At 38.2% G+C, this 288,358-nt stretch overlaps 5 protein-coding genes and 1 long non-coding RNA gene across 15 annotated transcripts; 2 read left to right on the forward strand and 4 right to left on the reverse strand.

The window, feature by feature from the left end:
* Positions 1-4,632: 4,632 nt before the first annotated feature.
* Positions 4,633-181,417, reverse strand: HECW2 (HECT, C2 and WW domain containing E3 ubiquitin protein ligase 2). Of its 3 annotated transcripts, none has more exons than XM_075756220.1 (29): positions 181,058-181,417; positions 119,231-119,571; positions 86,407-86,514; positions 73,289-73,383; positions 69,354-69,429; positions 67,155-67,324; positions 64,472-64,614; positions 60,977-61,077; positions 58,113-59,453; positions 56,649-56,744; positions 52,702-52,852; positions 52,225-52,328; positions 49,444-49,568; positions 47,810-47,995; positions 42,619-42,753; positions 39,703-39,805; positions 38,265-38,361; positions 34,026-34,109; positions 30,812-30,921; positions 26,836-26,956; positions 24,565-24,678; positions 20,749-20,901; positions 18,593-18,691; positions 16,665-16,794; positions 15,920-16,066; positions 15,146-15,260; positions 14,296-14,381; positions 12,764-12,876; positions 4,633-7,319 (listed from the first exon to the last, which is right to left on the reverse strand). In XM_075756220.1, the coding sequence occupies exons 2-29, from the start codon at positions 119,520-119,522 to the stop codon at positions 7,208-7,210; spliced, it is 4,707 nt and encodes a 1,568-aa protein (XP_075612335.1). In that variant the 5' UTR covers positions 119,523-119,571; positions 181,058-181,417; the 3' UTR covers positions 4,633-7,207. The 3 variants fall into 3 exon arrangements, with proteins under 3 accessions (XP_075612335.1, XP_075612334.1, XP_075612336.1); XM_075756219.1 differs by lacking the exon at positions 181,058-181,417 and adding an exon at positions 176,225-176,350; XM_075756221.1 differs by lacking the exons at positions 119,231-119,571; positions 181,058-181,417 and adding an exon at positions 93,009-93,382.
* On the forward strand, positions 39,691-43,231 carry LOC142602329 (uncharacterized). The gene is made up of 3 exons (XR_012836035.1): positions 39,691-39,861; positions 42,265-42,345; positions 42,917-43,231. It is a non-coding gene; the product is annotated as an uncharacterized LOC142602329 (long non-coding RNA).
* Positions 181,418-201,427: 20,010 nt separating the features above from the next.
* CCDC150 (coiled-coil domain containing 150) lies at positions 201,428-221,920 on the forward strand. 6 transcript variants are annotated; one of them, XM_075756226.1, is made up of 25 exons: positions 201,428-201,559; positions 202,164-202,338; positions 202,626-202,843; positions 202,940-203,118; positions 203,701-203,769; positions 204,238-204,354; positions 204,649-204,778; positions 206,363-206,406; positions 207,265-207,357; positions 208,321-208,428; positions 209,005-209,126; positions 209,316-209,493; positions 209,841-209,909; positions 210,430-210,522; positions 211,706-211,789; positions 213,578-213,747; positions 214,128-214,221; positions 214,867-215,033; positions 215,731-215,857; positions 216,459-216,533; positions 217,236-217,304; positions 217,384-217,545; positions 217,882-217,968; positions 218,890-219,054; positions 219,592-221,920. In XM_075756226.1, exons 2-24 carry the CDS (start codon positions 202,193-202,195, stop codon positions 219,052-219,054), a joined length of 2,766 nt encoding a protein of 921 aa, XP_075612341.1. In that variant the 5' UTR covers positions 201,428-201,559; positions 202,164-202,192; the 3' UTR covers positions 219,592-221,920. The 6 variants fall into 6 exon arrangements, with proteins under 6 accessions (XP_075612341.1, XP_075612340.1, XP_075612339.1 ...); XM_075756225.1 differs by lacking the exon at positions 201,428-201,559 and adding an exon at positions 201,872-201,971; XM_075756224.1 differs by lacking the exon at positions 201,428-201,559 and having other exon boundaries at positions 202,152-202,338.
* A 1,942-nt stretch (positions 221,921-223,862) lies between these two features.
* GTF3C3 (general transcription factor IIIC subunit 3) lies at positions 223,863-243,113 on the reverse strand. Its single transcript, XM_010307194.2, has 19 exons — positions 242,918-243,113; positions 241,690-241,792; positions 238,978-239,174; positions 238,432-238,555; positions 237,728-237,919; positions 237,279-237,444; positions 236,054-236,201; positions 234,239-234,311; positions 233,135-233,221; positions 231,967-232,070; positions 231,175-231,346; positions 230,514-230,716; positions 229,811-229,912; positions 228,768-228,903; positions 227,867-228,104; positions 227,316-227,506; positions 226,523-226,647; positions 225,196-225,348; positions 223,863-224,285 (listed from the first exon to the last, which is right to left on the reverse strand). The coding sequence occupies exons 1-19, from the start codon at positions 243,014-243,016 to the stop codon at positions 224,163-224,165; spliced, it is 2,736 nt and encodes a 911-aa protein (XP_010305496.2). The 5' UTR covers positions 243,017-243,113; the 3' UTR covers positions 223,863-224,162.
* Positions 243,114-243,640: 527 nt separating this feature from the next.
* C6H2orf66 (chromosome 6 C2orf66 homolog) lies at positions 243,641-246,967 on the reverse strand. The gene is given in 3 exon segments (XM_010302459.2): positions 243,641-245,418; positions 246,346-246,483; positions 246,485-246,967. Coding segments are annotated over 3 exon segments (435 nt in total). The 5' UTR covers positions 246,599-246,967; the 3' UTR covers positions 243,641-245,235.
* On the reverse strand, positions 246,959-288,157 carry PGAP1 (post-GPI attachment to proteins inositol deacylase 1). Of its 3 annotated transcripts, none has more exons than XM_075756232.1 (27): positions 287,748-288,157; positions 283,261-283,414; positions 280,614-280,789; positions 279,812-279,983; positions 278,592-278,752; positions 276,923-276,975; positions 276,686-276,752; positions 275,162-275,267; positions 273,354-273,409; positions 273,191-273,274; positions 271,417-271,466; positions 269,976-270,027; positions 269,650-269,727; positions 268,124-268,199; positions 267,777-267,850; positions 267,647-267,698; positions 266,866-266,932; positions 265,874-265,994; positions 265,471-265,509; positions 264,297-264,390; positions 263,560-263,650; positions 263,151-263,348; positions 261,544-261,676; positions 260,318-260,368; positions 258,889-259,109; positions 258,390-258,494; positions 246,959-247,971 (listed from the first exon to the last, which is right to left on the reverse strand). In XM_075756232.1, exons 1-27 carry the CDS (start codon positions 287,898-287,900, stop codon positions 247,941-247,943), a joined length of 2,715 nt encoding a protein of 904 aa, XP_075612347.1. In that variant the 5' UTR covers positions 287,901-288,157; the 3' UTR covers positions 246,959-247,940. The 3 variants fall into 3 exon arrangements, with proteins under 3 accessions (XP_075612347.1, XP_075612345.1, XP_075612346.1); XM_075756230.1 differs by lacking the exon at positions 246,959-247,971 and adding an exon at positions 256,105-257,579 and having other exon boundaries at positions 287,748-288,148; XM_075756231.1 differs by lacking the exon at positions 246,959-247,971 and adding an exon at positions 256,105-257,579 and having other exon boundaries at positions 265,874-265,982; positions 287,748-288,142.
* Between the last annotated feature and the right edge of the window lie 201 nt (positions 288,158-288,358).

The following is a 288,358-nucleotide window of genomic DNA, read 5'->3' on the forward strand; positions in this document are numbered from 1 at the left end:
AGAAGCCTTAATTTTCCTGAGAGTAGTCCAAATTAAAAAAAACTAACCCAAACCTAATAAAATACGAAAAAACAACTTAAAAGTAAGTTTTCTGATTGTGTACTTTAGATTTTTCAAAACCTAATAATTAGGTAAAATACATCTTGTAGTTGCAGTACCACCAATGTCATTTTCCCTGGGTACATTATCATCGCCCAATTTTTAAGCAAGAAGTATCCCCTTTTGTATACCTAGTGGTCAGCACAGCTCACTGTCCTGCTCCTTCCTCGCAAAGTGTGGTCCTTTTTCTCTCCCTACTCTTTCAGTCTTGTCTTCACTCTAGCACTATTCCATGGTTGCATTTTGTATGCTCTGTTTGCTGCTTGGAACTGCCATATCTTATCATTACAGCACCTACAATTACATTCCTTCTTTAGCATTATTTATGAGGATTCAGAGATTTATTTGCTTATTCATACAGTAATCTATTTTAAAATTACTCAGCTCCAATGTCTGACTGCTGTCAGCATGGCAATCAAATATGATGTCTCAGCAAAATCTTCATTTATTGACCTGACCTATACTGCTAGATGAGTATTTCTAACTATAAAAATTGCAATTCGCATTTAAAATGGAAGATGCCGCATAGTCAACGGAGTATGCCAGCAGCTGCTTGTATTGCAATTAGCAGGCGATGCAGATATGAATGCGCTTTTGGAAGAAACGGGTTCAAGGGCTGTGACACAAACCCTCCATCTGTGGAAGGCACAGTCCTCACTGAGGTAATAAATCACCTGCTGCTGTGATTTCTGGATCAGCACTCACCTCCCTCACTGCAAGAGCTACTCACCCCTCCAGCCTGCAGCCTGAAGCAGTCCACGGGGCTTGAGAAATTCTGGCGATAGAAAACATTGCAAGAAAAATTCCCTGCCTCGTTACTAATTTTGCAAAACCAAAATGAAAGGACATTTTACCCTTGGATGCCTAACCAACTGTTTTCCAAAAAGCATTATGACTATTTTTCTTAAACCGCTCACACTCTCGATGTCAGAGTAACTGTGATCCTGTTGACTCTCCGAACTGAAGGGAGCTGCTCTTGTTGCAAAGGAGATCAGTTTAATTCTTGATGAAACAATGAACAAACCCACTCTGATACTGTAGCTACAGTCAGCGAGGGTGGCCAGCAATTGTCTCTGGGTGATTGTAGGATTATGTGCAATTAAAAGGGAGAGGGCAGCCGGCTTTTGGAAGGCAGCCCAGAATAGGGGAGACCAGAGTCCTGTGCAGTTTTGTAGGTTCTGTACATTTAAAAGCTGGTTACATTGATGTCAGAACTATGTTAAATTAAGGGAACAATATACCTCCTGAGTGCTGAGCAAAAGCTCTTTAAGTAGACAAGGTTTCTTCTAGTAGGGGCTGAGTGAGAAGTTTCTGAAAGTTCTAAAAAAGAAACAACGGAAGAACAAAATACCATTTTCATTATTCAGAAGTTCTTAAAGGGAAGAAGGACTGAACGAAGCATCGCTCAGCTCCCTTTGGCGTTCCCCTGAACTTTTAAGAGATTTGTCAGCATACATCTGTAGTTAAATTTTTATTATTGTTCTGCAATATAATCTGACTTGCATTTGCTACGTAAACAAGTTCAAAATTCCAGCTATTGACTTAGAAGGGGGCTAATCAATGAGTGTATGCAATTATTTCACATAGTCCTCAAGAGAGATTTTAATTGCATTTTGAATACATGCAGATACTACAATGGATTGTAACCATTCCAGAGGAGTCCTTGACTGTCATCCTTTTACCTACAGTCAGGAGGAGCCTTTCTAAGCAGTGACCAGGAGGTCATTATTACATCACTGATACTAAATAGAACTCTCAAATTAATCATGAGTTTACCTTAAAATACCTATGGCATAACATGGCTCTGAGCAAAGCCTGTGAAGTGGAGCCCTAAATGAAGTTTCAACCTGAACAATAGCTTTCTTTACAGTAAAATTATTTTAGAAAATACTAGAAATGTTTGAATAAAAAACTTTTCATAGCAACAAACATTTTAAATTGTTGTAGTCTAGTGCTGAAACTAGACGGTCTGAAACCCAACAGAAGCACTGTGAAGCTCGTGGTCTATTTGAGAGAGATGCAAAAAATAAACCAACACATGTTGTGAAAACTCTGTGTTTGTGTGGTCAGCTTTAAAATTTTGCATACTGCTAACCAAAAAGGGTTGTAAGAAGGCTTTTAGCCTTACTGGCTTTACAATAAAGTTCTTCGTTTCCCCTACTATTTACCTAATGTATATTTATTTTTCCAGCAAACAAGCAATTTCAAATTCAACCCCCTAAACCCTTTTTTTTAATTGTAAAATACTTAGGCAAAAAGTTAGACTAGTCCAATAGCAGTCACTGTGGTTGCGCTAATAAAATTGTCAAGGATTTTTTTACTTGCAGTTGGAGAGCTAGTCAACCCATAACATTTCTGCAGTTCTGTTTCATACCGCATAATTGAGCCAAAGCGCAAACAGTTTAAGAAGCCAGGTTTGAGTAGCTACTCTGAAAACTTGCTTGGAGTTCAGTTTGCTTGCCTGGGGAGGAAAGGATGAGAAGGGGAAACAGCAGTGGTGGTTCAGTATTATTACTGTAAGTTTAACGTTGAAGCTAAGTCTGTAATCTTATGACTGGAGACCAAACTTACTGCCCAATTCCCATTAGTGCTAACAGGAATAAATCACCCCTCCACATAAAATCAATAGCAAGAAAAACATAACTACTAGTATAATTTAATACAAATAATTTTCATTTGCTGAAAGGAATTAACTTGCTGTGTGCTATGGGAAATGAACTTATACAGGCTATTCAAACACAGCTGCCACAGATTCCCCTTTTGTGAATTGGGGTTCCCTCAGTCCAGAGACAGTGTGCTTGCAAATATCTCCATAAACCTCTGCAGCTACCACTGCAGAAAGTCAGTAAACATCTGCAATTAATACTGCTGAGATTACATTAAGCAACCAGATGATACCATTACAAATGCTTCGGAAGGAAGGTTTTTTTTTTCTTTTAACTTTTAAAAGGATTAAAAATACATAAGAAACCACAAAACTCTCTACTTTCCTATAATTTTAAACTGAGCAAACTACCAGTCCGGTGCTCTGCCAGTTTAACTCATGCCAGAAACTTTGTCTGTTGTCCTGCCAGCATGCCGCTGCCTAGACTTTCAGTTTCCCTGAAGATTACATATATTCACTATACATGACCCGAAGTTAATTGCTTCAATGTGGAGTGTATGTGGTGCGCAGCAGGCCTGTGTACGCAGATGGATTTCACCCTAAATACTAAGTCATATTAACACATTTTTATGGTAGGTTCAAAATAAGGATAATGAAAATGATGTTTGAAAGCAAGAAAGGCAATGATTTGATGAAAACTAAGGGAAAACAGCAGGCAGGGGGTGGGGGAAAAGGTTTGCTTCTGGTCAGCAGGATTGCCTGTTAAATTGGATTTTATTTTGGATTGAAAGAAGACTTTCCCGTGTCACCCTGCAAGGTGCTGCTGCTGGTGTGACAGAGGTAGCAGATGGCCATCTTCTCTCGGCAAAACCACTGCTACCCTAACTGCTGCTGGCTTGCGGATGTTGAACAGGTAACTGCTTGCTACAGTACGTGCCGCATTGCATAATTTCATTGATTACAAGCCTTTCTGGTGTATTTAGAAGTGTTATGGTTAAATTGGCTGCTGGCAGCACCAGGTGAGCAAAGCATAGCTGAGGTTGGCCGGGATGCTGGGACCTGGGACGAGGTGGGCCTGGCCCTGGGGCGCCGGGGACGGAGGCCACTGGCACATGCCGTGCTGCCAGGGGACCTGCTAGCTGCTTTTCGGCCAGCACTGCGTGGCTCTGCAGGAAACACGAGCACCTCCCCAGCCAGGCTGTCTGATGGAGATGCTGCATGTTAAGTTAGTGCGAGCTGTCATCACGCTGTAGCTGAAGGGAGTCTCATGCTTACTTCAGGTTGACTGGCTTTTTTTCCTCCCTAAATGCAAAGCTCCTTAGCACCATCTGGAAGAGCTCTGAGGAGATACAGAGCTTTTAGAAAGGCTTCTCAGTCTTCCTCTGTCTGGACCCTCTTGCCCACCACAGCACATGTGGTCACCTGTTGCAGTCACCTGCAGGACACAAAAGTTGGCTTTCACTCGGGATATGTTTAATGGGAATGGCTTCCCACACTGAAGGGACAATGTTCAACACAGCAGCCAGGAGATGCGGGTCTTTGACAAAGCTCAGGCTTCCTTCCCTACGCTCCCTCCCTGCTAATCTCTTCAGTGCAGCAACATCACTTAAATCATCACAAAGAGCCAGCCAGGTGCTCGAGGCACCACAGGTAGCCATATCTCGGTCGCTAACTCCTCATCACTTTCAAATAGCATTTTTCTAGAGTCCCCCAGGTGATACTGGCAGCAAAGGAGGAAGAAGCAGCTTCTCCTCAGTCTCTCGTCTTAATGCTACAGGGATTCTGGATTTTTTAAATTTATCTTTCTTTTAACTGGCAGCTGCCCCACTGGTGACCCTGTCACATCTTTACAGAATACCGGATCATCAGGACTGATTTCAGTTATTTTTACATGCATAAATACAGAACAAATGTGTGCAGTAGATATATTTAAATAAAAATTGACAAGATGCATTTATTGGTTTTGTTTTGTACAAAAGCATAACTTAAAAGGCAGACTAGTATAAACTTACTTTGTGCCAAATATTTAAACTTTTCATTCCAAAGAGTTTCTGGTTCAAAATGTGTAGATACAGTTTCCACCTGGGAAATCTCCTTTTTAGACCACAGATAACACAGTATTGTAAAATCAAAATTCTGCAGTCCTTCAGCCAACCAAAAGTTGCATTCTGCTTTGAATGCCAGAGTTTTAGCTACTCAGTGAGCGGATCATATGAAACATGAGCCATGCTGGAGTGACCTGATGAAAAGTCAGTTTGCCTACTGCTCATCCGTGTTCTGAAAAGAGATGGGCATTAGGATCTGTGACATGCAATCTTAGCAAAGACTGATAAATATATGTGTAAAAATAGGGTGACGTGTTTGGATTTTTCTTTGCTACTTCATACCAGCCAGAAGTAGTGTAAGAAAATCTGTGTGACTTAAGCGAGTCCCAGATGTCATGCAGAAGCTCAATTATTCCTGAAATAAAAAGTATGTTTTCACTCTGATTTTGCAAGTGGGTTTTCCTTTGCACAGGTAACATTTTCTCGATAAGCCTGAAGGGTTTCCTCAGTCTTTGCTGCCACCACCACAGGCAGCTGCACCTGCCTTCCTCTGACTTGGAGGGTAGAGTGGCAGTCTTTGCTGACGACATCTCCGTAGACGTTCATTTCCATTGGAAAAAGCCTCCCACAAGACCAAGCAGGATACCTCCCTGAGATGCCCTTTCAAGAGTCTCCAAAGTGAGAATGTTACTTCAAAAGCTACTTTTCCCCCAGAACAGGGTTAGCTGTGCTTCAGTGCTATCAAGAGGGCTAGCGCAAAGCTAGATTCAAGTTCTTGTCATCCCGTATCCAAGTGCAACTTCCTGGAATTTTAAAACATGGTGGATGCACTGCGTGACAGCAGCTATACGACAAGTGGTGCGCAGCTGCGCAAGTGTTCCACAAGACCATCTGGAGGAAAGTACCAAAAATAGATGCGAGCGAGCCTTGTGTATTTCAGCAAAATTAAGCATAAAGAAATTGGTGTCCATGCAGTGCTTGATACGCCATAAAAACTTCTTTCAAATAACATTTGATAAGAAAACTATTTTTCGGTGAAAATGCAAGCTTAGACACTATGAACAGTTTACATCTTGTAGGTGTTCACTGATACGGGACAGTGGCATTATGACCAGTGGCTCACCTTAAAGTAGGTTACTCATAGATTTCCAAATGAGCTAGTGTTTTATGGTGCTGTACAAATAAAAAGTTGTGGGGGGTATATGAAATAATCTGTATTAAACTCCACTGCATTAAGTTATCCAATGCATGAAAAATGACTTGGATGCATTTAAAATAAATGCATATTACAATATAATATGTAGTATTATAAAATTATTACTTATGTGCACAGTCCTGATATCTATAGACATGGCACCGTGAAGAAAGCCTGGTTCCTAAGCATTTTTACAGATACTTGATAGTGATGCAGTTTGCTATCAGTCAGATCATAGTGTCCCTTCAACTTTGGTACATTCAGTGCAAAATATTTTTGGGAGGTTTTTTTACTCTTATAAAAATAAAAGGCATTTTTTTCCCCTTGAGAGTGCTTAAAGAATAAACACTAGCAGAATGTCTGTTCAAGCATGGAAAGTGACAAAAACAGAAATAGGATTTTAGTTTGCTTGTTTCCTGTTTATACTCTAAGAAACATAATATAATGAACCTATAAAAATAAACAGAAGTCACTGTGTTAGGGTTTTTTTTCCTGATATGTTGGGATAAATTGCTAGTTTCTTCTTAATATGGTTTCCATGCAGTATAAAGCATAAAATCAGTCATATTAAGTTCATTATAACAGCTCATCTTTTGTCATACACACCACTGGCAAACACATTTCCACAAACCTCCTTAATGCAAGCCGTTGTTGTTACATCCTTTGTTGCTGACCTTCCTTCCAACTCACTTCTGCCCCGGGAACTTGAGCTCTATGGTGCACACCATGCAGGCACTCTTATCTTAGGTAAAGCAAGTACTGGATATGCTATTGTAACATATGGCATAATGTACCTTCATGAATAAATTAAAAAAAAAAATCTATGATTTTTGTCATAATTTACTGGGTAGGTATGGGGCTAAATGATTTCACATTTTGACTCGAATTTTCTATTCAACAGCTCTGATGAAATCCAGTTTTTGGGTGCATGTCAGTTTTGCAGTAGCCAGGTTGATTACAACATGGGATCACATTTCTTGTTTGCTCACAACATAAACTTAAGAAGTTTAGCCGTCCTGAAAAACCATGGATTGCAAGACTTGGTTTTCCCTGCACATCAGGCACACTCTAGTTTCACTGTAGAGAATTCTGCCACTACCACAATGCTTTTTAAGTGCTTCATAAGCTTTTTCATGGAACCTCATTATTTGAATTGCACCGTGAAACAATTTTCTTCTAGGAAATCCAATACAAACGTTCATTCATTTCCTTGAGAAGACAGATCCACAAAAGTCCAATGAGCTGGGCACTGTGGTTTGTGTATCACTCAAGTCCAAAAGTACTTGTCTCTTCAACTGCTGTCAACAGTTTTTCATATAACATAGAGAATGATGGGTAAGGGGGAAGGTCCAGACGATTGAAACAAGTGTGAGCCCTGAGGGGGGGAAAAAAGAGGAGATGAAGAAGTACATTATTTTAAAAGTTCAAAAGAGAACACACAGACTGGTATGTGCTTGCATAGAGATGGGCAGATAGTATTCTTTCAGAAGACTTCGTTCTACCTAATGATGTTTTCCAATTGAACAGGTAGTGAGGTTTAATCTACTTTTTTCTAATTAAAATAAGCCGGTCAGAAGCATTTACAAAGGTCTTTAGAAACACACTGACAGCCCAAAAGGCATGGGATTAATTTTATCCATTAAACGTGCATAAGAATGAGATAACATCATACATTTCAAATAGTCTGTTCTGAAATCTTGGCTTTAAATGTATCTTCTGAGAAGTAGTATTTTTTTCCTGTACTGATGACATTTCAACCCTATATTTGTAATCATAAACAAGATATTTCAGTACATTGAATATGCATATGATATTAGATGTGATGATATATTAAAAAACACTCTAGGTATACAGGAAACAATCCTACAGTAGTAAAGGACAGACAAATCAGATGCTCTTCCTTCCACATTTCCTTGGCAAATGGATCGTGTTCTTGGGAAGTTACTGCTTGTGCTGATTTACACTACGTACATAGCTGGCCCTGCACGCCAACGACCTTTAGAATAATACTTTTTGTAATTACACAAAACTATGCACGTACCTCTAGCATACCATCCTGCTTTCTTAAGAGGACATGTGATTTATTTCTCAGTTTCCAAAGTCCATCTACCTCAGTTTTTTGACACACTTGGAACTGACTCTTGAAACCTCTTCCAGGGAATGAAAAGAGAGATAAATAAAGGTTTCTCCCTCTTAGAGTAATGGATATCATTGCCTGACTCAGAGCAGGCTAAGGATAATACTTTCTAACACACTATAGTGGACAAGCCTTCTCTAGTGAAATAGATAGCATAACTATTAATGCGATGGCTTGGTTCTTGAGGAAGAAATGGTGCAAAGAGAAGCTGGAGGAGGCATCTTTTCTGCTCTGAAGCTTTGTACCAAAGCCTCACTTTAGACTGACGTTAGAGGATAAAAATCTTTCTTGTGTTTTCATAGGTCTCTGTTTACAAATACTTTGTTCTTTTGTAATAAAGCATATCGCAGAGTTATTTAAATACAATCCAGTTGAAAAAAAAACTTTTTGGGCAGTGACCTGCCCTTCATCAGTATGACCCGTATTAAGTGTAAATGTATAATGTCAATGGAAGGACTGACCAAGCTCCCTCCTCGCAGTAAACGCGACTCTTCATTTAACCTAAACACTCCCAGAAATCTGAGTGTCTCCAACAGACCTGTGCTGAGCTTTCTTGGAGCCAGAAAGTGCTGCCTTCTGTAGGAGCAAATTTATTAATAGCCATTTTAAGTGGCTCTTAGCTCCCACCTACAGGGATAGAACATGAAGTAGGTTAATCTCATTTGTTAAAAACATAAGTCCATTACAAACCCTCATTAAAGGTGAAACACTCAGTTACGAGCCTTATAGTGTCGTAAAAATATCAGGCTGAAGAAATGCATACACAGTACAGAAGGTCACACTTATTATAAACACAGTCCAAACATCAAATACACTTTAAAAAGCATTGAATTTTATACCCTTCCCAAATACAGCACACGTAGAAGTACATTGCTAATACATGCTGTGTAGCACAGAGGGCATTTCCCCACCCTGTATTCCAGGGGCCTGGTAAAATTTCTCTACCCTTCCATCCCTCTAAGGGTCCTGGAGGAAAGCTTTCTTTGTACTCCTTGTTTGCCTTTCCAAAAACCTTACAAAGTAATATCTGTGATATAGATTAAATTATTACTGCCTTCCCTGCACTTTTTTTTTTTTTTTTTTTTTTTTTTTGAAAAAGAAAAAAAGAAATTTGAAGAAAGAGACTGATTTAGACCCAGCAGCAAATGGCCGCCAGGAACTCGGTGATCCCTTGAGTTCAGTGCAGAGCGTGGAAGAGTCTTAGGCAATTAACAGTCTAACCACATGTTTCTGCTGCATGGGGCTGACAGCCACTCATTAGAACTATGGATCATGCTGTGTGGGCCGTAAACCCACAAATTATAAAAGACATAGTATATAATTAGCAAGGAATTCATTACAAACTGGTTTAATAGTAAGCCAGTATGTTGTTTACATTTATTAAGAGAACTGAGTTTTATCTTAATTTTGAGGGCAATTTTGAAAATGCAATCACCTACTTTGGAAAACCAAGTCATTAAAAAAAGACAAAAACTTAAGATCTTTGTCTTCTGAGGGAATGCATGCCTTTCTCACCCTAGCAAGCAACTTTGTAAGTCTCCAACAAGGAAGGTTTTGGTTTTTTCCTCTGGACAGTATTTTCCCCATTCCAAGATTTCAAACCACATGGGCACTAACTTTTCATCTTCCTGGACTCATATTTTATGACAACGTGAAAAAACATCTTGGTTCCTGAAGTCTAGATTCCCAATTAATCTCCCCTTCATTTTGATTACAGGAGTAAAATAGCGTGACTTAGGGTTAAAATCTAGCAGTCAGACATGAATACTATTAGCACGTGAATCATCACATGCATGTGTATATAATGTACAGCAATAAGTCTAGAACCAATTTCTCAGCAGGTAAGTGAATTGAAAGAGTAACAGTCCCTCCACTGAGTTAGTGTAACCTACAATACAGTGTGACAGAAGGGAGTAGAAGTGGCATCAGGGATAGCAATAGTTAAGCTAAACCTGCAACCATGAATCTTTTCAAGGCGTTTACATGCTACTGACTTACTAGTGCAAAAGAGAGTGATACAAGCTAGGCAACCTGACATGCGCCTCACAGAAACGTCACTATTTTTATTCAGCAGAACTGATTACACAGCAATCAGAACAGCGGCAACTAGGTAAACATCTAGTGAATGCTTTTGTGTTCATATTCACAGTTGCTTAGACCACAGTCACATACATAAGTAACTATATTAGTTGCCTTCTGTGTCTCAAAATCAGGAAGAAGAGATGGGGTTGGGTATTTTTATGTGTTTTCAGCAGTGCAGTAGTGTTTTTAGAAACAGAGGAAGAAACATAAAATCCATACTCTCGTTGAGTCCTAGCTTTTGCCATCCTCACACCATATATTATCGAATTTCACAACCACTCCCACTGAAATCAAAAGGGCAATTTGCAAAGTGTAACACTGCTACGAGTGAGTGACGGTGCCTTAACACAAATGCTTTAGTTATCTAAGAATCAGTAAGAGTCACAGAGTCCTAGGGCAGCATTCTCAGCAGATCCAGCAATGTGTTTACACACGCAGGGCTTGTTTGGAAACCTCTTGAAAGTTTGCTACTCGGGGTCGTTGTTAACAATGTCTTACCTTCAAGCCAGTACTACCTGGTGTTTGCACAATAAGTCTTTGAAGCTGGTTAGACGCAGGCTGAAGCTACAGTGCACCCAGGAACCAGAGATGTAACAATGCAAATACTCCTTTCTGCTTAGGGCTTAGTTCATTTAAGCATAAATGTGGAAGATCATTTATTTTTTTAATGAGATCAAGGTTCCATGTATGAATGCCAGAAATTGTCTCATGACAACTGTAGATGTTTGTCATATGCAGTTGTTTATTTTAACCAAACAAGTGTGTTGTTAAAATATTTTAATCCTCACACTTGTATGTTAAAAACTAGCCACAGAGACAAAAATCAAATGTTTCCTAAGCAATGGAATCATAAATGAAATGTGAAGATCTGGCATTTCCCCTACACTTGCTGAACACCTTACGGTAGCAAAGATTCTTGACATGTTTCTCCATGTTGTTCTACAGGAAGTGGTTTTATTCTGCAGTTTATTACAACCAGGGTTCTACGTAACCTTTTCAGACGAAATTCTGAGCCGCCTGTTCAGGCACGTCCTGACCTTTTCCACACGGTAAGCTGTGCTTGTTAGCTCCAGGAATTCCAGCATTAAAGCATATATGGAAAAACTCCCACCATCTCTTTTCTTACTTAAACTCACACAGAAATCTTACATTTTGAAGTCAGAAATTATTTTTTTTAAAAAATAAAAATCAAAGCTTTTTCTTTTTAAACAGAAGCAAAGCTAGTCCATAGGTCAATCGTAATCAAACTATAAAGTAGACTTACCTGGCTACAAGGTATTACTAGGCCCCCAAGAGATTAGAGTATTTGATTTGAAATAGCAATTTCCAGAATTTGCATATCTTTAATCCTTAGTTGCCTGGCTCTCATTCGTACTATAAACTGGCAAGATGGCTTTGTTTAAAGGCCACCTGCTGTGTCTGTGGATTTCACAATGCCACTTCTGCATCTTTCAGGCTTTCTCAATGCGGTTCAAATGGCAGCCTGCAGGCAGGAGCCAACCCAAGAGACATCTCAACCTCTCACTTTATGCTGGAGGAAAAAGCTATGGGTTGTTGGTCAGAGAAACTCTCCATGTGTCTGACAGCTGCCTTGTGTCTAAAAAGAGACTGTGAATGCAAGTTAGTCCTGAGGAATCTTGTTTAAGAGGAATAGGCTAAGATTAGGGTTGAATTTCCTCCATGGCTGAGCCCAGTCCAAAACTACTACCACAGGCTATAAGCAGCATACTAAAACTGAGATCTGATTAAGTGGAGTTAGTTCACCCACACTCCACACACTAATCTGTATTTCTAACCACTGTTAACCCATTCTAGAGGCTCCAGAATTATAGAACTGGATGAAAGGAAATCTTCTAGAAACATATCAGCCTGATCGCAATATAGGAAAGGCGAGAACCTACCTGGTACAACTCAACTCCCACTTTCATATCTTGGACTCTCATGCTCTTCCTTTACCCTTTTCACATATTTCAATTGACCCTACTTGTGCTCTTTGAAATCTTCATCTTCTCTTGTCCCTGTGCTGCCTCTTAAGTCAAATGACCCCCTCCTCAAAATACACCTCTTCTGCAGTTCATAACTTGCCTCTTCCGTATTTGTAACACTCTTGACATCAGACAAAGCATAAACTTTACATCACTAAGCTATACTCTAAAGGCTACATGCGTCTAATCCAAAAAGTCTGATATTAGCTTTCACTCAGAGTCACAAGTGCTATTTAATTTTAATTCATATTAATCTTTGCTCCTAAGTGATGAACTGCATGTTCAGGAAGTAAATACTACACATCTAATCAAAATATAACAAAATCAAATTCAGAAGTAGTTATGATTCTAGTATCATTTTCCATGAAAAAAACATTACAATATGGATGTCAGACACAGTTACACTGCCTTGTCTATCGTATGAGAAAAAAAAATCAGTTCAAAGAAAAATGGACACATCAGACACTGGAACAATGTGGAAGTAAATTTTGATGTAAGGCATAGCGCATTTACATATTTGGTTAAAACTTGTTTACATTTCTCAAACAGCTCATCTATTATCCTGGTAACTGATATTCTAAAGTATCTCTAGTATGAATATACACACAGTTGTACCTTGGAAGAGCAGTGATCTTCCCCCACTTCTCTACGCAGAACCTTCTTGGACCATTGCTCCCCCGTAAAGAGGCAAATCCTTCATAAGGTATGCTGGATGTGCCTGTAACAAACTGCCAGTGCAAACAATGTCACAGACATTGGGTACACAGATGGTGCAGGTTAGAAATTTATTTATATCAGCATACCCATTGAAGTCCAAATGCTTCTGAAAAAGCATTTGCAAAATAAGGAAATTTGTGAGACATGAGTAATAAATGCTAGTTTAAACAGAGGATAAGGGAAAATAGACCATTTTCTGATAGGGCTCTAGCAGAAACAACTTATCAGATTAATTTCCTCCAAAGGTTTCTCTTTGAAAGAGTAATTAATGCTACATAAATACTGTAGAATAAAACACTATTAATATCAAGTTACTTAACCTTAGGCCTAAGTGAGTTTTTCCCTACTGTTTTTATTCTGTATTAAGAACAACTAACAGAATAGTAGTCATGTATGATAATGGCTTCGTGCTAAGGCTTTTTGGCTACGTGGATTTCAGTATCTTTATAAACTGTTATTAAAAGCTATAAGAAAAGGACTAAATTCTGGAAGTTAGGTAGAATGCCCACTGACATTTGCTGAAATGCTGTCTATTGAGCAGATTTAGTTAGAACCTGTCATGAACAGATCAAACATGGCTTTTGACAGATCAGAGGCTACTTAATTTTTAATGATCTGGATATGATAAAAACTTTTGACTAACAGATGCGATAGGAACATATAAGCAGACATTTCTGGCTCTACATCAAATGAGATGTACTGGACTGCTTTTTACAGATCTTTTAAAAGTTTTTAAACAGTTAAAAAAAGAAAATCCTTCATCATACTCATCGAGGTAACTCAGTGATCAGATGCAAATTCTGAATTGTTAAAAACAGTGGATTTCATAATAAATCAAGAACACGGTATGGTTTGGGGTGGAAGGTTGTCTGTTTCTTTACAGATATGATGGACATAACCTGAATTTTAAAAAAATCTAAATCAATAGTAAACCCACATTCCTCTGTTGAGAGGTTTTCGTCCTTCATCAGCAGGACAACTGGATTCTGCAGGCTGACTTAGTGAAAATGGAATTGTACTGATTTTCAGGTTTTCATCATTATTTTCTAATTTGAGGCACTTTAATTTCCATCTAAGCTTTCTCCTTCCTAAGCTGTAGAAATATTATTAAGATTTCTACCTAATGATATAATCAATTACACAGTTTTCTAGCTTTACTAGTCTTAATGTACTCTTAATTGAACAATAGTAAAGGATTATTGACATCAGATGCTTTGCCTTAAATGTATTTTTTAACTTAGAAATCTATTAAAATAGCCGTGAGCTTCACTCACTCAAAATTAGTACAGCTAGTCTCTGAGGATTGTCAGGTTATTCCCAGCTAGCCAGCATCACCATCATTTTTGGATGTCATAAACCTGGATGAGACTAGTTTAGCATCTAATTTTAATGATGCACACTATTTCTACACAGATCAGTTGATTGCTTACCTGTAGAAGTCTTAGTCGTTGTTCATTGTTGAATCTTTCTACAGCAGCCCAGAACCACCGAATTACAATGTGATTGTCATGATAACCTGTTAAAAGAAGAAGAGCCTTTATACCTTTGCATACTACAAAAGTGGTTGAGAGAATAGTTAATGAGTTTTTCCTAGTTTGGTCCTAGTCACAACAATGCCACATTTCTTATCCAATTGCAGCAAAAACCAGGAGGTAGCGAAGAATACTCCTGAAATGCTTAAAAATCTTAAAAGCAGAGAATTAATTTACTATGACAGGAAGGAGTGAAATCTCTTTTGCAAGCTTTTCTTCCATTAATCAATCACTAACAGGAATGCCAATTCATGGAAATATTTCAATGCTATACTTTTTATGTATCTCAAGCTACAAATGATGCTGCAAAACCATCTCTCTCAAAGTAGTTCCCAAATCTCCCATTGTTCTTGAATTATCTCAACTGCCAGCCTGCAGTCACTGGGATTACTTCTAAATTCCTGTCGTCTCAGAGTGGAAAAGAGGCAGATCCTACTGAGAATGGTTACCACTTCCTTTTGTCTCCAGTGTCTAGGTGGTACTCTAGTAGTGTACAGGTGAGCACAGTACTTTCTGTGGAGAAGACTGCTCTGTTATGCTGTCCAGACAAAAATAGTAAGGGAAGAGCTGCATGGGGAAGCAATGAAGCAAACTAAAATGGACAAATTAGCTTCTCCTAACCAAACTTAACCACAGAATTCAGAAGATACTAAAGATGCGTGTCATGGGATGGTTCTTTAGTGTCTTAAAAACTGGGTAATTCCAGGCCCCCCAGCACTGTCACTGAACAATTCAAAATTAAGGTTACCTCCTCTATACTCTGTATTATTTCTCCAGTCGCTCAAGTCAATTTCTGCTGTTCCAGCTATAACCAGTTCCAGTTCTCTGGCATCAAACACAGACACGAGCCTCGCATCAACCACCTGTGAAAGGAAGTAAAATACATACCAACATTTCTTCATTTATTGATTTTTGCCTCCCCGTAGCAGGCTTGTCTGCTACTAAGACATTTATCAGGTAACATTGCTCTCACAAATGGAAATAATTAAGGTGGTTTTTTTTTTCTTTTTAAAGGCAAATAAATGGACTTCTTTTTCTTACGCTGCAGCTCCAATCAGTTTCATTAGAGGATCACAGTGAGTGGGAGAGAATTTTATTGGCAAATAATATTGAATTATTTCAGGACAAATTAAGTTCAATACATTCAATTTAATTGTTCACGTTAAAACAGATAAGAGAGTAATACCTTGAAATACACTCAGTCTGCCGTGTTACAATGAGTACAGCATGCACACAAAAAACCCCCAAAGGCCCAATGAAGAGACAGATGGGTCACTTTAGCAAACATTCACTGCCAATCATACAAATAGTGATCAATAGTATTTTCCAGTTTAAAGAAGATATATAACCATAGTGTTTAAGTCAATGACTAACAATTCCAAACGCCCCCTCCCCCCCAACATCAGCAAGATCATGTATCTATCTGCTTTGTGGGACTCTGTATTTGGGAAATGCATGGGAAGAGAAAAATACTTTGGGAGGATAAAGGAAAAAAGTAAATTTCATTTTAGATTTTTTTTACCTCATAAAAACCACGGACTAGACTTTCTGTTTGTTGTACAACTCCTCTCTCAATTCTCCATTTCACCATTCTTTCTATATATTCTTTCTTGTTCTTTTCAGTGACTGGGATGTTGGCACCTCCTGGCTTTAATTCCCGTTCTGTGATCTTAGGAAAAAAAAGACCAGGTGACAACACAGTATTATAAAGATAAAAGAAAGAATTAAAATAATTTAAACTTTTAAGTTGAAGTAATTCCTCAAAAGCACTAGCCAAGACTGACTTTAGCAGACTGGAACACGTGAAGTAAGGGAACATACAACAAATCTTTTTTTTTATAAAATCATATTTAAAATCCCATTTAGTCTGAAGAATCTTCATATTTAGTATGAAGAATAAGCTGAGAAGAAACAATCCTTACAGTGATTAAAGTTGTGAAGTCTTCTAAATAATATCATAACAAAGGTGTTGTAACACCTTTGAATGCTAACTCTGCTGCAATTAAATTCAGGTAAACTACCTCCAGCAGAGCAATCCAAAATTTTGATAATTTCAGATAGTGTCCAGAAACTCTCCTTAACTAGAAAGACACATTTGACCAGTTACAAATAATAATTCCTTCTTGGATTCAACATTGTTTTCATCAACCAGAATTTTATAAAAACAAGTTCAAATCAGAATGAAATGATAATCATTCTTCTGCCCAAATAAATGTTTATCTAGCAGTAGAATACACAAAGGAAATTAAATTAAGAATCTTACACACCTGCCCAAAAACTTCCTCATTTACAGTAAACGTGAGATCTAGGATATCATGAATGTCATTGTCTTTCATCCACTGCAAACTCTGGTGAAACTCCTCGTCGAGATATTCCAGGTCACTCAGGTCACAGAGTCTAACAGAAACAAGAAGAAAACACACCAATAGACATGACAGTAGCAGTGTGTGCTCAGTAACTAAACTCAGATAGGACAGTCCTGAAAAACAGACTGAGAATGGGACCCAAAAGAAAAATCAACAGAATAAACAAGACACTACTTCAGATCTCTGTTTATTTGCCTAGTAATAGCAGTTACTGTATAACACAAAATGGTTTTGTTAATATACAAAACACCAGAATTTATTAATTTGAAGACGCATTTCTTTTTAAGCTTATGGCGAGTCTGTCCCGTGTTTCCTGTGAAGAATATTTTGGAATTAAGAAAATACATAGATTGAAGAGATAAAGAATTCAAATCATAAAAGAAATGGTAAGTTTTTATAACAAGCAACTACTATCCTTTTTGCTTATGTGACTACACTGCCACCTCTCTCGTCTCTTCATTGTGCAAAGACATCTGCTCAGATACCCTGCTTACCACAGAAATATCTTTTTACTTTTTGCCATATTTCCCCTTACCTGGTCCCTGTTTTAGAAATCCAACCTGTAAGCCAACTGCCCCTTGCTGTCTTTAACAGTTACTACTCCAGGTTTTGAACATGTCAGCTGTTAATAATATTTAATACCATGGTGGCAATTTCTGCCATTCTTCTTTACTCTTTAAATCCTCTTCTGTGAATTAGGACGCTGGGGCTATTAAGAAAGGTGCTCTTCAGCTGCAGGGTTCCCTGCCTGCTTCTATTCTTGGGTCTGTATAAAGTCAGAAGAAAGCCCTGTACTTTTAGTTGGACGCTCAAGTATAGTTTAAGTGACATCCTGCAGTAACAGCCCCTACATCAAAGTTGATGGATTGGGCACAATGTCCTGTCTGCAGAGGTAGTCTGGGTGGCTGACCAGTTCTGAGGAAAGCGAAGGTCCAAGGCTTAGATAGGGAAGTTGCATGAAATATAGGCTGTGTACAAAGGTGGCTGCCCCAGAATTTTTAATTTTACTGTTTAAAGAACAACCAAGTTAAACAATTAACTTAATTTGGCAGTCACAAAATATTAGTATTAAAGTCCTTCTGGGTAAGTCCTCTTTCTTATTATAATGATTCTGTTGGCATTTAGGTACTTGTAAAATATGCGTGCAATAGGAAAGGATGCATTACTCCACAGTACTAGAACATATGATGTTTTATACAAAAAGTATCATTCCAGACTTCTCAAAACCAGCTTTCAAATGGAGAACAAAAAGTGAAGCACCTTAACGTCATTGGGTCTTAAATTCCAGACGTGCTAGGCAAGTGCAACTCTCATTGTTCAGAACAGGAGCAGTAGTTCTGAAAACAAAGTCTAAAGTATATCAAAGTAAAGCTCCTCAAAACACAGATTGCCAACAATCAGTCTACCTCTGAGAATGGGTCCTGCAGTCTTAACTTACAAAGTGATTCATATCCTATTCTGTTAGTCATTACAAGGCAAATGAATAAGAACTCTATTAATACATGGAATAAAACCACAGCGTTTCATTGTACAACTTCAAATGTAAGATTTTGTAGAAAAAAGCTACAAAGATAACAAAGCTAAAACAAAACATGATGTTTTCATACTGATCAGAGACAACATTCTGAGTTACTAGGTAACTGGCTAATAACCATAATCAGAAACAAGTAAACTTTTAAAAAAGTCCTGGGTTGAAATGAAATTATTAAATTATAGATAATGGCCTGTCTTCTTTGCCAATACAACATCGTTATTTATCCATACACAAAATGGCATCATCCATGGGGAAGGAACCAAACAAAAAAAGGAGACAGAACAATTCTACTCACATTCGGAGGAGGGCTTTATAAAAGGGCCGTGTAAAAAAGGCATCTAGCAAATACTGATGTATCAAAGCAAGACCAAGAATTCGACCACTAAACCTGAACCTGGAAGAGAAAGAGTTACAATCGTTATGCTGAAACTTTGTGGTTTGTACACTGCTCTGTCATCAAAACTTACATATATTTCCAAACAGCATTTTTAAATCAGATAGCTATGTCTAAATTGTGGTTTGGTTGTTTTTGGGTTTTTTTTCCTTGTGTTTCTTTTACATTCTCAGTAAGGCACAGAAAAAATGCAAGTCTGCAGGGTGTGGAAAATCCCTCAGATACCTAAGGTGGAACTTCTCAAAAATGTCAAATCCATATTAACCCAATCAACCCCTGCCAGACCAGCCTCTTTACAAAAGCATATCTTCCAAAGTGATAGCTACTGTCTATTTTCTTTACACACCCCAACAAGGATTAACTTGTTTTCGCGTTACTGGGAGGCCAAAGGTTATTCTACCCTTTCCCAGCCTGACAGATCTTGCTGTCTGTCTTTTCTGCTTACAGTGGCTCCTTGCTCCCTCTTCTGACTGGTGATTATGGAGTTCTATATATATTGTCACAAAGAGCAACTGGAAGCTTTTTTTACGTATCGCAGTGTTCTCTAGGTCTATGTCAATGGGATCTAAATGATCTTGTCCTCTCCCCTCTCACTTTCTTCCCTTAATTATCTTCATTTTGTCAGGTGTGTAAGGAGGGCTGGGGGAAGAGGGTGGGAGTTTGATAGATTTGAGATCAGATGACAGCAACTTTGAAATAGTAGGGTCTTTGCAAATATTCCCATGAGAATAAAGATCCAATGTGAAAAATCCTCCACACCTCTGGAACTAGATTTAAGTCTAGTTCTTTTTCAAAGAAAGTAATATTTCTTAAACTTTCTGTTTATGCATCCTCAGCCACATTTTTTCTTGGAAAGGTTAGGGTTTTATCATACCTGCCTGTACACAGGGTTTGCAAGGTGAGGCTCTGACATGCAGAGCCTTCTCCTTCCATGCATAACTGCTTGTCACAGCTGCATTCTCTGAATTTCCCCTGAGGCTGTATAAGACCAGTGCTGTCACTGGCACCAGCATTCCCAGAGAGAGAGAGGATCACGCCTCCCTTGCCCCCAAGGTCTCTGGTCCGGCAGTGCAGAAGCCAGTGTTGAATACAAAATTTGGCAGAAACCTGAATAGCACATGAGGTTTTTTCTCCCCTTTTTGCCGGACTGTTCTGCTTTTCCAATACAGCATATGCCATTTATTGTTGCACTACTGGACTTCAACAGGTAGGTTGCTTCAGCTGAACTGGATGCAGCCAACCATTTAATTTTCTATTAATTTTTAAAACTCGTAAGGAGATTCTGGCTTCCAATAAATAAGAACTCAGTACATATCTGTCCCACACAGATGAGCAGTTGTCATTCCAGTATTACTGTAATCTAACTACCTAGACAACAAAATTCTCTGTTAATATTCACAGCATAGCTTTACAGACTTATGGTGATGCCATGGCTTAAATCAACTGAGAGTGATTTAAACTGGCTTATAGTTGTGAAAATGGGATTATGTAAAACTCCTCGATAACTATTTTAGAAGCATGTGTGTATGTACAGACTTTGCTTAGGAGCTATGTAATCAGTAGTCTTTCTCCTACCCCCAATTAAGATACCTCCATAGATTTCCTTCCAAGTGGTATGTTGGGATTTTTCCACTGAGGAAACCTCTGTACTCTTTAGGAAGACTCAGACAAATGACATACAGTAACAACTCTTTGAAATCTCCCTTAATCTCCTTAGCTGGCAAAAAGCCAATGCTTCATTCTTTCTTTTTTTAATGCATAAGAGGCTAATACTGCTTTCATGAAATGACTGCTAATGTACAAGAAACACAGACAGCCGAGTTGTGAGACAATCCCATGGTACACGTTCCAAATCACAGTTTTGCTGACCTTGTGAGAAATAAGATCATTTGAAACCACAAGAGAAAACAAAATCAGGAAAGTCTAAAGAAATGCAATTATCTTGCTGCTGGTTAAAAAGATCAGATTCTGTATTATATGTCTGAGCAGATATGAGCAGTTGTCTACAAATGGGAAAAACAGAAAACATATCTGAAAAACAAAAAAATAATTCTTACCACTCATGATGATTGTCTACAAAAGCAGACATGGGACTTATTTGTACTGTATAGGTATCGTTGGCTGAATACTCAAACAAACCATAATATGGATTGAAGAGCTCTCTAGACACCAGGAAAAAAAACTCTCTTGAAGGCCCACTGTAGTCCAACCTTTAAAGAGAAAATTGACATTACTATAAAGTGTTCGTTGCAAAGAAACGCTTTTTTTGAATCTACATTCCTTACGCTGTATTTTAATTAAAATTTCATAAGATTTTAACCAGAACCCTTATCCTGCAGATTGCTTAATGCCAAGGTATGCGAAGTCCTCGAGAGGCTGTTCTGAAATGGAATGGCTTGGAGAACTGAAGTGCTCTATGTGGGCTACTCTCATAAAAAGTTTTGGCTCCAGCTGTAATGGCCTCTTTGCCGCAGGAATATAACCAAGTAATTGAGGGTGGAGGGGAGGAAGAAACATGAAAAGAACCAACATTAGACCTATGTGCATCTGACAAATTAAGAATGAAAATGAACAATGGTCATATTTTGTCTTTGCAGACTTGCAACAATGGGACAATTTGAAGGATAATATTTCTGTTTTCCCTAGCAATATAATCTGAGATTTCTTCTGATTTATCTTTCTTGGTCTAAATTTTCTTGTCTGTCTTCCAAACTTGAGTGCATTTAAATGTCTTTTGGAGAGTGCATTTCCTTTGGTTGGTTTTTTGTTTTTTGCTATTTCAAGATTCCAGTACTAATGAACAAGAAATCTAAATAACCCCTTCTTCCTGAATCATAAACAAACTCATTGCTGACAAAGCACTGAAACTGAATTTTGACATTATGCTGCAGGTCACCAATGAAATGAGTGAAGTATGAAGTTAATGCTCTGGTAGAGTTGGAAAATGGAAAACTAGGGTTTTCCCTATGGGGAACAGAGATTATTATAATCCTAACAAATAGATATAAAGATATAACTTCTATAGATTGAAGATTTCATACTTGACTTTTAAGGTCTTGCATTAGTACTAAGAAAATGCAGAGACAGAGGTATCACAGAAAAGGTCAGCTTTCACATAGGACTTCTGCTACTAATGTTTTAGCTCATGAAATTTTACATAAGACAAACATAGATGAGAGCTGATTTTGAGGATGAAGTTGTCAGGAAAGTAAAGGCTAGGTACCATTATCAAGTTGAGGACAAAGCCTCTTTCCTCTGTGAATGAAAAACATTTTCCCTTCAGTCATTTGGAAGCACTTCGCTTCTGTTAAGCTTCAGAAGTGAAGTACTGAAACAGATCCTTACCCTGGCAAGAAGGGCAGATTCCATCCTCAAATTGCAGAAAAAACCCAAAATGGTTTGCTATCATGGACAACTGTTGGATCTTAATCTTGGCACAAATACCAGGATCAAGTAAAGGGTCATCTGGAAGACTCTTGCAAACTTCTGGAATAATCAGACTCACTGTGAAGTCTTAAGATAGAACAGAAACTGTGTGCTTAACTACCAGCCGTTCCATACAGCTCCTTTTGTACGCAGAGTTACTGTGAGTCATGTTAAATAAATCAATCATGAGAGTCCTGCACTGCCAGTCAGATTTATCCCACAATTAAAGGCTTGGCACAAGGGTGAGAAAACTTCATACAAGAGGTATGCAACCACACAACAGCTGCAAATGTAGGGCATTTGGGTATTCAGGAATAAAGTAATATGTTGTTGGCAACATGACTCATGTCTCCTAGGAAGCATCATTAATACTTCAGATTTACCACTCTTAAATGCAAAGGAGCTTCTGCTAATAGTTAATAGAACTTAGGGAAAATAAATTTAAGGAACCATATTCTTTGTATCAGAATTTTTTTCATTTATCACCACGTGAAGTATGAATCTAAAAATATTAAACTAGCATCATAATTGCATGACTGTAGAAATTGAAGGTTCAAGGAAGATACCAAACATCATGAGACTTATGTTAAAAATCATATGATCAGCAATAACTATGTCTGAGTTGCCCCACTAATTTATACACTAATAAATCAATAGTTACTAAAATCTTTTCATTCGTGAGGATTTCATTACCCATTCTGTTAGGACTTATACCTCTTTACCGAGAGGAAAAGACATGCAAGAGCAAACTCACACTTAAAAACTGAAAAAAGGAAAAGGAGGAGCAAATAGGAAACAATTAACTTTCAGTATTCCTCCTCCTCCTCGTCCTTTCCTCCACCCTGACCTGTCTTTCTACACCTAGCCAAGTGAGTAGTTTGATGTGATACATATCCTTGCACCATCTCTGATGAAACAATACTGTTTGCACACATCCTTTCTTCATTCAAAACACAGATTTGTAAACAGAGAATTGACGTCATTTTAATTTGATTTTGCTCTTAGTTAACTCATTCTCTTCCATTAAGAAGACAGTCTTGCGTAAAGGTAGATATAATAGGAACAGGATATGTCACCTCCATTTCCAGGTGACTCTTCATCTTGCTGTAGTGAGCGATGAAATGCAAAAGCCTGACATCTGATGAAAGGAGACAGGCTATCTGGATCAATCTCTATCTCATGTATGATTTTAAAATTTTCCCTTTCATTTCTAAATCTGAGTCAGGGTTATGGCTGTGAAAGTAAAGGCTGGTAGGGCTGTGTAAGACAGGCCTTGTTTCTGCATCCCCACCCTGTTCCGTCAATATAGCATAATCTCATCCTGCACCAGCCTTGTCATTCCAGTTCTTGAGTTTTTCCTCAGACAGCACGGTGATATTATTTATATGAACGAGTCCACACTTGGCTCTCAGCTGTCAACATTTTTTATTTTAAGACTTCAGTAAGTCCTTATTAACACTACACACTTCAGGGTGAACTTTAAACAACAGGATTTAGGGGTTTTCAAAGACAGATTAATTTTATCTAATCTTGTATGAGATGTTTCTATTACAACTTAGCTATTTTAAAGACATGCATCACGTGGCAATAATGCACGTGATTCCAAGAGCTGTGTGTTGCAGTTTCCTAAATATCAAAGAATAAAATTTTGAATGTATTTACAAATACATTCATGAAATGTATCAATAAAAATATTTGTGCCTAAGGCAGTAGACTCTGAAATCTGACAAAGGGAGCACAAATCAAGAGGCAAAAGAGGCAAATAGTACATTGTTCGATTTTACTTGCAAAGAAAATCTAACCAAATCTTACACTGCAACGCTCATCTCACAACCTGTAACACGTTAGACTTTTATTAGACACAGACTGAGCATTCTCTGAAGTGACTTTGAAATGGCAGGAATATTTGTGTTTATTTGACAACTAGCAACAGCCTGGTTGCTTTTATTTGTGACACAGGCCCTGGCCAGGAGAGGCAGAGAGCACCTCCTGTAGCACAGAGGGCTTTCAGCTCCCGTCGCCTCAGACAGGAGTTGAATTAAGGATTAAGCCTCTAGCCTGCTCCTGAAGCACCCTCTTTCCAACAAATGGCAGCTGTCTTTTAACAGGCACTGGAGATACAATGTCAGCACTGACAGAAAAGAAAAATTAATAACACAAGAAAGTTGTTTGTTTTCTCTTTGCTTTCCCAGCAACATTCTGAAACACACACCATCTATTGTGAAAATTCACATAAACACACACATTATTTCTGCAAAGGCAGGATACATTACATTTCCCAATGCCTAAAAAGTCATCTTGAACAGCTGTATGTTCTAAGCTTATTTATATGGCATTTCCTGACTGCAATCCTTCCTCTTTTCGCTCTAGACCACAAGAAATTTCATGAAACAGCAGCTGCAAGACACCGAGTTTTGAGATCACATTTACTTCCCTGTTCTACTCACCCTTCTTCCCCAACAAACGTGACATAGAGTTTATTTCTCTGCAGGTCTTTTCTCGAGTAGCCCATGATCTGGTTAAAGGCATCTTCTAGCAAGTGATCTCTCCTGATGATTAATCTGAAGAGCAAAATAATTTTGAAACAGCAGTTTGTGAACATGAACCACAGCTGGAAACTTCTATTTACACTGCAAAGTAACAGGGTGACTTCATAGAGATACATGTTTCTGCTGGATAATTTGATCCAGGCCAGGCAGCTTCTGTCTGTTAGTCTGTCTCCCTCAAAGATCTACTTCAGATTTCAATAAAATGTGTCTTGTACAAAAAAGTGTAGTTTTATTTTTTCTAACCTGGTTCTTCCTTTATTTAAAGGCTTCAATGGGAAAGGTGCTGAAGTGAGCATTTTCATTAAATTTAAAATCCTTTTGTAAGGCTGGACCTCTAAATCAGTCTTACTGTAAGCAAGAATCTAACCTTTTATGTAAAAAATCAATCTCTTAACATGGAAAAAAGATAAAACCATGGGAAAGTCACTGAATGGTAACTCCAGAATCACACATCCCTCCCTTATCCCCAGTGCAACAGAACAGAAGGTCTAGAAGGAATGGCAATTGTTTGTCCAAAACCAGACTGAAGCATCACATGTGAAAATATAATGTACCTTCTAAAAGAAAAATTGTGGAAGTGAGGAAGTGCCATAAAGATCTAAAATAAGAGATGAATGAACACTCCCTTACTTAAATGTTTTATCTTCTGCCAAAGAACAGCGTTTAATTAGTTTCCCAAAACTTAGCTTGCTTTATATTCAAATACTGCTTTATACTGCCTTATGGGTGCATTTGATCAGTCAGTCAGATGGGAGCTGGGAGCTGCTGCTGCTCGCAGAGAGGCAGCTTACCCCCCGCCACCCCCAGCCTCTTGCAAAGCCCTTGCTGGCCTTACTGCTCGTGCAGAGATCAGTCAGTGGCTGCACTGTGCTGTCCTCCAGAGGACACAGAAGTGGAGAGGCCAGGAACTAGCAAGGTACCTGGGCAACAAGATGACCCAGGCAGTATGCAAGTTGTGCTGGGCTCCTGGTTTGAAAAAAAGGAGCAGGTCAGTGTATGCCTGGGAAAGGAACCCAGAGAAAACTTCTGTTCAAAAATCAAGCTGTTGTTCCACTTAAAAATCCACAGTGTGATGGCAAATAGGTCAGGAAAAAAAGTGCTATCTTACAGATAGCAAGTTCCATCCTCTTCTACCAGCTATTTGCCCAAGCATTCATGAAAAACTTTCATAGATTAAGCTTGAAGCGCGTATGATTTCATTTCATTATAGGCAGACAATGTTCAACCCCTGCCTCTTAAGACATCTAAACAATAGCATTTTAAACCCATTTCAGTTGTGGAAAACTTTTAATAAGCTCACATAAACGAAGTCTGAGCTCTGCACTAATTCCTGCAAAATACGAGAAGTGACTGGGGCTGGGGGAAATTTAAAAAACAAAACAAAACAAAACAAATACCACAAACAAACAAATCTAAACAAAAAGCCTACCCCCCCCTATTCTGTTAGAAGAAATGGTTAAAAAAAAAAGGTTCTAGTACTCCATGGCTACTATGAGAGTATCAAACTATGAGAGTTTGATAGGTGGCACAATACTTGGTAATTTACAAAATTATGAAACTGTCTTATGATGATGATCCTTAACATAACAGTATGTAATCACACAATTACCAAATAAATGAGGGAAGGAAGACCTCACTCCAAGCACTTTAGCATTCAGAGTGCTGAAGTAAAAATATCAGCAGTTTTTTAAGGCGATCCTTAGAATTTAGTAACATTTAATTTTATGAGTCCTCTTTAGTAAAGAGGATTGTGATATCAATAGAGGCAATGATGTACAAAAGATAAACCTATCTAGTTTTTTCAATGGAAAAAGACATGAGAAAAATGTAATTGTTTATATCATAGCAATTGCTATAATGGAAGAATTCAGATGCCTCCTGTTTTGTATGTCTCTTCCCAAAGTGTTTTTTGGGGCTGTATTGGTAATATCGTTTGTATGAAAATATAGTTGGAGCAAACATAGAAAAGAAGTGCTCAGAACTTGCTGTATCCTCTGCTATGAATCACACGCTGGCACTAAGTCTTTTATGACAGGCTTTGTATTTCCAGAAGAGCAAGGGTAACCATAACATCTGCATTCCTTCTAATGGGAAGAAGCTTGCAGACGTGTAAGGCAAGGCAAGCTGCCTGAGAAACAAAATCCAGTTTCATGAGATCCTTCAACATACTTCAATTTCCCTGGGCCTTGTCCATATCCTTTAGTCTCCAACTTCCTGTAAAAGTTCCTCAGCTTGGCTTCAAAATCTCTTTTGTAAGGAGCTGGAGCTCGGGCATTGGCACGCTGAGTACCTGCAGGAAGCAATAAGCAAAGAATGAGCTGTAGCGACATGAACTGATTAATGTCCCATCCTCTACTGAAAAGAATCCTTAATAGCAAAAGGCATGGTATGTGTTTGGTTTAGTCACCTTTATAAAGTGTAAAAGCTGTGTATCTTCAAATCTGCTCTGCATCCAAGACTTTTTGGTTGCTCATTTCCAATAGTATCATCTTTCTAAAGTAAGACTTCAAAGAGCAAATCCAGGTCCATGCAAGAGATGGATTAAAAACCCAGCACAATCAACTGGAAAGACTTAACTTTTTTTGGTTTTTTTTTTGTCAAGTACACTTGATGTCTAACCTTTAAAATAGCTCATGCAATATATGTTCTGCTCTGTTCTAGTTTTAATATTATCAGGAAAAACAAGAACTCAGAAATGAAGCATAAACAGACTATACTCTGCTGTGCCCCTGTTGAATAGATCAAGCTGAAGAAAGACTTTTGGAAATTCCCTAGTAGAAGTTTTTCCTTGGGGAAGTACAAGGAAGAAAAATATTGTAAGAATGGAAAGACTACCAAATTTAACTTTGTGGAACTTTTCGCATGTGACTGCAGGAACATACATAATGGTCATCTAAGTGAATTTATTTTTGAACAAGTGCTTTTCAGGGTCAACTTCTGAAGAGCAGGGATGCCCCAAAAAAATGTCATACCCCCACATCTGCGTGTACAAGTCTAGTATATACAAATTACATGTTTAGTCTGATCTATTCATAATATTACTACCATTAGAACTTCCACTGCCTCCTTGGATAAATTACTTCAATTTCATTTGAAGCAGTTACTCCTAGCCCTTTTATGTTCATCTTCTCACCCCTAGTTTTTATAACATTAAACTCCTCCCCTGCGTGGCTGTGTAGACATCCCATCCACAAAAAACTTGGAGGACATTTAAAATTTCTTGTGCCCTACAGTATACATAGCTGCCAACTACTTATCTGCAACTGGTGGTCATCTAACAGGCCCATAATGCACTGGAAACACAAATGAACAGTTTAGAAGCACGTATATGTAGACCTCTGTCTCAAGTGACAATCAGTTCCTCCTGTGAGTTTTCTTTTGTCTCCCTGTTGTGAAACTAAGCCAATACAGACACATTGATTGCTACTGTGGGCAAAGGCATGAGAACGTAACATTTCAGGTTATGAAAAAGAACGTGTATCTGTTCAGCCTGTGGGTAGAGACCAGAGGAAAAGAGAGCAGCTCGCTTAGCCACAAAGCATACAGGACTGACGCAAAGGCGGTGAGCACATCCCGCGGAAGTGGCTGCTGTAAGAAGCTGCAGAGTTGATCTCTCTGCAGACATCAGAGAGAGAACAAGTGAGATCAGTATTAATACTGAATGCCATTTACAGGTCTTTAAAAGACCTGTCTGACCAGAAAGACACTTGCCACTTGTTCTAGGCTTAGAAGTGATGTGTGGGAGGAATAGAAAGTGTCAGGGAATCCTCAGAGCTCCAACGGGAACATGTAGGACCCTTTTGGAAAAACAAATCATGGTCATCGATTAATCTGTACTGGTTATCCTCTTTTACTGAAACCACCACGGGCTTCTAATGGTACACTCAGCTGAATTCTCTAGAAAACTTACAGAAACTTGAAACTATAAACAGCCTTTTAATTATTGGCCTTTCCCCCCTACTTTGTTTATTTCACTTTGGGTCAAAGTAGGTACAAAAATGTAGTCACTAAAAAAAACCACAACAAAAGCATGCTTTAATCTTAACCCCTGAAGGAAGTTTTTGCTGAGAGATACTGCAGAGCATAAATCTGGTAACATATTACTTCACGGTTCAGAAACCAGCAATATATTATTCTGTCAGCACATGACAAGTCCTCATTGCAAATCAGATGCATATGCCAAGAAATTCCTGGGCAATTATAGTGATTACTTCCGCCTTGGGAACAAAAGATGTTAATGGAAGAGCTAAAAAATGCTAGTGATGTGATAATCATATTTGATTTTCAAAGAGGTTATATTCTAAAGCAGATATAAAGAGTAGCTTCATGACTATTCTTCTTCCCAAAAGAGAAAGTAAAACCGATTGTGACTGATCTGAACAATGGATCCTTAACACGCAACCTCATGCAGTGCAGCACAGCCAGTTTAGCTGACAAAAAAACCACAGAGCCTCCATAGAAACGATGGGCTATTTACAATTTCTTATCAAAAAAGTCATTTGTACACCAACACAAACATGCATACTCGCAGACTGACAGGGAGATTCAATGGTCTCTCTATATTTTTCTATGAAATAGAATAGAGATTACAATGTTCAGAACAGGACTAAAACTGTCACTGTTCATCCTTTACTGTGTGCTGCTACTTTGAGGAATAGATGAGAATATGACATGTTAAAGATTGAATGCATTTTGAAATTACTTTGTTGGAGTGAAGCCCTGCCCAGCATGCTTTGGTGCATGTACTAGTAATGAAATTCTAACTCTGAAAGCCAAAACTGTTTTTACTTATAAGAAACTGCCAAGTTTGCAGTTGGAAATAAGATGCATACATGCAGATTTCATTCTTCCTTTCTTTTCAAAGGGAAACGGTTATATCTAAACCATATATGTACTGAAAATGTCAATACACATGGGTATTCTATTTTGCTGCTTTGCAGAATGCCCTAAGATCATTAAGGTCTTCAGACAGTTTCTTCAAATAGGTCCTCAGAGGCCCTATGTCCAGAAGCAGGAAAATCTATCACCCAGGACATGTTTATGAATGGTTTTAATCTGGTTTCTTGAAAAGGCAAAGCTTTTTATGATTGTGGACTGGGAAATACCCATAAAAAACTCACAGTACTTTTTCTGATAAAATTTTCTTACTATCTGGAACTACCTCTAGTTGCTTACATCCCAAATGTTCTCTATTTATCTCTACTTTTGTTCTCAAATTTGTAGAAATCCCCTTAAGCGCCTTCCAATTTACTGCAGTGATTTTATTTTACTTACCTATTATCTTCTTGAGAAAACTAAGAACAGAGGTCAAATGGAACTTGTAATATTTGAAATAATTTAGTTCTGATCTGCAACTTAGGTAATATGTGAAATATCAATTTCATTCCATTCTGACATGCCTATCTCCAGACAGCTGCAATATGCTATCTTTTCAACTCATGTTAAGGGACAACAATCTGGCTTTACATAAAATTGTCACTTATTGCTCCACAGACCCATTAACACTGGCATTTTAATGTACAGTTATTAGATCTCATATTTTTAGTTCTCTCGGCATCAGCATCCTGGCATGAGCAGTCACTTATTTCACATCACTGAAAAACAAGTTTGCATGTTTTACAAGTCAGAACAAAATCACAGCCTCTGAAGTTGTAATACACCAATCTTTTCTACTGGCAAAACATCTTGTGAGCCCAAGGCAAAGGTTCCAGTTTGACAGTCAAATGCAATCACACTTGTTGACTTTGCTCAAAAATAGGACTAAATCTGTTGTTGCTGGAGCAACAGAACTTGCATCTTCAGAAAGGTGGAAAGTCATTATATGCAGCATAATGCAAACTAAATTAGCTCTTACTGCAATATCTTACAGATACCATCATAATGGAAGTACTGCAGCGAGAAGCTCACTGACCACTCGGAAGGGGCTTCAGCTCATGTAACTTTACCCATCTAGAAGTTGGGAACCACAAATGGGAATAGGTTGTAGTTTCCAAATAGTAGGTTCTCAGCTTTAGGCTTTTGTTCTCTGACTTCCGGGAAGGCAGCCGGAGCGAGCTACTGACTTCACTGATCTGGAACTGGTCCTTACCAAGTATGAGAAATGGTTTCATACAGCCCCTGCAGAAGCTGTGCCTGAGCAACTTACCTGGAGAGTTCTGAGGCGAAGACACCGGCGAGCCTCTCGGGGACTGGCAATAACTAGGATGAAGTAAGGCATGTGGTGGCACATATGACATTATCTCCTCCTCAAACAAGCTGGTAAAAAGGAGCAAATAAAAACCAACATGTTTATTTGAATGAATAGCAATTTTCACTTTCTAAGAATAAATCTCTAGTTACCAACCTGCTTTCTTTGGTAGTTGCTTGCCTATTTCCACTATGCACACTTGAGAGTGCTACAGAATATTTTATTGCCATTCCCTCAATCAGATCTTAAAAGTACTGGAAAGCAGTATTTATTACTTTTGTGGGATATGATTATCCATAATCTGGTATTTGTTTTCAAAGTTAAAATATAGTTAATCAACCTTTAAAATTTGTCATCCCTCCGCCCCCCCCCCTTTTTTTTTAAACTTGTATTCTCATCACAAAGGGGTCAATAACCTTAGTCCGACTTTCCTGGAAAAAGATGTGCAATACTGCACAAAGACTAGGAACAGAGACAAACATTCTAAACCACCAGCATTAAGCTAGCATTGAGAACTGCATCTGAACTTGTTGAGTATATTGAACAGCAAGCTTGTTGGCATAACAAGTTATTTTGTTATTTTTTCTTTAATACTAACACTGTTCCTGAGACAGGTATCACATCTAGTCTGTTTAGGTTATTTCATGCCTCATCTACTATTGCTACATAACTTTTAAGACAAAAACAAATATTTTGCAGTCTAATCACTGTATCTGTGTACGGAGAGTCTGTATATATATTAAAAGTTCAGTCTGTTCCCAAAATTGACACAAGCAAATCCAAAGAGATGGAATATCTAATATCAGAATGGATCTGATATCAAAGTCTATGTTGGCTGTTAAACACAGTGCATAAGAATAAACTGTTGAGATCATACATAAAATTTATTTTCAAAAATTGAGCTACAGAAAGAATCACAAGCCAATCTTTTACTGTAGAGCTCAACCAATGAAAGCAATACTCAGATAAAAGATGTTTCTTACGAAGTTTTTTTCACCAAACAAGTATCCAGAAAAGTTTTTTGCATGAGGGTTTTTTTTTTGGAACCGGTATTTTCTGATACTTCTTTTTACATTCGTGATCATGCATTGTTTTCCTCCAAGGTATATTTTGATGCTGAAAATGTGATAAAATATAAACCACTACTTCAATCTTGGATTAAATTAAGAGTTAAGATGATGATTTATGTTGTATACCAAACAACATGTTTGGAGGAAGAAACTGAAAAATATTTTCTTAATACCTGAAGCATAATATAATGCCATCCTTAGAGTATTTTTAAAAAATGTGATGCACAGTACCTCCTTCAGTCCCTAAAGACATAGGGGTTTGTTTGTTGGTTTTTACTTAACTGCAACTTTATATTAACTGAAGCGTGTGAAAAAATTTACAGTGTTACCAAGCAATAAAAATATCAGAAATAGTGATTCCACCCAGTTATTGCTACATCTCAAGAGTGCTTTACAGGACAATTATATCATTCCCCCCCAGCTGAAGAAACAGAGGCATGGAAATGGGTATAGTCTTCCCCAAGGTCATCCAACCAGCCAAGCCACATACAGAACCCAGGTGTCCTGAGCCCCAGGAAGATTGAGTCATCATGATTACAGCGCAGTTCTTTCAGGGTTTCATAGACAAGGGTCATGATGACACCTTGCTAAAAGATACTATTAAAAGTAAAAATCCACCAAGATTAAATAATGGTAAGAAAATAAATATCATCATCTCAGTACAACACTACTTTAACTTAGCCCACCTTTGATTTTACACCAGTATTTACTCACAATAAGCTCACAATAACTCAGTCCAATTTTCAGGTATAACATCCAGCATTTTAAGAAACTAATGTATGCATAGATAACATTTTATCAATAATATGGCCTCAGGGCAATGTCACTACTAGGTTAATAAAATGGGGAGAAAATCCTCAAGCAACACTTTTCAGTTAGATGGGCGGGAGGGGGTGGCAAAAAAGTAGATTAAGAGAAATATCATCTGAATAATACGATAAACTTATTCTAGGGAGGCACTGAGTACTACTTTTCTCTTAATAGTTATACTCATTATTGCTTTTCTACAAAGGGAAGATTGCAAAAAAAATTTTGACTTTGCTTTATTTCCACTGTAAGAACTATTTGCAGTCTTTGTTGTTAACAGAACACTAGAGGGAATTAAGCCCAGTCAAAAAGCAATGATAAAATCATTCACGCAACCTTTATTTAAAAACAAATAGCTGAAGCCAGATTTTTCTGTGTAAAACCTGTGTCATCTTCATGTGTTATATATCAAGCAGAAAAAAGTTTTTCAAGAAACAAAATTCTCATTTTAAAAAGGCTTCAGTGTGGCTTTAAAATGAGGGGGTTTTTTATAGCTGTAATTAATTTAGAGATTTAGGGACCAGAAAGGATTATCCTTATGCAACCTGACCTCAAAATACTACTGCTACTACTAATGCCAATCCTATTTCACTAGATTCAATTTCAAATGTACTCGTGAACTTCTTGATGCACTTTTACAATGGATGAGAATACGACATGAAGTTACAAGGGTTTAATTCTAGCAAAAAAATTTGCCTGGTTTTTTAAATTAATTGCTTAAATGAACGATATTAAAGAAGCAGCTTCCCATTTCTTGAACTCTGTAACAGTACGTCCTTTATTAACGAGGACAATGCTTGACAGCATAGTGAAGCAGCAGTAAGACATTAAGTAATAAAAACACATCTCAAGTATGAATGTTCATAAATACAGACTTCCCAAACTACAGAACTAAACAGATGCATTCTTGAAGCAGTACAAGGCACATTCCTACAAAGAGGTCTAAACTGTACCACCTATCTAAATGTCAGGGCTGGATGCAATAGGAAAACAAAAGGTGGTCTAGGCAAGCCCATATAAATCACAAGCACAGTGCTCTTGCACTCGCCTTTCCTCAGGCAGAATATTGCATTCCATTACTCCTATGAACAAATGTGACCTCCAACTACCAGCTAGAAACCGAACATGATGAAAATAAAAAAGCTGGCCCTTGAGTTGTAGCTCTCCCAGCTGCAAGTCCAAGTACTGAAGGGGAAATGATTAGGTCACTAAACCAGCACACACTACTCACTGAAAGGCTCTGCAGTAGCTGCCACAGCATATTCTATACGTGCATCGAAAGCAGCAGTGCCTACCTGAGTAACATGACAAGGTCTGCATCACTGGATAAACGCACCAACCCAGGTGTTCCCTCTGTCCGGATGAACTGGATCTTCTCCCTGTGTAAGCAAAAAAAGACTTCCAAAATATCTTTTGCAAATAAGGCACCAATGTACACCACAGCAACAAGAAAAAGTACAGGGTATATCATAAAAACCTCCAGGTTATGCTTCTGTATTTCAGAAACCATTTTTTTCCCTGCCACACCATGCCCATGTAAGCAGCAAAATATTACAACCAAAAAGCTAATCTGTTCTAAGGAATGATTCTCCTGTTGCCCTCATCTCTTCAATGCTCAGGCTGCTTCAGGTAGTACAGCCATCCAATCAGTAAAAAAAGAAAAAAAAAAGTAATAAAAAAAAATCAATCCTTCAAGTTCATGCTAGCTGTGTCCCTGAATTCAAAGTAGGAGGCTGAGCCCTGCAGGAGGACATTACTATTCTGAAAATGAACTGTTTAAAGAGGTACTGTCTTTTTTTGAACCTTTGTACAAATGCGAGCCATACATTACAATGCATACTTGTGATTTTAAAAGTGAGGTTTTTGTAACACACTGCATTTAAGAGATCTTCCTGAAAAACCCTTGTACTATTTCTCCCTTCCTGTCTCAGTCAAGCACACACCCCTCCTCCCAGACCCAGTTTGGTCACTATCGTGGAATTTGTGCATCCAGAACTCTAAGCAGAGTAACGCACAGATTTTTAGGATCTATGTTGAATATAATTCTTTGGCTGATTCCTGTTCTTTTTCTCTGTAGAGTTTTTCCCTGCATTGTAAAACAAAAGTCCATCCCTTTTATTTTGTCTCTATCAGTACAAGGTATATGATGGTACAGCAAAGAGAAATTCTAATTTGGCTTTACTCTTCAGAAGAAAACAAAAACCAAACCTGTGTAGTAAAAACTGTCCCAATTCCAAAGGAGAACACCCCCGAAGAAATAGAAAGAACTCCACATAAGAGCAGCATTGGCTCAGCTCAGAGGTCCATCTACCCCACTGTCCTGTTACCAACAGTGACAAAAAGGTCAAAAATGATCCATGCAATTGGCACCGTAACAAGGCTGCTGGCAGCTGCACACAGTTTAAACTGCAAGATGAATTTCTGGAACATATAATTTCATGCGCAGCAGTTTCAGCAAAGGGATCAAACCAAATTTCTTGCCATCTGTCTCTAAAATCATGGTGCATAAAGACCTTCTCAAACAGTAGACCTAGCATACGTTCCCAAACATTTAGAGCATATTCAAGGGCAAAAAAGGGGCACAGCTCTGTGCCCAGAGCCCCCCAGTCCCTGCTGTCAGGGTGGCAGGAGTGCGTAATTCAGCGTTTCTCCGAAAGTCAAGCCCCCACTTTGTCAACACTGTGGCTGCAGCCAGTCACAACTAGAGTTCAGCCTGGAAGCCCCCAAGTTCCCCTAGCACAGCACTGAGCAAGCCAAGATGTGCTGCCCACCTGCAAGCATGGCCCTAGAGTGCCCAGGGCAGGGACGTCTGGACACTTCCAGACCCTACTCCAATTTACATCAGTGCCCAAATGTCAAGGTTTGAGCAAAGAGATGGTGGATTACAAAATATATCTTTGCATTTAGTTGGCATCAACACCAGAAAGTAGAAGGACATCTTCTGGGTTAACTGACACATGCAGCTCTCCAAACGAATGCAATCCATGACTTCTCGGGGTTACCAGTGAGAGTTGTGATTTCAATTTGTGTTTTAAATATATGCCTTTTACCTTCTGTTAAGATATAAATTATGTTTCAAGTGTAATAGACGCCTTTGCATGAAGCCTTTTACATTATTTAACAGCCTCTCAGTTTTACCTGTGGTGGTTTGCAATGAGATTTGATCCTGGCTACGTGCTTAATAATAGTATGATAAGTACAATGTTCTCACTGCACCATAAGACCTCTGAACAGCAGTTTCCTACCTGTAGTATACTTTGTGTATTTTAATAGACCCTCAACTTCTTATCACATCTCTTCATTCTTTTTAGGAATGAGAAATTTTTTTAGACAGAAAAATGCAAGAGATCTTTTCAAATTATCTCTGTCCTCTTCCACTGGCCAAATCGTGATTTTCCACCTCACCTATGTAATAATTATAATAGTAATAATAATATTTAATATCATCATCATTCTACCTCAGTTGCACCAGGTCCTTAAAGAAATAGATTACAGACAGTTGTACTGATCACTACACTAAAAAAAAAAAAAAAAAAAAAAAAAGAAGTAAGACACAAAGAATTCATAGTGTAGGATTTCACTTAGGTCTTAATTCATCAAGCGTTACAGCAACGTCACTGGCGTGGCTTAGTCTCACAATGTGTCAAATAGACATGGATTCCAATAACTTGCTAAATCAGGGCCTTAAAAGACTAACTAGGAAAAATGAAACTGGGATCTCTATTAAAATATAAGAAACATTACCAAAGCATCAGCTCTAGAAGAAAATAGGAGAGGTATAATGGAAGATACTTTACCTTAATCAAATGTACTAACTTCAAAGACTAAGACTAGACTGGAACCATTTGGTTTAACAGAATGGCTTCTCTGACCAATCCTACTTAATGTTAAATGAAACAATGTTCATTAAAATCCTCAATCATTCTGCTAAAGCGTGTAAGTTAGACATAGATCTTCAGTCTATTTACGAAGTAAGCATACAGAAGGATATACAGTCTCAAGTAAATGAGGAGTTACAGAAATCATATCTTTTATCCTTTGATCTTCCATTTTCAATCTGAAAACCATTTTTTCTTGAGAAGGGCTCAGTCTGTGGCAAATTATGATTTTGTAATCAGGAAGCAAGGTTCTACAAGCAGCAGAATCTGATAATACCAAGAAGTCTGAGCAGTCTGAACTCTAAATTATCAAAATACCACATAACACATGAAGAAAATGACACACTGATTGCTATCAGACTGAAGAAAGCCAAGCACCCAGGGGAAAGGAAAAAGGAATAATAGAACTACTAATAATCAGAAATTGCATGTATACTATTTCCCAATAGATTAGTTTGCTCACATTTCAAATGAAGGCTACAGGTAGGACAAACTTGTCTGTAGTGTTACGGGTGCAACATAGGAACTGTTTTGCTAGGCTGAGAACTGTAGATTTTTATTGTCCTCCTTTTCTTTGTATTTTCTAGAGAACATGTATTCTGCTAGTACATCGTTTGAGGTTTGTCAGCTAAGATTTACTTAGAGGGTAAATCAAGTCTTTAACATAGAAGCCTCATCACAAAACTTGTTAGAACATGATGCTTTGGGGAAAATGCAAAACAGGGCAGCTTGTTGAGTTCTGGGAACTTTCAGGACATAGAGGAAAAGGGATCAATAAGTAACACTATGAGAATGGAAAAAAAATGAAAATCAGTGCTGGCTGCTGTGCCAGCCAAAGTGAATAGCCATCTGGAACACAGAGCGCTGCATTGGCAGCTCTCTGCATAGGATAGACCACAACCACAAAACCAGCATTTAAATTTAGTGTCCAAGGAGGAATAGTCGTTTGAGCCCTAGTCACTAATATCCAAGTTATTGGTTATTGCATCTTTTACACCCGAGTACGTGAACTAAAGTGTCTTTGTACAGCATATGCTTTAAGAGGGATCTTGCCACCTTCTGAATTTCACTTTTTATCATTCCTAGTCTAACCACACAAGGCAGTTATAACAACCATATAACAATCAAAGATCATCCTTCATCATATCTCTTTGTACTATGCAAAAAACCTATAGATACCCGTTTTTTATATTTTGGAGAAACACTAATTGATACAAGATTACCTTCTAGGCCATTAGGTCAGGACAGCCTTTTTGTAAGTGCGCATGGAGAAGGTAAGGACAAAGCGAAATGCCATTCTGCCTCACAGTCCCAGCTGTACACATACTCAAATGAATGCGCACATTTGCCGTGCCATCCAGCTGTCCTGGCACATTTTGAAGACATCAGCAAATCTCTTATGGCAGTTGTTCCAAACATTTTATTGTAGGTACCTTTATTTCATAACAACACATTACCTCTGTTTTCATAAATCTTATTTCAGGGAGTTACATAGAAATACAATAAAGAACTATTTCCCACCACTTTATGAATATATTTGAATAGGCCAAAAATCTACCATCTGCTATGTTCCACTGCTAATTTTAATGAAAGAAACTAATTCTAATTAGCATTTTGTATTGAAACGAGAATAGCAGACTTCACTAATTTTATTACCTGAGTGAATGATTTCTGGTAAGATCTGGTTGACGCTCTTGTAGAATTTCAAAGATATTGGGTTGGCGCAAAAATGCAACAATCTTGTCATTGTAAGCTGAAAACATCAACAAAAATACCATTCTGAAACAAGGAGATACTAAAAGACAGGACTGCATTCCTTCTGAGTTTTGAACAATAGTGACAGCAGACTTCATCTTCACAGTTTTAAGTTTGGCAGTATAGTGTTAATGCTTTTTCACGTAAGGCTACAGATTCCACTATCATTTAGGGAACACACTTTTTGATTATGAACCAAATCCGATTGTGACACATCCTTTCCACTGTTAACAGTTCTGATTTTGTTAGCAATTTCTATTACATTTTATCACTCACACTCTTAGCTAAGGTTGAACTAGAATAGCCATTGCTAGAACAAAATTGCAGGGACCTGGTTTTCACTGCACTGAAATCAATTCTCAAATATTAAACAGTCATTGGGAACACTCATATCAAATCCTTACTAACTGACTAACTGCTGAGCCTGCAGTGTATGCACACCATGTCCATGGCAAGGGGAAGGATTTAAACGAGCAGAGACTTTCAAGTAAACATGCCACAATACAAAGAGCCAGTTATAGTCAATCGGATTAATTTATCTTGATTTAGCACAATGTGACAGCTGTTAGATTCAATAAGCTAAATTCTGTTCTTGGTGGCACAGAAGTCAGTAACTTTGTGTGTATGTAACTGAGAACAGAAGTTAAGCTAATGACTAATTCCAAGCTGATTAACACTTTCTGGAATCCTGCCAAAATAGATGCTCAGAAATTGTACAAAAATCACTGGGAATACATGGAGTCCAATTAGGGGACAACTTGGCTCACTAGCTTCAGCTCTTCCTGTCACCACGTAGAGTAAGTGAGCAAGGAAGGTAGGAGTTTTACATCGGTTATTTGGTTCTGCATATACACTTTTCAATATTATTCCTGCAGGTTGCAACTGAACAATTGGGAAATGCTGATGGACAGAAGTAATCATAGACTCACAGCATGGTTTGGGTTGGAAGGGACCTCAAAGATCATCTAGTTCCAACCCCCTTGTCATGGGCAGGGACACTCTCCACCAGACCAGGTTGCCCAAAACCCCATCCAACCTGGCCTTGAACACTTCCAGGGAGGGGGCCTCCACAACCTCTCTGGGCAACCTGTTCCAGTGCCTCACCACCCTCACAGGGAAGAATTTCTTCCTAATTATCTAATCTAAATCTACCCTCCTTCAGTTTAAAGCCATGACCCCTTGTCCTATCACTCCATGCCCTTGTAAAGAGTCTCTCTCCAGCTTTCATAACTAATCATAACCAATGGTAACTTCCACCCACCCCAGCCAAATGAAGAACCCAGCAGTGCACACTGACATGACACACTTGACTCTGAAAAGAGGCCGTATGCTCACATACCCACTGGAACCACATCCTGGTACTGAGCTCTGCTGACTGTATTAAATGTGCTAGATGGTCTTGGCAAAACTGGTGGTCCTGAATGACGGGAGTCCTCTCCGACCTGAAAAATGTGCAAGTAGCCGCAATGAGCATCTCTACACCAGCATATCTACTCAGGTACATAAAAGTGAGAACTCATACGGCTTAAAACTAAGTATGTACATAAATGTTTGCTTATCACTATCCCCAGTAACCACTGCAGCAGGAAACAGCTGTGTTGTATGATTGTTATTAGTAAAACAATATTTAGTATACTGTACCTATTAATATGAAGAATCAGAACTGATTTAAAGTTTATTGCTATTTTTAAATAATAGTCCCATTCTGAAAAGGGACTAAAAATTTCAAACTGGGATTCATTCAGAGGGTCTTTTGTACTTCATGGACACATTTACCCATATCAAAGGTTCTGAAAATCAAATTCTACTCCTTCATTAGCCCCTCTATTACCTCTATGCATGAGTGGAGTTTCCCTAAATCTGAACTGGAAAGTTTGTGGCTGAAGCAGGAGGATAAAGAAGCGAGTTCACATTCAGGCAAGGCAAATGAGTCCAAACTGGTAAAAATATGTTTCCTACAATCATTCAGTAAAACTGTTCTGATTTTCTTTTCTTTGTATTCACCTTCTGGGATTAAAAGGTGTGGCATATGAACATTTATTAGTGTAAAAGCACAATATAAAATTGTTCCTGGTAGTATTTGTGATGTCAGGGCAACTTCTGCAGTCTTCCATGTCCTGATGCTTCAGTCATTTCTACAGTGTCAGTATTTTGTACTTTATCTATGTAGAACATTTTGTTCAACCTCTTTTTCATCCTGCTGGACCTCTATGTTTACTTCACGGTTCCTCAGTAATGGTTAGCATTTGAACTAGACTTCCAAGCTTCAAAGATCTCTAAAACATCTAATTGCAAAAGATCAAATAAAGGTGTTTTTTAAATCCAGTCTCTGAAATCACAAAGAAGCAAAAGTCCTGAGATCTCTCCCAAGATCTTTTTGCTCTCTGATAATACTTTCTCAGAAAAGTGAAAAATTATTTCCTGTAGGCACTGTGCTGGAAAAGGAATGCCATTATTATTGCCTCCAGCTTCACGCTGCAGTTCAGCTTTAGCTAAAAAGGCATTCCTTACACTGGTTAATGTTTGCTTTAGAGCATCTCCCTGTAAAAACTGGGTCAGTGTCTTCAAAACATCAAAGTTCATGGCAAGGCAAATCCAAAGAAAGTATTTTGAGAATTTTTTTTCATTAAGTATTCGTCTTTTGCAATAATGAACAGTTCCTTGATGCAATGGTTTAAAAATAGGAAGAACAACTGCAAATATGCAATACTTAAGTCACAAGTGCAGAAGAAGGAGTGGTGTTTAGATCCATACATATGCATATAAATGAACATCATTAATCCCAGAATGGTAATGCTGTATTGAATTGCTGTGTTTAAGATTCCTATCTGGAATTACAGTTCTATTCAATTCAAGTTATAATTGTAGCAATATCAAGGAAATGTTTCTAAAATGACAGTTTAAAGAATTTCATGTATCTAGATGGAGTGGGAAATTTTGTCAGGTAATCAGCGCTGTGTATATGCAACATATATGATGACTTCCTGTAGAAGTCACTTATTTTGCAGTATTGACAGCTTCAGCAGCACGGTTGACATGAATTTCTCTGTTTTAAGTGCAGAGCTTTTGCATGCTGCTTAAAGAAAGATAATTTCAGTGCATATTTGGTAAAGTTAAGAAAAAAAAAAAATATGTTTCTGCTCTGTTATAAATCAATCACAACAGAAATACTTGCTTTACCCTATCAAAGACCTAAATAGCTATATGAAGACACTTCTAGCTTCCTTGTCAGCTGTAAGACATCATTGCCTACATCACATCACCAAATTGCTGAAAAATACTATTTAAAGCCATTAGTAAAATATACCTTACAGTGGGGGGTGGGGAGTGGAAAGTATTGTGGGTGACTAAACCATGTTCACACAGGATATGATAAGAAATGCAACCAGTGGTACGGCACTCATACCACAGCGGAAGCCCTGTTAGAGAAGTGGCAGGGAAGATTCATGACTGCTCTGAAGCAGACCTCTAGCAGAACTTCATCTGCCACAAAACTGAGCTATAAAAAGGATAAATCAGAGCATTTCTCTTGCCATTCTAAATTGTATTATCTTTAATTCCTGGCATGGAATAGCCCTCTGAAAAGACAACTCACAGCCAACAGGTATGGCGGTTAAATAAAGAGCAACTGAAGTCTAAGTTATTATACACACACTTGCTCAGAAATAAAAAGAAGTTACAACAACAATATGGAGACTGCTGGTGAAGATATACAGTGACGTATCAACAAAATAGTGTTTTCCATGTATTTCTGTTTAGAAAGTAAAGATGAAATACATTCGCAAATGCATATGACAGTCTGAAAGCCCATATGTTGTAAGATTTTTTTTATACTTATTTGGAAAGTTGCACATCTAGATGTATATACACACATGCATTTTCCCCCCCTTCTTATTTGCAGAGTTATATCAACATACTTGGAAGACACCATTGCTAGACAATAATACATATTTTGAGAGTGAAAGACTGGATACAGATGCTAGTAAGCTGTAATCAGATGCTCTCCTGTGGTTAAATGTGGTTACTGCGAATTAAAAGTAAAGAGAAACTCATGTCTGATATTTTTCCTCTGAAATCATACATTTCAAAAGCAACAATGGCTAGCAAATAAAATAATAAATATTTACAGATGAGTACTGTATGCTTACAGAAGAATCATGCTCCTCACAACATAGAATTATGAGCAGAACGATATGAAAGAGGATGATCCTAAAAACCTGATGGTTCTCGAAGAGAAGGGGCAGGTCCAACTTACCTCACCAGCGCTGTGGCTGCGTTGTCTAGTTAAGTGCTGCCGATGGACTAACGCACTAGTGGGCCTGCTACTCTGCAAGGGAAGCCGGGGGTCAATGAACGTGGTAGTGCGGGAATTGTGGTCAACAAAGAAAGCCTAGAGAAGAAGAAAGAAGAAAGAATTTATAGCCAGTACTTTTTTTTATTATTATTAATAATATGTCCGAGGTTAATGTCTATTCAGGATCTAAGTTTCATTCGCTGATGTGAGGCTGTGAACAAATCTTCCTCACATTATTGTGGCTTGCATTTCCTTTCAGCAGAAGAGGGATAACAGTTTTCCATCTCACTGGAGGGATGAATTCTTTAATGCCTTACTTCATTCATGTCTATAAAGCCCTTTGAAATTCTCATCTGACAAGCATCAGAAGTAGGAAGCCTTGTTATGATTGTCAAGAGGAGAAGACTTAAATGTTTAATAAAAGCAATCCTGGTGTATTCTTCCTTTCATTTCCTTATAATCATCTAAAAAGACGTCATTAAGTGGCAAAACCATTCCCTTTTGTGAACCATTTACCATATACCATATAATTATTAACACAATTGGGTGCATATGTCAAGTGCATGATTGCATCCTGTGATGAACTATGATTACAGGCCAGCAGGCATTTTTGTGATCCCCTGATACAACTATTCTAAGTTCGCTTACCTTTAAAAAAAAGAAAAAAAAAAAAAAGAGAGAGAGAAAAAGGAAAGGTCAGTCAGGGACACAAAGATGATGGCAGCAACAACATTTAAACCAGGCAACTGGTGAGAACTACCACGTATTGGCCAGTCAGCCATTTGCTGAAAACAAGGTCACAGGAGCATGTATCTTGCAAAATGAAAACCTCCTACAATTCTACCCAATTTGAACCCAAAAGGTTTCTAAGCACTGAAATTTAAACTTTTTCTAAGCCCAGAAATTGAAACTTTTTCCAGTGTTAGTGTTGCACTTGGAAACCAGCAGTGTTCTATTTCAACACACTTTGTTTTTTTCAGTCACAGTGCTGGAAACATGTGGAAGTGGCAAAAAAAGATGCCAGTTTTGAGCAGGAGAGTTACAGCAAAGTGACATCTGTTTTGAGGAATTGAAGAATCTGGACCAGCAGAGAGGTGGTCAGGGACTGTGGGAGCCATTTATGTATTTGGATACCAGTGAGGTACTTTGATTCTTTTGCTGACACCGCAGGACTGAATTGTTTATGAAACTGTGGTCATTCTCATCTTCCCCCATCCTGACCACTTGTTTCATCCCTTGCGCACCCTTCCTGCCTTGTGCAGGCACAAGTGTTTGCGTAGCCACGCAGTGAACCCAGCTGGGGAGCTGGTCCAGGCTAAAATTGCTCTCTTTTTGTCCCTCTCCCTGCTGGTTCCTCTAACCTTAGTCAGCCCACCAGCGATGAGAGGAGGGCACAACTGGCTCTTTTGGCAGCGATGCCAGCTTATAGTTATTCATGAAAACCTTGTTTCAGACTGCTTGGTATAGCCAGACCAGAGAAAATGCAATTCTTCTGACTGCTACAAAGGTAGGTAGACAAACCAGTGTGCTGTGCTATACAGTATCTAAATACCGTTATGGATTGTGGTGGGAGAAAATATTCATACTTCCATTTCCCAAGGAAGGAGAAGTCTATGGAGGGTCACCAAAGTTGCAAAATCTTAGAAACACTCCAGAAGAGGGCAGCAAGCCTCCTGCAGCCCTAATAGCGATCGCTTGCACCTGTAACCTGCGCCTAACAAGCAAGGACTCACATTACCTGAACAATAAGGAAGAACTCTGTTTTGATCATCTGACATAGTTACAGATATGCAGGTGAAGCTGACTGTTCCACAGTTCAAAAACTATAAAGCATACTCAATAAATGCAATTTTAATTGCAACATTTGAGCCTGATGCAGGACTTGTTCACCTCGACAAATTGTGATGTCACCTGCAGTGCAAGTATACAGATTAGAGAATATGAGACCAGTGGGAAAGTCGAATGAAAGCCATTCTGAAATTTCAGGTTTGGACTTGGAAAATGACTGGAAGAGGCTGCTGGAACATATCCAGGCTTTCTGAAAATTTTGCTCCTGATTCATAGGTTTATTTCACTTATTAGCAAGTGGTTGGTATAGGATTTTTTTAAATGTCCCTGTGTCTACTATTTTATCTAGTCTGGTCTATGTGTACTTATAAGATGTGAAGCACTTTCATCAAAACAAAGGTTGAGTTAATTAAGTCAAAATTATAATGTAAAATCACTTAGAAAAAAAAGGTACCGATTCAATATAGGAGAAAGTACTACCTAGAGTTGCACTACACAGTTCTTTGAGTTAATGCAGCAATCTAATATTGCATGTAGTGTTCTTTAGCATTACATTTAAATAAATAACTCAGTTTAAACATGAAGTTAAAGACAATCACATCTTATTAAATATGAATACTTGAAGGCTAGCTAGTAGCAGCCTGCTTTAAAATAAAGCAAAAAGTACTACTTTGAAGCTTCAGTGAAGATAATCACTGGAGCTTCAAGGCTATGGGCTAATGTGGACATTGGCACGCACGTCAAAATACAGTGTGGCTTTCAGTCTCCTTTCAAAAAAATTCCTCTCATAACTCCTGTCTAGCTATAATCCATAAATCTATGATGCTTGAAGAGACTTACGTAGGATGGGTAGTGCCAAAACTACATTTAGCCCATTAAACATGGATAGTTGCCCAAGTTATCTTTCCAATTAAAGTCAATGAAGCTTGCTAAAATACCTTTTCTTCCTATTGAAGACATTAGTAACCAATTGCAATGGATTCTTTCATTGTAGAAAGGAAAAACAAAAAATATATGTCCTACAATGACTTACTATGTACGTGCACATCTTGCAGAGATCTAATTAAAAAGTATATACATTTGCATTTGGCTTTAAAATATGAACGTGTGCTTACACATATTGCACAAATGCACTGGGGTGCTTATCCGTATATACATGCGTGTATGCACATGTTTGCAGCAACACAGAATTTCAAAGTTACCAGACTGAGTTCAGCTCAGGGACCTATCTATCTCACCTATATGATGCTTCCTGCTACCCCCTTTTCCAACGGTCTTCTGCCTCCCTGTGGTCAGAGACTGACCAAGGTTCATCTGTAATGCCAATCGGAAACTGCATACCAGTTATGCCAGACCTCTTAGGGAGAACTGCAGGCCAAACAGATTTTATCTTCTGTAAGGGATACATGGAGGAGTCAAAGAGGAGTGGGCAACTGGGCTTTACTGTGCAGCTTGGAAGAGAGTTCAGAGGTAGGCAGTTCCCAGCTGACCTTGGAAGACAGCCTGCAAAGAGGACAAGCAACCAGGACCACACTGGCACTGGGGGAGTAAAAAGTCTACTACTCAGCACTGTATAAGGGTCAGAAGGATCACTGTGCCTTGTGAGCAAGAGCACCAAGCCTCTTACTTGGAAAAAGAAAGGAAAACCTCATCTTAGCAGGAAAGACTAGCCAAGGAGAGGAAATATAATTATATATTGTGGCATGGCTAATTTCTACTTGCTTCTCTTTGACTTTATGCTTTAATAAAGGCAGGTCCAGTTTCAGTTTGGTGTCATCAAGCACTGGTATCACCACGTACTGGACATCATCTCGCTTGAGTGCTGAATAGGCTTTTCTACTGGCCACAAGTGCTACTTGTGACAAAGGCAATTCAACGTAATGAAAATGAACAATACTGAGCCTAATTCAAAGTGAAGAAATCCCAGTGGGAATTTATTCAGTGCTTCCTCTTGTTGATTAATGTTGTGGTAGCATCACTGTTACCAAATACCACACCAGAAATCCAAAGGTCTAATTCTCTCTATGGAGTGCCTATTAAAGTCAATTGAAAATTGCTCTATTCTTCAGAAGACTGGCCTCTGAAGAACTGAACAGAAAAATAATGACTTAAAACTGAAAAGAGGGAGACAAAGAACAAGGTTAGCATAACTGCACATTCCTAATTGTGTTTCTAATGAAAAACACAGTGCTTTCCAGAGCTAATAAATCCAAGAAATAAACAACCCTCAAGCACTTTTTCTACCCTTCAGTTTAGAATCTGCGTGTAATCTTTTCAAGGATCAAGATCATTATTTATATGGACACTCACAGCTAACTGTACCAAGACTGATAAACGTAAAAAGTGAGAAGCTTAGTATGCCTACAGTCCTAATTAGGACTTCTCACATGAACTGATAGCCTTATCACTTCCTCATGTGCTAATCACAGTCTATTTTTAACCCTCCTATCTTCTGCAAAGAAAATAATATTCTAGGCAGTGAGGATGCATTAAAATTACATTACTACTATAAAAATATCTGTTCTTTGATTTTAAAGTATTTTGTTAGAAATCGAAACGTGATACCTGTTTTGAAAAGCAGGAAGACTTGCAACTATTCAAGACCCCTATTAATGAAACTTACTGTACACAATTTCTTTCCTGTGAACCAACACATAACCACTAGAGTGATCATCCCCAGAGCTATCCCAGTCTTAAGTGCATCCATTTTATCTCAGAAATGGATGAACACTGGACCTACTTAGCATTTAGGTAGAGGTCTCGCCTAGAAAAATGGTTAGCTATTAGAGGGAAAAAAAGTGCAAATAATGAACACTAATGAACTAATGAATTCCACTCAAGACTTTGAGGTTGAAGAAGGGGGGGCGGGGGAAGTCCTAAGGAAAAACTTGACAGTTAAACAAGAAAAAGGCTAATAGAAATGATTCAACAATAACTAAATAAAATTCAGTAGATAGCAAAGTAACTTTATATCTAAATTATTTTATGAGCATACAGGCAAAACTCCGAAGATCTTCATTGAACTGCCTATATTTACACAGTAGATAATTCTTTTCAAAAGAAGTTTTAAACATCCAAGGGAATCTAATCAACTTATTTCACTGTAAAAAAGGCTACAGATTTCCTAGCAATTTTCCTTGTAATGATTAATACCCGCTTATCAGTCTCCTCCTTTCGTATAATGCTTTGATAGCACAGATGAGAAATTCCAATCTTCTTTTGGCAAAAGCAGGATAAAAGGACGTGCGCTTTTTACATCTGGAGAACTACTTGCACTTACGCTCTTGTTAAGAGCAATCAACTGAGTCCTGACATCGCAACATCCAAGATCAAGCACTCAGAGACACATGTGCATCACAGTTACCTTGCCCTGATGGTCATGCTTCATTTCCCAACCTCTTGGCAGCTCCAGCTGTTTGTTAGCAAACATGTTGAGGAAGCCCACCAAATCCCGATTATGCTGGTAGCGCTCAAAATGGTGGGTGTCCCGCCGGACTTTGGTGATCATGTGCTTCAAACACGTGTTATTTGTAAACATGCGGTAGGCACTCTGAAAAATAAACAACAAAAGGAAATATTTTCAAAAGATAAAATTCATTCTTACTACAAAAGACATTTCCACTGTAAATAAATCATCTAATCATCTATAAAACCTTTAAAATAATCTCAATTAAGCTACAACAGTATGAAAAAAAATGGTCCTCTTTCTGCATTTTGGGAGAAGTGTGTGATGTTTCTTATTTTGCTTAAGATATACAAAATTTTGTAATTGACTGGCTTCAGCAAAGCGTGAAATATATTACAGGTTCCATTTACTATACTTGTCCCTGGAACTGTGAAGAATCCTATAACATTAAAATTGATTTAAAAGTAGAGATTTTGATAGATAGTCTCTAATTTCTGGAATAGTGAGGCAAATGCAGCCATAGAATACAGCAATAAAGCTCATAAGGTTTCCTGCAGGACAGAGATACATAAGCTTGTAGAACTTATCACAAATCTACATAAATATTGTTTCCAACTATTGATTTTTCAAAAATATCCTATCATTGCATGTCAATGTGTAATTTATGTAAAAAAAATAAAATAAGAGAGTAAAAAGGAAAGCACTGAGGAATAGGAAAACTTTAAATAAAAGGGGAAAATAAACAGTTAACATTCTTCCCTCCAAATAAACCCAGCCAACCAGAAATCAGGTCTTTCTCTTGGGGTTAGCAATAGACAGAAGTCAAGGCATAGGCCCTCCTATTGCACTGTGCTACTACCTAAATCACTCTGGACCCCTTTACCTTACCTCTGGCCTGTTTCATATATTCAAGATAAAACTACACAAGCTAAGCAGAATTATTCAGACAAGCATACATGTATATTAAAACCAAACTAACATTGACTAGTAATTTTAAAAACACTGGATTATTAACAAGTGTGCTTGCAGACAACAAATTATTCATTCCATTACTTCTGTTTACACTATACATCCTGTTACACAAAGGAAAATAAGCATTGAACAAAAAACTGCATAAGCAGCACTGAAGAAGAGGCAAAAGAGAAAAGGAAAATATATATTAAGATGCTTTTTTGTTCAGTGTGACTTCTAATATATTTTGATATAAACCAGTCAATCTGGGGGAAACAAATCATCCCATAAGCAGCAAAGTTATCTTCCAAAATAAGCATCGTGTTCATTCTCAGAATTGTCTCTCACCCTCTGCAAAGCACAGTAAGAAAGCTATTGCTTCAATAACCAAATGAGTTTAACATAAGAAAGATGAAGAACTGAGTGAAAAATAAAAACTGTAGAAGCTATAATACCAACTAGGATGACTCTGAAAGCCCACCAGTTGCAAGGAATCATGATGAATGTTTGAATTTATCCAGCCTCCCTACGTATAACTAATATCTTAGCATCTAACACTGAGCAATACCTTTGTACACAACACAACTATATTTATAAGCAGATATTTATGAAAGTCTTTCAGCTGTAGATGTTATACTCACAGGGTTAGAATGCAGCACTGTAAAGAACTCTGGGCTGATAAGGAATTTCACAGGGGGAGACTGGAGCAATAAAGTAAGTCTGGATCTGGAGGTAGAGTGAGGCAGCACATTCTCTCTTCGAAAATCTAACAGCAAAGTTAATGACAAAGACTTACAATAATAATCATTACCAAAACATCACTGCAAACAAGTATATCGATTTGAATCACACAAGCAAGAAAAGCACTAGGTATACAATTATTTCAGTTTTATAAAATATTCTTCACGTAAGTGTACCTAAATTTCTTCTAACATAGCACTAAAGTTCCTGAAAACATCACAATTTCAGGTTAGTAACTTTTACTTGTTGCTTTTGGTAAACAATCAGTAAAAAAGTCCAATTATTTGGGTTACCAAGCATGTGCCTGTATATAAGAAGCAAGAAGGTTGCCTACATTGCTATACTGTAGCTGTATGCAGATAAATTATTTTTTAAATGCTAACTGATGGATATAAAAGTCATTGTACACTTAAAAAAACCCACAATAAATCACTGCCGTTAACACAGCCCTGATCCTGATACAGTATTTAAGCAGCTTACATAAGTAAGAAACAGGTTGCAAAGGAAGTACCTTCCAAGTTTCAACTTCCAATAAACATTTGGGTCTTCTCCTAGCAACTGTAGGAGTGCACTGATTTTTCAACAGTACCAGGAACTGAAAATATACTATGAGTGGTATTTGCTACATGTGAAAACTGTTCCCCCCAATTATCTTTGAAAACCAACAGGACATTTGGATGCATATTTTAATGTAAATGAAAAACTGCAAATTCAGATTGGGTCTGCAGTGATTTCACTCTAAAATGTATGCCATCTTCTACATTTCAGTTTCTTTCTTTCTTTCATATATTGCAGTCTTTGTACGCTTCCCCATCAAGTGAACATTAATTATGTAGAACACAGCTACCACGGATATCAAAGAACAATAACCCACAGGCAGAAAAAGGAGAAGGAGAGGCAGTGAATGAGACTCTAAACTGAGGGAAAAGTAAGAAGAAATTAAAAAAGAGGAGGAAAAGAACAAAAAGTAAGATTCTAAATATGGGTGGGTGAACATTAGAGAAAGAAGGGGATGGGGTAAAGAAAGATGTTCATTCTAAGCGTTAGAGGAAACCAGAAAATGGAAGGTTAATAAGTAAAGGAAAAGTAAATGAAAAAGAGGATTTTTAGTGACACTTTTTGAACAATAGACCCCAAGCCCTCCCACATGGGGCATGTCTACGGCGTGACAGCAGTGTAGCATTAAGGCCCCTGAACCTATGCCAGAATACTTGCGCTGGGAGCGTCTTCCAGGTATGCACTGCAGTTGCATGTCAACTCTATAATGGTACAAAACTTGGGGGTACAGCAATCACTTCTCGCACCCTGGAAGATGCTGTGGCATACTGCAGATAGGGCTGCTGTCATAATCTGGGTAATCTGGAAACCAGAATGTGTCACCAGGTGGGTTCTTCATGCAGTTTAGAGGATTATGAATTTGATTATGAAACATTTATTCAGCTGAACTTGCCGATTAGGGTTTAGCCTGAATTTGCTTTAAACTGGTTTGTTTACAGCACAACAAACTATCTAGCTGCACATGATAAAGATAGAAAAGGAAAAGGCTAAGACAGAACTAAAGAAAATAAATGTAATGGGAGCACTTGGCTAAATCACAAGTTCTACGATGGCTTGAAACTCAAGAAAGGGCGGCATTGCTTGTGCATTAGATTAATTTAGGAAGGAGTATTATAAAAGAATATCAAGAGTGTCCAGAGACAAAGAGGACAGAACTTGTTCCAACTAGGAGATACTGCAGTACTTGGACAGCAGGATGGACAAGACTCAAAACTATAGTGACACATCAGAAAAGTGCAAAGATCTGTGTGCAGGCAAGGATAATCAATGGCACAAACACAAGATGAAAAACAGACATCTGTGCCAAAGATCTGCACATAAGGCTCTGGACCTGATTTTAGCAGATCAAAGACTTGAACAGCAGTAATTAGTGTGAAACTATCAGAAAAAAAGTAAAATTATGCAGGGATGTACAAAGAGTGTTGTACGCAAGACACGTGACATTTCCGCGTCTCTTCAGTACAACAGAGTCATAGCTTTATTTAATTTTCTGAAGTATTCCTCAGGAGCTGCAGACCAACTGACGACAACCTGAGTAGGCCAACAAGATACTTGCAGACCTAAAAACACAAGCCATGAAGAAACACTAGGAACTAACGGGTTTAAGAACATGTTATAAGAGAAACAACATGAGTAGACGGTCTAAAAAAGTTACAGAATGTCCATCAAGTGGAGAAGATATAAGAACACATGATCGCATTTGCCAAGTATGGTTTAGGTACAGCTCATCCTATCTATCTTCAGCAGGGAGATGAACCTGATGACTGCCCAAAGTCTTTTCTAGTCCTATATCCTGTCATTTCAAAATGCAGTAGCGGATTCAAAATATTTGTAACCCAGACCACACAATTTTATACTTTTTCTCTGCAAATGTCCTGCCTATATTTTTACCAAGTCAGGCACTGACAGAAAAATGCTCTGAATCTCACATTCACCTCCTCAGCGTATTGAACAGGCTGAGCCATAATCTTCAAAAGCTACACAGCAATGAAAACAAATGGTTTCATTTTCACCCAGACTTTCAGGGGCAGAAGTTAGGTTCTGCCTTATGTTATTCTCACTAAATCATTTATGAGATGAGTGCTCCCTTTTGAGAGAGAAAAAAAATACATTTTTTTTTTAACCTGTATTAGAATGGTGAAAGTCAGTTTCCTCTCCAGCTCCATCCATGGCATTTGTGTGCTCTTCAGGCCTATCATTAGTCATTGTTCTTCGGATGCTCTGGTACCTAGGGTTAGAAAACTGGACTTTATATATAGTATATGGTAACTATGTTCCAATTCTGGCTCCAAGGGAGCTTGCCCATCTTTTCTGCCACGTAGGTTAATATACATTAACCTCTAATTTCTGTATTAATAGCCTTTTGAATTTCTGAAAACCATTATCAGTTTGGGGGTTTTTTTTGCCACATAGCTTATGAACACAGGCAGAATACAAAAGCCCTAGAAGCCCCTATGCAAATTAAAAGGGACAGCCATACAAAAATAAACACATATGGCCAGCTGCAGGAGCAACTGTGACCCTGTCTTCATACTCAGTCTTACAATGGTGAATGCAGTTTTGCAAGCACACAATTCACAAACAACAAGGGTAATTCTTACCGGCGATTCAGCTGTTCCATTTGCTGTATGGAATTTGACCTCTGGAGAATCTGTGGGGCTGGGGGTGCTGTGGGTCGCTGCCATGTTGTTGTCCTGTTCACGTGGTCCACATAAAAAATCCGTCCATGGCTGTCAATTCGAGCCTCCCAGTCTAAGTAGCAATAAAAAAAATGTAAACTATGGAGGGCCTGGGGTTTACTTATTTCTTTATTTTAGCTCTGTCACTTTTGTAACTGAATCTATTGTTCCAAGTTTCTATTTCTCTTTTACAGTTCCGCACAGAACTTTCTTACTGAAGGGTTAAAAGACGTGGGTTTTCCCTATTTTATCCCATAAATCAAATTTCGCACTGTAGTTAAGGTTCTGTGGAATCCATATCTAATATTTCTATCCCTTTCTTTATTCTATTTCCCACTAACCAGTAATTGTCCCAGAGGAAAAAAAAAAATTTAAAAATCACAACCCAAAACAGATTACTTAGTCTAATTCTCTTGGACTGAAGTAATTCAAGACCCAGTCTCTGAGGCTTATTCCAGTGCAAAAGGCCAATGGATAAGTACCAAAAACCTTGCAAAGCTTGACACTTGTCATTGCTTTTCCCCAGCTAATAGTAGCAGTAATAAAACAGATGCCAGCACTTTTCCTGGGTTTACATGTGCCTATGATAAAGACTTGCCAGAAAAGATGGACAATTATAACAATCAAACACCTTCATATACTAAATGCATGTTCCAGAATTGCTGATTCTGCAAATATCATAGCAAATTCAACTTCTTGTGCAAGTGGTAACTATAAAGCTGTCCACTGGTTTTGCAACACAAGCTACAGACAATGTTGGAAGTCTACACCATGGAAAACACACCAGGAGAGCAGAGATGAAGGCACTGGGACCTTTCCCCAACCACATGTGACTTCTCAGTACTCAGCAGAAACCAGGTGCATCACAACATAGGCCTTAGTTCTTAAGGTTTCTGGGTCACAAACACTGTCTGTCTAATAACTGATTATAAAATGGGCTAGATACCAAGACACTGATCATGGCTGGGAGCCATGTAATAATAAAATAAAATATTGAGATATTTCACATACAGAAACAGACGTGCCTGATTCTTGGGCACTAGCAACCGCAGAAAACGTGCAAACCATTTAGCACGTCAGTTGAAAAACAGTCTTTAAGAGCTCAGAAGGTTTCTAGAAGAGACTTTCTACACTGCAAGTCTAGGTGGAAACACCAGTGGCAGTAACATTTTAAAAACCACTGGCAAGCAACCAATCCTAAATGATGGCCGCTCCGCAAGGAAAGGGCATAAAAGCGTCTCGACAGCACAGAAGGAGAACTAAAATCTACTGTAAAGTATTTAATACTGACAGTCTTAAAACCTCAGGCTTTGTTACTGTATGCATACTACAACTCCTGTCAACTCTTGGAGGCAGCCAAGTGGCTCGCTGCATTACACTGTAGGGCCTGAGTTGACTCACAAAGAGGGAGGAAAGGCAGGTTTTGAGATAAACTCATTGTGTCATCTCCGCACGACAGCTGTGTGTTTTAGCTGGCCACAATGCAAATTAGTCTTCTATCTTTATGATGCACAATCAAAACAGCCTATTATTCTTTAAAGCATTCCTAGTGTGAACAAGAGCTATGTAGGAAAGTAAGCTCAGAGGAAGAAAAAAAAAAGCAGCACAATAGGATAGGAATAATGAGAACTGTTTAAGGAACAAATTTCAACTCCAGGAGAAAAAATGCAAAATTTTGTATTATACTGTAAATTTAAAATACAAGTTTAAAAATAAACAAAATTACATGAATGCAAAGCATATGGTGTAATCACTATATTTGCTATTCAAAATATAACACATTTGAAAGTTATTTAAAAAAATTCATTTATATCTCAAAAAAGCAAAATGAAACTTTTCAACATTGTCTGAAAAACATTTTGATTTTTAAGAAGAAAAAAATTATTGAAACAGATGTTCCTGTGCAAAGGTCCCATTTCAAAAAATTACTATCTTCTGATGAAATAAAAATACTCAAAATTTTTAACCAGAGTTTGTAAACAAAACAAAACAAAACATGGAAGAGAATTACTCATTGGGGAAAAAAGTAAAAACAACAACAACAAAAAAACAAAACCAGTTTAAATTCGTGAATTCATTATTCTGCTTAAATGTCAAACCCTAAACCACTGTATAATACTTGAGATTTTTCTTGTGGTGATTGTATGTCCAGTTTTGACACATAGTCACCATTTCTGTAATGTGGGCTTGCAGAAGAAAAGCAATTTTGCCTGCATTCAAGTTTAAATACACAAGTTTAAACACTTGGGCAATGGCTTCTAAAGTAAAGCACCCGCATCAGTGTTGTGATGGACAAGGATATCTTCCGTTAGTCAAACGTCTTACAAATAACTTAGCTTACTAAATTGCAAAACTGTAATTCATCAAGGTTGTGTGGTCAGGCTTATTTGTTGATTTTTCCCTAGGAATGTAGGAAGTGGAGCATAATGTTGCATGTTATAGGCAGAAATGTTAGAGAAATATTTCAATTCCTTTGTTCCTTAACACAATTGAAAGAAATACACCTATTTTTCTTAGTTTCAGATTCTGGTGAAACAACAAATAGAATACAACCTAAATTACAAAGAAATTAGTTTATCACTCAAAATCGTATTCTAAATGTTTGCTCTAATTTTTCACTATTAAAATATTAAAACTGTTACATATCCGAAAGAAGAGCTTTGGAGAGAAAAATTGAATCTAGGCAACAATTAGTATTTAAGATTTTATTCACATTAGTAAATGAATGATCTACATAAAGATTGCATTGGGCTTTAATTGTAAAGGTGCAATCTGTATATGCATGCCCATACGTCACTCTGTAAAATACCAGCAAATGTCATAAATGTTGGACTACCACACAGCCAAACCTTTTCCATTAACATTCCAATAGTTTTTCCAAGTAGTGTATAGTTTGCTTCTGAAACACAGAAAGCCATCTACGTATAAACTATGGTACTATAGAAGCTAGCTCTATGTGTTTCTCTTTTACTACACTGATCTCTGAGTATTTCCTGTAATGTTCTCTGTCTTTTTCAGTATGAAAAGTGGTAAAAATGCAACTGAAATATATGTCTCCCAGGCACAGTTTTGTAAAAAATAATACTGGTTTCTTGAGGTGGCAGTTAATTAACTTTAGTATCTGCACGCAGGACTAATTTGTTATATGTGCTGATTATAACAGAAGCAGCAGGGAGCAAAATCTTCTCATCACATTGGCTTTCCAATACACAGTTATATCTGTGTTCTGCTATCAGGGTCCTTCCAGTTACACTCTCTGATTACAAACACAGTCTCATTCCGTAGTGTGGAATAAGGATCTATTCTTTTTATCTAAATGTCTGAATTCCTGACTCCTTTAAAGTAGTAGAGCTGTTGCTTAATACCCATGTTTATTTTAATTCAAAAAGTCTTCACACTGCCTCAAAAATACAAAGAAAACACAGACACCTTTCACATAATCTGCAGAGATTAGAGATGTTATATATTTCTTTGTAAATCATCACCATACAGGAAGTATTCAGAGATTTCAGAATGCTTGACACCTTTCACTCCAAGCGTTTCATATAGCGTATCACCTCACCTCCCTACTCATGTGTTGCGTACTGAAAAGGCAGCACCATGCCTTCCTACTTCTCCGCAAATGTCACTTAGCAAGTCTGTATACACCAGGTATAATTATCATAACACATCCTGATAGTTTGCAGACTAAGCACAATGCCTTTTACAAAACAGCACTAGACTTCATCATCATTACACCTCACTTAGAACTTCTCAGCTGTTCCTTCTCAGTTCTCACATTTAAAAAAAGAAATGTAATGAGATCTAATGAGATCTCAGTAATGAGAAGCAGACAGCCTATCCCCCAATTAAAATATGAAGAACCTTACTTGGTGGTAGAGCCTCATCCACTCTCTGGTACCGGCTAACATCCTGACGTACCGAAGGCAGCGACCTCAAGGGCTGATGGCCGTTGGCTTGAGAACCTGGAATTAAAATGCCCACAAATTATTTTTTCAGTCAATGTGGGGAAGCCCTAGAGTTGCCTCTAATGTGAAAAAGATGTACTAAAACTTCTGCAGAACCTCGATATTTTAGGACATATCTAATAGTCATGTATTTTTGGGGACAAAAGAAGTTATGTCTACAGTTCCGGGTAAGTGATTTCTCTGGGATGTGTTGCTTTCCTGGTCCTGAAAATGTCACTTCTTGGGATGTGCTGCATCCACCTGTGACCAGTGGAAAACAGGGCACAGAAACAACAGCATGTGCCAGAGCCATATCCCAGCAAGGGACAAGGACAAAGCTCCACCTGGCCACCACAGAAACCTGCTGTAAGAGTAGGAGGTGAAACTGTCCATTGACCTTCCTTGCTGCAGCCACGCTGGTGTGCAAAACACAGTGCAACCTGACACCTAATAAAAAGAGAGTCCCAAATGTCTAGAAAATTATATAAAAGAACATATTGACAGTATTTGAAATACATACCAAAATTATTCTTTCCAAATCAAAGAGCTGATTATGAAGAAGAGAAATTAATAGATTCCAAAACTTTTGAAATGTTATGAAAGAGACACATTCGGAAAACCAGTTTGATTGCACCCACTTGATTAGATCCATGTCAATCTCTGAAGAAACTGAATGGATAATCCATTGTGAAATGTGCTTGGAAACAATCTGTTAGGGACACATTTCTACGTTCATTTTAGTAAGACATAAAATTCTCAACTGCTAAAATAATTTTACAATTGGCAAAAGTTTCTCAGTGTCAACTTGAGTAACACATTCCTCTCCTTCCATGGTTCCAGCTATGATAGGATGTATCTACACAGATAGGGGACTGGGAAAGGGAAGATAAACAGCCTGATATGTGACTAAATAACGATTCTTTTTTTCCCCCCTTTCTTTTGATTACCTGTATGTTTTAATGCTAATATATTAATATATTTTCTCCCCCCCCCCCCCCCATAAATACACCAAAGAAAAGACCCAAATATAAATTTTAGTTTGCATTCCATAGTTTTGGGACTATTTCCCCCCATTACCATTTTGATTAGCATGCAGGGTAATACTGTAGAATTGTTCTTCATCCTCCTTCTCATTACTCTCTCAAGAATTAAAATATATCCAGTTTAAAAATAAACACATCTTGGGTATTTCAGTTTTGATTTTTTGTTAAATCAAAAACCCCAGAGTATCTTGAAGAAGGAAATAAATCTCAAAGGAACAAAAAAAAAACTTGAAATATAATGAAATTGAGAAATGAAGATCTTTATTTTCAGATGTTAATTTTTTTAATAATTTTTACTGGCTGCAGAAAGGTCACTTGAGAAAGTGCCTCCTGCAGTTATTACCTCCAGTAGCTCCTTCAACCTGTGCTGTGGCACCCTCACAAGCTGCTTGGGCTCCTTCAATTTCTTCCTCCTGAGACTGGCTATTGGCAGCTGCCGCCTGCAGGCTTATTCTTCTTTGCCAGATTTCTTCTGCTTCTTCTTGGTCTTGTAATTCTCCTGCCTCAGCCTCCTGTACTTCCTCCTGAGGTAACTGTACTGCAGGTAGAGAGCCAGAAGTACTTGCAGACTCCTGTGTTTCAGCACCTGGCTCAATTCTAGCTGCACTGGTGGCACAAGCTCCCTCTTCCTCCTCCTGAGAAGAAAAGGCTGGAGTCTCAGGAAACCTGGTACTTTCAAAAGAAGAACACCGCATTTCAACTGAGGAACGTCGCACAGTCGCACTTTCGTTGCAAGAGCTGTCTGCCCCTTCCACGTCACTCTCCCCTTCTGGCCGGGTACTAGCCTCACTGACGCTTTCTGTGCGAGCAGGGTCACTCTGCTCAGTTTCTGATGACATCTGGGAAGGTTCAGACCCTTGATCAATGGATTCTGTTTCACTAACGCCCCTTCTGTTCCCAGCAGGAGCATCGGCAGCTCTTGCATCTGCACTGCTAGGAGGCTGCTCTGCCTCCTGAGCGGCACATGACTCGTTGCCAGCCTGGTCTGCTGGTGCTTCACTTTGAGAACCCTGCAGGCTTTCACCTCCTGCTAACTGTGACGCTGGCAGCTCTGGGAGGGTCTCTTGCTGGTCATCAGTTGATGGCAAAGGAGCTTCAGAGACTGAAACATTTTCATTCTCTGCAGGCCCTTGCATTACCTGATCTGATGAGTAACTTAAACCATTTCTTTCAACATTTCTTGTAGCACCATTAAGCATTACTAAACCACCACCGTCTTCCAGGGAAGATGGAAACCCCAGGTCTTGATGTAGCTCATGCTCCTCTTCATCTGAGTCAATGTGAAGCATAGCATTAAGTCTTGTGTCAGTAGGGAAGCTACTCCTCAGTTTTGGGGAGGCTCCACGTGGACGTTCACCGCAGGCAGACATCCCAGGTCTGGCATGATTATTGTGTTCTATTGCATCCAGATAGTCATTTAGTGAGTCCTGGCGACCTCTGGTAGGTGATGATCTTGAAGCACCGGAGGTCAACTCATCCTGGTCCGTTTCCAGAGTTGTACTAGTCCTTAAAGGGTGTCTCAGGATTACTTCTCCAGAAGATTCCTCGAGGATTGGACCATTGGAACACACTGTGGATGTATCATGATGTCCTGTTGGCATGTCTTCATCATCGGAGGGGCTTCCCAAGTCTCCATTTACAGAGTTCACTCCTAATAAAGTGCCAACTGTTTCTGGTGAAGCATCTGCAGACACACAAAGACTGAATGTGAAACAGAATGCAGCAATAGACAGCTCATTCTACTTTGTCTGCATCACAGAAGTGACATAAAAATACACTACTTTCAAGATGTTTATTTCAATCAGACAACCAAGGGAAGAAAATACACTTAAAACAATAGAGGTATCTACAGCATTATAACAATAAACACAGAATTTTCTCTGTATAAGTCTAAACTATTTTGTAGGATATAAAAAATTTAAGGGATGTGAAGTATGACTTTAAATGACTCCCATTTTGCCTTCAAAAGACAGAGCACTGCCAAGCATCTTGCCAAGCTGTTAGTAAAACCAGCCCCACAACCAAGGAACCAGTTTTCTACAGCGTGCATCTCATATTTAAAAGTGGGATTTACACAAAGCCAGTCACTGACACCAGTTGTCATTACACCCTTAGCAGCATGCAAACCAGCACCTGAGATCACATGAGGAATCACAAATTGTGTACAGATATCAACTTATACACACAACATTTATTTTTAGTTAATTTATATTACTTTTCCACTGTAAAGAATGGCAATCAACCCAAGTAGAGTTCATGAGATATTGGGTATGCTGTGGTAATACATATAAAAAGGAAATGAAAATAAGCCATCTCATTTGAAAGATAAGATGGTAACTCCCCACATGGGAATTAAACAGAGTTGAATAATCCAGATGTAAGTGTCTGTAAACATCTGCAAAAACTTAACAGTGAAGTCTGTGAACTAGAATGCCTGGCAACAAACAGGACTGAAGACAAGCATGTTTTTTTAACGGTGACAGAGCAAAACTAATAGTGAGATACAGGACTACATGACTACAAAAAAGGCAAGAGGGTTGTATCAAGTTAAAAGATAGAACAATATCTAAGTCTAAGAGATTATACCAAGTCTAATGAAGGAGACTCTAAGATCAAAAACATGTAAAAAGACACACATGATGTGATAAACATGTAACTGTACCAGCCATGTTCTGCTAGTTGCCTACAGAACAGGAAAAAAGGGAAACAAAAGTGCCTAATGGAAGCATGTATTTTCATAACTGTAACAGATAGTCTATATTCTTGGTTCTAAGCAGGACAGAGTCCTGTAGAAGGGCAGGACAGAGTGATCTGCACGTACGCTAGCAGAGGAGGAGAGCACAGGTGGAATCTTACTTGCAACTGCTTATCTCAGCCAAAGTTGTTACAGAGTGAAGATGTTAGAGCAAAGCAAAACAATGAATTTGATTATCCAATCTATCCCATAAAATGAGACTCATAAGCAGATTCATTTAAAATCTATCTAACAAAATAGGAAAACAATATGATAAGTGTCGTTGTTTTGGAACTACAGACTCTGAATCCTGACATATCTAAACTTTGAATCCCAATAGAAAAAAAATCTATAATAGAGGCACTGTACACAAATGAGAAAGTATATTATCACAGAAAATCCTAGAAATTAAAGTACAGAGAAACTCTTGCCATATATCTATCTGGAGATCCAGATCATTGAAAAATTCTCACCTTCATGAACAGAAGATGTGATTTCCACTTTGAATTGGAGATATCCACTTACATGATCAGCTGGGAGCCTTCTGCCAAGATTATAACTGAGAACCTGGTCTCTGCAAAAACAAAGATATTGGAGGTTTTTTTAAATTTTAGCTGGTTTTATTTTACCAGTATTCTGTATCAGAGACTCTTGCCAGGTAAGAGTCAGCGTGATAGAAGATAATTTCTATTAGAATCTTAAAATCAGCCACATACTCTATCTTGTATGGAAAAGCACAAATACCAACAATGGTGTGAAATACCTTTAGTTAACAGATAAGACAGCCTAACAAACTACTTTTGATCATTTCCAAATAAAGTCTGTGCCCCAACAATTTTTATACATCCCTAAATCTCTTCAGTCCTAAAGAAATCAAACTGCAAAGAATCACCCTTCCCCTAACCGTCTCCTTCCCCCAACTGAAGATATGTTTTGTAATTAACAAAACCTTTCATTTTTTAAAACCTTCTGCCCCCTTGTGGTTTTTACTATACACAAAATTCCCAGACAGTTTCTTCACATTTTAGTTCTCATTTAATAAAGCACTTCTGCATTCCTATTTAGAAAAGCTATTAATGCTCGGATTTAACTTCAAATACATTCTTAAGGGTTACTGAATTTAGTGGGACTTAGATTTGATTAAGCACTTGTATCAGCTTGAGACTTAGGATCAGATCCTAGGCTATACATTCTTATTAGGCACAGCCAGATTGCACAGCCCCAGCCTCCCCCAGCACAGCTGGGACAGCTGAAGGGAAAGGAGGCGGCTGCTGAAGATCTCCCATAGGAAACTATTGCTATTTATGCAAATAAATTTACACTGGTATAAACACCTCTTCCTTACTGGAAGCACTCCTAGGGCAATATGACAGACTGAAATGAATGCAAGGTCATTACTGAAATAAGCTGCAGCAGTTTGCATCCAACATTAACGTTTAGCAAAAAAAGTCCAGAGAGGACAATGTAAGGTAAAGCAGAGTCCCACGTTGCTCTATTGGCTGCAGTACATCATTGAATTATTATAGTTGTGTCTCCAGGACCTGTAACAGATTAATCACTCTGTACTCCAATTACAATTCTCAGCTAGACTCGGGGTGTCCTCATGCTCATTTATCATATTTTCCATGAAATTTAAAGCCACTTGGCCATTTTGTTACACAAACCTGTAAGCTATGCCAACAGCTAAAAGCCGGGCAGAATTTCAGTGCAGTCTGTCTAAAAATGGCTGGTTCTGGACTTCACCTCTTCATTCATTAATACTGATCATTAATACAGGGAAGGACAAATTAAGCGTACAGTGTACTGTAAGTCCTTGGACTTTGTCATGTAATTTTTTAAGTTTAACATGTTAATCCAGTAGAGGTTTTCAATTATCCTTGACTCCACCAAAACGAAAAAGAAGAAAGTGAAAATGCTTTACTTGCTTGACCAAAAACAAAATAAAAGAGAATTAGCTGTTGATTGTACGATTGGTACATTTCTACTTCATGTCTATATTAACCACTCCTTTCCTTGGCAAATCTTCTGGTGAAAAGTTGTCTGTCTTTACAATGTCTAGGAAAAAGGAACTCTGACAACTGATTGGCACACAAAAGCTGTAAATGGACAAATAAATTACGGATGAAGAGGCAGAAATATCTGTAAGACTGCTTTAATGTCAATTCTAACAGCAATATGGCTGAATGCTTACCTGTATTCTTGCTACATATTTATTATACAGCCCTTCCATTCCTAAAAAGATTTGGTATATCAACTATATATAGAACTGAAGTATGGAGAGGGAAAAAAACCCAAAACCAACAACAGGAAATGTCTTCCAGAATATTAGTTTGAAAAAACATAAACAAGAACTGATGAACACAGCAAATGGGTAATTTACAGACCTCACAGTACTAGCAGAAAAACATTTTGGGGTTTAGTATGGAAATGAACACCCTGACTAGGTTTTGAAACCGGTCTGTATCATGGTGCTATTTTTGAGTGTCTAGCAGTGTGCAAATTTATTAGAAAAAGCTGCTTGCTCAACTTATCACAAATTCATCAATTTGTTGAAACTCAAAGATGAAGCATTTCTTAGAAAAGTTAGATTGTATATACACCTGAACTGCTCTTGGACACCACTTAAAAACAAATGGGCAGGCTTTTTTTCTCTTTTTGTTAAATAAATTCTGTATAAGAAGACATCATCAAAATTTTAAGCTACTCTTACAATTTTATTCTTACTTTACTTACCAGTGTAACCACCACTTTGGAAACTTAAAGCTGAAAACTGTATTCAATTTGAATTTGACTTTCTCCATTTATGGAACTTGTTACTTTGATGGGAATATCTGTGAAAAAGGAGGCCAGTTGTTTATATCCTGCTTTTTGTGCAAAAGCGTGATGATACTACCATGCCCTTTAACTTTCAGGGAAGAATATACGCGTTTATTTTGCCATCATTCCTCATGGGCCTCATCCAGTGGCCTTTTAACCCTAACAGAGACACATTAACTTTAGCAGATTTTGAGTTAGGTCCTATACAAAACACGCTTGAATAATTCAGTTCCTCCTACTGTCTGTCAAGGAATTATTTTTTCTAATTTGCCAAATACAGAATATAAGCTTATAAAGATGTTAACAAAAGAATATACTCTACAATTACTGCTTTGTCTTAAATGTAAAATTGTACTTTGGCACACACTGCTTCATGTCTTGCAGACCTCCAGCCATTGGCTTCACATCTGCAATGCATCACAGAGCCTAATTACCAAGTCTCAGGCTCTTCTCAGCACACATGGCTGTACGAAGGCCTTACTGGATCATCCACTTGACTATACCATAGTCCCCTCCAGCAACCATCATGAAGTCTAAAAGATCTTGAAAGTTTCTAAGAGACTTGCATCTTTATACCGTAGCAGTTAGCTATCAAAAAGTGAACGGATTTTTTTTTAAAATAGCACAACGGGTGAATTTTGAGTCGCATTGGTGCGCTATTCATAGCAAAAGGCAATTTTAACTGCTTAGTATCACCAGCACTCTGAAAAATAAGGAGTCGCAGCCTTGCAGTTCTGGCCAATTAGCTGAACAGATATTAAATTTCGGATTGTTAAACTGATAATTAAAAATACTTGACGTCTAAAAAGAAGTGAGACAAAATCTGCTGCTTCTAAAAAATTTGCACACAGTCATGAGCAGAGGGTAACATTTGTTGCAAGGGTAATATTTTTTGTGTAAAGAAATTACACTGAAAACCATACACACATATACACAAACATGGGCACATGCATTCAGAACAGGGTTAGAAACACTGACATCTTCCAGTCAGACAAAAACACTATTAAAATTCCTACTAAGTTTCTTATTACAGATGCAGTAGAAATTCGCTGGTCTGTGCCAGTAAGCCAGAAAGGCTGCTCTGCACCAGCATTCTAGATGCTGAGTCTCCCTGATCAACAGAAGTCAGCATTAAGAATGTATTAATTTACCCAATTGCATGTCTCTCCAATAGTCGCTGAACTGGTATGGTTAACTTCCCAAGAAAGCGCTTGATGATTGGACGACTCTTGGCAAATTTGTCTTTAACCTCAATTTCCAGGACATCTGTTAGAAGTGCAACAAAAGAATATTTCTGGAAGAAAGAACATATTTGACACCACATCAATACACCTTCATTCAGATAGTATGTACATAATTACTTCTAACATGCAGTGAACTCCAAAAGCAATGACTGAAGACAGCAATTTCCATATTGCAAAATAACGTCAACATCTTTTATTAAGCATGGAATTTTTGCATATGTAACTAGCCTCTCAGGAAACCCATACCCTTTTACTGTTCCTTGAAAATAATTGCTCAGTAAGAAACTGCACTGGATAAAAGCACTTTCATGGTATACATCAGAAAGGAGAAAGCAATGTATCCTAGTGCTTGCTTCAATATGCATAGTAGAAAGCAAAAAGAGAAGGAATCCTTGCTGTACTCTATCAGGTTACCGAGGAGTAGCCAGGTGAATGCAAGAGGAAGGAGGAAAGTGTCTCACTCTAGGCTGTGCTTAGTGAACTCCCCTTCCAACACCACACTCGGCACTAATTTTTTGTGTGCATGACAGGAAGTCGAAAGAGCAACGTATATACAGTATTTTCAGGAGCACTGTAACTAAAGGAGGAGAATTTTCTATAGATTTTTGCCCCAAAGTTCTCAGAAAGCTCCAACAGAACCTTTTTCTGCACTTGGGCCCTTTACACAACATGATGCTCATTTATAAAAGATTTATGTCTAGTAAGATCATTCTTCCACCTTTCCCTACAAGGGAACACTATTGCAGTTAGTCTCTTCAGCCCAGCATCAATTTTCATGCAGCTCATGAACACTTAATCTTTGAGATCTGTGCTGCTCTGTCTGTCAAGTCCACCTGAAGATGGCCAAAAGATTCAGAAGTGGTACAGAGCAAATAACATGGGCAGGCATGTTGGCAGACACACATACACACAGTGCGATAACAAATTCTCTTAGGAACCAAAGATTTTTATTTTTCCTCTAGATTTTAAGAGATTTCAAATAAACAAAAAGTACGACATAACCTACTCAGAAAAGCCGAGGTCATCTGGTTATACTTTTACTATCTGCCACCTTTAGGACCTCTGAGCAAATTGCAACCTGAGTACAATGCCCAATACACATCTGGCTAGAGAACTAAAGATGTATTGAACAAGGAACAAAAAAAGAACAACTCTCCAGTTCAGCTGTAGACATCAGCTAAATATATTCCAAAACAGCACTTAAATTGGGTCAGGAATAAAACCACGCTCTCATGCAGGGCAACTGTCAGAGCTGAGTTCCTGTGATAAATAGAATTTAAAAATTTGTCACTCTCAGTTTGCTATAAAATTGCAAATTATTTCAAAGAAAAGAGTAGATGTAAAACAGGATCAATTCTGCACCACTAGGACAGCATATGTAATGGGATCATAAGCTGCTGTCATCAGAGCATTGCTACAGGGAAGATACAGCAGTTAAAGCAAGCTGATATAATGCGTGCACCAGTGAACATTAGCACTTTTCTAATAAGCTTCAAAACCAAGGAGAACTGGAGGAGAAAAAAGAGGAAAAACAAGAGTAGATTTTCTTTGTATCTACTGGATAGATGGAGGGACAGACAGAAAGATAAATAACCAATTTAGACATTAGAACTCTGATTTTTTTTTTTAAATATTTTAAGACTTCTACACATCTACAGTCTTTCCCACAACCACGCACCCCAGAGCAGTGCTAATGCTGGCCCTGCTCTGTTCTGATTTATTGCTTGTTTGGTTTGATTATGATTTGTGGGAACATTTTCCAAATCCCACTCAACTTTCCAATCTTCCTAAAGAACACATTAACATTCATCAAACATAGTACAGGCATCTGCTCATTAGAAAACAGGCACAGATCAAGAACGTTGCTCACCGATCCTGAAAGGGTTGTGGACTTGTGTCAGTATTCATACCTTGTTCCCCACATAAATATTTATCTTCAAAGGCACACTCTGGCTCTTCTGTGCTCAAAAGACAGCAGTGGGACTGAGTTCCTTCTCTGAGACCTGCACAGCCTACCCAGTATAAACATATCTGGAAAACTGGTGTCTGTCAAACCACTTTTTCCCCTCTGCCCCCCTTGCTGAGTGGTGCTGTAACGTCTCCCTGGGCTTTCCTTCCTACAGCAGTGTGTACAGAGGCTACACCAAGGAGCATCCCCTCTGCCTGACAAAACTGAAAGCTTGCCACCTGCTATGCACAATGAGAATATCACTTCCAAATGAACAGTTGCTGCAATCACTGAGCATAAATGCTCACTTATTGCACCTTTTCTTAAAGAGTCTTCTCACAACATATAATCCATTTTCATTAATTTATTTTTGCAATTTCAAGAAATCTGCAGGGCTGTTGCCTCTCGTTAGCAGAGAAGGGAATGAAAACCTCACAGCAGTGCAGCTTAAATATGCAGATGATAGCTGTTTCTATCCAACAACAGGGTTCCTAAAATTACTACAATTTCTGTGTCAGTTTAAATAACTAGCTACAAAATAAGCTCTCAGCCTTCAGAGACTAAGTACTAAGGCAATAAGAGAAAATACAAGCCTGGTACACTGCATCAGCTGGCAGACAGCTCTCAAAAGGGACACATTACCTCTCTGTGCCAAACAGGATTAGTTGTGTTACTGATGATAGTCGACCTTCTTTCCTGGCCATGATGAGCAAATGTAGGAAATGTACTTTTCTTGCCTGGCTGAATGGACATCTTTAAATAAGGATCAGGGTTGAAGAACATGCCTTTTTTAAGTCCAACTGCTCTAATATCTATATAGCAAAACAAGAAGGAAGGAAAAAGGAATTGAGTAAATTAAAGCTAGTTCACAAAGTAACGCATTCCTAAAATATTACCCAGGAAATCAATTCACCATAAACTACTAAATAAAGCAACTTAAAATTACTCATACGTTAACTGGATCGAGTGTACAGAAGACAGTTAAAGCAGGAAGTCAAGTATTTTCCCAAGAGAATACAGGGAGGAAAGGTAGCAACATCCTCATTTACATTTCAGCCTCCAGTCATTTGTAGAACAAAAAGTATGAACTTGTAACTCACCCACAAATGTTTTTCTCAATATGTAAGGTATTTCCACTTTTAAAAAGAAAAACCAAAAAACCACAAAAAACCATCACACAGTACTTGCTCTGTTTCTGGGGAAGGGGAAGTGGCTAAGATAAAAAAAACTGTACAGAAGGTAATGTAGTAAACTCACACTTTCCCAAAGTTGAGACTTTGATAAACGTAACTTCAAATACTCATTATCAAGGTTGCTCTGGACTATGAGGCACACTTTCCCCCAACTTAGAAGATAACCTATCTCACCTAAAAGGAGGCAAAGTTTTCTGAATAAGCTTCCTTCTTCCTAGGGAAACCTCAGTACTGCAGCCCTTGCGACTTGCAACAATAAATAATAATTTCCTCAGGTGCATATTCTCATGCCTAGAGACTTTAACAATAGTGCAAGCTTCAACAAGAACAAAAAAAAAAGAGGTATTTTTTTATAAAGCAACAACTTTGCATGTGCAAATGAGCAACCAAAAAACATTATGGGAAATACCTTACAGACCTGTCAGTCAATACACCTTTCAAAATTAATTCAGAGTCACAACCTTCCATTAAACACAATAGGTTTTTCAGAATTCACAAAACAATTATTTTTATAGTACTCCATGTGCTCGCTTCGGCAGTACGTATACTCCAGAGAAGGGCAATGAAGCTGGTAAAGGGACTGGAGCACAAGTCTTATGAGGAGCGGCTGAGGGAACTGGGGTTGTTTAGCCTGGAGAAGAGGTGGCTAAGGGGACACCTTACTGCTCTCAACGACTACCTCAAAGGAGGTTGTAGTGAGGTGGGTGTTGGTCTTGTCCCAGGTAACTAGCGAAAGGACAAGAGGAAATGGTCTAAAGTTGCGTCAGGGGATGTTTAGATTTGATATTAGGAAAAATTTCTTCACTGAAAGAGTGGTCAGGCATTGGAACAGGCGGCCCAGAGAGGTAATGGAGTCACCATCCCTGGAGGTGTTCAAAAAACATGTAGATGTGGCACTTCGGGACATGGTTTAGTAGACATGGTGGTGCTGGGTTGACGGTTGGACTTGATGATCTTGGAGGTCTTTTCCAACCTTACAGATTCTGTGATTCTATACAACCTATCAGCTCTATCCCAGATAACTGCTGCAAGGCAATTTCAAAAAGCAGGGTTTTTCCCTGCTCTACCCCTACAATCTCGAAATGTTTTTCATTGTCAGCTCAGAAGGTTCAGAAGCAAATTGTTTCTGTCTTTGCTCAAGCTTAATATGCTTTAGTCTCACACAAGAGTTCCTATGGAATAAAGTGCTAATCAAAACAAGTGAAGCTGGTAGACTGTACCCCTACAGCTATTTTGCTGTAGTGACAGCTTAGCTCTGTTACAAGTAAATATTTTTTCCTTTCTAAACCACCATTTGCAACCATTGCTTTTTTACTAATTCAAAGTGATGGAATGAGTTTGCATTTTATTTAGAGGCTATGTTTTCCACTCTTCAATCTGAGGAAATGTCCCTTGTGCAAAGTGGAAATTTTTCCAAATTTTTCATGCTGGGATCCATCAAATCCACTTCTTTCACTCCTGGAGATTCATGATTCTGGCTTGTTTTCAACAAACAGAAGTTCTAAAGAAATGACATCTTTCAAGCCACTAGAGTGTGCTCCTACAGAGGCTAAATGAAGAAAAGTGTTCTATCTTTGAAGTTATTTAAAATAGCAAATTTTTTTTGGTAACAATAATTTGTAAAATACAGAGTAGTGTTGGTTTTTACCTGATAGGGTAAAGCTGACTAACTTCCTAGAGTGCTGGGCTCCAGAAGCACCTTCATCCGTGCCTTCTACTCCCATCTGAAGAGGAGGGAAAAAAAATGAAATATACCACAGAAGTTTTCATCTGCTTTGTACATTCTTGAGGATGATAATGCAATTGTAAGGTGGCATGCAGGGGAAGAATCTGACCAACTACTGCCTATTACCATGGACAAGCAAAGCTACAGCATTTGTTTCTATGAAAATATCTATTATTTATGCCACGCAGTGCTAATTCAGAAGTCCTTGGAATCTTCCGAACAGAATGTGTATAGGCTAGTACAGGTGCAGACACTATTAACGGGAGAAAAGGAGACTGTATTTTCTTATGTGCTTCCCTTTTGTAAAATAAAATCAACAGTATGGACTGGTAATACATACCAAAGCACCCATGTGGCCAGTGACAGCATGTGTAACTTTTGTCACTTTCCACAAATAGATAATTTACTGTGCAACAAAAAAAGCAAAGAGATCAAAGAGAGACTAACAAAAGCCTTCAGATCTATGAACAAAAGCTCGTTTTAAACAGAAAAGTGCATCAGATATCTAAATATCAACGTGGTCTAAAAGCTTATGCTTCGCAGATTTTCAGGTTTGGTTTCTACTGAAACCCCTCATTAAGTAAAGCACTACTACAAAATAAAAAGTTTCTCATGTATTAATGTCTTATTAATGTCTAGCTCTTTCCGCTAGCAGAAGAATTTGTCTTTCAAGACAGAGATGTGCATCCAGCTGAATAATCTATCATGAAGACATCAATGGAGCTATCTTTCAAGTCAAATGTTTCTCCAGGTAGGCACTGCACGCACTCCCAGGCAAAAGAGGTGACATAGCCTGATGAAAAAGCTTCAGCCAAACACGGCACTGGGGATTAAGACTAGTGATAGAACAGAAAGTCATCTGATGTATTGAACAATTAAAAAAAATAAGCTGAATAAAAACACACACCTATGTGTGAAGTATGTAATCATTCCTTTTTATGTTGCTATAAGCTATTTAATATCATTAGCTTTCAAATACTTCCCACAACAATCAGTAAGCACACTGGAATTTCACAGGAACTAGCAAACACACAGAATTTATCCCATTACAAAACTCTAATACTTTATACATAACAAGCACTCAAAGTGATAAACAGCAATGATGCTGCTGCCTGACATGGGCCTCAGCGATCTGGTGAGGGAACACACCATTCCAGCCAGTGCCACCATTCACCAACAAGCCCATTCCCTTCCCTCAGTGCTGGCTTCACGATGCACCTCTGTTCCCAGGGCAAGACATTTCTCACCAGAGTGCTCAAAACTCTATCACTTTCCCACCAGGCATGACATCATTATGCCAGTGACTTTATATAGATGGATAAGCGGTGACAGCTGGTAGTAAAATTACGAGGGCATTAAAAGCATTGGAATAATTCCAGCCAGATCAGAGTTCCCTCATCTACAGACACATTCCCTGGAAGCAGCAAGAGGTGCATCTCCATGGGATGGTGACGCTGCCCAGGCGGGGCCAGAGGAACGCTATGTGTTTCAGTGCACTCTTTGGGGCTTATTTTAACATACGTTGTTTTCTTGTTAAAAAAATTATTCATCAACAAAAAGCCCTTCCTCATTCTATACCTATTTTTCTGCTACATCACTGACTCTGAATATTGTTTACATTGCTAATCATTACTTCATTTTATAGAAAAAGGGATTTGCCCGCAATTCAGCTATAATAAAGTGAATTGTAACAGTGTTCCCTAGCACCTCCATGGTTTATATATACACCCTTTCCCTGTTCCTTTATGACCTGAACGGCAATTTCAACTTTGTTGTGCCAAGTACAAAATTTCATCCTAGCATCCGTGCTTAGATTTTTGTACTACGAAGGTGCTCTTATCTGGTGTACTGCAATATTTCTCGATGCTAGATCAGCCCTTGCATTTCCACTGGTTCAAATGAACACAACAGAACGTTAGTTGCTTATCCAAAAATAAGATGGACTGAAATGCCTGGTGTGATCTGCCATCAATATGAGGAAAACCAGAAACACATCTCCCATCAAACCATGTAATGCAAAAACTGTCAGTAAGCAGGTAACTTATTGCAGCTTAAAAAAAAGAGTGCGCATGTCATGACTCTCTTACCCCTTCCATGAACAGCATTTCTGTAGCAACAGACACAACCAGTGCCAAGTGAACAAAGTATTCTCTACTACACAGTGCTTCACCTCAACACCGAAACCATGAAAACAGTGTGAGGTATTAACAACATATAACAATAGATACACTTACATATAACTAACCCAATATGATATTTTTAGGAAGTCTCATCTGAGCTGTCATATGACATTCTCATCAGAGAAACTAACAGCTCACTATTACTGGAAGTCTGTACTGCTAGCACAAACAAAAATGTTTATATACAATTACACCTTCTAGTAGGAATGTAAATTCTGTAGAATACCCAGGACCCTGCGCTGCCTTTCAAAGCAAAAAATTTAAATAGCAACAACTGGTTAACCCCTCAAGATTGACCAATGACTCTGAAAAGACAGGTCTTCAGATAGCTCCCAAGTAAATAAATGCATACTCAAAGACAGAAGTTCAGATGTCCTTTTGCGCAATGAATCTCAAAAATATTGGTGGCTAGTATGACAAGGTCAAGAAAACACACAAGTTCAAATGGTTTCTCCATCCAATATAACCAGCCTGCTTCTCAGTAACAATACACTACAGCACACAGCCCATTTTAAGGGTTACTTTGAGATGCATTTTTTTTTTCTTTGTTCAAAGTCAGGCTATCTTACAGTCTGTAGTTTATAAATTGATATGAAAGACAGAGGCTGTCAAGCTCATTAACTGTGATACATTTTCTTCTGTAAAACATCAAGAGTTCATATGCCTGCTGCGAAACGATATTATTCATAGTCAGATCTGACAAAGATCTGACAATTAAATGATGCTATCACCTAGGTCTGTAATTCTAAGAAAAAAACATTTGGTATAATGAGATATGAAGTCTAATATAGCACATACAATATCATATACCCATAACATGCACTTGTATATAACATACAACGCTGAAAAAGGGCAGGATCAGAATAAAAGCCATTCAGTCTGAATAACTTGTGCTCTACAGTATCTTCAACATTGCAGTTGTCAAGACAACATCCTGACAGATGTGATCTTAAATATTTGTCAGCTAATATCAATGAATGAAGTGCACTGTGAAACTTCATGTCAACTGAATAGCTACTAGCCTATTAGATAAATTACTTCCATCAAAAGCACCTGGATACAAATTTGGAAGGCTCTTCTTCCAATATGTATTTAAACAACCAAAAAAACTCCTCTAAAACTTTAAGAACAAGTCTCATAATGAAAGCATAGTATGGCAGCAATAATTCTCAATAGTCAGAGAATTATCTAAATTTCAATGGTATACAAACACTTGAAAAAAATAGGTAATTTTTGCAAGAGCAGAGTTTTATCCAGTCTCATTTTTATACTAATAATTTCTACCTAAGCAATAATTTCATTTTTAATACTAACAAATAATAAAAGAAATTGAGACTTTTAATAAGGATTCAGTTTGAGTTAGATAACCAGTGTGAAAAATTTCTTCTGTGGTGTTAAATTACAGCAAACTGTAAGCCGCAAAATTGAAAGCAAGCAAAATCAAGTTCTTAGTGTAAAAGATTTCAGCTAAGCTCAGTGATTTTAATGTCATTTTACCATGAAAAATACAAAACCAAGACAAGCATTTCCGGATTTTAATAGTTTTTGGCAGGCAATATAGTTTTTTTGCAAAAGTTGAAGTTAATGGTAAAAATAGAAGACTTCTATCAATAGGTTTGTCTGACAGTTAATACTATCCTCTCATAAAAATACAATGATCAAATAGGCTAAACTTACCATCACAGCAGGGTTTTTCACAGTGATACATGGAGTAGTAGCTCGGAGGGCTCCACTAACACCATGGTAGTATTTAAAGCAGATCTTTATTTCAGCTAGAAAACAAAACAAAAATAAAATTGCATTAAACCCGTCATGACTGACCCTCGGCAAAAGAGAGACAAGAAGAGAACATGTGCATACAGGGAGTCATAGTTCACTTCTGTTCACAGACTCTGAGTTTGGGCAGTTCCCAGATATATCTTCATTGTAAAAATACACAATAACTTTAACTGAAATACATTTTCTCTCAACCTGTAGAAAATTGGAAACCTGTCTCAAAGACTGAATAGAGTTTTTAGCTAAAAAGCTGGTAAATGCTGCCTATTATTACTATTATTATTATTATTGTTAATTTTAACTGTATTTCTACTCAGTCAGTAGAAACCCAACAGCTCATTTTTTCCAGCTCTTACAGCAAGATGTCCATGGTCACTATTGGGTAAGAAATGTCTAAGTATTTACAAGCCACAATTCACACGAAGCCATTTCTGTATGTTTTGTATGGGTAGGAAGGAAATGAGATCAGTATTGATCTCTGAAGACAAGTTCATTTTAATATAATAGGTTTACTGTGAATTATTTATTTTTCAGCAGATTTCTAAGTTGCAAATCAAAAAGTAATTACACATATGTTTTATATTTAAATTATCATAAGAAAATGGGACCTCTCTCTACAGCTTTACACACAGAGGTGGTACCAAAGGTATTATATTGTGTTAATCTATGAAATAGTTAAAGCTACTGCTTTTTTTGCTTCTCAAATGGAAAGTAACATATTTTGACAAATACATTAACAGGTATTATGCTGACATGATGATTTAAACAGTGGCATCCTTTTTAGGCAGTTTGAACAGTTTGGGTTTTTTTCATATGGAAGCAATAATTCTCAAATGAACTACTTATCCCTATAGGAATTGTGAGCGAAGAGAGAACAGCACAGGTGAACATGTGCAAAGCGCCCCAAGCCCTTGAGTAGCAGCGGGGCTAGGTGACACACCTTGCACTCCTTGCATTCCACTTATATATCCAAGAAATGCATTACAGCGCCTCGTCACAGGTTACAGAGCAAGCTGATGTTGAGGTGCAGGACACATGGCCTACATGCCTTTCATTCTGAAGTCAGCAATATCAAAATTAATTTTATTTGGCTGTGCCTAGCTCGTTAAATCATCCTATATGGATCTTCAACTGCATTTATCCATTCCACTAATGCTCATATCATCCACAGATGAAATCAGCAGGGACCCTGAATTTCAAACCACTGAAGAAAATGTTTAAAAGCACTGCATCTTTTATCTCCTGCAAAGCCTCACTAATAACATATCACTTCTTGCACTAAGAAGATATCACTTTTTGTGTAACCTGTCAAACCTTTTACTATTGTTTAGTATGCCAATCCAAAAATACCCTTGATCCTGGTAAAATAAGAGAATAAATAGCCACAACTTGAGGATGAGACAAAATACTGTAAAATGCAAGCTCTTAAAGCTGGGATTCTGCATTAGCCCTACAGGTGTTCTGGCATTCTGGTAGGAGTGGAGATGCAAGTATGGCTCACCATGGTGGAAAGCTATTAATACGCTGTTCAGTGTACTCTTGAAACCTCATTCTATATAAGCAGGATTCATCATTCAATGATCTGTCTTCAGAAGTACTTCAACAGAAAATTAAGAATAGAGCACCTGGTTATCTCCCCTTTGTGTGTTGGGATCTTCTGTTACTTAACGGGGTGGGGGGGTGGGGTGGGGGGAGTAGTTTACCCAATTCTGCAGCTTATATTTCTGCTACTATTTCAATATAATCAGCTATGAAAAAGGGTTACCGAGGCATTTACTACTAAGATGATTCTTGTCAGACTCTGGAAGAAGTTGCATGACACGTACCTGAAGGAAGCTTGAAGCACTTTATACACAGGAAAGGTGAATGTTGGACCATGTTTCTAGTCCCACTGAATAAAGTTTTGTTTGCTAAACTGCATTTACTGCAAACAAAAAGAGTATTAAGTTTAACCAAAGCCTGACCTCCGCTGTTGTTCCCCCACATTCTTCCAGCCCAGCAGAACAGCTATAATTATGGCTGCCCTTGATCCTGTGGGATTTTTCCTATCTGGAACAGCCTCTCTGTTTTCCTTCTCCACTGGGATAACTCTTCTGTGTGAGGTTGATGAGGGTTTACTTCTGGGTACAGAAATGGCCACAGGCAGGCTGAAATTATAGCAGCCAGTTCAGACAGACCAGAGGATGTGCATGAAAGTCTTGGCAGTTCAATTCCTCTAACTTGGTTTAACAATATGTCAGTAGTTCTAAAACACAAAACTGCAATGTTTTATATAAGGTTTTGAGACATACAGCATGGTTCCTTGAGGGCTGAGGTATTTCATTACTGTGAGATAAAATACCCACTTATCCCTGCTCAGAAGGATCAGAAATCCATCCTGCAAGCCTGCTCGGCCAAAAAGGATTATTAATTTATTTTTAAGTTTGCTGCAGCTACAGGTCAACATTTATTTACTATCTTCCTCCCAGAACAAAGAGGAGGCACCTCAGAACTACCCTTCAAAGGAAAAGTGTCTGGCTGACAGTGCCTCCAGGGACTTAAGAGGTAGAGAAGCTGCTGGTCCCACTTCCTCCTCCTTACAGCTGAGTTCACACACACAGTCAAAACATGCTCTATTTACCACAAAGTTTACAGCAAAACTCAAAATACAAAAAGGATTTCTAATCACCTACAAAGGTTTATCAGTCTTAAGAATTGTGGGGCAGGACATGCAGTTCTTCCTAAACTGAGAAATTCTGTTGACCTACCAACAATGCTCATATCCAAATGGACATACAAGAATTTCTAGCTCACATAAAATTGGACTTTCAGTACGTGCAAAAGTTGGCAGGATTTATACCAAGTGCTGCATTCTCCACATTGTAAAATGCACATAAGGAACCAGGACTCAAGTCTTGAGTATCTCTTAATCACATTGTGAACATATTATGACTACATGAGGGCATGGCAAGACAACGAGCTATTTCACCACGACTTCTACTTTCCAGCTACATTGCTCAGCTTTATTGCAACCCAAACTTTATTTTTCAGAGAGTTTCTGGAGCTGCTGTTTATTCAGTCTGTTGTCACTGACTACCTTGTCTCAATGCATCACTTCTGAAAAGAACCTAGAAATGGAAAGGCTATCAGCTGTTGCTTCTATCCACAGACAGTTCAGAACGTGACAGTAGACAGAAGTTTGTTATGTATTCTCACTACACTGACATGTACATTCCTCTAAAGGCTGAAATGCAATGTTACGACCTGTGGATCCTCAGAATTCTTTCTCTCAATGACTCCTGCTAGCATACAGTACTTTTCAATACCTGTATGTGGCTGGTAATAGAAGAAAACAATGTTTGATTCAAGAAATAGATATGACGATCACATAAACTAAATAAAAATCTTCAGGACTAATTCTAGAAAGAATTAGAAAAAGCAGAGCACTTAAAAACAGAACATGGAGACTTTTCCTCCCACTTCCCAACAGAAGCAGCATTGATTTTGTTTGGGCTGTATACAGCACTACACACAGGAACGGCAGATCTGCTGTTAGCATGCGTCAATGGGATTAACACAAGAGAAGCTGTGCTTGAAATTCCGCACAAAATTGTAAAATGGGCTCATCACATCCATGTAGACGTTGCCAAAGTGAATACAGGTTTGCAAGACTGGATCTTGTATATAGCAAGAACACAATCCCTTCATAGGGCCAGAGACAGCTAAGTAAAAAAAATTATTTTTTTTTTTTTGGTGTGGCTAATAATGCTAGAAACTACAGTTAATACTTAACAGTAAAAGAAATCTCAAGAGGAACCCTGTCAGTTGCAAACAGTGGAGGATCCAGCTTTTTGACATTTCTTGTACTGTGTTATCAGCAAAAGTGTTGATTAGAATGTATTTTTCTTGATGACTGATAGATTGCTGAGCTCCAGATATACTCAAAATAGGTATCGGTGGCTGTTCATGATAGAACACGTCTCAGCCTACTACCTATAAAGAAGACTCCATAGATACACAGACCTCTTCAGAAACAGTAAGTTCAATTATCTGCAAACAGGACTTTAGCGAGTTGAGTTCTATACCATATTAATACTCAGGCTTCCTCTGAGCTGTTCCATACTACAAACTGCACAACAGCATGTGTCACCGACAGAGTTTTCCCAGTTTCTTTCATTCCTCCTGCCACCTTGCTTTCATGTGTTTCCTTTAGGGGAAACTTGCACTTCTCTTTTTTTTCTTGCCTACTACTTCTTCCCTCAACAAGCTTGCTTCCCTCAGTTAGCTTGCTTTGTATGCTATCTGTAATGAAAAAGTTAATAGCAGTTAATCCAGCAAGGGAAAGACACCTGTACCCGACCACAGGACTATTTGCTGTCTCATTAGAGAAAAATATGACATTTCAGAACAAAAAGTATTTTCATTCATGGAGGAAAAAATTATTGTACCTAGCTCTTGATAGCATGTTCTTGACACCACACACACCCCATTATCACTGACATTCCTCCAGACATCATACAGATCGCAATAAATTCCTTCTTCATTTAAAAATAAGACAAAAATGAAATTGGAGTATCTGTGATTCTTTAAAAGTTATCACACAGCCATATAAAAAGTGATATATATGTTAATTAATCTGAACACTCTGTAAAACCATAATCCCCTTCTTTAAATGACAATAGCTGTTATTTTATAACCATAGTTTTATAGCTCAGGTCCATTACATAAAAATGTCGGAATTAACAAAGGCTTCTGAGACTCAAACATTGACATTTGAATTTCAAAAGAACTCCTGCATGAAATTATAGAGTTGTACTTCCCTCTATGGACCATACACTCTTGCCTGTTCAATAATAAAGAGATCAGCTTACAGCAAATAATAGCTTGCTTTTAAAACAACACTAATTCCCTGAAGTTCCCCACTTTATCTAGCTTTTTACTGCCTTTAATACTTTAACTTTGCCCATCAAAAAATTGCTATAGGCTAGAAAGATACTTGTAGTTCATAAACTTGGAATACATAAACACATGAACATAATTCTAGAAGAATGCATTCTTTCCAGGAGACTGATAATTCAGGAAAACAAGTGTGTTCACTGGAAGAAGAATTTGCTCCAGATATACTCCCGTCAAATGAAATGCCTGTATTAGAGGTGGAATCACCCCACACTCCATTGAGAAGGGATGTGCAGGGACACCTCCGAAGGACAAGTCAAATCCTAGCTGGGTTGTAAGAGTCTGTGGAGGTAGACAATGGTCCCGGTTAACTGTATGGAAACTGCACAGCAGCCAATACTTCCTGGACACCACAGCTAGGTGCCAGAAGTTACCTGGGCTGAATCCACGGCTTTCTGCAGATATAAACATATGGCTTCCTGCATTTAATGAGGAAAAAGCTGACATCACAAACTCATCTGAAAAAGATGAGAGCATGTTCCACAAAATTTATTTAGGATTTGTCACTGGAACAAATTAAGTCATGAACATTCAGGCTTTACAAAGCTATGAAGGGAGATGCAATCCAGTGAAAAGGCACTGGGTTAAGCCCTAATTTTTCCCAGCTGAACCCAAACACCTCCTAGACAACTGCAGGAATTTAGAAGTGTTCTGCATGCCCTGCCAGTTGAATTTCTTTTCCTCAGCATGACAGTTCAGTAAACACAACATTTTTGCTTGGACATGTAGCATTCTATTCTCTGCATCACTTTAAGCATGTACCTTTTCCATTACTTCCTACTGGGAACAGTACAGCGTAGCAAACAGCAGCAGAACAAGAGTGCCAAAGCTGGCTGCTTCTGGGTACTTGCTGTCTCTCTCAGCAGCTATATCACAGAATTTATTTTACAGAAGGAATGATTAAAAAAAAAAACCTAGCAAGTGACTTAAGCAGACTTACAGAAAGCTTTTTAGATAAACTAGGATCAATAACAGAAAACGTTTATGTCCCAGTGGTCTCTCTTCATCTAACCTCCTTCAAAGGAAACTACTTGGACAAACAGTTGTTTAGGTAAGAGAGCCTACCCATCCCTGCCAGCCCTGCTCACTTTGCTGTCACTCCGAGACGTGCTTATTTACAGTCACGAGAATTGCCTATTATATTCCAGTTTGGTAAAGCCTTTAATTATAATCTAACCTTTAAAACAAAACACTGGGGGTATTATGTGCTTACGGAAGCCAACAAGGCTTGCCACAAATGTAAAAAATACAAGACCTGATCCTGTTTCAGTTGTTTGTGATACTCAAAAATAGCTGTTAAGAGACAACAGATATAAATAGCAGAAGAATAATAGAAGTATTTCTAACTCAGTGAATGTGTTTATAAATAGGGTAGGGACAATATCCATGAGTTCCCAGGCAGACCTCTGAAAGGGTGCTGGTTACAGGGTGCTACAAAGACGAGTGTTCCAGACACAGAACAATTCCATGTGAGTAAACCATGACCTTTGTAGAATTTAATTTAAATGGTCAAAAAATATAAAGACTGGGTACAAGCAATGAATTATGTTGCTAGAACATTCATTAAGATTGACCATTTTGGTCAAAACCACTAAAAGTACTAAACTGAGTTCATATTTCCAGTAATAACTCTTTGCTAGAGCAACCCTTAAAAGCTAAAAGCACATCAAGTTAATTCTTAAACTGATTTTTTTTTTCCTTCAATATATATTAGCATTTTTAACAAAAAAGGGAGCTGGGAGTCTGCTCTGCTAGCTACAAAGTATGGCAGTTTCAGTCCCAATACACTATTTTTTGCAAAAGTTATAATTTCATGGAAATAGGGACTGAACAGAGACAACTCCACACAAAACCTCATTTGTAACATGATACTAGTGTAATGCAAACACATATATTACCACGTTTTCTGAATATATCTCATAGTCTACTCATGCCACAAACCTGCGATTTTAAGTACAAAACAGACAGCATCTGTGCAGTCACTGCATCCGAGTATCGCAGTGTGGCACCAGAAGTAATTTAACCACAAACATCCCAAGGGTGATTTGGAAATGATTGATGTGACAAGACTGGCAGTCTCTGGATGAATCCCAACAGCTGCCACTATGGATTATGGTTCAAGACATAAACTCACAGCATCACTAAAGAAAATATATGCAAATCAATGTATTTCTATTCTATTCACAATAATGACTATGACATCGAATGTTATAAATAACAACAAAGACATTACACTACAGGTAAAGTAGGCGATGGTGTTTCTTGTGGATACTGTAATTAATGCTCATGGGACCAAGGCTATAACTTATAAATACAAGTCCAATCCACTCTCAAAGGAGGCTCTTGGTCTATGCCCGTACTAATAAACCAGGCAAGACCACGGCAGGGACTCACGTATGAGCACACACCCACCCATACTGCTGAACGGTGACTGTGCATCCCTGACATGGGGGGGACGGTTAGCTGCAAATAGCCCCTGGCCTGTTTTACCTACTAGAACATATATAGCTTTTAAGTTCTGGGGACTTTGCATAAGGAAGTGCATAAGCACCAGTTACCTGTTGCACAACAGTGACCATACTATACTGAATCTCCCTCCTGTGGCACCTCAGATATGACCTGTCCTTTCCCATATTGCAAAAAACTGACTTAGAAGCCACACTTTATAAATAAGCAGCAGCTTTTATCAACTAGTCTTCATAAAACTCAGGTTTCCTTTCACATGCTTTTTTTATCACCAGCCTTTCCATGGATCACTTCACTCCATCTTTCTGCTAGCTCTGTTCTCTATAAGGAATGCCACCATCTCTGTTCCACCACGATGCCCCAGAGGGAGGCCCTGCCATCCCAAGCTCACAGACTGCTACAAACCAGAGAAACACTCCACCAGCTAAAAGTCACTCCTGGGGCAACTGCACCAGAGAGTAAAGATCCTGATGTACTTAAGGACCTGAACAGTCTGATGTCATGCTAAATACCAGATGACCATAACAAACATGAAAGCATTAAGCTGTGTTGCACCTTCACACTATTGCCACCTGTTCAAAATAATAGCCCTTGAACTTGTTCTTTACTTTTACAGGAGAAGGATGAAAACCGTTTGTAGCGCTGTGGCCATGTTTAGCAATGCTTCTGCAGTTTACACAGCAAACAAGTTGATGGAGCCGTCTAGTGAGTCACTGTTTTCCTTCCCCCACATTTTAGCAAGCCTCAGAGCAGGATGTTTTAAAGCCACTTCTACTACGTGAGTAAGGAAACACCATCTCAGGCTGATGCTCAAATTCACCTTATGGACTCTCTAAAATGACAGAGTTGCTTTCATGCTTATATGGCACTTTTGCTCTTTCCCCTGGGAAAAGAAAGAGGAGCATCTGTCTCTGTACTGGTTGGCTCTGCAGTTCAGAGCCACTTACTTTGTCTCGAGGTGACAGCTTAAGGACAGCAGCTGTTTGTGATGGTGAGCTGGACTTTGTAATTTGCAAGTATTTTCTTTCTGCTTTGCATACTCTTCCCCCCCCTCCCCTTCCTCAGCATTCCCCTCAGAGGCTGCTTGTATTTCTGGAATACATTAACTTAAATTTCTCATTATTTCACTGTTGAGTCCTTTGATTCTCCCTTCTCAGGGTAAAGTCTACAGAATTTTTTGTGTTGGTTTTTGTCTAGAGCAAGGGAGAGTTTTACTTTGATCATCCTTGTTTTGCTAATTTTGGATGCTTTGGGGGGAATTAATGTCTGTTTTTAGTATGAAGATGATGAGACTCTCCCTGCCCTTCATTCTACAGGTCTCTTGATCTGAATAGAGCAAATGGCAAACTATGGCTTTACATGTTACTTGCTTGGGAAATAGGAGATGCTGAATCCATAGGGAGGGATTTTAAGAGGAATAAACAGAATGACTGGAAAAATGAGTTACAGGACTGTGGATATACAGTAATGTGAAATTCAGAAATATGCTTATCCAAGGCCTACCTTTAAATATAAGCATAAATTCCACAGACCTCAGTGAAACTATTAATAAGTTTACAAGTATGCTCATGGAAAAACAGCTTCCCAAATGAAGGTATAAGATGCTTTTTTTAAAAGATACAAATCTGAGGATCGCAGAAGGAATCTGAGGCTCAGTCCAGCTGACTCCCACTGATTAACATTAATGCAACTAAAATGGAAATACTCCTTCTGCATGAGATTCATTTGCATATAGCTTGTTGGTGATGCTATCATCCTCTGCACTTCACCCTACAGAGATGTTACATTACTGGTGAAAAGATATGTAACGTCCCTAAGCTCTGACACTGCTAGGGAAAAAACACAACCAAAATCTTTGGGATAATGTGCATGCTGACTGATCTCATCGTTCAACATTAGTAACTTCTGTTCCTTTTCTTGCCAAAAAGACAGACAGCTTCAGGCCAGTTTTGACCGTAAATCCTAAAAGATTGTTCTTGTTATTTAGCGTTAACTCTGCTAACAAGCATCATCAGTCCTCATTGCCAGAGCTGGTTCAAGGCTTCTCAGGCTTGCAGCAAACATGGCCCTCCTTTCGTTGTGTATAGGTAGCCTGCAGGGAGCCTGCCAATCACATAGGTATAGCAGGACATAGGTGGTGGCAATCAAGCACTGCCTGTGCTCCAAAGGTGAAACAGCTCTGTGCCAGAAAACCCTGCAGTGACGTAAGCCCAGCTATAACTCAGTTACATACCTAGCTTACCGTCAGCCTGCTGGAGCTTCTACATGTCAGAGCATGAGCAATAGCTGGAGCACTCGGTCAACAGCAATGTCATGAAGTTCAAGAGACTTGCAAGTGTCTGCACCAGGGGTGGAACAACCCCGTGCATCACTACAGCCTCTGAACAGACTGGCAAAGCTGCAGCCCTGCTGAAAAGGATCTGGGCTCAGGATGGACAACAGGTTGAATACGAGCCAGCACATGCTCTCATTGCAAATACAACCACCTCACAGGCTACATTAGAAGGTGTGTGGCCAGTAAATAGACGGAAGTTACTGTCTCCCTCTACTTGGTACTGGTGGGGACACACCTGGAATACTGTGCCTAGTTTTGGGTCCCTAGGTTAAAGAGCATGGAGAAAATGGAGAGGGGACAGCAGAAGGCTACAAAGATTGTTAGGATGGAGAAAATGTGACCTGTGAGAAGAGGCTGAAGGAGCTGGCCTTGTTTAGTCTGGCAAAGAGGAGGTTAAGGCAAGACAAATATTATAAACACAACTCTTTCCAGTTCTATCAGAAGATTTTAAAAGGGGCAGTGGCCCCAAATTTAAACTTTGGCCATTCAGATTGGATGCCAGAGAAATCTCTAGCTGGAGCAATATTGCAGCACTGGAAAAGATTACCTACAGCATCTGTGAAATCCCTGTCCTTGAAGGTTTTTAAGACTGTGCTTTACAAACCACAGCTGATCAGGTCGAGTGTTGGTCCCACAGAGCAGGAGGTTGGATGCAACCAGCATTTCTATGCTGTGATTAATCTCCAGCTGAGTTTAGATTAATCCATTTACACATTTTGCCCATGCTGGTCCCTCAGACATTGCTGCCTCTTATTAGAGCTACCGCTTCAAAAATACAGGGACACTGCTGCTGAATCTGGGATTGTTCTCCACTTGCTCCTTTCATTCCTAGAGAAGTACTGTTGAGTTATTAACAGTCTGCTGCAGGCCCTTACCGTGAGAAGTAAGTATGACACCTCCTAATACCATGACCTACATCTCGTGTTTTCTGCCCCTTCGCAAAGGCATTTCTAAACATGAGGAATCTACAACTGTCGAGTTCTTTCAAAAACTTGGAAAATAATGGCAGATTAAAGCATCAGAAACATCTATCTTCAATAATCAGGCACATATTTATGGGGGACGTTAGCCTCTCCATTTGCCTCTCTCTCTTGCTATGGCAAGCATTGCACGCAGTGCTACACTGGGAGTACAAATTATATCAGCACCACGGCAGGAGAAAAAGGCTAACAGGGGAGCTAAGTTCGACTCTGTGGCTGGCACATCTGGGTAGTGTCACTGTCCGCAGAGTATGGTAAGAGCCCTGATAGCACAGCTCTTCCCATACCCGGCCTGGTGCTGCACGGCACAGGCAACTCCACTGTGGTTGTACCTGAACTGCACGGTCACTCGCTGCGTTTGCCTAAGCTGTGATTTAGTGGTCTGAGGAAGAAAGGAAAAAAAGAAAAAGAAAAAAGAAAAGAGCAGCTGCCTGTAGTTGCATCAAAGTTGCTTTGCCCTCTATAAGCAAAAAGAAAAAGCCTTGCTGAGGAAGCATGGTCACATATCTGCAGAGCCTTCCAGTCTAAAAAGCAGAATCAGACATTCATATAAGTCTTTCAGCGCAATTTTTGGCCTCTCACTAGAAGCATGTCACTGGTGACATATTTATCTGCCATACTATGTGCTATAGCAACATATGCTCATAAACATTCCTTTTTACAGTTCTCAGCTGCTACATAATTGCTTGTATCATGTTCATTGTATGGCAGCAGAACTGTTCATTAGTTAACCACGACCAAAGAAGGCATATCCTGCACTCTTTATATCAGTTAGTTGCAAAGTCAGTTGCAGCTGATTTTAAGTCAAAACTGTTAGTTCTTGAAGCATTAGCCTAGGTTAGTCATATGAACCTAAAATGTTGTTCAGGAGCCTCATCTCCATGCCTTACTGCACTCGACACGTAACAAGCTAAAGATACAAATATCCTTGAAATAAAACTGCCCATATTGGCAACAATCTTGATATAATATACATTCAAGAAATATGAGGCAACAAATTCTTCTAACATACATTTTAATCTGCCTTAATATACCGCTTTCTTTGGCACCAGGAAAGTTTATTATCATGATCTTTATTATTTTCTTGATCTTCATCTTCAGTTCAACCATTTCTTCCTGTAATGAACTCCTGAAATTAAATTTAATTTTATCCTAGTAAAGCCTTTTAAAAAAAAATAATTTAAAAAGTACTGCATAATGCATGGGGTAATTTGGCAAGATTCAATGATGAGTTCTAGAAATAAGAAGTTCTAATAGTTATTTATAGAACAGAGGAGACAACACCTCTTGAAACACATGTATTGCTGTAATATCAGTTAATTAGAAGAAAAATTTCTGCCAAGACCTATAGTTAACAGCTCTGCAGTGTACAGGGAAGTAATGGAGTGGGAGTATTTTTTTATTTTTTATTTTTAAAACTTATGAAGGAAGATTCATTGCTGTGAGGCTAAACAGGTGGTAGAGCAGCTTACATCTCTTTTGGGACCGATTGCCACTTTGATGCTTGGCATATCAGAGTTTCCAGCAAGATCAGATACAGCATCCTAGGATTTGAACATCAATTTCTTTAGGCGATCATATAACTTCAGATGGTAAGATAGCTCCTTTTCATTGAAAAGCAAAAAGACAAATAAAAAATGAAAAAAAAAAATTGCACAGCAGAGTGGCTTAGCTCCCTATAAATCGTGGTCACCTGAGGGAGTGGCATACCTCTCTGCTTTGAAGCTTGGCTACCAATACTTCTATGGAGTTCAACGGAAGACTTCTTCTTCCAGTAACACAGAGAGTCTCAGTATTTCAAAACTGCCTAGTGGATTTCCCAGCACAACAAAACTTCAGCTGAGAAATCCTGATACAACTGGACAGGAGGCTGGCACTTCCTAGAGACAAATCTAACCTTCATACTAACAAACATTAGCAAGCACTACTAGCTTATTACCTTTTCCTTTGTATGCATTTACTATTAAGTGTTTATCCAGCTGAAATTTTAAACTTCTTGGGAAGTGACTTCATCTTTCAATGCGTATAGACTACAACATCGCACAAAGAAATTTCCTCCTCCTTTAAGCTGAAGCATGCTGTCTAAGAATATTCCTAGAATATAAGTGTACATCTAAGCTCAACTCCATTTTTATAATCTACAGCAAACGTACTGAAAAATGCCACCTCTTAAAGCAATACGATTGATTCCTTCAGTTTATCAGAGGGATTGATGAAAAGGATATCAAATGCCATCCTGTTGACTTGCCTTGACATAAAGGCATGCTTGCTTTTGGATAAGCATTGGATGAATAGGTACTCACATTCCATAAAATAGGGGCCAGGTTCAATTCGCCATACAATTTGCCCTTTTTGCGTGCCAGTCACTCCCCGATTCTTGGAATCCCAGAAATTGGCTGGAGAGTTCTCATCTGAAAGAGGAAAGGAAAACAAAAATTGTCAAGTAGTATTTATAATAGTAGTTTGCTTGGTTTTTTGTTTCAAGAGTCCTAGATTTGTGTTTAAAAAAACCATAAAAATCAAACTAACTGGCAAAAGATAAATGGCTTCTCTTTTACAGTTGATAGATCAATTTATGCAGAGTGAGTAGACATACATATAGCCAAAGTAAATATATGGTTTCCTGCAAAAGGTGATCTGCCAAGTTAAAGTATTAAATTCCCAAACTTCCCTAACTCAACAGAGAAGCTATTGGCAGTGTATAGCTGATTGCGGCTTCATCATAGAGTTACCATACCATTTTATACAGCAGTCCTGCTCCATGATGTGAAAGTCTTCATTTGTTCCCTAGGTAGGAAGTATGGAATTGCAACTAGAGGTATCAAGGCTTACTTCAGTTTTTAATATTTTCCTATATTTTAGAAACTAGAGAGAGTTATTTTTATACATACACCAAAAAAATCTGACACTTTCAGTTTCCTGAAACATACAGTATTATTCCCTATCAGTGAAGTTAAGTTAGAGGCTCAAAGGACAGACCTGTCACTTAGTAAGCCAGGGATACAAATGAAATGTTCAGCAAAATCCATTCAAAAGAGGAGAACGGAGAAGCAAACAGTATCTGCAGATCGGCTTTGCAATATGACTATTTTTCCCTCTTGAACTAAGCTTTTTGTCCTAACAATAACACACACAGGTCTTGGGATTTGTTTCTGATTTACCAGCCTGTATTCAGGTACCCAGAACACTGTATGAATGAAAGAAAACCAGAGTGAGAAGCTGTTTGAAAGGGCACAAAGGTTAGTTATGACGAGCCAGAGGAAGCTTAACTTCTTTTGTACAGGAAGTTCTCTGGAAGCATGCATCATAACATTTTACAAGTGCATTTAGACAGCTGTTTCTTAATTAGACAGTTATACCTGAGACCTCAAATACAACAGCCTAATTCTTCCCAGGGGTACTTGATATCCCTTAGTCTTAAAATTTAAAAAAAAATTAAAAAAAAAAAAATTCCTGTTTTATTACATACATTTGAGTACATTTTGCAATCTGAAAAAGACTTCACTAAGAGCTTAGTCTACTGTGGCTTTGTTCATGAAGCTCCTATCCATTCAAGCATGTTTTCTTTGTACTTTGGTAGGAACTCTTGCATAAATAAGATTACAGAATTGTCACCTACATTTTAGAAATCCATATGCTATTTAGGAAAGAATAATAAGCAATGCAGCTTTATTACTTTTATCTTAACAATATGAACTTACACTAAATATTCTCTTTCTCCTTTTCATTCTGACTGCTTATCTCAGCGTATGCACAATAACTCTTACTGAATCATTGCTCCAGTCTATACATTCACATCCTTCCAGACTGACATGCAAAACATTACCAGACATATGCTGGACTTCTGTGATTGCTCAAGAATATGTTACACACCCTGTCCACAACCTGTAAGAGCTCTGGAGAGTGAAGAGGTAGCCATGGCAAATTACTGACATTTTTATGCCTCCAGACATGGGCGAATTTGAGAATGTTTAGAAAGCTGTGGTCTGAACACCTCAACATCACGATGAGTTTCATAACAGTTTCATAATTATATCAATGACAATGAGAAGGAACAGGAAGGTTGTCCTAACGCCTGTGATCCTGGAGCATATAATACTCTCAGCCTTAACTTTTTGCATGGAATCAACACAATAGTACATAAACTGCATACACCATAAAGTCAGGCACACGGGCAGTAAAAACTTAAAACATGCATAATTATTATTCCTTACAGTAAAAAACTTTCAGAATAAACAAAGCTGTATCTCACCCACGTATTTCTTTTTTTTTCCCCCCAAGCTACGTAAAGAGGAACTCTGAAAGTGCAGCCTGTAAATCATCCCATCAGCTTCAGAAAAAGTCCCTGTATGTGGCCTGCAGTGACACTCTAACTGAAACAATACACTGTTGACTTATTTACTTTTTTATTTTTCAACATGCCTTCCTAACCCGAGACCCCACTATTATCTTCCAGAGACAGAACTGTGGGAAGCCATGAGATAGAGCTTAACTTCCAGCAAATCTACACTAGTGCCTACTTTGGTCCACCATACAAACTTGATCATCCAAATCATCACTACCAAAAGCAAGCAGTTTCTTTAAAAATTCCATGGTTATCTGAAACACAGATAGTTTTAAATTATTCAGTGTTCTCATTACGTCTAGGTAAATAAAGATGTATTGTACGACAAAAAAACACCTCCGCTAACATGCTCTAGTTCTTCTGAATTTAACCAATTGGAGAAGAGTCTGTTTGTAATTCTAAGCAGAAAGAGAGATATTTGGTATATTATAACCATCAACATGAAATTTTTTATTATTACCTTGTTCAACAAGTCAAGAAAGTCTCAAGCAATCAAACATGTCTTTAACAGTGCAATTTCCAACATTAAGGCACAAGTGACTGTTCTTTGTTTTTTGCAATCAGTAACTAAGTAAAGCCAACAGTAATTTTTACCAGGACATTAGTGAGCGTCAGAAAGAGTCCTACGTGATCCGAGTCTCAAATTCTAAGCTGATAGTTACAAGAAAGCAGAACATTTTCTAATACTTTAATTAATAAAATCCAACATTTAATAAAGCGCCTGGTTTTTCAGCCCTTTTGTGAAGGAATAGTCTCCTTTACAGCAATGAAGACTAAATCACTGATACTCTGCTCAAAGGCTCGCTGCCATTGCAACAGAAGGTGGTGGAGACAGAGGGAAGAAAAATGCTGACAGGCCACTGCCTGTCAGCAATCAACTCAAATTATAGAATTTTTTTTGGACAGCTTTGATTTTCTTTTGAAACAGCTGATTTTGTTTCTACTTTTATGATGTTATTCACATAGGGGGAAGAAAATAACATTACTAATGTATGTGGAAAAATAACTTCAAACCTCAGCTCACGGTTTTTAAACAAAGACACTGAACAGACAAAAAAATAAATCAAATAGCACATAAACATTAAAGTACACAATATTGCCAAAATGTACTTATCCACACTGCAATAAAACAGTTAAACTGTGATAGTATCAATAATATTCAGCTGTGCAAAAAAAAAAAGTGTTTGAAAGCACAAAAAGCAGTGTCAGAAGTACTACTACCTCATCTTTCCTCTTCCTCAAAACATATATATATGTTTGTACGTGTGTATATATGCATGCTCGCTCTCTATATATATATATATTCCATAGGGAACTTCAATTCTAAGAAGTCCTAGTCCCCTTTTAGCAGAAAATTGTTGCTGTTTCTGAAACTGGCGGCTGTTCCAGAATCTGGGCCAAAGAGTAGATATAAATATCCCTTCCCAGAACATAAAATATGCAACAAAATACTGTCTTACTGCATTGGTATCTTGTCCAGTGAGTCTATACTTCTGAAAGAAATAAAACAATACAAAATGCACAGCATCCTTGTATCTTCAAAAATTCTTAGACACAAAATATTCAGAAAATAACTTATTTCTCAGAGCTGTAACTGCTGCATAAGTCAGCATATGTGAGATATTATGTTCTACAATGCAAAGTGGGTAGTAATAAATATATCACTGCGTGGAACTTCACACTGACTAGTGCTCCTTGAAATCACTGTAAAGCAAACATGTTCTGAGTAATAATGTTTTCTTTACTGAACTGCTAAGCAGTCAAACCTGCTGTTAAGAACTGAACTCATTTTTGCCACTTTGATGCTTCACCATCATTACACTACACTTTAAGGTAAGTTAGATATCAACAGCATCTGTAATACTCATAACTTGTGCTTTCCATGTCAGCATTGTAATTCTCTATCTGTGCCCACAGCTCTGCCCTGATGTGACAGTGAATGGGATATAGCTCCCTCTTGGATGTCTCAATTCGGTACGGCTATCTTACATGAAAAGCAATATAGAAGTACTGGATAAATGGATGAACAGTACAATGAAAGAAGAAGGTATTGTTTTTACAGAATTAGTTTTCACAATAAAATTATGTCCATAAAAGAGTAAGAGCCATAAGAAGCTCCAGTATGCCATGCCTTTTCTGTACTGGGAGCCCAGAACTGGACACAGCACTCAGATGTGTTTCACCAGTACTGAGTAGAGGGAAAGGACCACCTCCCTCAATCTGCTGGCTAAGGCTCTTCCTAATGCAGCCCAGGATGACAGTGGGTGGCCAGGGACACTGCTGGCTCTTGTTCGACTTGTCCACCAGAACCTCCAGGTCTTTCTGCAAAGCTGCTTTCCAGACAGTCAGCCTCCAGCCTGTCCTGGTGTCAGGGGTTATCCCTCCCCAGGGACAGGACTTTGAACTTTGTGACATTCCTGCCTGCCCATTTCTTCAGCCTGTTGAGGTTCCTCTGAATGGCTGCACAACCACCTGGTTTATCAACTGCTACTCCTATTTTTGCATGAGGATGTTACGGGAGACAGCGTTGAAAGTCCTGCTAAGCAAGTATCTGACATCAGGGGTCAGGAAGCTTCTTTGGAATTCACGTTTCGTTCTTGATGTCTTATCACTTTCTCTACTTCTGTCTTCGGAAAAATGATAAACTACCTGAAATCCATCACCTTACAGAGTCATCTTGCACAGCTTAAATCAACAAACAAACAAGATACAGTCTTTTATAAGACAGTAAAAAACAAGAACCATTACCAATTAATATCTGAAACAAGCCTTAATAGTCCCAGTGCAGACTGGTCATATGCAAACCAATGTTCATCTTCTGGTCCCAGTTTCTGTGGGTCAGTAGTGTTAGATTATGTCATAAAAGACTTGTTTCCATGAATACAAAGGATTTTTATTCTTCAAATACCAAAAAATTATGGAAGTCACAAACTCCTAGCGTGGAACCATCACAGATTGCCTACTGCATAGGAGAAAAATTTAAAAGTTCCTTATAGCAACCTAAGAGCTTCAAACTTTTGCATACAAATCTCTCTTCTGTAACACATTTATAAAGATGCTTATATGCAGAGCTCAGAGAGAAGGTGATGCTTAAAAGATTCAAAATGTCACTGAATGGTTTTAATTATACACTTTATTTCCATCTTTCACCACCATATATGGATATTCTAATTCACAGCTCTTGAAAAATCTGTGCAGCTTAGCTCAGAAAAGATCAATCATATTGGTAACACCATTGTATCCCTGCATAATTCTGTTGTCCTCATTTGGGATTTACATACCAGTCTCCGTTTTTTCATCTCTTTCTGGAAGATGTTTTATGCAATAATCTTTTAGAGTGCTTGTATTGTTTCTGCTTAATTTAAAATTTTAAATTAAGTTCAGATTGTCAAAATGCTGACTTCCTTAGCATTTGAGGTTAATTTTAATAAATTCTTGGATGATGCGTGTGATACACCCAATTATTAAGAGGCGTGTTTGTACTCAGCCCAGAGAAGCTTATAAAGCATCAATCTAAATGTTATTTCTCGTCAGGGGCTCTCTCTTACAGTATGTATCAGAGAAGCTGGAAGGCTGCTAGACAGCAAGGCTAGCGATTGTTTTATCTCAAGCTGAGATTCATGGATCTGCCATCAGTTTCTCTCATAAGCATACTATTGAGAATGGTTATCCTCTATCTATCTACTTCACACCGTCACTTGACTCAGTCTTTAAAAGTAACAGGTTTGTAGTTAATGTGCATAGGAGGATATCTCTGAACTTTATTTTGAGCCAACCATCAGATCTCTAGGATAGCATTTCCAATGTAAAACAGAAATCTGATTTACATGCATTTTACTGCATGACTTCCAAAACCTCAGTCCCAGCACCACTAAGTGCACTCTGCTTTTTGGTGTGAGCACAGACTTCCAAACAGTGAAACAGACTGTCACCAAAATGTAAGATTAGTAAGAACATTCCAAACAGTACATACTGTGCGTTTTGATCAACTGACTGGGAAAGTTTGTAACACTCAATTTTGTGCAATATCTTCACTTTGGTAACCTCTAATAATTTTAGTTCTAGAAATACTAAAAAGGTAAAATAAAATAATCCGTGGGTAATCATTAAAGAAGTAGCACAATGTTTACTGAGCTACCAAACTAAATCAATTTCTCCCTTACATCCAAAATATGCTTGAAAGCAATTGAAAACTGCATCAGGACACATTTAATGGAGAAAACAAATGTTATCACCTGAGGCCTCACTCCTTTTCTGGAAAGCCAGTAAGTAAATTAACAATTTCAAGGCAGAGCTTCCATTGCAAGCAATTATTATAATAAATCACATTATGTCAACCCATTTAAAATATACTACATATCAGTTACTAGTGTACAAACAAATATTAACCCACTATGTAGAACTTATGTTCTGTGATTTTCAGAATTCCCCATCTCAGTCTGCGAACAGTTCATAGGCTTTCTGGTGGAATCAAAACATTGCTCACAGAAGACAGCACTAGCGTATGCAGTACACTGCTGAAATTAAAGATCAACACTTAGTCACACCTTCTAGCCTTACCTGGCCATTCCAAATGATGCCTGTGGATCCTAAACTGCATTTCTCCATCTGAGCACAATTAACAAACTGAAGAATTAAAAAAAAAAATAAAATAAAAAAATAAAATTAAAAAAAGAACATTTTACAGGACGGATCCTGAATATAGCATGCCTGTTCCCAATCACAATTAGTATTTTCTACAAAAGTTGCCTTCTGGACCCAGCCTGTGCAGCTCAAGTTTGGAGGCTTTGGGTCTGTATTAGCACTGTTGTATAATCTCAGCTCCACGAGGTGCGTCTGTCCTCTCCCTTCCTCTTGTCATTTGAAGGAAAGGGTTTTGAAGGATGTTCTCAAACTCCCTGGCAGTTTCTAGCAGTTACACACAATCGTCTGCCTCTTCTCCTTTAATCAAGGGTTTATCTAGGTTCAAACAGCCCGTGTTAAAACATATAAAGTATTACGTCCTTCAATCTCGGCTATTTGCGGCCACTCCCCTCCGAAGGGTACAGGATGCCAAAGCCTCATCCTCCCTCCACTTCCTTCCTCGCCTTGTCCAAGGAGGATTCCGAGGCACGGCCACGGCCCGCGGCGTGGGGCGGGCTGATGTAAACAGGAGGATCGTTAAATCCTAGAAATGACGACAAGGCAGCCACAGCAACAAGCACAGCGGGATCTCACTGGAAGTGCTGGCTTTTGTTTACTCAGTATTTCACTCTCCCGCATGACTTCCCCACAAATCCAGTTATTTTAGAGAAGACGAGACTGTTCCGTGAAATTTGGCTGGGATGAAGCTGCCTTTAGCCCAGGATAACTCTGCACTGGGCACTCCTGAGCAGGAGGATAAGCAGGTGGCAGAGCTGCTGTTACTACCTCTCCTCTTTCAGGTTGGTAAATGCCACCTCAGCGCAGGGGCTCGGACAAGGCTTTGTTTTGCCAGATGCTCTGACTGCTCACAAGCCTCCTGGTGGATGCCAGCAGCTGACCTATACAACTCCTTCAGCTTACGGCAAAGGACCCAAACCCCATGCCAAAGCAGCATCAGTACTGCAAGAACAAAAAGGGTACTTAAAGGTATCTGTGCAATCTGGTCCATGGTCTGCAGATCAAGTCCTTCACAGCACACATTTCATGAAATTGTACGCTTGTGGAGCACTAGGCTCAAGCTCTCAAAGCAAATCTTGGTTTTCCTAGTAATAATCAGATAACAAAAAACAGGAAAAAAACCCCAACCTTTTACGGGAATGTTCATACTCCGCTCTAAGACTTTCCAAAAAAGGCTTCCAATCAAAGAAATTAAGATGGACTTTTTGCTAGTGAAGAACTGAAAGCCACTATATTACTTTATGTTTGCACGAGCACCTCTAGGAATTGTATTTTCAAAGGACAGGAGGGGAAAAAACACCAGAACTAGACTACTGTAAGAGAAATTTAAAGCACTGCTGTGTACTAAATGGCTGGGAACTATTCTCCTTTGAATGCCAACAGAGCAAACCCCAAAAAAAGTTGAGAACAACAAAATTCTTGGACAATCTTAAAAGCTGCCTAAGCAGCTACTAGATCCTACTACACGCTATCACAGATCTCTTTACTCTTCATAACACTTTGGAAAACTTGGACAGCAATGAAAATGTAAGACACAAACCTTTAGCTGAGAAAAGCAGGGGCAGAAAAGTAAGAGGCAGAGAAAGGTACAACAGATGCCCTTACAGCCTCACATGGGAGAGAAGCGGCTGTTTGGGCTCTACATGAAGGTGATGGTGCACTGCCAGAGGCTGCAGGGTGACACTCTGAACTCCAACCTAGACACAAATATCTGCCTTCTGGTGACACAGTCCTGCTATATTAGCAGTGAAGAATCATCATCATCTATATTCAGATATTTAATATCATGACCCAGGGTCAAAAAAGCAGGGAGGTGTTTGTTCTTCACTGCACAGCAGCAGTTTGTTCCCTTGCACAACCAAAATTAAGGTTCACATACCTCTACTTACTGCCCCTGCACTGTGGGCAAGAAGAGGAAAGCCTCCACTCACATTCCCTGAGAAGGAGAAGGACTTGGGGGTATTGATTGATGAGAAGCTCAACATGAGCCGGCAGTGTGCGCTTGCAGCCCAGAAAGCCAACCGTGTCCTGGGCTGCATCAAAAGAGGCGTGACCAGCAGGTCGAGGGAGGTGATCCTGCCCCTCTACTCTGCTCTAGTGAGACCCCACCTGCAGTACTGCATCCAGCTCTGGGGGCCCCAGTACAGGAGAGACATGGAGCTTTTGGAGCGAGTCCAGAGGAGGGCCACGAAGCTGATGGGAGGGCTGGAGCACCTCTCCTATGAGAACAGGCTGAGAGAGTTGGGATTGTTCAGCCTGGAGAAAAGGCGGCTCCGGGGAGATCTAACTGCGGCTTACCAGTACCTGAAGGGAGCCTACAGGAAAGATGGTGAGGGACTGTTTATGAGGGAGTGTAGTGACAGGACAAGGGGTAATGGGTTTAAGCTGAAGGAGGGTTGCTTTAGATGAGATGTTAGAAAGAAATTCTTTACTGTTGAGTGGTGAGAGGCCCTGGAACAGGTTGCCCAGAGAGGTGTGGAGGCCCCATCCTGGAAGTGTTCAAGGCCAGGTTGGATGGGGCTTTGGGCAACGTGGTCTAATGGAGGGTGTCCCTGCCCGCAGCAGGGGGGTTGGAACTAGATGATCTTTAAGGTCCCTTCCAACCCAAACCATTCTATGATTCCATGATTCCCTCGGGTGCCCTCTGCAACCCCCTACATACCACATATATTATGTTGCTGAGGTTTATTGCACTTTATGACTTTACACAGCAAGAGCAATTATTCATTTTTCTACCCATGACTGACAGAATGGTCAGGAAAAAGTTATATTTCTCTAACACTTCACCTGTACTTTAGCAGAGCAAAGGTAGAACCCATGCGATATGCCCCATCCAAACACTAAACAAGGAAGCCTTTTTAGTATTGAAGCTAAAATTAATAGAGTGGCAAGATCCTTGCTGTCGTTTATTCTGACACTGGCCATAAGATGGACTATTTCCTCCTTTTTCAAGAATTATACTACTACACTTTGTTTCCTTCTATATGTACACTAACACTTCAACGTGGGGATCCAAGCATCTCCATGTGCACTCACACAATACAATATTTCGAGGCACAGCAGCAGCTGAAAGGATTAGTTAACTAGACTGCAGGACAAAGATACTGAAAAAAATACAAGTACTTTTTCCAGACATATGACGCAGTACAATGGCAGGAATAAAGGGGAATTCTACTTCTCCATATTTGAGGCAAAGACATCATTTAAATTCAAAGCATTCAAAGACAAAAATAAATCCTTTCACCCATATCACTGGCAAAAATTCAAAAGTATAACAGTAGGAAGGAAATGACCTCAGGCTTAACCTCTTTCCTGAAAAATCTTATTAATCCTCCTCCATAAAATGATGTGCATCTCATTCCCATCTACACTTCATGTGTAGATGGGAATCACACAGGTTTCACACATGTGCCAGCCCCACGGCACCAGTGCTCTGAGCAGCATGGGTCACCAACCAGCTGACCAGGCTCACCTGGAAGCCAGACCCTACATAACACACATACACAACGCTGGGGTATTTCTGTAATGCACCACAAAACACCGGGTACTGAGGAAGGCATAACACTAGACAAAAAATAAAAGTATTTTCATTTAAAAATTTTAAGCTAGAGAACAACACTGAATAAACTCTGACAGATGGTAAAGCATGCCCTTAGCCATAAAGACCATTAAATACTTGATCATAATGCGGAAAAGTCCCTACATCTTTACAAAATGCTAATACATCACCTACCATTTAGTTCACTGAGGTCCAGCTGGCTGTATGTGGGGGTCAATGTAGAATGGGGGATGCTTCTACCTCCTCCTGAAGGCAGCATCATGCAGCTGAGGCAAGAGCTGCACCAACTCTCACATCAACTCTGAATCGTCTCAGCTGCTGATGGTTTGAGGAAAGTGACATCTGCAGGAGATGGAGACAGCCTGTTCCTCAGGGGAAAGCCAAAAGGAGGGGCCACCAGGCAGGGAACAGTTTGGAAATTCAGATTTAGGCCACCAACGGCTACAGAAGTTGGACTACAATTACAATCTAATGTATTAGACTACCTCAGTGGGGTATCATATTATAAAGATTAGAGAACAGAAGAATAGCAAAGATGCAAGCAACAGACTGAGGAAAATGGGAGACTGTGTCTCTCCTGTAGCATCATCCTTGACACTTTCAAAAATCTTTTTTGTATGTTTGTTTGGGGTTTGTTTGTTTGTAGCACTTTGCTGTGTCTCACACCTTGTTAAAACTCTGATACAAACAAACCTATCTTCACAATCATAATTCCTTCTCAATACAGTCCTCCCTGTGATATGCAGTTCCCCACCGTATCCCCAAACACATCCCAACATTCCCACAACCTTGTAGCCCAAAGGCAATTATCTCCTGCTTTTAATAGTTGCACAACCAAGAAAAACAAAAAACCTCTGGGTCTACAAGTATCCTAAAGGCCTGTTATTCTGGGACAGGACTGTCTGGCAAACCTAGAAACACAAGCCAGTTTTCATAATTAACTGTAAAAGGTCATTATAGGGGTAAATACTGTCAGGGGTAAATTAAAAAAAAAATCTAAGCTTTTCTGTGTCATATTTCATCTACCAGTCTAAGTTTATTGTGGAATGTTTTTCATCATATTCCTTCTCAACTGCAACCTTATATGGTGTCAGATAAGCACTTGTCTCCTGGCAGTGCATGAGCTGCTGAGCTTGCTTGAGCCGCATGCAGAAGAGGATTGCAGCCTCCGAAGAATAAAGGGCATGCACTTTTATCCACGACCATGTTCCCATCACAAGTCTTTGCCAGAAAAACTAGAAAATATAACAAAGTATTCCTGCTGTGGGAGACATGATATCAGCAAAGCTGTGCTTTTGTCAACATAGCCTATCCTGCCCCCGGATAAATTCTGTTGGTAAATAAACATTACCAACAAAAGCACAATTCTGCGAGCACAGCTGCACTTACAGAGAGGGCTTTCTCTGGTGCGGCTGTCTTGGTACAGATCACATGTAATCTCACAGCCAGCGGAAAAAGTGAGGGGTCATTTATTTCATGGCCTTCATGCTGGTTTTTTGTTATGGACCAGCAGCATCTGGTCATGTATGCCGATACTCTATGCAGAAAGGTACCAGAGAAACTGGGGGGTTTCCTTTGTGGGTTGGTTTTGGTTGTTGGGGGGTTTTTTGTGGTTGGGGGGGGGGGCAGGCATTTCTGGTTAAATATTTCTGAAGTAGAAACAGTGAGAAATCACTGCAGGAAGGGTGAGATGGTCATGGTGGCCCTGTAGAGTCTACCATTGGGGTCAGCATCTCCATCCCTCTCCCTACTTCACAGCCCCAAAATGCACATGGAACAATTCCTCCTCTGCAATAAGATCATTATTATAATTCAGTCTGCTGCTGCTCTCTGACAATGGTACATATTTTAATTTTCTGCAAACCGGAATATTCAGGCTAGTTAAAGTCTGGACAGCACTGAGTGGCCCATAGTATACGGGAAATTAGACTGAAGGATGTAATGATCTGTTCTGCGTTTAATTTCAGTAAAATTTATGCTCATTTGAGAATGATTACTAGTGCATAAACTAACCTTAAGTATACTTTATTCCACATGTAATTATCCCATAACTGATTTACCCTTCAAAAAGAGGTTTTTCTTGTGGAACTGTCAGCAAACACAATTGCCGTAGCCAAGAGGCCTTAAAATAGAGTCAAGATGACTGTGTGCTATTTTTACATTTTTTTTGTTCGCAAATCTAAAAATAAATCACCATTTTGAATCATTATGAAACATACATCTGCCCTTTAAACATCATACGCATCACTGAAATGCACACGTGTAAAAAGCACAACAGATTAGAAGAAATCTTTAAAACTTATGCATGTTATTTTAGACCTGTATTTTGAAACAAGTCGCAAGTGTCTTTGGTTCTATCTATATTTATGAAATTTTAAAATCAGATACCAGCAAACAAGTACTTGGCAATTGTCCACCAAAAATTACTGAAACACTAGGCTTGAGTACTCACCATTTTTTCAGATTACATTTTCCAATATGCCTCATGCTGGCTGCCCATGAAGCAGAGTAAATTTATTACCAGCATATACGCTATGACTGATCTGTAGGCTTGCACAGAACTTCTTCTAGTTTCCTTCTTTCCTTTTTGTCCATCCTTCTGCTCCCTTTTCCTTTTTCTTCCACCCACTCATACAGTAGAAGAAACTAACCCACTTCATGAGCTATTTACAGTAGTACTGGTGCATTATTATCAGAAACCCTGCCAGTGGTAAGATAGGTACCCTAAGAAGTATCTAAGGCAAGTATCAAGCCTGTTACTACCTGTGTAATAAACTACAAAACTTCCTGCCCTAATTAACAGGAGCCATCCCAGCCCTAATTATCAGCAGCCATCCTAATTTCCATACCCTACAATTTAATAATGGTATACAAGTACTTTAAAAATTCACAGAAATTTTGCAGACACTTTTTGACAAGTATTGTGCTTATTTCCTTTTTTCATCCTCTGGTCCTAAAACTGAGATAATATATTGCAAGAAACTATAATTTATTAACAGAGTTTTCAGGTTAATAAATTTATCAAGTCAAAAACCTCACCTAACAAATGATCCTCAAAATTGCTAGAAAGCAAGAACTAGTTATTGATCAGAGTAATCAGCAATAATTTTAAAAGCCCCATTCTAACTTACTCAAGTGTTATAAATACCTCAATTTCTGCAATTATGTTCTACAAAACCTGACCTGAATTCACTGCTGCATTATCCAATTACGTGTTTTTCCATTCATATTCTAACAGACATATTACTGGCAGAAATATTTACATTTTAACAAGTGTTAGAGAATATTCATACAGCACAAAGGATGAGTGCAATCACTGCAGGTCAGGAACTGTCACCTACTGTGTGTGCAACATCTTGACCAACAGTGCTTCCAGGCACTGCAGGCATACAGACAAACACCAACCAACCATAAGCAGCTACAGCTGAATAGTAACTCCACAGTCTTCATTCATCAAAATAAAGGAACCCATCAGCACAAGAACTGTGTCATTCAGCAAGAGCTTGCACTTCTAATCCTCAATTCATGTCACAACTTTCAATGAAAGAGCCACAGGCCCAAATAGATTCATTAGGTATATATAATAATTCTGAATAAATTCTAGAAAAATCTTTAATTGTATATATGCAAGTTGCAAGCAAACAAAAAGGCTAAGTTCAATAAATAAATCTCTTTTCTAGCACTGAACAAATAATATGCAACTCAGAAGAAAGTACAAGAGATAAAAGGTATGTATTTCTTCTTAAATGTCCATAAGGGCATAAAGTATCCTAATGAGCTGAAATCTCATTTGTGGGGAGCTCTCAGGCATGTAATGGGAAGGAGGCGCTCCCTTGCCAGATGGCATGTTCTGCTGATGGCCACAGAGGAGAATGAGTGTAACCACAAAAACGACTCAACAGTTTTAACTGCCCACATATGCACACCCTTTGCCAGTTAGGACAAGTGGCTTTTTGTGCAGATGAAAGTTTCAACCAGAATCACTGAAGGTTTTCAGTAAGATTTTTATTACAAAAATTAATTCATTGTTAACAAGGGTGTAAAACTCAGAGCACAAAAAAATTCTGAGCCACAGAGCCAGCATCACCCAAAGAGCTGACTCAGCCCTTGCACATGATGATCCATCAGCTGCCTTTATGGCCAACTAGCTGGGTGATTTTATTTTGCTTTTGATAGCAAGTACCACCTTCAGGTTTCCCAAAGCCCTATTTTCTTTCCTGGAATGAACCAGTAAAGAGCAAAGTCAGTGCCAGGCATGCTCCCCAAGGGTCCTGTGGAGGTTCACTTAACCGCTCAATCAGTCCTGCAATTTCAGCCCCTGTTTTACTTACTGTTTATTTAGCTTTTTTTTTGTGTGTGTGTGTGCGCTAGGGATGAAGGGCTAAAACAAGAAGCCCTAGATGCAGTATACCCACAGAACAGATAAAATGCCCAGAAAAAGGAATTTCCTACATACAGTAGCTGATGTCTAGGGATCCAGGAGGTTAGTTTGGGTTTTGCTTTCTCAAATCATTGATGGTCTGCACCCTGGGACTATTGCGATGGCATTAGTATCTCTGGATTTCCAGCAACGTGGCATCCTTCACCACTGGGTGGAGAGAACTGATTCATCACTGAAAGAAAACACTGCCTCTGGATTCCTCAGCTTCGCTTTTGATTGCACTTGATTATTGCTTGCAGTTTCTGACATTGTCTGATCAATATTCTTCTTAATTTGTTCCAGCCTTTTGACAGTCACAATATCAGCTGGCATTTTATTCTCAGTGTTCAAGTCCATTCCCACATCTAATGCAGAAACATTTCTAAAAAATGTTTTTTTCCTTGCTAGTTCCAAGTGATTTCTCACTGCCTTTTAGAAATCCTTCTAGTTTCTAAAAGTTGTCAATAAAATATGTCTCTGCAGCACACATCTTTTAAGGATCTTGTGGGATTTAATATTCCCTAGAGCAGCTGTTATTTTTTTAAGTTTATCTTCAATATTATGATCTGTTTAAGCAGGAATGCAAACTAGTCTATTGTTGTCATCTGACAGTAATAGGTTTCTTAGGGAATTTATTAGAAAGTCAGAGAGCTTGCTGGTTTGGAATACAGAAAAATATTTATATTTAAATAATACACTTCTGTCATACTTCAACTTTTCAGTAATCTAACTCAAATGTAAAACCCACTAACAAAAAGAGGAAACAGCCCAAGAATACAGGTTCTAACCCAAAGCAGAAACAGGCATCAATGCTTCCCTCTTGTGCCTCTATTAAAGAGTGACCCCATTAACTATGATATCGTGGATACCTCTGCATAAGCAATTTCTTCCTTCCTACAAACCACATAACCTCTAGCTTAACCAAACAGTAACATCCTTGTATTTTATTTTTATATGTCTATGTTTGCTAAGGAATCCAAATGGCTGATCAGTAATGCTGTGGAAAACCTACAGATAGAGAGGAATAATAGGTCAGCATAAAGAGAGCACACATCCATGCAAGCAGGGCACTAAGGAAGGCTATTAAAGGAATATGCTGAATCACTCTATCCTTCACTACCTTTGTCATCATTACCACTTATTTTCCTAGCCAACTACACTTTCCACCTCCCCCTCAGTGCCTCACGGTGGCAAGATCTAATGGCAGATTCCTCATCTTGTAGGTTTTCCATTGCTGGAAAGCTCTTCCAGACTCTTTACAGTCTCTTCACCTGAAATGAGTTTATTCCAAAAAACTTTGTTCTGAACTGGCATAAAGTAGACCTGAACATTATAATATTTTAAAAATTATTAATGATGCCATTGCTATTATTTGACTTCAAATGTGCTGAGATGCTTTACCATTGCAAGAAATATTTCCTTTTACCTACCTCCTGATTTTGATGTAAAGATTCAGGATTCACTTTAGATTTGATATGGCTATTAATAATTAGCAGAATTAATACAATACAGAGGATAATCAGAGTTCATTATGAAGCCCAGCAAAGCTATAAGTGAATCATCTCTAAGCATTTACTACCTATATTGCACCTGAAATAAAATATTTTAAATGTTCCCAAAGACATGTATTATTCCCTTATTGGTAGATGACAACAGCCACCACTACTTAATATGGTAGTGTATATCCAAGAAGCAGGCAAGCAATATATATATTTAAAAAAAAAAAAAAAAAAAAAAGAGAGAGAAAAAAGAAACAGAATCCTATGGCTTTAAAAGTATATAAAAATGTTTTCTTAACAAAAAAAATCCTGTTCGGATTGCTTATCTTACACCTAACTATGCACAATTTCATACAGTGAGCTCTGATCCTGAGAACTTTGTTAATACAATTTGTGAACTGGGGTCCCTGGGGCATAATTTTCAGCCAAGCTGTGGTTTCTGCATTTTTTGTATAATTTTATATTGTATGTCATTGATAACTTGCAAATACAGACTATCCCAGTTTGGGATCTGGCACTAGCACACTGACAGTGCAGAATTTAATAGCACAATTAAGGAAACACTGTAGACATCAGGAGAAGGGTTTTTTGGATGAGCATATGACTGAAGTCTGACCCAGTTTGCTTTTCAGAAGCCCATCATGGTTTTTTTCAGTCATTTCCACCAGACAATACAGCATGGTTTTACGTTGTGTTAATATTCAAACAGACACAGGATAACCCAGAAATAATTCAGGACCGCAGCACATTCTAAATTTGCACATACACTTTCAAAGACGCTATTTTTGCAAGGTACACAGGCACAGGAAATCTAATTTGTTCACTTCTGTCTCGATACCCACATACTTGTACCGTCCCTGACCTGACTGGCATTCCTTTGGACTGCAGCCTGGGGCTTGTTTACTTGACAGAAATTCACGAGTTTTTGTCAGTTCTTTGCTGAGGAGACCAAACCCATTTTGTAGTAAGGTGCTGACGGTTTGTCATGGTGGCTGTAGCCACCTACTTTTGCTGATTTTCTCTATCACACTCTGGATACCATCCCCTGTGCCTCAACCTGGAGCTGCAAGCAGGTACGTATACTGACCTGCAAGTCAATCTTGTGTCAAGCACTGCTTTTCTTTCCCACATTCCTGCCAAATACATTACAATCCCTAATTTCTTCAGACTCTTCAAGAGGGACACTTTTACTAATGCAATACTTTTTTTTTTTACTTTTTTTTTTACTTTTTTTTTTTTTTTTTTTAAATAAACCATGACTATTCTGCCGTTTTGCTTGCCCTTGCTAGGAGGAATGCAGCAACTGTTCCATCACCACGCAGTCACAGATCCCCAACCTTGCCACCTCTACGAGAACTGCAAATGATTAAATAAAAAACTACAAAATGAAGTAGCTGGATTTTATACCAGGAAAGCATAGAGGATTGAAAATATTTATAATGACTTGGAGGAAACTATAACAGATATACCTCATGATACTCTTTTGTAAATATCCCAAAAATGGAGAGAAAAAAGCCATGGCTATCCTAAATCCTCACCACTGTGAGCTAGGACTGCTCAAGATCATAGTTTTTTGGGGTTTTGGTTGCTTGGTTCCACCGCCCCCTTTGCATTTCACCCTCTTGATAATAAGTAAGAAGTACCTGTGCTCCTCCTTCACAAAAGATTTCATCTGCATTGAATGCCAGGACAAAACTGCTGTGGAACTTGCAGCTGCGACTCCTAATACATACTGCTACTTCACTCCTAAAGGTCACATTAAAAAGCTTATAAATCACAGTATCACATTACCACGGCCAACACTTATGCTCCAACAACAGAAATGTAGCAGTCATGAACAACTGATTTGCAAGTCACAGACAAACACTGACGACAACTACAAAACCAGAGGCAGAGACCTGCACCATCTTCTGACTCCCTCTCTTTGCAGGGTGGGAGGAGAGGGGGGAAACATTTAGAGAGAGCATTGCGGTTGGATTTTTATTTCGTACCTGCATTTATCCAAATCTCATTGTTTTGAGATACTTTACATACCAATGCGATCAACTCCTATGCAGTTACTCTGCACTTTCTTCTCTCCATTGTGATCTGCACGTATTCAGATTTTTTCCTGGAGTGCCTAAAAAGCCAGCAGTATATGTCATCTGTTTGGAGATGTGGTGTATACTGCTCGCATCAGACTTTCTGTGTAATACGCTAGAGCAGGGCAAGCTGGCTAATTACTGCTGCATCCAAGTTCAAAGTTCAGATTCAGATGTCAAACTTCTTAACCATTCAGGATCATATGGTTGCAGTTTGGCTCATCAGAGAGAAAATCCCAAATCATGGCATTTGATGCTGGCTTTTTTCTGTCCCTGAGCTGCTGCATAATTCTTGGGAAGCAAACAAAACCCTAAAGCCTTGTCTACCTACTGTATAAGACATATGTTACTAAAATGGTATCTTCTTACTTATTTTTAAACTAACTATGTAGGATTCCAGCCAGTTGCCAGTGCCGTGACTCAGCAAACCCCCGTGCAGAGAAACTCGCTGCTGGGACTCTTGCAGCTCTAAAGGGAGGGAGGGAGGGAGGCCGGGTCATGGGCCTTTCCTCACAGAACAAACGCACCTGCTTTAAGCGACAGCAGGACTGCATCAGAAAGTGCTCCCAACAGTCAGAATGTACAGCTTGCGAGTGATGAAATAAGGAGAGAAGCACATTGCCTATGCAGCCTTCAGATTTCAAGATGCTATTTTAAGAAAGCTTGGCAGTCCTCAACTCAGCATCTCCACATTACTCCTTAATTTACACTCAAGTTCAGTGACATCCTTAATTTTGCATTAAGAGATTCTGCCTGTCATTTCCCAATCCGCATCTCTCTCATGCGGATACCTGGGAGGCTGAAAACATGTCCTAAATTTCTAACAGCAAAGCTCAGGTGCTCTTTTGGGATATTTTCTCCCAACTCCTTTTGGAACATGGAGTGTATATAATAGATTTTAGAGAATATGTGTAAATTAGTATCCACAGAACTAGCAAGGGCGTTATGATTTCGAACACAGTATCCTCTATTCACTAAGCAATTTATTTCAGGAGGTTGACTCACTTCCTTAAAGCTTTTTCAGCTATCTGTTGTGACTGAAAAAAATTCAGAAAATTTACAAGTACTCAAGGAAATGAGCCAACACATCCTGGAAGAAATTCATCCAATACACATACAATAAGATAAGTCAGTCTTAGATTTCTAAAAAAAAAATGAGCAGGAGGAAGTTCTAAAAGAACCTGAAATATTTTCTGTGAAACATGATGTTTATTTCCCATCATCATAACTCTCCTTATGCCCACTTTAAAAGCAACGTACTACGGCTAATCAGGAAGGTAAAGTGGTTTTTGTGTTTTTGTTTTTCCCTGCAGTGACAAAAAAACCTTCCCTGAAATAGTTTAGTGAATCTCCCCAATATTTGAATCAAAAATATTGCTGCCATTATGCCTCATGAGAACTTTATTTCAGATCCCTGGTGCTTACCCACAGGGGCACAGGGTCAATGATCAACCTATACAGCCCAAGACGACTTTTCAGTGAGATGCATAATGCACCACAGAACGACCTCATCGCAGAGCTCTGGGGATGCTGGCTACCAGGAGGTCATCACCCAGGGACAAAGAAACAAGAAGTCCCTACCTTCAAGGGTCTCCAGCAATGTAATCAAGTGCACTGTCTTGGAAAGGCTCAACTCTTTGAAAACAAAAGCAAAGAACCAGAAACCTTTCTAAAGCCTTTCCAAGAGCCACTCATCCCCAGGGTTTCGTGTTTCTGAGTATCTGAAATCATGACAGGAACAAATGAAAATCCATTTGCCAAACAATAAAGATTTCATGAAATAGTAGTTATTACAAATTGCTTTTGCCATTCCCTGGATTCTCACATACTTGTGAAGCACAAAGAGTGCAACTTAAGTATTGAGTATTGTTGGTTGTTAAGTGAAAAAAGGCAATTTTTCATTAAAACATTTCTATGCCACTGTCTAATAGACTTTAGCAGCATGACAATGCGTTGGCTAGATGTTTACCAAGTGACGACATATGCACATGTGCTGGGCTGGCAAAGGTGCTAAGCCTCTTCTTTTACTTGGGCGGTTCATGGCATACGCACATACAGCTTGGGGAAATGTAGCATGGTCCAGATGTGGTACTGAATCTCCCAGAACACGTTAGCATCAGCAGCCAGTTCTAAGAGACAATCTTATCACCACCACCCTGCTCTTGGAGAAGTGATCAGCTGGGGCTCTGACAACGGAGGTAAACTGCACCCTGAGTTTGCAGCAAAGTCACTCTTCAGACAGATTCAATAAAGGCAGTAAAATCCCTGTGCCGCCTCCTCATTTTCTCCATCACTCTTGACAGTCTATAGTTTGGATCAGTGTCTGTTCAGTCTTTTCAGTTGATTGTCTTGGACTTCATTTTTCTATTTGATGACTTCTCTGTATTGGAATATCCCTTGATCCCTGTATACAACTTGTTATCTTTACCTGGTCTGGCAGACAAAGAGGGTTCCAAACCTTAGCATGCCCCTTTGCAATCCACTAACTCCTTCATCATACACAAGTTCTTAACATGCCAATCTCAACATTCAGAGATATTTCATTGATTTAAAGCTTTTAACTCATACAGGAAAGCAGAGATCCAACTGTTCCTATAATGACACAGTTTCACATTGCAGCTAATAGTGACAACCACCAGATCAGCAGACAGCCCATGGAGGAGCAGCCTCGTGCTGCTTCCTGCCATGACCCACTAAACCAAGCAGTCAGTCAGCTTCACAGTACATCAGATCAGCAAGCATCCAAAGGAAAACTGTAACAAAATTAGATGCAACCCAAACCTACACCGGTGGTCAGTGGGTTTTTTTGAGGAAGGTGGTGTTAGTTTTCTCTAGGGCAAGGCAGATTCAATTTCTTGATCATTTTAATGGTTTTCTCCATTCAAACTCCCACTCACCTTAACACAAGAAATACAGTATACTTCTCATATTTTTATAAAGGCAGAAAGAGAGATGGAATGAGAAGCTGTATTCAGACCCCCTAAACCAACAGAAGCAAAAATAAAAAGTGTGGGGAGCTGAGGAAGAAAGAAAAAAAAGTTCATAATTTCCTACTTCAAATTAGCTTTTTTGTTTGCTTGCTCACAGTACTCAGAATGTCATAAACCTGAATTTTGACATATTTCCACAGAACCTTCCATGTAAGAAACTGGGTGGAAGGAGCAGAAGTGGGATTTGGAGAGGAAAAAGGGGGAAAAAAGAAAACAAAAAACCCCAAACCTTTTTTCAGATTATGTAGCTTATTAGCAGAAAGCTAATTTTCAGAGTGAAATTGCTCAGTTTTTATCTAAGCAAAAAGAGAATTGGAGTAATGCTAAGTGGTAATTCACACCCTTGAACAGTGAACAAGTGGGACCTCTAAAGACTGAGTTCGTCCTGCCCCACTATTTTGAAATCAAATACTATTAACAGGCTCTTCTCATCTTTAAAGAATCACAACACTGGTTTTAGCCAAATGCAGTTTTTAGGTTAATGTACTTCATATCCAACTATCCAAACATAGCTTCAATTTGTTCACAGTTAACTGGTGTTTCTTTTGAGTACATATCGGCAAGATTACCGAGATGTTAGTAAATATTCTTGAGTACCAAATAACTTACCTCAAAGTAATTGGTGGGTTCACACCCTAGCTAAACAGAAGACTGTTTTCCATTGAAAATTAAAATGATATTTTATGACAAAGTCTTGATTAACTATGTCTAACTGCATAGCAGTCCTAAGTAAAAAGACATTATCCAAGCAATAGCATTTTACTCATCTATTCTTCATTACCTCTCATGCAATAGATGCAGAAAAGTGAAAAAAGGAGCTTGGAAGATTACCCAGGATCTTTGCAATCTTCTTCAGCAAAAGAGAATTTAGAATTTCCATGATAAGTTAACTCCAGAGTAATTCACTGAGAGTATAAAGTTTTCCCATAATAACTAGAAAAACTGCTAACCTGTCTTCAGCATCATCATATCACATTCAGAATAATGGAATGACTTTTTTCCCTCCATATATTGCCTAGGTCTTTCTCTTCACAGATATGCTTTATTAGTTTTGTAATGAGATGGATTATTTCCTCAGGGTTAATGTAGATGTAGTTATTTCTAGTCTCAAAACTTGAAATTCATGTCATGAAGATGAGAACAGACCAAGCCAAACACTGTGTATGACAAGTACTAAATGGCTCTGCAGATTAAGCTGGATGAGACCAAAGCGAAGAGAAACACAAAGGTCATGTTGCAATTCTTTTTGTTGCAGTATCATTTTACTAGGGCCAAAAATCAAAGCCAATTATATCAAAATCGTCACTAGAAGTCAAAAAAAAAGGAGATAAATGTCTTGCTTAATTAACTTTTTAGCATGAAATGTCAGAAGTAAAAAGCTTCCTCTCTCACAGTGTTAACATGCAACAGCAAAAAAGGACCACAAAACTGTGTGGACTAATGAAGGCAAGGAAGTCTTATGAATTTGTGTAAATATCTTGAAAGCACCTACAGATAACAACATTTCCATGACTTCTTTTAAATTCCTAGCAGAATATTTTTACAAAGCAGTAATTCCCTGGAACTCTGCAAGTAAAGAACAGGACCTAGAATTAAACGCAACTAGAAACAAAGGCTCGCAGACTCAGCTACTCCCAGCAATACAAGTAAACCCATGGCATAAATAAGTAATTACAAAAAGTGCAATCAGACTTGCATTCCTATTACAGCAGCCTACAAATCACATCCCATCAACACTCTCTGCTGGGGTCACTGCTGCACTTTGCAGTTGAGCAGGTCCAGGGGCGAATTACTGCCTCACACTGTCCCTCACACTCTTCTGGTTACACATTCCTGCAGGTTCCCTGCAGCTACCCCTGCTGCTCTCCCTCATCCCATTCAAGATGCTAAATTGGCATAGAGCTGTTTGTATTCTTGGGAAAGTAAATGCTCTGCCAGCTTAGCTCTGCTCAGCCAATGGGCAGTAAATAGTAGCACCGAAGACAGTAATCTACACTAATCTGAAAGGCAGTCATTTTTATTTAACTGCTGGAGCAGGAGAGGAGGAGTGTACTCAATCAAGTGTGCTGTGATTAGGACTGCTTTTCAAAACTGAAATCTTACATGCTGACTGATGACTTAGAACATCTAGCCAAATGGACAACAAAAATCATAAAGCTACTTGCATCACCTGGTGAAATTGCATTGATGTCAGGTGGGTTGTCTTTGATTTTACTTGCCAAAACCACATCATAGTTGTGGGCTTTTTTTAAAGAAAACTGGACAATGCACTTTTCATCCTACTGCTCAAATAATTTACAAGTTAAAGAATACATCCAAGAAAGTGTTGTTACCTGTACATGAAGTACTACCTCATCAATAACTCCTAAAATCTTAATCATTGCTGACTTCGGTAGATTGTTGCATCCTTATTCAGTACTTTGAAAACAACTGCCTGTCTGTAAGTCTACTAAAATTCAGACATGCATCTACGTTGAGAAATTTGTCTAACTGAATTTTCCCTCTCCCTGCAGGCCACCGTCTGCTGAACTATGTCATGCATGAAACTCTATTTAGAAATTAAACTACAATAAAAAAGAATAATGTTTCTATGTTCAGATGAGGTCATTACTGGGTATTTATCTCAGTGACAACAGTATGTGCCTGCTATTGCACTATAATGTTTTTCTATGCATATTTCATCTTATAAAGCCAAACCCATTTATGCTCAACTGGCTTCATATGTGAGAAAACACTTCCACAGTTGATGGCAAAGATCAAACATTGATTAAGGTCCTGATCTTGCAAGGCACCGAATGCCTTCAAATCCTAGTCCTCTTCACAGATGACACCTACTAGGTGTCATCTAAGTTTTCAGTGTTGATCTGTTGAAAATTATCCGCAAGTGTGACTCCACTCATGTGAGCCTCATTTATGACTATCAGGTAAAGTTTAAATTCTCAAGGCAGGAAGCGTTTCGTAGAGCATGAGAGTTCATAGGATATCTGATAATGAAAACTTCTAATTGCAACTGAATAGCACTGATCAGAGAATTATTGTCAGGGAAAATCAGACACTGAATTTCTAATCACATTTTCTGTAAGAAAACTAGAAACTGGTGACCTGTATCCATCACACCTTCTGTGTATAAAGAGGGCTTGATGTTAACAGTCACATGCAAGAAGAGATCAAGCTGAAACTGAATTCTTAAATATGTCCTTTAATAATAAATATCCTTTGTCCATTTCCCTTACAATGTGAGTACATATCAGCATAACTAATATTTTTAATATATTCTATAAATTTTCAAAATAAGCTCCTTAACTTTCACTTAACACTTTACAGCACTCATATTGCTTCTTCCAGGCAAAGTAACAAATCTTTTTGTATCTTTTCCTCTTCTCCTTACTACAGTACCTGGGAAATAACTATGTTATTTTTATGGAAATTGTAGGTTCATTTTTTGCATTATCACACATTGGGATATAAATGATTAATTTATTCCCAAGGTCAGGACAGGAAAGACAAGAGCCATGAATCTACTAATTTTTATAAACTTTCAAGGACTACTAACACATTAGTGATGGAATGAGTGATTAGTGACTCAAAATACAACTCTAGACTTTGACATTAACTCTCAATGACTGCTAGACAAAGGAAGCAGATCTTGTGAAGACAGCTTAACCAGACGTTGAAACAAAGCTCTGAAGCACGGAATTTGCTTGCCTGGGAACTGGCTGCCCACCAGAGCGAGAGCAATGGAGTCCTGGATGCTGCTGGGCAAAGAGACAAGAAGTGCTGCCAACGCAGACATTTGTAAACTTCGTTCTTCCCAAGGAGTTTACTCAGATAAGTAAACATCAGATAAGCATAGTCAGTTTATCGGCACTCTTGTAGCATCTTCACCCCACACCAGTAGCTCTCTTATGCCAAACTTGCAAACTGTACAAGGGCATGGTACCACTCAGGCTCAGCTGAAAGTTTTTCCGTACCAGAGTAGCTCTAGGATGGTCAGGTCTGGCCATTCTCTGGATCTTTTTTGTTCCTCAAATAGCGTAATTTGCAAGACAATGCCTTGATGAGCTTTGCTAGGAAAGGAGGGCTATTGAGATCAATATCAGCACCTTCAGTAACCTCCCCTGGTTATATTTTAAGAATCTGTGTATCCAAAATAAGCAGATATTAAAAGGTTACATTAAACATATCCACCAATACAGTGTTATTTTTAGAGTCCTAGTATGCATGTTTCTCATCTTTTTAAGGGCCACTGCTTTTAACTACATCAGTCACGTCGTTAACATACTGTATTTAACACTCAGCTTATAACACTTCTACATTAATTCAGATTCTTATAGTCATTGATAAATCGGTGAAAATAAAGAAGCCAAGAACTTCATAAAAAATTTATAGGAGGAATTCTAACACTGTGCATAATGCAAAACTAATCCATAATCTATTACTTACATGAAACAAATCAATAGATGCATTAATGCAGCTACTTGTTCAATCTAGTTGCCAGTGATTTGGAATAACTGTTTTTCCCAAATTATTTTGAAAATACTGTATGACATGTTGATTTGATGATAGAAAACAGCTCAGCAAACATCTTTAAAAAAAAAAAAAAATCAAAATTAAAGCCAACTTCCTTCAAACAAACAAAAAAAAAGCTAACACAAGGCAGTTTTATGGTAAAAGGGAATATTATGAATTCAGAAGTGTATATTGTTTTCCATTATCCAGTGTTTGTATTTGCCATCTTCCCATCTGCTGGAACAGCCACTTATATCAAAAATGCAGGGTGGGGAGAACACTGCTTTCTATCCAAAGGATTATAAATGTTGTCATGCCAAAACCTCTTGCAGTGGAAAGATACTGACAACACAGCTGAAAGTGTCCTCCCTGCAGCTACATTTGTCTAGTTTTCAGGTCAGGGGTATGTCAAAAACTTAAAAAACACAATTAACTGAAAAGTTTGGATGTTCTGGCAACACTTTGTTACAGTTTGAACTTCTTCCAGACACAAATATCATCCTGCAAGATTCTAGGGTTTGTTTTTATTTTTTAGCGGGGAATTAATTATTTTCTTCTTAAAACAAATATAGTGAGTGTATTTTAATGTAGTGAGTGTATCTTTTAAGGCATTTGCTGCATGCAATGAAAATACATAAAGACAGCATTCATGTCTTCTAATTTTTGCAGTAAAGAGAAGGTATTATGCTGTCCATACACTGATTTTTGAGCAAAATTTTTTAGCTCACAACTGAAGAGAAAGTACCACATTCTGTGTTGAGGAAAAAGGGAAAAAGTAACTTTGCATGTGGGTCAGGATCTAGGAAAAAAGGAAAGAATAAGATTGAAGTGCTGTACCTGGAGGGAAAGCTTCTGAAGACCCTTGCTTGTTAGAGACCTTTTCTAAAATCACTGCAAGGCCTCACCACATAAGATTTAGGATACAATTCCTATATTAGACCGCCTTCAATTTTAATTAGCCAACGCAAGAGGTGGCCTTTCCCTAAATATTACTAAGTCACCAGCAAATGAGGTATTTCAAGGCAGATTTTTCCACATACTTTTGCTTATCACAAATATCAACATCAGGTAGACATGGACTAGTGCCAATCCCAGACACTGGCCAACATGAATTCAAGTTCTCTCCTGTAATCCTATTTATTGTTGACTACGAATTTTGCTTTCTTATGTGCATTATTTAAGCTTACATCGCCAGTGAGTTTCACCGACATCTCAACATGCACAGGTATGGCTCTTCCAGAACTTCAGAGTCATAGCTAGTCCTTTTGTTTATTTTTTGAAGAGAACAAAACCACCACAGTGCTTAGATATTCAGATGATGTCATAAAAAACACCAAAATCCCCAATGGTTGATGACAAACGGCGCAATGCCAGCTTCCTGGAAGCCTAAACCAAAGCCTCTACCATGGAGCCAGTTGGGTAAAGACCAACTCTTCTATAGAGAAAGAGTCAAGCCCACAGTTTGCAGGCTTTAGCTGCAGCCAGAATGAAGAGTAACCACAAAATAATACTGTTATGCATATTGACTAGTCAATAGACATTAACAGTAGTGCTCAGATTTTAAAGCACAGAAAAGTACTCATGTTGCTAAAGCAGGAAGAAAAAAAAAATCAAGTGAATAATCAGGCATTTCTGGAAGATAATAAAGTTATTACTTTCTGTTTTCTATAACTGAGACCAGAGAAATCTTTTGGGAATAAAGTATCTTAACATTTTATAATCTGTCTCATGTAAGCCACTATTTTAAGTGTATTAAAGGCAGTTTATGTGAAAGCTTTTTTCTTTTTAATCTTGTCTGACCTGAAATGGAAAGGCTCCAAAGTCCATTACCCTGGGAGGCTTAGTATAAACCTAGATTCTATCTAAATTGCCCTATATAACTCTGCATCAGTTTTTTCTGTTTTGATTTTTGTTTTTATAATGCTATTGTGGATCCATGCAATAGTTATGACAAAAAGCCAAGCAGCCTGTGAAAAGCAGTTGATGGAAATAAATAGAATGACCTTTGATAGACAGCATTCTAAATGTGCTAAGGATCTCTACAATAAGGGCATGCATCTCCTAACTAGGACTCCACAAATTAGGACAAAAATAGGCCGACCTGGGCAATTTGGCCATGGGAGCTAATCTATTTAAATCAAAAGTAGGGTTTGCTTCTCTCCTGACTTTTTATTCTTTATTTTTACTTTCCGATTTCTTTAAATATGAGACTTCATGGCAACCGATAAAACTCATCAAGATTCAACTTCCCTCAGCATCCCACGAGCAGTGGAGAGTCCACCTGCTCATCATCTTGATCAGTTCTCACCTCCCAAGGAAGTCCTGGTACCCTGTCGCTACAATAACACATTGGCAAGAAAACTGGAATGTCTTATAGTCCCTACGAACTGAATAGCCATTTCTCTTGCAACTGGGTCCAATACTTTGCACAGCCTTACCGACTACAGGACTCCAGAGCCTGACCACTCTTGCCATAGCAAGATTCAGATTCCTCTGAATTAGAGGAAATAATGTCTGTAAAACTCCAATAGCTTAAATATTGCTTGGAAGAAACATTTTTAAAGCACGCATGTACAGAGCAAAAGCTGGGTCAGTACCACAGAGGAAACGAAAACTTCATGGGTCTAACAGGATGCAAAATGTGTTTGTTACATTGTGTATCCTTGTACCACTTGAGAAGATGAAAAAGGTTTTCAGTCTAAATCCTACTTTAGCTCTTTAAAAAATAAATAAATTTAAAAGAGAGAGAATGGGCCTCTTCCTTCTCATTAGGATAGAAAGACTGAAATTTTACCTTTACTCTTCAGAGTAAGCACAGGTAGAATACCTGTTCTAAAAAGCCCCCTCTGAATTTCATCACACCTTGTCACCTTCAAGTGACAATCCTCATAACCAGTCCTGAAGAAGAAAGAAGCAGCCCATTCTAGGCAAAGTTTAAAGCTGAATTCAAAATTATAAACCTGTATTTCAGGTTTGACAATTTCACATTTCATGCAACACTGCCCGATTTACCTAAAGAAGAGCTAAAGCTCAGAAATAACATTTCTCTCTTGCATGTAGTCTCACTGGGACACCTTTCTGTGCTTTTATAGATGTGTTATCTACATTCTCCACGCATCTTGCCTCTGGAGCTAGAAAGCTGCTTCAACAAAACTTGATGGACAAGGCTGTTCAAGAAGTGCTACTGACACTTTAAAGAGTTCAGACAGTACAAAACTAGAAACAGTCAGGAAAAAGGATGCTTCCCTTCACAAAATACGCTGTGTCCCTCACATACACTTTTCTACTGGTAATCCTTAGGCATATACTGCCAAAGAAAAGACCCTCTGTGAAAAACAGTCCCTCACCAAGAAAATAAATCACATTTGGCTGCAGACAGTGATGAAACAGAGGAAGATACAAGTATGGTACTAAAACCAGAAAATTTGACATGTAAAAACATTCCTTAAAATAAAAAATTCTAGAAAAACTGAGCATGAATTGAGCTATGCACAGCTATGTAGCATTTTACACAATTAATTTCAACTTCTTGCATTTAAAAATAAAAGATCAAAAGTTACTGCAGAGGAGTATCACAAGGACATTATAGTGAACAAATGTTTAAAAAAAATACACAGTCTTTTCTACAAAGTATTTGTTAATTTATGATTTCCCCTCTTCCTTTTTTTTTTTTAAGTCTGGAAAAAATCCACATGCACTTTAAAAAAAAAAAAATCAGTCCTTCAGAATAAGATGATTCTGTGTTTCTCCCCTTAGGCTTTTCTCTTTTTAAAAAGATAACATCTATTTTCATAGCCATTTAGCAAGCCAAACATTTCACTGAAGGTGTACTGCACTTAGAAAAAGCTCCATCTACTATTCCCCAGTGTAGGCAGTCATCTGCAAACCACCAAGTAGTAACTGCAGTGACTCTGATTACTGACAGTCTTGTGACCAACTGCATAACCAATATCAGGGTGACTGTGGACCATGATTTGTAGTCAGCCTCTTAAGAAAAGAAAGGAATCTAATAATTTTGGTGGGATTCGTAGCGAGCCACTGCAATTTTAACCATGCAGTAAAACTGTACTAAGAAGCACAGAAATAACCGCCTTCTCATGATAGAAAACTAATGAGAGTGCACTAATTTAATAAATTAATGAATGAAGAGGGAAGGCAGTTTCCCAGTTTGTCATTTTCAATTCCTTTTTTAATTGACGTATTCTATGAAATGAATTTGAAGTGAAAATTTACCTGGATTGCTTCAGACTTTTGCCAAATCTCTGTGTACTAATGCCTGAGCTCAGAATAATGCTCATCTTTAGAATGCCACCTTCTCTTCTTTTACAGAATTAACAACTGCTTTTTTTCCCCAACAACTTTAATATAGCTTTCATGACACTTAATTGTAGAACCGACATAAAAAAGCACCACAGGACTGTGCTTTTGGTTGTGCAATGTGATTTTTAAAATAAAAGCAAAATATTTGCCTTTTTCCGTTCCTAGCTTGTCGAAAAATGGTGCTTTACTAGAAGACAGGGGGGTACATTGGCAGTACAGCACTACACTGACATAACCCTCACGCTGTCTTGTATTAGTGACCACACACAATTTCCACTGCCTTCAGGAGGCTGTGTCAGGAGAGCAACTTTGTAAGTTAAATGGTTTTCATTTTAAAGAAAGAACAGGATGGATAACCTCAAGCAACTATGTTGAATATTAATAACGCGCTCAAGAACAGAGCTTTTATCTTTTAATAATATTCACACACAAACATCCTTCTCCTGAGAAAATAAGAAGTGAGTGTCCTCAACTTCCAAAGGAGTAAGTGCAAACTGGAGGTGCTTCATGGCAGTTATTACGAGGACTAAAAATCCTGGATTATACCCTGTGGGACTTAACTTACCTTAGCTATGTCTATAAAAGTTTATTGTTTATTACTTTTAAAAGATGCTAGATACGTGAAAGAGTTTATCAAAAAACCTAAATCAAAGGCAGACAGGCATGCCTATCAGGCTGAATATATCCTTACCTCTCTGTTGTAAACAATGTGCAATTCCATCATTCAGAATGGTGAAACCACAAGTCTTAAAGGAAAGACTCTGCTCAGATCTATTTTAAATCAGTAACAAAACTCTCACCAGCGCTCATGGATTTCAAGTGGCAGCAGAGACAAAAACTCAATGTGAATGAGTTCCTGGACTTTTCATCACTTAAAAAGAAAACAGGAGATCCAATATATATCTCAAACACTCAGGCGTGTTTGAGATTACACAGTAGCATGATGGGGGTTTTAGGCCCAAGAAGGTGTAATTTTGGCTGTTCCTTATAGGATTCTTACCCTGTGGTACATTAACATTGTTTGTGTTTTAAGGGCTCAACAGACTGAAAGTAGAAATATTTTTAATCATGACAGTAAAGTAAAAATCACTTCTAGCCTAGAATAAGAACCAATGAGAATTTTATAGAAAGATGCTGTACTTCAGCATCTTGAATACCAATCCCAAAGTACTGTGAACCATGAAAAAAAACAACAATGGGAAGGGGTGTCAAACCTTTATTCAGAGGAAGCTCAAAATGTATTTAAATTAGCATGTTTAAGCTCCATTTAGCAGTCTGTGCATTTACAGGACTGACCACACTTCAGGCTACTAGTGTTGTTGGGAAGATTCATTTCTGTGTTATGGAGACACTTCATTAAACATTAAACTTAAACGTTAGCACATATCCACAGTTGAACCCAGGAGATACTGCAGCTCATGCAGCAACTCCAATACAGCTTTCATACCCAGGTAAGCACTGGAACAGCACAAGTCAATACTGTCCATTCTGTGGAGCTGCAGTAATGCTGGAAAAAAATACCAGACAAAAAAAAAAACCTGGAAACAGCATCTCCACAACATGTAACACTAAGTGATACAGAGATGGAACATCTTGGAAAAAGCTAGCACAGCAAGTATCTCTCCAAAATCCTACCAAGACCAATTTCATTATGCTAAGCTTAGTCCCAGCACAGACAAAATTCCAGTGGTCACACCTGTTTCCACCAGTTTCTGCTATACTTGCTTTTGGCAGGTTGAATTGACAGTTCCTTTCTACCTTAGTAATTAGGCACAGAGCAGCAGTGCAATTTTGAAACAAATCAACCCCTCAGTCCCACTTACTAAGCACTGGTTAAATTAAGAGAGTAATTTCAGTGCACATGAACTGGATTCCTTGAAAAGATGACTAAACACCACGTGCCACTACAGCTACCCAGTAGCTACGCTTCAGTTCCTACTGGGGACATAACAGATTGTCCTTTGGAGAGCTCTAAACCACACAGGCAGCAGAGATGTTTGGATCTAGGGACCTGGTAAAACATAATACAATGGAAAACCCCAACCCAAATCCGCTGCTGATGCTACGGTCTCAGCACCAACTGCTTTGACCTACTGATCCGCTCCTTTTGAGCCATATTATTTGCTAACGCACACACTGCTCACACATGTGAGCACCTTGCATGCCAGCCTAGAGCTCTTTCCATCTCCCTTCTATGAAATATCCTGAACAGTACAAAAAAAAAAAAAAAAAAAAAAGCACATGAAAGCATCTCTTTAGAGGATTTCCTTCTACAAGAATTCTTCATAAATAGAAATTCTAACTCCTTCAGAATTGATACAATTTCAGGTCTACAAAATTAGAGACTTAAAATACTTTTTTCACACATGTTAAGAATTTACTTGTCCAAAACACTGTAAAAACATTGGACAGTAAGCATGTCAGATTACACGATGAATACGGTACTCTGAATTTTGCAGTCTGTAAGCCAGTCACCAGCAGTGGTGAAACAGGAAACCACATGGACATTTGTTGTTTAAGAAGAATGCATTTCACCTTCTAGCAGGTCACTGTACAACCAGATCTACATTAATTAAAATTGTGGTTTTACATAGTTCACTGCACTAAGAAAAGCAATGAAAAATCCAAGGTAATTCTCTGCAGTCTTCAATTTTATCTTTAGATTAATTATGAAGTGTGCCAGAACACATATCAGAAAAGGAAAGATGAAGTGGCAAAAGAGCAAGAAACACACAGAAATATTACAATGTGGTTCTGACTTACCTATGTGATAAAGTCCTATCCAGTCAGTTGGGTCCACTTCTTCCTTAATATCCCAGAAAATTATAAGGTTCTGAGATTGCCCCAAGGTGTATTCATACATACTTGCTGTCAAACTAGACCTGCTATCCGAGGTCACTAAATCAGTGTCACTGTTGGCACGCTGCAAGTTCATGTTCTCAGCCATGGTGCCCTGAGATGCCAAACTCTGCAGATTCTCTGGGCTCAGAGTATACCGTAGCTGTGGGTTGCGACGTCGCACAAAAAGCAGATGTTCTCGGGCTGAACTAGCCATCTCTTCTCCGCTTTTGTCAATTTATGTGAAAAAGTTGTTGTTCAGAGATCTATCGTAAAGAAGAAAACAAAGAAACTGTTAAAATAAGACAGCAGGCAGGTTACTCAGTCAAACATTAAATGGAAAAACCTTAGTGCAAAAATGTTCCTACAGAAGCCTAAAATGGACTCAATAAATCTTTTACTACATTGCTCTACCACTGCAGCCACCTTAGTGTTCCGTACATTTAAAAAAAAAAAAGCATGAATGACTTGCAACAAAATTCAGAGTTAACTACACACCATCAAATAACATTTATAAGCCACAAAGCAACAGAAAGCAAAACATCCAAGACCATCTATCAGACAAGAATAGCCACAGTAACAAAGCTCATATGACAGCAGCCTAAGGAGTGAAGAAATAATGAGCTCATCTTCAACCAAAGAAATCACAGCAACATGACATACTTTCACTTAGATATGTTAGTTTCCAAGAATACTCTCTATGCATTATATGCTCACAATCAGAAAAGTGTTGAAGATATTAACGAGGTTAGTCGGATCATTTCAGTAGAAATATGGTATCACAGATTTGTGCTACTATAAAATAATTTGGTAAGGATTTTTTTTTTTAAAGATACAAAGCATAGCTTCTGAGATTCTCTATACCATACAAAAACCTGTTAGACCATTGAATGAAGTACTTTAGTCTATGGATATATATTCAATTAGTGCACGTCAGTTTATCTGTGCAATCAGACTTTGTTGTTCTTTTCCACAGATCAGAAAACACAGCCCTTATAAATTCAACAGCTTTCCTCTAGCCCTGAGGAGACACTAGAAGGTCTTCACTGGAATGGTCATGCCAATATCATATCATACTTTCAAAAGCGGAACTTGCATCTCATTATCCATAGCTTCTAAAAGTACCACCATTTGAAAATAAGCCCCTCTCATTACTCAAAACTGAGTAATCATTAGCGATAAATCATCAGAAAAGAAAGACAAGAATAGCAAAATATTAAAACAAAGTGAACTTGCTTGTAGCAGGATAGAATCGATGATGGTGAACCTCTTGCCATAGAAGGAATATGACAATTTCCTTAACTAAGTTTCATGACTGACTAAAGCTGTTTGCCTTTTTCAAAAGGTATAGTTTATATCAACTCATTATTTCTTTATTTTACAGAAGAAATAAAATGGTCTTCATTTGGCAGAACCATTTGCTTTCAGAAGAAACTGAGTTTTCTGGTAATGTATTTTTCAGTCAAAACTGTAAAAATTATCTTCCATACTATATTCACCTGGAATACAAATCATGTATTTCCTCCCAGCCAAACCAAAGTAGTCCTCCTGCCCAGGAACTACAGAGCTCACTGGGAAGACATTGTGTCCTGGGCACCTCCTTACACTCTTCACACAATTTGAAAATAGTGTTTCAATATTTCTGACCAGATTGCAACTTAACCAGTGACAAGATAATTACTCCACTACAGTATCTTCCATGAGGGATGTATACTGAAGGAAAGATCTCCTTATTTTTATACATACAAATAACCACATATATTAAAAATATGTGCATGTACATGTATTAAAAAAGCAAATAAGAGGTACCTGTGCATAATTCTTGGGCTTTCTTTTTGGTGTCATAGCCTTCAGCTATCATACACAGATATATTTGTTCTCTTAAAATAACCCAAGCGCTGTCAGCCAGTGCTGAGGGTCACCTGCTATAATGTTCCTTGTTCCAAGCAAGGAAACCTGTAAGGCACAATTAGGTAGAGCCCACGAGAAGCGAATGGATTGGCTGGCCACTTCCACAGTATTATAATTGTAATTAGACCTACAGTACACTACCACTATCCATCAAATGTCTGACAACTGGTTTATTAAACAGAAATCTTTGCCTCTAGAAGTCAAAAGACATTTAGTTATTAAAAAGAAAAAACGAGTAGAACACTCGAAGATGCCAAGATTATTAATTTTTTTTAAAGAAAAAACAAAAATCCCCCCAAAAAAGGCATTTCCATATTTTGAGACTTTTCCTATTCATTCCTCTTTACCCACATGACAAATCTTCAAAACCTCTCTCTCCTGTTCACTTCTGTTTCCTGTCACTCATCTTCAATTTTCTTTTTAATAACATTTGAATATACGCACTTTTCCAGTGTATCACAAATTCATTTGCTATTTTTCCACTTTTCTGGAAGTGGAGATGTTTTGAAATATTAAAACTAGCAAAGGGGAAAAATAAAGTTCAACTCATCCAGTTGTATGCAATTCATCACACACTGTACATTGTTCAGCATCAAATATTGCAGAAAAGAAACAAAAATTCAGTTCAATAATTCTACATATACGTAAGTGACACAGAGATTACCATATTTACTTCACAAAGTACGCGGCACAGTCTTTCCTGACATGAGCAATGTTTTGGCTGCATACACAAAACATTTTATTTTTGGTGCTGGACGTCAGCAGGGTTCACTAACTCCTCCTCTGTCATGTTCCCGCACACTCTTAACACCAGCGTCAGTGACGAAAAGGAAATTTTAGTACAAAGGGCCTTCTTAAATAAGAGTCAGGGAAGTTAGTATCTTGTTTTTCTATGCAGAGTATTATTCGATAGATCTGAAAATCCTGGGTGACTTTGAGATCAGAAAGGTAAATGAGAAATAGCCATCAACTTCCCTACAAACCAACAAAGAACACAGGGATCACCCAGTTGCTGCAATCCTCTTTTTTTTTTTTTTTTTTTTTACCTCCTCCTTTTTTACTTTGTGATCTGGGCAACATACACCCTAACAGTTAAGTCTTAAATGTCACAGTGAAAGGGTTGTACTCCCTAGTCAGGAAGAGCTCTGACTTGCAACTGAGCAAGCACGTACATCTGCCTGGGTACCACCGCCCTCCACACTAGGAGATAGGCGAGATTAATTAACAGATTGAGAGTGCCCTATCAAGTTTTCCTCTGTCCCACAACTAGAGATTTATGTAATTTTGAACTATTGTATACAGTGGTTTTAAGGAAGAAAAATCACTGCAAAATAAGCATCATGCAGGAGAATTACAAGTTAAAGGCAAAGTTTTAATAAGAGGGATGAAACAATTTCCTTCAGCTGCAGAGCAGTACGCTGTACCCGGGGCAGCAGTGGCATTTGTTGGAACATATTGAAAATTTATATGTGGCAGATGGACAAAGTCATCCATGTTTAAGGACACACGAGAACTCACTTGTACTAGCTAAGACTATCCCACAGTTTGAGAGATGAGAGCAGCCTGAGAAAAACATTAACTCCTTTGCAACCGTCCATTTTCTTAAGTTCTAATTGTTACCACTCTGGTGAATCAAGGACATGGTCACAGTTTCTGAAAGTAACGTAAACCACAAATCTAAATGCCAGATAACTTCTCTGATCCTACTCATAAATCCATGTCTAAAAGTCATGATTTAAACAATGAGCCTAACATATGACATAACTTGAAGCAATTGAAATCAATTTGCAATGAACAAGGTAAACTCACATGTGAATGAGCTCCTATTATGGAAAAAAATACCTCCAAGAATTCAAGGGGTAGTTTGTAAGCTTTTTGAATATTTCTAAATTTAGCAAAACAGTACTCTGCTACTCAGCATCTCGAAGAAAGCTGGCAGGTTAATTAAGAAGATTTGTAAAGAGAGAAATAGGAGACTCAGATAGTAAAAGGGGAAAAGGTGATTGCTATAAAACCTGAACTATAAGGAACGATGGATTGGAAAAAAGAGCCACTACTTTAATTATTTACAGTCTGAAAATGGGATAAAAACCTTACACAATGCTTTTCTGCATACAGAAGGAATTGCTTATCTGACATTTGGTTAATGATTCCCAATGTCTGTCATTAATAACATATAACTAACAGTACACTAGCACATACATCCTGCCAGAGACTGACAATAAGAATTATTCTCCCACCTTCAATTCCTGCTAAGTGTCACTGAAGCGGCATTTGCATCCAGACTATACTGTAAAGACAATACCCATGATTAGCTGCGTGTACCTGCCCTGACATGAAGCTTTGGCTTGCCAGGCTGAATGTGACCAGAGGAGCGATTTCACTAAGTATCAGACTAAGCTGCCAAGGAATAGTGTTCATGAAGGCAAGGTGAAATGTGGAAACTGAATCAAAAGCATAGGGAAAATGTAGGCAAAACATAGGAAAATATAATATCAGCAGATACTAACTTTAGAAAGGTATTTTAGTTGAAAAGTGAAACCTGTAGCAAAGCTGCTTATCTGTATCACAGTGTTTTCTTCAATACTTGACAAGAAGCTTAGAGAGAAATAGGACTGATTTCTCTTAATCTCTAAGTGGCACAAGTTCAGGATTATTTCTATCTAAATATATTCCTCAATTACTAATCATAGAGGGACCAGAACTGGAAAAAATTTCCACAAAATACAGATCAGGAAAATCCTCTTGCCCACTGTTCTTCACTAAAGCAGACTGAAAAGCAATGTCAAAGCATTTCCGACATGCAGTTAAATATTCAATAGTTTAAAAAAAATACATGAATGAAAGTCTGGGAATTCCAGCACAGGAATAACCAAAAAATTCCCACCCCAGTATGCAAAAGAAACCAGAGTTCACATGCTGCCCTGTATATCTTACTCATAACGGTGATTCATTTCTTGTTTACGTAGTGATCTTCTTTTATGTGGCTTATGGCTCTTACTAGCAGCCTCTTCCCACAGCATTTACTGTAAACAGACTGTACAGGGCTGGCCCCAAGAGCACGACCGGTCACCTGCTGGACAAGACTTATGCTCTAAGCGGGTGGCTGAGGGTGCTACTGGGGAAGCGACAATTAACACGTTTCTCAGGGGCGATCAGCTTCATGTCACCACACTGGAACGTCACGTCACCTGCGAGACGAGCGAGGCGAGGATGTGGGCAGCGTGGCAACCCACTGGCCAGGGCTCGGCAGGGAGAGCCCTCAGGAACTGCCCTGCACCTGAGTGTGTCCGTTGCTGCACGTCAGATGGGCAGGAAGAACAGTACAGCCCAAATGGCCTCCAAATTTTCCCCCCCATTCATAGAATCATTTAGGTTGGACAAGACCCTTAAGATCATCGAGTCCAACCATTAACCTAGCACTGCCAAGCCCATCACTAAACCATGTCCCTGAGCACCACATCTACGTGTGTTTTAAATACTTCCAGGGACAGCAACTCAACCACTTCTTCAGGCAGCCTGTTCCAGTGCTTGACAACCCTTTTGGTAAATAAATTTTTCCTAATATCCAATCTAAACCTTCCTTGGCACAACTGGAGGCCATTTCCTCTTGCCCTATTGCTTGTTATTTGGGAGAAGAGACTGACACTGACCTGGCTGCAACCTCCTTTCAGATAGTTATAGAGAGCAATAAAATCTCCACTGAGCCTCCTGTTCTCCAGACTAAACAACCCCAGTTCTCTCAGCCACTTTTCCTAAGACTTGTGCTCTAGACCCTTCACCAGCTTCGCTGGTCTTCTTTGGACGCATTCAGATGATGCTTGGTATCTCTCTCAAATGCCACTCCCATGCTGAGATAGGCCATCCACTTAATTATACAGGCAGAACAACACATTAAGAATATGAGGAACAGAAAATATGCTGGTTTCCCAATGATACACTGTGTGACATTGCTTTGTTCAGTACAAAGATCTATAAATGCTACAATAAAGGGCTCAAACTGACCAGGTCTGAGCTTTAAGTGGCTGAGAAAAGAAAACGCTTTTTGAATAAGTTCAGAATCTGGGGATTTTTCTCCCCACAGAACTCAAAACTAGCCTATTCTCTAGGATAAGGTGTAACTACAGTCCATTTGCAGCTATCCATACGCTGGCTTCAAAATTCACTGTCAGCTGCAAAACCTGCCTAAGAAGCTGGTTGATGGTTAACCGTATGGTTAACTCATATGCTTAACCAGTCTGCACTTATCCTGCTCTCAGTACTAAAGAGCTTTCAAGCTCTTTTAGAGCTGCTGTGTACCCCTGCCAGCAGGGCAGAGGGGCCCTCCCAGTGAAATTCACCAGCTACTTACTCAGCACGATTGCCAGTACCTGATTTTGCCTGAGACAAAGAAATTAACTCCGTAGCTCTTTAAATTTCCTTCCAGGCCGGTAATCTAGTATTTCTACAACTATTTGGAGACACAGAATTGGTCTATTAAAAAAAAATATTAAAATCAGACAAAACTGGCATGAAGCATCCTTTTCTATACAGAGAGAAATAAGAGAAAAGATTAATCTTTCTGCCCAGACACTCTTGTCATTCCTCCCAGAATATTTCCAAGAATTTCTACTCATCAAGTTTCCTGCAATCCATATAATGGAATTTCTCTCAGAAGGTATTTCACTGTCTGATTATTAGGATTTTCCCCGTTAGCCAACATTTTATCAGATTTGAGTTAAGCTGACACGTTTGGATGCTTCCTATTCAGCCACCCAGATAAAGATGAATATGAAAGCTGTCACAGTATTCAAGAGCCAAGAAAAATCAGTTATTTCGGATCTCTATTTTTTTCCACTCTTTACCAAGTCAAGGGTAATATGGCATCTTTACTTACATGACCATGGCTATATCTTAAGTCTTTAGGATGGTTTAGTACATGAATTAAGTTGTATCATGTAGTGGAAATTTAATATTTTTTTCAGTAGATCATGAAGTTCAGTATTTCAAAAAAATATAACAACTTTTATACTACATAACTTGCACAGTTCTGAGCATCAACATCAGGCAGAAAACTGATGAGATCCTTCAGCTAAAATATAATCATAACTTTTCAATATTGCTACCTAGAATGCTTGAGTGCTCATTAGCTCTGCATGTTTTAAATAATAAATTATGCAGGTAAATGATATGAATAAGTCTAGTGATGGATAATCTTGGAGGGAAAAAAACCATTCTAAACCTAGAGAATTTGAGATTGAAATAAAAGCAAAAGAGAGATGTTATAAACATGAAAAATCACATCATTAACACCTCTGACACCATTTTTCTTTTTAATTACAAGGATACTGAGGATATTTCAGAGAGATTAAAAAGGAAAGATCTCTCTCTTTTCCCCAGTTCTTCTAATTTGCATACTTGACAGTAAATTTGTATTCACTGCTTTTCCTTGAATAACCAGTTCTGGATATTTCTTTCATTTGGAGTACTCTTGAAAATATATTAAAAATGATAGGAAACTACCATCATAACTGACACAGGACTTAAATATAGTTTAAGTACGTAAATGTTCTTTAATTTATTTCTTTCTTTTTAAATGGAGTAAAATTCAAATTTATTTTAATTCAACTTTAAATTAATTAGATAGTAACTGTCTTGAAATATAAAGCACTCTATCCAGAAGTGCAAAGCAACAAGTTACATTCAGAAACACTTTATTTTTCTGCTGACTGCTTACTTTCTCCTCTAACAAATCCCCCCAGACTTTCATAATAGGACAATTACTGGATACTCTTAGAAGCAGCTTAGCCCAAAGTAATGATGATGAAAGAATTTTATAACCTTGCTAGTTTCCAGAAATGGACCTATATGCGCAGGATCATTTAACCAGATGTCCTCTTTAATCAAGAAAATTGCAAGAAAGTCAACTGAAGCATCTTGAAAGCCACAGTATTTTGTAAATCTTCTCCTAAGAGAAATGTTTTGACTTCTCCATTCTCCATGGGAGTGCCAGATGAAATTACGTGCCCTATGCCAAGCAGGTGGCTGTGCCAGGTAGCTGGCCTCCTCACTGAAGAGTAGAGGTTCCTCCAAAAAGCAATTCATAGTACCAAAATCACTCCCATGCTTGATCTGTGAAGGAAGTTGGAGTAACCACAGACTGAGCAAAAGAGGACAGAATCTTGTCTGGATGCCCTTTTCCTTTGTGCCCCGCTCTGAGCCATGCCCAAACAACTGGCAAAATAACAAAATAAGCAAACTGTGCTGAGAATACCCTGCCTTCGGTCTGCTAACTCATCCTCTGAACTTGCTGCTGGGAAACCACAACTAGCACTGGAATTTACTTCTGGAAAATATATTCAGATGTTTTAAGGTAAAGCTAAAAATTACTGTGCTGAAATTTCACAGGGATGTTGCCATACAGGAGAGGGAAGGGAAAAAAAAAAAAAGGAAAGCAAGAAAGTGCACATACTGTAGTCTCCTTTGGACTCAAATTTGGTGACTCAGCTCAGATGTTAAACATCAGCTCCGATTACAAAACCACCATATAATTTAGACTGGCTGAAAATCTTCCCTAAGGGAAAAAGCATATAGTTCAGCATAAATAGACTATTTTTAAAAAATAGTCTATGCAGCACATTATTTGGCCAGAGAATAGCTCAGTTAATTCAGAGTGTAACAGAATATCTATTTCAGACCTTTTCAATGCATTTTTGTACAGCTCATTTGCAAACTCAGTCCTATAAACTTTTGTATCTAGCTGGAAACAAATGTCACACTCATCATATTACCTTAGCTGCTTGAGTAAGGGTCTTCCATCCCACCAACAGTAATTCCCTTGCATCAGGCAGAAGTTACTGCTCAAGCCCATTATGAAAGCCAGTGTGAAGGGTTCTGCATATTTTTCACAGGTCTACACACCCTGCCCAGCAGCCCATCAGGCACTGCGTGCTTTCAGTACAACTTATCGTATTAATTCTCACACAAAAGCTTCAGCATGGAGCTAGCTGGTATGCAGAAGATCTGGCCACTGGACAAAAGAGTAAAAGGTCATAAATATGTATCCAGAGACTAGTGTACACATACATAAACATACATATAGCTTGGCATGCCTGCAGTTACACCAGTTTTAGAGTGTACTTACTGACATACTGTGTGGTCAGTGTAGACAAACACCCCATGTCCCTGCACTGCTATCCCCACAGCTAAGATGGAGTAAGCCAGCCCTAAAACATTTCAAGCTAACTCAGCGAGGTGAACTGCAGTGTTCAACACTGAGAGCTTGGATAACCTGTCTGAATTTGCACTGAAGAGATTATGGAGGGTTCATAAAATCCTTTCTGTTGCGGCTGCCAGGCTGCAAGATCTGGCTGGCCTGCAGATGTATCTTGTCTGTGGTCATGTCTTTCATCCACGTCTTTCACCAGAAGTAGCAATATAAGAACTGCACATAAATGTAAGTGAAACATACCAGATAAACTCTTATTCTCTAGACTATTCACATGAAGCAGCAAAACTTGACATGAAATTTTAGCACAAATTCATAGCCAAGAAGCTATGCTCCGTATGTATTTTAAGGCCCCTCAAACTCCCCCTGGAGTGGCATTTACATTAACCAAGATCACTTATTTCAGTAATCTTACCTGTAGCACCACTCCTCAAAGAGTTGAGTTCACAAATGAGGCAGATACTGGAGGTAGACATGTAGCCATTAAACCCAGTGTATCATGAAACTATGGCCTTGGATAATTCACAAAACAATATTACTCTATATAAACTTTAAAAATTAGAATCCCCGCTGCCAGAGGTTTGATATTCAGTGTTCATGACACTGATATATCTGCTGCTAGTTGCTGTCGATTGGTTGTCCTGAAGAATTTCCCTTGAAGTACTGATGCAGTTGCTCTCAGTTTAACCTTTTGATGTCAGGTCACACAATCCATCTAAAATATAGTCCCCTTCAAATGTCTATACCAGAAAGACAGAATAGAATCTCTGTGAGAAGCTACTTTGTCGCAGGGTGGGAAAATGTGAATTTACTGTAATATACGCTCATACTTATCTATGTGAAAGCCTGCAAGAACATAGTAATGACAAGAAAAATGGGTAGCCCATTAACTCTCTTGAAACTCCCTCCTGTCTTTAGAATTTCCAGACCATCAGCAGAACCAGCCCAGAATTCCCCAATTATACATCCTCTCCCAGGGCTTTTTCACAACAAGGGACGGTAAAGACCAAAATACAGCTCTTTTACAGAAAAGAACAATTTAGCATTTGTCTGTCCAAGAAAGTAAGGAAAGTAAATAAACATGTAACCGAAGAAAGAGTACAATGCCAAAAAGCCTGACAAACAGCAAAGAAAAGATGTGTTCCTTTGAAAAAAGAAAGAAAAACTCCCAGGCCAAAAAAGCCACAATTCAAAAAGCCATTTATAAAATAATGCACTTGACAGAAGAAGTAGTACAATTATTTACTACTTACTACCAGAGTAGTTCTGCAGTTTCATTCCAAGTCTCTGCAATGCAGATACTGTTCAATGAGTGTCACATCCATAAATGACAGCTGTATTTTAGTGATACTCAACAGAGCCCGATATAAGTATTTATTTGGCAGTTATTAAAAGCTAGTATATATACTATGCAATAAGCAATTATATAAATTTATTTTTATTCCATTTTAAACTGGAAATCCATTCTATACTGATAGAAACACCTGGAATATACAATGAATATGAATGAACATTCATTGTTCCACCCATCCAGGTCCAAATCCAATACAATCAAGCCTATTATCAAGCCTGCACAAGCTCAGTTTTCTACCATATAAAATTGATTTCACTCCCTGTAATGGTATCAAACCACCACAGAACAGATATGTCTCTCACACAGAGAGATTCCCACATTATCAGGAAACACAGGGATGCTCTTTTCCTCTCAAAGCAGCATACCAATTCATCATCTTATTTATTCATTTTTGTCACAAAGGGGATGTTATCAACTTGAGAAACAGAATTTCTTTGTGTAAAACATGTATTCACTGACTTCAAATTCAAGAATTCCATAACTGAAAGATGCTAGCAGACTCAAATAGAATAAAAAAGAGTGCCCACTGGTCCATAGATAAGTAATTTCCCCAATTCCCCATTTTTGGAAAGTTCTAGCCTGGAAAAACTGACTGGGCAGCGGGGGTGGAAGATATCTAAAAAAGACTCAGTTGGTCTCCTTAAAGAACAAAGTAAAATTTAAAACCAAAACCAACTCAAAGCTTTGTGTACCTAAGTCTTATAAATAAACTATAGATACAATCAGTAGATTAGGAAAACAGGAAACCATTATTTTTAGAAACTGACAAATTTTGCTGGAATGAATCTAACTGTCCATCAGTATACATTCAAATTTCCATCCTCCTGTCCCTTTTACTTTTCTGGTATTTCAGTTAGGAACATTTTACCAGTTATAATCTCCCCCCAAAAAAGACTGCATTTCCATAAGGATTTGAGGAGACTCTTTGGCTGAAATAAAACGTCAGAACATTTCTGCTTGCCTACAGTTCAATGGAGCTTTTTGCCTGATAATATACTAAGCAATCAGCTACCAAAGATGTCCCTGAAACCAGCAGGAGTAGCAGAAGAACTGTTAGGCCAGCTCTAAGGCAATGACTTTTGCTTGCTGACGGTGCAAGGTTTGTCCTTAAAGAGGAGGTGCCGTTAGCAAAAACATTTCAATACATTCAATGCGTAACACTATTCCTAGATTCACTAGGAATTTCTTTTAATCAGCTTTTCTTCAATTCCCTGTATTCATAACACTTCAAAACACATAAGGACTTGTAGCTAAAAGGTAAAAATTAGCCCCATATTCATATATACTTTTTTGAGCTGAACTTACAGCATTACCACAGTAACTAACACACTGCTAAAATGCAGTGCTGATTATGTTCAGTGTTATTGTTACAAATATTGCAGAGAATCAAATAACTATGAATGTAATCTTTGCAGAAACTAATGATGTTAAGCCCTTAAGATTTCCTCCCCTAGAAAACTTACCTGCTCTACACTCTTTTAAACTGTTTCCTTATAACATGCAAAAAAAGAGCCCAGAATAAGAAAAAAATCCAGCTATTTGTCTGCATTCTGTTGGTACTGTTTGCCTGTATTATACAGAGATGCTGATCTTCAACTTCAATAAATCCAAGTAGAAAGTCACTAGGGCTGTACACCAAGGTGTTGATGATACTGCCCTCTGTACTTACAGGATATTTCACTTCTAATACTCCACATGCTTTGGCTCTAAAACAAACCAGTTCTTTTGGTTGTCTTTTACAAACCAGAAAATAATGACATACAAACATTTCCAAGTCTAACAACTTGTTTTAAAGAAATGCAAATTGCAATTTTATATCCTACTTCAGGTTTTCCCCAGAAATATAATTTAGCTCAGAATTTCATGCTTGAATACTACAGCAGAATTCTTATGCACCAACTATTAACTGCTTAGCTATTTCTTTTTAAAACACTACTTAAATAATTCTAAGCTGGATAATTCAAGAAACGGAGTACTTAATTTTAGTAAAAAGCAGTCAGATTGGTATCTAGTTACTCTCTTCTGGACAAATGCTCTTCCATAACCGTGAGAGTCAGATTAATTATTTTATATCAAAAGGTTATTAACAGAAGATACCTGCATTTGTTGTGGTATAGCAAGAACATCAGTAGGACACTTAGACATAGTCTACGCCATACAAAGTCCCTGTCTGCTTAATGCTAAACATCTGCAGTGCAATCCCTGAAGCTGTCAGAGGTGAGGACCACAGCTCTGCGGAAACACAGTCTACTTCAGCTGACAGGCTAAAAGCACAAAGAAACACCCTAAATTTCAAAGAAAGAACTAGAAGACAAAAGGGAAATGGACAGAAAAAACCCCTTTCCCTATTTAACAGTTTACTGATTTACAGTTTACAATCTGTAATCACACTCAAGAGAAAAGAAAAATAGTTAAAAGCCCTCAGGAACTCCCCTATGACAAAAAGATACTCTTGCGATGACTCACATGCACCACCATCACCTGCAAGCATACCCAATACACATTTGTCTGTGCCTGGTCTGTGCTCTCTTTATGAGAAAATTATTTGAGCTAGAATGCAGACCATTAGGGAGTTAGAGATATCAAAGCTATCATTGCCCATGCTTCCTTGCCTTGTGAGTACACATTACAATTCATTATTTAGTTCAGTGATCACATACTGTAATTTTTTTTCTTGCAGGACTACTGCTGCATTTGCTGCTTTTCTTGGTTCCTGCACTAAATGAAGCAGAAATCCTTCAGAATCTAAATGAACAATTAATGAAAAGACAACAATACGAAGTGGGCTATATAAAGATGAGGCCTATTATGAATTAATACTTTTACTATTAAATATGCATGAGTTTTTAATAAGTAGAGCTAAAAATAGAGACATGTATCACAGGATTTCTCCAGGCTGTACAATTTTCATTCATCTGCATCCTGCGAAGAAATGGGCCATTGCTAAAAGGACTCTCACTGTGCATTTTTACATTGTTGTCATTGCCCCTAATTCACCATTGCGCACAAACACACACACAAAAAAGCCTCTGGGATCCAGGCGTAAAGGATTCTGAAGATCTACACCCTCTGCCATAAGGTTTGAGGGAATCTGCAGCCAACTGTGTGGGTTTTCATAGCCCATTCACCCATCTACCAACAGGCACATGTCTCAGCAGCCTAGTCCCTATCCCCAATTTCTGTGTTGAGAAAGAATCCATTTGAAAGATGACTCCTGCATCACAACAAATGGCAGCAGATGTAACCACTAGACTTAAATAAAACTGAAATAACTATTTACATCTTTTTAATCTTAGTATTTAATTTTTTAAATACACATTCTCCTCATTCCTTCATCATCTCACCAAGGAAAGAAGTCTAAAATTAAGCCAAATGCAACAAATGCAAATATTCTGTTTGCATTTTAACATTCATTTCTAACATCATGTCACCTTACAGATATAAATGAACAAAAGATTTTGATAAAGACTGCGCTAATTCTGGCTGAGAGCAAGCACATTCTGGAACACAGCACAATTCTATATAAATCCACCCCAGGGCGTAGGTGCTACAGCACCAGGAAACGGAAGAAGATTGAAATCAGTGTTTATAAATACAGCCAAGAAATCCTAGCACACATACCACCAAATATATAAACAGAAGTTAAGACAATCTCATCTGGAGCCCTAAATTCCCTACACTTATTTATGTTGGGGATTTTTTAGTATTATTTTTTTAAGGCATTTTGGTCTGTGTTCTCATGTATTTAAAATGACCTTGGAGTATTTAAATCAAAGCACGCATATTGAGTTAGCAGTTGCTAATGCTGTGTAGTAAAAGGAAACAAAAACAAAGAAATCATAGCACACTACATTCTAGTATCATCTTAAATTACTCTGAAATCTGTATTATAAAAATCATTATGGTATGATTTTTGATTTTCTCTATTTCTCAATGTATAACAACAAAAAGTAATTTAAACCACATCAGATATATTCCTAATTAAAAAAAAACACCATCACCTTACAGTAGAGCTATTGTTGAGCTTTTTATGGATAAATATGCATTTTTAAAGATGAGTTTATAAAAACAAAGATATTTGTATCACCTATTACCATTTTAATCTTTTTTTCTGAGATTCAGTACAAAAGGTGTGACAACATGACAGGGATTTTCACTTCAACGTCCTTGCCTTAGTCTTTGCGAGGACAATTTAGATTTTGAGATTTTCATAGACATACAACTACTAATTCAGAGTAAAACTGACATGACTTTCTGGAAGCTCAAAATATTATGGGCAGAGCACACTTTTCTTCCTCCCTTAGAGCTTCATCCTAGTAAGCACTCAAGATTTATGTTTGGTTTTCCTAATACATATTATAGTCGCAGTGATCAGAAACAAGAGATTTTTTTCAGATGTTTCAGAAACAATCGGTCTTTTACCACAGCTGTAGAAATACACAGAACCAGGAAAAAAGAGACACATCGTTGACATCTTTCATTATTTTGGCGCCTTTACTATTCACAGGTGCACTCTGGACTTCAATCAATCATCCCTCCCCAACCATCCCGGATCCAGGGTTTGCAGGGTGTCAAGGGTTTGGGTTTTGGGGGGGTTTTTTTGGTGGGTTTGGTTTTTCTTTTTTTAAGAAAAAGTTTAGAACTTTTCATCTGGCACAATATTAGGCCCATCTGTTGTTCCTTCTTCTGTCCTCATCCAGAATATGTTGTCTCTTAATATCTGATTTCTCTACAATGGCAGGACGAGATTCCTTCTTAATCGTCTCACCACCCTTAAGCTCTCCGAGTACCTCAAAAGGAGTCTGCTGCAGCATGATCCACCAACAACCTATTTCCTCCAACACAGCTCAGCCTTCAAAATCCCATTCGTCCTAGAGCAGCCATCTCTCTGTCTCTGTGCACACTCCAAATACCAAGTTTTAACAATATGGTTATTAATCTCACACCAAGCACAAGAATTCCTCCCATCTCTACACTCTGGGCACTAGCTTGCAGGGATGGCCACGATAGCAGGAGAGGCAACCAACCATACATTCAAGGTAAAGTTTGTAGTCTGGCATCCATTTCCAAAAGGTGAAAGATGTCAAAAGCTCTATGTCTATCACATAAGAGAAGCATTCACCACTTTGGTATATACAGGGAAAGTTTTCTTAATGCTCAGTAGGGTACTCCCAGTTTTCCTGTCTGTCTCCCACTGGTAACAGCATAAGAAAATAATAGTTACTCTGAAAAGTATTCCTGTATTTCCTATTGAATCAAAGAAATTCACTCAATAGCCAATGTGACTATTAAGCAGGTATCCTTTATTGCAGCGCTGGGAGTCGCACCGGGATATTTCCACGAACGTGCGTCTCGACGAGAAACAAATTGTTCGTGATTTATATTACAAAAGAGTTTACATATTCATTAGGTTTCTGATACATTTAATACATATTCATTATTATTCCGGGAACTCCTGAATATATGCTAATGTCCTGATACGCCTGCGCAGTTTCTTTCTCAGGTGGTCGTCAGGGGTCGTCCTCCTCAAATCTTCCTCTTTCTCCTCTTCTTCAGTGTACAGAGTTGGGTGACCTCTTCTTCATTATCCCCGTTTTGCAAGCTCAGCAACCTTGTTATCCATCCTGCCCAGATGGTCCCAGGCTTGTTGGCATGTTGGGCCTCCCTTTATCAGGTTGCCTCAAACTTTGTGTCTTTTCTAGTTCATACCCAAGGACTATTCCCTAATTTACGGCTTCTCTTATCCTGCTTCTGCATTCCAACTATTTTATTAATTGTTTTCTTTTGTACTGGAGCATGAGACAGGCGAAGCCTGAGTTTGTGGGGCCTGACTCAAGTATTGCCAAGTTATTTTTTTTTTAAATTGTTATACGCTAATTAGATTCCCCTATTCATTCCCCCCTTTTCATTAAAGTTGCGAATTCTTTCGCAAGAAGGCCTACAATACATTCTCTTTTTGCGATGTTCTCTTAAAGTATTTCCCTGACTCTACTGCGTGTCTTATCTTATTTTGTTTCCAGTTCTCATATTCTCCTGAAGTTCGCCTACTACACCAAAATGCACATTGTATTAATATACAAGTCAGGATTATCATCAGTCCTATAAGCAGGACAAAACCAAATAGCTGCCGGAGCCAGGTCGAATTAGGTAGCCAGGAAGTTAACTTGTGCCAAATTTCTTCAAAACCCCATGAGGTATCTTCTTTAGTTATTTTATGCAATATTTCGCTTTGTCTACGGATTTCGTCTAAATCTGTGGAGATTCTACCGCTTTGGTCTATGTACATACAACAGCTTATATTTATGGTTGCACAAACACCACCTTGTGAAGCTAATAATAAATCAAGGGCCATTCGGTTTTGAATCACTTCTTTTGACAGACTAGTTATTTCAATTTGCAAGGCCTGTATTGCATCAATGGTTTTGTTCTCAATGTTTTCTATTACTGCTGAAATGTTCACTATAGTTTTTTCTAGTTCACTTACCCCTAGCCATGGGAGAAACCACCTTGCAAAACTATGGAACTTAGTAAACCTATAATGTTAGGAACTAAAGCTCCAAGAGTACAAGCTCCTTTCCATCCTAGGGGCAATATCTTCATAGCCAATGTACCACATAGCCAATACCACCCCGTTCCTAATGGGACCGGGAGTCCAGTATAGTTCAACCTTTGAAAAACAGGATCAATCAATGTCATATTTAAAAATGGACTTGTTATATTTGAATATTCTCCTACAAAGGTGCCCTTTCCTGAACTTACTAAACAACTATTACTTGAGGTATAATTCGCTATCATCACATCTACCTTCCATTCCTGGTTCCATTTGGACTGGGAATCTTTTCTAAGGGTGGTGTTTGCCCAATAAACCGGATTTGTCCAGGAGACATTAGATGGAAGCGGAACTCCTATTAAGGATATTCCATGGCTGGAATATTTAGGCATCTGAGTGATGTTTTGGACTAGAGAGAAGTGTAGATTTTGATTCCATCCTTCTACCTGACTGACATGGCTCAGGCACTTGAAATGGTCCATTCCACTTCTCTTCCAATGGTTTACCTGTGAAATTCTTAACATAAACCCAGTCTCCGGGTTTAAAAGGATGTATGGGTTGATCTAATCCTCTAACTCGTGTTGCTAGAACAGTCTGTTCGATTATATTTAACTGTCTGTGACTATTACTTTTTCCTATTACACCCATCTGAATCTTGTTTGAGGTATTCGGGTTATTCTTTAAACAAATTTCGCACCTTTGGGTTACTTGTTTCACACTAGTGTACAAATTTCAACTTACTAGCTTCTGGTTTAATTGTTTATATAAAGCATCTGTACCCCAATGTGTTTTCTTATGTTCATCTAAAACTAATTTCCATAACAAATTAGAGGGTACTATTATTCGTCCATCTGGAACATAAAACCATCCATCTTTTCCTTTGTTACCTTCTAAATCATTGATTAATTTTTTTATCTTCTTTGGAATACTTATCTGGCTCCAAATCAAAATTTGGAATTTGAAGTTTACCATCTGGAATTAAGGCTGCCATCACTTTACCCTTTTCTGCTGCCTTTCTAGCCCCTGAGTCTGCCAATTTATTGCCAATCTCTTGGTCGGTGTTACCTTTTTGGTGCCCTTTACAATGCATAATAGCTACTTTTTCTGGAAGATTTACGGCTTCTAGTAACTTTAGAATTTCTTTTGCATGTTTAATATATTTTCCTTGAGCAGTGAGAAGTCCTCTTTCCTTCCAGATAGCACCATGGGCATGTACAACTCCAAAGGCATACTTTGAGTCTGTCCAGATATTAATCTTCTTCCCTCTTGCCAGCTCTAACGCTCGGGTTAGGGCAATGATCTCAGCCTTTTGTGCTGATGTCCCTGCAGGTAATGGTTTTGCTTCTATTACCTTTTGGGTAGTGGTCACAGCATATCCCGCTTGGCGTTCTCCGTGTTTCACAAAGCTGCTTCTGTCTGTATACCAGGAGTCCTCGGCATCGTGGAGCGGCTCCTCTTTTAGATCGGGGCGACTGGAATATACCGCTTCCATCGTTTTTAAACAGTCATGGACCACCGGCTCCGAGATTTCCCCACTAAGAAAAGAAGCTGGGTTCACAATGTTAGTGGTGACTATAGTTATATCATCTTGTTCCACTAGTATTGCTTGGTATTTCAGAAATCTAGAGGGGGAAAGCCAGGTCCTCCTTTTTGTTCTAACATGGCTGAAACCGTATGAGACACCATTACTGTAATTTTCTGGCCCATTGTAAATTTGCATGCTTCCTGTACATTCAGGATAACTGCAGCTACTGCTCGTAGACATCCAGGCCATCCTCTGCTTACTTCATCCAATTGCTTAGAAAAGTAAGCTACTGCTCTTTTATAAGGGCCTAGTTGCTGAGCCAGCACCCCTAAGGCTATTCCTTGCCTCTCATGAGAAAATAACCAGAAGGGTTTAGACACGTCAGGAAGACCTAAAGCCGGTGCTCTCATCAGTTCTGTTTTCAGTTGTTCAAAGGCTCTTTTTGCTTCTCCTGTCCAGGTCAACTTTAACTGATTATCTTTTAGTAATTGATTCAATGGTTTTATTAAGAGTCCATAATTATATATATGCATAATTTGCACCATCCTGTCATACCTAAAAAGGTCCTAAATTCTTTTGCTGTTCCCGGCAATGGCGTGCAGCAAATAGCTTCTTTTTGACCTTCTCTTTGTCCTCCTGAGATCTCAAATCCGAGGTGACTTGTTGCTGAATCACTTGGGCCTTTTGCTGGGAAACTTTGTATCCACTCAATCCTAGAAAATTTAACAAGCTCACTGTCCATTGGGCGCAGTCCTCCTTAGTAGTTGTAGCCACTAGTAAATCATCCACATATTATAATAAAGTCCCTGTCTGAGATGGAGGAGTCCATGTTTCGAGTTCTCGGACCAACTGGTTCCCAAAAATAGTAGGGCTATTCTTAAGTCCTAGAGGTAACACCGTCCAAGTTAATTGTGTTTTCCTGCCTGTTTCAGGATTTTCCCATTCAAAAGCAAACAGCTTCTGACTCTCTGCTGCCAAGGGCAGACAGAAAAATGCATCCTTCAGGTCCAGTACGGTAAACCAAATTTGGTCCTGTACTAGCTGATAATTCTTCCCATCCGGTTTCTTCACCGGTAAAATTGGGGTATTATACTCTGATTTACATTATATGAGCAACCCGTATTCTATAAAGTTGAATATTAACCTTTTAAATTCCTTTTTGGCCTCTATTTTTAATGGGTATTATTTTGTCTTACCAGATTTGTTCCAGGTTTAAGGATAATTCTTATGGGTTTCGGTCTTCTGGATCTACCCGGGACCTCATTAGCCCATGTCAAAAATGTCACTGTATTCTTCACCTCCTCGGGAATTCCTTTGTTAGTCTTAGGTTGCTCCTGCAACATAAAAACTCTTGCCTCAATGGCTTTAGATTCAGGGATTAATAATTGAACTTTCCCGTCTTTAAAGGTGATCTGCATTTCCAATTTACTCAATAGGTGCCGTCCCAAGAGTGGTATAGGACATTCAGGCATATATAAAAATTGGTGAGTTATCCATTGTTTTCCGAGCTTAAAATTTAAAGGATGGAAAAGGCACACTGTTTCGCTTTCCCTGTGGCACTCACAATGTTTACTGTATCATCGCTCAATTTTCTTTGATAAGTATTTAACAGAATAAGTTGCCCCGGTATTTGCAAGAAAATCTATTTTCCTTTTTCCCAGCTCTACTGTAGCCAGGGGTTCTGCTGGGGAGGTTTCCCCCGGTCCCCTTCAGGACCTAGTTCAGGGGAACTGAGGTTGAAAGGGAGCTGCTTATCGTGCCTCCTCCAGAACCTCTGGACTGATAGGAACAGGACCCCTAAAACGGTCCTTAAATTTCTGATAATCCCATTTTCAATGTCCCAGTTCTTTACAATATGCACACTGATGATCTCCTAAGGTATTACTGGTATTTTGTGCTGGAGGGGTCTCGCCTCTCCCCCTTGGTATTGCCGTCCTCCCTTGAAGTTAGTTTGCTGACGCTTCCTGCAGTGCAGCTCTCACATTACCCTCTCTTTCCCTGTCTCTCCCTGCCTGTCTCCGCTCTTTCATCTTCTTGTTGTTCTTTTCTAACTTCCTTCTACAAAACAACATCAATTGTAACACTGTATTATATTCCAAATTCTTATTCTTGGGCTGTTTTTTTTTAAAACTTTCTCCACTCTGATTACTTCCCATTTTACTATCTCGCCAACCACAAACAATCTTTACTATTTCGGTAGCACACTCCTTTTTCTCAAGGGGTTCACACTTTACACTTAGCACACTCTATGTCTGTCCCAGATTGAATTCACAATTTCTGTTTATACCATAAACATTCAAAAATGATTATTGATTCACAATATTTTTGGGGTGTCAAAAGCAATATTCTGATTCCCACATTTATCAACAATTCTAGTTCAGGGGCTGCATCATTCGGATTTTTAGTTAATCTTTTAACACAGCAATAAAGGACATCCAAACTTACATGTCAATGCTACTATTAATCTAAATAATTACCCACAAGGGTATCATTAATCATTCGCTTCGTCCTTCTCCGGCTGTTTCCCTCGCGGGATAACAGAACCGCGGATCCGGACTCCACACTCGCTTCGTACGTGATTGTACGTCTCACACACTCACACAAATTCAAACACCTCAAGTTATACTTGAGAAAGAAAAGAAAGAAAAAAAAAAAAAATTCTTGAAACTGTAACTGTTAAGCTCCTAAACAACCAATACCTCCAGACAGTTAGTTTTCAAGTGCGTGTGTGTGTGTAACAGTAACTGTTAAACTCCTAGACAACCAATACCTCCAGACAGTTACAAGTGCGTGTGTGTGTGACAGTAACTGTTAAACTCCTAAACAACCAATACCTCCAGACAGTTACAAGTGCGTGTGTGTGTGACAGTAACTGTTAAACTCCTAAACAACCAATACCTCCAGACAGTTACAAGTGCGTGTGTGTGTGTAACAGTAACTGTTAAACTCCTAAACAACCAATACCTCCAGTCAGTTACTGTCCCAATGTATGCGAATAAGACGCTAGCAGTCCCGCATACGCTCAACCCTGCGTTATAACGTAACGACCTACGGGGAGCCACCAAACAACCGGTTCCAAAAACAGAGTAGTAACTGTTAAACTCCTAAACAACCAATACCTCCAGACAGTTACTTAAACAAATAAAATAAAAACAAAATATTTTAAAGAATACCTTTCAATAGATGGTCCTTGTCTGCCCCCGCAGTGATCCGATTGAGGAGAGGAGTCTCTCCGGAGAAATCCCCGGGGGTACCCAAGAGAGTCCTAATCTCAATGGGTCCTGCAGCCGGGCAGAGAGGGTCCCATCTGGGGTGCCAATCTGAATCAAAGAAATTCACTCAATAGCCAATGTGACTATTAAGCAGGTATCCTTTATTGCAGCGCTGGGAGTCGCACCGGGATATTTCCACGAACGTGCGTCTCGACGAGAAACAAATTGTTCGTGATTTATATTACAAAAGAGTTTACATATTCATTAGGTTTCTGATACATTTAATACATATTCATTATTATTCCGGGAACTCCTGAATATATGCTAATGTCCTGATACGCCTGCGCAGTTTCTTTCTCAGGTGGTCGTCAGGGGTCGTCCTCCTCAAATCTTCCTCTTTCTCCTCTTCTTCAGTGTACAGAGTTGGGTGACCTCTTCTTCATTATCCCCGTTTTGCAAGCTCAGCAACCTTGTTATCCATCCTGCCCAGATGGTCCCAGGCTTGTTGGCATGTTGGGCCTCCCTTTATCAGGTTGCCTCAAACTTTGTGTCTTTTCTAGTTCATACCCAAGGACTATTCCCTAATTTACGGCTTCTCTTATCCTGCTTCTGCATTCCAACTATTTTATTAATTGTTTTCTTTTGTACTGGAGCATGAGACAGGCGAAGCCTGAGTTTGTGGGGCCTGACTCAAGTATTGCCAAGTTATTTTTTTTTTAAATTGTTATACGCTAATTAGATTCCCCTATTCACTATCTTCTCACATCATAAAAATGAACAGGAAAAGATAGAGCTAGATATACTTGTGAAAATCAGGGACTCTAACAGGGACATCAACTTTGACTTTGGCTGATAATTTGAATAGTGAGGATGACAGCTACAGCACAGTGACAGAGGGAGAAGGAACCTCCTTTCTGGGTACCATTTTGCAAATCTCAGGCAAAACCTGACCCCAGAGAATGGTAAAGTCAGATTCATCTAAGAGGTTTCCATTATGCATGAATGGATTTTATTTATTCATTTATTTTAAAGCATGAACAGGAATTTTGAGAAATAGTAGCCTCTTTCCCTCAAGAAAACAAGAAAAAAAAAAAGCTGGCAGCCAGATGCCCAACTCACACTGGGACTGTATGGTGGGGGGGAGGGAGCAGCTTATTGTCCTTCAGTATTGCCTGTGCAAATCTCCTGCCTCTTAATATCCAAAGAATAGTATGAAAAGCTTTGGTTTAATCTAGGAAAAAAAACCTAACTGAAAATAGCTAACTTGATCAAAACCCAATGACATAAAAGAAGAAAAGGAAGAAAAGTGGGGGACACCCTATCCTGGTTGGTTGGGGTTTTTTTCTTGTTAATGGAAATGTCCCTGCATTTTCCCACATTTGGAAGTTAACTTCACAGGGTGACATTCCCAAAAAGTAAGATGCAATGCAGCTTTCAGGTTAGATAATGCCACTGCTTCTGTGTCAGGCCTTCACTCGTGCCAAACTGTCACAGCCAACCTCTGTTGTAGGTTATTACTAAGCAGAATCAAAGTGAAATCTCTAGAAATAAATGCCTGCATACTGACTGGACTCCATAGTTTGGCAAAACTACAATGTCATTATTTTAAGACATATGAATGAAGTCTCCTATCAACACTGCTGGGTAGCTGGTGGCTTTCTATGTAGTTTGAGACTGCTTTGATTTTGTTTGTCTAATAAATAATATGACTCTATGATCCCAGTCAAATTACTAATTATTAGTACTAAATTGTTTTCTCCCTATGACGTAGTTACAGTAGGTCAGTAATAAAAAATGTTAGGTTTAGACAATCACCCTTCCATCAGGTTCCAGAGCAGCAAGTTTAAGCTGTGTTTCCTAAACAGCAGTAGCAGTCCAATCAAGCGAAGGAAGTTGTCATACTTCACTAACAATCCTACCCCACCCTGTAACGTATACACAAACCTCAGATGAAAATACAAACAAATCTTACAGCTGCCAACATCAAAAACTCAGGAAGGATGCTGGAACTGCAAAAGAATACCAGTTATTAGACAAAGAAGTGATACAATAGAAAAAACACTTTAAAATAACACTGCTAGAACCTAGAAGCTGAATGCCTCAGAAAGTCACAAACATCATGAGAAGCAGCTGCCATCACAACCACACGAGTTGACAACACAGGTCTGCTGCTGAGGTGCTGTAGCTTTATAGACGCTGAGGAATCAGATCACTTGTTCATTCAAAAAGCTTCACTGGAAGCCTTTCGTAACACCCTGCAAGACTCCAACACACAACCAGGGATGCCAGATGCAGTTGGGAAAGCAGAGACTGCTGAAGATGGCACAGCAAACCTCCAGGACTAACGTAACGTCAACTGTATTAGTTAACTTCAAATTAATATCCCCGCTGGGCATCGCAAAAGTTTTGAATCCAAGTGTCATGACACTGGGTCATCAGTTTGTGATCAGTAGAAGAAATTCACTGGAAATTCAGACGTTTTCGCTTGTATTGACTGTAGGAAACAAAGCAGACTATAAAGTCATCAACACAAATATAATTGTTTTAAATCCACTTCTCCTTGGTCACAGAGGAACACATATGCCAGTGTTACTGGGATCCCTGCAGATGCTACATCTTGTCTAGAACAAAAATAGAGCTTCAATTATAAAACATGCTATTCTGAAGCATGCTTATTTTCTAATAGATTTTATTAGTAAAGAAAAAATTGCTTTATAATTGCATCCAACCTAACACAGAGGTAAAAGTAGTTACCCACTGCAGTTGACCAGATGTTATTGATCAACTCTGAGCAGATATACACATGGCATACACTCATACCAACCGCTTTCCATGAAAATAACTTTCTGAAACCTACTACTTTGCTTCCTGGCACTTTCTAGAAAATTAGCACCAGAAGTGCTGGGTTAGCAAAACGCATCTGTACGGCAGGGGATTAGCAGCATAAGTTTGGATCATCACTGTAATTGTGCATCTTCCTTAATGCCTTACCTTAGAGCTACAGTTCCTGAAGCAAATGGTAATAAAAGGCCTAGCAAAGGTACAGTTCGAGTGCCAGAGCACATTTGTGGCATTTAAGTGTTAAGACATGCAAACTGACCCTTCTGATGCAAGGGAAAAACCCTAGGATAATATGCCAACCTTCAAAGCAAACTGTCAAATACTTATTTTATAATAAATAAGGACTAAGGTTTGGCATAAGTAACAACGAGCCATTTCAAAACTAAAGTACAGCATGACCGCAAATGATGAAGTGTTAAAATTTGCTTTCTTTGCTAGGGATGTCAGTGCTGTAGCTAACCTCTCGAGTCCTGAACTACATCCAGTGGCTGCCAGAGCCTGCACATGCCTGTGTGGGTCAAGGCGAGATGTGCTCATTCTGGAATCGTCCTCATCACTCGCAGAGCGGCAGACATCAATGCCAGGGAAGCTGGTGGTGAGATCTACCAGAGTTCAACTCTGGCCAGCAGACACACAGGGAGCATAGGTTACACAAAAGCAAATTGATAGGCTGTTAAAACGTGTTAATAGCACACTTAGCAGTTGGACAGACCATTTTGCAGAGGGAGAGGCCTGGTAATTAAAAGATCAGAAAATACTACCACAGATCCATCAGGGAACTTTCCAGCAGGTCAGAAAATTAAATTGTTCCCATTACATGTCATGTCACTGGCCTTTCAGAGCTAACTAAAATCTGCAATTCTCTCATTTCACTCTTCAAATAGTTGCACTTGTGTGCACAGCAACGGCAGGCAGTCTCCTAGCTGAAAGGCACCTGGGTTTCATGCTCTAACACCACACTCAGAATAGCTTACAAAGGCTCACAGAGTAGGATATGTGCACCAGATTTTAACAAGTACCCAGCTAGGAACACACTAAGAAATGTATGGTGTGGGGTTTTGTTGGTTTGATTGGTTGTGGGTTTTGGGGGGGTTTGGTTTGTTTTTTAAATCAAGCAAGACTACTGGAAATTCTTTTAAGCCACCAGGACAGTACCTTCTGCTACTTATAGGCTACTAGCATGATTTAATTAAGAATGTATGATATAATAGGCACTGAAATTCCTGGAGATTATAGAACGCCACAGAGGGTGTCAAAAGGTGTCATAAGGCCAAGCAACAGAAATAAAGTGATTTAAGCATATGAGACCAGAAAAACAATTCCTGAAAAATGCATGACTCCTTAATGCTAAAAAGTATAATTTTGGATACTGTCTACATTTGACGAGCAATAACCAAACAGATCCAAATATAACATGTGCTTTTATAGCTGTCTTACAATCGACATAACACAGAAATGTTCCTCAGTCTGTAAGGTACAAATATGTTTTCCAGTTGTAATTGGTAGGGCACGCAGTAAAATGTAATTTAACATTATCCAGCACAGTGCAGCCAGTGAAACATCATCCCTGCAGTATCAATTGCAGAACCAGATTGAAAGGCTGATTCAGCACTAGGGTAAAGCCTAAAATACAATGTCCCTCAGGTCTTTCAAATAAAAATAACATTCTCAGGAGAAAAAGCTCTAACAAAATTGAGATCTCATTTTCTTAATCATAGAACGAAACAAGCTCAGAAATACCTTTAATGTAGCAAATATTTTACTCACTTCAAACTTCCAATTTGAAGATGTCATTTCCTATAAGCACCACTAAGCCTAACCTCATAACAGGCATAAAAGCTAGAGCTAAGGTGGCCATTTCTCCTTACCTGGAATTCATAATGATCCCATTATTAATCCATAGTCATGGTTCAGATATGACTAAACTCTTCTATTATTAATAGATCGACAGTGGAATATTCAGCTTCACACAATCAGCTGTCTCATGGGCATTAACAGTTGCTCTGGTGGGGGTTGTTTGTGGTTTGGTTTGGGGGGGGATTTTCTTGGGTTTTGTTTGTTTGTTTTAAAGCATTACCATTTCCAATTATTCAACACAATGGTGTAGGCACCCTGCATTTCATAACATGCCATTATTTTTGTTAAAGATGAAAATAGAAGTAGGTGAGATACTGGAAATAAAAAAATCTATTTTACATCTAACATCAACCTCACATTAGAATAAGAGATACATGTTTCTAAAAGAACTTACATTCTTATGAGGCGGGTTTTAAGATCTATACAAAGGAGCAGGACAGGGAGCAAAATGGAGTGGTGAAGAGGCAGGAACTGGTCAGAGGCAATGTGAATGTGCATAATGAAATTTCTTAAGTAATCAGAGTTCCAGGATTAAATCTCTGGTCTTAATGTTATTCTCTTAAATAAATATAAAAAACACAGAAACCACTGTTACTTTTAAAGCCGATTTTTCATGACTATCTGGGTTTGAGGTTCTTCCTACTCCATTTGCTTCAAGATTCCTTATCAGAATGTGTCAACATCATCTTAACCGACCCTGAAAGCCCTTTCAAAGTATGATACACTAAGAAAAGGGTTTAAGCCCTCCCAACACATTCAACTGAGAACTGCTATATAAAGCTCTCCTCACTTCTCCTTCACAGCATCCCTGACAGCTTCTCTAATTGGTACCTGATAGGTGTTAGTACTCTATTGCCATTAACTATGTGAATATTTAAAATTACTTTCAAAATATTTATGTAAAAAGACTGAAAAGTATTGTCAGAGTTCATATTGTTGATCTTGTTACCAATTATTTTTAATACATATGACTAGGATCTAAGATTTGAAAAACTGAATGACAAAACACAATGCACAAGCCATGCTGCCAGGAACAGTTATCCAAAGCCATATTTTATTTAAGAGGAAAAACTGTCACCCTCCAATAAACAGAGGATTTTATTAGCAAGCAGTTTGTTAATCCGTACAATTTGTATGTAGTCAATGAATTCAACTGATAAAACTACCTTGAAATGCATAATTAGATATTTAGAGAAGCAGAGTACTCCTAATGATTTACTAAATACAGTACATTTACAAAAGTAGACTTTGAAATTAAAAATTAACAAGCTATTAATAGGATGAGACAGCTTGTGACTCATTGTCTAACAAAGGAAACATGCCAGGGAATAAAAAAAAAAAAAAAAAATCTGTAGACTCCAAGTATGACATTTTAAAGCTATAGACACAAGCAATTTATTTTAGTTATTAAACACAACAGGGTGATGTGTTCTCCAAGGGGACAAACTCAACTAAAGAAGTGAATATGCCAACCAGGAAAACATGGCCAACGTTCAAGAAAAAAACAATCGTGTCAGAAGATGTCATGTCCTAAAAAACAAAGGAAAGGGGGGGAGCTCTCTTGCACATCATAAAGAAAATGAAAAAAATTTAACAGAGATATCTAAGCTTTTTGCCACCATTTTTTGTGTTTTCCTAAAATTTTTATCCTCAGAAATCTTTGCAGGTTTCATTCAATCTAGTCCCATGTCTGCAAACCAGAAACAGTAATAGAAGAAAATGTGCGTGTTTCGATTGTCAAATGTACTTTGAAAAAAGCACAAATCTTGCTGCCTGCTCTCACTTTCACCATTCTCTTTTGCCTCATGGAAAATTTTAATCTGTGCCTTGCAGGATGTAGAAGTACAACAGTTTGAAACTAAGCATTTGAATAGAGAGACTGAAGTTTATTTCAGCAATGACTCTCTAAGATTACAACAAAGGCAAAGTTCTCCTTAAATACTTAAACTGCACTGCTCTCAAATATTATGGTGCTTTTGATAAAGTCCAATTTATTTATCAGGAGACACGTACTCTTTTTAGAACAGTTCCTTATCAACCAATAACTTTTCTTCTCCAATCCTTCTTGTGAGAAAAGCTTAAACTAAAGTAAGGGGTTGATGTTCCAGCCTCTGTTGGACAAGACGCTGGTTCTAGCTCAACTGCATCAGTATTTTGCCCAAACTCTTATTCTCACATTGCATTTATGAGTTTAGATTATACAACTACAGTCACTAAAAGCACTCATAATTTGGTAAGCTTTTGGCATTCCCTTTATTTCCTTTCTTTTCCTAAAGATAACAGTCTCAACTCTTTTTATACACTTTTTAGGAACGATACTTTTCCATGCCTCTAATTACCAAAAGTTATTGCAGTGATCATGTGCGTGTTCCTAAAGTCCTTTAATGCCCTATAAAGGGAAAGTGTAAGTCTGAGGGTAATCACACAACCCATCCAGCACTCAAAGATATTCTATCTCACTGCAGTGAAATAAGGAAAAGGAAGATTTATCATAGGTCAGTCTTTTACATACATGAGATTTTCCTATACAAAGAAAAGCATACCATCTTATTTCTCCCAGAGAATTCACTTTGATAAAATTATTTGTGATGTTTCTGATAGACCAGTTCAGTGCCAGCAAAGTTGGCCAAAAATAATGGAAAACTAGTCCAAATTTCCTAATGTGGAAAGATTGCCAAACTCTCCACAGTAAGTGGCTGACATTCTCTATTTTCATGTAAAAATATTTATCAGTTTTTACCCAACAGTAGCTACATTGATTTTTTTAAAGCTGTAGAGAACATTTATAAAGCACTGTATTGATTCATATGCAATGCACCTTTCATTCTGAGCAGACTCTTATTTTTTGAAGAACAGAAATGAAAAAGGTTAGTAAAACATGTCAAAAAACCTAGCCCTATGTGGAGTATGGGCACTCTCTGCCTCCCACACAGACTGCGTCCACTTTCCTTTCTTCTGCTTCACTTTTTGGCAGATTGTTTTCTGTCAAGACGGATATGGGATGCAGAACCCTTCTCAGCACTGCTTTCTTGGTGGAGTGGCACCAGCTTTCAGCCAGCTCCCCAGAGGGGGACTAGAGCATCCTTCTCCTCGTTTTCTGACCCCCTCCATCAAACCCAACAAGATGCACTGCCACCTTTCTAAAGGAAGGGACCCAAAGTCCCACCAGGGACCTCAGTGCTGCTGCCTCACAAAACTGATCACTGCTTTCAGAGAACTACTCTTCTGTTCCACACCTAAACTATAACAGAGTCTTACAGTCAAACCAACAGGGTTGCAACTAAGCGTGCCAAATGGCAGATTAAAATAACATTTTGCTGCCAAGGTGAAACAGTTTTAAACAGCAGAATTGTTTTTAATGAAGCTTCAACATCCTTATGCTATAATTTTTTTATGTTTGCAACTTTTCTTCGCGTTACAGCCTGTCTCTGCCACCTTCCTCTACTACCATCACTCAGTTACTTAAGCATATTTCTGTGGTTCTCCCGATACAGCCTGCTAACACAACCTAACTGGGCCAACTAATACTATAAATAAGCAAAGCAAAATTGTTATTTCTAAATGTAATTGTTAAAAAAACCTGTCCAACACAAGCCAGGGCTCAATACAAATACAATACCTTGAGATATTACTAATGTGTAGAGCTCTGAATTCCTGAGATTTTATGAAAAAGTTTTACAAAGCCAATTTATATTCTTTCTACATAATTTTGGAGTAATGTGAAGAAATACAATCTAAAGTATGAATTTTAACTGCACATAATGCACCTCACCAGATCTCATCACCATCACCGGGAAAACAAAAAAAACTTTTCTGCTTTCTTCCATGCTGACACTGCAATTGCAAAGAAAGATTGTGGTTAAATGTATACAGCCAGCTCCAATGACTTTTACTGCTGTTTTTTTATTAGTGGCAAAACAATTTCTCAGCAATCATCTTCCCTTCAGAATTAAAACCACAACACTCAGACATGAGGTTTTTCTCCTCCCAAAAGCTCCAATAATAATTCATACTTAGTGTTCCCTCAGTGACATGGGAAAGTGGCAAAAGATATATCCACAAAGAGAGAGAGCAAGAGCTTCCTGTCTAGAGGAACATAAGTACATTTTCTCCTTTTAAAAGCATTTATCAAACTGGTGATTCCAAGTTAGCACTCCTGTGTGAAGCTGAACATATATCAGCCTTTTAATCTGAAAGACTGTGTCTAAACACCACCAATTAATTCCACTTCTCTGTTTTCTCACTTGAGCATAAACTATTCTGTTCTGGCTTTCTATGAATGAGAAAAATAAACCAACTTTCACACAGCTTCAGACTCATAAGCACCAAATTTGTAACTACAGAAAAAATATCTGAGAAATCTGCTTTCCAATTAATGCAAGGAAAAAAAAACTTGGATTATAGTGTTGAATGGATTTTTACCTCAGATAAGCTACTTAGACATAATATTTTATAACATGCTCAAAATATTTATTGTGAATTCACACAGATCTTTTCAATGTAGTTAAAACCCTGCTACATTGTAGCTGGGATTTAAGAGGACTCCTTTCTACTTTTAGTAAACGCATGATCTGATTAACTCGATTTCTCTAATCTAAGAGAAGAACTAAACCTAATCAGCAAGAAGAAATCAACAATAATTTAATTTGATCCTGCATCAAGGCATCTATGGGTGGTAGGCGAGAGAAGCATTCTGTATAGCACAGCAGTCATTTGCCTCTTATCTCAAGTGTCTTTTTCTGCCTTAGTCCTTTCTCAGTAATGAATCTGACTTTATAGAAACATAGTTTCCTAAAAGTATGTAAGGAGGGCAGGAGAAAGATGAAGGCATTAAACCACTTACTAATTCATTAATTCCTCACTGACTGGAAATGCACTCAGTATTTCCACCAAGTTCATCAACAGAGTTGATCTTTTTCTTTAGGTCACTTACAGCATCATCCATTATCACGGTAGAACGTACGTTCATTAGTTACAAACAGAACGCAAACATAGGTATATCACATAAATGGTCATAATATACGATTACATAAGTGCTAGAATAAAAGCAGTTTTGCTATTGCCTATGCTGTCCTTCTGGACATTCGCAAGGTGTAGCAGGTGTTTTGCAAAAATCAAATACAGTCAGAGCACTTGTTCATAAAGATGTTTACTCTGAAGGGACTATGATCCACTGGTGGAGTGTGAAAAACCCCATAGGAATTTCTGGTAGCTGCAGATACTTTCCAGAGCCTCCTGACAGTGGCAAGAGTCACCAGAATTCTGTCAAAATAATGCTGGTGCTACTGTAGGAAACTACCTGCAACAGGAGCTGAAGGTCCTAGACCAGAAAATGGTGTAAAAAAATCTTAACAGAAACCTCCTACTCTTCAGCAGCATCGAAAACTGCAAGTTAGTAATACCTGGGAATCAAGCATGCGGCACAGATCATAAGACAGCTCCTAAATCACAGTGTAATACAATGACGGACGCCACAAGCTAGGCTGTTCACGGCATATTGGTTAGAATCCCATCAGGCATCTCTTTCCCAGCATTTGTGCCTAACAAGTTGCTTAAATTAAGGAAACTGTTGCAGTAATAAAGTAATACTAAGAACTTAAGCAAGACATAAAACGCTTTAGGTTTTCACTGTTGTTCCAAGATACTGCAGGAATGACTGTTTCTTCATTTCATATTGGGCCTAACTAATAGAGTTACACCTTCATTAGTTATTTTCTGATAAACGTTTTAGAATGAGGATTACAGTACCTTATTGACTGCATACCATTATTGTTTGCATCTATATATACTACTACAAAGGCAAGTTGCCTGAAAACTTACCTTCAAAGAGCTAAACTCAATTACTTTTTTTTTTAAACATCATTTTACAGTTATGACCCAAATGTTGAGTAGGCTGTCAAATCTAGACTAAAACACTATTTCTGCAGTTCAGTAAATTGCTGTTTATGCTCACACTAGCCGGTGGAATCATGCTAGATTGCAGGGGATGAATGGTCTCTAATCAGAATGAATTTCACATAGGAATGTATCTCAGGTCATACTAAGATACTAACAAGTATACTATGAAATTTGTTTTCGCACTAGGTTAGCAGAGTAAATGGTAAAATGAAGTTATACAATGCATTTTTGAAAAATTAATACAAACTTCCAGCACAAGGACATCAATAAGTCACAAGTACAGTAGCAAACCAACCAAAGAATAAAAGATTGAGGCTGCTTTCACAAAGCTGCAGATTTCAAGAGGTTTCAGATAGGATGTGGCATGGATAGTAAAACCCAGGTGTGTTTAAAGTCCATAATATTGCATGTTCCAATTTCCTTCCAAGAAGCTTTCCTGATAAGAGGTTTTGCTAATTCCTTTCAGGGCTCGCTACTTCTCTGTATTAACCCCACTTCTCTTCTCCCCAGCAGCAGCCCGTGCCCTGGGGCTGCCGGAGGCCTTCCCTTCCCCTGACCTTGGGGGCTGAACTACACAGCATCAGGCACATTCAGGAGGGAATGCTCAGCTCTGGCATCCTTTATTCTCTCCTATTTATATTCACGCTTCTAAAAGATATTTCCTGAATATAGGAAAAACAATCAGCATGACCTTAAAGTTGTTTTATGCATGGGGTTGCTTCTACAGCAATGAGCAGAAAGCCATCCTTACTCAACATTGCTCTTAAATTATGCAGCTTTTGCTGCTGTGGATAGTAAATCATTCATAAGTTTAGCATTAGGGAATTGGAAATGAATTATCTACAGTGTGCTCTGATACATGGTAACAACATGTGAGCAAAACTGTTATATAAATATTCATACGTTTTCCTATTTAAATACTATACACTGAGTGAATAGTCCAGAAAAGACTTGGCCCCCCTGTAACCAAGGCAACAGGAACTGCCACGCAGCTCAATTCTACTATGTCTCAGTTCTGGATTTTCAGTGTTTCTGTTGTAAAATGGAAAGGATGTCTGTGTTGTGTAGGCACACACACACACACGTTTACATATTATATATAATTATAAAAAATGTGTGCGTATACACATCCATATATTTATACACACACATAGAAGTATGTGAATGGAAATTACTGGAGTTGAAGTTAAAATTTTTTAACATCTCAAATTCAAAAGCTTAACTAGATAAAAAATTAAGATGTTTTGTATTTGCAAGTAGAGGCCCTTGCTCCGGTGAAGCTCATATACCAGACACACATGAATCCATGTTTATGAATGTATTTATGATGTTAAATTATAAAATCCTTTATGCAGCACTTCCACAAAACTCATGCCAAGTATTCATATTCAGTTGGACACGGGTACAGACCCCTAGATATTTTATATAAATAAAACTCACCAGTGCACGGATGAAGGAAGGAGCTCATAACAACAATTTGTTACAGTTGAGCCTCCAAAAATATTTAATAGTGTTTAGGAGAATCTTTCATATAACTTTATATCATTTCTCCCACACAAAGATTATATTTTAGGTCCATAAATACATTTGTGGAGAACTAAGCCTTTGTTCTTTTTGAAGAGGGATATGCCTTCACCCTAAATTACCCATACATTTATCAAATTTGATATATTATATCTATTTTTTTCAAAGATTAAATGTAAAACCATTTTCAGTGAGTGACTAATACATAAATGCTTTTGATAGCTGCTACTTCACTCTTCTGATGTTATTTTTTAGGAAATTTTACTGGTGCCATTGGAATTATATTGAAACATTCCATATTACTCTTCATTTCTGTAGAACACGTGCACTTCAACTTTTACCACATGCTAATAATTATTTTGTGGAAGACCTCCGCAAGAAGATGTTGCAACATCTATCTGATCTATTTATTTATGAAGCCTGCAACACTATAATATTCCAGAGACACTTATAAATTACACATTTACCACCAGTGAGTCATCACAGTATCTGCATTCATTGGTATTTATAACAAACAATAGCAATGCACAAAACCCCCACATGAAAACAGACGGATATCATGGACGGATCATCATTATGGAAGAAAAATAAGATCCTCAAAATTACAGACATCCCTTGAAAACGTATTACTGGAGCAAAATACGATACAATACAAAAATAATCCGTTTCCATGCAAGTCATAGAAATATGTTGGAATGAGAGATGTCTGAATAAAATGCATTTCATTTGGAATGTTCAAAATCAAAAGATGAAACTGAGGAACTCTGCTAACAAGCAAGAAAAACTGCTAACAATAGTTACAGGCTAATACCACTGCAATACAGTAACAATTCTTTACCTTGCATAGTATTATTTTATTTATTATATTCTATAGCTCATCTCCCCCTTCATTATCTGTAGATTTTTCTCTTTGTGCTCCTTTTGCTGGTACTTTTCTAAGTCCTCTAACAACATGAAACACTACAGAATTATGAAATTATTACTATGCTTCTGTGATTGTCAGGTTTTTGTTTTCCTTCATATACTAAAAATCAAAATCTATAAAGACAAAATATTACACTCACTAACATCATGTTTATCAACCCAATAAAATTCATAATTTAAAATTAGATTTATAATATTGTAAACCTGGATTTAGAGGATCCCTGTATATCCAAAAATTGCAGCATGCAATACTATCATACCCTAAAAGCAAATTAAAAGGTGGTACTTGTGTGACATTCACAATTACTGATAAACACAGAATGGAGAAAAATAGATTGTTTAAAGACTGATCTAAGTACATTAAATACATATAATATACAGTAACTTCTCATTCACCTTGAAAATTATTTTTATATATAATTTGTAAGAACACTTCTTAGCCATATTCTAAGAATATGTAGGCTGGCATAAACCAAGCTTAGCTTAACTGATTTTCCAAGGATCTATGCCAATTTATACACGATAAGGGCTTGGTGCTTTACCTTTTACCTCTGTGAGAATGACCTGTTTTCTAGTGCTTGAATATGCCATAGTTTACTGTGGGTCAGATTCATAACTGGAGCCGCTCAGCATGAAGTCCACAAAACAACGGGAGTCACGAAGCAGCTGTCAGGTTTTGTCTGAGAAACAACTCCTGCTCTCCATTGACATTCTTTCCACTGTATACCTGCACTCTCAAACCACTGACGTGGAAATCTCACTTGTGAAATTCTAAACTGTTTAGATTTAAAAAAAAAAAAAAAAAGCAAGCGCACATATACTGCACAAGCGGATTAGACTTTTTCAGCACTGGTTAAATTCATCAAGCTTTCAGAAGTGCAGTTTTTTAATAGCATAACTCTTCTATTTGTCCACATTTGCAAAGGTAAACTTACTTGTTTATACAGAACTCTCATGACAGACTTTGCTCTTTTGTGTGTCTCAAGCTTCATTTGCTGTAGCAAAATGTAGGGAAGAATCCCACCCTCAATTTTTAATTTCTATTCTGATTGCAAAGCTATCCCAAAATTTGCTAACCACATAAATTCTGAAAGTGGCACACTCATCACAGAACTGTGGATTTCACACAAGCCTTCACTTAGCCTGGAGCCAGAAAAATCAGGAAAAACATCCCTTACGGTGACAGAAGTATGATGGTAGCAGCCTGGGCAGTGGGAGCAAAATAAAAAATAAATAAGTAAATAAATAAAAACCAACAATGTTCTCTAACAGGTAGAAGTCAAAACCTAGATGCCCAGGATGTTTTGGATGCTTGGGAAGAGACAGTCTGCACCACAAAAAAAAAAAAAAAAATCTCTATCAAACAAAACCATCATTGACTGGAAACATCCATAAGCATCAACTTTGAAAAGATTCCTATTTGGATTTTCTCATGGAAGGCTATACTCAATTTAGATTAGTCTATCCAACTTTAATGGAGTTGAGGAAAAAAAAAAGATCATTCTGACACTTCAGGAATAAAGAGTGAAGCTCCAGGTACCCTCCAAGCAACTGCCCAGGGGGTATTCATGTGTTAAGATACTAAGCAAGGTCCCCAAGCAGGATCAAGCAAGGTGCTCTGCCTAGACAGAGTGAGAAACAATTCCTGCCCTGAAGAATGTAAACAAAAGAGAATTAAAGAGAGAGAAAATAAATATCAAAATGAGTGGCAGTTAGCAGGTCAACAGCAGAGCAAAACCTCAAAACAATGTCCACTTTGATAGGAGCCTGTGTTTTAGAAAGCAGTGGGCTCTCAAGAAGCCAGTGGGAACTTATTGATCCAAGATAGGACTTGACATCTTTTCTCCGCAGGTCTGCCAGAGCAGAGCACTATATATGCCTGAAGAACGTCTCTAACTATCCCGCTCTCAAGTGACAGGGTTCAGTTAAAAATGCAGATGAAAGGCCAACGTTGCCCTCTTAGCACTGCAGAAACTTTACCACTGTACGAGCATTTTTTTAGTCCTCAACTGCTTAGCCACTCCCTAGTGTTCAGTAAGCTTACAAAAGGTCAAGAGCATCTCAGAATCTGAGAAAATGTTTATTTTTGTAAAAATCTTAAAAGTAATGACTCGTAGAACCCATTCATATCCTCTTCCTCCCTCCTGCCTTCTACCCTTCTATTTCTCTAGATTGAGGACCTATCCTCTTATTTTCTTGTATCTTCTCCCTATAACAAAAAAATATTACACATGATATCCTGAAGTACTGTCTCCTTATTTAATACATCAGCCATGCAATACTAAATGCCAGTTGTGCAGCCCGTTTACATAACAGAGGATGTGTGAAGATTCACAAATAAGGCCACCGTGGAGACAGAAGTGCTACGTTAGTCATACATATTGTATAAAACAGCCTCTGTGGCCTTTTCTAAATTTTATTTGTGGAAGTCTTATTTTTCCACATCCTTAATAGAAGCAGGTTGGGAGGCAGTTGAGGAGGTAATTCTTGCCTAGTTAGGCAGGATGAAACTCATTCCCATGAAGAAGAAAGGCATATATTTTCAACATTTTTAAATTCTTCTTTAAAGCTGCTCCTTTGTTCAAGAATTAATAACAACTCTTAAAAGTTTACCCAGTTTTGCAGGGGAATACACTCTTTCACCAAGAAGCACCCATTCTACTATAAGCATTATACAACCAGTACTCCACAGAAGAAACGCCTCTTATCCTAGCAAACAATGAAACTGGGATTATTTATACTGATGGCAAGGGTGCCCCACAAACTGCAGTGGTGCGGGACCTGTGCAGCACAGTGAAGAGTTTATGCCAGCAGTAAGAGAATGCAGAGACTTCCAGAACAGAAAGTTTGGGACTTAAAATTTCACTGCTTGGAACAGGGAACAAAATTTTAATGGGAAATAATCCAGGAAGTATCCACGTATAGAAAGAAAAGGAGGTTGGTCAGCGAGCAGTGGGTACCCAAATTAAGATGTATATCTTTAAAGCTGAAATTTGGATTGGAAGGAAAGTAGAAAGTGATAAACAAGAGTCAGTCAGCAGATTCAGAATCCAGTATTCTCAGCTCTGCAAACCAGTAATTAAGTCCTCTCCTCAGGATGAAGGATACTGTTCCAGGTCAAGCTTTGATTCACTCTATGTCATATAGACTCTGAAGCTGTACTTGCAAGACTACCATATCCATTAGCCTCAACAAACGCTGAAGTAAAAAGCTGAGAAATCAGAGCAATGCCACAGAATTGCAAATATCTATAAAATCAAAACTCAGTATCAAATAAAAATTAACATAGCATGTAGTGAGGCTTAATATAGATTTTCATTCAATGAAAGGAAGCAGATACAAAATTAAGAGACATACTGACAGAGACAATTATCCGGTATCTCGGTGATAAAAGAAGCAGAACTCATCATTGCTGAAGGATTAGAAGCCACATCACTGGCAGCAGCAAAAGCCAAACCCAACACAAGAACATCTTTGACTGATTCACTGTCTGGTCTTGTTACTCTGAAACTCTCATGAATTTACCGTGGACTACAATCAGGAACATATAGTCAAATGTGATTCCTCACCCAGAAAGGAAAAAAAAAAATGAAAGAAAACACACAGGTCTTTTCGGCAGTTTTCAGGCCTGAGAAGACCCCAATATTTAGTTAAGCCATGTCAATGATCATCAATCCCAGATTCGAAATCCTCCAGTAGGACCAACTATGCAGCAAAACCAGTTTTAGTGCAAGTTTTAAAAGCCACGGGTCACCTTCCCTCCCTTCATGCAAGTATATCTTCTCACACAAAAGTTCAAAGCTAATCACAGTTTTAATTTATCTTTACAGTTATACTGAATATACTCATGTCTGATATCTCCCCACATAGTAATTTCAAGAAGAAATTAAATCAATTGTCAATTCCTGCCACATGCCCTTTTTATAAGACTAATGAATTATCCAAAACTTCTGTTAATCCTTAGACACTGATCCCGAATTTGTCCACACAAGAAAAGAAACCTGACAAACCAGAGAAGCGATGCCAGAAGAAGAAAGTAAAGGAAATTCCGATATATTCATTATAGAGCTCATTAGTCTAAAGCCACACATATTTCACTTAACCTTTAAAATCACTGAATTTTTAAGCCTCGTTAAGTGTTTCTAAAGCTTAATCCTGAGTTAAATCTCACATTCATCTGCATTTCATTGTAAGACTTATACACCATTTGATTCAAAATTCCTCCTAGATCAAAGTTTTAAGTTTATTTAGTAATACACATCCATATACTTTATTACATATATCCTATTTGCAACATATCTATGGTGTTATCTTCAGCCTGAAAGCCAATTTGCATTTCACTGAAAACAAAGCAGTAAGAGACAAAGATGACTTTCTCTGCACAGAATTAGCTGGTACAGTACTATGAAGGATGTCCATTTCCCCTATTGATATCCAACTAGTGAAAAACAGAAAATTCACAAGACTTACAAACACTGAGGACTCCTCCCATTCAACAAAACACATCGCTTACAGCTGACAAAGCTTTCTTGAGCTACACGCGCATCAAATTTCCTCATACCGTTGGAGTTTCCTAAAAACATGGAGCCTCTTATTTTGTATAGTGTATACAAATACAACACCAGTATAAAGTACAAATAGTATTAACAGTGTTTGCTTCTAGTGCTCCACTACTGTCTCTGAGGCAAATATATCCAACAGACAGCCTGCCTTCACCCTGTGATGCGGCATGTCTTGGAGCAAGGTAAAGCTTGCCAGTTCCGTGGCCTGTCTTCCCAACACTCTCACTTTCCGCTCATTAACCAGCTCTACAAACATATGCATACTTGTTGACTTGAACTAAAATGAGCTTAGGGTATGTTTAATTAATCAGCAAAGAACTCTTAATTTCAGCAGTGCTGCGCTCTCATACTATTTACACAACAAAACCACACAGAAAAACAGAAAGGCTTTTTCTTCCCTACAGCACTGTGTAATTTTTGTTTCCTTAGGGTGATGCAGCATGAACACAAGACACGTAACCGTAACATGACTGAAGACATGTGAATTCATTTAAACACCAGGGCTCTAGTACTGGGCACTGGTGAGGCTGCACCTTGAATACTGTGTTCAGTTTGGGACCACTCACTACAGGACAGACATTGAGGTGCTGGTGTGCACTGGTAAAGGCTTGAGAGCACAAGTCTTATGAGGAACGGCTGAGGGAACTGCAGTTGTTTAGTTTGGAGAACAGGAGGCTGAGGGCAGACTTACAGCTCTCTATAGCTGTAGCCAGGTGTGTGTAGGTCTCTTCTCCCAAGTGACAAGCAATAGGACAAGAGGAAATGGACTCAAGTTGTGCCAGCGGAGGTTTAGATTGGATATTAGGAAAAATTTATTTACCGAAAGGGTTGTCAAGCACTGGAACAGGCTGCCCAGGGAAGTGGTTGAGTCGCCATCCCTGGAGGTATTTAAAAGATGCATAGATGTGGTGCTTAGGGACATGGTTTAGTGGTGAGCTGGCAAGTGCTAGGTTAACGTTGGACTTGATGATCTTAAAGGCCTTTTCCAACCTAAATGATTCTACAGGGTAACAGCATCAACTGGTGAGCCAATAATCACAGAGGCCAAGGAAAAACAGGTATCTGAGAGGCCTGTGGCTATGTTGACATCATCACCAGCATCACCTCACAGTCAAAATCCAGCTTCCATTCAAAAAAAGAAAAATTCAAACTGATGAGATCCAAGTCAGGCAGTTTCATTTAAAATGAGGAAACTTTGGCAGACTTTGTTTCCACTCGTTCTTTAGCTGTTACTGGCTTGCTTCCATATACCATCAGCCAAGCTGCATTTTTTTTCCAAATGAAAAAAAATTTACACCTATGGGATCAGAGCTAATAATAACTGGCAGAAGCTAAAAGGACACAAAAAGAATGCTAGTAGAAGGAATGACAAGGAATATAGAGGAATGCGGTAAATACATTTTAAAACATGGGAAGGACAAATGACAACACTTGAAAACTGTACGAAGGCCATATACAGGTCCTGATCCCGGAAGATGTAGCAACTGCCACAGAATTAGCTTCTGAGGACAGAATTCAGTCCTAATCTGCCTCCCTGCATGTCACAGGCTGGAGAATTGACCCATCAAATCCTGCATCTCACCTCCCCAGAAGCTGCGTATTAACTCACCCAACAAGACTAGAGACAGTTTTGACACATAGTAGGAGAATACAGTACATCTAGTCTTCCTGGCCAAAGCACCTGAGATTCTTCCACTGTCAATGGAAGACCAGATCCTGCATCTCCCCTCTGTCCCTTGAACTTCTATGTATGAAGTCTATACGTACACATTACTGGATTACATGTCCTCATCCAGCACTTCTGAACAGGGGATTTTGCCAGGGAACGTGTGCACATGCACACCTCCTGATTAATTCTGAAGTTGAGCCAAGAAATGGGGAATAGGCCACAACTGGCCAAATTATTCATGCAGCATATTTTCTGGCACAGCTGCAGAGGACAGAGAGAGTGGGCTGCTGGATGAATGCTTCTGGTAGTAGCAACCTTCAATCACCATTTTCTTAGAGCTATTCTTAGCCCTTCCTCTGCTACCTTACAAGTCCTTACATTTAGAGGACTACAACATTGCAGCTCTTTTTGTGCCAGCAGAATGTAATGGAAATTTGCACAGAAGTGGTCCTGAAATTAGAGCTTAAATCAACACTGGATACAGATGTAAATGGAAAGTCAATAATGTTGGAGGAGAAAAAGCGTTTAAACATTTTCACGTACTGGATATGATATTTCTCAGTTTTCTTAATGAAACATGTGGATTAATATCCTAAACACTAATTCAAAGAAACATCATTCCCCGTTTCTCAGCAAAGCTGTAAGTTGGTATTAACACCTTCCTGTTTTCATGGCAATTGCTTTAAAAGCAGTCATTGATGCAGTGCTTAGCCAAGATCCGTGCTGGCACCACTGGCCACGCCAGGCACTATTTCACGTATTGTGAAGGACTTCAAGGACCTGGGGAAGGACCTAAAAGTCTATTTAAATTTTCTCAGACAACTTTTCTGTCCCTGAAGTGGGAGATGTTTCATAAATGTCATCTTATTTGCTTTACCTCCTACGCTCTTGTCATTTGCCATTTATTTTGCTCTGCCATCTACTTTTTCCATTTTTGAAGTCTTAGGGAGCCCTGTCTATGTCAGCTAAATGAAGAGAAGACTGAGAAGTCATTTGATTACCAAACATAAGCATTTACTCACTGAGAAGGAGATCTGGTAGCAAGACCTTTTCAACCTTGCTGATAATAATGAAATAGGATCCAGCAGCTAACAATTAAAACTAGATCAATTCAACCTTGAAACTGTCTGCAATTTCCTAGCAATGACTCCAGCTGAACCTTGGAACAGTTTACTGGGAAAGACGGAGAGCAAAACCACAAGGCTTACCATCAAGCAGAGTCTTTGTTACATGATATGTTTGTGAAGTGAAGGCTTTAATTTACCTTTGGAAGAATTTATATAAAGGTTGTGAAATGAACAGCATTTCTTTCTGAGGTCTGCATGTCTTGACCTACAAATATTGTCCTTTACTCATTCTTTGTGAGCTACAGGGAGAAGGTGGTACCTTTTAATACCCAAGCCATGTTCCTTAAACAAACATTCCCAGATGACCTGCAGAATGCTTTAAACATAAATAAGCATGGATCACCTGACTGAAGCAAAGCAGATTGCCAGATCTGGTGTAGGAACAGATTATTTCATCCAGTTAGATTGTTAGATCTTTGTTTTGCATTTTTGCATGTGTTTTGGCTAGGGAGCAGGGAGTTTACTGAACAAAGGATTATTTTGCTTTTCGCTGTTACATGGATTGTCTGAGAATATCACACTGAACACATAGGCCCTGAGCATTACTCGCCACCCCACTTCTCCTGTTTTCTAACCACACGCTGTTCAGTCTAATACCCGTGTGGTCAGTATAGCACCTGCCTGAAACCAAATTGACATCAATTTACTGATTTGCAGGACATCAGGCTAAAGCCCCAGTAATCTTATTAGATCCCAAATGCTACAAAATCACCGAAAAAAAAAGAACACTGACCTGCATTTTACGTATCTTCAGAGTGTTACACAGAAGGCATAAGTCAATCAAAAATTGCACATCTAATATGAATAAAGCTTAACCTGGACAAAATATTAACTTTAAATACACCGTGATCTACAGCAAACAAGGAGAAAATAATAGCTAGAAGAATATTCTGAGTAATAACACTCTAAATTTATCTGTGTTTGTCTTCAAAAGCAATTTCAAAGATGGGAAGCTCCAGTATTCATTTTGTCCATAAACTCTTCTTTCTCCATTCCAACAGGAAATTCTCCATCTTTTTTGATCTAAAACCGTTTCCTCTAGAGGAAAAAAATCCTTATAGGAACCTGCTTTTAAAAGATAATCTAGGGATTCTATTTTGCAAAAATAGAGCTGATTTTCAAAAGAGGAAGGAGTCTGACTTAAATTTCTCAGCATCTGCAACTGCAGCTCTCCCCCAGGCATCTATTTAAGCAGCTATGGAAATTAAATAGGCACTTCAGCATTTTGCCAAACCGGACTGAAAAACATGCTTCAATATTTGGATGATTTGGGATTTCATCTTCAAAACAGTTCAGGTCTTAAATACACTCCACTATAAAACACAGTCAGATTTCTTCCTTAGTGTTCAAATTTGGTCCACAATTCTTTGGCAACTTTTTTCAGGACAAGGATAATACCTTCTTTCCTTCTGGACAGAGTTTGCCATAATGCCACCACGTTTCTACCACAGAAGCAACTACCTTTTGAAGGCTGATAAACGTACATGACACATTTTTTAACAAAAAATAATATGCAGAACCTCAGTCCTGCACTAAGCCTCTGGTTGCAAGGTCCATAAGAAAATGAGGGAAGAAGTCTGACAGATATGGTTCAAAATTAAGTGTGCAATACCCTCTCAGTGTCTGATACCTTTCTGTGAGAATCATGAAATTAAACTTCTGCTTTGCAATTCTTCTCTCATGCCTAAAGATCAATTATATCAGAAATATATTTTAAAGCTGTTTAAGACTGCTTTCATTTTATGCAAAGTTCAACTACGTAACCCTACAAATCTGGGTACTTGAATTAAAGCCAATTTTTTACCCAAAAAGTGCATCAAAGCCAGAGTCTGAATGCCCATGGTGTTTATTAAACCACTTCTTTTTCCTTTCTTAAAGGAAACTTATTTTACATAAATTCTCTCTTACAATTTCTTGTTCTGAAAACTATTATTAACATAAATGCTTTATAAAGACATTAAATACAAACATGTCTCTGATAGTGAGCTACCTACACACTTAATTTCACATACACATTTTCCTAAATAGCTACTTACATGGGAAAATTTAAACACAAGTCGAGTACAGTCATGATGTCACCACGAGAAGTTCTTATGATTACAAAGTATTCCTACATACTTAATGTGTTCCCTGGAAAAAAAAGAAGACTAGAGTCCTCCTATCTTTGAGCCAACAATATTATTTTAGTTTAGGCCCTGTAACAGATGATCCTGAGAAGTTAAACACAACATTGGTTTATACTATGTGCACACTATGCAAGCAAAACAAAAACATGCCAGTTACAATCACATTCCAGATGAACTCTAACATTTCTTTTCCATACCCCTAGTAAGACTAAATGCCTTGGAGACCAACCAAGTATTAAGGTCCAAACTTGCCTCTTTCAATCATAGCCAGTAATGTGAACTTCACTACAGACTGAACATTTCTAAGCTAGACAAGGAAGTGTGACCATGTATTTACAGAACCACAAAAATGTATTGCAATAGACTTTTGCCTATAGGGACCCATCAAAGCTGGAAAACATGGTTTTAAATATTGTATACTGGACTCAATATTGGGAAAAGCAAAATGTATGTATCTATTTAAAATGTAAACACTGAGGAATATTGTCAGAATAACACAGAAATGATACTGAACTGCAGAAAGGCTTAAGAAATCAAGTGGTACACAATGGCTTTGATATAACTGATTCTTGACAATATGAAATACTGTGTTCTCCAACAGTGACAGTATGAGAATCACAGTATGGGAAATCAGTCTCTTCTACTCAGTCTGCTTCTGCATTAACATTTAAACATGCTACCTTATATGACCAATATGTTGTGTCTATTTAAATGGGATTCATTTTCTTTGGGTTTGATAGAGAAAACAATTGTGCAATGCTGCTCATCCCAAGTTGAAATTAAGAAACATAAAACTAGAAGAAAAATAGCAATAATTGCATTGTTTAATTATTTTTAGCCTGTTAAATACATGCCAATAACAGATGATAAACATAGGAACTCTTCAACAGACTAAATGTTGATTTGACATGGCCATTAAATTTTAATTTAATTAAAAGAAAAGAAGTCATTTAATTCTATGTCTCCTTCCCACTTCCTCACAGTCCCCAACTGACAAGACCCATTTTCCCACTGTCCTTCCACTTATCAGGCTGCTGGTCCATATTGACTAACCTGTATGTATCACATCTCCACAACTGACTGGGCTAAGCTTCAAGGTGTGCACTACTAGGGACATTCGCAGAAATTAAAATCTTTTACAAGAAAATCCCACCAAATCACCAGAAGCATCCTATGACTGCTTTGTTTGCTTATAAAAAAAACAAAGCAAGATTTTTCAGTGAAGACGATTTGCAATACAATAAAAATTCTCACCCACATCTAAATACTTGCTTAAAGTCATAATAGCACTGTGAGTGAACAATCTTCATGAATTCAAGTGCAAAACTGCTACATTATCCCTACTTACCTTTCCTTCCAAACATAGTAGCTACTCATTTTTTGTTCTCAGCCAGTTAACCACACAGTTTTTCTCACAACATACTTTTTCCTTATTCTGAAACACCTCATAAAACAATTAATCATAGTAAGTTATATAAAGCGTTTTAAAGACTTCTCTGAAAGAATCCAGAGGCATTTTAACAAGCTTAGCATTTCTGTCAAAAAAGAACAGCATTTATTGAATCACAGCTGAGTGTATCTAATTGCCTAGAAAACATTGTGGAAAAAACCCAAATGTATGTCTTAGTTCAACTAAAACTCAGCACAATGTGGGTCTACCTATGTCTTCACTCTGCTGTAGGTCATGATGAGTCACTGTTTTCTGGAAGAGCAGCCAGAGCACCACCTGCAACTTGTCAGTGGACTGAAATGTGATTAAGTTATCCAAAGCTTTTTTCTAGTAGGAAAGTCTTCCCTTATGCAGAATTACTGCATGAATGCATTGACATAAAGCAGTATTTCCAAAGCAAGTATCATTTAGCCTCCATACTGAAAGCAAAGCATAAAAAGAATAAAAGGTTCTCACTGCAACAGCAGTCAATTTGGTTTTCTGTTTTTAAGGGTAGCTTTGGGGAACCAATAGTTACACTGATTTCCAGTCAAATTCTGCCTCTTCCTTTCCCCCAGTCCTTTCCTTCACTTTTGCATTAAGGACTGGCCTTGAGCACAGCCATTAGTTAAAGTTTAATACATCCCCCTAGCCCTAATCACATGGGCCACTGTGTGCTACCTAATGGCAGGAAATAACATGGGTGTCTAGTATGTGTGAACTGTTACTCATCTTCCTTGGTATTTTTCAAAACATCAGGCTATTGAATTATCCTCTTGAAATTGCACAGAGGAAAACACAGCAGCAGTCATGCAACTGGAGATACAATAATTATAAAATATTACCTATATTTCCTGTACGCTTCAATGTTCTCACTTTGACAACAGTATCAATTCCAGAACTGTACAGCTACCCATATATTCTATAATCAGCAAAAACCAAGAATTGTCTGCCTTGTTATCTGCCCTGTGAAGAGCCAACAACAACAAAAAAATAATATGCATGCTCAATGATCTAACATCAGTCTTATGAAATATTAATAAGAAAAAAGCAACCAGCCAAAGACAGAAAAGGAGGGAACTAAAATATACTAGCAGCAAGATTATGTAAATCCTTCTTCCTTTAACAACAAATACAACAGAAGGGTCAGTCTGCAAACAAGGAAAGGAAATTGCAGGTATGTCTTACAGATATATTGTCTCTGAGAACATTCCCTCTCAGGTACTTGCTCAACTTTATTAGTAAGTTTATCTTACTAGTTAAACTCAGAGCTGTTATTTTCAATGTGCATTTAGTTTCAAAGATAGGTGCTACTATCTGAAGCCTGAAAAAAGGACTTATACGTTCAAAAGCCTGTTTATTCCCCCCATCTCCCCCAGTCTTACCAGTGCAATCAGTGTAAGCTACATCTTCCACCTTTGATTCCCCCAAATCTTGCCACATTTGTGCACTGCTCTGAGCCATTTCTGAGTGCTGCTGTCATGGAACCTATCTGGATTTGACTGCCACAACATTTTATGACAAGCATGAATTAATTATGCTTTCTTAAAACTTGTTCCATGATGGCTTTGCTAGATGCCTCTTTACATTATCTGAAACAACGGGGGGGAAAAAGCCCAAATCTATTCAGTTTCTCTGTATTTTTCACGATTCTGTACGTATTTGTCATATCCTTCTCACCAGCCTTTTCTTACAAGATAAAAAAGATCTACTCAGCTTAGTTTCATTAAAGCTATTTCATAATTTTTAACATCTTTTGTCTAGGTCTACTATATTCTTCTTTAGTAATTTTGAAATTCCTACAGATTTAGGCAGTACATTTAAAAATCACAAAAGTATTTTTTAACTTTCTATATAAAGTATAAAATCTCCTGGACTCTGTACTAGAAATACAAGCTGAGTATTTTTCTGATGCTGATGTTCTTCAGCTGCTAAAAGAAGAACAAAACTTGTTACCCCTCCTGTTTAATGAATGTAGGAAGAACAGGGTAAGACACTGTAAACTAGGGGGCTGGTACTATTAAGAGTTTCAAGACAATGTTATCTCAGAGGCTCTTTCTGAACCACAAAAGCTGACAAACTTTCCATCCACTGACCAAAATAATGGCAGTTTCCACTTCCTAAGAAGTTCAGCAATAAAACATTTTTTTTTTATTTTTTTTTTTAAAGCTAGCTTGCACTTTGGGATTTTAATGAAAACAAATGAAGATGTACGGATTCATTAAGGCTTGCAACAAATTTAACTTTGCTTAAATTGCTACCCTTTTCAGTAAGCCTGATGCTTTTACATGCTATTCTTTAATCTTCATGACCCAATCCATTTTGTTGAACTGCATTTTCAAAATTCTCTTCCTCCCATCATCTTATTTATTTTTATATTTCCCAGATCCCAAATATACTGCAAACACACCCCCACCCCATCAGCTAGCTCTTCCACCATCAGCAACAGAAGCAAAGTTGAGTCATACAGCAGGATCCCTGTACTGCACAAGTTTCATGTCAAGGCCCTGTTCCTCTTCATCATGACCACTAATGTGCTAGGAGAAAGCTCCTTTGGAGATCTCCTTTCTATCTGTAATCTGCCAAGATCTCCACTCTCAGCTGGACACTTACAGCTCTCAAAGGGAAGGATGAAAAGCAGAAAAGCCATTTAAGAAGGTGGAATTTTACTGTATCAAATCACAGCAAATCCATCTTGGACCACCTTCAGAATACAATGCAACTTACCTCTTCGCGGGTTTTGTGTTTCGTTTAGCGTTTTTGGTGCATTGTTGGGGGTTTTTTGTTTGGGGTTTGGGGGTTTTTTGTTTGTTTGTTTGCTTGTTTTTAAAAAGATGCTTACGTTGGTTTAAAAGAGTCCTTTCACTTAGCATTTGGAAAGCACAAGGAGCATGCACTTGGGCAACTGTGGTATTTCAGGTGATGGGTAGACACTTCCAATGTGGATCAGTGATTTCCCGAAAAACACTACTGACTGCCTGTACTTGTATGAACATATTTTAACTGTAAAGACAATCCACAGTCATTTCTTCCTCAGAGATCAATAGTGGAGAACAAAATGGGAAGAAAACATTAGCAGTAACTATATCAGAAACAACAGTCAGGCAGATTTAATAAAATCATTAATTTTATATTTTGCAGCCACTTTGATGACAGCGTGGGGGAAAAACAAAACAGAAATGAAACACAATCCATTATAACGGTACCAGGAAATTCACTCAGTAACTGCATCAGTGCTAGCGTTCTGGCATTTCCTTCGTTTATTTAATTTTTTTTTCACTTTGTGTATCTAACATTGCATGCTGAAATGCATTGCATTCATACAGGTTAACTTACCTTCCACCTTAGTACACTTTTACAGTCATATACTGCTGGTTTATACAACTAGTGATGGATACACATCCAACATGCAGCTAATGCAATTCCCAGAGTCTTTTCCAGACAAAATAATTATGGCTAAATATTTAATTGCATTTTGACATGAATATTTTTTCTCTTCCTCTTTAGGTAGAGCCAAGCCTTCTTCCAAATGTGTTAGTAACAGTGAAAATAAACAGTTAATTGGCAACCGAGTACAACTGTAGAGCAACACAGTGGTAAGTATTTATGATGAAACTGTGACTTGTGCCTTTGATTCTGCAAAAGCAGTTCATCTCCCATGAAACTACTTGTTTGCCTCTATAGATTTCCAAAAGAAAGGGTATTCTAATTTTACTAACTGGTCTTCCTGTTATGAATTATATACCAGGTATGTTACTTTGCAGGGCAAAACATAGCTGCAGCAGGCATTACCCAATGTTAGAGTCTTATCAAGTACAAGAGACATTCAACAGCATGGCCTACAATTTTGTGCCTCAAATGAGACAGCCACAGTCAAAGTACAACATATAAATTCAGGCAGATCAAAAGAACAGAGGACACCGATAGAAGTTAATGACTGGAAATCCTTATACAGCTGCTTTTTAAATTCTTTGCTGTGAGCAACCGACTCCAACAAGACCATTAGATAGGAAAGCCAAAAGGATCAAAATTCAGAATTTTAGACACAAACACATTTCAGTAGCATCAGTTATGACAGTGAAGCTAGCCTATATAGAGTTTCTAAGTGTTGATGCTAATCATAATATTCAAAGTTAACAGAGCAAATGAGAGTACAAAAGGTTTTTGGACATCATAACTGCCAGAGGAATTATTTTTTCCAGTAATTCTAACAAATATAATTGCCTGTGTCAAGGAGTTCCAAAAGCAGATGCAATTAAAACACTGCTGTCCTAAAAGAAACAGAAAAGGTTTTTCAATATTCAGGAACCTTAGAAGCACTACTAACATGCAGTAACTATTTCTGCAACACTTATGTCTGCATAAGTACATATAAATCACTTACATTTACTTATTTCTCGTACTCCTGGTTTCTGATAAAATTACTTTTCAAAATCTAATAAAGCATCATGGATCACTTCTAGACTGACGCTTCAAAATTACTGTATGCAGAGAACATGGTAAAAATGTTACAAATTTGTTCTCAGCTCAGAAATGACTCTAACAATTTTATGATTTTGCTTAAAAAAAAAAAAAAAAACAAACCAAACAAACAAACAAACAAACACCACCAAACTTAGCCTAAAATTAGTATTCTCTGTGTGGGCATACCACTGTATTTTCAATTTTTTGAAGAGACTAAAAAGAAATTCTGTGTACTAATCTTAATCTTTTATGGCTAAGTTCTATGAAAAAAAACAGTAAAACTCACTCCAACTGATAAAAAGCATATGCATACCTGCAGCAAAGGAGTTTTCTGATTGATCCAAATCACTCCTTGCTCCATTGGCCTTGTTGCACATTTTGGAAGACAGCATCCCTCTCTTCCATTAAGGAAAAGAGGAAAAAAAAATCTCAAGTGAACGTACCTCCTTATTGCCAATGCACCAGAGCTGTTGGAGGTGAAAGCAAAAGCTAGTATGTGCTGGCCTTTCCTGACACACAGGAGAAAATTTGACATCAAGGACTTCTAGTCTCTCAGATGTGGTATCTTCAAAAGTTAGAGCACTGGCAGAGTTCAGCAACTGATAAAAAAAGGTGACTCAAGGCACCTGCTACAGACCAGGCAAAAGGGAGAGGGAGCTGAATCCCAATCGTATCCTCTATTTTCTGGGCACAACCCTCCTTTCAGTTCACGTCTTCTAAGTCCCATGGTTGGCCAGCACAGCTGTCTTCAAGAGCTGTCCCCAAGAGCTAGAATATGTCCTTTTAAAACACATTTTTTTTCTATTACCCTACACAAGGGTAATCAAACTTCACCTCACTCTCCAGGCTCCCATCCTTACTAAACCAGAAAGGACAAGAAAGAAAGGGACGACCAAGACTGTGAGAATGAGTGTGTATGCAGAGAACTGCAGAAATCCAAAATTACTGGAGGACTGGGGAGGGATGAGAATGATGAGAGAACTGCAGAGATGCCTGAAGACAAAACTAAGAGACAGAAAAATCAGTGAAGGGAGGAAATCAGAAGAGAAAGTGCTTTGGGACATATAGGATGATCAGATAGGAAAACTTCAAAGAAAGGAATCAAAAGAATAATTTAAAGATAATGGATACATGACATTTCAGAATACATATTCTTAAAACTCAAATTGTTCTTGTTCTGTGGTTAAATTGATTAAAGTTCTGTGGTTTTGTAATTAAAAAGCCACATTAAACACACACTAACAATAATTAGGGGGAAAAGAACCTCATGATCTATTACATAAAATCACTTGGACTCTTACAATAAGCAAGCTGAATTTAACATAAATCCCATAATGGTTGAACTACCACTCAAGAACCGGAGGGTAAGTCAGGCATAACTCTTTATAGAATATTATTTCTATGAAGGTATGATATTTATGAAGCTCGATAGTGTTTTGGGGATGCATTACTTTGCTATCCTAAGTTTCTACTGCAAACAGGAGGATGTATGCTTTAGTCTTTGGGTTTTATACCACCATCAAGACCAATATTACAGTGTTTGTAAATGAAACACAATAGTGAAGGCCTTAACGGATTTAACAAGAGACTCACATTTAAGAAGCAAAAGCATTGTTTAGGGTAGCATTCTTTTTTACATGCTTTTCGAAAGCAAGATAAGGATGGCAAGACGAAGCTTTTCACATTGAGACATCACTTGTCATGAAAAGGCTTTCTCAAAACCAGAAGTCTGGAAGCATTTGTAGGAGTTCAGCTTTCACTGATCTGATTTGGAAGACTGTCCATAGCTGAATCCTTACAACTAAGAGCTTTGGCTCCGCAGTTCTTTCAGCATTAATCCTGGGCTTTGCTAACTGCACTGTGCCAGAACAGCACACCTATGGGATAGTTCACAGTCCAACTCATTCTTTCCACTGCAAATGCCTATACAAAAATTTTTCCTGCACAGTCCAAGAGGAAGTGTGCTATAACATCTGTAACTCTTTATTTCTTGGGTCCTTTCCATGTATGAATAATCTATAAATACTTAAGTCTACTCTATATTTCTGTCAAATAAAAAAAAAAGCAGACAGTTTGTACTCTTACACGTTCAGTTCCTGCTAACTGTAAAATAGGTGATATTCTGTTCACTTCAATAAGACTTCTAGCCATGCTATTTAATACAAAGTATAGATAAGTAAAATATCACCTGCAGATGAAAATGTGGCTGCCAGCATCTAACTACAGCTTGGAATATTCATGCTCTAGAGATCACGTAAGGATTATTTTTAATTCCAGGTAACTAACAACAAGAAGAACTGAACTTTTAAGTGAAGAGCTACAAAAATGCAGAGTATGATTACCTATATTTACTTTTTAATGAGATAAAATGTCTTCAATCAAGTTCAGTTAGACTGAACTATCTAAGGTTTTGAGAGAGTATGTGCAGTAATATAGATACCCAGTGAGTAACCCGGAGAGTAGAATATTGGTACAAGAAAACTGTCTGCAGTTTTCATGCAATACTATCATGCAATACTTCTGCTATTTCTCTGTAGTAAACTACATTTCACCAAAGTTTTAAACTAGTTTCTTAGTACATTGTGCAGATCAAAGAAAAAACTGATCAGATACACCAAAGCAGATTACAGTCTGTTAATCCACTTAATTTAAACTGTACTTGGCCTGATTTAAGAAGTGTAAATCACAGTAGCCCAATTAAGTGTTATGCTCATTTACATTACCTGGAATCAGGTCTACAAGTGTTTCTTTTTCAGTAAACCTCAGTAAGTTTGAAAACATTCAAAAAATAACAACAGTAGACAATAACAAAAAGTAGATCAGCTTCCCATATTCAAATCATTAAGTACAGAACTCAGTTGAGAAGATTCATTTTTTCTCCACAAGATGCAAAACTTCCCTTAATTTCTCCTCCCTTAGAAGACACAATTTCTAGGCTTCAACAATCCACATTGGACTTAGGTTGCCTATCTGAAAGTAAAAGATTTCATTACCAGTTTCCCAAGAGGTAGTGAATGAGGTTTACATTTTAAATGTGTTTTGGATAGAGGAGGAACAAAAGGATAAGCCATCCATGACAGCAAGAGGACACCCGATTGGAATCTGTTGTGATACTGTGTGGATCCTAATTGTCCTGCACCTGCTGCTGTCAAAACTGCAGGGGCAGGGAGGGACTTCACAACTGTTTCTGTACTAAGAAGGAATGATTACAATACTGGTATTTCATGGGGATACCTACATGAGTAAACATTAATCAATTTATGTTAGGGTTGTGAACTAAGATCAAAATAATTATTTAACAAATAAGGCTTGCTTGCAGCTGACTTACAGCCTGTATCACAAGTCATGAAACGTACTCAATAGAAAGCTAAATCCTTTACTCTTTCAATACTGTTTTTCAAATGACACACAACCAGCTAAGACAGTAAGTCAACACATTATTCCTTTGGAAATGAAGTTCGGATATATGACTTGTTCCAGGCTTCTCTTATTTACGAGCCATTTGGAAGACTGAACTCCTTGTCATTCATACTTACAAAGATTGTTTCTGTCTAAAAACGTTTCACATGTGGTTAATCAATACATGTTTTACCTAACAAAGTCTGTGTTTAATATACAGATAGCCAACACTGTCTTATGCATTAATAAAGGGACATCATTAATTTAAAAATCACATTAATCTGTCAGAAAAGTTTCCATGCATTAGAGCCTCACCAAAAAAACTGATATTAAACAGAAGAAAGATTCGAGGAAAAGTATTTCTATTTTTCCAGATTGAATAATTGAGTGTTCATCAGTGCTTATGTTTTGTTCCCCCACAGTAGTTTCCCATTTGTTTGGGTGGATTTTTATCAAAGCATTGGAAAGAAAAGCACTACATGGTGACAACACCACCGCAAACCTTGGAAAGAAGACACAGTGACACACACAAGACCTGAGGCTTACATTTTCTTCTATGAACATATTCAAAACGGACTGTGTCACTTGAAACAAACACAGCAGTCTAGGAATGACCAATTTACAGTAAGAAAAAAAAAGGCGCAAGATTAAAACAAAGGCTTCTTTTGTACCACCACATGGTAGTTCTTCCATTAAAATAAAAAGAAAAATTAAAAACATGCATTAGTCCTCCTTATATTGACCTTACTTACCCCACCCATTTATAATCAAGAAATGTAATAGAAAAATTTATCTACAGAAGCAAGAAACAAAACTTGTTAGCTTTTTTTTTTCCCCTCACTAAAGGGGACAGCTTTAGTGTCAGCTAACTGACAACTGATGAAGCTTACGCCAAGAGGTGTTGAACATACTTCTTGTATCTGTAGTACCTCAAACTATTTGCAAACCAAGATAAGCTTAAGCAAGCTTTAAAAACCTCCTGACTTCATGTTCTAAGAGCCTTGGCAGTTAATTGTTTCACTTAGTGACTTATTCTATCATGATGAGGCAAACGCGTCTTAAGTTCAACATAAGTCAAAACCAGCCTTCTTTGCAGTGTATCTAAGCCAAAGCCTTTTACCTATTAACTTACCCTAGCTAGAAACCCAGTACTTAAGTCTATGCCTTTGTACACACTCAGTATCAATATCAGTATTAAGAGGAAATGAAACAATGACATAAAAGCCAAGATTTCTTCCAAAACAGTGAGTCACTTCTTAAAGGACGCAGGATCTCATTGGAAATTAGTATTTTCAAGATTACAAGGCAAAATTAACACAACACCCGCCTCAATACAGTAAACAAACAAAAAACACCCACTCAAATTCAATTACAGAAAATAAGGGTAACATTTTAAACCAGCAATTAGTCCACCTCTTAGAACGTCAAGTCTGACAATTTTACTTTATTTGCCTATTATAAAGGTATGCATAAATCAACTCTAGAAAAATCAGCCTTCCATAATTTGCAATATTCAGTATGTTTCACACAATGCCTAAGGAGAAAAAAAACCCACAAATACACCTCCCTCTCAAAAAAAAAAGGCTTACATCTTTTATATCAGGAACAAAAACACATCTAAACACGTGTAACTAAACACGTGACACAAACTAAGGCAAGAAGTGGAAGTTGTCAGAATTCTGTGGAACATTAGGGAGCGTGACAATTTACAACTGCTGAGCAGCAGCCCCACAGTGTTTACAGTGGCTCTCTACAATAACCAATAGTTTCATAACTAAATATATCAACCTGTCACACTTAACAGACCAACATAACACATACTTATCCAAGTTCAGAGCAAGTTCATAACACACATTTACTCAAGTTAATAGAATGTGTTTATAAATGTTGAGCTAGGTCTAGGTTATATTTTGCTAGAAGTTATTTCATTCTAAGAAAGACAAAACACCTTTTAGGAAACGAAACAGAAGTGGTGTCATATCTACACACTCAGAGATTATTAGGTGAACATTTGAGACAGAAACACCATGTAAGACAGCCATGAACTCTGACATTTATTCTAGTTCTGATGCTTTGCTACACATGCTCACAATACCCTAACGGTATTTTGGGAAGATCTGGACATCACTCAACATGGCATTATTCAAAACATAAGCAGCTAGTTGTTATACAAAATAATGTGTATATACATATATTTTTATGTAGACACACAAATATGAAACAAGAATATGCTCATAAAGTTTCTTAAAGGTTGCTTTTTCATTTATGACAGTGGCTGCCTGTTTTTCTCTAGGTAAACAGCATGCAATTGGAGCTTCTTCTTATTCAAAAACATGCAGCAGCGTCTTTATGGCTATATCCACACTCGTATGCAGAACAGGCCAGGAAACAGATGCTGAAGCAATGCAGTACAGCACGTGTGCTAAATTCTCTTTTCTCACAAAATGGGGCTGTCTTATCCATAGTCGATTTTGGGATAGACCCTGGTCCATGGTTTTCCCTGAGCTGTGCCTCGTTTGGGCTGCTGACACTGGCTAAAAGCATGCCAAGGAGCCCACTAACTATTAAAAAGTGCCACAACTCTGGAATAGCATTCAAGTTCAGGCTCTGAGCCCACTCAGACAGTGGGTACAGCCATAGCCTTACTGACCCCAATGAAAGTTTTGCAAGTCTCAGAGCGCCCACCACTGTTACATTCATAATTTTCCTGTTTTCCTGTGCAATACAAATATTTGGGAAATTATTTCCTTGACAACAGTATTTATGTTCATGAAGACAATGTAAACATTTTTATTAAAACAGTGAATCAAGCAGCATAAATTATGGTTTTTATGTAGCTATGGCTACATTTTAAAGAGATTATAAATTTACAATCTCTACTCTGTTATTTTATAATGGGAGAAATACTTCTTCTATCAATCAGCTCAAAACAGATTCAAATCGGTAATCTAGCAGAAGAATAACAAGATTAACCAAGCAGATTAAGATGCATTTTAAAAACAGCTAAATAAAGAAAACACATAGCTTAACAAGCACACCTTTTGAAGCTGGAACATTGTAGCCTAGCACTGTGAAGCTCACAAGCTCTTGAGAGCACGAAGTTAGGGAATCGCACAAAGATGGGCATATGACTTTTTGTGACAATCAGGATCCGAAGGGAGTTGCTGGGTTTGTAATTTTTTATTGCTATTTTGCCAACACTTGGCATCTGTAATATCCAATTTAGTGTAGCCCTTGATATGGGGCACCTAGTGAATGATAACTTTTGAGCATTTTTTCAGCACGATCCTCACAGACCTCACTGCTTCCCACTAGGCTGTGGCCAATCCATTCCACTCACCGCAACGTGCTGTGGCTTCAGCTGTCACATTCATTCCTGGCAAACTCTTCTTTCTTACTGTGGTTACTCTATCTGACAAGGATCAGTCAATGTTTTCTTTTTTTAAAGGTGCTGCTGGTCATTCCTGGAAGAAAATGAATTTTACTGTTGCATGCTTTGAGCTCATCTAATTACTATACCAGCCTTCAGGGAATTTTTAAACTAATGACATTGTATTTGTCAAGCACAGAAACTTTTAATCTGATTTTTCAAGTGGATCTTAGCCAATGGATCCTGGCCACCATAGCACTTAACAAAACACATTTGACTGTCCTCCATGCAATATTTAGGTGGGCTTACTATCAAAATGTTAATTTGTGTTACCGAATATCTTTCTCTGGTAGTCAATACAAGGCATATATGCATATTGACAATGTTATTAAAGTTTTTATTACCAAAATTCCACAAGTCAAATTAAATGTGTGTATATACAGCTTCACAAATGAACAGAGACGTGCACCTTAAGAAATCTGAACCAAAACACTATCTGAACAACTCTCCAGTTTGTCTGCTGATCTCATGATTTGTTGTATGCCAGCATCAAGAAACAACAGCTCGACAGTACAGTTTGGTTGTGGGGTTTTTTTAATTTCAACATCTTATTCCTTTCTTTTCAAGATTTTTTTCCATTTACAGTGCTAATACAAAGAACAAAACCCCAAACTATTAATGATGTCACAATGACTGCTTAACTCCCCTAAAGCAAACAGCTCAGAGGACCCATCAATCATCTGCTCTTGGGTACTTTCTTAATTCTAAATGACAAATAGTGCACTATTTCAACCACCAAGTTTGGCTTAACTGTACTAATTGGGTCTTTTGGACAATTAATGCTGGATTCACATTTCAATTATCACTGCTTCTCCAGAACACACACAAGCTGCAACTGTGCCACGTAGAAAGGTTGGTGACTACACTTCAAAGAAAAGATCCTTTTTCAAAATTTTCTTTTCATTTTCCACAACTATCTGTCAAACATTTTTTTTTTTTTTTTTTTCCCCAAAGCTGCATACTTCAGGGCAAATTTACTAAACAAATTACCAGATACAAATATTATTGTTCATTAAGCAACTGGTATCAGCATACCAGTCCTCCCCAACCATAAAAAAATACAATTGTGACACAAAACTGTGTAAATATAACATAACATAAAATACTAGCACAATCAAGATAGTAGTCATAACTGTCTACATCCAAACCAGATTTAGCCTCAGTAACTTTTAATTTTCTTCCCAGTGCTACAGGGTATCATGAGAAGAAGGAACAGCTCTCCACAAATAAGACAGAGAAATATGAAGGCTATGACTAGCCATTTGCCTCAAAATCTAAATTCATACATCCTGTCAGCAGAACTTGGAAACCTAACACCAACATTATTAAAACAAATAATAGGATTCCTAGGTGTTGTAAGGGATGACTGGAACACATACACGTGTAACATGAGTGGCTACATCTTGAACTAACAGTCCAGGTCTTGCACTTCCAATGAGAATTCACAATCTGACTGCAGTCTTATAACACGACTACTCAGAAGTTTTATCAGGATGCTCAGAGGAGAGCATGCAACTGCTATGCTACTTTCACCAAGTATGCAATCAACTTCAAGAAAAGACACAGGTTTCAAGCACTGATGTCTACATTCCTGTAAAAAATATTTTTTTAAAAAAGTGTTACTTGAACTCTTCTACTATTACAGTATCTTAGGATCACATCCTACTTGTCATCCCATAAAGAGGCACCCTAGTAACGTGCTTCCATGCTACAGAAACTTTTATCACCATTGGCGATCTTGCTGTCAGAGAAACAGGCATTTTCAACCTTTGCTTCAATATCAATGATATTCCAACCGAGCACAAACAAGCTACCACAGAGGGCCTGCATCACTGTCTATGTAAACTGTGCAGTTTACTTCAATTGCAATGGAAATGACATGGAACTTTTCTTAGATACTGAACTCAAATATCAAAATAATTTGTAACAATAATAGTTAATCCTGTTCCCATCTTGCAAAGGGCCCTGATATGATTAGATAAACACCTTATATACTGCTATTAGCTTCAGAGTGCCAAAACACAGGTTCACAAGGTTGCAAGGGTACGTCTCCTTTCCTCTTAGGTTGGAGGACTTCTGTATAAAATGTTCAATTCAGTTCCATCTGTTTGGCAATGAAATTAATACCATTCCTACTAGTGAGTGAGTAACTTCATTCTAGCCTCTCCCCCTTTGTAATATAACCAAAAGATCATTAACAGATGATGTGAAGACAAAGGCTATGACCGTGCCATGCATGATGACAGCAGGATCAAACAAAATTAGGCTCAGCTACGCAGAGCATCCCATGCTATGAAAGGCAGCATTGCTGGATATTGTCTCAAACAAGGGGTTTTGAACACACTACTTAATTTTAAGCACATATTTACATCTTGTTTTCAATGATTAAGTAACATTACCCAAATAGGTGTTCTGTCACCACCTCGCTTGTATCGGTACAAGTTAGCCAATGGAGTAAACATAATAGCGTAAGCATCCTGTTTATCTGGCTAAAAAATCCAAAATGCTGAGTTGGATTAAAAAAGAAAAAGAATCAAAGGAAAAGGAATTACACTTAATTATTCAAGAATGTAATCTGCGGATTGAGTCCCATAAACAGAAAGCCCCATTTTTGCAGCATACCAGAGCTTCAGTTGCAGTTTAAAGAATGTTGGCACATGAAGAAGAAAAAAAAAGAAAAAAGAAAAAAAAAGTGTGGGTTTTTTTCAGTTAGGCATTATTATTTAATCTTACAAAGAGGGCAACACAAAATTCATTCCATTTCCTCTCAGGAAATCTGACAAAACAGTATATTGTTTCTGGCTGGCAGCCACTCTACTATCATAGGGTTTCTTAAAGGCGTAACATTGTGAATTACACCAGGTTCGAAAAAGCACTGGAAGTGTAAAACAAGTAGAAATGCCCATTAGCTAAAGTGACTTTAAAAATAAATAGCAAGATAGTAAACCGATCTTTAATGAAGGCAGAGGGTCCTCACGGAGACTGGCAAATGCTCCAAGCCAAACCAATTCCATAGTGCCAACAAGACTGAAAGATACACCACGAGTTTGCACTGGCATCACCAGAAGGCTGTTTATAAAGACAGACGAACAGGACAAAGGCTTTTCAACTACAATTCTGTGAAGTTAAACTACTACTAAGCATAACTTTAAAAATGGTCTCCAGTCAACCATATGAGCTCCATGCAATCTCAAAACCCATTTTAAGGTGATATGTTTAAATTCCAGCACAAGATATAAATAAGGACAGAAAGATAGATACACACACGTGGACTAGCATCTAACATCCACTGTGATATCTCCAGCTGACATGAAAGCATCCACATTTTTTGAAATTTAGAGCCTGAACAGCAGTGGCATTAGGTTTGTTCCTTTCATATGCTAATAATGACATCATATCTTATGAACCAATGCTACAACCACACACTATTATCTTATAAGTATTTTTTTTCTAAAGGAGTCTAAGAACTGGGCAAACTGCTCACCTGCATATAGGAAGAAGGTTTTTTAATCCATCCATGACATAGATTTCTTTCCGCTCCTCAGTGCTGTGAATAATTACTACTGAATTATTAATCATGGTTTGACTGTTTTTTCAAGTAAGTAAAAAAAAATTAATATAATTATTGGGGGAAGAAGAAAAAAAAATCTACAAAAGAAGTTTTTGAGCATACAGGAAGTAGCCCTGGACATTTACAAAGTGGAGCAAGGTAAGGCCGCTGCTGGGATTTTGGGTACAGGAGGGATTCAGGGTTCAATCTCTTACAAACATTCCAATGCAGTGTAGTGTAGTGCAAAGGCTCCCTCACACAGCATCCTAGAAAAGATGCTATAAATACTCTCTTCATGCTCCTGACATATATCCAGCAACAAAATAAGGGATAATAAATTATGTAACTATTACTGTCTACATATACTATACATCATACAGCCCAAAAAAGATTTATTTTTTTGTAAATATCCTCATGGTCTGTAATGATGTGCACAGAAAAGGTTAAGAGAAAAAAACCAAGTGTACTAAGAAAAAAAAAGGCATCTCCACATCAACAAACAATCCACAGAATGGTGAGAACATGAATATAAGCCTATTTTTCCCCCACTGTCATTGTGCTGTATTTCGTGCACACAAGAACAGAAACATACGTTAAACCTCACTGTTTTGAAAACAACATGCTTGAAATCTGCAGTGATCTTTCTTCCCCACCACGGACACTGCCATATAAAATCTGGAGAATAGCCTTATACATAAATAAATAAATATACTAAATGGCGAGGGGGGGAAAGAGCAGAGGAGATAAACGCGGCGCACAAAGTGCTGAATGCATTCTCCGGGCAGGAAACGAGTTATAATTAAATGGCCCAAAAGCGATTAACATCAAGCCAAAGGGAACCCTGCGGGGCTCCGCGGCAGCCCGCCGCCCGAGCCTCCCGCATGACGGGGCAGCCGAGGCGGGCGCTGGAGCGAGGGACCGGAGCCCGGCGCGGGAGCAGCGGGCGCCCGGCCCGCACGGTGCAGGGCCCGCCCCGAGCCCCGGGGGTACCGCGGGCGGGGACCGGGGGGGGCCCGCACCTGCCACGGCACCGACGCCGCTCGCTGAAAGCTCCGCGCCGGCCCCGCCGCGGCCCGGTCTCCCCAGGGTGCCGCCGCCCCCGGCTGCCCCTCCGGCTCAGGCACGTCCCTCGCCCCCGCGGGCGGCTCCCGCCGGCACCGGGCGGCCCCGCGGCCGCGGCGGCGCCCACTCACCTCGCAGAAGCGCGCACTGCGGCTCCGCGCCCCGCGGCGGGTTCCGGGGGAGGGCGGCTCCCGCGCCGTGCCGTGCCGCTGCAGAGCCGGGCGGCGGCCGGAGTCACCCCGTCCTTGCGGCAGGCAGCTCCCGCCGGTGGCGGCGGCCCCTCCGCGCCCACGGCGGGGCGAGCGCCTCCCCGCGCAGGGGCGCCCGCGCCGCCCCCCGCCCCCGCGCCGCCTCAGCGACGGGGCTGGGCCCCCCGCCCCTTCACCGGCCTCCGCCTCCGCGCCGGCATCTTCCCATCAATCACCGACAGGCACGGCGGTACGGAGGTGGGGGCGACCGGGCCGGGGCAGAGGCCGCAGCCCCGGGGCCTGGGCAGCTCTCCGCGGGCAGCCGCTAACAAAGCCGCTTCCCCACACGCACCCCCGCCCCCGCGGCGAAAGCAAGGCAGGGGGATGCGGCCGCCCCGCCGGCGGAGCGGGCTGCGGGGATTGCGGGGATCCCGTCCGCTCCGCGCCAGGCCGCGGCTCGGCGGCCGCCTGGGCTCCGCGCGGGAGCGGGCTGCAGCGCCCAGCGCGCTGCGGGAGATCCCAGTCCCCACCGAGATCCGCCCGGCGAGCCCCGACCCGCGCACCCGAAATAGGTAAATCCGGTCAGGCCGGTGAGAAGCTTTCCCCGAGCGGATCCGGGGGGAGCTGGTCCTGCAGCTGTTACATTTAGACCGCGATTTATGAGAAAGCACCGCTCAAATGGTGCTTTGAAATGCTAATTTCTTCCTTTAATTCACATACATTTACTAGCACTGACAGTTATCAGTGTCATCAACGTGAATATGAGCCAGCCTTTATCATTTTCTCAGTGTCAATTATCCTGTCTATTTGAAAGCAGTTAGGTGCAATCCGCTCTACATGCCCTATTCTTTTCGGCAACTTTACTTGTGCTTTGTCCATCATAATGAATTCAGGAATGTTTTCATAGGAAAATGTGGTTACAAAAAAATGTAACTGAAATGAAAACTTAACATACACACAGAAATTATCAGAGGACCGGTGATGTGAAACACTGCAGAATCACAGCCCAACAAAATCATGGTCATGCCAATGACAGAAAAAATGGACACATTAGACTTTTTCTTACATGATCCAGGTCGTGGTTATTATTATGAGACAACACCTCATGCTTTGTTTTCTTTTCTGAGTCACATGAAGGCAAAATCTTCCACAAGCAAGGAGCACATCAGTCCTAACTACTTTGTATTCTACATCTGTTTTCTAAATTATATATCTCTACCAATATATGGGCAACTAAATGGGTTTCTGTAAACGCTGTTTCTTCAGAATAACCAGCTGGCAACTATATAAAAAAAAAACAAAGTAAATTTTGTATAGCTTGTAGCGTATTCTCAAAGCCCTGGGCTTGAAATCCTTTCGGTATTTGAAGCCCCTGGCACTTTTGTCTTGGGCTTCAATAGAAAGAGGGAATTTGCTGTTCTGCCCTTCTGTACCAGACGAAACTGCTCCAGATATGAGCGTGTGTGGCTCTGTTCCAAAGTAGGTCAAGCTGTGAAAGTCATTAACACTCTTCCATCAGTCTGAAACTTTGTTTCAGTTCCTTTCTGTGAATTGCACATGTATTGGCACTTACAATGTAAACATGCTTACTGTGCAAATGATCAGGGTGCAACTGATTAGTCTTACACAAATTTTTCCCAACCCCTTACACTTAAGAGAGTACTGCTCTGACGTATTATTGCAATAAGTCTGTCTGGATTTACATTAAAGGCTCAGATTTGCATGATCATATATAGGTTAGTGGTGATTTGGACATTCTTAGATACATCTTCAGCAGTACCTCGGCTTGGCATTGATAATATAATGCCTAGTTTTACTTTCTGAAACAAGATTAAAAGAGAAAAAAGGATGTGTAATGCCAAGAGCTTCATAACATTTATAATTATTTGTGCTTTGTTTTTGGTTATCATGACATTTTTATGATGATAAGATGAGAAACTGAGAAGATGAAAACTGTTACCTAATGAATTATTCTCAGTGGATTTGCAAGCTGTAAAAGCCCTTTGACGGTGTGACACGGGTGCAGACTGTCTTTAAGTTAAGACTTCTCATCTGTCAAATTAAAAAACTTCATAAATCATACACTGGATTTTCATGTTTCTCTCCCTCAAAATGGATTTTGAGAATGTTCTTGCGCCCATGCTAGAGAAATCCTATTTCGACTGAGCAAAAATGTTCGTTTATACAAATCTTTAAATCCCCTTGACTTCCCTCCAAACATAAATGGCAGCAATCACAACAATAGTAAAATATAAATATTTGTAGAAATTCTGCACTACTGCTTTCCCATAATTACAAACCTGCTGATTTCTATGCTTATATTTCTGATGTATTCATATTATATGTGATGCTACATCCATAGTTCTTTACCAACAGTTCCTGTGTCTTAGGATTCTGTTCTATTTTCCCCAGATGTAACTCTGCTGTAGCTGAATAGAGTTGGGTGCACACAAGAAAATAAACACATTTCCTAGAGGAATTGCTACTTCTGTCTTACGCACCTACGGACACTATGCTAATAAGGAATAGGCTGACTTTTCAGAGCCATGCATGGAGGCAATGGGTAGTTAACCTTCAACAGACTCAAAAACAGAGAAAACCAGCCTGCTTTTCTGGAGCAGACAGCTGTCTTTTCTTCTCTTTCCAGCTCTATTGCTTTTTTTCCCCTCCCTACCTGGATCCATCTCATCGCTCCTTTGCCAAAAAGTTAATATGAAAGAAACCAACATGACAGAAACTGATACAAAATCAGCTTTGCCCAAATGGGTATTCCTACTGTCTTTGCTAGGGCTCTAATAACATTCTGTAACAGAGATGTGCAGTGCACAATGCACGGCAGCACGTTCCCAGACTGAGAAATATCTTTAAAATTTAAATTACAGTGTGTCTGAAGCAAAGTTATTATTGGGTGAAAGTTGGAAAAATTATATTACTCTCACCTAGAGATTAGGACCTAAAAATAGCTGAAGTAGTACTAGAATACTAAAACTTCTGAAGAATGTTTATGTTATGTTCTTGGAAAAGGTTTCACTGCAGAAAAAACAATTTTCAGTCATCCCCAGAAATTACTTAGTTTAAAAAAACTACAAAATGCTACAAACTATAAAAATTTTTTACCATAAAAATAAATTACACATCTGCAATTTCTAATTAATGCCCTGAAAGTTCTGTACATAATGAGAACCTATGACATACTGACATAAGAATGCACTCTCTATAAAAGGGATTTTCAGCTGCTCTAACTTTGGACATTGGTAACTTAACAAAAGAGAACATATACTTAATACAATTCATTAGACATTAATATTAGAAAGCAATATACATTTTGCCTGGCAATGTTAGTTAATTCCCAAACAAATACTTAAGAGATAAGTACAGAAAAAGCAAAATATAACTTTTCAGCAAACAGTTAAAAAAAAAGAAAATAAAGCAATATTCCGGTATTTCCCATCTCCTTTCTCTTCCTTTTGCTTATCATTTAGAGCAAACAAAGAAGGACTTAATGAATCATTGCTGAAGGTCCTCATCTAGCACCATGTGATCAGCAGTAGAGTGTATGAAGAACAATGCCCTTTGAGAGGGTAACTTTCCTATACGACAGCTAGAAGCATGAAAAGACAAGAAATGCTCTTCTGTATTATATGAAAATACAATACAGCACTTCAGTTCTCTGTAAGACCATGGGCCAACCTGAATACCCAAAATAAGAGTTTCTTTGCCATGACCATTAAAAAACCAAACATAAAAAGTCTAAAAGGATCAACTGGAAGAACTTTCATGTGGGATGGAAATGTAATGTTTCACAAGACTTCTGGACAGATTACTGTGCAGCAGGTGAAAGCATTAATTGAAAGAATCACCCTAGGTGCCAAAATCTGCAGCACGTATTCTCTGGCCTGTCCTGCCTCTTTTGTGCTGCACAAAAGACTTAATGAGAGTGAAAACCATCTGCAGCTCCCCAGCTAGGGATTTTTGTGATATAAAAGAGTCCTTGAGTGACTGTGGAGTTGTCCACCCCATGGGAGGCCACACACCCCTGCAATCTGAGCAGAGAGAGGGAACGGCACAGTGAGGGGAGGCATGCCTGGGGTTTGCTGCTCCAGCCACCTGCAGCTGGTCCACGGGCCCTCGGGAGCTGTCGCCATCTGGTACTGTCTGGTGCCAGGGCAGGCATTTATCCAGCCAGAGAGTCAAGGGGCTTCACAGCAGCTCTTCACCCTTCTGACGTACAGAGAAGAGACCCACTGCACTGGGCCATCTGGTCTAATCTGGTTGGAGCTCAAATCTGTAGACCCTAATCTGGCAAAACTCCCATGGATGTGTCTGAGCGCTTACCTGAGTTGGCCTTCTGGTCTTGGACCCAGAGGAATATTAATACATAAATATAAATAAATATACACATAAATAAACACATGGCCAAGTTTGGCTTTAGAAAAAAATTAAGCCACAGATGAGAAGTCTATTAATTGCAAATATTAAAGCAGTCTCCTACCAGTAATATTTTATGAAATTACGGAAATAGTTCTTGGGTACAGAAATGAAATCTGCTGCAGTTCCTAATGCTTCCAGATAGTTACTGAAATGTACATAAAGATCACTGAATTGGGGTTGAAGTTATGATGATAAAAGCAATTGTCAGTTTCTGTTGGTACTTGCAGAGATTTAATTTTAGAACTGTAGCCTTAGGCAAGTAATATAGGATTAGATCCATACACACTGCATCCAAAGTCATACTGAAATGTCACTTGTAAAGCACACTTTCAGGATCTTGCTATTTGATTTATAAATATGTCAGTCAAATCTGCAAAGAAAGCCTGCAGTATATGTAGGCTGTATTGAGGTAGTATGTTACAGTATCAATGGATCATGCTTTTGTAAAATCAGGAAGCTTCCATAACTGAAGAAAATGAATGCATTGTTCTTTTGGAATATTCTTACTGAAGCAAGCAGAAGGAGTCTGTGGGGAAACAGTCCAACATCATGCTGAGAAGACAAATGATATAAAGATTGTGAAGGTATCAAGACAGTAGTGAGGCTGAAAAGAGGATCACAAATCTGTATTAGAACCCTGGAGAATTTAAAGATCTGTACTGACGGTAGTGGAACAATTCCTGGTTTTCCCCAGTGAAGGGAGAGCAGAAAAGGCTCAGGAAGGTGGCACAGTACTGCCACATCACTAATATCACTAGGATTCAAATCCCAGAGTATTTATCTGGTGCCCCTTTCACCTTAGTTTACACCTCTCTAGACAATTACAATGGTTATTTGAATTATACGTTTGGTCAATAACTTGACTAAAATCCTCAGATGGTCTATTTAGGAGTCTTACCACTTCCCACAACAGCAACAATTGCCATGTAGATGCATTTAGTAAGCAAATACAGCAGATACTAAGTGAGCAAACTATACTACCAAGGAATATTCTTTAAATGATTTGAAGAAAGCAGTAATTTCTTTGGCAACCAGGCAGCAGGTTACCCTAGTGACATTAATTCCTTCTGCATCCTACATAGGATTGAATGTGAAATTAGTGGGACTGGAAAATGCCCCTGCAGCTGAGGCAGAAATAACATACTTCTCACTGTAAGTGGAAGCTTCTCTTCAGGAGATGCTTGTGCTTCACTTCTCTTTATCAAACAGGGTAACACAAATATACATTTCACTTGCTTGATCAGCAATGGCAACTCAACTTATCATGAAATGAGAGAGAGCTGTCAAAGACTTGAGCCACATTTATCCTGCACAGAACAAATAAACATTAATGCTAGAAAAATAAAGCCACTCTGAAAGCCTGAAGAATCAACAAAGAAGCTTTTTGCCTGTGCCTAATCCAGCTAAACCTTCTTAAAGTCCCATTCAGAATAGATACTTGACATGACTTCCATCCGCAATAGCTTTCTTACCCATTGTATCCTCTTCCATTTATGAAAGGACTATATGTTTATATTTAAGAATCCACAGAGTTGTCTAAAATACAGATACTGAGACTGTTATTTTGGCTAAGAATTCAATTCAGAATGGTGAAAATTACTAGGGCTTTACCTTCCACAATTCTTTTGCCAATTTCATAGAAGACTTCCTTTCAGGGACTGCATAATATACAAATGATGGTGACCTTAAAGCCAGTGTTCAGTCAGTTTTCTGTGTAGAAGTGTCACCATAACCATATCCAGTACCATTACAAAGATAACTGCAAAATCCTAACAGCCATGAATATTATCACTCCCTACTAAGGCTCAAAAGCAAAAGGAAGAGCTTGTATTTTGATATTTTTACCTTTTTCTTACTGCAAGGTGTAATACAACTTCAGTGTTAATTTTCACCTGGCATTTTTTCCTTGGTATCACATGGAAAGACAGCAGTGGCAAACATTAGTTCATAACAATGGCAACACACATTCCATGAGAATATAATCTAACTTATTCTATTTTTTAATACAGTGTTATCTGTCTGAACACCCTGAAATGTTGCAGCCTATCCATTCCTAATATAACATTCATTTAACAGTAGCCCAGTGGGCAACTCTATTGTGTGAGTCAACACTTTTGTTCATAAATCAAACATTCAGAAAACAACCACAAGAGTAGAAAAAGGCCTGTCGGTGTACCTTTCTCTTATAAAGTTTACATAAAATATAATATAAATGACTTTTTTTTAACATGTTCCTATGCCTTATAATAGAAAGGTTTTACAAAACTCAAAATCCTTAGTCAGATTTCCAACATCTGTTGTATGCATTACAAAAAAACTAAGCAAACAAAAAATTAGATTTTTGCGGCTTATAGATTCTGAATACTCCGACCTCGTGATATGGCGGTGCAGCAACCAGTATGAGTGAGAATGGGGACCTCAGCTGAACAGCACATAAAAATAAAGGCTTCAAACTAAAGCCACAAAGAGGCATATTAACAAGCCGCAAAGTGCTTGTGTATTAAGCATGCACTTAAATTCAAACATAAACTTAACTGCTGAACTGAAGAGGGAAAAATTTAAACATGCACTTCAAGTTAAGCCAAACATCAACATGCAAAAACATTGCATCTATCTGTGGAAAAACAATCCCATTCAAAACTTAAAAACTGCTCAGAAGAAGAGCATGCTGACACATACAGAAGAAATGATAGTAGCAAAGAACATTAGAGGAAACAACAATATTAGAAATTTTCATACTGACAAAGAACAACAAACAAATATTTGGGTTTACAAAGTAAATAAAAATACAGGACAGCTGTAGGAAATAAGGCCCAAGGAACAACTCCAGAGTGATCAACAGTACAACTAACTGCTGAGCCTTGTACCCAAATCACTATCTGCCTGTGTTACCTGGAGAAGAGTGGTGGTGTATACTGCTGTAAACTGCTGAATATGCAGTAACTCTTGTTCATGTATCTGCCTGCTGGAGACTAAACCTGAAGCCCTGCAGGTGCTTTGGAAGAGCAGAGCCAAGAACAGGAATTCTTGAGACAAACATTAAAAACTCAAAGATAAGGAAAAATAGAGTAAGACCAGTCCAGAGTATGGCTGCACAAACTCTCCAAAAACTGAAGCATGGAGAAAATAAATCTCTACAAGTATTTATAGTTTTAAATATTCTGATACTCAGATGACACGCTGCAAGGATATCTGGAGTGCAGTTTGAACAGATCAAAGTCGCTCTTATCCTGGCATATTTGGATCAGGAATACCTGTCAGGTTTCAGCTAAGCTCACGTCACTGTATTAGGCAACCATTTAAATCCCGTGCAAGTTTATGAGCTGGTATGTGATTTGAGAGCAGGAATCCAAACTATTGCATGGCAATTATTCCAGGAGTACTGAAACCACATACAAGTGTTTCTTCACTGACAAATGTGGTTTTGTTTTTATAGCAACATTACTAAGTTGAGGAAGGCAGCACACTCTTCTACATTTGTGGCCTCGCCTACTTTGCTTTATACAAAAACTAAAATGTATGTCTTCTTTATTCCACAGTAGAATTCACAGGGCCTATCATTCTTGCCACATCAACACTGCTCTGGTTTTTTAGTTGATAAGTGCAAGCCTTAGTTTTGTGTTTTACTACAACAGTTGTTTTACAAGGCAACTGTAGAGACTTCACTCACATTTAATTTATCCAAAGTTTCTTTGTAATGAAGACCCCACTTTCCAAAGTCTGAAGCCAAGTACCAAACCATGTATTATGAAACTTGCATTTACATGTTGAGGGGCTGGAAGTACGGACATAACAACGCAGCCTGTGTACTACATAGATTTCCATAGTGAGGTTTTGCCTGATGATAGACTGGTGGCATCACGCACTTGCAACCTGTAGGACCCATTCTCCATTGCCTAGTATTTTGTATGTACCCCATTTTTTAGTGAAGTCTGAATGTGTTGTACAGATCATAACTATAGATTTTCAAAGCAAGACTGCATAGAGTGCTATCATTATTCTACAAAGAATAATCCTGCAATGACAGAGTGCAGTCTACACATGCAAAGATTTATCTCACCCTAAGGACAGGGTTCAGGGGACAAAGTTCAGGGGGCAAAGATGCCATTACTTGACAACAGATACTGGAGACTTTTGATCATGTAAGTTAGGCTATGTAAGTGATCTGGTTATTACGTGACCAGATTAATGCAAGGTGAGTATTCTGCAAGGTGAATATTTGTACCTGGATTTTACCAGTGAATGGGAAAAGGACTCTAAATTGTGAAAAGTCCGTTCTAATCAGATTTGAATAGCATGCTTAATTCTAAGCTAATGCATTGTATTAAGCATGAGTGGAATTAATTTCCTAGCAAAAAGCTGAATGCACCAGGAAAAAAAAGGGAATAAATGGGAATAAACATTACTTAGTTTAGCCTTGATGGCTAATTCATGGTACTTTACTACACTATTACCAAAGGTGTCTGAATAGCTTCAGTAAAGTGCTATAATATATTACTGCAGAAAACATCATCTCCACATAATATTTGTATGATAATGAATAATGATATAATTATAATATTATAATAATGATTCGTAATGATATAATGAATGCTATTTAGGCATCAAGCTACCGCTTTCACATGAAGTTATAAAATTACTTCCACAAAGGCAGGTATGACATTCTGGGAAAAACAAAATATTCCACGTGATATAACTATTTAAAAATCATTATGATTACAACTTGGTATATTTTGGAGAATATCAATAGTGTATATTTGTTAAACCTCTTAATTTGCCTAAAATTACACATGATTTGGAGAAGCTTGCTGAAGCTAGTATTTCAGGTATTAGGTCCATTTTTTTCTGAGAAGTGCTAGGTTGACACATGAACAGAAAGTGGCAGGAAAAGAAATATTGTGTCTCCCACAGCAAGCACACTAATGTAAAGCTTAAGAATGAAGCAGCAGCAGCACATTTTTGCTTAGACCTTTGAACTGCACCATATGGTTGACACTCAATTAAGCAAAGATTTATCAGTCCCTGATTGGAATGTGTCCAGGACTCGCTATTTTCTCAAATCTTTGAACCAGAGGACTAGAACTGAACATACAATTTTGTGGACTCACACAAGATACAATACACTTTCAAATCTTTGAATGAAATGAGGAAAATTTAATGTATATTTTCGTGGGTATGCATTTCTAGATTTTAGAATGAAAATATACCAGTGCTATAAAAGCTACAAAAAGGCAGTTTCATGTTACAACTTTAGCCAAGTTAACATCTCACCACCCTCAAAAAGGTGAAGTCCAAATCCCTACCAATTCTCCTCAAGCAGTCCCATCACTTACTTTACATCTGCTTTAGCAACAACCAAACTGCATGGCAAAGAATGTTTTATTCACTAAAATGACACAACACCAACCCAGTAAAAGTGTATTTTACTGCTGAGTTAGCAAATTAAATGGGTTCACCATGCAATCCAAGTGGGACAATATCTGATAAGACAGACAGGCGATCCCATGATTGGGAAGAGATGGCAAGGGAGAAGAGAATGAGACAACTTCTGCTTGAAAGCACAATGCTGTTATTTTGACTTCTAAACATTAACTGTTTTCTACTGCCTGGACAGTTTGCTTCTGCTTTTAGCTATATGCTTTGTACGTTCATTTACATCACACCCAAGTGCGTGAGCACTAAATTCACGAACTACAGACAAGTCCATGATTTCAAGTCTGTAAGTGCTAAGTGTGGAATAAGAACTAAGAAGTTCAGAATGAATCCAGTAGGAATTTTATCCAAGTGAGTATTGGAGAGGATATCAAGATTTGGACATAAAATGTTGTGACAGCACAGGAAAAGATGTAACTTTTTCATTCAAGATTGTATATTTATTTCATTTATTTGATAATGGACCCAAAACAGATATAATCAATATTAGACTGAAGTAGGTGGTCATGATTTTTTTCCCATCAGATTGAGGCAATAGAAACGTAACAAGAAAGTTGTTTACCGTGAAAATCCTAAACCAAAATTTGGCAATAATGAAGTCAGTCAAACATAAAGCTTTTATGTTAAATTGTAAAAGCTTAATTTTAAATTCCATGTAAGACCCTATGGTTAAATTCTGCTTTTGTAGACAGATGGTAGGGTTTTTTCTTTGTTTGTTTATTATAAATGTATTTGAGTGCATCTATTCAGTTCACTGAAAAAAATGAAAACATAATTTGCAATGTTTTAATCCATGAGGCTTAATTCCTTTGCAATCACCATTTCAATGTAGCCACAGATTTCACTGTCACTATTGCTACAAAGGGATTAAACTTTCCCTGTTGATTTTGTATACTGGGGGGAAAAATGTAATTGAAGGGTTCAATCAGTTTTGTTTGAAGGTTTTTGTTTATTTGTTTTTCCTTTTTGTGTCGCCTCATCGTTACAATTCATATTTTCATAAATGTTGGAATATAGCTGCTTCTACTATAAAAAAACCCATAAAACACTTTGTAGTCCTGTTTTTCCATGTCACCAGTTTACTGAAACCTCAAAGAATAGTAAGTAACTTCTACCAAAGCAAGTGTAATGTGGGAATGAAGAATACTACTTAAAACCAACTTCAACTATGAATTTACTATCAGCACTACACAAAAAAGTATATTTACAGCATTTAGGTGTTCACATAGTTTACAGAATAATGCTGGTGCATTGCAAATGATGGCTATTCTACTTCCATGACCTTTCCCAATGACCTCCATTAAAGTCTGATCAGGGAAGACGCTATTTCTTGATTTGACAGATTAATGCGAACTATATTACCTTAACAGAGCGGCTCAACAAAACCTGCTCTGGTATTAAGTGTTTTTATCATTATTATTTTACACATACAGTATAGCTCAATAAAGAGGCTTCACTTGCTTTGGCAAAACATAGTCCTTCTACACTGATAAGACACTGTAGGAGACTGCTAGATACATTCTTAGCTAGGTGCATACAAAGGACAAATGGAAATATTAAGTGATTTAGCTGGAGTTATTCACAAAACAGTACCTCAGATGGAACCCAAGAATTCTGATATCAGATTCTAAACTAGCATAAATTGATATGAAATATCTGACATTATGTGAGCACCTGGCCACCAAGTGCTAGTTTTCCCTTCTATGGTACGAAGCTACATTCTTTCCACAATCTGTTTGCACTGTGTATATGTTCAGAGCATTCCTAATTTTTTTCAAATTTATTGGAAAGGATGGGAAGAAATAGCAAGAGGTCATCTAGTACAGTGCTTCCAATCCTTTTTTAAAATGCAAGGACCAGACAGTACTTCAGGAAAAAATATCTGTGGAAAATATTGTATGCTTTTTTTGGTGGGAAGGCACGTGATAAATACTTAGCATTAAGGCAAAAGAAGTTGTACTAAATTAAATTGTTATCATATGTGCCATCTTAATATAAAATATTCATTAGAAAAATTATAACAATACGACCTAATTCCTGACTTTGCCTGTCAAAAATCAATGACACATAGCTGTTGACTCACACAAAAATGTATTTGTATGAGGTTTTATTTTGCTTTTTGTAACTGCAATTCTTTACACATGATGATGCCATCATCTCTTGCTTAGGATACCACCAGGGTCTGTGGACCATGGATTACTCATACGGGTCTAGTCCATCCTTCTGCCCTAAGGAAGAATGAATTATGACTGAACCCTTTCTGAGATACTTTATGCAGGACACCAGAGCAAATGATCAGAACACTGTCTTTGGCCACAAATTCTATAAAGAATAGTGATTACCTTGAAAATGCATAGTGAGATTACAGCATATTATACACTTTTGGTGTACATTACAAAATATAATGGACCAAAAAAAATCTGTCCTAGCAAACTCAGCTAGTAAGTGCTACAGACTTCAGTCAAAGCCAACATTTCATTCAGCCTATATTTTCTATGATTCAGTAATTTTGATCATACAGGTAAGAATCTGTGGTCATTGCATCCTGCAGCCTATCAGTTACTGAAATATATTCCAGTTCTGTGATATTTTTTAAATGGTCTGACACTGCCCTGTTGAATGCAATTGTGCATTTTTTCCATAATCACACAAATCTTTGTAAGTGGCAAGAAAAGTCACTTACAAAGTCTCCAGTGCTAGAGTACTTATCCGTATTTTTAAAAAAATATCAGGAGAAAACCATAAAATTCTATAAGGTGTGAGCAGGCTGTCAAAGGTCAATGTTAGCAGAAGAATTTTAATGTTCTCTTTAAATAAATAGTATTTATTCATCAATATCTTTTTTTTTTTTTTTTTGAGCAGGAACCAGAATGTTGTCTGCAGTTTGACGTAGAGAGTTAAGAACATAAAATCTGTCAGCATTTAAGGAAACAAGGTCTGAAGGGAGAAATAGTATTTTATAAAGTAGTATTTAGGGTAATTGTATTTTAACATAATTAAATGCTGCACTATTGGAAGTACAGAAAACCCTGTATTGTTTGTAAATGCAGTTAAGCCTTTTAATCAGACCATCACTTTTTCATAAGTACATCAACAAAAATGAGAGCCAGTAGAGAAAAATAAAACAATTAATATTAGAATACTGATTAGATAGATTAATTAACTTCAGGACGTTCAGAACAATAAGCAGAGTGATATATTTTGCTGACCGTATTAAGTTTCAAATATAAAGTAAACTTTGCTACTCAAGATAACTAAACGTGTTTGCTGCATTAACATCTGTAGCTGACGCAAGTTGCTTTAAGAGATAACAGACCCGATTCGCTGGTGTGGAACTGGTATTTCACACTGCACTGCAGTGTAGTCCATTAGACCCACAAGGATCCCAGAATAAAATGGATGCTAACAGTGTAGATTATGCTCCTCTCCTTTTTCCCTGCTGCTGGCATAAATCCAGGCTCAAATCCACCAGGTCTGTGGTTCAGTCCCCACAGGACCACCATAACTTTCAAGCAGATAAATGACACTTTCCTTCCCACTGATGAATGAATTCTGTACAAAGTGGACGCAAGAATTTGAAGTGAAAAAAAGGCAAGCTGTATTCTCCTTTTGTGCATGCATCTGATTTACAGCATGTGTCAGTCTGCAACTCCAGGGATTTGGGCCATGCTCACCAAAGCTATGCAGCAGTCTCTGGTTAGTCACACAAAAATAGCACAGCACTTCAAAGAGTGCACAATGCAGGTTTAGTATATAATAAGGCAAAAAATCTCTGCCAAAAATATATGCTGACTTTTTATTATATTCAAAAAGAAAATATTCCTCATAAGGACTACATAAACAATTCCTGAACTCAAATATAAAATGTTAATTACAATGTAATGTATCCTGTGTGATGCCTTTGTTTTCTATGCATCGCTGGTTTAAATCTGAGACTAGTTATCCTACTATCTGATGAGGTTCTCCTGCTTTGTTGTTTACTTGTTCTGAAGAAGTCATTCTTCCAGTAACAAATTGAAAACACAACAGTCATTTACCTCTTCTATCATGTCAGTGCCTTACCCTTAGAGACTCTTGTACTTCAAAAATAGGCCAGCAGATATGTTAAGCTTATGTGTCACTGGCATTAAGGCAAGAGGCAAACCCTTGCACAGAATTTAATTCTATTTTATAAAAAGCACTTAAATAGGATTTACAGCTTTCAATTTTTGAATTTAAAAAATATGGAAAAATACTACTAAGAGCATTGCTATTGATTTAAGAACTGAAACTTGTGATATTACATATTGGGATTGGAGATTTTCAGCCAAGTAGCCAGAATGTATAGAAAATCATAATAGGGAAAACAATAAAAGCTATTATAAATCTTTTTGTATTCTTACAATGTTTTTCTTAGATTAAAAAATCAACATTTCTGCTGCTAGCTCCTAAAGCATGAGAAAAGACAGAACTCTACAAAGAACAGAATTTTTCTTTCATTTTCACAAAATTTATGCAATTGTTTCACACTTTGCTGAATTACACAGATGTAAATAAGAAATGTTACTGTTTGTAGGAGTACTACTGACAATCTGTATAGAATGGATTCAAACACGTAGCAGAATTCACTGTGTTCTGCTTACATGAAATATTGCTTCTCAGCAGGAGTGTAGGTCACTGTTCTATAATATAAGCGTACCAAATGTTCTGGTATGACTTCATTTGGTTTCAGTGAAACAGGTGCAAAGAGTGACAATTGAAATAATGACAAACATTTCTGTCACTATAGGACTATCGTGTTTGACTGGTTTAGATGTCATTTAGACTTGGGTATCTTTAAATCTGTTGAAATTTATGCATTAACTTGTCAGGTACAATGACACTTTGATTATACTTGAATTCTGAATTCTTTTAGTTCAGTGCCTGAAAAGGGGGTATTTGTCTCTGAAAGGTAAAAAGGAAAGAATGTCTAGTGCCACATTAGGTTTTTAATGCTAAACTCCTGAAGATATGGAGCTAGTCCAATAAACTGATAGGAACTAATTAAGATAGAAGCTGATTCTGCTCCCATATCTCAGAGTGAAACAGGAATGATATCAAGCTGTTGTCATTATTTCTTGTCCTTCTAATTTCCTAGTACTGTACACAGAAGTTAAAAATGATAAATCATTGCACTTTGGCTAGTAACTACTTGCTGAAGTAAACCTGAGTGGCATAAAAACATGCTTTACTTAAAGCAATGGGACTTTTACTTACTCCAAAAGGAGCAGATGCCGTCTCATATTTTGTAGACTTCTCAGAGAGGAGTTGGAAAGCAAATTGATGCATTTCCTAGATATTGATTGCCCTTGGTCTAGTGCTTTTGATTTCCAAAAGTGAGAGTTCTGATTCAGAATCAATATAAATTGCCATCTTATTGGACCCTTCTTCAAGTGAATTAATAGAATATAGATAAAATGTCAATTCTTTAACAAGTGTTCCACACTTCTCATATATGCATTTACACACCATAAATATTATTATTATCTATTGGAATATTAATTAAGATTAAGTTTGAGAAGGATGTTATTTATTCTGTCCACAAAGTTGTGCAGAAAAGACTGACAAATAGTATTGCATCCTCTCCTTTTTAGAGAATATTATGAACCTTCATAGCCAGAACATTGTCCATGATGTATACAGCATGTTCATTTTTTAATCACTGAAATTGTAAGCCATTGAAAGGAGAACCAAAGCAGGAGAAACAGGAGTCTTATTTTTGCAACATTTTACCTAAAGACTTTTTATTTGCCTACAGAGTAAAAACAGATTACAGCTGCAGACATTGTATTTATATTTCAAATGTCTCAGGCAGTGTTATGAACTATAGGTACTGGGGTTTACTGTAAAGATAAAATACATCTGAGAATTAATCAGATCTGTATTTACACACATCCAAAGTTCAAGAGTTTTTTGTTTAAAGCTTTCAGTCTGTGCTCAACAGCACACAAAGACTCAGTATTATAGGAGAAAGCAATAGGATGGAAAAGAAAACTACCTAGTAACTAGTGTGTCCTGTCAAAAAGTGGGAGGACTTGGTTAAAGAACAGCTTAGATAGATACAAATTTATGACTATATTTTCTGCATATGTGTATATACACACATATACAGACAGAATAATCTCCTTGCATGTTCTTTATTAAAGACATTAGTCTTCACATAAAATCTTATGGGTTTTGTTTATTTGGTCCTAGTATCTATGTCCTTGAACTCATAATTCTCAGTGTGACATCATCACCAGTCATTCTGAAGATGCCAATTGTATTACAGACTACCTCAGACAGGAAAACAGAAGAAATTTAAATTAATCATACCAATCTGAAATCTGGTTTCATAAAACTGATCTTAATAACAAGAAAATGATTCAAGGAAGAGGAATGAAACACTGATAATCACCCAACACGTCTCTTTTTCTCATGACACATGCAAATTATCTCTTGGACATTGCAAATGGAATTTGTTTGCTTACAGAAAGGTGTCTAGTGCCACTTTAGACAACCTCAAGTATCCCAGCTGGCTTCCCTTGGCCTCGGCTTGGGGCCTCCTTACATTTTGCATGACATCCATTAGCCCCGTGAGAATATATTCAGTGGTCTGAAATACCTACTGGCAGTAGACTCCTATGTTTAGGTACCTGAAAGCCTAATCCATACTCCTTTTGCACTGGTCTGCACCATATGAAATAAAGCAGGGTATTAGCATTGTATATTAATTTTATACTGCTGTAAAAATTACAAGATAAGTAGGAAACAAAACCAAAAGTGGTCTTCTGCTGAATAACATTTTAATACAATAGCATCTTCAATGAAACATTAACTTTATGTCCACTGGTTTGCATGAACATTCTTATACCATACTTGCAAAAAAAATTAATTTCTGTCAGCAGTACTGATTAAACACTTATGAGTTGGATATCTAAGGATTCTGCTATTGTCTACAGGCATTGCTGACTATTATCCCTCCTTGTCTGAGACAAAGCTGTTAAACTATAAAAAAGGGGAGGAGAGGAAAAGGACAGCAGGTCAGAGGCAGGTAAGCATTGAGAAAGAAAACCAGAACATCGTTCTTTATCTGGTGTACAAAATAAGGATTATCAATACCAGCAGCATAAGGAGGAAAAATATATTATATAGAATGCTTATAATGCTATATAATGGTGAAATATATCTAATAACATACTTACTGGAAAACTCTATAGCAGCTAATAGCACTAAGCCAGGGATGAGCTTTTCATGATACCCTACACAAAAGCTGGTCTCCAGCTTTCCTAAAGATCTGACAGGTTGCTATAAAGAACAGATGGACGCAAACAGGCTGGGCAGCACAAAATACAGTTATTACCAGTAAACCATCCCAGTGGTAGAAATCTACTGATAACCTGAATTCTCACAAAGTCTGGCAGATGTAACAGTGTAGGAGTGTTTTAAGGATGGATCAAAGAACAGTGCTTTCAGCATATTTATGTTGATACCCTTCTAAGTGTGCAATTGATTAAAATAAAAATTTAAAAAAAAAAAAAAAAAGAAAGAAAACCCAAACCTGCAGATGTGCTTGTTTGAAAATTAAATTAAAGCATGTTGGAGTCTGGCAGCATGGCCCAAGCAAACTCAGGAGCTGGTATCTCATTAATGGTAAAACACACCAGGCAGGATGAAGAAAAATCAAGGGTTCTGAAGAAGAAACTTTCAGCTAATGATTTCTACAGCTTGTATCTGATGCAATAAAGGGCAGTTTAGAAGAAGGGGACAAACTAGTCAAAGCGATACTTGAGGAAAGCAGACTTACAGCAGTGATAGAACAAAGTTGAGGCTCTTACTCCTACAAAGCACCTTGGCAAAATGCTAACCTGGATGCACAAACAGATCCCATTGAGCAGTTTTGGTTTAATCCACCTCTCAATTCAGACTTGCAAGTTCCACCTACTGCTATAGCATTCTCTCATACAGAATGACAGAATCACAGAATGGAATGGACCTCTGGAGATAATCTAGTCCAAACCCCCTGCTAAAGCGGGATACCGTGCAAGGAATCCAAAATGACACAATATACAAAAATAAATTGGAGCCATAAAAGTGCTGAAATAATAAAAACATTATATGAATTATCTGATTTTTTAATATATATATCATTTACATGAAAGTTTTCCTGAGATATGTGAGCTGCTGTACACATCACACAAAGCACAGGTGCTTTGGTAAGAAACAATCTGTGTTCTTAACCACAAACTATAACATTCTTCTATCTCATTTTAGTTCGGAACTTTGTGCAGCAATGATGATTCCACCAGGCACCTATGTAGGTGGCAAATCATGGAGGAAATGATACTGATTTGAAGAAAAAAGTAGGTTGCACTTGCCTGCCGTATCTCCAGATAAATTATATTAAAAGTAAAAGAAAATACCATTTTTAGGTTTTTTGAAGACTCCTATGAAACAGTTGGGCGAGGTATTTGGAGCAGAAAAGGACATCAAATTGTTTAACCGTAGCTTTCAACACTCAGTTCTTTGATCACAGTTGTTTTCTTAAAAGTTTCCCATGGAAAACATACTACAGACAGTTTGATGTATACATTTTACTCCTACATTTTTTATATGGAGTTACTTTTATTGAACTATACACCAACTTCTGAAAGTAAAATAACAAACGTGGATAAAAAAGCTCAGATCAATCGGTTCTTTTAATGCAAACTAAATTAAGAATAGTGTTTGATCTGTTTGTTTCAAAATTTATACAGTGCCTTCAGAATTAACTAACTTTCTGTCAAATATTTTTACCCTACCTCAGCTCATGAAAGGATCGCTGAAATATAGTTTCCATTTGACCTACATGTCAGTTGCTGTTTTATGTTCTCACTTCCTATACATGCTACTTTACTGCATAAACTAGGCATCCCTACATTGCCATTGTATCAATATCCTCTGGTTAAAGAACAGGCTAAGTACAACCCTAGTAGTTATTGAGAAACTATACAATTAAAAAAGTTACTTTTAATATACTGTGCTATTTATGCATCTGTTCCTTAGGTTAAAAGCTTAAGAATTACTTAGTTTATCATTTTTAATGATCATTTTCATCTCCTTTTTCCCTAGTGATCTTTATATTTGCTCATATCCCAGATTTCTTCACAAGCCTCCTGACAACATCCCCCAGGCAAAGGCTTCCTGGAGCAAATTCTCAAGTAGAGCAATGGCTGAGGATCTTTTTATTACATACATATTACTGATCAAAGGCAGTGTTGGCCTGTCTGCGATGTCACTCTCTTTCCTCAGAAAAGCTGCAACTCTTCCTCCAAAATAAAAGTCATGCCAAAAGATACTTAAATCGAGACAATTATAGTCATCAACAGAATGCAAAATTTTCAGCGTTAATGGATAGTCACCAGCTGCAGTTGTACAAATTATAAAATGCGTAGTTACCATGTTCAGATGTTCCAATAAATATAGTTCCTCTCTGCTGCCATCTACAGAGAGATTTCAAATTTTTAAAAAATCTCCTTTTCACTTCCAGGTATATATTTAATAATAGGATCTCAACATGCCCTACAAAACAGTTCAACCTGAACACATATTACCTCAACAGTATTACCTTGACATATTGGAAGCTTCAGGTAAAGCTAAGCCCAAGTGATAGGTCGTTGAAAGGTATTTAGATGTTGTCACACTGCACGCTGAGTGATGCCTGGTCCTGTGTGATCCTCAGCTGGGAATTAGGTGCTCGTGTTCCCTGTGGAATGAATGGGAAGAGTCAAGTCAGATGTTTCTCAGAAGCCAGATGAGCTGCCAAAAGTAAAAAGGAGATTCTAAATCTCCAGTATGGGTATCTTAAACACCTTTGTTTGAGTCCCCAGAATATCTAATAATTAATGGTTGCAGCACTGTTATTTGATGCCTGCTTCAGACACCAAATTTCCAGTCTCACAGCTGTATGTTCTAACCAGGAAGCTACAAAGTCAGTTTCCCTCTCTGCATAAAAATAAAACTCAGTAGACCAAAGTGGTACATTTTGAAAAGTCTGGGACCTCAGATGCACAGTAGAGACAGCGTAACTCAGTAAGATTGCTGATCTGTATCAAATGCCTGCATGCCCGTTAAATATAAATTACTATGCTTGCTTAGGGCCCAAAGGGAACTCGTCATTTGATATGTAGTAAATTGATCATGTATAAAAATAACTATTTGCCTACAGGTTAGCATGCTCTGGCAGAGCATCCTTCCGATGGAGGTTTGAGCCTACATACCCTTCACGGTGATTTTAAACCCCTTCAAACGCTAAAATATTTCAGACACGCTTCGCTGTGAGGGCTATCTAAGCATCAGAAGAGAGTAACAGCTAATTCCCGTAGCCCTGCTGAAGTGCTTCACAGACATTTACGTTACAGCCGCCGTACAGCTCAGTCCGTGCCGCTCTGAGAGAGAAGCGCGCCCGGCTGCGCGCCCCTCTCCTCGGCATCTCCTCAGAGCTCGGCCGGAGGGCGAAACCCGCCTCTCCGCTGCCCAGGGGCAGCACCTTTGCCATCTCTCGCCGCGGCGTGAAGAGGCGAGAGGAGGAGAGCGGCGCAGTAGGTGAGGGCCCCGCGGCCGGTCCGTGCGTGATGGGGAGAGTCGGCAAGCCGGCGGCTGCCGGCGCTGCGGAGGTGTGAGGCGGGGCGCGAGCTGTGCGGCGGAGCAGGAGGAAGGAAGAGAGAAGCAGCGGAATCTCCTGTGCAAATCCCAGGACCTCGCTCACCAGCAGAGGCTCGGGCGCACCCTGACACCGGAGGGTGAGGCCGGACCCCCGGGACAGCCGCTCGCCGTAGGCATCGCCACCTCACGCACTTCACTGAAACCGCCGTCCCGCGGAAAGGGGGGACTACAACTCCCAGCATGCCCTGGCGACCAGCCTGTCGCGCATGCGCTCCCGGGGTGCCTTGTCCCAGGTTCTGGACGGCCGCTGCAGATCTGGGCGCGCATGCGAGATCCGTTGCGTGAGCAGCGGGTGGGTTTGAAGGGGACGGAGGGCGATGGTGGGGGGCGGCTGGGGCTGTGGAGGGAGCGAGGGAGAGCGGCGGGCCAGGCCGGGCCGGGGTGCGGGTAGGGGGAGGCCGGCGGGCGGGCGGGGTGCCCTAAGACCGGGGCGGCCGCCGTGTGGAGGGTGCCTCAGCCATGGCTGTGGTGTGGGTCCCCGCAGGGCGGGGGAGGGCGGCCGCCGGAGCGGCAATGGCCAGGCCAACCGTCATCCCCACGAGCGTCAGGGCGACCGCGCCCGAGGCCTTCATGGTGCTCCACCTGAGGATGAGGGTGGTGGAAGAGCAAACCAGCGCACTGGTGCAAGACCTGGAGGCGCTCGGTGTCGATGGACAGAGGTAGGGAGAAAGCAGGGGTAAGCTCTTTCCTTCTTTGAGAGCTTGCACTTTTCTTGGTTTTCCTCATCTTGTTCCTCTTTGCACCCATTTGCCATGCTTTGTGCTTCTCTCCGTGAGGGAGCTGGTACTGGCAGAGTCAGCAGGAAAGGGCTACAGCAACCTGGGGTCGCAGGAAACCTTCCAGCTCTACGAAACATGATTTCTAATCCAATTGTATCTGTAATGCATACGTGCAATGTCAGGTAGGTATGCATACACAGAGTAGGTCAGTCTTTTCTCCTTTTCAGCCTCGATCGTTTCCACTCACAGACCTCAGAAACACCTGCTAGCCACCCAGCCATTAGCCCTGTGCAGGCCAGAGTAGCATTTGTGGGAGATAATACACTGTGGAAAAACTGTGAAACACTGGTGAATCGAATGTGTCGGTTAGAGAGTGTTGTACAGACACTGAAATTAAACATCTTCCGGCTGCAGACAGAAAAGGAACTGAATCCAAAGCATGCAGGTAGTAAAAAGGGGTTTTTTTTACCACTTTGTTCTTCACTGTCCCTCCATATGCTTTTTCTGTCAGTGAAAGTTCTTTGCCTTTTCCCTGTGGCAGCCCAGTTGGAGCAGCGCCTGAATGCAATCCATGAAGAGCATTTGCAAGAAATGAAGATGGTACAGCAAGAAGCAATGAAGTTGCGCCAGCACTTAAGTGATATGAAAGAGGCTGAAGAAAAGGCAAGAGAAGAAGTTCAGAGACTGAGTACTGCTCTGGAGATTACAACTGCATCCAAGGTACGAAAAATTATGATCTTATAGTTTCAAGTATTAACAGACTTGTTTTTAAGTACTTTCATCTCTGACATAGTTAAACAGAAAGTATACTCAGCTGGAAAAAGGAGTTTATGATATGTTGTTGGCAGTAAGAGCAAACACTTTTGATAATGAGAATGTGTACTTCCATCAATTAAAAAAAATTACATAGCAAATCAAGAATAAAAATATTTCAGATTTGTAATTCTCTCATCTTCCTGACTTAAGTTCATCCTAGCTTTTGTGGGTAGAGTTCTCAATAGCTTTTCTCTTTTTCCAGGAACTTAGATTTCTCTGGTATTTTAGTCTTACACTTCTATTACTATCTTCACTGAAGAGACCTTCAATGGAGTATGTCACTCAGCCTCATTAATTGTATTAAAGAATGCGTTGCTTCTTAGTGCTTGCACTCTTATATGCAGTGCTTCAGAACAGAGCAAGTCAGACTGGAGATAGAAATCAAGTTCTAGGTGTTAGCATGGCAGTTACATTTTATAATACCTGTTGCTTTTGCAATAGTTATGAACATGAAAAAATAAAAATATCTGTTCCTTTCATCTTTAGATGGATGTAGTGATTGCAGCTGAAGAACTGAGGAACACAAACCAGAAAATTAACTGTAGACTTCAGGAGGTAAGTACAAGAGCAAGGGCCTTAGTAGGAGACTGAATTTGCCATGTATTATTTAAATATTTGAAGATGATGATCCTTAAATAATACTCTTGGTGCAATTTTGGAATGTACACAATACAAAGGAACCTGCCAGCCATGCTCATAACTAAACAGAATAATAGAATCATTTTGGTTGGAAAAGACCTTTAAGATCAAGTCCAACCATTAACCTAACACTGCCAAGTCCACCACTAAACCATGTCCCTAAGCACCAAATCTACAGGTCTCTTAAATACCTCCAGGGATGGTGACTCAACCATTTCCCTGGGCAGCCTGTTCCAACGATTGATTGATAACACTTTCAGTGAAAAAAATTTTCTCAATATCCAGTCTAAAATACCCAGATGGAACATCTTTCATAAATGATCTCGAAGTGTTTGTTCAATATACTTAATTAGACCTGGGTCAGAAAGTGTTTATTTTTAATAGCTAACAGAACAGCTGTCCCAGGAGATCAGCCTGCGGGAGTCTTTGGAGGAATCCCAAGCGACTGTGATGCATCATGTACAGGACGTGGAAACAACGGTAGAAGCAGAAAGGAAGCAGGTTTGAGAAACTTTCAGTCATCCTTTGTATCTGTTATCATTTTCTCAGCTGGGAGGAGGAGCAAGAACTTGGATGTTGTTCCTAGAAACCAGTTAAAACACTTTGCATTGCATATAGAAATGGAATTGCTTGCCATAAAAGTTTTTTGCGTAAGATTGGGACAAGCAAAAAGAGAGGAGAAGCTGATGAGGCTATATCTTTTCCAGTTAGATCAACTTTTCAGGCTCTGAAATTTGCATAGGTTTGCCTGACTGAATTCTGCATCTTAAAAAATAATCTGTAATATCATTGCAGGTACAGATATTACAGCAAGACTGCCAGGAGTTGCGTAAAGATGTCCAGCTAGCCCAAGTGAGGCTTCAAGAGGAGGAAAAAAGAACTGCCCAACTGGAGCACCAGTGCAAACAGCTGAAAGCTGAGCTGGGTATGACAGTGGGTTCTTGTCATATCTTTTTAGCCCTTCTCTCCTTGCTTCCACAGTGAGAAGAAACAAGACCTGTGGGTATCAGTCAACAGGAATGGAGGGCAGCTTAAGAGATGATGAAATATTAAAAGTCCTTTAATTTGCATGTGATGTTTCTAAAGCCTCTTCTAACCTAGAGGACACTGACAACAGTGGTAATCAGAGTAATGAATACACAACAGTAATATGAAGAGATTCCATCAGCATAAATTCTTTTCAGAGGTGACTTCATCTGGCAAGTCACCATTAACGCATGATTCCCCAACTGATGGGCAAGTAGAATGCCCATTGCTACTGAGTCTTTTGTAGCTGATTAAAAAAATGTGCTCTATTAAACATGAGTATAAGGACAAGCATCTTAGATAAGCCTCTAGTTGATCTCATTTAGATTCCCAGTCTATTGATGTGAAAGTAGCTGCTTATAAGGGAGCTAAGTGGCATTTAATGCACTCTAGGGTAGGGGGAAGCTCCGTGTTGTCAAAATTAAAGGTAAATGTTCCTAACCTAAAGTCTGTTCCTTATTCCCAAATAACTCAGAGTAACCACACCTAAATCCTAGCATAATTATTGTTCTTGTGATCCTTCCCTCAGGACCCATTTCAGATTTCTAGCTATTTCTTTTACAGAAATGTTCCTGTTTCCCATACGTTTTGTTATTCTGTGAGTCACACGTGATAATTACACGTGTAGCTCACAAAAGGCAGTCAGCATTTCTGCATAAGGCATGGCAAGAGGAGAGAAACTTGTTGTGTTGTGGCAGAGTTGGCTGAATGGGGGAAAATGATGGCAGAATAATTCTTTCCTTCAGAACAAATCCATATGCAAATGACGAATTTATATGAAATGTACAAAGTTTCTTTACTTCTGTATCCTGCTGATCAAGGCTTTTTCCCTTTGTTAATTGAAGAAACTTTTGAGTGATCCTTTGATGATACCATGGATGTTGTAATATTTTAGCTAGATTTCCCTGCCTACCCTGCTCATGCTGAATTATCTCTTGTTGTCTTCCTTTTTTTCCCCCAGTATGTTATACAGCAAAGCAGAATAAGAGGCTAGCTATTATAGGCAGGTTGATTCAAATTCCAACACAAGTGCTTCTGCTTTTAGATCTGTGTGGTTTAAGCAGGGATCTAACTATTGTTCTTTGTCAATGCACAAAAACTTGTAAATTGCATGTGGACTGTAGGTTATAGTCAGGACAAATCAGTTGCTTACACACTAGACAGCTGAATAAGAGACTTAGGGTTATTTGATTTGCACAAGCAATCACAGAAGTGGTACGTGTAGGAGATTGGCATGATGGCATGCTTAATTTTAAAATTAAATCAATTACAATTAATTTATGGAATCAATTTGAAAAAGTAATTTTGCTGAAACACTGAAATTATCAAGAAAAGTGTTAAAGAACAACACATTTGTAGAAGTCTTACCTGTTTGTGGCATACTCAGTAACTTAGCTAAACTCAAATGTAACATCAAAATATCACCTTTTAAAATTACCAAACAGATAACAAAGCATGTCCTGACATTCTTTTCTATTTTTAGACTCCAGGAACTGTATCATTTCCCAGCTTAGTGAAGAAGCAAAAGTAAGTTGTAAACAAGTATTGGTGAGGAAAATAGCTAAATAAAGATCAGAACAGCCTATATGGGGCCTTTTAAATGTACCACACTGCAGAGGCAGAATTTTTATGTGTACAAATGCCAAATGTGACCAAGGCTACTAACCATTGAGTGTCTTTCTTCATTATTTTACCAGTTTGGGGTTGCCCTACTTATTTTTTTAAAGATTAACTTTCGTATTCTACTGAAATATCAAAACAGTGATATGAATGCCTTCCTTGAAAAGTTAGAACTAATCAGGAAACACATTTGTGGTAGCACAAATATTGCATAAAAGGAGACAGATTGATTGGTGATTAGTACTACAGAAAAATCAGAACCTTGGTCAACTGGGTACTAACTGGGCGAAGAGGTATGCTTACTGCCTGTGAAGGGACTGTGTGTGCTGTCTGAAGTCTCTGAAAGAGTAAGTTTCAGTGAAGAGGAGGTAAAAGTTCAGCTTAGATGTGGAGTCTCACAGTGCTGGCAGAGGATTCCTTCGATTGTGAATTATACCACTTCTGGCAGGGAGATCTTTTAAGCTCAGAAGTATTGAGATTAATTATAGTGGAGACTAACAAGTTTGAGCTCAGAAGGATATGAAGTCACCCTCAACTTTTAAAGCTAGGTTAAAGCAGGTAGCACTTTGATTATTATTTCAAAGTATATTTTGGAAAGACGCTTGTACTATAGAAGCCATGTCTGGTTCTTGCAAGATCACATAGCCATGTAATAGCTTAAAGGAAATAGGCAAGTATGAAACAAAGACTTGATATTTGTGAAGTGCCTTGCTAAATGACATTTACATTTTTTCTCAGTGAACGTTCTGTTTTATTGCCCCTTAGAATGCACAGCTATCCCTTAGCAAACAACGCAAAGAGAACCTGCAACTTCAGTCTAAAATGACAGCCCTGCAAGAAACAGCAGAGAAAGTACAGGTAATGAGAATAGCTACGCTTGTTTTCAAAGTGGAAGTAAAGTATAACAAAACAGGTCATTACAGTGAGAAATTATTATACATTTACTGGGAAGCCTCAAATGCAGGTCAGGAGACAAAGTTTAGCGCCCTCAGGTAATGCAGGCTAATGAACAGCTTCCAGTGAAGGAATTCAGTCACTAGCCTTGGTAACTGTTCCAGATTTCCCAGCCTTAAGGCTGGAAAGTTTTTTTCCCAATACTAATTTTGAATCGGCTTTTTTGAAAATGTCTTCTTCAGGGGCCAGGGCATGCAGAATTACTGCTGCTCCCTCTTCTATCTAACCTTGAAGTAGTACATTAGATTCTGCATGAATATTTTTCTATTAATAGAGTCAAATATGGAGTACCTGCTTGGCTAAAATTTTCTCTGCCTTTTGGACAAAAGATTGACCTCAGGACATACTAAAAAATTTTATTTATTCTACTTTCCCTCTTTTTAGAATATATTTTAGAAAAAAATTTCCTGTTTTTCCTATCTTCCCCAACAGTTACTTGTTTATTGGATGGTGATCACTGGTAATGGGATATGATGTCTTTCAAAGAAAAGTTCCATTTTTCTTTGGTTATCTACAATATTTTGACTATGAAATTAGTAGGGGTCTGTTCTCAATTTTTGCCGCCTTTGCCATAGAAACATTACTTTTTTTCTGGACTTCAGAACTATTATGCTTGATTGGTAGTTTAAACTATGTTCTCTTTTTCCCATATTGTAAACTTTTAACACGTTGGAATAAGTCTACCATGAATTGGGACTGCCTGAACAATTTTTTTTTGACACTTTCTACCTAAAATAGATTTTTCTACATCTGCAAGAGATTTTTAAAAAGTTTCTGACAGCCTATTATGCAGGAAAAAAACCCAACAAACAAAACCCAAACCCTGAAAACATGTTTGTCATCCTCCTCCTCCTTCTATCTAACCAGGTCCTTAATGACCACCTAAGCCAGCAATGCTCAGAGCTCAGCACCACACTCCAAAGTGTTGCCATGGAGAATGCTAAACTCATTTCAGATCATCAGACCATGCTTAAGGTACGTAGCCTACCATTACAGTCCAAGAAAGTTGTCTGCAGCTCAGACATTAGACAACAGACTAATTCCTAATACTGATAATCTGTGGGAATACAATAAAATACATATAGCAATGGAACTATCACTACTATAAAGGTAGTGATAAACAAGTGTTAGTGTCCTTCTTTGGCAAAGATTTATTTTCAGTACAGAAAAAAGTCATACATTATGAGGAAAGAGTGTAAATAATACTGTTTATAGATAAGTCATATGTTATGAGGAAAGAGTGTAAATAATGCTTTTTATAGAAACATCCTGTAACAACCACTGAGAAAGAGGAATGTAGGAATTAATGGGCATTGTAAATACTGTAAATGCAGAAGCTGAGTGGAAGTAATAAAGATCTGAGATTAAATATAAAAGAAGGTAAGGTGAGCTCAGCTTTGACACCCTATTCAAGAATCTGCACACCACAATATGCAGAACTATAGGGATGATGCAGGAGCTGGATGACAAATTAACAGCTTTGTAAATTAATTACTCATCCCTCATCATTCTGATGTTACTGTTATTGCCTGGGTAATTTTTCCCCTTTAGGCAGAACAAGAAAAGACTCGTAAGCTGCAAGAGCAAGACTCGCTTCTGAACGCTGCCCATGCCAACATTATCGGAGAGCTGCAGAGTGCGCAGCATGAGAGGGCTCAGCTTCAAAGAGAGCTGTGAGGAGGTTTCTCATCTGCAGCCTCTGTCTCCCCTTCCTCCGTTGCATTCTCACCACCTTGTATTCTGCTTCTGTAGCACTTGTTACTTATTCACACAGAAGGGCTAGTTTGGTATTTAATATGGAGGCCATCTTCTGTCCTTCTGTTGTGCTAGAACTTCAGCTTGGCTATTTTGTCTTTCTTTAGGGAGGCCTTGCATACAGAGCATGGCAAATACAGGCAGAAAGCAAGCCTTGCTGAGGAGGCAGCAACCACACAGAGACAGCTTTTGGAATGTACTGTTGCTAGACTGCAAGGTGAACTTGAGACAGCTTTACAAGAGAAAGGATCTCTGCTAGCAGAAAAGGAAGATCTTCAGCAGGAGGTACAGAAAACTTACTGGTTTAAAGCTGTATTCTTGAAGGCTGCTTTAGGACCCATGTCACAGGAGTTCTTATTTACACACCAGTTTTGCTTTCAGAATGATTATTTTTTGCTATTGCAGTGGCAAGTGTGACACACTCTCCCCTTTCCTACTGTGCTTGTATTTTGACTTGTAATGTCTCCTTTCTCAAGCATGAAAAGGGAGAGAGGACAGGACAGCTCTGCAGATGTTATTTCTGAATTCCAGAGTTGACTTGCAATCTTCAGATCAACTGTTCTGAAGATGTGTAATGTTTCTATAAGTCTGGACGTTTTTAGGTGACAATGATTTCATGTTTCTTTTGACAGATAAGGACAACAGCAAAGGAAATAATACAGGAAAGGAACAAATTGGAAGTAGAAAAAACAGAGAATGAGGTATCTTGCAATATATATGGCTGTTGTTTAAATTCAGGGCTGTCTTTCTCTAAGTTTTCCTTTCATTTTGTTTACTCTCTCTCAACTAAATTATTTCTAAATAAAGTGATACTTACCATAGTCATATTGCTTACTTTGCTGTTTGATGCTTTTCTTGTCTATGTGTCAAGACACATATCCTACAGCAACCTACACAAGGCCCTGTTTGTAGTAATAAGTTTGTTATGCTACTATGGCAAATGACAAATAATTTTCAGCTTCTCCTAGCTATTTTGCCTTCCTTGCATATGCGTAGCCTGGAAGAGGAAAGGTCGCTTGTGGTATAAATGAGAAATTCCTTAGTGTTATGACTGAAGTCAGCATGATTGGTGGAGTTTCTTTCACTGTTGCAGGAGGGCGCTCTGAAACAGGAGAGACTGTATCTAATCCACATGTAGTGCTGAGGTTTTGTGATATTCATATATTGTGACTGTGGAAATCTTGAAGTGGTACAATTAGAGTTGGATTTTCTTGTTCATAGCTAGAAATGGTTTCAATGAAATTCACTTTGCAAACACTGGAGGAAGAGAACAAGAAGCTGGTGGATCACTTGGCTGTGCTGGCACATGAGCAGGTAAGCCACTAATAAAGTAGATAATTGATGACCTGACTGATAAGTAACTGTAGCAGGAATCAAGGTGCTCTTTGAAGTAATCTGCATTGTTTGGAGAGTGAGTGATCAAATTAAGGAATCAAAAAGGGGAAAAAATGAAAACAAAAGGATATCTCAAATGTTACTCCGTCTTTTTTAGATGTCTGTGTGGGATGAGCTAAGAGGACTATATAGAGCTTCAGGTACTGGACATTTAAGTATGTCATTAAAATCCTATTACTCCATTCCATTTTCTAGTACAGGTATACAGCTTATATATCTGTACATAGGTATTCAGCTTGTGTACATAGGGAAGGTATTAACAACAGTTTTATGCCCTTTGTGGACAAGTTTGCACTTGGGACCTCATTCCTGCTTTTAACTTGTTTCCATTCCATTATTTCTCACTACTGTCAGTCACCTGGATCAGGATACTTGACTGGTTCCAGAAAAGTTGAGTAAAAGCTTAGTAATGCTGTGTTACCTTTGGGTTTGGTTTTTTTTTAATGGTGGATGTAATGACCAGTTGTATACATTGGAGATCCTCAGAAACACTTAGCTGCTGATAAGGTCCTAACATCATGAAGCTGAAGAAGAATTCACTGAAACACCTTTTGAATGTTTGTTATTTGATAATCAAAGTTACGTTTCTACAGTAGTTAGTCTATAACATATGTATATCTTTTTTCTGTTTAACACAGAACTCCTTTGGCAGTCATCAGTTAAAGAATATGAATCAACAGAGAATTCAGAACCTTAAAAAGTTGCCTGATTTTTAATTTTTTTGGTATTCTTTACTTAGTTATTTTAATTCTGTCCATGCCTTCTCATTCTTCTAGTTACTTCTGCTTCTCTGTTCCCTGTTGTCAAAAGTTTCTTTTATTTCTCCTTTTTTTGTTGCCTGTGCTTCTAGGACAGTGGGCCTTCTTGTGGCCATCTGGAAGGTTGTACCAATTTGAGAAGCTTTTCTAGAGATAAACTGTCTTGGAGGAATTTATGCCATTTAAATTTTTTTTTTTTTTAAATCTGTTTAATTGAAAAAATTACCTGAAGCAACAGTGGAAAGTCAAAATACTCAGGGAGAAACAGGACACTGAGCACCTTTTTTGTTGCCTGTTGCCTTGTTTTTCCTATGGAATGGTGACGTCTGCTCTGTTATCCTCAGTATGCCCAGCAGCAGATGCAACAGGTGCTGGCAGACCTGACTGACCGCAAGAATAGACTGGCCTGTGACAAAGGAAAGCTTCAGGTACCTCTCTGCATCCTACTTGTCAGCTCCAAAGGGAAACTCATTTTTTATGCTCATCTAAGATAAGGTTACTTAACCGTAGCTCTTCAGTACTTAATTTGGAGGGAAAGGCTTATTTATCTTCTCTAATTTATTTGTGTAGTGTCAAGCACATATATTAAGAGAGCGCTGTATCAAAATCATCTTCAATCCTACTCATACTGCCTTTGGGTGACAAGATGCTATTGATGTAGCATCTCTAGGATTTCTGATAATTAAGTTGCTGAATGTGTGAAAATGGTAGAATGGTTAAGAACCACCAGGGGGCATTAAAACAAAGTACACAGGTAGAAAATTGGTTGAAAGATTAGAAACATGGAAAGAAAAAAACCCACATTAATACGCAGTGAGGCAAACCATGGTGGTAAGCAAAAATAAACAACATAAGTAAGCTTTCTTAAGCAGAAGTTAGTGAGACAGTAAATGAGGTGCTGAAAGTAAAGCTTTTAGTTCAGCGTGACCTACGTCATAGAATTTGGGACAGTGGCACAAAGATTCCTGAGTTTCTTTTAAAAACAGCACAGAATATGTAGTGATTATTAGAGAGCAAGAAAGCTACATTTACACAATAGTCCTAGGTCTGGTGGTAGTGACAGAAGGAAGTGACAAAGACATCATACTTAAATTAAAACAAAGTGAATTCTAATCTTTTAGACTATTTCTATGGAAGGAAAAGTTAGAAGTGATTTACTTGCTGCTTCTCCTACTGTGGGCCTCTGAAAAGAAAAAAATTGCTCTGGACAGAGAGACGTTGTTACATCACTCTGCTTCTGTGTTCCAGAGAAGATAATGCTTTTCCGTTTCTGCACTAAAAGAAAGCTGAGCTATTTTGTCATATCTCTTTTCTTAAGACTGAAGTGCGGAAGCTAGAGGAAGAGCTGTAAATGCATGTTTAGATAATAGTAGACTTTGCAAGTGCATTGCATAGAGACCAAATACACTCAGGTGAAACGGAACTTTGAGAACTTCTTTCGCCTCAGTATTAGGGTCAGACTAAGTACATAGCCATTAGAAATCAGATTCAGCACACTTTATCCTGAAGAATGGAGTATATGTTTAATGTTAACTGTAGCATTTCAGTCTGCAGCTGGAAACAGAACCTGGTTTCATCAAAACAAACGTGAGAACTGTGGCAGCTCAGCTGAACAGAGATGGTTTTCATGCAAGTTTGTTGCATGTATTCAGGCTAGAAAACACACTGTGTACAGAATTATATAGTTCTCAGAATTTCCTATTATTTCCCAGTAATAGTTGCAGATAATACGTGTCTAGCTATATTGCTAGGAGGCAAATAGTTATTCTGCTTCAGTCTATCTTAATAGACAGAATTACAGAGAAGAGGTGTGTTATCCTGGGCAGGTTCTACGTAAACAACTGCAGTGGACTCTGCTGTCATGAGTTTGCTGTTCTAAGCTGTAAGTTCAAGTAACTGCATTGAGACTTCTGTTCACAAGCAAGAATGAACTCGTAACAGTAAATGCTCTTTACAGATTCCCCTTGCTTCTCAGATGCCAAAGCAATCCTGTAATACATTTTGTGGTAGGAATGGCACCAAAAAGAAAAAATTCCCCAGCAAGGTCTTGGCAACAGAAGTCTCCTGATCATAATGCTAGGTCAGCTGCAGGCTCAAGAGAAGAAATTATATAGATACTGCAAGCATGCAAGTTACTTATAAGAGAATTCTTTAACAAAACTCTAATAGATGACTGATTTTCCTGCTCCTTTCCCTAATGATTTCTTGTACTGCAGATGGCAAACCTGCAGCACCAGCTGGATGCAGCAAAGGATGATAACAGCAAGATGGCAGCCATGCTGGAGCTCATGTTAGCTTCTAATAACAAGATGCAAGCAGCTCTGGATGTGGTACAAACTGAGCTGGGACACAAGAACTCTGAAATCAGCAACCTCAGAAAAGACAAGTAAGTGAAACTGATACTGTTTCTGTGGTCTGTCAGCAGCATGGTGAAGACATGCAGATGAAGAGCGACATCTTCCCCATGGTTCTGGCTAAGAAGCTATAGGACAAGTTTGTTTGAAAAGTTTGCTACATCCTTTCCTGCAACACTGAAATGTACTTAGTGCTAATGAACGAAGCATACCAAGTGCTTGGAGCTAACTCTATAAGCTTGGCATGCCTTGTGCATCTTGTGGAAAGTAGGTAAAAAAAAAATTAACTTCAAAGACAGGCAAAATTTAATATGGTTAAGCTAGAGAACCAAACGGTGAGATGGTCACCACTTCAGAGATGTGCACAAATTGACTTAATGCATGATTTTTTTAATCCGATTTCCATTTTCAGAGGCCAGACTCAACAGAAAATACGGAGGTTAGAAACAGAACTGGAACATTGCCAAGCCAAACTGGTTGCCATGGGAAGGCAGCACAGCAGCCAGGTAGAGACCGCATTTTTCCATATTAACAGCCACCACTGCGTTTTTGTTGTTGAGCCAAGTACCTTTTCTTTTTCTGAATACAATATGGTGCAACACATTCATGTGAAGCGAGGCAAAAATATTCTATCAACTTTTGGCTGCGGAGCAGGAAAATTGTTATCCAAGTGTTGAAGAAGGCAAGCATCTCCTCTCTAAAGAAAAATTTCTTGGCACAGGTAAAGGTTTTACAGTCTGCAGCTGGATACATAATATGAACAGAGATTTCAGAAGTTTATATAGCCTTTATTTTTTACTTATTAGAATGGAGGGGAAAAGAGTGCAGGGAATTGCTTTCATCTTTCCTCATACTTAATGTCAAAAGTATTACTTCACAACCCAAACTCACTATTGACAAAGAATGGTTTGTTTTGTTGGGTTTTTTCCCAAGAGAGTCATGGCTATATGACAAGTTGTTCTGATCCTTCTGACTAAGCCAGTCAGCAGATTGGCATTGTAAGGGTTCCCATCTAGATGCCTGTGCTTAGGACATTTGTAATCAGACAGTTGGTGAACACACTGTTACTTCCTGTAAGTTGATACTGACTGGGAAGGATTCTAAGCTTTTCATTTGGGTAAGTATAAATTTGGCTTGTTGTTACCGCACAGGTGGAACCACTTTGTAAGGCACTAGAAAGCGCCAGAACAGACAAGAAACTTGTTCTTTGTTTGGAAGAAGTTCTGCAGATCAATAATACCATGCAGAGCAAGCTGATCCAAACTCAATATGAACTGAAAAGGAAAGAAACTGAGCATCAACAGCTGATGGTCTGCAGGTAAGACCAGATCCGTGATACTACACTTGAGGAGAAATATTTCTTCGCGCTAACATCAGAGCTTTATTGCTTTACTCAGCTATCAATATCAGCACTGACTGTATGCTGAGCCAGCAGTATGATAAAGATAGATTCATGCAGAGCTATAGAAATAGGCTTTTTCACTCGTTCCCATAATGACTCTTCAACCTACTCTGCTGTCCTGAGGAACTGCTTACCCAGGGTCATTATGGCACTTCTACAAACAGCTTTTCCATGAGGACAGCAGATACCACTTCCACTTTGAAGCGGCCTGCAGTAGCTATGGCAAGGAGAGTACAGGATAGCTGTTTAAATTCCCCACCTAAAACTGAAGGGTAGCAAGTAAAACCTCAAACCTAAGTGTAGGTGCAGTCTGGATCTCCTCATTATCCTTAGTCTAAACAGGCTTAGCCATTCAATTTTCTGAAGGAAAGCAAGTTGTCCTAAAGTGTTTTTTCCAAAAAGTCTATTGACCTTGTATAGCTATTTTGAACCTCCTTTTAAATAAATGGAATATGAAATATTAGAAAACACATTCCAATCTTTAAACAGTAGTTGTGCAGAGAGTATATCCAAGACAAAAGTATTTACAATGGAATTGTCTTTCCTAGTGTTTAAAAAATAAAGCATATTAAATATAAACGTGAACAACTGAATTTGTTTCTTCTCTTTAAAGGGAACAGTTAATGGAAAAAGCCAAGACTCAGGAAAAGATGTATGCTGAACACTTAGAGTCTTTGAGGAAGCAGTTTCAAACTGAACAAGGGGCTTCTAGGAAATCTGCCTGTCAAGAATCTGCTGAGGTGAGAGGGGATAGAATGAAAAGATTTTAGTAAATGACTTCCAGAGAAAGAGATTTGCTTTACAATTTTCTAACAGAACAAGAGCAGCTCATGACAAATATTTATCTCCTTTTCCATTCATCATGGAGTTGTCCATCACTTATATACAACAAACAATTTTGTCATGTGGTAGACAGACATTTTGGTGGCCATGCATAGTTGAAATCTCTGCTCTCTAACTTTTTCAAGTACGGCTCTATATCCCCAAGACTATATACCTCATTGTCCGTAAGATCTTGACATTGGTATCAGTCATTCCAGTGACTTCAAAAGGATTATCTGGGATTGTATAGCAATCTCCAGGGATAAAATACTGGTTTGGAAATCTGCTCTGTTTCTTGGGGGCTGGATCATAAAGCTCAGCATAACCTTAGTATTACTCAGATCCCAGCATTCACTTTTTTCCCTTTGTTAGAAGGGTATTAAAGAAAAGTCAAAACACCAGATGCTGTAGCATACTTCAGATACAGCAAATCAATTGGATGTGCTGCTTATTAATTGTTGTATAGAATGAACTAATTGTTACAGTTAATGTGAACTCACTTTTTCTTCTTTCCTCTAGGTAAAGAAATCCCTTGAACAATCCTCATCAAAATTGGCTGAAGTTTTCTATGCTAACAGGGAGCTGTGGCAGAAAGTAAGAGAGTTGGAAAAGTCTTTGTCCAGCTACAGGGAAGAGCTAAAAAGCCAAAGAGCTCAAGTCAGACAATGCCTGGCCTGTAAAGCTAACACAGAAAGAGTAAAGGTACACACATATTTTTCCATAAAGCCAGATATCCTATTTGAGAACTCCCTTTTTTGTCCTACTGAGTAGGACTGCTGTTGATCCTTTGCAGTGGAGCTAGGCTTGAAAATAAAACTAACTCTGGACTCAAATTCTGAACAGAAGATTAATAGATCGATAGCAGCTACAGTAATTGTGTGGCTTCTCCTGTCATCCCTCCCCCCCATATTAAATATGATGCCATAGTGTCTCATCTCCCCATTAGATTTTTATAGTAGCATTTGTCCTCCATTATAAAAATTTTGTAGATACAATCTATTTAATTATTGATTGGGCCAAATGTTTTTTGTGTAATGATTAGTCCCTTTCCGTCCTTTATAGCCGTAGAATTTAACAGTTCAACTGGTATCTGATCCTAAATGAGAATCTAGACTCCTTTGCAACTCTGCCACCTGCTTGTTTCCCTTTTCCTGGTGGGGCATGGGTTCTCTTAATTTTAGTCTCATAGGACAAGAGATAAAGACACAATGTACGGACATCTGTGAAATAATTCCCATGTAACAGCCAGTCAGCCTGAAAAATTCCTGAAGTTTTGTTACTCTCAACAATTTCCAGGAGACTCTATCTGAACTGAGGAAAATGGAAGGAATAAAACAGGAGTATCAGAAGAAGAATTATGAACTGGTGAGCTTTCTTGACCAGTTTCCTGAAGAGTCTGATCTGCTAAAATGTTGTTAGAATTTCATTCTTGTGTTGCCTTCAGTCACAGGACATCCAGAAATTTGTGTCAGAGTTGAAAAGCATGCAAAACGAGATGCAAGTGTTGTTGAAAAACCAACATGAGGTGCAAGTGCAGAACAGGCAGCTGGAGATCCAGCTGGAAACTGAGAGAAAACAAAGGCAGCAGCTGGAAAACGAATGCCAGGTAAAGTGATAACAGTGTGAAAAAGTGGCGAGACACCCATGGAAGCATTTTTGTGCTAAATCTAGGGGGTTGTAGAAGAGATGGTACAAAGACTTTATGAACTCAGTCAAAATATATTCCTATAAATCTTAGTGTGTCTGCTCCAGAAAGCCTGAGTATCAATTTAACATATACTCACCATATATCTCACTTGTTAGAGAAACAGGATTTTTTTTTTTAAATTATAGAACTCTAAGCTATTTACAATAAAGATTGGAGAGTCCATCTGTTATATTGCAATTTTTTATTTGTGCCATGAAAAATTGTGTAGAAACTAATATTTCTTTTTCTACATAGGAATTGGAAAAAACAGTCAAATATCTGAAGAAATATAAAGAGGAGACAGAAGTGAAACTGAAGGAAGCCAGCATAGAGTCAGAACAGGTGAGACTAGTTAGCATTAGAATAATAATTCATTGAAAGTAACAAGATAGTATTTCAGCATATGCACTGAGTAACCTTTTCAATCTCAGATACAGGTCTCTGGTGAAGAGTGAGGTGCATCCTTGGCCTTTTCAACTAAGTGGTGTTTATCATACTTTAAAAAAAGAAAGAGTTTTTTATCTTTTCTGTGAATCACTGATTTAGCTGAGTTTGTAAGAAGAGATTTTGTCCCCCACTGGCTACTGTCTTTATCAAGCTCCATATATCTGTGCTAACCAACCAAAGTGTGGTGGCCAAGTCAATTGCCCCCTGAGCTGCTCTTGTGTGACTCTATATGTGACATCATGCAAAAACCACATTTCCCACTGCTCCCCCCCACCCCAAGAAGTCATTTGTCCTTGCATCACCTCATTCTTGCACTGCTGTACCACAATAGCCAAATTATTATAGCTTGCATGGATTACTGTAGTAGTTTGGGGTGAAAATCTAGGGGCCTGAGGTCTTACATGCTGCTTATCAGTCCAAGTACTGTTCTGTGATTAGAAAGAGACCTTAATAGCAAGAGAGTATTTCTACAGCATTCTTCAGGCAAAGTTAGCCTTCCCTCATCTTTCTCAGGAGTTTGTGGTATTCGGTATCCATTCCCCCCCTTAACAATGCCTCTGTATTTCATGCTGTGTTGGAGAGCCGTGTTGACTTCATTACCCCCCTAAGAGAGAGGCAACTTTGTAGTGAGGACCTCTCTCATACATCCTTCTCACAGCAATGGAAGAGGGCATCATGGATAGATACCTCCTACCCCTACATACAAGAGAAAGATTTGAGTTGTATGCTCTTCTGCCCCTTTGCACAGAGCTCAAAACCTGAAACCCAGCGTGCATTAACTGTTCTCTGCACTTCTAATTATACTGTCTTCCCTAGATCACAACTAGCCTAGAAGAAGCTCACCGCTGGTTCAAATCTAAGTTGGATGGCCTGCAGCAAGAAGTTGTGAAAAACCACCAGCCAAAGAACCCTGAAGAGAACAGCTCCAAACAGGAGATAAAGCAAGCACATTCATTTCAAAGGGGGAAGCAAAGAAAATAGGTGGGGGAAGTATTTGGTAGCTCATTATCAGTCAGGAATTCAGTTTCCTAAAATTTCTTTTGTAGTTCCTTGGACAGGGGTGGAAAACAGACCTCTCTTCTAGTTTAGTTTGTTTCCTCCTCCTCTTTGCCAAAGGACATATTTAAGTAGCAAAGAATATTACAAGTACAAGGTAGCTTCAAGGGACTGTTTCTGTACTTGGAAAAGCTCTATTGCACGTACTTCATGTTTTGTTGATGCTCATTAACCAAATACTTGTCTGAAAGCTAATAGCTAGTATATTTTCTTCTCTGCATTCACCTCTGTTTCAGTGGTTCTCCTTCCCCTTCTCCATACCTTTTACAGATAGCCTTTCAAAAACCGTGCTTACCTTGTTTGTGTAGATTCAGCCTTCTCCATAATTGGCGGTTCTTAGCTGTGTAATTAGTTTTTTAGAGTTGTATGTATTAAACTGCTAAAACTTTAATCTCTTCATTAGTAATGACAAAGATGCCCCAAACAGTCAGCAGCTTCATAAAACGTTGCATCTTTTCCCAGGAGAAAAAGCAAGAAGAGCTTCCCACTTACATCTCCCTGGACAGCAAGGCGAGGACCCAACACCTCCAGCTCACCACCAGGAAGGCCCACGTGAGCTGGGCAGGAAATGAGCTCACTTGACTGGGTCATTCCCAGCCCAGGGAGAGCATCACCCGCTGGCGGGAGCCTCCCTGCTAGCACCCAGGTGCTGGAAGAATTGGGAACTTTACTTGAGCTGACATAGATAGATCTGTATCACTGGGAAGGCCTTGTAAAGAAGAGGTGCTCGCAGGGCACCTATATATAGGGGACCTAGGAATGCTTGTTTAAATCATAAACTCTGATCTGCATTAACTCATACCTCTCACCTTGTCTTTTTGACTCAGGTGCTTTGCATTGTGAGACTGATATTAACAAAACTACTATTTATAGCAAAACAAGTATTCTTTATTATTACTGTAAACGATATGCTGTTGATATGCTGCATCTTTCCTTTCATCACTTTTCTTTTACCAGTTTTATACTAAGGCCTGGCAGGTGCTATCAAAACAGATCTCAGCCTGGCTTGCAGAGCGTTCAGGTGAATTACTGAAGGCAGCGTCATGTGTCTGTGGCTGGCTGCTGACGTGACTGGGACAGGGAGGAACTGGCAGGACTGGCTGCTTCTAATGGCAGGTGATATCCACGTCATGAGAGAATATGAGCCTTGGGCTATTTTAGGAGCATATAAGGAATTCATTAGGTGTGTAACACACACCACACATCATCTTACCTTCATGAGAATTAGTGGAATTTGTTCAACCTATCCTATGTGAATCAGCACACTGGTGAGAGAGTAGTTGAAGCAGATGAATTATGTCATAATACGTTGAAGATGATTATAACATGGACAGTTTTCATGCTTGTTTGACTAAGGATCAGCTTATCTTCATCATGGCTTACTCTTCTACGTGGTTTTAGTGCAACTGAGCTTCAGTACAGGTGGTGTTCCCTCTGATCTGCTTCAACAGAGCTGCTTCCAAACTCCTCTGTCATCAATGGTACTATTTATTTCTGTGGGATCTATACGTGTTTTGCACTACTTGTTCAGTGGGGAGGGCAGTCTTGCATAGCTCTGGAGCCTGGGAGTAGCCTGAGGCCACACTGGAATTAGCTCATTCTGCTTCTCCAGAAATTTGGTCCTAAACTGTAACTCATGCAATAGGACTCTGGACTAATTCACGGTGACCTGAGCCTCTCCTCCTTGAAGCAAATGGCTGTTCTAAGGAACAAGGGGTGGCTGAGCACACTAGTAAAGCTAATGCACACCTCAGCTTCATTAAATCATACTGCTTAAAAGCAGGTCTATACAATGTGGCTTTAGGTTTGTCCCAGTCAGGTTGGTTCCTTCAGCAGTCAACTGGCCTGCGTGCCACACCTGCTCTGTAAAGCTGCTTAGGTGCCTCAGCAAAAGCTGTGCCTCTGTACCGCCACAGTGCCCTCAGGCAAACAGCAATCAAAACTGTAATCTAGTTTTGCTTGCTATGCGCTTAAACTGTAATCACAGCTGAAAAACAGTCTTCTCACATAGCACTTGCCATTTAAACTTCTGTTTATATTGAATGCTTAAGTAGGTTGCCTAACAAGGGACAAATGATTGTGACTTTTGCCTATGCAAAAGGACAAAGCATTCAGCAGCTGTATTTGTATGAAATGCATGTTGGCAGGGCAACAGCACCAACCACTCCTCTCTTTTCCCTCTGCAGCAGTGTTTTAACTAACATACGGTACACCTTGAGGGCTGGTTCCTCACCCCTTCCTTGTTCCAGACTTGCCTTGCCTGCTCTTTAGGTCCCTGCATCTGTAGTTACTTTGTATATTGCACTGCAAAGTCTGATTACATGGCTGTGGCACTTGGTACTTAGATTTGCATAGTGACAGTCTTTTCCAGGTTCAACGCACCCTGTTGCTTCTTCTGAACCTGTTTGGGGTTTAGGGTGGAAAGATACAGTGTAATTTTGAAGGATTTCTGTATCCCAGTACCTTTTAACTTTAGCACTACCTTAAGCTTTGGCTATTCCAGCTTTAGCAAGCAATGCAGCTCAGTGCGTCCCATGCAGAATGAAAAGAGCTGGTCCAGATGTGCAGGATGTGGCTGGATTGGTTTTCACTTCAGATTTGCTCTAGTCTGACCCTCCTGACTGAATACTCACTAGCAACTGGAGCAAGTCCAAAGCCATCTTCTAACTTGCTTTCATTTGAAAGGAAACTAGTTTGTCTGCGCAGAGCCTGCTCTGCAGCGTGAATGGTGAGGGACAGCTCATCCATTCGAAACATCAGAAGTATACAATAGACAAAAACTTGTTACTTTAAAAATAGTCATTTCAACAAAGTTTAGTAATCTAACACTGGTGCCACCTGCAGGATCAGTAACTGAGGTCTACATTGCTAGCCGTTCCCTGGGCGTGGTAGCTGCTAAGCCTCTCAGTTACAGTATTATTTGCAGTATTTAAAAATTAATTTTCTAAGCAGCAAAAAGGTTGGTTGGGGTTTTGTTCCCCCCCCATCAATCTGTGGCTTATTTTCTAGCAGTATGAGTTTTCCAGTCCATATCGACTGGGTTTAATTAATGCTAGTTTCTGTTATTTGGTGCTTAAAAACAATTTAGAAAGCAGTTTGAGACATGCATCATCAGCAGATTGTATTTTTCCTTTTTATTTGTACAAATGCTAAAGATTCATACCTCCTAGCTTTAAAAACTAAACTTCAGAATTCTAGCAGCAATAGGGATCAGAAATAAAGGAATTAATAGTAATGCCTTGATGTTGGTTAATTTTTAAGACAATTCTTAAAAAAACACACCACACAACCTCTATGATGTCAAGTCTATTTAAAAAAATGTACAAGCAATAGGATTCTGAGTATTTCAGACTTGGTTCTGGAAGAGAATAATGCAAAGGGAATCTGTACTGCATCTCTGGCTTCTGTTTTCTAAGCATTAGCTCAGTGCTGAGGGCTGTATTTCTGGGCCATTATAAACTTTTGTCATAGGAAGAAACAGGAGTCATTTGCTGCAAGAAGAAAAAAAATCAATGGGGTTATAAGATGTGAAGAGGCCAATAAAGAATAAGGAACAGAAGAATTTTTACCCCAAGATGATGCAACAATTGGCTATCATGTCAAAAAACAGTGATGAGGTATCACAAAGAATGAAAAAGGAAATGGTGGTAAGGGTGTCATTCTTTCCCTTCTTCTGTAGCCTATGAATACCCCAGGCTAATGTAACTAAAATATTCTGCATTTATAGTTCTGCAAACTTGGCAAGGGACTTGTATTTGGGCAGTGCTGCCCAGCACTATTTCCAAGTAAAACTTGCTGTACTTTTCTGAGTATTTGTCTCTTACCTTTGTATTCTCACTATGGCCCAGCATATCTCTTGTGAAGGGGACGTGCGATATATTGTAACTTAATGTTTGGTTTGAGATAAAATTGCCTTACCTTTAGAATTGGTCTAGGCAACGCCACAATACTTGTTTCTTAATCACCAATTGCAATTGTGTGAGATGATTACAGAGCACAAATACATACAGAAGTGGGCTGAAAGCAAATAGCAGTCACACCGTAACAAGAGTGTTTGGGAGGTACCAGCACAGTTTGTTTTCTATTCAGCTAACTACCTTGCTGAAAAATACTTTTCAGCCTTAGTTTGCTGTAGCGCATAACATACATCTGCATTTCTATATATACATAGAACTATATACTCTTTTTTTTACTTATGATAAAGCATTGCATCCTGCTTCTCTTGCTGGCTTGGAAGCAACATACTTCTGCCATCATATGCTACTGTTCAACTGTCAGAAATAATTAAATACCCAGACCATTTGCAATGTATGTTAAATAATAAGCTGTATATTATTGTATTAATTTTTGCTATAAGCTATTCAGTAGGATATATGTTTGCTGAGACTGAGTAAACATCATTAACCTCAGAATTTTTATTAACAAGTTCAGAAGAACAAAGGTCACACTGATTTCAGTAAAACAGAAATCAATCATCATGTCCTTCAAATACAATAGCTGCTAGGAATATGAACTCCTAGAAAATTCGGAATACTTTAAAGATTTTGAAATACTGAGTTCTCCATCTTCTCTGGATTAGTATGAGCCTGTTTCTTCTATATTATAGTAATTTAATACCGTACATTAAAAAACCCTCACCACCAGTGAATATGGCTTCTTGAACAGCCTCACTGGTAACTAGTTGTAATATTGCACATTGTTAATCTTCCCTAAAAAACCCCAGCCCACTGGGCTTCACTTTTCACTGTTTGATTCTATATACAAGACCAAGTATGAGATTACAGAGCAGTGCAAGGAGAAGAGCTAACAACAGACACACTGGAGCACATCAGCGTTGCAGTCAGACCGTTTCCATCCATATCCAATACAGTTCGAATGTCCGAAGTAGAAAGAGTCCAGAAAGCTTTATCCAGCACAAGCCACATCTCTGACCATTGACAGAACAAGCTGTACATACAACCAGTTTCCCCAGCACTGCGTAATGCAAAGGTTAATTACACAAAGAGTATCAATTCCACCTGCCACAAACCTCGTCATACCACTGCGTAGGTATACAACATCTTTTGAGCCATTCTAGTATTTCCACTGCTCTGATAAATAAGCGACAAATTAAAGGCTGTATCTCTTCTCAAGTCTGTCTGATCAGTTTCTATTCCCTGTAAAAATAATGATGAAACAAAGTTATCTATACACTAAAATAGCATAGAATTGAAACATCAGTAGCAATTACAGTGGAATCAAATCACATATTCATGGTTTATATAGGCTCTCAGTTGTCTAGAAACAAAAGTAGGATTCCTTCTGAGTTTCCACGTGTTGTTAATCACCATATACAATTACATACTCAAAACATTAGCTGTAAATTAGATAGCCAACTCATAAAATAGGAAAGTACCATCTTATTTCATCTTTGTATACAAAATATTTGTTTCTGTAATCAGAATGTGAATGCTGCCTCTATCTTCTACGTGGCTAAAAGATTGCTGCTTTGAACTCCCAGCGCTAACACCTATGTTTCTTCCTTTACCAACCCTTCCCATTTTCTAAATACACTTGTAATTTTTCTACCCACCCATGTCAAAAACTTTCCCTCAGACCACACTTGTAAATGAATGATGCATCAATTAGGATGATCTAATACAGATCAGTTAGAACAAAGCCATGGCTCAGATGCGTTTAGGCGTTCTTAATACAGGTTCATATTGCTCCAGCCTGCTATTTTATAGCATGGGTGAGTAAATAGAACTTCCGGTTATAATTTCTTGCATATCATATATATATAAAGTTCAGCTACTTATTCAGGTAAAGTTGTTTAGCAACTCTTTTTCCTGCTACTTCAGCCTATTAGTAAACACTTCAAAATGCATAAACTTTTGAAATTAACACATGCATAAATGCATTACCAGGTGACAGTCAGATCTGGGCTTCCAACGTCAGGGAATTACAATACAAATGAAAGGAAACTCAACCACACACATTTTTATGTATCTGTTTTATCTATGGCTGAGAAATTATAAATATTGACCTGACTTTACTCTCTGTATATAACTTACAAAGATACAGTACCTCTAAGGTGAGAGGAGGAAGTTCGAGGACTTTTTGGTAATAGTGGATTGCCAGGTGCAGCAATCCCAGCTGGTGAAGGCCACGGCCAAGGTTGTAGAAAGACTCCTGACATGGTCCACGCAGGTCCAAGTACCGGTGAAGGAAGGAGAATCCCTGTACACATGTTAAAGGGAATACTCACAAATGTGCCTAAGAAGGCGGCAGTAAAATATGCTGGAGAAGAGGTGTTCAACTGTATCTATTCAAACTTTTGATTCATGCTTCCCCACAAAACCATGTGCAAGTTGAAGGCAAAAACCAAGTCACGTTTGATTGCTGAGACCATGGAAACTGTGCTCTATCAGTCTCACTGCCATTGGTAACAAGAGGTACAGCTTGTCGATAAATTGAACACACGGGTATTTAATATAGCGACTTACGGCACTAGCTTGCTAAATGCAGAAGTGTGTATCTATGTGTTCATGTAATATACACACACATAAGACTGGTTCATGTTCAAAAGAGCTGACCACCTTAAAAAACATGCAGCCAAACGACAGGCTAGAGCAAGATCTTATTTTTCTTAAGAAAGTCTTTAAGCAATAACTCTCCCCCTCTTTTAGAGGAGGGAAAAAAAATCCTCAAACCTTCATTCCCTTTCCTTCACTCTGCCTTGGATAGCAGCAAGAAATGGTTTAATTCTACAACTTTTCAGAATTCTACAAAATTCTGAACTCCGTGAAGTACATATGAAAGTATTAGTCCTGGAATGCAAGCATAGTCCTCTCTTGATCTTGTGCTCCATATAAATATTTACTCCAATACCAGTTATCACGGAAATTACCACTATATCTCATTTTATAAAGTGGCCAAAAACAAACATCACTGAATAGGGCATGAAAAATTCATATATCCTAAGCAGCAGGCAAGAGTTCATGTCCCTTCTTAAAGCCAGCAGATGTTTTACTGCCAAGTCACCAGCAGAATTTGAAAGGAAACTCATACCCAGCAATTCCCGTGCTATGCCTTAACAAATCTAAAGTCAAAGCATTCAGTGCTATACTTCCTTATGACATGCTGCAAAGCGAGAGAAGTGATTTGTTTCTCATCTCTAGGATGTCACTGCCTACCAGGCTGGTGCATTACGGACTCTTCACGACTGAAGGTTTGCATGATGCTATGAAGATGAATGGCATTAGACCAGAGTAACCTTCCCTTGGGCAAAGGGAAAGATCAAGAGGCAATACAGTATTTTCCATTAAAATGCAGCGTTTTGTTTGACACTTGATAACTCTCTGCAATATACAAAGCCAGGAAACACTAGGTAAAAATAATCACACTGACTCACCTGCACTAGAAGAGCATGCCTTTTCAACACGTATTTCTGAGAAGCCATGTGGATGAAAGTCAAGCCAATACAAAGACTGTACAGAGGTTCATCTGGGTTTACACGAAAGGCTTGTACATACTGTCCTAAAAGACAGTAATTGAATCAGGATGTTTGTTGCGAAAAGCATTCCTGACGAATTTAAGGGCAAAAGGAAAACCTTCAAATTAGGAGTGTGAACTAAGAAAAGAAACAGTTTAGTATACCTACATCAAAATACACAGGAAAAAACATGAAAGAAAATTTTGTATTTTCAGCACTCCTTGGATTCTGAAGGAAAAACACAAAATGTGATGTAAAATATGTAAGCAAAAAAGAATCAGTCGCAAACAAGGCCCTCGCTGGGATTTATATCCTGGAGGCCACACATCTTAGGCGTGACATTCGGAGGGCTTGACTGAAAGCTATAGGTTTACTTCAAAGGTCTAAAAATGTCCAAGCAACTTTATTTGCTGTTTAAACTGCTCTGTTTCTGTCCTTCTTATTCTTTATTATCATTAGCCTTAATTATCTTTGCAAGTTGGTTATATTTGCAATGTTTGCTAAACTTGAAACATACCAGCTTAATTTTATCAGCAAAACTCTTTAATGATGCTTTGTGTATAAAATAATTAAAGCACTATACCAACACTGTGAAGCCACCTGTAATTTTCTGATGTATGAAAAAAAAATGACTCTAATAAATCTTTCTCTGAAAAAAAATCCCAACATTCACTTGTTATATCTGTTAATATTAGAACATTAATGACATTACCAAGAGCATGCTTGAAACTGCCAGATACAAACGCATTATGCCCATTTAGGACACACAATGCGTGATTATCAGGATTTTTCAGCATTAAGCGGAGACAAAAGCGATGGTGACGGACATCCTGAGACTGCATGGTAACTTGATTGAATATGTTCCATAGCTGAGGTTTATTGACATTTTCCATTACCATAATTCTACAGAATGAAAAGTAGACAAGGAATTAGTAAACACTATGGTAAATGCTGTATCTGCAATAGAACCTCTACAGTTTAGGGAAGGTAACAAAGAGGAGACACTCAAGGAGCCGGTCAGTGACTGAGGCAAAGTTGAGAGTGAAGGACAGAACCCACAGTTCTGGCCAAATCAGCCAACCTACTGCATTATGCATTTTTTTTTAATCAAAGGCTATCAGAAAGCTCCTTTAGTTTCAATAGCCGTATCTGTTTTAGCAAAAGCTGGAAAGCATCAGCCTGCCTCCTTTAGCAATATTTTAAGCAGCATGACTACAGCCTCACTGGAAGCAACTACAGAACAGAACCTTCTCCATACCCCACCTGATGTAGTTGTAGGCTTTTCTGAAGTTCTTGTCCAGAATTGCAGCAGAGAGCCCAAAGTATTCCAGCTCCTTGCGTTTTTGTCTGTCATCATAAAATGAATAATATTCCAATGAGGAATCCACTAGTAGCTCTGCCTCCTTGTACCGGGAGAGGTCACATAAGGAATATATAGCCTTCAGGAGGAGGTTCCACCAGTCATCTTTTGTCAGAACACTCGTGAGAACAGCAAAAATTGCTAAAAATATTGAAGTTGGTAAGTTGAGAAAATCAAAAGAAGAGAGCTAAACTCTCTTTTAAAAAAAAAAGGTGCATACATCAAACTGATCTTTTGAAAAACATCTCAGCATTAACAGGTAAAATAAAGATATAATATTTACTTTTTTCAGTTAAAGTGCAGTTTGTAAAACACCAGCAAAAAACCCAGTCAAAACTTGGGAACAAATGGCAAAAAAACCACACAGTTCAAGTTGTAAACATATTACATGAACGCATTAAAGTTACTCTTCCTAATGTACCAAATGGTGCTTAAGAGTGCAGTCTGGCTCAACCAAGTCTGGGCCAGTTAAAAAAAAAATAAATCTCACCACTTTTAAAACATGTATTTCTATTATGTTCTAGATTTGCGTGTATTATATTTGCACTGAGGAGAATGTTGGACCACATGATCTCTAAAGGTCCTTCTCGATCTAAATTATTCCGTAACCTTACTATTTTTCTTTGAATGAGGATTGTTCCCTTAAGTTATATTATCTTCATTTTTGCTGCCTTCTTTGTCCTAAAAATAAAGCAATGTTAACATCAACCGCATGGATTTAACCTGCAAGATAGTAAAGTTTATTTTGTTTTTCAGAACTAAGGAGTTCATCTTGTTGCTTTGTTTTTAATAAACATTTGTTACCTTTTGCATCGCAATTTGCTGTCTCTTGGTCGTCATTGTCAGAAATTTTATCCCTTGACACCTTAATAAGATAGAGGTGTCTCTCTCCAGATTTGGAACTAGATATCAAACACACCTGAGCTCTGCTCATTGCTACCTAGAAACAAATTTAAGGGCAGCATTTCAGATTACATTAATACATCCTACGACAAAGACAGCGTTATGGCCAATCCATCTTGCTCACGTTGCATGCCAAAACAGGCTGCAACTTGGGAACACCACAGTAGAGCAAGATGATGAGAGAGAACATTCCCAAGAGGAGTCTTATCTCTGCATTGTCTCATGCTCCAGTGCAAACTGGGCTATGTAAAAGAAAGATACAAACTCTTTAAATGACTTAAAAGACTTTTCCTGGGATTGGAACATCCTGGTATATATTCCAATCAAAACTATTTGCATAGAGGCCTAACAAGAACAAGGCCTTTCTGTATCAGTTTCAGAAATATGTGGATAGTCAGCTATTCAACCAGTGTAATACAACGGTATTGGCTCTGACCAGATGGATAAAACTGAGGTGTAATATTCCCCTCCCTATTCAAAAACAAACAGAAAACAATTAACACAAAACCACCACCACTGTACTTACTGGCTAAACAAATTCTTCTTTGGTCATTTTATCACAAGAAAACATTAAAAAGAAATTTAAGAAATTCAAAAGAAAATTGTTGAAATAGAAGCCAGTATCAACATTTCCAGAAAGCACTATGCTGATTGCTACAAAGGTAAGAAGCAGCTTTAGTATTCAGTCTGTTCTATGTACTCTGAGAAACAGGGAGTTGAAGTCACTGTATTGAGAATTACACACACAACTGGTCCTCTGTTCTGAACGCTACAGGCAGGAACACCAGTTGTATAGACTCTCTGCAAGATTATTATCTAACAAAACTATGAAACCATTTGCATATAAAAAACACTAGCTTTCGTCCTAAGTTTGTTTGTTGCTTACCTTATCCCAACTCATAACTGTCCAATTTCTGAAGGTGTAGCTGTAAAGACTGGCTTACCTTCAGCAGCATTGCCAGCATCGTAAGTAATGTGTCTATGTAACCATACATTTTGCCTTGGGAATACAACAGGGTCGAACGATGGAGGAGTAGCTTTAATTCCTAGATAACAGGGAACATTATTATTCAACCTCCTAGAGAGTGAGTTTACAGAACAAACAATTTTGACTCAATACAGTACTAAAGGATTGCAGAACCTTCTACAGAGTTCTAAGAATCTTAGCAGCAGCAGGTAAGATCTCCCTAAACTGCCCTGCAGTAGTAACTGTTTCAAATTCTCAAATTTCAGAGAAATTCAGCATAACTCTTACCTATAGTGAAGGTGCTGCTGGAGAGGGGATATAGACCCTTTGCTACGCCATCAGTTACTTTCAACAGAGGCCAAACCATGTAGCTCATATGTAGCAACTGCTGGTCAACTCAATGCAAAGTGGCTGGCATCAAGACTGGTTCTCAGTGGCCAAGAGGTTGTACATCGCACAGAAGTAATCAGGTGGGACAGGGGAAATACTGATAGAATGGTCAGGGAGAAAGAGCCATGTGGGCTCAGCCCTGGTACTCTGTAATGAATCGTGTGCTGCGCTCTGAAGGCTCACCAGGCTGTAGATAAGTAAGTCTCAGTCCCTGGTCCTATATAGTTGACATCTTTGACCACTACCATAGTTTATCAGAATAAACTGGAAGCACAGAACACTCCACCCACCTGCTGGGCAGCGTTAGCATCCTGAGCCAGTGTATCTGGATCATACATGGGTTCCAGAGCCTCCAGGGCTTTTTCAGGTCGGCCCAGCTGCTGCTGAAGTGTTGAAAGTGAGATTCTTGCATCCAGATGCAATGGAGCGAGATCAACAACTTTGGCATAGCTCTCTGCGGCACGCTCCATGTGTCCCAAAGCCTTCAAGCACTCTAGAAATACCATAAATGACACTATACAGTTAAATGGCAGAAAAAGAAGATTTCAAAGCTTGCAAAACAGTTAACATACTTTTCAGATACTTTTTCAGTTAAAACTACCCAAAACATGTATTATTAAAGTGAAAATATTAAAAAATATGTACTGATGCGTCCACAGTTTCACTTGAAGCATCATCCATTGAAAAAGGATGTAATGCAGAATAGATGCCCTTTCACTTACAAAAAGATAAAGTATTTTCAGCTGAAGTAAATTTCAATCTATAAGAACAAAAAAATGCTCCATGACAGGGTTGTCATAATAAACTCCAATTATAGTTTTGCAAATACCAATTATCATTCAATATGTGAATCTAAAATTTCAGTGACCTTAAATAAAGGTCCTTGGAAATGCTCAGCACTGTATTATCATCTCTCAGCACCACGCATTCAGCAGTCCTGCTTCTTCTCACCCGCGTGCCGGAGCCAGACGACAGCCAAGTTGTATCGTTCTGAGCAGACAAGGGAACTCAAGAGAGGCAGTGCTGAGTTGTATTCCCCAACATCCAGAAATGCCTCTGCGACGTCCAAATACAAGTCACCCATTTCTTCTGGATTTTGTTCCACCAGAGTGGTCAAAAGAGGCTTTAAAAAAACCACACAAACTACTAAAAGCACAAATAACCAATGAGAACATTTCTTTAAGATACGGTTATTGGAAGCTTACATTTTTATGCTATGATTTTTATTCTATTTGCATTCTGAACTACACTCCTTCTATTTAAATGTTAGTTTAAAAGTGAAAAATAAAGACCTGAATTTCAGAACTCCTGAAAAAGCCACATTTTTCTATTCTAGACATTTCAGATCCTACCCATCCATACATTTCATACCCAACGGATAAAAGTGCCCATCAGCGAGGAGTGCTCTTTACGGAAGAACAGTCTTCAGATTTAGTGGGGCTTTAAAACAAAGCAAAGATGTGTTCCTTAGTGTTTGACAACTTTGCAATGTGGTCCTGGGCCTGTCACAGCACATAGGCTGTGATTTACTGTGCCTTAGTAATATCTCCACTGGAGGCATAAGGACAAAAATAGTATTTCTGCTATTATGGGTTTGCTAGGTTTCTCTCTTGGAGTGGGAGGGAAGCAAAAAGAATCTCCGCAGCTCTCTTAACGACCTCAGTCATACAAAAGACAGAAAAAATTACTTGCTTTGGTAATTTATTAGAACATCCCCCAACTTCTGAGATATTTTCTACTTACACTGAGTGGCTCTAGGATGTTCAAGTGAACCAGGCACACCATCAGCTTGACCGTGATGTCTATGGGAACACCCTCAGGTATGCGGCAGCTGACCTTCTCCACGGCTGTAAGAAGATAATTTCCTTCTGAACCCACAGGCTTTAACAAGCACTTGTTAACAGGCTCCACATCCCCCCCCAGGCCATGTTCAGCTCAATGAAGAAAATACATTCTCACTGACTCTAGTAAATGTTGGTGTAGGCCTGCCCTCTCCCCTTCTTCTGTATCCTTCCCAATAGTTGAAACAAGTTCTTCCTACTATCTCTGATCCTAATAATTTCATCTGAGGAATCAAGTGCTGTCAGTCTGCACTGACTTCAAAAGCAGGATCCCACAGGATGTGCTTAGAGCCTTTGCCCTTTTAAGATGTGCTTTCTCCATAAAGCTTTCCTTTAGCAATTTATGCACCTGTACACTCTTCTTGCTTTCTGAAGGAAATACCCTGTTTAAGCTATTTGCTCTTATTAAGTCCTGTATACCAGGGATCTGTCTGTACACACCGTGAGACACAGTTAACTACAGAACTTTACACAACAGATAGACAGAAGGCAATCTGATGACAATGCAAACACGAGACAAACAAGTTACCCATGACACTGCTAGCAAACTACAGGCCATACAATAAAACTCCGTTATTATATTTCCTTCACATGCAGTCACTCCTTAGCCACTCTGTTTAAGTTCTCCTTGAGCTTAATTCTTAAAACAGACGTTCGAAGGGTGATTGCTATAAACTGAGAGAACTGATTGCCAACATAAGGCTTCCCTATTACCTTCTACCTTCACATCCAGTTACTGCAAATCACAACATGCAGATTAATTCATCATTGTATGAACACTTTAATGCCCAGCATGAGTGTAACTATTCGCCTACCGATAAATTCTTACAAAATAAAAAAATTTCTTTTCAAAGTGGGGAAGCCCTGGGAGATGCTTTTGGCTTTGGTGGCTGGCTGGGTGAGAAGTAAGTTCTGAGTAAGGAAGACAGTACACAAGAAACCTTTTCTGGATCAAGCCCTATTTCTCTGCTATTAGAAATCTTTCCCAAATTTTATGTGATTGCAGCCTGGTTCCTGAGCATATGATCAGTTCATAGACTTGTATGAAATTAAAAAATTAAATTCCTTACCTGCAGCACTGGATTCAGCAACTGGATGATTTTGGTCGTCAGTCACTGCTTCCTGGCTGTCTTGGGTTTCTACCACTGCCCCTGTATCTTTTTAAAAAGATTAACAGATTATCCTAGTAGCCCCAGCTAAGCCAAAGGTTACTTGATTTTGAATCCATACTTGATTGGCAGCTTACTCTGAAAAGTGGACTTTTTTTTTTCTTTGGAAGGACAGCAGAGCAGGAAGCACTCAAGAAAGTTATAAAGCCACAAAGGGCAGGGAACCAAGCTCTTAGGTAGTTTAGCAGCTTTGTCTTACAAAATTACACACCCCCTAGGTAACTTGGCAAGACTGTGTTCTAATTCCTAGACTCATTGGAGTTTTCCTTCTTATAAATTATCTGTTACAAGTCTCTATCAGGACAGTTGTTCATTGATGAACTGTATTTTTACCTGGTCCATTAAAGCAAAAAGCCAACAGAAGTCTCTCATACTGCATTGGGTTTGGAACAGATTGCTGAAACAACCAACCAGTTTGATCATAGAACAGACTGTCTGCTTATGGAGCTAGCATGTTGTCATCATTCTACAGCCCAAACAGTTTCAGAGTTAAGCAACAACATTCATGAACAGGTTTCTCAAAGACAACCTACTTTATTCAATTACTAGCTAATATCCCTAGATTTCTATACACCAAAACATTTAGGTGTTTAATAACAGAAGTAGGATCGATGAAGAATATTATTCTCAGGTCAAAGGTTGATATTCTTGAGTATAGACGCCACTAAACTTATCTAACTTTTTTTCAGAAGCTATTTAGCTGGCAGAAATAACTGGCCTGATGCGAGCACTCTGAGGAATGTTTAGAACTTTAAAAGGCCTCCAGTTGCCTGGAGAGCTGTCCTTGTCATTAATGAGTCAGCATGGCTAACTGGACATCAGAATAACTCCTTATAGAAAGCTGAGGTCATACCATGTAACTCATTAAAAACACTGAAAAGTTTCGAAAGAGAAAAGCCTGTCAACATGCATCAAAATATACCGATGAGTTGAAAAGGTTATGGAAAGAAAGATGTCATATTAGAAGAACAGCAGGGTCATACTAACCGCTTGTTAGCTACTTACCTTTTTTCGCCTCGGTTGCACTTTTTTCCAATACTTTCTTTTCAAGTACAATTCCTGCAAAATCTGTAATAACCTAAAACAGATGAGTAACTCAGATCATTTCAAAGATTTAAAGGATAGATGGAGTGGCCAGCCCACATGGCAGTTGTTTTAGACATCACAAAAGTTACCAGAAGAAAAGCTGCATTCATTTCACAAGGGGTTAGTTGACTAGTATTGAGTTTGATCATCTTATGTCTTTGTCCACTATTTTTTGACTACTCAGATGATTCAAGCAGCATCTCTTTAGCAAATACAACAGTTACTTTCATCACAACTGTAAAAGTTTTTAACCTTTATAGCTACTGTTAATGCCCTTTGGAAGAAAGACAAGGAAAGTAAAGCACCAAGTAAACAGCTAAACTCTCCACAGATCTTTCCAAAGTGCTCCAAGGATTCCTCAGCCAAATATATTGCAAGGAAAACCTATGGTTTGTCTCAGTTTAAAAAAAATTATTAAATAAAATTCACAGCTACATACAGACATTTTACAACAGCCCTGGTCATACACATCATGACCTGAATAAAACCAGTATAATTCAATGGAACAACTCATTTACAAAAAAAAAAAAAATCAAAACCAGACAATTCAAGACATTCACTTGCCCATGGGGAGATGCAAGGGGGGGGAATGCACAAGTATAAAGGACTCCTGGTCTAAGACCCGACGCATTTTGGTATTTTTGTTTATGAATTGTAAACTAAGTATTTAAATCATTACTGCTGCCAAAACAAGAGTGTTAAACGCAGAGTATCTGGCCCTTAGGGGAACCTACCAGATGACTGCAGTAAGAATTATTTTTAAACTCAATTTACAGCTCAAATACAGATTCAGCTGTCTAGGAAGAAGAATCACAGGAACAGACCTGAGAAGAACCATCAAGAAGAAACAGGGGAACAGTTCTATGACTAGTACTGTATTAATAAATCTGGCAGCTGAATGCTGTGTGCATAAAATTAACCATTTGATTTTTAAAATGGGAAGTATAGAGAAGGGTCAGAGGAATTGTTTGTAGGCTAGTGATGCTTTATATGGACAGAGAAAGATATAAATAAAATCTTAAGGAGAAAATAAAAAGAGGTAATTAATATCAGCAAATAAGAATGTTCACAAGGAGAAAGTCCCAACTATGAGTGTCTCTTCAATCCATCTGGAAAAGTATAACAATGGCCAGATACTAAAGACTTTCCTCTCAAAGCCAGACCAAATCAACCAGGAAACATGCCTCAAAAATGAGGGTTAAAAAGCACTAGAACAAATTGGGAACGAATAAGCAATCTTCTCCAATTCCTGATTCCTTAGAGTCAAGATGTATTGTCTTTCTGGAATGTGTGCTTGATGCTTAATGCCTAAATTATTAGTCATAAAACCAGCATGCCAGATAAAGCAACAAGAGTTTGCATTTAAACCATTATACCATTCAGTGTCACCCTTTTAACCTTCAACTTAGAGAATGCCCTTTGCTGGTACCACTCACAAAACCAGCTCATGGGTCTTCTCTGGCTACTACGGTTATGACAAATGTAGAGGAGAGGAAGGATCCCAAGATTTTAAACCTGGAACAGCATACAAGTCTATCAGCCCCCATTTTATTAAATCAAGCCATTAACTTCAATGCTAATTACTACAGAACTAATAGAAAGCAATCTGTATCTGATCAGCTCTATTACTATAGAAACATGACCATATTTAAGCACTACAGGAATATTAACTGTCCATCCTGACTGCCAAAGAGGTGCTGAACATGATACAGAAATGCATGTAATTCTCCATACCGCCAATGCTTTGTCATACTGTTTGGAAGAAATATACAGCTCGGCTGCAATATTAACATCTTCCATGGAGACAAGGCTCTGGTGTTTAGTGAAGGCTTCTTCTATTATCTCAATAGCAGAGGTCACATCATTGGCTTCATAATAACTCCTATAAAACACAGATATGAGATACTAAGTATTTAAGATAAATGACAGTATGTACTTTGAACATGAGCAAAATGATTTTCATATTTATTTTTGTCTATTAGCAAATATTTTTATTAGCAAGAGTAAGTTACAAAAGACAGCGAGAAAAAGGGTGTTTTTTTCTTTTCTTACAACTGTTGAAAATTTTTATGTATTTCAAATAATTACCATTATTTTCTGCTCTGTAGAGGGACAGAATCTGTATAGGGACAGAATCTGTATAGGGACAGATTCTGCCCTAACATAGGACATCACTGAGGTTTTATTACCACCTCAAGCCAGGTATCAACAATGTATTGTATCAACATGGTTTCAGAAAAACCTTCAATAATAATATTGCTACAATACACTTCCTTGCATTTTTTTGGGTGCATTTCACAGCCACAAAGATCAAAAGACTTAACAAACTGCTTTGATACAGGCCAGTAACAGCTTTCTACAAGTTAAGCTTGAGAAAGCTGAGATATAAAGTAGTAAACAACTTACTAAAAACTATGATAAGAGAGCTACACCACGAGCCTCCTCTGTCTCAGACAAGCTTCTGTGACTTGATCTGCTCTCACTAGCAGAAAAGGAGGCAGATTTTTAATTGCTCCAGAAACGAATCACAAATGACATATAAACTATATTCCATTGCAGATGTTTTGTATTCCAGATCGAATAGCTTGTTTCATTCAGATTTGCTGGTGATAAGTTTCCAGGTCTCTAGGGATATTATACAGATAAAAAATGTATTGCATTTGTGTATAATTGTATACTATTGGCATTTTTTCAGTAATCGGTATTTGCATTTCATTCTGTTACTCTGAGAGAATGCAACACTTCTAAGATGACACATCAGTCTTACACAGCATAATTCCTACATGTCAGGCTTTGAAAACATCACAATAGTTGGGGAGCGCATGCTTATGTGTGGGTCACCCCCAGCATTCCTTGATTTCAGCTACGTATTCAGCTTGAATCAGCTGCAGAGCTTATTAATATCAATTTTTGAGAAACTCTGGAAAACAAAATCACACTGCCTTTAAGTCCAACTTACTTTGCCATGTCTCTAGCCAACTGCATAAAGCGCTCTCCATCAGAGGGAGACAGGAGATTCAAAATACGTCTGTAGCCATCCATAGCCGTCTTATGTTCTCCCAACTGTTCGTAGAGGCTTGATCTCTCCCATAGATAACGCACATTGGTTGGGTCATATTTCAGAGCTACAACAAGAAAAAGCCTGTTAGTGGCCTGGTTTAAGAAAAGGCAACAATGGATTTCACATTCATCTACCTGACTAGATGAATGTTAATGGACACGCATGAGCTTTTTGTAAGAAAAGGACATCCTATATTAAAGATTCATGAATCTTTTACCAAAGTCTGGACTGAGGTACCAGAATCTTAGCAAACTCCAACAAACTAAATTATAAAGCAGAAGAAAACAAAATGATTGCCATTAGCACCTAACATTTATTTTAAAATATTAAAATGGTTGCTACACTACCTTTTGTGTAGCAAAAAACAGCCTGTTTGATATTGTCCTGTTCCAGTGACATTTCTGCTAGTCTAACCCATTCCTCGGTATCACTAGGATTTAAGTGAGCTGCAATCAGTTCAAACTGTAATGACTTCTCCATATCTCCTTGGTCTTCATAGATCATGGCAAGAGTAGAAAAGGGCTCATGAGCAAGAGGAGCTGTGTAAAAACAAAAAGAATGTTTAAGAACTATTGTTTTAAAACCACCTTGAAAACAAAAAACTTACCTTTCTGCAAACAACAGATATCAGAATTCTATGAAACATCAACATTGCTCTGTTTAAATTCAGAAAAAACTTGGAGACGAGTTTCCAGTTCCTTTTTATAAATTATTAAACAGCCTGACTGAACCTAACAACAACCATTTATAGCATTATTCTACATTGTAAGTCATACTGATATTTATACCTTGGTTCTACAAAGACAATAAAAGCAAACTGTGTAAAGCTAAGCAAAGGCCCAGGCCTCTGCAGAATTAGGGTCCTAGTTTCTTTTTATAAGAAAAATAATAAAGGCAATGCACTACATATTCTTAATTCCACACTACTTACACAGTGACATTCCTTGTACTGAGTATTTTCATTAGCAGTGAAGCCACACTGAATTTTCCTAATGCACATGGCAATTTCACCCCATCCTTAAAGCCAAAAAGCTTTACCATTCTAACATACCTTGTCGAATGATTTCCATGCACATTAGAATAGCCTCCTCACGCTCTCCTCGAGCAAACCTGATGTTGGCCTCTCCCATCAACCCCCTCAAGGCACGAGGAAGTTTGCTGCGAGGTCTCTTCTCCTAAATGGAAAAGGGATATTCTTTCTACCCAGGATTCAGTTGTGCCCAAATTCAGAAGACATCAGTCAAACTTGCACTTAACGCAACGTAATAACAAGTTATTTAAGTACTTGCAATATGAAAATGACTGACCAAAATATTTGCTAATTTTCCTAACTGGCAGAGTAACTCTGGTATCTAATACAAATACAATCCAGACACTGGAAAACCTCACTTCATTATTTTTGAAAGTTTTCAAAGAGTAATCTACAGTCGTTTTCTAAAAAAACAAAGACAGGCAACACCAACATAAGCAGAAGTACTGTACACAGAATTATTTTCAGGCAAGTTTCTCAGCAACTAGCTAAAAATCACACTAACTGGCATTTACGCACTATGCTTCAGGAGACACAGGGAAGTTAGATGAAAGTTTAAATACTTGCTTTCATCATTTTCTTGGTCTCTCGATTAAGTACCATCTCCAACACAAAAACATCTCCGGCTGTGGGTTGCTCAGTAGTTTCTTCTTCCTCTTCTTCTTCTTCCTCTTCATCTTCATCCTCCTCCTCCTCTTCATTTTCCCCAAGCATGGACGCAAAGACCCGATGAACAGATTTACTGACGCCATCTGAAGTTTCTCCTGGTTGAGAAATAAGCAAAAAGGGTTTATGATATAATCAAGAGTACATGCTGCTTATCAGGACAAGTGCAGAGAAAATAGAATTCTTCATAATTAGTAGCCCACTTGAAACAGTTATTCTACATGAAAAAGGCTTGCAGAAATGCAGAAAAACTATTAACTACCTCTTTGGTTTTAAAACTCTGTGTTATTCATCACCAATGATTAATATACCTCAGCCTCTAACATTTTTTGGATATTTGAAATGAAAGCCTTGAGAAACACACAGAACAAAGCAACAGTTTATTCAACATTTTTCTCAATCCATACAAGAGAAGCATATTAAGGCAATTTTCAAGCATTGAACTGGTTGGATGGAATAAAGCTTTTCAGCTGAAGAGGCTAAGTGAGCAGACAATTATACTAAACAATAATGCAGCAAACAATTTTTAGAAGTAATTTAAAACAAGATCTTGTAACTATTCTATCCATGACAGTAAGTACCTTTTAACATGTGTAAATGCAAAATCCAGATTATTCACATTTCTTCAGAACGAGAAATAACAAAATTATTTAAAATAAATAAGAATATACTGCTATATATCAAAAATAAATATGCCTAAAGCACATAATTTTTAAAATTTTCACATTCTTTAACTACAACTTTTCACTACTAAGTTAACCCAGGGCTATAACTGTTCACAAGTCTATATCAATGCAAAATATCACAATATGTAGTGTTGAAAGGTTTTAGCTGGGGGATTGGGCAGCTAAAGATGTGATAAAGGAATAACCACAGTATCAAGTTAGGACTGGAAAAATAAATCTATCATATATTGCATATATACAAGAGGGAATTGGGTACTACACCTGAGTTTATGGGTTTTGGGTTTTTTTCTGACTTGGATACTAAGCATCTAAAAATCAAGACTTTTCTTCCTCCCACCTCAAAAAAAACTAACTATTAATTTAATTTCCCTTTTATTTCAGTATCATTGGCTGCAGGAATCATCTGAAGATTGTAGCAGATTAACTCTGAAGATTTGTGTATGAAAAGTGGTTTTAATAATTAGCTTTTCTAACATTTTTCTTCTGAATATCCTAAGTTTGATTCCAAGAGCAACTCTTTAAATAGTGATAAATATTATCAATGCTTCCTTAATTCTGACTGCTCTCGAGACTTCTGTGTTCTCTGTAGTAAGAGCAGAAGTAACACTATCACACAAATCTATCAGAATATGTTCTTTTCTTAGATAAAGATCATGTGCATGAAAAAACATGTAACAGGCTAGGTAGAATACAGAGCAGAAAAAAGCAGCTTGGAAATATTTCAGAGATATGAGCAAAAAGAAGGGGTCGATAAGGAACCACAGGTATCTGGCTCCAGCCACACTTCCAGTGTTCATTTTCTGTCCTTGTAGGATAAGGTCTGGCCATACTTTCAAAATTGAGGCACAACTGACACACATTTTAGGTCAGACAATTTAAAGCCTATTTTTGAAATTTAAGAAAAGAAAAAAAACCAACAAAACCCAGAATGATAAGAATTTGCAGTCAAAGTACCAAAAGGAGTCTAAGAACCAACACAAAGAGATAAAAAAATTGCACTTTGTTATCTCACAGCATTGGCAATCCCACGAGAATATGCCCTGACTAGTGCACGGAGTACAACTTCTGAAGAGAAAGTGTCTGAAACAGACCGCAGCACTCTAAATCCCAAGCTCAAATCCAGAACCTGAATTATGGGATCAACAAGCACTGATACAAGCTAGACAGAGAAGCGCTGCTTCTACCACTTTTTGCAAGTCCTTTCACTATGTAGGAACCCCAAGGATGTTAAGCTTATTTTGCTACGGATCTAAGGAGATACTACCATCCCAGTAACTGCACAATGCAAGCCGGCCAAGGAATCTGTAGCTAGGAATATCCAGCAGAAAATAAAAAGCAAAATAAACACAGGCACTCTAAAGAGGCCAAAGGATAACTGAGTAGGAGAAAAAAAACACAGACACAAAAGGAAACACCTCTTTTTAGCTATTTTATTTCACTCTGGATGACAATGGAGGAAGGCAACAGTCACACAGTAGCATCAAATACTCCAAAACATTCAACTCTCAGCAAAAGACTAGCAAAGAAATGAACAGGAAAAAAGCCAAAACAAAACAGACAGAAGACTTTTTGAGATAAGTTAAAAACTTGAAATTATTTGTAACTTTGGAGAGAGTATATAATTGAGACCACATGGTTCCAAGCCAGAAGGGGGAAAAAGAATCTTCTAGAAAAAATCCTCTAGAAATCTTCTAGAAAAAGATGACCAATTGGCTAGATCCAGCTTCTTAAAAACATTGAACACTGTTAAAACCCTGGCTATGACTTGAAACGTCATACAAAGAAATGCATTCTAACAATGTGCTTCAATACCCACAAGTTCAAAAGAAGCAGCCAAGTATTTATAAAAAGTCAGCTATCAAAGAGCAAATGCTTTCAATGACCTTTTAAATACATTTTTCACTGAAGTTATTATGTTAATATTTACCATCAGTTTCATCCTGACTTTGAGATTTGCCAGATGCTTTTCTGGATGAAGATGGAGCCTCTACATCTTCAGTGTTTTCCTCAGCCGACGCATTTTCGCCATCCTGTGCACACCAACAATATTAGTTATCAGCTTTATAACATGACTCATTTCTATTTCCCATAATATTTACAAATAGCATTTAGACCATGAGTTTCCAGCTTTTGCAATGCCAGAAACAGGTGGAATAAGCACTATATTTTTAAACGCACAAGACCCAGCATTACTTGCTTTCAAGACCTTTATATCCTTAGCAATGTGAGGTGACTCAGATAGTGACTGTTCACATTACTTTTGACAGAAGAGACTAGTCCACTGCTTATTTAGCATTACAGTGAGGTAAGATGACATGGTTGCCTGTATCAAAAAACATTACAAACATGTGGCAAATCCTTTTCGAAGCCTGCCTTTTTAAATGCAAGACAAAATACCAAACTAACACTTGTTAACACAGCAAGAAGGTTGCCCTAGGATATCACTTGTCCTGCCATGACAACTGAGTTCTGCTGAATTTGCTCTCTGATGACTAGGAAATACAGAAATTCAGTTGCCTTTTGACATGAAGATAGCAAAGTTAAAGTTAACTACAACACTCCAATCGAGCATACAGAATTTCTCATAATATCTCCATCTGCTTACTTTTAGACGCAAAGCTGCGTCTCCCTGTGTTTATTGCTGCCAGGAAGCCACAACAGTTACCGAAAGGAGTCAAACTGGATCTCTTCCATGGATCCCACACAGATGGTGGGGGAGAGGTAGCAGTGTGTGCTGGATGATACTGAAACCTGCTTCTGCTCATTGCTCCAGCCGAAAGAAGAAATTAATTATGGCGCCTAAAGGTAACTGCCACTAGCCTTTGCCAAGTGCAGGGACACAAGCCACAGGGGCACGAAGCAAAATGGTGCATGCCGCACTTCTGAAAGGCGGACGCTTTCCTGAACAACTTTACCAGAATCTAATGACCCTTACAAATTAAAGTTATTTTCTTATCATTTTTGCACGGAAATTAACTATTACGTAGACAGTAGTCAATAGCTGAGCACAGTAATCAGCATCTGAGCGCGGTGAACCCCCCCACACACACGAAAGCGAGGAAGCAGCGCCGTTCCTGAAGCGGTCCGTGCCCTGCCAGGTCCTGTCATGCAGGGAGCGGGCCGGGCCGCAGGGGTGCCAGGCGGGGCAGACTCACCTTCTCGCGGCTCTTGCGCTCCTCTCGCCGCCGCTCGAACTCCTCGAAGGAGATCTTCCCCTCCAGGTAATCGATCAGCTCCGGGCTGAAGCCCGACATCGCGCTGGCACCACCCGGGAGCGGGCGCAGCTGCAGCCGGCGCAGGGGAACCTCGCTCAGGAAAGGACGCGGGTCCCTCCTCTATGGCGCCCGCCACACCCCGCGCCCTCACGCACGAGTTCCGCCCCGGCCAGGCGCCGCTGCCTTGGGGCGGGGGAAGCATCGGCCCTTGGGAGCGGGCAGCCGGGCCGCTTTGGGCTAGAGGGGCTCCTGAGCCGGAGGGCTGTGGGGAACCGCGTCGGCAGGGGCTGCTGCTGTGCTCGCTGTCTCGGAGGGGCCAGCGGTGTGAGGGAAGCGCCTTTGTTAGGAAGCTCTCTGTTAGAGATGTGAGATCATCTTTTATTACCTCAGAAATAGGTGTTATTTGTACATGAGAAGCGGTTCTTAACTTCATATGGCTATACAGTTATCGTGCAGGTGATTTATTGTCTGGGGCAGGGTCAGAAATGGGTGCGAGGGGCCGGGGGTGAGGTACAAGCAGCCATCTGGCCCCTGAGGCACGTCACTGCCAGGGCTGGTATTTCCTGCCATTCCCTGCAGTCTCCCAAGAAACTACTAGAAGACTTCTCATAAAGGAGTATCTGAAAACATCACTGCAAAACAGTTTGCAACATATAGCTCAAATAAACTGAAAGGTAACATTTATTTATCAATTTTGAACAAAGACCCTTAGCAGTAGTTAAAACCACTCTGCTGCACTCCTCATTTATTCACATTTAAACACACAATTCTGCTAGGCAAACTGCAGTAGCCAAACATCACACATTTGTCAATAGACAGCAAATGTGCCAATTACAGCATCACATCAGATTCCATAGGTAAAAACTGTGATAAGTGAGAAAAAATTTAAATTGTCAGGTAACAGTTAAAAAGTCAAAGCAGTAACATTTTGCTGTGAAGGTTACAACTTTGCATGAAGTTCAAAAGTTAATGCCTGAAAAAAAAAAAAAAAAAAACCACGATGAGAGACAAATACAGACATATTTATATGCAACCAGGGTATATCCAAACCAAGACCCAGTCATGCTGGCTGAAATACCCCAGCAGACTTTCAGAAAACTGTTCTGAACACTGAACAGAACAGCTGTGATCCTCCTGAATTATTGGGACAAATTACTTCCACCAGTCATTTTCTCACTGTTGCTGTAACTTATAGTAAAGCTACAGCATTCCTTCTAAAGTCCCTTTTAATTTGTTATGCACAATACTCAGTGTGATGCATTTGTGTTCCTGACAGACAAACCTGGCAAAAAAACCCTTAGTATTAATATTTGAGTCTTCATTATTATTCATGATAGTAAGAACAGTAGAGCTGTGCTTTTGATTACAGAAAGAGATGTGCTTAAGCAGGCAGAGAACAGAAGAGAGCTAAAAATCCTAAGTTGAATATTGATTACAAATTAAGATACTGGGTAAATCATCGAAATGCTTAGATTCAGATCTTACTGAAATTTTCACCTATTTGTAAAACGGGAGAGAAAACAATGATCTACCTTTCCTCAGAACTGCCAGTGTTCACTGACTCTCAAAATGAGGTATGAAAGGATTTATTTGTTACAGAGTATGGTTATGCATAGATAAAATAGCTGAGAAGTACCTGCTATAAATTGAGGCTGGCTTTATTAATAATGCAAGCTTGTCCCTCTTCGATGTTATTTCATATTTATGGAGAGATGTGAGTAAGTTTGCAATCATTTTATTCAACCTTCAATTTTGGTGGTAGAAATAAGGAAAACAGCATGAATGGACAAAGATGTAAAAGATGATGTATGCTTTGTTAGCACAGTATCTTCTAAATTAACTTTCTTAATGTATATATCTCTCACAGGAAACCGTTAGTCTCAATTTATAATTTTACTGATATCAATTACTTAAAACCTGCATTCTCTATTATCTGTACATTTTCAGAATTCTTCTCTCCATGAAGATAGGGAGAAAAAGATGACAAAAAAAAAAAAAAAAAAAGCATGGTCTATATAGGTCTGTGTAAGCACCATGTGTGATTTTACCAAAGTAGTAAATACCTCATAAATCTCTACCTCAACAATCTTAAACCAATTTCAGGCAAGAGTTAAGGTGCTACATTTTTAATTTCGTCTGAAAGAGAAGTTTTCATACTTCAGACAGAAATGAGAATCACTTGAATCCAAATCTTTTACTTGGTTACATGTAACGTTAGAGGAAAAGGCATCCTCTTTTACCTTGGTCAGCAGCATCTTTCAGCCTTTGAAATAATTTGGAAAAGAATTTCTCCTTTCTTCATAATCTGCAAATGCAGAAGCAATAGGATCCGAGTAGAACATAACAGGCCTTGGTCCTTCATTGTTCATAGTGAAAGTAGCTGGGAACTTTCTGAGATCAAGACCCCTGCCCAAAAAATAAGCCTGGAGCGTTCTGAAAAACTGAACATATTTCACATGTGAAAACAGAGCATGCCCAACAGAAGTTAATTATTTCTACTGACACAAAAGTAGATGTAATATTTGTTCCTATGTGGGATGAAATCCTCTATTTTTATCAAAAACTAGTATAATACAAGCAATATAATTCAGACACGTCCACTCCATCTATGGCTTGTACACCTTACGTGGTGTCCAAAGGCCACCATTTACTGATCATGTGTGCTCCCCACAGAACCACAGAGGACTCAAACTGTATCCCTTATAAAATAGGTACAGCAAAACGCTTGCTGAGGGAAACAGTACAGCTCAGTTACACACTTCTCTAAGAGTTAGCAACAGTGGGCAATTGATTTGACCAGGCCTTCTTCAATCGCTTAAAAGTAGGAATTAATGCTTCTTAAAACAGTGAGGAAAAATTGTGGAAAACTGGTATTATTCTTTTTTCCTTCACAAATTCCTTATAAGATGGTGCAAATATTCCCTTAATGATACTTTCTTAGCTGTAATTAACTTTCAGATCATTAGCCACTATTCATGACAATGTATCAGATGCAAACTTACTTTTACTTCCAGAAGATGAGATAACATGCTGTCAGCATACACATTTGAGAGAAACGCAATAATCATTCCTCTTCTGTTTCATGAAATGAATGGTTGTATAATCAAAATACATTTTTAAAAACTAGAGCTGATGGATGAAGATACAAGGAAGTTTTGTGCACTATTGTACACCGAGAATGTCTCTTCAGTTAAGGGGCACATCTTGACTGAAGAATGCTCATCCAGTTGTGGTTATTGACTACACAAAGTGCACAGTCACTAACACTACATTTAATGGGCCCCTCTTACCTTTAAATTTAGAAAATAAAAATTCTCATGATGGAACACATGAAAATCACACAAAACTTTCTTGCAGTATTTCCTTACCAGGTCTCTGTTTCTAGGGTTATCTAGAGGTTTCCATTTTTCTTCTGGTTGGAAAGGAGCACCTTTTGCCAATCCTCTCACAGCCAATACTGTACATAGAGCCAGGAGCACCACTTTCCACATGTTGGAGAGATGAACAGACTACCTGTAAGAAGGACAATGAACCAGACTCCTTAAGTTCTACAGAGCCACCACTGGTACCAAATACAGCAAGCATGGGAGTCCAGTGGAGTGATGAAGTTAATTTATCCATGCCAAGGAAAACCTGCCTACTGCAGATTACATCTGTGTGCTATTGACTTTTGGGGGTTTATACTAATGTACTAGGAAGCACAAGTTATTCTAAAGAAGTGTTTCCCATACCCAAGCTATTTCTAGACACTGGATTCTCTTTTCAAAAGGGAGTAGCATGCCATTTAACACAAAATATTTAAATTTGTAAATTTATATTTGTTATTACATACAGCTATTTTCATTGGCTGGTTAGTTACAGTATCAGAGCTTCATGTGCTCCAAGGAGAATGGAAAAAATATGGCTTGAGACCCAGATAACTAAATTTTTAAAACTGCATTAAATGAAAATGTACTACATATATTAGTAAGTGCAATAATACAGTCTGGTATAATACACTACAGACCCATTTTGCAACTTGATTCAAGAAAAAAAAAAATCTCCCTTTCACGTTCTTTAAAATAAAGCTTACCAGTGAATTTGGCTCTGGCTTGCCCCTTCTTGGTTAGTCTCCTTGTAATCTGTGAACAAACTGATCTCTGCACTTATATTTCTAGTGGACTGTAGGTGGGTGTCAATGACGTTAGCAGGAGTTCAAAAATACAGTAATGATTCCATTTCCATCCATGACATAAAGACCCTTGAGAATTTCATCCTTAATACTCTTAAGACCTGTTGCTATCGAACAGTGCAGTTCAAATTCCTCCTCCCTAAGCTGTATTGCAGAAAATTGGTGGTAAGCATTGTTTAAAACAATTCCCAGCAGATAGGAGAGCTGTATCAAAGTATTACTTTTAATTAAAAGTAATTAGCCATATCTCTAGAATGGTGTCAACAGGTAATTACAGCTAGTTGAATGGTTTTCAAGCAAGATGAGATATGGATCATTTTCTTGATGCCAGAGAGACAGAGAAAAGTAAGGTCTGTTTCAAGATCCGAAATCGTATCATTTTAATTAAACTGTTGCTTTCCTATCCTGATTTTATCGGCAGTCAATATCCTCCTGTCAGACTAGAAACTAAGACAAAGACTGCAAGGAGGACTATGCTAATTTACCTTGGCTTTATTTCATAGCATCCTTCATCTCAAAGCAGCTTGATTTTTTTTTGCTTTTAATTTCATTATACTTCTCTCCACTATTTAGACAATACTTTAGTTAGTATTGCGTAAAATATATCTCTAAATAGACATGTTAAAATGAAAGATTTTTGGCCATTATCTTACTCCAAATTATACCTGTTTGTTTCTGACTAGAAACTTTACATCTTTCTTTGGTTTAAATTTTGAAAGCAAAACAAAAACCTACCACTACCCTTCAAGGTAGACTAAGTTGTGGACATCCAAACACCATTAGTAATACCGTTCACAAAATCGTAGCAGTGCTATTTTCATGACTGTAGTAACAAACACAAATAGAAGTCAACTTACGCAGCTTGTATATTATTCTACAGACTTGTAATAAAGAAAATTCATTAAAAAAATAAAAATCAAAATCCATCAATTACTTTTCATAGTTGTCAATAGACAACTTCTATATAGTAGACTCATCAAGAAACAGAACAGCAGTAGCAACGGAAGAACTTGTAAGAAGGCATGCCCCAATGTAAGGGAACTTTGTTTATTTTCTAGGTAGCTACTTATTTCCAGTTTAATTTTGTGTATAATTTACCTTCTAAATCAACCAGAAGTAGTTGGAAAAAAAAAATAGCCAGAACAACAGGCAGTTTTATTCCATCTTTTTTTTCCCCTTAATTCTTTTATTTTGATTTATTCAGAAAGAAAAACCTGGGCGATATGCAGCATATTCAGCCAGTAAAACATACCAAAGTCATCTGTAAATTCGAAACAAGTTTTATTACTGTAGGTCTATTATTTGACCCCCTAACAGAATTTAGGCAGTTTGGTTGACTGATACAATATGCAGATAAGCAAAAGATTCCATTAGCATATTTTCTGTAAGCTGTCTGTTTAAAAAATAAAACCCAAAAAACCCCAAAAACCCCAACAACTACAAACTCGTATTGTTGCTACTAAGCTAAAAGTGTCTGAGAAACTGCTTGAGCTAAAAGTCTGGTTAGACTTAGTGGTCATTTTAATGCGTTGTTTCGGGAGGTTTTTTGTTGTTTTTGTTGGGGTTTTAAAAATAATTCCATTATAGTTCTTTCCTTCAGTGAAAGTCAAATATAAGTGGAAGATATTCATGTTATACTACTACTAGTCTAGTTACACTGATTAGACAAAATTGCATCCTCCTTTGAGAACAGTAGCTAGTTTAACAAATACTTTCCAAGCCAGATGTCAGTGCACTGCCTTTTGAATGCAGCCAAACTTAAGTACTAGGTTTTTCTTGACAAATTATGCATACAGGAACACATCTTCAGTAAACTAAATCTTTTGAAAGTGGCTATACTAATTCTATAGCCCTTATGGCATAGTAATATTCATGTATATTTGAATTAAATTGCACTAAAGCTGAAAATGCTCATAGCTTTGCTTGTTCAATTTCATGCAAGCTACTTCAAAAAGGTAAAATTCTTGTTCTAGAACATGAGGCAAATTTAAAACTAATTAGTTTAGCGGTAGAACAAGTTTTATACATGTAAGGCTCTATATAAACTGTATTATCACCAACCATTTTCCACTTTATTGCATTTCCCATTTATGATAGCAAGGCAGGTATAACAGCCTAAGGTGCATGAGATAAGATATCGAGACAAGCTTCATCAGGTATGATCTTTATTGTATTCTACTCAAGATGTGAAAAAAGCATCTGTTACGTAAAGTACTGGTCTAATCACAGTGCTTTTGTTCACTGTTTTTATTTTCTGCTTAGAATCCCAAGTATTACAAGTTAGAAGGAAAAGCACCAAACTGTTCCACATGAGTATCTGAGCAAAGACTAAAGGCAAATATTCATCACAACACTCATTAGCATGTTTGTACAACGGAAGTACAGGTAACATTCACAACACTCTACAGAGTATGACTGGTAAGTGGCACTTTTTGTGAATTACAACCATTTGTACTAATGCAACCATGTTAGAACACCATACACAAATATACAGAAGTGTTTATTTAGTAAAGCCTACGCTATACAGTGTACTCTAAATCATGCACACTTAGGAAAAAAAAAGACAAATAAAAAATGTGAAGTATACACTACAGACAGGGAAACTATCAAACCAAATACAAACATCCTAGCATTGCTCCCATTCAAGTTACCCTCAACTTCAACAAAAAAGTACCAGTATCTAAAAGCACAGTTTTTAAAGATTCTGAGATTTCAGCTTTCAGCAATTTCAACATTAGCTGAAGATACATATTCTCCAAGGTTTTCTCAGCATCTCACAAGACAAGGACTTTACCAAAGCATATCACACATTGCGTGAACTGTATCTGAGAATTCAGTTATAAACACTTTAATAAGCGCGATAATTTATTATAGCATTATTCAAACATTTATAGATAAGACTGTGTCAACATCTCTAGAAACCTGTATCTATTAAGAGTTAGCTCCACCTAAAACACCATGTAGCTATGTAATAACTCAAAACAGAGGAAGATTTAAAAACATGTAAGATAGGTTGCTTGTGAAGCAATAGGTTTTTCCAAAAGATGACAAATATGTTCCTCAAAGTTTTAAGTCTTCTTAACAAAACAAACCAAACAACAGCACACACACACCCACCTCCCAATTACCCAAAACAGTTATTGTGGCCAACAATATTCTGTCTTTGTGCTTGGAAAAACAATTAAAAGGAAGGAATCAAGTTAGTAGGCCTACAGAATTTTTCTAGACTAATCATCATATATCAAGGCCTTAAAGGTAGTTCTGCCCTCTCAATTATTTTAATACTAGGATATTCCTGTAGCTAGGAAATCAACAATGGCTAGGATTACTGAAATAATATCATCACAAAAGAAAGAAAAGAAAGTTAGGTGACTGGAACGAGGGTTCTAAAAGTCCTAAACTAACACAGAAGTCGCAGAGAAAAAAAATTGCATGTTATCTGTTGTGCCACAGCATCAGCAGCATTGTGGCAGTCAGGTACAAGTTAGTTCTCAATAAAAGCAGGTTAATGACTTTGATTTATATTGCTTCAAACAATTACTGTGATCAGCTGAACATGCAGTCATTTTGTGTGCATATCTAAATATCCACAGTCCAACGCTAAGCTTTGAGATATGGCATCTTTATTCAAGATCCGGTGTTACATTAGTTAGTACTAATACTGGGGGGGGGGGAATCTGGAGGGTTGTGTTCAAAACATCCAAAGAATCCTGTAGACACATGTAAGGAAAACCAGTGGTGGCTTTTCCTGAGCTCTTTATATTAAAAATATACATAAGAAAACCTTTTACTATATAAAAAAAAAAAAAAAAATTAAGATCTTTACTATTTCTGGTTTTCTTTAATGAATTACAAGCAGAATGTATAAACTACCCCCTCAAATTTTTCAGGATTTTATACATGAGTATTTTCCCTAAAAAGTTAAATTTGTTATTCAGACTTCTGGAGCTTTAAAGCAACCAATCACCAACCACCCCACCCGCCCCAAGAAACCACATTCTAGTTTTCTTCTCACACTGGTGTAGATATTGATACACAATAGCTAAAATACAATATTTTGCTTAAACATTAGAGGAATTTTTTGGTTAGAAGAAACTAAAGAACAATTTTTTTTAAAAAGAATTTGACGCATAGACTTCAAAGTTGAGACAGATATCTGAGACTAGTCTTCCTTCCTTATTTTTCTTTTTGTCACAAAGACTTGAGAAATTAAGGTCAGCTAAAGCTTTCTGACTTTGGTTGGTGTGATTCCAAACCACAAATATACTGTACCTGTCATAAATCTTCATTTCTGTAAGTGTAGTAAAAAGGGATCAAAATGATTTTCTAAAAAGTATTTTCCCCAAATCAAGTTTCAGTATGATCCACACAAATATTTTTGGTCAACTTCAAAAATCAAATATAAGGCTACAGAAGTCCAGAGGCTACAGTTAGAGTGTATTCATTTACTGGTTTAAGGCACAGTATTTTATTTTTTTTTAATTATTTTTTTCTCTAGAAAGCTACAAGTTTAAAGTCACAGTGAGGAATTTCAGATTTCAATTTTGGTGTGGCACTCTAATTATATATGTCACATCTACTTGAGGACTTCTGTAAAATATTTCAGTTGTCAGGTGTCACAGTCTCAAATACTGTTTTCACGCTCAAAGTGACACAAGTGGACAATACTGAAGCCTGAACCGATCCCAAAATAGTGCACTTACCATTTTATAAAACTAAAAATCAACACACTTGCACATTTGATGCTTAATATATTTATCCTGAAATTATTTAAGTTGGAGGGGAAAAAAAAGTCTTTGCTGGTATTTCAAACATGCAAAACTTCACTAGAACAACAGCCTGCAGGGCAGCTGCTGTGTATCTTCGCTAGGTCAGTCACGGTGCCTACTATTACTGTGAACATTATGTTTTGTACTACAGCGGAAGGATACTGCAAACCAAGAGTAACTGTGTACGGAAGGAAGAACTGGAATGACATGTCACAAAATAACAGATTTATGTGTGCCATTCTTGACTTTTATATACACAAAATTAACTCTAATACCACACAGATTCCTACAGAATCTGGACCGCAACCTGCCAATAACTGTTGAGAGGCCGTGCTTACAAGATTTGTTTATGACAGCATGAGTAGCAAAGTCTGTCTGAATTTAAGAATGCAGAATGAGACTCTAAATCTTAAGCAAAATTCAAGTCAAAACATGACAGCTTTGACTCAGGTTTTCATGCTACAAGGCAATAAGCACATACTTGAGGAAGTTACATGCTTAGATACCTGAAAAATTGAGGTACTGGGCAGATTTGCTCAAGTAAGAGCTATAGAATTTTCTCCTTAAACACTTAAAATTTATTTCTAAAAGCAGTAAATATTTATTAACAAGATGAAGTTTATAGATTTTATTTAAGCTTTAAGATAAAGGAGCGATTAAAAGCTTGAATACATTCTCCCATAAATTAGAATGTACATCAGAAAATACATTTATAAAAGATTTTCAAATAAACTTCTAGAGATTTTAAGGATTCTATTATGAATATTAGCTTAAAGTTCTGGCTCTAAAAAAGGTAAAAAAACTATTTTACTTTAACATAAAAATGAATCTGTTTGCTATTGTCATTCACTGGCACACATTTCCAGAGGTATTTAAGAGCAGCATGTAGCTTTGGTGACAAAAGTATGTCTCCCTTAAAGGAACAGTGATGGAAGTTTTAAAACCTTTTACAGTACAGTGCTAAGTGCTTATAAAAGCTAGCTTGATTATCTCCCAGGGAAAAAAAGAGAGATGTAAAAAGTCAAACTGTAAATTAAGTGACTAACATTCATCATGAAATAGAAAACAAGCATTAAGAATTTAGTCTGTTTTACAGCTAAACAATTTTCTACTAGCTTAGTGACCTAAAACAGCAGCACGATTATTGTACAGACACTATAACTGCTCACAAAACCATTTTCAGTAACTCAGAGTATTGAAGGTCTGTAAATGGCTGGGTTTTGCTCAGTATAAATAAGACAAAACTCTAAACGCACTCATTGCGATATTGAAATAAACTTGATCACATGAAAGCTTCTCAAATGTTTACATTTATTCACAGGCACATGATCAACTTTATTCTGTCCTGTCAAAGCTTAAAACGAGATGTATCAGATTTCAGAAAGAGTCAAGTAACCTTCATAACCTTGTTACTGGCAAACGCATGCCAAATTAGACATCGTGTCAAATGCTGACATAGGCAACAATGCTTTTTGGTTTTTTTAAGTATTAATACATGTTATTTTTTTAAACACTGACTTTAAAGGTAGCCCAATTAGGTTACAGTTGAAAAGTTCACTTAGACATACAGGCAGTTTCTAAGTCTTCTGCAGTGTATGACTACTACACTGTTTAGGGTTTCATTATGTTATTCATTTGTTTGTTTTAAAACTTAGCAAATCAATATTTTGGAATGAATTGCTACATGTATCAGCTTACTCAAAACCAAAATCAGAGCAGAACTCTAAATATCTAAATATCTATATAATATTAACTTAAATTCCTCTTACTGCTTTTTTTTTAAAAAACAAAAAATAAACCCTAACCAAGCCACCCCCAAAAAACAATTCTCCTTTTAACAGGATGCTGAAACATGACATACCGCAACCAACTTTTAAATCAGAACTGAAAATACCACCTTTGGACAACACTCATTCATTCAGTTTCAAGGTACATTTGGTAATTTCAGTTAAGAGGTAACAGTTTTTCTTTACCAGGCAAATATAGACCTTGTATGAACTGTTAGCTACAGGTATAGCTACTATGATTGCAGCACGACAAGATTATCGGGAACATATGTTTGATCATATCCATATGAACTAGAAAAGATTATAGACCCCCAAGAGCAATTTGAGGTATGGAGATGTCACTAAAAGCTTCTCATTAAATCTCCCCCTGTCAAAGAAAGATTCTGCTGTACATCTATACTGTACCTAAAATTAGTGACATTTGGTATGCTAGGTTCTTACCCTGTTTCTTTATTCTGTTTCTGATAGCTTATAAAAAAATATTAGAAGAGAGCCACACAAACAGTTCTTATTTTGAATGCATCCTGAGGTACAAACCAAAAAACGGGGGCTTAATCTCAACCTAAATGCTTCATTGTGTGGCATAATCTCCATCTAAATGTTGTGAACATCCACATGTATGAAGAACAGTTGTTTTCCAAATTAACACCTCAACTTCTGAAAAAGAAGATAACAACAGAATTTGGGTTCGCTTGTTCATAGAAACCTTCCCTTAAAGAGCAGAGGTCTAATCCACTACAATTTAATTTGTGTCTTGATTTTCTCCCACACAGTCTAGATAATCTAAAATTGAAGAATAAACTAGAATTTTAATTTAAAGGTACTAACAGACATTACAATATGTTTGCCAAAAGCTCTTTTATAAATGCAGCCTACTCATAATACAGGATAATTCAGTAATATTTACACTTCCTCATACATGCAATTAAAAGTATTTATATTGGGTTAGCCTACATTTCTGCTGAGCTTATAATTGTGAACAGCGGCAGAACTAGAGATTCACATAACAGAAGCCTCTTCTCCACAAGTAACAACAAACAATCATTGTATTTTACCTGAAAAACAATTTTAGACTGTTATAAAATCTTGTCCTTTTTCAGAATGGCAAGTAGGATAATTCATCCTCACTTAGTATAGGATGAATTGTTCTCTGGAGTTGTTCTAATCCTATCCCTCTCCAGTGATTATATAGAAAAACCTAGTTGGGATTAGACACCTAATCTCCCACACAGCTGAAATCCACCATCACTGCAAAATCCAGATGCACATCTCGGAACAGTTTTCATCTAGCAAATGACAGAGAATATCTCTAAAGCCAAAGCAGCAGTAAGACTTCCCCTCCTTCCTCCAGCGAAGGTAGATCACCTCTGAAAAAAGACAGCATTGAGGGAGATGTGATACACTCTGTCATCTGGGATCTCAGACTCAGGATTATACCTACTCCTACCTCCAACCTGAAAAACAGGTAGGAATCTATGCAAGATTCTGTAACCCATTTCATGAAGAGTCATAACAACTATCAATACAATTCCCAGATTTAAAAATACCATTTAATGGGGAAAAAAAATGGTGTTTTTCTATGCAGCTGTAATTCAGTAAATTTCACGTTGTGGCAGATTTTGGAAGCCATCAAAGCTACTATATGCAGAGACCGTTTGCTCTCCTTATTCTGATTATTATTTTATTCCACCAACAGCTCCAACAAATGGATTTGTCCATAAAGAGCCCATTAGGATGGTAAAACAAAATCTTAAGTAAAATACAATAGTAAGCCAAAAGGACCATGAAGGCCAAGGAAGATTTTCCACAGAAGTCAGATTTTGCACATTTCACAGACTGCCTTTTACCAGCCCCAATGCAGTTCTGCCACCATCTTTCATTCACAGCCATTTTTGAAAGTAGAAAAACTATTCTCCTAGGTCTGAACAGCAATTTTTAGGTTAAACCAAGTGGTGGATTTAGCCACAAGTATATTTAGACACGCAAATTATCTTATATACATATACTGTAGCATACATTTGATTAAAAAAGTCAAGATATAATCTATTCAAATAACTTTTCTGATTTACAAACACTATGTATAATCTAACCTTTATTAAAAAAGGTTAAGACTAGAATACCAGCACATAGATTACTGATAGCAGTGACAGTGGTTAGTTTAACTACAATAGCCTTACTCAGTGTTAAAGCAGTTTTAATGACTTACTGATAACTTGAACTGCTGACTTGGATATAAGTGGACAAAACACGTGCTTACTTCACATTTGCCCTTCATGTTGGAAAGTCGCTGTGTGAATTAAGTCTCTCCAGCCAGCTCAAAAGAATTGACCCTAACAACATGGCAGAACTAACTGAGGCACTTGAGGCAAGATTAATGAGATACGATAAAATGAATGTATCAAGAATCTACTTGATTGACTGTGGGTAGCAGATTTCCTCTTATTCATATGACTGAGCTAGTCTGTTATTTCCATATGAAGATAACAGGCATCTCTGACAGAGCGGAGACAGCTAACTGAAGCAAGTAGTAGGCTCATCTCTACACAGAATCAATACATCATTTTAACCTAATGGCTACTGAGATTTCTTCTCTTGGCAAAACACAGGCCCAGGGGACAGAATTCCTTACACATAGCTATTTTAGGCTTTGTTATAATGGCAGTCACTGTAGCATCTAGGCACTAAGATAATACTTTATACAGAACTAATAATTATGGTCACTATTTCCCACTATTACTAAGAGCTTGTCCACATGAGGAAGTTAGCACTGCATGGCAGGGCATGAATTTACAGTGTTGTAACTATTCCCTATTAAGTTCATGTATGGACATTTATTACAAGATGGTTGATTCTCCATCTACAATAGGAAAGAAACCTGCCTTGTCTACCTGGAAACAGTGTGGTACAGCAACTGCACTGGAAGCTCAAACCATACCTCAACGCTTGCTAGCTTCTACACCTGGACAAGGTCCAAGGAGTAATTTCAGAATTGACAAAATTCCAGAGAAAACTGGCAATGTTTTACAACAACATTACAGCAAATTGTTTGTGAATCTGCTGGTATCCTTCCTGAATAGAAAGCTACACAGAATATTGTTTTCTCACTCTCACAAAAAGTAAAATGTATAAGACTTTCAATAATCTCACAAATGTTCAACTCACACCGATTGAACAAAGGATTTGATAGAAATAACAGTTCTATAGAAGCAGTACATTCTAGTTTGTCTAGACACAACTGTGGCAGCTTTTAAATGTGGCATCAAATGATTAAAAGAATACTTGGCTGTGTAGTTTTTGTGATAGTCACAGTGTGCTTGAAATGTATTGAGTCTTAACCAGCATAATTTAGAACTGCAAGAGATGCAAGTTCAGAACATACGCACTGTATGGCCTAATGAGTAAAAAAAGTCTGTTTCAACAAAGAAGTGTAGTAAAATATCAAAGTGTCTACAAGGCAAACAGAGTACTGAGATGTTACACTAATATGATTTACGTGCTTACACCCACACATAGTTAATCCACTTAATTTTCACAGTCAGGAAATAAACACCATGAAAAACTTTCTAAGCAACATGAACAGAACCATGAACTTTTCATAAAGTAGTCACAGCTCTGTCCTCTTTCCCACATCATATAAACTACTGATGATAGTAATCTAGGCATTTCTTTGCTGAAATTTTCCCATCTCTGGTGTCAAGTTTCTCAGCTGCACTGTTCTTCCTATGTATAACAAATGTTACACAACACAACACAGCACATGTAGAAGAAGAGATAAGGTTACAAAGTGTGGTACTTTGTATAAATGCATTCGTCCAAAGGCCAACATTGCAACAGACAAAGGGAGTGGAACCTTGGATGCGATCTTCAAGAGTTTACTGTAAGAATATAAAGAAAAAAATTGCCATTTTTGTAGCCATACATGCAGAAGGTAGGCAAATACCATATTTCACTTTCTTTTGAAAAATAATTTATAGATTTCAAGGATTTGTTCAAAATCAGAACAAATAGGTGTAATGGGCAAAACCAACCGATGTGTAAGAAAGAGCAATTATTCAAAATGGCTAATAAAATGTCATTTTAAAATATTCTTATATTAATTTAGAATTAAGGTCTCTATAATGAAGAAAGATTTAATGGTTTAGATCATTTGAGTTAACAAGTACCAGTCAAGAGGATAGACTACATTGGTTATTATTCACTGTCTTTCCTGAGGCACTAATGTTATATTTGAACAAGAAATACTCTACCTGTCAGCAAAACCAAGTGCTCAAAACTTCTTAATCCAGTAGAAAACAAGTAACATTTCCACAAGTGTGCCCATAAGGGGGAGTGACAAGAACATAACTACAATAGCTTAGAATTCACTTTTCTTGTAACTTTCTGACAATAATTGCTAAATGTATTAGGATTCAATAAATTTTGAATGAAAAAGTCACAGTTAAAGAAGTCTTTATGCAACCATTTAAGTCCATGTGGTAAATACCAGTGATTTGCTCCGCTTAGCTGAACTACTGGGAATTTGCACGCATTTTACCCAGTCTTTAAGATTTAACCACACAAGTTTATGAATCTCTACATAGGCTGAACAATTACATGTATGTGCAGCATAAATTAAGTTTTACCACACAAATGGAAGTAGTAAGAAAGAAGCAGGAAAACAAGAACTGGGGATTAGACTACAGTACCTTGATTTCACTTCAGAAGTACTTGAATTCATGAGAATTTCTAAAATGCATGCAAGGACAATAGCTGTAGATCTACATGGATCAGGATCAAGTCTAACATTGTACCTGCAAAAAATGGTTTTAAAAGCATGTTACTTCTAAACTAGGCTAAGAAATAAAGTCCAAGTTGGGAACAAGCATGTGCTGATAAAAACCAACACCCGTGAAATGTATATGGCATCACAGACTGATTGTAAATCCTTTCTGAATCATTACTTCCTTCAGCATATCACTGATTCATTTAACACCTACTTATATGTTGTGGTTTCACCCCAGCTGGCAGCTGGGACATTATACCATAACATAAACCAGATTGCATAGAAAAAACAATTGTAAGTAACAGAAGTCTTTGATACTATAAGATAGCTAATAATGTAGAGAGTCAAACATTTGTAATTTTTACTATCTTCAAAAGGTTCATATCCTTTTCTTCCACCTTACTGGAAATTTAAGAAGTTACCTGAGATTTTTTAACCAATAAATTAAAGATGGCAAGTTGAGCAGCACAATCCATGTGAATAAATTGAGAATTGTAACATGCATCTTAAGACTGTTAACAGCTTCAGCAATTGTATTGTTGGAAAGAGATTGTGTTGCTTTTGAGGTACTGTCCATCAAACTCTGGTTTTTGATTGTGTGTATACTGGAGTTCTGTGAAGTTTCTTTTGAGCGGTCTAAACCCTGAAAATAAAAGGTAAAAGTCATAAAAACATGCACAGGTTTCTAAGAACCCATGCTGGGGGAGGAGGAAGGAAAAACAGTATCATACCAGCTCCGATTTAAGAAGAAAACTTGCAATTTATCTCTCAAAAAAGCCATCAAAAGCAAAGTTAAATAGCTCCATTTTAAAGCATCTAGATTTAATCAGAAGTTTCTCTTACACTAATAGTTTATATGTCTTTCGAGGAAAGGGACAGAGATTGGAGATGCCCTGACACCAATGCAGTGATAAGAAATGGAGTTCCTGGAAGGAGGAAGAACAGAATAAAAGGTGTAATAAAGCATGTGGGTGAAATCACAGATGATGGTTCATGGAAAAAGATACAGGAGGTAATACAACTGGGAGTAAAACATTAGCTACAGGAATAAATAACAAAGATAAATTAATGAGTTGGCAGATGCTAACTTCCAATGACCGGGGGGTGGGGTGGGGGGAGGAAATACGGAGATGAAAAGAGGAGAGGATTTAAGACTAAACACACAAAAAACACTGAAAGAACCCCAAAGAAAACTGTCAACAACAACTTCTGGCAGGCTGCTTTTTTAACTATGTTTGCAGAAAAGAACAGGTAGTTATTATCTGCTTGTATCCACACATGCTCACATCTTGGATCTTATACCTTAAATTAATTGAAAAAAGTTCACAATGCGTGAAACCCAATGCTTTGTTACTCCTTTTAAAACAGCTCACAATTTACTGCAGTCTCAGTCCACATCCATCTAATAAATCACTTATGTCATCACCTGATAAACCCCCCCCCCCCCTAAACTCCACAAACTACCTATCTGGAAAAAAATATTTACCTGTCATATAGATTATTATCTAGAAATTAAATCTGTTTCTTTAGATAAGGCATGCATAATCAAATACCAAAATTTAGACAAAAACTATTGCTCTGTATGTACTCAGAGACTAAGTTTTATTCTTAAATGAACTTCAGACAAGTTCACACTACAGTGATCTTGAACAGTGAACACAATAGTCATATGTGATGGAACAGGCTACTCATGAAGGAAAAGCCAGGGCACATCATGCACACAGTAAGTGCCATCCAGCCATCACAGCATGGCCTAACACTACCAAGGCAAGACAATAACAATTCATTATGCACAGATTTGCCAAACAATTTTTGGTCACAATTTTGACTAGAAGCAGGAAGACGACTTACCCCATTAAGTATGTTTTGTTCTGCTCTTACATTCACATGTAGTTTTATAACCTGTAATACAGACAGTTCAGCTGCTTTAGTAACGTTTCTTCACAAGAGAGCTATAGTATACAAGAAAAAAAATATTTTTTGACCCTTTTTTTATAGCCAGATGATTCTAGGGCCCCCAATGGAGCTGCAATGCAAGAACTCCCTCTGCCTTTATCAGCAGCAGCATCCAAAGTGCTCCCTTAAGGAAAGATTTCGAAGTACAGAGGGAAAACTTAGGCCGCTCTGCTTTCTTTCTCCTCCTTCCACTGTGCTTGACAGAGGATAAAGAGTGGAAAATCTGCCTATTCCTCACCTCCTCCTGCTAATTCAGTTCTATTTCACTTTCTGCAGAAACCCATAAACAAACCACATCGGAAAAGTCCCACTGCAGAAAAGTCCCTACTGCAGAAGGGGGAGTCATGTCAGCATGGGAACGTCCTTCACAGGGTAACCTTATGTCACAGGGAGTTCAGTTAGAGGTAGACCTGTTCCTCAGGCTGTGCTTTCACCTGCCACCTACCTACTTCAGACCATCTGTAAGCTGCTCTGCTTTGTTCCCCTACTCCCAGATGTACCCTCCAATGCTTCCCTAGCAGCTAAGTATAGTAGCTGATTTAGCAGCTATATAACCATAGGGTGAATCAGATAAGTTAGATGCTCTGATGCAAGGAAGACCATGGAAACTGAATGGCAGGGACTAAATATGGATCTTTGTGGCACTAGCCAAGGGATCAGAGTAGACGTACAGTAAGAGTATCCTAATTCTACAATATATCCACTCTCTTCCCTTTTACTCCATAAAGATTTCTGAAAAGTCTTTAAAGATCAAAAGTAGTCGACAGAACATTCCAAGCCCTCCCTTTGCTAGTTTCTCTTCAAGGGAGTTGTTAGTCTTTGATTTTATAACATTACCTATACATAAGTTAAAAATTACAAGTATATGCATTATTGTAGTGGGCATATGGGACTGTATATTTCTTTGGAAAATGCATTATCAAAAGAACAAAATCATTCTAAAGATTACAAACTGTGAGAGTCTTAAGTTAAAAAAGATCTATTTCAAGTATGCAAATAATAACATTTCTTTTAAGTATGAAAAATGGTAATCTGTATTTTTGCTTTTAACATGGGGTTAATTCAAAGGATACAAAATTTTGAATTCAGTTATAAGTTCAAAATGTTTAGCCTTTCAGTACCTTAAACAAATATTGAAGATAAATAATTAATACAGCAAATGCACCACAAGTTGTCCAGCTAACCAAAGCAAGGGATAACACCCCGCAGAATCTCCTGGGTGTAATCAACTTATCTTTTTGAAGTACAGTAGGTCTAAAAAAAGACAAAACTGCTGTTATACTCTTGTAACAACATCAAAACTACAAAGATCAAAGAATAATTCTGCTTTGTGAATGACCAAAAAGAATAAAATGCTCCTAAATATTGATTAAACCCTGGGGGAAAATAAAGTTAGACAAATTCTAATATATATTAACAACTGCTACATAAGCTACTTTGAAAAAAACAAAACATAAACAACCCAAACCCCACCAAAATTTTCTTGTCAAATGAACCTACAAAACAATTTTACACCTTCTAGAATATAGTCTGTAACTAATGTATTATTTTTACTTCATTTGGGGAAACATAAAGGATACATTGGTGAACATAAAGCATTAGATAATGCTAACTGTAGATCTGCATCAGTCACTAAGTTCTTCTGTTCAGCCCAAGAGAACAAGTATCATCTTATTATTAACACTGTGTAAGCACTAAAATTGCAAGATGACCCAGCTGACTTGCAGGCAGGCACACAAAATCTTACTTTCCTGCCTCTGCCCAAGACATTCTCAGGGTTTGCAGGAAATCAAAAGCTTTAATGAAAAGAGTACAAATTGAGCCAAAACCCTTAAACATTTAGTGAGGGTAGTTTCAAAACTTCTACGTTCATCACTTTGTCACTTAAAACTAATACTGAAGCACCCACTGTAATTTATATACAAAATGGCTGAGAAGAAACAGCTGATACCACAGCTATTATTTGGTAGAATAAGACCAGAAGTGCTAGTGATGAAAAGAGAGAGTTCATTTGGCAGATATTTTCTGAGTAAAGGGCATCCCAACAAACTTTCTGGAGACAGAGAGCTGGCCCAAATCTAGCTGAAGACTGTTACTAGTGTCAGAAGTCAAACCATTAAAATAGCTAAGCATGTTATCCAATTTACTAATCTACTCTTTCAAAATCTCTTTATCTTACTTCCTTTTTTTAAACCCACTTTCATGTTTGAATACTCACTTGTAAAAGTAAAAACATTCCAGTGTTCTTAGACACAATCTATAAAATTCATCAGTCTTGTAGAGTGACATTAACATCCAAGAAGTTTTTGTTTTACAAAACTGTTTGCATTCTTTAATGTAGTTTATCCAACATGAACAATGAGGAATGGATTGCAATGCTTATAGTTCCTTTTCTAAATATATAAATTTATTTATTGAGCTGCTGAAAAGGGAATAGTTCGATTGCTTTCTCTTCCCCAACAAGCCTTCCTCAAAACCAAACTGAAAACCTTTATAACAGTTGGTGAAGGAAACAGGAAAGCCATTTATGTTCCCTTTTGGAGCTGTGGAATAAGGAATATGAGGCAGTCCTCACACTTCATTAGTACTTAACACTGACAAACCTAGGTGGCTAAGAAAAAAATCAACTATACTGCAGAATTCAGTCTGCCCAAGCGTTCTCACTGAAGCAAATTGAGAGTCACAGTCATCTAAAAGAGCACAACTGTATAGTATAACGTTGTTTTACCTAATCAGAGCTAACCATAATGAAGATATGAGTCTCAGAGATGTAGAGAAAAATACTCCACTCCAGTAGGCAATGCCTGTCCCAAAAAGAAACAGAATCAAGGACACAAGGGGGAACCACGCATCCTGACTACTCAGTACAGCAGCATCCACCTCTGGTAGTGACAACGATTCCCATATCCCTCTAAACCAGTGAAACCTGCCAAAGACATGAAAGCAGTATTACGTATCACTTCCAATTGCTGTTACACTAAGATATATATATCAACTATTCCTCCTACTACAGCCTTTCAAACAAAATCACAGTTAGGTGCTCACAATGATTACAGATAATATTCCTCCCCACCAATAGTTTTTCTGAAACTTCTGTTTTGGAATCTGCTGTAAATAAACAAGTTATGGAAACTCACCCCTGCAGAAACACAACAATGCTTATAAGAGGTTCTACTTTGTAGGGTTTCGCTGTCCTAACTAGTTCAAGGGAAAAGTCTGAACACTGCCCTAGAATAAAGAACAGAAAGCATCTATAGTTATTATTTTGTCATGAACTTTAACAAAGACGACCCACAAAAAATGTAAATTCAGACAAAGGTTTGAAAGTTTACTTTAAAACGAGATAACTATGTCTTATAACAGTACTATAAGTCAGGATACTTCATCATTGAGGCCCTTATTAGCTGGATCACTCATACTCAGGTAACATGACACAAGCTTCTAGAGAGATTAAGGAATTTACTACAAACACCACTTAAATAAATATGCATTTTGTCTGAAGGCATGTCTAGAAGTTAGTCTGCAAATCTCATCTTCATGCAAGCAATCAAGTGCTTTGTGCATATTAACAATGTATTTTAAACTTTTACATGTATTTTTAAGCAAATTTCTCTTGATTCTAAAATATTGTGCAACAACAATCATTCACAAGAAGGTACTGCAGAGTAAAATAAGGAAATATTCTGCTACAACACAACCTTGGAGAACTACCAACAAAGAAAAACTGAAACTGAAAAGCACAGATCCAAGTACTTGCACAAGTTCAATGACACTTAGCTTAAAAAATTACAACTAGCTAGTCTTTCAACATTACACTTGATAGTAACTTCTTTAAAAACACTTGTGACAGAAAAAAAAACCCTGAGAAAGCTACCTGTTGATATCAATGTGCTCAATTGTCCTCCATAAGTAAGAAGAATATTAGAAACAACATAGACAGGAAAAGCACCAGCATGGAACCTTATTATCTGAAAGACAAGGATATAAGGATAACATACATATATATAAAACCACACACAAACATCATGAAGCCAGCATGATAATGTGAATGGAAAATCTTTTAAGAAAGCTTCAAATAGTTTCTCATTTTGATGCATAAGTATTTGATAAGCACCATTAGCAATTAACCTTACATATGGAAAATACTCGGATCTGTCACAAATGGCCAGCCAAAGGTGTTTTGATAAATGACCAAATCATAAATGAATGCTTTTTTTCCCAGTCAACAGAAATATGAAAAGAATGCAGCAGCATGTTAATGGGGTTTCAGTAAAATAAATGAAGTGAAAGGACACTTTCCAAGCAAAACCTACATATAGTTACAAATGCTTTTGGGCAAAGAATTTTTAGAAGCAAATTTCATGTGTGTGTGTTAATTGGTTTCCACTGTACCAAGTCATAAAGGGATATCCGATTAATATATAAATAGCACTGAAATTCTTCTAAAATTATAACAAAATGCAAAATCATTGATATAAATGCATACATTCAAATAGAGAAACTTGCCAGTAATATTCTAGCACTACACTTAGGTGCTGGCAAATTAGTTACTGTTTAGAATTGGAAAGCTGCAGATGGCTAGTCTATTTTTACTGATACCAATGTTGAAATGTATTCTTCATTGATCATCAAAGAAAATTTGTTGAAAAGGAGCATATGGATCCCCTTAGACTTCCCCCCCCCCAACTTTTAGTTGATGTCAAACGTATTTTAAAGTTTTAATGCTACTGACTCATCGGGCAAGAAAGTGAAAGTGACCTACAGTGTCATCACTTTCAGATATTCGGCTAACCACAAAGCCAAATGCTCAACGTTTACAATAGCTCTTTAGAGCTAGAGTGCTTTTCTACTCCTCTGAAAACTGAGGCCGGACATTTATCTGGACGGGATGCCTTGCCAAGTGACAAGGTTTTAAATGATCATTGAACGGCGTTCCTCTTGGCATCAGGAAGGAATATGAAGTGCCATAGTAGGGAAGGGAAGAAGGGAAAACTTCTACAGATGCTACTAACATAAAAAAATAATCTAGTACTAGAAGGTTTTCTTACTTGTCCAAGAATCTGTAAAAGTGACGTCTTCAGAATTACCTTGATAAAAAAACCAAATATTTTACTATTTTATACAGTGGTAAGCATAAGTACAAAATACTTTTATTTTTAAGAAGCCAAATTAAGTATCAGAATACAGCAATCCCATAACTAAAATGTACAACAGCTTACTGCTGGCTTTTTAAAAACAAATACTTAAAAGTTTTTCTTAGAAATGAGAGTCCAACTTTCAATATTAGTCCAGCTGTTGCAAGATAGTTGTAACATGCACTAGATTTACAAAAAGACCAAACAGTCCACCTTTAAATTTGCGTAGTATTTGTTTTGATTAATTAGCTACATGTTTTAAAAGACTAAATTATACAGCAATGCAAACTGGCTATAAAATAAATGTGTTACTCACTTCATACTGACAGTCTGAGGAAGAGTAAATATTTAATTCTGGAACCCTGTTGTCATTTTGAGGCTGAGCAATATGCAGTTTTGCAGAAATCTCAGTAAAAGACGGAGCTCTGAAACAGCAACTTAATTGGTAATTGTTGTTCTTATCATCAAAAAAAGCCAAATATGCCTTAGTCTTCAACAAGTGCACATAAAGCAGAACTAGTACACCGAGTATTACTACAAGCTATGAGCAAAATAGTGTAACAAACTTGTTTATCCTATCACAAAGAACCATGTAACATTCTCAATCCACTGTCCTCCGAACTATCAAGGGGCACAGCACTAATGAAAACAGACACGTTTAGCAGTAGCGTACACACTGCCTCACAGAACACAAGTGACAATAAAGGCAAGGACAGATTCTCAAGAATACAATTCAGTTTCCTGCAAGTATTACATTGTTAGAAATTACAGGCGAAAAAAATAGGGAGGTATCCCTATTAAAGCCTCTAAAATAAACAAGAAAGACAGTTTTCCAACCATCTAAAATAAAGTCAGGTTGTTCAACTGCAATTCATGAGTGACACATATCTCAAGCCGTATCATTTGATTTTGTCACGACTATGCTACTGAAGCAACTTCGGGTTTCTGTGTGATTCAAACCCAGGGTTACAGGAAGAAGCCAGCATCCAGAGCAGCCTCTATCCCCACTCATGAGGGGGTCAAAGGTCAGGCTGAGAATTTCAGACTAGCAATGACTGAAATTTCAGACTAGCAATCTGACTTCCTTTTCAAGAAAATTAGTGAGAACTATTAAACAATTAGTAGATATTATTCTGAGGAAAAGTCAAAACAACTTTGTCAACAAGGGCAGAAAGGTAAGTGAGGAAAAGATGCAGAAGCCAAACACTTAAGACTGGAGAAGTTGTCTCATATCAGAAATATTACCACAACAGGATGCAAACATTCTTCAAAAACGTATCAAGAAGTTATAATTGTTAAAGTTCTTACTTTGCTACCGTTATTGAGTCTTCATGTGACCAGGGTATATGAAGTCTGTAAACACTAGGTTTTCTTTCTGAAATGGAAGAGATTTAAAAATATAAAGTTAATGAAGAACAAGATGTAGCAACTGTCTCCAAAGACTAAAATGCAAGTAAAACAAAGGTGGTATATAGATCACTACACAGAATCACTGGGCTTGCAGTTACACTGCAATTGACATTGCAATACAGATCAGTGCAGTTAGCATTGAACAAAAAAGGCTTTTTTTTTTTTAACTAACACTGTTACAGAACAAAACAGCAAGACATTAATATTTAAAGGCAGGACAGTTATGAGAAAACTTCTGGTTTTCAACACAAAGCTGCAAACTCAGGCTAATAAATCCATCACTTTTTTTTTTTTTTAAACAAAGTCCTTTATCATCCCATTCTGTTTAAGCTTATGTAGCTCAATGTTCAAATTTCAGTCCCATAATTAGCAAATAAAAATCATAGCCAAATGTGCTATTCTTGAGAAACACTTCCAACATAATGCGGAATCCTGCTGAAAGTTCAACTTCCCTTTGCTGGGAAGTAAGACTAACATACGAGGACTAATTCCACATTTTCTTTGAGCTATCCTTAACAAAAAGTGGAAAGTGAGAGATATTAGCAGAGACATTTGAGCAGGTAACAGTACTGCCTAGACCCCATTGCATGAGAGGACTTTTGATTCCACCAGCTTCAGTCTTGAGAATTTTCAACAAGATTTGTTTTGTAAATTTATACTTCAGAAGACTTATATTTACCTTTGAGTGACTGGCAGTGGCTCTCTATATAAATTTTGAACGCTTGATATATCTAGAACATAAAAAAAAATAAATCACATTCCTCAAACAGTGGTTGCATTACCTTAAAAAAATTAAGTAGTATTCTTACTTGGTTAAAGTGCTGGAGCTGAACATTGTAAAGTAAGCCAGTTGAATTTAATAGAATTTTGCTTGAAGAAAGCCCTGTAAAGGATTATTATTTTCACATATTAGATAAAATTATTTGAGAACTCACTACATCTTCATATTATTTTTTTCCAGGAGACTTATGTGCTTCTGTATGTTAGTCAAAACGCCCACATTTCTTATTTCTTTGTCTGTGACTAACAAAAGCAGTATTAACTTTAGTAAAAACAAAGCCCACCAAAAACTGGAATTTTTAAGCAAACGTATTATCCAAGTGTTAGTAATATTAGTTTTACAGGGCTTTTTCCAAAAGTAATATGTTATACTTACCAAATGAAAAAAGATGTGTTACAGGAAGCTGTACTGTTCTGGAATCCTCTTTGAAGAATTCACAGTCCAAAGTATACTGCAATTCAGGATATTAAATACAGATCTAAACCAAGCACAAGACTACAAAGCCTTTGCACCTGCCAAATTCTATTCACAGGCTCAGGCAGACTCCAGGACACAAACACTGTAAAGCCACCTCTCCACACTCCATTGACAGGGACTGGCAGGTAGCTTGTTCCTGTACACAACAGTACAAGTTTGGGTAGATTAAGTATGACTTCCAGGTTACTCTAGCTCTCACACATTTGCAACAGCCTTCAAAAGGCTATTCAAACAGCTGAGAAGGACTAGAATCCAATTCACATCCCTCCTTCTCAGGTGCATCATTTTGGGGGGGGATGGGGGGTGGGGGTCTTGCAAAGGAGAGTGATTTGTCCAAACTCTGGATACAATTTCCTAAGCAAAAAGAACCTTTAGTTTGTCTCCTGAAGTCTACGCATGCAAAAGCAAACCAAAGTATCTAGCAGGTATGAGTTGTACCACCTCTAATAACTATTTAGTTCACTTGAAAATTATTTTCCATCCCATTGTAAATGCAGCATTTGTTTACTTTTTAAAAGCAGTTTCCAAGATTTAACACGGGACTGCAATTTAGCAGGTTACATTTCACAAGTGATCTCTCTTCTACCTTTGCTTATCCGGAACATTGTATATTACTAATTTAACTGCAAGGTGTGTCTGTCACAACTATCTGAAGATAGATGAGCATTATAATCACTTCTGCTGTGAATAATTTCTTGGATCATGGATTATTACACCACAGGCACAGACAGTGTATTTGTTTGGCAGAAAGAAACGTCAGATCTACTTAAACTTTAAATTCAAGTTCCATGTTCTGCCATTTTCAGGACTAACTAGAAAAGCCTGCCAGACCCAGCAGGGTAAGACACAAAGTCTCCTTAGATTCACTGCAAACGTCCCTCTTTCTTACTGGGATCCTGAGAGGCCTTGATGCAAAGATACCCAACTCATCTGTGAGATTCAGAACTATCAAACTCTGCACAGCTCAGTCTACCACATTATTTGTGGTGTCAGAGCTTGCAGAGGTATCTGTACCATGCTCCCCAGAATCCATACGTGGTGTCTTCAATTATCTACAGCATTCTCCACTACCCTGGATAAAAGAATTGACTGTTCAAAGAGATAAATATTCAGGAATGCAACCAGAATATTAAGAAAAACAAGGAAGAACATCATCAGGATCTCCAACAAGAACTGGTTTGAGAATTGTTGCTTTGTATGTTTCTCAAGTACTACTCATGCCTTGCATTTGGTATTTTATCAAATGAAAATGCTTCTGAGCTTTCAGAAGATAAAGTAACCTTCAAACCACACTGGAGTGTAGGTCTATGGTTTCTCAAAGGAACTTAGCACATATTTAACATACTTCCTTTTCCTTCTGTCATAGCATTTGAAAGCTATGAACACAGTAAGCAAGCAACTTCTGCATTTCATTTTTTTTTTACCTTATTGCCAACTGTGGGCGGTACCTGAATGACAATGTGGGACAAGGACGGATAGTCCTGAAGTTTCAGTATTACGACCTTTAAAAAAAAATTTAAAAAGGAAAAAAAAAGAAAGGAAAAAAGGAAAAACAAGAAGAAGAAAAGCCATTACCAAACATACCCCTTAGCCTTCCCCTTGCCCATTCCCAGACATCCACCTCTTGTACCCCTTCCTCTGGAATAACACTGCATGCTCCAATGCTGTAAACAGAACAGATCCTTCTCCCATGACAAGCAACTACCCCACGAAGCACCTCTCCCTCCTACAAGTTATGTACAATACTTACCTTGGTGGCTGGAAGTAACTCAGCTCTCCAGGATAAATCAGTAGCTTCCAGGCTGGAAAAATTAATGCACATTAAAGGATGAGCATATTCATTATGCATGCAGTACACTATGACAGTGGATTAACATACCTGCTTTTCTCTCTATATGGATTCACATGATTTTAAATTGAGAATAAGTTTGGGTCTAGTGCAATTAGTTACCACAGTAATTTATCAAACTATAATAATTTCAGATACTGCAAATCTTGGTTTTGCAAAAACAAGTTAAGCAAAGCTCTAACTTTTTCATACACAAAACATTGAGCAGTTATCAGTCATACAATTTCAGACACATAATGAAAATTTTTAATAAGCTAAAACAGCACTGGCATTGAATTAACACACAGTTTTATTAGCATCTTTTAAACATCAGAAGTACTAATTTTTCCTATAGGAACATCTAAAACATACCGTATAAACCAAAAATTTTGTTATCTGCTGCAGAGCTTGCAGCAGTTCTAAAATGGTGTGTACTGATATTAAGTTAACACACTGAACTGCAATGCATTCATTCAGTCATTTTAAGTTACAGTTTTTAGAATACCAGGATACTTCTGTTTCTCTAAATAGCATTACATGACCTCAGGACACATTCCACAGCAAAACCACTATTATTAGATGAGGTTTTAGGTAGCAGTCCTGAACTAGGCTAACCTGCACTTGATGCTGATCAAAGGTTATACAAAGGAGGAACAGCCAACTTCTCCTTGGATCAGGAAAAAGTAATTGTGACATCTGGCTATCAGCTGGAGGCAAGACTCTGTGGCTGTACACTTCAGCACAGATCCCAGAACAGAGAAATACTATGCTAGCTCAATTCTACCTGGAAGCTTTCCCTAATCTGAAGGGTAGGTCAAATTTACTTTGAGCTTAGTTGGCAAATGTAAGCTAAGTTAGTGTTTTAAATTCATTTTGTAATGATTTCAATGACTTGATTCAAATAATCACTAAATCACCCACATTTCTACATATTTTTCATATGACAACAGCAATTTTGGAGTAAGAAAAAAATAGAGATGCTTCAATCCACTCTTCTGAAAGGCTCTGAGTGACATTTGATGTCTTCTATCATAGGATTCTAAAGAGATGCTACAAAACACACAATTTAGGAATCCAGCAGAGCACGTAGTGTCCACAAAAGAGCAACAAGAACAACTTTTTTTTGCTATGAAGGTCAAAAATATAGCTAAAAAGAAAAAATTCACCTATTTTGTTCTGCATTCATGCAGTAATTTTGAGAAAACCTATTCTTTCCTGTTTTCTTGGTGCATGAATTATTCACAGTAAGAATTTTACTTTTCTTCCCAATCCCTTCCTAAGGAGGAGGATATATTACACGCTTTAAATTCAAATGTAGTCTTACAAGATCCATTTGAATAAAGAACAGGAACAGTTTACTCACCACATCGATGAATTGTTCTTCATACAGCCATAAATCCAGCTACTTGTGTCCTGTAAAGTCAATACCATAAAATAGTACATTACCTATGCACGACTATATTTATAAATATATTTAAATAGCAATTCTTTATTCCAAGCAATGCAGGAGTTAATGCTGATAATCTTCTCCAAAATTTCTATGTGCTGTTTCAGTTCACCAGATGTCAGCAACTGTTCTAAAAATCCTCTGATAGCAGAACGTTGGTGCAATTAACTTACTAAAGAGAGGAACAAACTTCCATCTTCACCTCACTCCTTTTCTATTAAGTGTGTCTGCAGCAGCTACACTACAGTGACCAAACTTTCAGAAGGATGGCAAATGCTGAAGTGTAAAAGTGAAGATGATAAAAGCAGTCTCTCTCAGATTTCCTCAATTATTTATACTGAAAGATACCTTTTTTTTCTTCATTTCACATGAAGTCAGACTTCTGTGTTAACAGCGAGTGATATCCTCCATTAAAAGTCTGATATCATAACCGTGGAATTACAATTACAAGGATGGAAAGATGGAGCATAACTGTGAAAGGGGGAGTTTTCTAGGAACCATTTTAAATAACTGCCATTTGCCACCTTTTCTAGTTAGCAATCAATACATTTTCAAAAACAAACACAAGGTTAAGCAAACAAAATTTCATAATTTCTCTTAATCATCTTCTGCCTTACCTACGATGTAAAATTCAGTTTTACTAGACTTTAATCTTTTCTAACTAAAAGAAATGTCTCAAGGTACTGTCCTAAGTAGTCAAGGAATACTTCAGATTTTTAATGTTCTACTGCTCCCCTCCTCGAGAATTTAAGTGTTCTGAAGTGATAGCACCATGATGCAAGTACCTCAGACATTGTTCCATACCTCCACCTCAAGCAGTACTAGTCCCATCTAAGATATTATAAGAAAGGCAAAAATTACGCTATTAAAGCACAACTAAAATCACAACAAATGTGTAAATATCGAAGGTGCTGCTGGGAAGGACAATTAGAAAAGCACTGAGAATATACAACCTTTTTTCACAACGGTGGTATGAATCTCCTCTTTGGTAAGGGGAGGAGTGGCAACAGGGACAGGAACATGGAGCGGGAAAGCATCTTAATTTTCTTGCCATTGATCTAAAATATGTAGTTCTGAAAAGCATATTTATCCACCTCCAGTTTCCCAAGAGATTACATTCATTCCTTTCAAAAAATATTTAAGAAAAAACATTTTGGCTGAATTTATGTAAGAAATGCACATTATCACCTTTCCTCTCAACAGAGGAGACAACTGATAAGGTGCTAGTTTCTCATCTGGCTTCCATTCCCCTGCACTGCTTAGTGGAAGATCTCTGTGGCCTTTCAGGCTCACTTAAATTTTATTATGGGAAAGCAAACATATAAACAGCTTTCCTAAATTAGAAGTATGGCTGAATCCTGGCACCACTAAAAATATCTTCTTCAGTCAAAACCATCAATATACACCTACACTAAATTAAATGAGAAAGTGATCTGGGGGTAACCATAAGGGAGTCAAAAATAAAACATTTGAGGTTCAGGTGGCATTGAAGGGTTCAGACCTTGAACATGAAGCATGACATGCTAAACCAGGGAATAGATCTAACACAATGTATTAGGCTGTGAATGTAAACAGCTGCCAGTCATTTCAACAACTGTTTATTAAACTGTCTTAAAACTGCAGCAAATCTAAATTTAAAAAAATACAGCTTTGTAAACAAACTCCAGACATTAAAGAAGTATTTTCTCACCAACATACTGTTTTCACAGTAAACATGACTGTATGATTTTCTGTGGCTTGCAAGAGGAAATGTGAAATATTTTCCATCAGAATCCTTAAGAGGAAAAAAAATTGGTCATTAGTAAAAAAAACCAAACCCATAAAAACATGATGAGGAAAAAAACATTACTTACATTGTAAACTGAGTAAGTCCATTTTGAGGCTTTGACTGTAATCCACATGAAAGCTCCTAAAAATAAATAGGTTTTTATATGCCACACTGCAGGAACTATTAACCTTATCTCCAAAATCTTATCATTTACTTACCACTAAGGTCTTATCTCTTATCTGTAAATAGCCATAAACTTTATAAGCTTTAATCTACACTCAGGATTGCTACTGCTTAGAATTACATGAAACAGTTAACATCAGTTACACAGGAAACAGCAAAACCCTAGGATCCAATTACATACCAATTGCAAAATAAAAACCCTATGGAGCTTGAAACAAAGCTCTCAAGGCAACAAAACAAACAAGAAACTGAATGATACTAATGTAATTACAGGGTGACTGATTAAAGCTGAGGCAACAGTAGAAACAGCCCCAATCTTGGTTCCTGTCAGCCTTTTAAGAAAATACAGAAACTTGTATAGAAGCAATTCGACAATGAAGTGAATAACATGTACAAGAAAACAGTTGCAGTTTAAAGATATGTCTGGAGAAAAAGAATGAGACAGAATTATGAAGAGATCAGAGATACAAACAATGCAAATCGTCATGCAATTGTTAATGCACTGTTAATATATTTCTTCTATGTAACTAGAGTAACAAGTTCATCACAGAAATTTAGCTAAGTGTTAAGAGGTCACCACAATTAGGAAGATGCAAACATGAAATCCAATTTAAACATATTCCTCCTTATTGCTAAAAACTGACCCAAAAAAGGCAAACAAACAAACAAAATCAGTTCTGCAACCTCTTTGGGCACTTGTTCCAGTGTTTGACTACCCTCCTGGTGAAGTATTTTCCTAATATCTAATCGGAATTTCTTTTGTTATAACTGGACTCTACTGCCTATTGTGTTATCACTGTGCACCTCTGAGAAAAATCTAGCTTCACCTTCTCTCCAATCTTTCATTAGGTGGTTAAAGACAGCAACAGGGAATGCTAAGGGGGATCCTTTAGGGTGAAAAAGGCCGGTTCACTCAGTCTCTCTCCCCCATGTCCTGTGCCCCAGGAGCTAACTGTTTTGGTTCTCCTCTGTTCCATACTCACTTCAGTATATATCAATGCCTAAATGCCTTCTTACACCAGGGTGGCCGAAAGCGGGCACCAAAGTTCAAGCTACCATAGTACTTCTGCAATAGCTTACATTAAGAAAATTCCTGAAATGTTTTTTATAAAATGGTTCAGCAAAACTAGGAATACAGCTGTGCCCCGCAAAACTTGTTTAGTTACCAAGACTCCATGCAGTCAAAATTTCCCACCTTTAACTATGCATTCTTAGCAGTTAAGGAAACCATTAGTGTGGAGTCCATTTTACCCTGCCATGTCATTAAAAGAAGGAAGTCACTGGTGATGCAGATCTGAATAGTCAGGATTTCCATGAGTAGCACAAGGCTGACACAACAGCTCTACAACACCCATACTATCCCCCTTGCAAGCACGGGATGTAAGTGTAGATTAGACTGCACTTTTGACACCCAGCTATTGCCAATTTCTGAGATTGTCTACTGGACACCCTGGTGTAAATATGACTCCTGCTCATCCCCCAGAATCTAAGCCATATAGAAGTGAAAGATTTGTGCTCCTACCCCTTTTAACCTATTTAGTGCTGAAACCACACAAAAGCTGATAGTTTAGGTTCATAACCCATATATCATTTTAGCAATGTCTGAGGAAGGACAAAATGTATTCCAGAAGTTTGTTAGTGAGAATAATAGTGACAACTATTAACAAAGGAGTATCATTGAATCCTGTTCAAAAGAAAGCTGCTGCACACCTGTGAGTTCTGTAAAAGCTTCAGGATTTTCCTCAAACATCTTTGCAGGGTGTCTCACAAAGTGGTGATTCAGTACAGACATTCTCTTCTTTGGATCTTCAGTTATCTAAAAAAAAGCGCACATTCTCAAATTTTATTTTACCGATTGGTGTGATTTGCAATCATCACATGATCATAGCTAGCAACACAGTTTTGGGGATGACAGGCAGGAGAGATCGTTAGAGGACATGGTACATCTATTCTAAATTCAATAATCTGAACAAATAAAATGCCATTAATAGTCAATCACTGCAATACAGAAAGTCTGCACATGTTATAAAGCACAGCTAAAACTTTCAGGTTTATATCCTTGCCTACTCTTAACACGGGGAAACCATTCTATTAAACTTTCTTTTTAGACACACATGCATTCTTCCTGAAATAACATACTTATGCCAGAGTTTAGGAAAAATTCTCATGTTTATATTTACTAGTCTGAGTTCACAAATCCAGCTTCTTACATCTTGTCTTAATAGTTCAAGCATCCAAATAGCTGTAGAGCTACATTAGGATTCACTTTGGGTTTCAGTTGGGTTTTGTTTGTTTTAAAATCAAATTTCCAGGACTCATTTTTGTCTGTTCAGCTTTTCAAAGCTGTGGCCATTATAATGGATTTCTGGAAAGCTGTACCCTCCAGCACACTGCCAGTCAACTCCAGAACAACTCTACCCCCTTTATATCTCTATAAATCACGTATTAAAGTGAGTACATCTAAGAAGCTAGAGAAGTCTGTCCCAAACAGTTTCAAAAAGAACACCTGGAAGCCTTCCTTTTTATATCTGGGGCTCTGCTCTTATGTATTTTCAACCTCCTGGACCTTAACTCTAATTCATATTTATTGTTACATAACATTTCAGAAAGAGAACAGAGTACATTGGGAGATTTCTCCAACAGCTTCCAAAAAGTAAATGCAGAGTATTTATTTTAAAAAGTAATAAATAAGGGTAGCTGGAGGTAAACAAATAAGCTAGTATTTTACTTGTATTCTATTTATAACTGCTGTTTGCTAAAGAACACCACAAATACGTGCTGGCCACTATGACAACACATGGGGAAGTTGGAGAAGTATTGTCCGAGTTAAACTATCACAGGTTTTCACCCTTTGTATACTAGCCAGAGGTGACTCGAACACACATTGAGAGGTCACATTCATAGCTACACAGCTAGCAAAACTTGTTTATCCTGCTGCAAGGTCAACTAAACCTCCTCTATTATGGAAGATGAGTTCAGTCTACACTCGTTATCAAGCAATCAATAATAAAAAGTAATTTAACACATAATTATTTCTGATGCACTGGTCAAACAACACAAAGCCACAGGATTTTTCAGTGACTGGTACGAAATGGCAACAATGTTCTTAGCATGACTTAGAATAATCAAAAAGGAGTTTTCTGTATACTGGGGTGATATTTGTCCTGATTAAGCATTCTGGAATGGAAGAAGAAAGTGTGATGAGGAAATATACAGGAGATCACATATACAAACCTGCCTGGTGTTTTCATCTATGAGATCAAAAAAAGCTCTAATGGTAGCCAGGATCAATTCTTTGCACCTAGAAGACAGAATAAATAAAACCAAATCTAGAAATTAAATATCCAGAGGAAAAGTGGTCAGAAGAGACATTATAATAATATGCTGATGTTAAATTATTGTATAATGTGATAGCAGTAGAGAACAGAGGGATGTACGGTCAATCAATTAACCTTTGTTCCATTAGCTTACCACACTATGGAGAGATGGTCTGTTGAGGCCCAAGCTCTAGGCACAGCTGAGCTCTGAAGAAGGAAAAAAATTAAGATTTTCTTAGTATTCAACACTTGAAAATTCTAAGCAAGCCTTTCCCCTCCTTATTTAAATATATTTGCTCAATTATTAAAAAGCATAGTGTTTATCTTAAGAGTTTCAGGGACTAGGGTACAACAGAATGACATCATCAGTGAAAAATGTTACAAGTACCGAAGCATTTGTAAAACAAAATGACCAAGTTATCTATGTTAGATAGCAGAGACTAATGGCAAAAGGACAAATAATGGTATGGAGGAAACTTACCGAGAATTTCTTCAAAGGCTGCTTCTATGACTAATGTAACTATTTTAATAAGTGATCCTGGCACCTAAGTATAGAAGCATGCCAATGAAAGCTGTGGCTGAAAAATCAAAGGCATCCTCAACAGAAAGGAGCATCGGAACACCACGCAGAAAGAACTGGACAGTCTGAAGATACTCATTTGTATAAGTGTATTGTATGTACTGCATTTTAGGCACTAATAATATAAAAAATGCCTCCCAGAAATGGAGCTCATCACCAAGTTGTACAACTTGAATCGTAAGCTATGAACTATTAATGCGTTACAGTTGGGAAGAAAAAAAACACAAAACAAAACCCCAAAACAACCACCACCAATAAAACAAGCCTGAAAACAAAACCCCAAAACCCACAAACAAAAGAACAATAGCCACCAAAAAACCAACCCCATGAGAAACAACTGGTATCACTACACAAGATCTCATGCAAAATTCTGGTCAGCAACACTCAAGAGAAATGAAAGTAGAGCAGATGCAGAGAACGGTTACTAGGACAAAGGGAACGCAGAGTTAATCTTCTTAGCCTAGTGGAATCAGAGCTGGGACTATTTATAGACAGCTTTCTGTACAATGGACAGGAGGTAAACACCAAGGGAATGACAACTATTTCAGATAACATTTCAAGTTGATGTCAAAACAGACACATTTAAAAGCTGGCTTGAGCAGTAAATGAAAGTTGGAAATTACAAGTTTTCTTCCTACTGAGCAGTGTTTTCCAGCTTCTTCCATGTTGGGAACAGGCCGATGGTGGGGGGAATAGAATAACAAACCTAACTGCTTCTCTGTTGCTTGATTAATTTTGGAAGGAAATAGATGCCTGCAAAAGCAGAAGACTGGACTTGATAATCCAGTAGATGCTTTCTATTCCTAAGTTCCTTGAAAAACAACAAATACAAAAAGAAGGCACAAAGCCAAAGTTGTCTTTTCATAATCAAACCAACAGTCTACTCCTATAGTGCACGTCTGTGAGTCTCCACACATACACCTCTTGTAAAAACACAGGAAAATAAAACCCAAGTACTGAAACTAAAAAGGTGCAAGAAAGTGGTGGTAAGAAACAGTATCAAGGGGTAGATGATTCAGATCCACCCCAACATATCCTCTTCCAGTGGACACCCATTTATACTATGTCAACTACTTATGGCTTTATAACCATACACTATCTACTTTGTGTTTTCACGTGTAGTATTTTCATATTTAGTTATACTATGCTGCATATAGACTATACACACCGATACATGCGTTACATAAATAGCTATCTAACATAGCTCCATGCAAAACCAAAAAAAAACAGTTTGCTTTTTTACCACAACAGATAAGGCACTGTCATGTTGACTCAATCTCGGTAGAAAAGCCAGTCCTGAACGAACTTGGTAATCTCTGAATCCTCCCGCCACAGAAAGGGTAGTTAAATTTCTTAAATCTTGGGCCTTTAGAATCCAATGATTGTTTACAGCTGTATAAAAATCTATAAAATATATTAAAATCAATCACAATTTCCCCATAAGTCTTTTTGATATACAAAAAAAGCTATAGAAACATTTAACTAAAAGTTTCCATAAGCCCCCCAGAGGCATTCAAGCTCCGATTATCACTTTTGATTCATGTAAGGAAGGAAAATTATTGTTTTAACCCCAAGGAGGCAGCAGTTGGGAAACACAGATACACTTGCACTTTCTATGTCAGCTGAGCACATATATTGTTTAAGTAGCAAACCACAGATTTACTTTTAAGGACAGCCACAGTCCAGAAACAGTCAGCAAGGAAGAAGCATTGCATTGCAATCAATTGTAGGACAGAGAATTAATACAAGCACAATAAATCAAATTGAGCAGCTAAAGATAATCCATTCCTCTCGGGTGCCACAGAGAATAATGAAAATAAGTGTCTATTCCCTTTCCTTCACCATTCCCTCAATATCTGCATGTAGCAGCACAATTATCACAGAGCACATATTTCATCAGTATGGTTTAGTCAAATATAGCTTTTCAAGAAGTGTATAGTGCATGCATGATTATACTTCATTTTTTACACCACAGTTATTTAGCTGAGCAGAAAATAAAGTCTATCTTTTATATAAATAGATATAAAATATATAATTATATCTATGTTCAATATTCTTAGTCCCCCAACCCTTGGGTGTGACAAACACTAAATTTAGCAACTCTATTTAGGCAATTAATTTGGTAAAGAAAGCCATTAGAGAGGTCAAGTTTTACAAAAAAAAGAAAGAAAAAAGTCATTCACTAGAGAGCTTACAAATTTAGTAACATGCTCTGCAACTTAATAAAATTACAAATTACTGAGAGCTCCAGGCCCTGCACAGAAGCTCAAGTCCACATAATCCATTTTATGACACGCTGCTTTCTCTCAGTATGCTAGTGCTCTCACACAACCACCTGAGTAACAAAGGACTAGGTAATTACAGTAAACATACTCTGCTGTTCATTTGCAAGAATCTTACCTATCAATACTTGAGAGGATCAATAAAGAAATACAATATAATTAGAGAATCTGCAACACTTACCAGTAAGATACTTGTCTAAAGGCATTACCGGTGCAACATGAGGTGTGGCTTGTGTAATGAGGAGATTTATAAGCTCAGGCTTAAAATTCTTGAGAGTAAGCAATGCTCTTGCAACAAGACCACCCATGGAATGACCTACTATTGCAACACTGGTCGGTGCAAATTCTCGATCCTTGAGCAAAGAGTAATTAAACACATCAAAAATAGATTTGACATTGAACTATGGTTATCAGTTGTACATTTTTTTCCCCAAAATTAACTTATGTCCTCTCAAGGATAATATTAACTAGTATCAACTCGGTAAGTTTATAAAATGAATAGAAATTTAATTGTTATCTCAAAAAAAGGTGCTTATGTGAAGTTTGCAGCTCAAAAGGAAATATTATATAGCCTGTGTAAGCATAAGAAACTTCAGCTTATTTTAATTTCTGAGACTCTTAGGGACATAGGCTATCAAAGAACCTTCCTAGAGAAAACTGGATGTAAGGTGATGCTATATTAATATTTTAATACACTAGGGAAAGTTTACAACTCTACTACAAAAAAGCATACACTGTGCATAGAAGTATTTATTTACAAACACAGTATAGAACCTAACACCATGGCTCTGGGATTGTCACAAGCATTAGAAATCTATTAAAGAGCAGCACTTCTCTACTGCAGTATTATCACATTCAATTATCTACACACGTTATAAAGTCTCCCTCCCTTATTCATGATTCTTCAGTTTTCCAGCACAAAAGGCAGCTCAGAATTCCATTCCAAAATGCAAGTATATTATTCAGCGTATGTCACTACTTACCCTGTACAACTTAAGAATTACTTTTATGCACTCATGCACAAACTTGGTCTGTCGTTGCAGACTACCACCATACAATGCAACCAACTCTTCATTAAAGTTGACACTGAAGAAATTAAAATGATACTTGAAGTCAACATCTTCTGCTTTTCTAAGTGCAATGGAGCCAAGAGAACGTACTAGGAAAAGAAACCACATCAATTAGAACAATCTAATAGTCACTGCTTAGCATTGTCATTAGTAGACACATAAATATATCATCTATTAAGAAACAAATGTTATCTTAAATCCATTATTCATCTCACATCATTTATAAAAGTAAAAACAGGCTGAAAAAAAATCCAAAAGCAAATAATCTCTTTTCTAATATGTAATTACACTCCGTTTAGAAAAACAGATTTGAAGAGGTAAATAATCAGAGCAAAAGTATCAACTGTCAGAACCAAATTGTAAAATGAGAAAAGAAATAATTATTTCCTATTTTTATAAGAATCCTTCTGATTAAAAAAATATTAGTAGACACATCACAACAAGAAGAATGGGGAAAAGAACAAACTTGCTGAGATGAAAAGAAAGTTTGCAATGAGTTACCAAGAGCTGCTTACTATGCTTATGGCAGTTAACCATGCGATGTAGCTTACCACTGACTACAAGAGGTACGTTAAAAAAATCCCAAATTTATACAAGATCAAGGATTATGTTCCTTCACCTGAGGGCTGCTTTTCTCATCTTGTTTGTACCTTCTTACCACCACCAGGACAAGAAAGCAAAACGAGCAGTCTTGACTTCAACTCTAGAGGCATTGCTACTGCTAGGCTTTCCCAAAATTCCTTTGAAGGTCATCAATTCTAGGACAACATTCCAGAATACCACCAAAATAGGTATGGGGGATTGGAAAAAATCAAACTCCAAAGGACACTTTTCCACCTAAAATCTTGTGGGAGAAAATGTTCTGTTTACAAGGTTTTGCTTCTGACCTGTCTTCTCCATCTAACCCTGGCTGCTAATACAGCCTTCTGAGTGCAGAATTGTCCCTGAGTTTCCACGGAGACATGTCAGGATAGGAACAGTAACGGCTACAAATAAAAAAGTGTGATAGTCAAAGAAGAAAATAAAAGAAGAAGTCCCAAAAGCAAGTATATACTTTTGCAAATAAACTAGTGGTCGCCACAAAGGTCTGCCCAAATCCAGCACACAGAAGCAAGATTCTTCTAGAGTGCAAGAGTTTCAGAGATCTGCAGCATCCTCCTGCTCGGAAAAGTTTGCTACAGAAATTAATATATCACACATATTTCAGCAAAGTTCATGTAATTGGAAAACAGTATATATGAAATACTTTATATGTTCAAACACCCAGCATGATGAAGTTTATAAATCTAATTTGTAGTCAATCATTTCACCAGTTGTATCTAAAAATAATAAGCAGTAAGAACATCTTTGAAATTATTTTAAAAGACCCAAAAAGCATTTAAAAGCTCAAGTACCTTATCACAACTTTATACCTTGGAAGTCATGGTAAAAGGAACAAGAATATTGCCAAAGATCACAAGGCAAGTGTGTGACAGATTCCTAAATAGAACTCAGGATCTCAATTTTCCCAATCTCAGGTTCATTCCCAAAAATTAAACCGGACTGTCATTTTTTTACTCAAAGTCTGATTTTTGTACATTTTAAAAGGTTCATTTTAGTGCCTGTGAAAGATGATGAATTAACATGTTTCAAAAGTGCCTGTAACACATCAAAATAACAAGCCCAGTAGAGGCAGCAGCAGCATTTCCATCTTCATTGCTCAGCAAATATGAATATATTTTAAACAAGTATGAAAGTAACAATAACAATGCCTTCTCTGCTCATCAATGTATCAGAATTAAAATGTGTTATCCCACAATAAATTCTGAACAAAATACGAATTTTCATAAATGAAACAAAAAACTATTCTGAGCCACTGATTAAGGCAGAACAATTTATTTTTAAAAATGCTTTGAAAAATGAACATACGATTTATTGCCAGTCTCCCTAAATCAATTTCTCAAAGAATAAATATTTAAATATTTACTGATCTTAAGTGGCACATTATATCCACAGCATGTAGCACTTCTGCTCACTTAGTTCTAAGTTTTTCTTCATATACTTTAATTTCTAACATCCTCTGAAAATACCATTTTATTTCCTGCATAGCAATCTACTGCCATGTTTTCAGAGACAGCATTAATCGAGATTTGCAGTAATTTATGCACAATTACAAAAGTCCATATGGTATCTCTCATAATCATTATGTTTGTAATCTTCTTTGGATACTATTGTGCCTGCAAGTCTGTGTGGCTTCTCTGAAAGTATGAGTTGGTAAAACACAGCAAGGGTGCAGTGCTGCCATGGTACGGCATAACCGCACTGTTTCTGGCTTTCAAAAGTTAAAGTCTTACTCCAGAAAAATATTATAGTTCAACTGTTCAACAGATTTCAAACAAAAGTGAAGTCTTTTGACTGCTTGAAATTAACCATGGCCTAAAACAAGGACATCTACACCATAATATGATCAACCATTATGACTTTTGTTGATATTATTTCAAACAGAAAACTTCTTGTCATTAACTAATACGTAAATATGACAGTTCTTTGTAACATACCTATAACTTAGCTAAATGCTTACCTTGTTTGTAACTGCCAGCATTCCCAGGAAGAAAGAGAACTGGAATTCCTGTCAATAGGAGATTTTTGTTTTCTTCAGCGTAGTTCCCTTCCCCATAGAGATAGAGCTCATATGCTGGGTATCGCCTGGCTGTTTTCTTCGGTAATTTTATCTTCTGTTGCAAAAATTAAAAAGAAACCAATTACCTTGTCTATATTGCTGCAAGCAAGAAAATATAGTGGCTATCCAGTAATTTAAATGATCTGGCTTATGTTTCATGTATTGTTTTACATTACAGTCTAAAGAATACAGAATGAAAAACTGAGTTTTGCTTTCAAAAAATAATTAAAAATAAAATATTAAGTATTTTGTTTAAGTAGGTATTACTGTGCATAATAAGTGGCTGCAGTTACTTACTTGAAACAGCTATTAACTTTAACTGGCTTTGAAACAAGCTGCAAATGAATGCAATTACGTATCTTTTAAAGTTGCACATTTGTAAAGTAAACCTAGCCTTATACTACAGGGGAAAAAAAGTGCACGTGTGTGTGAAAGTCATGTCAAAACCCAACCACTTTTCCCAGGATGTGAGAATTTGAGAGCAGAAAGTGAGGCACACGAGTGGTCCAAATTATTCTTCCTACTGCACCGGAATAGTTTTGGAATCCTTTCCGCTACCACACAACTCTGAACAAGGATGTGCTACTGCACCTGATACCAAGGCTAGATCTCGAGAACAGGGTTATGTAGGTGACTGTCAGATGACAACTATTACGTCAGGGTAAATCACACACGCTGTGTGAATTCTTACAGGTGATTTTTACAGAGATGTAACCTGCAACGGTAATTTAAACGATAGTAGTAACTACCTGAATACGGCTCGTCAGAAAAAATAAACCCATGATACCTTGGAGGCTTTTTTTTTTTATCATTGTCTTCAGAGTCCGATGTGTGGCTTGGTGATGACCTGGTTTGTAACAACTCAGGATCCAATTTACACTGTCAGTTATCATCTTAAAAAAGGCCATATTTCTTATATTAAAACAAAGAAGCAAACAACCAACCACCTAGTGTATCACATAATGTATTCACAGGATTATGAGTTCCCAAAGGGAAAAGAACAAAATCTCTTTGAACCTGAGGGACAGGTGACGATTAAGCCTTAGACCAGTAAGTTATGACTCTTAGTGCCACATGACACTGCTTTAAACCAAATAAATAGTAAGGAATAATAAAATGCTTCATTAACTCCCATATGGAGGTTGGTTGGTTTATAATTTTGAGTTTCTAAGATTCAGATTTTAAAAATTTCTATGAATGCAAATACACTCATTCTAGCATTTGATTACTTACGTGATGACAATTCAGAGACAAATGAGATATTAAAAATAAAGTTATTAAGGTGTAATTTATATTTTAAGGAAAAATGTTATTTTACAGAATAAGGTTTAAGATCAGTAAATAACTCAGTTTTGCATCAGAAATCTTCTCTAAAGAATTGCTTTCTTGAAATAGAAGCATCTCTGTTGCAGGTATTTCAGCTGTTTCTCTCAACTGCATTTACAGTAAAGGGGATTGATTGAGCTTTAATTCCCAGCCCATACACAGTCCTTTCCTTCCCCTTTTCTTCTCTGTCTCTCCTCACCTGAAGACTATTTCCTTTCTCCCTTAGTCTTCAAATTGTTTGCCATATTAGTTATTTGCAACCTCTCCTTACAATGTTCATAAGAAAATATACATATTAGAGAGAAAGAAAGTGTTTAATTCCTTTACTGTGAACAAAAAAGGTTAAGGTTTGTTCAGGGCTTATGTTTTCAGATCATCCTTTTGATACTCTTTCCCTTTTCTCCATCATCTCACCTTTCCAGCTTCACTGACCTCATTGTCCCTTTCTCATTCCTTTCTACTGCTCCTTTTTCAAAGACTTTCAAAATTCTATGAAATCTGTTTTAATTATTAAAATTAAAGTGCCATCAGGATACATTCGTATGACTTCCTGATGGATCAAATAATCCTATTCAACTGTTTTTTCACATTATCTTCCTGGTGCATTGTCCTTTCAAAAACTTTTAAGGAACGTAAAATTAACGAGCTGACCTTCCTTAGGTGAATGTTGAACACAAAAACCTACACAATCCATGAGAATTGTACTACCAAAATACTGGGTCTTTTTCTGCAAATCACAGTGCTCAAATGTTACATCAAAATGGGAACGTGTAACTCTAAAGGAAAACAGACATTCATGTTCTATGACAGTGGTTTTAAATTCTGAATTCCCAAGACAGTGGTTATGCAATTGGTTGTAAAGAGCTACAGTAACTTTTCACAATGTCAGTCTAAGCTTCATTTTTCACGCTGCTTCGTAAAGAAATTAGGCTTATGTGAAAAAGCCCTCATTACTAACTTCCAAATCTCTTACCAAGCTTAGCTGAACAGGACAAGGGTGGGTTAAATTCAAAACTGCAATTCTACAACTCATGCAAAAAAAAGATGGTTAAGTACAAAACAAAAAGTAAAATCCAAAACAATTCCACTACTTAGTATTAGCTTGACTGTGAGCTAACCCACACTGTTAGACACAAAAGAAACTTCTTATGTTTAATTGCTCCAATAGCTATTTGTTTTGTAATGTGACACCTGATCTGGAACTGAGGACAGGTACCTCTCACCTGAAATTCCTACCAATGCCAGCATTACAAAGACATTAAAAAGTAAACAAACAACCTCTCCAACAAGAAAGAGGTACTTGAAAAGTATGTTTTAGCAAACTCAGACAAATTCATAAGTTCTCCCACCACAGTACCCCCCTGTACTGTTTTCCACACAGTAAAAATGATTATTCAGGGATTAGAAATTCTGAGAGGCAATATAGCCAGCTGCAATTTGCATGTCCTGTATGGAACTGCTGCTTACCCTTAAGCCTTGCATCTCTTACCAGCGTAAATACAAAAGATGTGTGGTGGCAGATGAAAATTCAGGCAACCGCCCATAACATCACACAGATTTTGCTAGTACCTTTCAGCTGGTTGGCTTCAGATCGAAGCTGAAGTAGGTTTTGGCTGCTAGGAGATCTGCAAACTTACCGCGTAGTATTTAAGTATTTGTAGCTGCTTAAAAGAGTTTGTCCTACAGCACTGACAAAACAACCCTTGTAACTCTACTAAGGTTCTCTTTTGTAGGCTAACACAACTATGTCAAGGTTAGCAAATGAAGGTTAATAGATCCAAAAATTAACTTGCTGCTTCATTACCAATTTAGGTACTAAGGTTTTGCTTTAAGGTCTCCTTTACTATGCAAGCCAGCTTGCAACCTGCTTCAGAACAGAATATTATTTAGAATGCTTCGTATTTTTTTCCAATATAGATTATATCCTAGATAATGCTAAATGAACGTTTAGGAGCCAAGAAATTATGCTTTGGGATACTTTTAATGGGACAGGAAATCCTGTAGTAAGAACTACTATTGAAAAGAGAAATTGTTTTCCAACAACTGCATGTGGTATTAACACTGAACCTACATATACTCGCATATTTACATCCTCCTGCTATTAAGCTCTAATACTGTGTCTGGAAAAAACCAGTTCCATCAGCTGTCCTCTCTCTCAAACTGACCCAAAGTTATCAAAGAGGTCTTCAAAGAGGTTTCTAAATGGCTTTATTAGCAAAGAGAGAGCAATTTCAGATGGCTCTACAAGTTCTCCCATACGTTGTGGGACTGTACCACTTCCAAAGTGCTCACTGAGATGACTTTGCACTACTGTTCACTAGCTTGAAAAATACACTCCTATTTGAGTCTCAGTTATTCCCTTTTTTGACACGTTAGTTGCTTCACACTCTATAAAGTCACAAAAGAACCAAGTACAAGACTCAACCTCCCGGGCACTAACAGTGCTGTGAGTGCTGTCGAGAGGACCTGGCCCAGCCCCTCCCTTTGCAAAAGCTTAGATGAGCTTTTGACCGGTTGAACCAGGACTGCAGGTTGCTACAGGCGTTTAAAGGTTAGAAAGTCGGAAGCTTTTCTTTTGTACAGGTGGCAGTAAGAAACGCCTTGTTACTTCGCAGGTGGACAGCTTTTCCCTTCTGTAGCTATCCAGGGTGCATCATTACACGATGCAGCCAAGGCAGTGCGTTTTGGAAAATACACCGACCCCTCAAATAAGCCAAAACTATTTTTGCCACAATTACAGCTTGCTGTTCCGCAGAGGCCGCCTCAGCAAGTTCGCTAACGCGAAAGTTGCAGGCGCAGACAGGAGTCACCGGCGCAGTGGCCCTCCCGGGGCCGCTTTCCTGTCTCTGTGGCAGGGAAGAGGAGGGAAGGAAGCCACCGGAGAGAGAAGCCACCGGTGGGCTGCGCCTCAGACAAGCGGCTCCCAGCCGCGGCGACGCCCCAACGGCCGCCGGGCGGCGCCAGGCCGCCGCACCCCGCCCCACGGTGGGGCCCCGGGACAGGCGGGTCCCACCTGTTACACCGCCGCCCGCTTCCTCAGCGCCTCCCGCCGCCGCACTCACCAGATACTCGGGGTACTCGTACATGTAGGTCATGCTGCACCGGTTCTCCTCGTAGAGGAACAGCACGTCCCGCACCCCTAGCAGCACCAGCACCGCCAGCGCCCCATAGAAGAGCGCCGCCAAAGCGGGCAGCCGGCGGCCCGCCCGCCCCATCGCGCCCCGCCGGGGTGCGGAGCGCAGCCTCCGCTCCCTCGCGGGCTCCCCGCGCACACAGGCACGGCGGGGCGGGGCAGGGAGCGCCACCGCCCGGGAGGCGGGGCGGGCGAGCGGGCGGGCCGGCGCCACAACCTGGCCGCCGCCGGGAGCTAGAGGACGGCCGCCATGTTGGGAAGGTCAGGAGCTCGGCTGGCCGCCGCTCCGCCCGGCTGAGGAGGGTCTGTCCGCCATGTTGCGGGCGTGGGGCCATTACGGGGAGGTCAGGAACCTACCTACGGGCTTCCTCCAGGCGGTAGCTTGCGGGGGAGAGGGGCGTCGGCCGTGATAGGGAGGTCAAGTCATCGCACTACCGCTGCGCTGCGCCTGCTTAGGCGCCTCCGGCCCGCGGGGCTGCTGCTGAAGGCGCACCGCTCTGGGCTGAGGCCCATGAGGAGACTGCTTCCTCTCATCGACCC

Source organism: Balearica regulorum, chromosome 6 (genome assembly GCF_011004875.1).
Source record: "Balearica regulorum gibbericeps isolate bBalReg1 chromosome 6, bBalReg1.pri, whole genome shotgun sequence".
Taxonomy (NCBI): Eukaryota; Metazoa; Chordata; class Aves; order Gruiformes; family Gruidae; genus Balearica; species Balearica regulorum.

Coding starts and splice junctions, on each gene's coding strand:
- HECW2 (XM_075756220.1), bottom strand. CDS start 119,522: ATGGCTAGTTCAGCCCGAGAACATCTGCTTTTTGTGCGACGTCGCAAC. Junction 69,430..73,288: donor TGAAAAACCCTGCTGTGATG/GTAAGTTTAGCC, acceptor CCTCCTCTTCAG/ATGGGAGTAGAAGGCACGGA. Junction 20,902..24,564: donor ACGTTTGTTGGGGAAGAAGG/GTGAGTAGAACA, acceptor TTCTCTTTAAAG/GTTGGACTACAGTGGGCCTT.
- CCDC150 (XM_075756226.1), top strand. CDS start 202,193: ATGGCCAGGCCAACCGTCATCCCCACGAGCGTCAGGGCGACCGCGCCC. Junction 213,748..214,127: donor AGCAACCTCAGAAAAGACAA/GTAAGTGAAACT, acceptor TTCCATTTTCAG/AGGCCAGACTCAACAGAAAA. Junction 217,969..218,889: donor CCAGCATAGAGTCAGAACAG/GTGAGACTAGTT, acceptor TGTCTTCCCTAG/ATCACAACTAGCCTAGAAGA.
- GTF3C3 (XM_010307194.2), bottom strand. CDS start 243,016: ATGTCGGGCTTCAGCCCGGAGCTGATCGATTACCTGGAGGGGAAGATC. Junction 241,793..242,917: donor AGCGCAAGAGCCGCGAGAAG/GTGAGTCTGCCC, acceptor TGGTGTGCACAG/GATGGCGAAAATGCGTCGGC. Junction 237,445..237,727: donor TGTTTTTTGCTACACAAAAG/GTAGTGTAGCAA, acceptor TTCTTGTTGTAG/CTCTGAAATATGACCCAACC.
- PGAP1 (XM_075756230.1), bottom strand. CDS start 287,900: ATGGGGCGGGCGGGCCGCCGGCTGCCCGCTTTGGCGGCGCTCTTCTAT. Junction 276,753..276,922: donor GACCATCTCTCCATAGTGTG/GTAAGCTAATGG, acceptor TCTGTCTTCTAG/GTGCAAAGAATTGATCCTGG. Junction 267,699..267,776: donor AGCTCCAGCACTTTAACCAA/GTAAGAATACTA, acceptor TTTATGTTCTAG/ATATATCAAGCGTTCAAAAT.